Source organism: Melospiza georgiana, chromosome 13, assembly GCF_028018845.1.
Source record: "Melospiza georgiana isolate bMelGeo1 chromosome 13, bMelGeo1.pri, whole genome shotgun sequence".
NCBI classification, from domain to species: Eukaryota; Metazoa; Chordata; class Aves; order Passeriformes; family Passerellidae; genus Melospiza; species Melospiza georgiana.
Window position 1 is genome coordinate 7,131,198 of NC_080442.1, and position 224,240 is coordinate 7,355,437.

The 224,240-nt window shown below is 39.3% G+C and overlaps 2 protein-coding genes across 7 annotated transcripts; both read right to left on the minus strand.

Annotated features, from left to right (window-relative positions):
* Window positions 1-83,087: 83,087 nt before the first annotated feature.
* MYZAP (myocardial zonula adherens protein) lies at window positions 83,088-134,239 on the minus strand. 4 transcript variants are annotated; one of them, XM_058033259.1, is made up of 15 exons: window positions 133,072-133,176; window positions 127,203-127,292; window positions 118,720-118,878; window positions 116,299-116,391; window positions 113,835-113,948; window positions 112,823-112,975; window positions 109,953-110,078; window positions 108,970-109,098; window positions 107,128-107,213; window positions 104,866-104,971; window positions 94,624-94,707; window positions 94,101-94,201; window positions 85,316-85,990; window positions 84,437-84,659; window positions 83,088-83,667 (listed from the first exon to the last, which is right to left on the minus strand). In XM_058033259.1, the coding sequence occupies exons 1-15, from the start codon at window positions 133,153-133,155 to the stop codon at window positions 83,533-83,535; spliced, it is 2,358 nt and encodes a 785-aa protein (XP_057889242.1). In that variant the 5' UTR covers window positions 133,156-133,176; the 3' UTR covers window positions 83,088-83,532. The 4 variants fall into 4 exon arrangements, with proteins under 4 accessions (XP_057889242.1, XP_057889241.1, XP_057889239.1 ...); XM_058033258.1 differs by lacking the exons at window positions 83,088-83,667; window positions 84,437-84,659; window positions 85,316-85,990 and adding an exon at window positions 89,234-92,129 and having other exon boundaries at window positions 133,072-133,185; XM_058033256.1 differs by lacking the exons at window positions 83,088-83,667; window positions 84,437-84,659; window positions 85,316-85,990; window positions 133,072-133,176 and adding exons at window positions 89,235-92,129; window positions 134,163-134,239.
* Window positions 134,240-147,684: 13,445 nt separating this feature from the next.
* Window positions 147,685-202,270, minus strand: CGNL1 (cingulin like 1). Of its 3 annotated transcripts, none has more exons than XM_058033587.1 (19): window positions 202,188-202,270; window positions 186,210-187,809; window positions 185,611-185,705; window positions 184,600-184,693; window positions 183,592-183,693; window positions 183,063-183,211; window positions 182,432-182,567; window positions 180,461-180,673; window positions 165,886-166,092; window positions 165,496-165,600; window positions 162,123-162,275; window positions 161,325-161,495; window positions 160,050-160,211; window positions 159,166-159,255; window positions 153,455-153,538; window positions 152,138-152,262; window positions 151,478-151,586; window positions 150,460-150,623; window positions 147,685-149,887 (listed from the first exon to the last, which is right to left on the minus strand). In XM_058033587.1, the coding sequence occupies exons 2-19, from the start codon at window positions 187,788-187,790 to the stop codon at window positions 149,746-149,748; spliced, it is 3,882 nt and encodes a 1,293-aa protein (XP_057889570.1). In that variant the 5' UTR covers window positions 187,791-187,809; window positions 202,188-202,270; the 3' UTR covers window positions 147,685-149,745. The 3 variants fall into 3 exon arrangements, with proteins under 3 accessions (XP_057889570.1, XP_057889568.1, XP_057889569.1); XM_058033585.1 differs by having other exon boundaries at window positions 147,685-149,890; XM_058033586.1 differs by lacking the exon at window positions 202,188-202,270 and adding an exon at window positions 201,303-201,513 and having other exon boundaries at window positions 147,685-149,890.
* Between the last annotated feature and the right edge of the window lie 21,970 nt (window positions 202,271-224,240).

The window sequence follows — 224,240 nt, forward strand, 5'->3', positions numbered from 1 at the left end:
GCTTTATTCCCAATACATTCAGGTAAATAATATAGAGTTGCCATTTTTTTCAACCCTGTCACTGCAGCTCCATTTGATGTACATGGATTTGTGAAATCCTTTTTTAGATGTACCATCTGCATGGATCCAACAAAACATTTTTCCAGTCCCTGCAGCTTTTTGTTACAGTTTTTAATCATGTATATAGTTATATGTTATTAAAAAAGTAAAAGGATATTTTCTATGAAGTTTTTTCCATTAAAAAGGTTTAGAGAAAGACTTTAGACTGTGAGACTCCTTTATTGTTGACAGAGCTATAAAAATATTAAAAAATATATTTTCTTAGCAAAAGATCTGCTCTCACAGTAGCTTTAATTTGCAAAAGTGAATGAAGTAAAAGGCCAATTACATTTTCTGGAATATTATTGCAGCTGTATGAAAACACTTGTGAATTGCAGATCTAGGTCATAGTCAAAGTTCATCCTCACCCTTATGGTCATAAAGTTTAGCTATTGGGGCAGGTCTGAAGTCATCAAAACCAGTGGGGCATCCTTGCAAACTGCTGCATCCCAGCTTGATTTTTGGATAATGTTGTAAAAAATCATGATGCCTTTTCTTTCTCTAGTAGATGTTTCACAGAGATTATTAAATTATCACTCAGAGCTTTTATGGAGAGATAGTCTACTTAACTTTAATTTCAAAATGCTAAAATGGGACAAGGACGGACTGAATTCACATAGCCAGGTACTACACAGCTCTCCTTCAAGCAGTCCCTTTATTCCAGGTTACTTTCATTGCCAGGAACTGCAGTTCTTTTAGAAATGGTGCCTATTTAGGTAAAGTAACTACTCAGTTAATACTGCCAAGCTACTTCATTGTATGGCAAGCAATGGTCACACCTTGGTGTCACAGAGTAATACCATTGGTTTAATCAGCACTGGAGAGGCAATCACAATGAAGTAACTTGACTAGAATAGATGGGATAAAAGAGAATAAAACCCAATAATAGGAGGGATCACTGTTCCTGAAAGTCTGGAATATCAGGTATACATTAAGCAGAGTATCATTTCTATTTAACAAGTGGCATGGACAACTCTGTTGTGGGAGGACAATTAGCACTTTCCATACTCCCCATCTCTCTAACCCACTTGCCACCTGTCTCAGCACTCCAAGCAGTCACACAGGCACAAGCAATAGAGACCTTTTCTGAAAGCAAAACAAAGGAAGGCTGTTCTGGAACTCACTGAAAACAAGGTGTATCTTCTAGTGAAGTGAGCAAAGTTCCAGCCAATGAAAGTGAATGTATCAGTATAAGTGTACAAGCATAGTAAAGGGAGAGTTTGGAACTAATTGTGCATTTCTTCTAGAAAAGGATGTGAAGAAAGGCAAAAAGTTTCAGTTCTGTAGCCTTCAGACAAAGCAGTGGATACTGATACTACTTGGATAGCAGTCACAGATTTATTTGTGCCCTGTTACAGAGAATGCTCTTGCTCTTTCTCCCCACAGAGGCCAGGATGAAAAATCTTGCCTTGCATACGCAGTGGCACTGTGTGCCACAGCACCCTGTTATTTCTCAGTTCTGTCCTGGAAAAAAAGAACTATAATAACACTGAATCCAGGGCACCAGCTGAGCTAGGGAGGAAGTCAAGCAATGCACTGTACTTTTTACTTATGAGTCTGCATGGTTACACGTAGAGCTCTGGAGAGCTACATTTACCACCTTACATTTGCATCCATACGTCTCCATTTACTGCATGCTAAGTCCATCAACACAGGAAGTTATTTTTCTCCTAACAACTTCATACCACAATGACTGATATTCACAGTGCTATATCTATCAGGAAGCAGGAAAAGCCTTTGTGGCTTTAGATGCCATCAGCATTCCCAACCCATTCAAACAGATTTCTCTCAGCACATTAGACTACAGCTGCATAAAACCCATCTTCCTCCCTTGTCCTCATTAAACACACAGTCTATAATTCTTTCTGTATCTTCACTGTATCTTCTGTGTCCACTGACAGTGCACAGGTATCAGGGAAATCTGTGTGGCTCAGCCAGAAAGCTCAGAAACTCCTGAAGGAACCACAGGGCTTAAGCATGAAGTTGGGCCATTTATAAGGATAGGCCAGTCTAAAGTGAGAATAGTGGTATAATCTCACATGACTCAAGTGTGGCTAGAATATGCTACTACTAAGGCTCTTGAGGCTTGGGGTCCCACTTCCCTCTTCCACCCAGCACAGTGTGGAGTGCTGGGATGCTGGTTTCAATAAGCACTTCCCTAATTTTTCTCTGCGGACCGGAACTGACATGCTGGAATTCAAGGTTAACACAAGTAACAGATGATTACAGCTGGCTGCATCACAAGTTCAGGCATTTCAGTGGTGCAGAGCAGGTTAAGTTTTCTGTGTAGACACAGCTGCTGCACTGGGTAGTGCTCAGCACCAAGTGCCTGGTTATCTATGCCTTAGGCTGCACATACACACAGGACTGGGAATCTGCCCCAACACAGCGAGGGGAGGCACAAGGCTGATTTGCCTCTTGGTACAACTGGGCTAAGTCACCACAGCTGCTCCATAATGTCCCTACCTAAGTACCTCAGCTTACTGTTAGAGAGGGAGGAAAAGCACATCTGCATGCCCCTGGTTCCTAAAAATGGTTGGTTCTGATCAGTTCTGCCAGCTGAGTTTACATCCTGAACCCTCACTAAAAGCCAGCCTCATCCCACTAGCACAGGTATTCCAGAGCTCAGCTACATCACATTAAGACCACAACTATTTTTTTCAGATATCATACATTTAAATCCACTGAAGCCAGCACTGAAGAGATATCACATCTAGAATCCACTGCTTCTTTAGGTGAGCATTTGCACTTTTACTTTTCATGGGTTATTAGGATGAGTTTCATCAAATAGCAGAGGCTGGCTTGTACTGTGCATAGTACACGTATTTCTGGCTATGCCTGCAGTGCCAGGAAGCACTCCAGGGAACACTTTTTTTCACCTGATTTCATGTGAAATTTATAAACACATTATGGAGGGCCTTTGCCATCATCTGTAATACCGTGAAGTTGCCAATATCCAGGAAGGCTGGGACAATCTGCCTTAAGGATCAACAGAGTCTAGATTACTGATATGTTCCGCAATGTAACCATTCCTTGTATCATCATTTAATTCTAGTATATAACATCAAATCCTGCAATTCCAGAATATTTTCAAGGTGTTTTTAACTGCTTGGAGTCCCTTGATGAGACACACTACATAAACCTGGATTGTGCAACCACCACAGCAAGAGACTGTAAGAAAAGCTCCAGCTGCAGAGGTTGCCAAGGAGGCTGAGCACACAGCAGGCTGGAGTAACCCAAAAGGGTGCTTGTGAAATGTTTGTGCTGCTGGCAGGCAGCACATTGCCAGGACAGATCACACATCATGCATTTGCACATCAAATGAAGCTGCACTGGTCTGAGAGCATGGGAAAGGCCTGTCTTGAACGGCATGTGTCCTACTTCCTAAACATGTATATTTTACACTTTACACTTGGTTATTGGCCAGATTGAAAGTACCGCAAGTTCCCCAAAGCTTGTCGTTCTGCCTTTGAAGTAGAACTGTTTGGATAATGTTTCCTTTGGCAATTTATCTATGTAACAAAGCAGGAACTTAACTGCCTTGGCCTCTCAATGATCCACCACTAGCTTTTGTCAAAGTCTTCATCCTCTCGTGTATATGTGCTCTCACAGAATTTGATCATTTTTATGACCTTGCTTAGCCCCTTCTCCTTCTCCCTTATGGTTCCACATGGTGAGGTTGGTGCTCATATTAACTCAATTCTGGGGGTTTTCCCTGCTCTATGTATGTCTGGCAGAGTCTCATTTCCTAGAGCAGCATAATTAGCAAGATGTTTGTGTGCACCTCGCTCCTGCTACCAAACAAAAAGAATACGTGTTTCTACTGCTTGCCCTTGCAAAAGGGCTCCAGCTCATGGTCAACTGCTCTTTTCTCTCCATACTGTCATCATACCACAAGATGGGACACAAAGCAAGATCTCCTGAGAGGTTTCTGCTGTTTTCTGCTTGCTGTTTGTCCAAAACCTCTCCCACAGTCTTTGACACTTGACATCTAATCTCAAAGCACAGTCAGGCCCTGCCAAGCGAGGCCTTCTTTTAGTTTTTGATTTTGAACATCACAAACACTCAGATTTCTGGGAAGGATGCTGAATGGAAAGGCATTCTTTGCTCCCACCAAGAAACTGCAGATAAGGGATTTTGGCTAAAGCACTCCCCACTAGGGGATGCCTAGTGGCATTTGACACTACTGGGTTAGAACTCACAGCTTTTCATTCACCAGAGAATACTGTGGTTCTTGCTCAGAACTGGCTGGTGAGATGCCTATCCCAGGCTGTACAGCTATGGGGCTAAGTAGCCAGACTCTATTCAAATCAACTATTCTAAGGAGTCCAGAAAAGTCACCAAGTATTCATCATTCACCAAGTATTCATTATTCCTTCAGCATCACATGCATACATACTCTGTTTTGAAGACAAGCTGGCTGTGAAATCAAGGACAAAAATATACTGCTGCCAAAGAAATGGGCATTGACAGAGTTATAAGTCTGCCGTTCCTGAGTAGCCTGGAGCTCCCGAGCAGGACCAGGAAAGCTCCCACCCCAGGATGCTGCATTGCCCCTGGGCTGCCACATCTGGTGTGAGGGAGGAGGCTGCTGAGAGAACCACATCCCTTCTATCCTGGCATGAAACTAAACCGGAGCAAGATCCTTCCTTGAAAATCTCTCCCATGTTTCTCCACAGTGCACACTGCACACCTTAAGCCACAGGAAGCCATTGCTGCACTGCTCCTGGGAACTGCTAAATTGGCCAGGTCTCTGAACAGACCAATACACACAGAATCACCTACTCCCACAATGAGACTGCAGCAAAACCCAGAGCAATTCCTACTCTGTCTTTGCTGCAGCCCAGCCTCTCCAGCAATCTTCCCCTTGCAGCATTTGCCTCCCAAGGACAAACACATTTCTGGGGGAAAATGCCCAGGAAATACCACTGGTAAAATAGACTCTTTCAGGAGTTTCCTTAGGGAACATCTGACACTCCACAAGTGCCATTAGATTCCCTTATGTGAACCTTTCTAATGAACTATTTCAGATCACTCTAGTGGGAAAATGATAGTAGGCTCCAGCCGCCCAATGCCTTTCAAAAAGATACAGAAAGATACAATATCTCCTCTATGTGTAGTAACTTCATAGTCAAGTCTCTGAGACAAATGTTTGAAGTTAATTTCATGTTCCATTATAGAGACATAAAAACAACTAAGACAAAATCACAGGAGTAACTGTTTCTCAGTTTTCAAAATCACCTTGTAGCTGTTTCCTATGAAAATTCCAAGCCTGTTTTCTTCCCTGTGGTGGACTGCATGTGCATTATATATATGATGCAATGGTCTGCTGAAAGACAGGACTGCTGGTTACTTTCTATTGTAAAAACACATAGATATCCCCAGCTCTTTCTCAGGGGTTTGGCAAAGAGGCTCTTTTAACTGTGTTCTTAGGTAGAACAGCAACAAATGACTTGATGATTTGTTTTTGCAATGTCCTCTCTGGGAAGACTAATTACCAGCTAACCTTCTAACATGCAGTTTCAAACATGAAAAGAGTGGGGCCCCATTCCTTTTCAGGAAAAATTCATACTACAGACTGCAGAATCTCTCAGGGTGAGGGTATTTTGTTGAAAGTTTCTAAAAGCTCTAGGATTATGGGGTAGCCAAGAGATTTCATGATGCTTTTAGAATTTTACTGATAGAATGAACAATTTGAGAATGAAAAATTGAGTAGAAAAAATCCCACACTTTCCTCAGTTTTACTATTTATCTCTTTGGGGTAGTAATACAGTCACCAAACCAAAGCCACTGGAAATGCTGTTCTCAGCTGTTTTGCTGACAAAGCACAGAAGAACAAAGGTAAATTTCATGCATTAGTTGTGGAAGTTGTGTTCAGCAGCAAGAACCATGTTGCACAGAGGACTGAGTTGAGGCACCAGCAGATTCTGCCCATCAAACTGATGGGCTTCTTCCAATTTACCTTTGCTTCACACAAAGTTTCAGAACAAGCAACTTTTCTTCCTTATTAGTCTTCCTATTGGACCTCTTTCTGCCTTCGTAATTCCTCTTGGAGTAAGTGGTGCCTCTCTAAAGGTTTGGGCTGAGGCAAAGCCCTGAATGTGTATGTAGTCTCTGCTGGTGTTTTCCAGGTGTGCAGTGAAACACTGGGAAGGCCAGGCTGTATCTTCTCATTAGATTGTGTTCCTGGGTGATTCAGGCTGCAGAACCAAGGCAGCAAACATCTCTGAGTTTTCTGGCTCAGGCAGTGCAGCCACTGTTTGCTAAGTCATCAGTCACATCTGCACAAGCCCATCTTAACCATCCTCTCCATTCCAACATACCTTTTCCCCAATTATAGTTATCAAGCAAATAATTAATAATATAGTTATCAGCAAATAATTTTGCAATCTACTTTTACTGGGCAACTAAGCAGCAGCAACATAGTGTATGTTCAGAACTCATTGTTTAAACATGTTTTATAACCATTAAAATAAAAGTAAACTTGCTAGGTTTTTAAATCTTTCCCTGCTTGGAATGTTATTAGAACTCTGGAAGACATGCTTGATCACTTTATCTTGAGTTGCAAACCATTGCAACCAAAGGCATCTGAGACTGGAGGATCTGAGCAACTGTAGATGCTGCTGAGCAGAGAGAAAAATTTATAAACCAGGACAAAATTTACAGATGGGAATGGGGAGTGGGAGGCTTAAATGGGTTTTCACTTCCTCTTTTCCCCAGAATCCTTAGCACACCTTGTACAGCCTCATGCCCCACTCCCAGTCATGCACTTGATCACATCTCCTACACAGCTCCTCCTCTACAACTGTCCTTTAAGTGGTATTATTAAAGAAATTTAAATAAAAATGTAAATAAAAATTTAAATTTAGAAATTTAAATAACAAGGTTCCTCTGCATAAGACATCTAGTTACATAAACCTCATACAATATTCAGAATTTCCAGAATCCATATAAAAACCAAATCCATGCATTTACTTCAGCTGCTTCTTTATGTCAGGGATATTCAAGAAGTTCAGACCTGGAAAGAAACTTCTCCTCTCTTCATGAGACTGCAGATATCATCACTTCCTATGGAATACATTTACAACACGAATAGGCTTTGGATGATCTACAAACCAAAGTTACAAGAACTGTGGGAGTTCCAGTTACAAGGTAAGCATCCATTTTGAAACTGTTCTAATAAAATCAAGTTATTTCAGCTGCAATGGCCTGCAGGGACAACAATATTTGCTTTCTTTTGCAACATCTTTGTCAATCCTCCTTCATGGCACAAAAAAAGGAAAAGCTGTTAATTAATCACCTGACTATTTATATGCACTTGATCAAAACCACAGCCTCACTGTCCTCTACAAACATCCTAGATTTGGTATAGGTCCTGAAAGTTTTAAAAGTAAAATTAAAATCTACGAAGAACATTATTATTATTATTATTATTATTATTATTATTATTATTATTATTATTATTATTATTATTATTATTATTATTATTATTATTATTATTATTTTACAGACAAGAAGGTGATTGAGAAAAAAATGGAGTAACTCATGCCAAGATTAGAGAGGACAATCTGCTGCAAAGGCTAGGACTAGGCATGGATCTCCTGGCTCCTACAACAGTGACCTGCTTGGTGCTGGCCTGTTACTTATATCATTGCAAAGGAAAAAGGAATACATGCAAACACACACACACAGATAATGAGACTTGCAGAGGAATTCAGTTTGTCTAAAGATCTGTAAAAGTAGAATTTACACTTCTGACAAACTGAGGAAAGCCCTTGAAATTCTTTGGAACTAATGATCTTTCGAGGCTTTATGTAGTGGGGTCTGATTTTCCTTGTGACACACAGCCACACCAGCCACTCACTTCTACATATTTAGACTCAGAGAGGATCTCTCAGCTAATAAATACTACCATCAGCTTTCACCACAGTTCAGCCATAGACACATGAGCTTTTCAGCACTTGTATCAGTCTCCTGCAGTTCTGGTCTGCTGATTGCTGTTTCTCCACAGACAAGAGGCCATCTCCATCTTGGATACACCTGTGATTTATTTATTTGTTTATTTATTTTCACACACACACATTCAGGCTGCAGGTTTTTTGTTCAGATGCACACAATTCAATCCCCTGCATTCCCTTTCTCTCCCCATTCCTACAATCACTCCCCACAACAGAGGAGTTTGCAGAGGACCTAAGCACTGCTCACCCCTGATGAGTTCACTGGGAACTGACTGTGTGCAGCACCTATAAAAACCCAGGACATGCAGGTATTTGGGTATCTGTGAGGCATTAACTCAAGGAGGCAATCAGGGATTAGTCAGGGCTGGTTGTGCTTAACACCAATTAATTGCAGCCTGGCCAAAAATCTTTGAAAAGCTGAGTCTAGAGATGGAACCCTACCTGAGATTCCTACCTGAGGTCCAGCCAGCAGGGGCAGTGGCTTTCAGGGGAGAGCTCTACCCTGAGGTGACCCTGTTCACTGGATCCTTTAAGACAGCAGTGGAGATCAGACACACAGAGCAGGTGTCAGCACCTCAGCACAGACATATAAATTCACAGCAAGATTCATCTTGTCCAGGTTCCTAATTTGGGAACCTCATTTTAATCTTACCCAGATTAATTCAAATCATATTCAATGCTGTATGTTTTAAACTCCCAGCTATTGATGGCGGATGGCAAAGCCACATAACCACGTAAGCAATGTTCTGGGTCACCCTCAGGGAATCCTGATTAGAGTCTCTTATTAACTGTTATTAAATCCTGAGAACTGAAAACACCAAGGTGCCAATAAACAATTCCATTGTAATACACATACATAAATGCCTTGAGAATGTAAAATTAAAAAAAAAAATTTAAAAGTGCATGATTTTAAGTAAAAAACCCTATACTTTTAGAAAAACACATATAGAGAAAAAACACACAAACAGAAACTAGTAGAAGTTCATTCTAAGTTCTAGACAATCACCATCCTAAATGTTAATGGTTTGGTAAACTGATCAGATAATTCATGTTCATATGCTTTTTCTTAAACCCTTGCCACTTCATTATGTTGGCTCCTTATGCACCTAAGCATTTACCCAATGTTATTTATGCAGGCCTGTACACTATTTTCCTCTACTCTTTTATTATTAGCCTCTATACTCTTTTTTGCTGTCTAATACTGAACAAACAGCATATAGTCACAGTAGCTCCTTGCTCTAAGCTCCTGGTATTTTCTTTTTACAGTGCAATACCCTCCTAGAAGGTACCAAGCACTACAAACAATTCAGCTGCCTTTACAACTACAATAATATGCTCAAGCCAGTGCAAACAAGTGATGCAATGCAAGCTGTGCTCTTCCCAAGGGTGGAGAGCATTCTCCAACCAGACTCTCAACTTGTTTCTTCCCAAGAAGAGAAAAACCTGCAAGGTCACTTTTGAACCCTTACTTCCCATGGGGTGGTCACAGTCCACTCAGCAGAGCTAAGGGAAAAGAAAATTAACCTTTGAACTATCCTTGCTCATATACAGTGTACATGAACTGACAAACAGCAATACAAAACACTAATTAATTGCAGCTTCAGTTGCAAAGATTGAAAGATGCTCCAAAATAACCTGAAAGGGCCCAGGACTACTAAAAATTCCTGTGACTTTATTCAGAAGTTCAAATGAGATGGAAACATCTAACTGGGTATAAATTCCAAATGCACAAGCCTCAATCATATTCTTAATGCTTCTATAACAGTTGCTGGTATAGATTTTATACAAATCTATCATTCAGAAAATGTTTTTAACTAAAAGAAAAACAACACAATCTAAATGGACTGCATCTTCATACTGTTTGCTCTTTAGAGCACTGTGGAAATAACATGAAAATATATTATTTAGTGTAACAAAGGCATTGATGAGATTAGTACAACAGCATTTTTTTAGTTATTAATCATGCTTCTTCAATGACTATTGTTTGATCACTTAAAATCTACATTTGTTATTCTGATGAATATAAATTGCATTTTTATTACAAATTTATTCTTTAAGCAGCCAAAATATGTATCTCTGAATTGGCCCCTACTGGCATTTGGACTTCTGGCAGTTTTTCAAAGGTATAACTAGACACAAGCAGAAAAACAAATAAAAGAAGACATAAATTCAGATGCATTAAGAAATGCTTGGACTTTTGCAAAATATTGAATATCTCTGATCTCTCACCAAGGCTTAATACCCAAGTACACCTGTTGTCCTGCTGATTCCCCTGCTTTATTCCCATTCAGAATGTTTTTCATAGTTCAGTGCACCAGACAATTTTTTCTCCTCATGACAGTCTTTATTCAGCTGACTCCAGTTAGAAATCTCTTCTTGTGGCAGCTCAACCCATTCTCAACACCAAAGAATGGTGATAAGCAACCAGACTTCTTAAAGGCCAGACCAAAATTGTTTCAATCTTTTCAGACATTACTAGCCCCATAACATAGAATAGAACACTTCAGTATCAGGCCTTTGCAATTCAATCAATATTCTTAACTAATAAGCTAAAGAACCTCAAAAAACTTACCATCTTTTTGCCTTAAATATGTACACATATATCTAAGAAGTAAAAAAATCTAAACCAGAACCTATCACTCGACATGGGAATGGACATGAAAACACACACACAACAGATGCTTGTTACTCTGTACTGCCAGGAGGTTCTCAGACAGTGCATGGGGGGAACAGTCTGCAGGGACACTCTCATAGCACCTATCTAATACTGCTGCTGTGAGATTTTCTAGCTTCCTTCAAGCACATAAACAGCTTCTGGAGTCTTACAAAGGGCCATGCTTGGGCCAGTTTGGACTGGATTGAACTGAAGTTGTGCATCTACTGCACACAATAAATAAAAGTTTCCTTGCACAGGGTAGTATGACCTACTTAAAATGTAGTCCTCATGCCCATAGCATTCCATAGCATCTAAAAGAATCATGAACCAAAGGTCTGACCTTCCAGTAGGTAACATCTGTTGTCCCAGTGATGTGTTCCTCAACAAATATGTGCATAACACTAAAGATAACATGTGACATCGGTAAAGAAAAACAAAGCAAAACAAAACAAACATGGGAGGGAGAAAAGACAAGAAAAGACATCACATTTTTCTGAGCAGGGCAGAACAAATGTTTGACTGAGAAGCTTCAGGTCCGGCTGGGAGAAGGCCAAGACTAATTTAACCTTTGGTCAAATGGATGGGAGTTAGCTAGTTTCCTTTTTCCTCTTACATCACTCCCAGAGATTTCGACAAAAATAATATGGCACCGATTACATGACATTACAGGCTCTCATAATGCACTGGGGAGGATAGTGTTGAAACCCCTCAGAGACAAATTAATCCCAGCAAAGCAACAGCTGTAAGATTGCTGCAAAGGGGGAAAACAACTACAATGTTTGCATTATGTACTTACATTATTTTAATATAACTTATTTAGGGTATTAAATTATTGGACTTTTTAATAGGTCTAACAGCTTTGTATCATCATGAAAACATCAGCTGTCAGGTTGCATATAGTTGCCATTAAGGCAACTCAGTACATTCCTTTAAAAAGCTAAAGCAGACCCAGGTATAAGAAGATTTCTTGTGCTTTCAAAAATGTATGCAGTCAGAGAACACATGTTCTACTGGGTTTTTGGGACATGCTGGATCAATCACCACTGCTGTCACCGTGTGCCTCCTAGAGCCCCTGTGAGCACTCAGGTGTCAGGCACCTGCTCAGCCCGCCCACCCTGGGATGCTGCTGCAGCCATGGCACTTCCAAATCAAGAATTCCCCAGCTGAGGCAAACATGACCCTCGTGTCCTGCTCTCCAGTTACTCTATACACACCCTCCTTTTCTTGTACTCTTAAATGTGGTATCAAACACATGCTGTTCTCACCTGCTATAAAACCACTCTGGTTGTAGCCCACACACTTATTTTGGAAGAAGACAAACTGACCTAAAGGCAGATTTCAGTTTAAGCTCCCTCTCTGTAGCCAACCCACACACCCCTCCCAGGTTTTGGGGGCTGCCAGACAAATGTCAGCCACCTGCACCAGCCTGGCAGAATCTCTGTCACAGCACCATCCCCAAGGCCACATGTTCTCCGGGCCACCTAACGGGCCTGGAGAGCTGCAAAGTGGCTGTTTCAGACTGGTTGGGCCAGACTGCAAATGCTGTGCTGACCCCTCTCTATGTTCCCCAGCACTGTCAGACCTCCTGTGTGAGCCCCACGCCCCAGGGCATTCCAGGCAGGGATGCTGCTCCAGCACAGGCAGGACACAGGACAGGTTCACCTGGGCCACGTCTGGACACAGCACATGAAGAGAAGCACAGCAAAGCCAAGTTGGCTGGGAGGGTCCCCAGCCCCAACGCTGGGACCCTGCCCCTGTCCCCAGCCCTCAGGAGTATGTGGCAGGCTGGCACTGTGGGCTCAGCACTCACACCCTCACCGTCAGTCACACCTCAGCCCTTACTCATCCCTGTGCCCTCACCTGGTGTGGCAGCACAAACTCCTGGTGGAGCTCTGCCCTCCTCTCACAGCCTGCACAGCAGCTCTGCCCAAGCAGCTGAATGGTGCCCCTGTGAGAAAGACTTCAACGAAATCCATTGCTTTTTTGAGCTAAAGCAGCCAAAACTACCTCCCCCGGTTTATAGCAGCCGGTGGAAAGCTGTGCAGCAAGCGACAAGTGCAGAGACCTCTGCATGTGTTATGAGGAGAGAGGAAGATGATTTTTTTCCAAACTGAGAAAATATGCTCATATGGAACAGTATTTTTAGGTGTTTTGTGTTGCTACTTTGAGAAGAGGTTTTATCTTCCCTTACTTAGTTTGGATTGCACGTCTGCCTTCCAGTTTGGAGGAGTAAAAGAGTTGGTCATGGTAACTGTGAAATATGACACTACATGCATTTTTAAGAAGTGGTTTTATATATGGTAAGGTTAATTTCATCTGACTAAATTGTAACTGCAGTTTGTTAGTGTTTTGTTTAATAAATTGCAGCTAATAATGTCATGAGTATAACAACTAGTTCGTAATATCACAAATATTGCTGTGAAACTTAACGCATATTGCATCTTAATCTCATGAAAAGCATAAAGCAGTTTCATGAAAATTGCATCACTTTTGAGTAAACACCATTTTTTACTTAAAACTGGGGTTTTTTATCAGGTGAGACAAGATATGACTAAATATGCTGTTATGTTTACCCATATACTTCATGAAAACATGTGGATCTCATGGCAGATTTCAGGAATATACTACTGGACCTATACCTTGATGAATGCTGCTCCACTGTATTGTATGTAATCCACAGGGGTTTAAATATGTAAAAATCCACAAGGGCTTAAAAAACATACTGTCTTACAGGAATTTTAACATAATAAAATAAAATGTGGAAACTTGAGAAGTAATTAATAAAAGCAGTGAAAGCTTGCACACTGTGTTAAAAGCTCAACACTACCCCCAAACTTAAAAGCTGTGAAGGCATATGCCTCTGGTGTGCAGGCTGCACTTCAGGCTGGGGCTGGGCTGCTAAGGTGGGCCAGAGTCCAGAGTTCTCCCTGATACCTAGGGCAGGTTCCTAAACCCTACAGCTGAGAGACTGTTACTTGTTGCTGTGTAACTCCCATTCACACTGTTCACAAAGTCACAGCATGGGTCTACTGTGAAATCACAAAGATGGAGGGGGTTCCAGCCACAGACACTGCCAGGTGGGCAGTGAACATGGAGCTGCCTGCTGTGCCTTGCTGAGAACAGGGCTCCAGCAGTCAGATCTGCCCAGGGATCATTGCTGTGGCCTGGGCCTTCCTGTACTTGGTGAGGACAGGAAGGGCCTGTTGGGGTGACATGTTGTTTACAGGAGGTCTTACAGATAAGAGATTACCTGTGTTCTTGTGGAGGGCAGAGCTGACACTTCTTAGGAGATGCAAAGTATGTCTCAAAGACAAGGGTCTCCACTGCTATGCAAGGTATGCTTTGATGTTATTCCTTCAAATGATCTTTCAAGATCTACTGAATTGGAAAGGCATCTCTGCATAATGTGGAAGAAACAATTAGATCTGTTAAGATCTGGTAAGGGCAAATTAATCAACACAGTATATTTAGAGGAGCAATGAGATTAGCATTTGTGGCACTGGTATATTTCAGCCTTATTAATGATTAGAGTATGGAAAAAAAAAAATCCTTTTCCAGGACTGAGTATTCACAATGCATTGGGTGAAAGAAGAGGGAGATATCTGAGGTTGCTCTCCTGAATCTCTGTATTAAATACCTTTAAATGATCCAGCTTTTAATAATTATTATAACATGTTAAAAACAACAGGTTTAAAAACCAGTATGGAGTCTCTCTGCATATTAATGCAGACACATGCATACATGCATATTACTGAAGGATATATTTTTCTTTAACTTCTGAATATGACAGCCATGCTGGTAGGTAGACTTCTCAAATATCTTCCATTTCATGGTGCACTTTTATGGTGGGAAGTTATTGACATCAGAAAGGAAGAATAATGAAACTGAGGTCACAGAGTTATTTACACTGGCGGGTGGATCCCACAGCATTCCTGTATGATTCGATTGTTTTGATGACCCTCTTTTTGGGATTCTGTCACACATTACATCTGATATTTGGATCTTGGTAACTTGAAAGAGACACTGAGAGGTCAGTTTGGTTTCTGTTACCACTGAGTTAACACAAGGATTAAAAGTCTGTCCCTGTTCAAGCCAATGGCACAATTCCCAATGACTTCAGGAAGCTTCCAAACTCCCTGTCCCAAAGTGCTAACAAGCCAAACAGAAGGAGCCATACAGATACCAAGCTGAGCAAGGGACACCTAAAGAACATCCAGGGAACATGCAGAGAAATCTGACTAAATTATTGAGGAGGGAAAGGAGAAAAAATAGCAGTATACAAGTGCCTTTAAAAGGCAAACTTTACTTCAAATTTTGCTGTCAAAAGGGAAATGTGGGAATAATTGCCTCAAAGGCTTTTGTTTAGAGAGAATTGACAAACCACTGCTGCATAAAGCAATAAAAGAAATCGAGGACAAAAAGCCATATTTAGATCATAAGCAGAAATCTCATAAAGAGAAGAAGAAATCTCCCCAGACCTGAGATAAGCCTTCCTTTTGTTTTCAGACCATTACTGTAAAGCTGTTAACCTTCACAGATACTGTAACAGGGCCTGCTGAGCAGGAATTAAAATCCCAGACCACAGTGATTGAAAAAAACAGAGTAGTGACACATTAGCAACAAGGATGTGTACGTATGCTGTGAATAACACAGCTCTGATCCTGGTGCCGAAGCCTAGGGCTTCATTACATTTAATTACTTCCGGCTTTAAATCAAGGCCTGCTTCAAAATGAGGGTGGCTGCTATTAAACTAAATTACTTTCCCCTCAAGCTTGTATGGAAAAGTACAGTACCAAAGGAAGACATCTTCTATTAAAAGCAGTATGGTAAAGGTGCTGCTGCCAGTCTAGAGATGGTTTGTAACTGGGAGCAGCTCATAAATGAAGCTTTATATGGTACCTGTCTTCATTATTTTATGAGGGAGAACTGTTTGTATTTGGCTGAATTCCCTTCTGCCTGATTCTTTTTGCAGCTCATTGCTCTGCTCTGAACTGCTACATGACAACTATTCCTAATGCAGAAGTGACACATCAGCACACTGATCCTCCTTCCTGTGGGCTTCCCCTCTCCAGGGTGGATACTGGGAGTGCCAGTACCACATTCAGCAACACAAGCCCCCCAGGAACAGAGTGCTCTGGGATGCAGGCAGGTTTGGATGGCCGTGGGTTTGAGCGTGTATTTCAAACATAAACACATTAAGTGATAGAAGAAACCTTCTCCCACAGAGGTCACAGCACTTACATCCTGGACCTACCCAGATGACAGGCCCAATTAATACTGGTTAAAAAACCAGTACAAAGCAAAACACCAGCAATAGCCCTTGAAAATAATCTGCTGTGGATATACCAGATTCCTAGCAGACACACTGAAATTAAAATGAGGGATGGGTTGCTCAAATCAAACCAAATACAAACTTAACAAGAATTCACCCAAATCTTCTGACAAATTTTTTTAATCCCTGCTGTGTTTTGGCTCTCACTCATATTCAGCATCTGCTCTCTATCCTTGATCACTATCCGAATATTTGTTCCATGCACTTAATTTCATTCTCTTTCATTTTACAGCCTGCCTGGTTCATTTGTTCATTCTTTGATTTGCCCTCACATTTTCTCAGCTTTTCATCTCTTTCTGCTATTTTTCCTCCCTTGTCTCCTGGCTTTATTGTCTCTCTCTTTTTTTTTTTTTTTTTTTTTTTTTTTTTTTTTTTTTTTTTTTTTGCCTTAGCCTATACAGCCCTAAATTTCTCTTCCCTATTTCCCTGATGCCTTCCTGTCACCATTTGTTTTCTATCACCCTGCTTTTCTGCTGGTTGATGTTGGAAATATTTCAGGAATTTGTAATTCTCAGTGCCATGAGAACCGTTATCTTTGCATTTTCACTGGTGAAAGTGCTCTCAGCATGGTGAAGATAATGAGGATGATGACGGAGTGGGCCTGGGACAGAGAGGCTTCAGATGGACTCTTCCCTGAGCCCACTTTGCCTCCACAGTGGTATGATCCAGTGTGGAATGTGCGAGAGGAAGCTGGGTCCGTGGGGAGCACGCAGGCTGGGGGCAGGGAATGTATTGAGAAACCTCAAATTCCACACAACAGAAATGAGTACAGGAGAAACTGAAATACAAGAGAGAAGCAAGATGAGGGACCAGCTGGAGAAGGGTGGGGGGGAAGTGCAGGAAAAAAAATACACCCACCACCACCACACCCTAGCCTTCAAGTTTTTGTTTCATGCAGGTGCAGATGAGCAGCAGTACCAGCCCTTGCTAATATTCACTTGCTCTCAGTAGAAATACTCAAAAAGTCTCAGACAGCAATCTATTCATTATTTCTTTCCCTGAGCAGGGTCAGGGGTCATCTTTAAAATAACAACTGCAAACAAAAGGCAATTACATGGAATAAAAAATGACCAGTGACTGAAAAAGTTAGCCAGTGCATGGAGTGTGGTGACTTGTCACTGGAATATGACAATATGCCAACTCAAAGTCACCACAGAGAGAAAAATAAATAAACAAATAAGCAACTCTATTCTAATACCTAGAGATGCCTCCGGAAAGGAGCATCAAAGGTTAACCAACCTGCTTTGTTATTGTTTCTGCTGCGCCCGCTATTGTTATTTGTATTCTGGTATCACCAAGAGGCCTCAACCAAGATCAAGGGCGTTGAGTTAGACACAAGATAAATATGCACAGGAAGAGAAAGTTCCTGTTTTAAAAACCTAAAGCTTACTGGGTAAGATGAGCAAGTTGAGGAAAAACAGAGATAATGAGAAGTGAAATGACTCAAACTGAGTCACAGCAGGTCAGTCTGAAAGCCCTATCCTATCTTTTAGAGTTGCAAGGAGCTGAATAGGAAGAAATTGGGAATATTATGTATACTATTATGATTATTGTTTAGAAATGTAAGAACTTCACAGGCTCTTTGTCCTTAGTGATGGAAGCCTCCTCTGTATGTGGAGATAAAAGTTATTTTGTGTTTGCTGTTTGCTCAGCTGGTCCTTCACATGCCCACCATGTCTCACCATGATAAACATTCATGGTACTCACTACCATTGACAGATCGTGTGCATGGTGATGAGATGAGGATATGTTCAGCTAATATAAAGTATCTTTGTCTTGTCCAGCTCTTCCTTCTTCCCTTCAGTTTCAGTGCTGGCTTTAGTTAAGCTTTCACAGTTTCAAGAGCTGCCAGAATTGTCATACTGCTACAGAACAGGGGACCTCAATCAGCAGCAGGACTTAAGAGCTCCTTGGACTCTGTGGCCATCTCTGCTTCAAGTTCACACTCCAAATACTACTGCAAAGAGTTTGCTAAAACATTCCCCTCTGCATTTCAGCTCCAGCTGAAATCCAAATATTAAAGCTAGTAGCTGGTAAAAGGAAACCACATCTCTACAACACATTGCGACAAATAGGAGCAGCACTGCACAGTGCTCAAAACCAGGGTTTCAAAACCTTCAGAAACATTTTGCTACAACTTTACATTTGCTAATAGATGTAAGACAGCACAGAGATGTCCCTAAATGTCAATTGCAGACATACCAGAATGGGGCTCTTGAAAGATGTACTTGCCTGCCACTTACCACCATCCGTGTTTTTCAGAATTTCAGGGTTTAAAACAATGTAGAATAAACCCAGGACTAGTCCTGTAACAGCAGCTACTCCCAAGACTTCAGGATGGATGCAGAGTGGCTGCTAACGTTGCAAGACACTCAAATGACAATGAACCATAAAGTTTGTTCACACTGGGTCAACAGGACACAGTGGTACCATGTTTGAGAGATGCCTGTGCACTAAACTCACAAGTGTGGAGAACACTTTCAGCATGGGTCACTATTATCAAAGAAAAATTCTCTTCTGAGTAATGGAGAAGAGTAAGCAAGCTAATATCTGCAGGCATGCCTATCCCTACTAAAAACACTTCTTCCTCTCAAGATCAGAGAGAAGAACCCCTGAGCTGATCAGTGACCTGAGCTGGCCAGTGCCAGTCACAGCATCTTCCAAGCACCACAAGCTCCAAGCAGAAGACCCATGGCTATGGCAGAGAACACATTAGTCCTGGTCCTCATGATTTCCCCTGCAATCCTGTGAACTGGTTAGCAATGACTGGCAGTAACTGCAGCATAGATCTGACTCCTGTCTCCAAAGTGGAAACCAGAGTAGCATGTTCATCAAAAGTTGTTGAATGGTTTAAGATGGCCAATTAGAAATGAAACTATAAATTACAAAACTCTGACATGGGGAATGAGAAGAGTTTTCCAAAATCCTGAGAGAAACTAGTGAGGGGAGGTACTTCCATCAAATGTGCCTCCCTCAGAACAGCATTCTCCTGAGGATTTATTTCAAAACTGTTTGGGTCCAGTGTACAAAGATCCAAAACCAAGAATACTCAGCAGCAATCAGATAAGAAAACAATTAGGACAACACAGAGTAGATTAAACACTGTGGCCTATTTAAAGCACTTAGAGGTGGTCCTTTATTCTCAGTAGTCCTCAGGCATGTTAGCATAACATCCCTTAAAGACAATGATCAAATTGAATGTACTTAATAAGGAGATTCTGTTCCAAATACTTTAACTTCATTTGTGATCATTAAGCACTGGTGGTCTCAGGACACAAAAGATAAAGGGGGAAAGTCACAAAGGGACTCAGATATTAATCAAAATATGTCTGACCATAAAAATACTTTATCATTACTTTCTAAGCTTTTGAAAAAATGTTGAAAACATCAAACTGGAACTGCTACCTCATATGGTGTTCAAAATATGACATAGTTAAGTAAATGTGGCCACACCAGACAAGTAAAAACTTACAGAAAATTATCTACAGTTTCTTGTGCCTCATAAACTGAATAGGAGTCAGCCATGTCATGCTGTTGCAACAAAATGTAAACACAAGAGGACAGAAACAGAAGGACAAGCAGGAAGACAGAGTACAGTTGCAAGTTGAAGATGATGAAGTTAAAATAATGAGGCTGGCCAGGGATTCTGATATCATGTTTGCTCAAAGATTCAATGAGCTGGAGGTATGCAACCTCATGAAAATACTCTAGAAAGTGACAGGGGGTGCGCAGGTTTGGAACAGTAACAGCCTCTAAAAGGCTGTACAAAAAGGACTGGAAGAGTCTGACCTCCATACACTTAAACTGTGGCAGTCAAAGTCCAGGTTAAGTATTAGGGAAAGCATTTCTAATGTTAAATATTATACTGGATTAGAGCACCAGAAAAGCTGTAGTGTCTTCCTCACTAGATCCCTTTAAGAATAGCTGAGCACTTAGTTGGAACGACTGACATAGACTGCATCACTTCTTGGGGCAAGGAGAGAGACTGGATGTTTGCTCAGCATAATGGATTTTCACATTTTTATTGTAATTGGTCACCTGGAATAGAAGTCTCTTCTCTGGACAGGGAAACATCACCAGACTTCTGGTAATGTTCATATTCAAATACCCCAGTTGTCAGACATTCATGTTAGACAATGGGTTTGGCACGGCAAAAAAAAAAGGGAAGCTATCAGCATGTCTTGAATGGTAATCTGGAGTCTAAAAAATAGAAAATCAATTCAACTGTGAAGGACAGAATGCATTTGGGAGTATCCTCAAATCACTTCCCATATTGAGAAATCACAGCCGTAATTTTCTGTGCAACTGACACAGTTTTCAAATACTGAGGCCACCTTCACATTAGCACAGGTACTATCTCTTTTCATGCTATCTGATGCAAAATTATGCCTGATTTTTTTCCTCCGGAGGAGAGAGGGTAAGTGCTCTCCTTACAAGGTTTATGGGCAAAAACAAGGAAAAGAGGTTGACGTTTTAAATTAATGTTCTTGATTACCTCTTGTGTTAGGTTCAAAACATTATATTCCTCGTTCAACATATCAGTTTGTTTGACTTTTGTAACAAAAATATAGTCAGACCTGTGCATATTGTATTTCAGAAAAGTTGGGGGTTTTTTTGAAACATCTGTTTGGAAGTGTTAAGGTTCTGCTGAAAAACCTCACACAGATGTGGGCAGCATGCCATATTCTGAACAACAATAGAATCTCCAAGCATCCTCCCAGGACATGCCTAAATAAAATTCCCAAAGAAGAATGAAATAAAATTTTTTTAACCCAAAATTTCTTCTGCTAAGCTGCACATGGTGCCGTATCTGCGCACTTGCAAGGAAACCAAGTCAGCTGCCATTTTCTGGCAGTGCCATGTAGTCCCATATACATGGTCCCACAGTATGTTTTCCACAATCCCATGTCCACTTTACCCTAGCACATTAGTCAAAGGAGAAGAAAATGGGGGAGAAAGCACCACAGAACTCAGAGCAATTAAGGTTTTCTTATTTCTTCCTTTTTTGCCATTACTGTACTGTGTATGTGCTAAATATCTGCCAGGATTCTCTGCCCAAACTTCGTGTTCTCAATTCACCCATGCTTTCAACACTTCTCTTGGGATTCTCATTCCATTGTTTCTTTCAAATTTCATTTTCTTTTCTCTTTTACTCTCTTGCTGTCTTTACTTTCCCCCTCTATTTTTCACAGTCCCTCTCACCCCTGCAGGAAAGAAAGAAAAAAAAAATAGAAAGGAATGAAATGAACTGCATTTTAACAATCAGAATAACAGTGAAACAATGCTCTTGAGATCCCATCTGTTGCCAACACATCTCCCAAGACAGCAAATGATGGGCATTCCTTGCTAAATAAAGAGAATTTCCCACACCCATTAAAGATCTACACAGCAAAGACTGTTGCTTAAGTATTTACTTTTTATGGCATACAAGAAAACTACCTGGAATTGTAAATACCAATGACATATTGTTCACATCTCTACCAAGCATGTGGTCAGTGGCCATATGGATAACTTCTGGGTGTGAAATGTCCTTTCTCTTTTTACAGTGCTGCAATATCTTTGTGCCAGAAGCTGTTTTTAAAAGTTTAATTGCATAATTCTACCTCCAGTGCATGAAGTTAAATTCTATTTACAAACAAAACTCACATCCCTTCCTACCCCAAAAATCTGCTGAAGCAAGCTGACTCAGTTCAAACTTTCTCCAATTAGGATTTCACAAATCTTGATCCAACACAGAGACATTTATGCACACCATTTACATAATCCATCTAATTCACAAGGAACAGCAATTATTTAAGTATGATTGCCCTGGATTCATAAAGTGGACTTATCACAAACAACAACACTAACAAAACACTTCTCAAAGTTAGACAGTTTACTAAAGCCTTAAATGGGAACATAGTAGAGCTACAAAAGAGCATGTTTAAAGTGTCATTTCTCATTAACTTGATAATGAACTTCTTCATTTAAAAAGGAAAGTGACAGACTCTGTAAGAGATATTGTGTGAGTTCTTAAGAATTTTCTTGGGAGTTGCCTTGACATCCCTACTGTTTCAGCTTTAGGTCTGCACTCTAAAGAAATGCGATTTCCATATGGTTAAGCAAATGTTTCTCACCAGCATATCTCCAAACCCAAGTTATTTTGTATCTCCTTTTTCATTAGAGTTGTATCCCAGATGGTGCTTCACAACAATAGGTGTTACTGTAAAAATACTGAGGCTTCAGAAATGTAAAACCACTAGAGAAAGTCTGAGGCGAGGATGGGGGAAAAATGGTGCAAATAAATATCACTTTATTTGCATCAGCACTGAAAGACTTTTAAGATGGGTGGAAATCCATGATCCAGAGAACTGAAGTAAGGAAAAGGCAAATATGGAAGAGTGTAAGAGCAGGTAACGAGCCTCTATTAGTTGAAGAGATGAAAGGAGACAAAGATGAACGCAAGCAATTTTAAAATGAAGCAATGCTTTTTTTGAAGCAGCCTGTGAGTTGAGTGGGGAACCATTTGAGTTGTTTGAGGACTTGGATGGTTTGGTTATGGTCTCTTGCACATAAAAGAATGTAGACACAGCACCGCTCTGTGTAAGCTAGAACCTGGAGGGGAGAAAGCGTTGAATGCCATAAAGAAAGAAACTGCTTTAGGAAAGGTGGAGAGACAAAACCAACCACAAAGAGGATTATGGCTAAAGCAAATCCAAAGCCTGACATACATGTTTGGTGCTTTAGAGGCATGATTGATGTGGTGAGGAGGAATTATATAGTGTTCAGCAGAAGGCCAAATTTCAAGGCAGGGGAAATAATCAAAAGACCTGAGCAGAGAAGGGAGGCAGATGATATGGAGTCATGTTAAGGAAGTTGCCCTGCTTTTGCAAGATATTTAGCTGAAGAAATTAGCCAAAAGATATTTAGTGAATGTTTTGAACAGATTTACATTTGAACCAGGTAAGGATGAAAACAATGACAGTGTAGGATACAGCTCATAGGCAAGGATAGCATATTTTATTATATATAAATGATGTAGACTTTATTGACGTAATTGAAAAATAAAGTCTTTCAAATAGAGAATTTCTTCTTCTCATTCCATACAAATACAACACAAACCATGTTTTGCAATACCTAAAGTTAAGATATCTGAGAAAACAGTGGAAAAGACAGAGGCCTAGCCTATATAAAGGTACATACCTTAGCAAAAAGCATTGCCATTACATGCAGAATGGAAGGGAAGACAGCTGTCTGGATAATGTACATAAAACCTTGCAAGGAGGAAGACAGCTGAAACAGTTCAGAGGGGTGAACATATTTGAAAGCAGAATATATGCACTGCCATTATCTTCCATACAACAAAATCCTTCGTTGAAAACTATGGATGATAAAAAGATCCGTGCCAAACTATAATGTAGTTCTCCAGCTGAGTACAAACATCTCTGAAAGCTCAAGGTTTGATTTTTATATCCAGAAAATGCTATTTCAAAAAATGTTCTCTCTCTGCAGTGATACAACATCACAGACAGAATATTGCTGAATTGATCATCTGCTGTGATAAACTAGTTTGGAAATACAGTCTTTCAAGAAGTAATATAAAACCTAGCTTCTGCCTACACATAATATGCTGAGTTTAGTAATCCATTACTCAGCAAGTGCACAAACTGCTTGTGTCTCCTCTATGTGTTAAAATAACCATATCCAGAAGTAAAAAGTCTGAGTTTCCTCATACAAGGAGGAAACAGGGAAAACGTGTCAGGAGGAAATGGTCACACCTGTTTAGCAATGCCTGACTGATAAAATGGTGTGAACACATTTGTAAACGACCTAAAATGCCTCAAGGATTACACATTGTGGTTACACTTATGCTTCCTTGTCTATTCGGGCAAAGTAACAGTCTCTCACATTTCTAAAATACTGCCATAAAGATGCAGGAAGCACATGCATCAGGTACAGCTTCATATTCTTTCCCAGTTGGAATTTGTTAAATCACTTTTGCATTTTCCTTTCTCCATTCTATGTCCCCTTTCAGTTATTCATCTTGATGTCTGTTTCCTTATCTGGCCACGGCTGTGGAAGGGGTTTATACCACACTGCACATGCAAACACTCACTCTCATATTCAAACCAAGGACAGTGGCATTTTCCTACAGTTTCCTGGGTGGGAAGAGTAGGAATATATTCTATAAACAATTCTGAAGGATTATAAATAGTGTCTGCTCCTGTCTGTGTGACAGATCTCAAGTCAGCAAGAACCAGCTTTCCATCTCTTTATGTGAGATAAAGAAATCTACAACCAATTTGCTGCTTGAAAAGAGGAAAGGATGTAAGGAGCACAATTCTTTCCCAGATGATGAGGGCTGAATTCACAGCCTTTACTCTTTAGCATCATTAATACTACCTCAATTATGTTTGATGATGATGAAGATATAGTTAGTATAAAGATCCATTATGTTTTATTGATGTTAATTGTATGTTGATTATAAATGGGACAGGATGTATTTACATGGGTTTCACTATTCGAAGAAGGTTGTGAAATCAGAGTCCAATCCTGCACCAAGAATAAAACCTGCACCTTCTATAATTGTAATAGTATCCAGATGTTCTTCTTTAACATGAATGCAGGTGGTGAAAGCAGTAAACTGGTATAGAGCAGATGTGCTCTTAGCACAGGTGGGACTTGCTCCCAGTGCTACACTGAATTTTGCACTCACTGATGTAACAAAAGAAGAGTCCAGAAGATAGAAATGCAATGTAAAAAGTGAATTAAAAACGTAAAAAATATTTCCCATTTTAGTGGTGCATCTTGTTTGTTGAGATTTTAGAAAATCTCACGAGCAGAGCAAGCAGGGATTTTTTTTTTAAACAGAAACAACAAAAATCCAAAGTGGTCAGCAATGGAGCAAGTTCAGATAAAGAAACCCTGGAGGGTGTAGTACTTCACACCCTGTGGGATGTTCATAATGTGCATCAGTTGCAGAGATTGTTTCTGCCTCATACCACCACAAAAATAATCACTACTGCCATGTTTTGGCTACATATTATTCACCTGGCACTCCAGAATTCTTCTTTACTGTTCTATTGTGGTAGATATGGGAAGACTGATTCGACTTTGTCAGCAAGCTCAGCCAACCAGACTCATTCCAATTAACTTTTCAGACTGCATCTAAATAAATCTAACAAGTCTTCACTGTCATGTAGAACAGACTTTCTGAAATTTTACATAAAGGCTGAATGCTATTTGCACTTCTCTGTCATTATATAACACCTGCTCCCAAAATACATGCACCATTTAGGCCCTCTCTGTGCTAGGCGTCAAACCAATCTGTACCCATCTAAACAAGGATAATCTGTGCCCTAAAAGTCTGTACATTGAAAGACAGTCCACTGGCTGTGAAGAGACAAAATGCCCTTGGAAACTGAGAACATAATGTCACCTGGATAGGATTGCAATGGCCACATTCTCTGGAGATATATAAGCAAGGGAAGCTGCTGGAGAGGGTGTAGAAGGGATGGAATGAGACATTATTGTGGAGGCTTTGTTATGGTGTGCTTGCCAAGTGTAGAAGGCAGCACTGGAGTATATTCAACAGGTTATGCTATTATGATCTAGATACCAGAGACAGAGTCCTCTGGATACAGAAAGGCAGTGAAAATGAAATCTGAGATGGATAGGTGTCCTGAAGGACAGGAAAGAAGCAGCAGCACGGAGTGCATCTATGGATGGCAGAAACAGAGAGAAGAAACCACCACACTGTAAGTTAGGACAGTTTGCCAGTACAGTGTCCTTGGCCTGTAAAACACTCTCAATAAACTGCAACTGCTCAGTCACCAAAGCACAGATTTATGTTAGGTTAGTTTTCATTATCTCCATGTCATTATTTATGCTCCATGCTCAGGGACACCACCCAAAATAGGTGGTTTATAGACAAATAATAAAGAGCCTGGTTCCTATCCCAGGGAGTTTGCAGTCTGGACAAAACCATCTCTGCTATTCCTAATCATATCAAGCTGAATCTGGCCATTCACATTTGGAGCCCAGATGAGAATAAGATTTCTAAGGCATGCCCCATGACTACTTCCCCTCTGTGAGTTGAGTAATCAAGTTATAAACCATACCATGATGGGCTGGGCAATTAAACATTCTCTAGCTCATCTGAAGAGATTGCTATGGCAACAATTTCTATACCAGCTCTATTGTTGGTCCCATTTCTTGTACCTTCTTCTTTATTTAGTAACAGTCCTTCCTTATCTTATACAAGGTGGTTACCCTGATAGCAGCAGACATACATAGTGTAAGAATGCTGCTATATAAAGAAAATAACATGGCTGTGATATGTCTGGATCAAAGAGATAAAAATATAACATACCCAAATTGTGATAATAATTCCCTGTATGAATGAGAAGCTTTATGATGGTATGCTGAAAACAGTGAGACAGCACAATACCTCCTTAAGCAACCTCCAAACAAGTACTTTAGGGAACAACCACAGGATAGCAAGTGTCCTCCAGAATGGTCTGTAATTGTTTTGACATTGATAGGATCTAAGCTTGATGGCTGCAAGATACCTTACAGTGGCTGCAGTGCCCTGTGGCCATATCTAAGTTAGCTTTACATTAGCCAATAGGAAGAACAATCACTGGTCAAAAGTTGACTGTGTTAAGACTCCCAGACTTGGGCCATACATTAAGATTCATCCCATTCAGAGATGAATGGAACCATCTGGGGCAGAAGCACAGTTATTGTGGAACTACTGCACAGCAACACCACACAGAAGGTCTAATGATGAATATTGCATGTATTTGAAACAGTCTGTTGCACAAAATAGGCTGATTATAAACTTAAATAGAAATAACTCCCTCAGCAGGCTGGACAAAGTAATTCTGTAAAGAGGATACATCCTGACGTTACATCTTACCCAAGGGACAAGGAGAAAAAGTTGTTATATTTTGAAGTTTGAAAGACCACCCCACCATTTTTACATTTTTCACTGAACTCACCTCTACCATGAGCACAAAGCACCTTTAATGTTCTTATGTATGTCTATAATACCTCAACTTATTGAGAAGAATAAATATCATAGTCCAAAAGCATTGGTCATTAACTATTCCTCTGATTTCAACTTCTCCCTATGACCAGCAGAAGTCAGCTCACAAGAGGAAGGTCTATGCCAATGTGTAAGTTTGGAAGGGAAGTTTAAATCTCATTATGGGACAAAACTGACAGCTGTAAAGTCTTAGGTGATTTTTTATCTGTCCTACTTTCAAGTTAAGAGAAAGGTCAGATTAAAAAAGAGTTTGGAGTCTCAGAAAAGAGAGACAATCCAAGAAGGAACAAACAACCAGGAAAAGGTAAAAATTTCTCTGCTTTGAGATCGCTTTTGAGACCTGTGGGTAGAAAACTATTATGATGGAAGAGAGAAGAGGAAATTATTCTTATCTGTTCTAAACATCAAGAAATTCACCCTACCAAAAGAATCACTCCCTGAAAAAGGACACATTCTGCATGTATCTTTGTAGGTAAGTTTAGTCGATATAGTGTGGGTATGGTAAAGCCACAAAAGAAAACGGACACCCGAGATGTGACTTAGGTCTGTGTAACAGCGGCAGATTTGTGACATGACTGAACCAGCAACAGCAATGCACTGCTTTGCAAGAACATAAACACCACTGATGCATCATAAAAATCAAGGGTTGCTGAATTTCAAATGATTCTGTTAACTACAGCTGATTACAATTCTTGAAAAGTTCCTGAAATTCTGGCCCAGAAAAACAATTTCAAGTAGCACGACTACCTAGGTTCTCTCCATGTGAAAAACTGCAGCTAAAAACTCTGGTCATGCTTTGGTGTTCTCACCTACAAGGTAGCCAAAGAAGGCAGAATTATGTGAAAATCTTGGGATAGAAGTTTTTAATAGCTTAATAAAGATATAAATGGTTTCAACAGGGGCTTAGTTTGACTTAGAACAATTCTTACAATGCAAAACAAGAGACAGTTTGGTTCAAGAATGCTAGAAGTCAGACTTATTTTACATGTTATAATAATACCATACATATGAAACAGCCTTTTACTGGACTTGTGTTTCCATCATGGCTAGATGTGATCTCTGTTGCAATGCAAGCTATTTACAGCATTAATTAATTTATTACAACATTTTTCATCCTTGTTACTGCATTGACATTGCCTATCTAAAATAAGCACTAAAACCAGAACACATCCACACTGACTCTGTTCCTTTTATTCAGATAGATAAAAATTATCTAAAGGAGATGAGTCTTGCAGGAATTTTATGAGCTTGAGTATCACCCCATTTCACAATTGCATTCCAGAATTATTTTGGTTATGTTTACATTTTGCAGCCAAAGCTTCAGGTACCTCTATCGAGAATGGTGCCTTTGTGTCACTGCACCTCTTGTGAATTTGTTTCTATTTTGGGGGGAATAGGGATGGTTTTTAATGCTTAGTCAGCTTCATGCCAACAAAACAGATGAAATCTTGGGGAAATGTAGAGAAGACTCTAAGAAAAAGCCTGGTGAAACTGGAGAATACCTAAAGGGATGTTGTTTGGATGCATGTGCTTCCTCCAATTGTTCCACCTCTGTCTCTTTAGTGTTGCCACCTATCCCTCTCCTTATCATTTATATTTCACATGGGCTTTTTTCAGTTACAGCTGCTGTTCCTCCCTATAAAAGGTATATTAATAAAAGGGAAATGCCAAATCCCTGCTGTCTTCTGACTGATGTGCATTTTTCAGAATATAAACAGCTGGAGTTTTAAAACTCTGTGTTCTGCATTATATGTGGCTGGGAGATGAGGGAATGAGAGGGAAACCACATTTAATTTACTGTTAAGTTTTATACATAGAAGAACCTAGGGAAACAATTTAAATAGTCTTAACTGTGGCATGTAAAAGCTGATACCCATTGTGCCATGTGCATTTATTGCTGAGTAAAGGTCACAGTGTCAAATAGCACCACATTACCACATTGCTCAATATTCTAAGTATGGCTGACACACTAAGCAACACTTGTCAGTATATATTTAAGCAATTTATACCAGGGATATGGTATATGTTTGACCAAAAAAGAATTAGCATCAGTTCTGATGAGTCCTTATAGCAAATTTTGAAATAATAACTTTTCCTCACAAGTTATTTATATAAAATTGAAATGTAATTGAGAGTTAATTTTCTCTCAGGAGAACCCAGATACTGAAGAAGTAAAATCATTAATAATCAAATACTTTCTTTACTACAATATACATGGGGTTTCAGTTTAAGGAAATGAAGGTTTTTTATAGACTCCATTATGCTATTTGATGCTTATACCATTTGAGGCAGCTATGATTTTCATAAAAGGAAGGATCATGGTGTTAACATGAATATCAATGCTAATAACCAATGTAGAGAAATGTTAGTGGGTATGAAAAACAGAGCAGGATTTCTGTTCTGTCAGAAATGTTTGTCCCAGCCTTACTGACAGACTGAACCTTCCCTTGAGGCCTTTTCCTGGTAGTGCTCCCAAGATGCTGGCCTGCTCATCTTCCCTTCTCATGCTCTCTAGGGCATAACTTGCAGACTATCATTTTCTGCAGTCAATTGTCCTCATGTGAGCAGCACCCTATCTCACCCCAAGCCTTCAAAAAAAGAGGGAAAGAGGGATGCACAGGATGAGGAGAAGTGGGGAAAAGAGGACAGAATCTGCTTCCCTCTTCTACCCTCTCCCAACTACCAGAACATGGAGCTGTAATCTCTTGGGCAGACACGCAATGGGGCTTCACTTTGCTGAGCACCACCAGTCCAGGGCCTCACAAAACACAGCACCTGGCTGGGCACAACACAAATACTGTAGAATCAGCACCAAGTAACACTTTCCTTTGGTTCTGCTTCTATCAGGAATCACTACATTGCCCTATGGGTCAATCCCAGCCATTATTTCTGCATTAGGAGCCAAAAGACAACGTTAACAATTGGCTGCTCAGAGAAAGGATTTACAGGAAGGCAGCAGTGGCATAGAACACAAAGAAGCCAAAGTGTCAAACTGCCTCCAAGATGTGAAGCTGAAATGTTGCATTTCTAGTGTATTTACATTGCCACTGCCTGTGTTTTCAACCAGTATAATGAAGTTTCTGCTTTTTATGAGAGAGAAGAGTATGTTACAATGTCCCTCCCAAATTAATGTGTTTATTTGCTTTGACAATAAAAACATTGGTGCGCTCCATTCAATAGTTTACTTTAAAACATTTCCCATTTCATATCACAATGTTAGGGGGGAAAATGTTTATTAAAAAGTCCTGCATGGGAGAAGGGTCTTTCCCATGTTCTCCAGTTCTCAGAGCACAACACACTCTTCAACAATGCCTTCCAAGCTCTATTTCTGGATTTCAGTATTTCCTACAACATTTCCTACATAATAATCCTTCTATTATGACAGAACTGATTGTACACAACTTGATTTCTTCCTAATAAATGTCACCTTTCCTGTTATAAAGTCTTAGCTTCTAATTTCTCCCTGGTGTTTACCACATGCTCCACCAGCTACCAACTGTCCGCTGTCAAAACTGACAAGTCCTTGCTACAGGCTAGAGATCTTCCAAGGCAGTTCCTCAGAGCCAGAAATCCCCCCTTGCAAAAGAAGTTAAAGTACAACAAAATCTCGCAGAAAACACTACACAAATGATCTCCCATTCCACATACATCTTGTATTAACACAAACCCTAGCATGGTCCAACTGACTTCTGCTTCACAACCCTACTTTTGGACAGGTCTCAAATAGTCCCTTTCCCTTCCTAGCTAATAATTGTGGAAAAAAGTACTGTTTGCTTTTTTATTTTAATTAGAAGTTGCTGACTTCATCCTTTTCCTATAAACTTGATGTAAATAGAAGTGAGAGTTGGCATATCTAATTCTGCTATAATTAAAATTTTACTCCACTTACTACCCATCTGCTATCTTACAACACTAACAACTAAATGTGGTGGTAGTTTGTTTTTTCATTTCTTGCTTGTTTTGTAGCTAAACACTGATTGTTTCATCGAAACAGGCCATATACAAATCTATTTGAAAGGTAAACCCCAATTCCAGAGAGCACCTTAACCTTAAATAACACAGTTTTCATGCATGTTAACGTGCTTCCATTGAACAAGCTTCTTTCTAAAGTGAAGGCTAAAATTTTTTAGGCATAACTGAAGCTGTAATACATTTATTCAAACAACTCATTCATTACTGGTATGTACAGAAAATGTTTTAGAGTTTTAACATGAAGAATTTCAGCATGCTTAGTAGAATCAGAAACAGTGCATCCCAGAAATTTCTGTAGAGAGTATGTTTGCTGTAATACAAGTGATAAAACTACTACCAACAGCCAAGTTTCCTTCCAACTTTTCATTTCTGAGTAATTTCTGCAATGAAGACAGAAGTGTAATAGACATGAAGGAATGTGGCAATCCATTTGTTTTATTTCTATGAAATTATTGCTGATTGCAGGTTTGGAGGATGTGTGGGTGAAGTTTGCTGATTTATTTCAGTTTGGGCAGGAATGCTTTTTTAAAACACCTTTAACCTTTTTCTTCCAAACAGTTAATTTGGGTCACTACTTTTGCACTGAAGCTTTGATTGTTAGAGGAAATACTTCTGCATACTTTTGCTCTGCTGTAAGAGAGGCAATATATTTTGGGCCATATGCCAACAGATTTTAACCACAAACTTAGGGAAAGGAGACAGATTAGATTATGGTGGTCTCATAATCAGGGTTTCTCTGTACTCTTTTCTTGCTAAGAGCAAGGATTCACCAGTAAAGTGGTTCTATGTCATGCATATGGCATATCCTTAGTAATAGGGCAAACTAAACCCACTCAGCTGCATTCCTCTAGCCTCCGATAAGCATTCTATAGTAATTTTATCACAGAACTTCTTTAAAGTGTCCAGCCAAATAATATACTTTAAGATCTTCAGTGAATTCTCAACTATTTTTCAGCATGCAATAATCTTATTCAGTAAAGGAAGGTATCCAGCAAAGACCTGCTCCTGATGATAAGGAAAAGCCCAATTTCTATTCAAATATTTACAGACACTGCTCCTTTTAAAAGCTGGTGGTCAAGAAAAAAAAAAAAAAAAAAAAAAAGAGAAAGATCTATTTGGTCATGGCATCTATCAGCATGTCATTGCATGCTTGCCTCCAGTAGCAAACATTCTAATTGTTCAGGCAATCCAGACAGATCAAACAGATGCTTCATCAGCTGGCTGGGGAGACTACTCAACCATTTAATAATTCTCCCTGATACTTTCCTGATACTACTGGTTAAAGTCTTCCCCTTCTTAAAGCCTTCCTTTTCTGTGAAGTAGTCAGTGAGTGTGTGCTTTTACACTGTGTGTTCTTTTTTCCACCATTACTCCTGAGCAGCTGCTGCTGCTGGAGCGGGATCAGCTGATGTGGAGACTCTCCCAGTTAGCAGCTGGTCCAGATCTGCGAGTGTGTGAATGCCTGCTCAAGAAAATGTAGTAACATGGTGGGTGTCTCAGGGAGTTGAAAATGAAGGGTGAGCTGTGCACCCCAGAGGTGGGAACTCCCAAGATTTTAAAACATGCAGCAGGCAAACCAAATGCAGATTTTTGTGATAGAGAAGCTGGGGAGGAACATTCCTCTTCTATGCTGACACTATGATATAAACATACTGCAAACCTTGACTGCTTCATATTCCACCTTTACTTGAAACACAAACATGCAAGTGAAAACAGAGACTCCTGTCACACTGCTGCAGTCAAGTGCAAAGCAAATTATTTTTTGGGCAACGCAATAGCCTACAGATGGAACATGAACCCACAAAACCACTGATGCATCATTACATGAAGGGTATTTTGGCATCCACTGACTTCCATTTTATATCCCAATGACTGAAATTTCTAATAAGGGTTCTGCTTTTTTCAGCAAGGGTGTTTAAAAATATTTCAGGTTTAAAGAGACTTGGGTTTGTAATTTTTATTTGCTTAGAGGATCATAAAGGAATGCACAGAAGCAGCAGCAGACCAAAGGCTTTAATATTGAAATGAAACCTGGATTCATGTCCATGTTTTCCAAATCCATGGTAGTGCAATGCTGGGCCTATGCTAAAAATCTCTCAATTAAGTCTGGAATTGATTTGTAGAACAGGAACCCATGCAAAGTATTTTTTTCTCAGATCTTATAATCTCTTCAGTGCTTCTGCTGTGTGGAAGCTTTGCTATAAAAGGAACCAGTCTCACTAAGCTGTAGAAAGAGGCTCTTTCTCCTGAGGAACAATGATGAGCACCTCCATGAGACAGTAACTTCAACTTTTGTTTAACAGACCCGTAACAAATGCATGCAGGACTGACTGAGGAGGCAGCAGGGAAATGCAGAGCTAGCAAGACAAATAACTTAAATCAGCTTCCCACCTTAAAAAACCCCATCAGGTCACAATTGAAGTTTCTATGTGAAAAGCAGCCCTGTAAAGCTGCCACATGAAAAAGGATGGTTGGAGAGCTTTGTCATGCAAATTAAGTCATTTTCTACCCAATTCATAATCACAAGGGTTATCTCAGGAGCAGAAGAAAAGCAATGGCAGATTCTGGTCCCAAGTATGAAGTTCTGACAGTCACTTCACTTCTCTTTCTCTAATAAGTCCCATTCAAACATCCTCATTTGATAATAGAAATATATATAATACAGTGGGCATAGATGTAACTCAAGTATAAATAAGCAGTGTCAAACCAATGAACAAGTAGTAAATTAAGAGCACAGTCTCCTCAACAGCTACTCCCACCACTAATGCATTTAGGTTGGCTTTAAGTAAATGGAACTCAAGTGAACACACGGGATCCCACAGGAAAAGGAAACCCCAGAGACCATCTTCCAATAGCATCAGACAAATTGCTTCACATTTTAATATTTCCATTCTGCCCTTGTTTACCTGTCCTGGAAATCACCCTTGCATAGATTCTCTTCAGAAGAGGACACATGATGGAGAGACATCTCACCAAGGATTAAAGTTGTATTGTTGGTCAGCTTTAAAGAGGAAGGAGATAAATATGAACAGCTACAGATTAGGAAGCTCTTCTTTATACTAAGCAAGGGACTCTTGGCTGACATGTAAAAAGACAAAGGACCCTTTCTTTTAAAAAGGAGAAAGCAAAAAGTACATATTAAATGGTCATTTTGTACAACAAGTTGCATCAGAAGTTGGTCCCAGACAGCGGTGACTAGTAGCATTTAACCTGTTCCTAAATGATGCAGAGAAGAGAAAAAAATGTGCAGAATTCCACCTAAACAAAATGAAAAATAACTGTGAAAAACTATAAAAACTATTTGTGACATGACACTGAATAAGGAAAAAAACACAGGAGAAATTCAATGTGGCCAAGTGCAAGGCAATACAGAAAAATTAAACCCAACCCTAATTACACATGTTAATCAATAGTATCCATAATACGTTTTGCCTCTCAGTCACAGTTTTTCAAAACCTGTTCATATGAAATCAACAAGAATTAAAAGAAATGGACTGGTTATCAGGAATGAAAGTGAGAGTAAAATAAGAATCAATCATACCTCAAAACTATTACATGTGCAGCCTAAGTAGACAACTTTAAAAACTATTATTAGTCACAGAGATTAGTGTAAAAATGTGCATTAATTTTTTGTTATGAATATAACACAGTATGACAGACAAAGACATAATTGGTCTCTAATAATGGAAATTATCCATGCTGGCAAAATAGCTGGCCACTCTACCACTTTCTCCTTTTAGGCACAACACTGTAAATTGTGGCAAACACAGTCCCTGCAAAGTTCAGAGTAACACTTTTACCCCAAATAAGAGCTACTGCACAAACTTCTAAGTGCATTAAGACACTCAGAGCTAGAAGTATTATGAAAAAAAAAATACTAAAACTACTGGATTCATTCTACTGAGTTCCAAACCAGGATAATTCCTATAACCATTTCAATGCAAAAATGAAGAACAATTTCTCTAGCCATTCTTGTCTGCTTATTTTACTGAACTGTGGAAGAGATATTTGAAAGTGTCAGTGGGGATGTTCTTTTCTGCAGTCATCACTATTTTCTATCTCCTACCCCTCAAGCAAAGACATAAATATATTTTCAGTTTCTTGTTCCTTCCACAGATAATTTTTCCCTTAACAAAGCTTTGCTGTGGACAAATGGTGCCTTTCCAGACCTCCTCAGAACATCAGTCTGAGTGAGTGTATTTTGCTATCAGTGTTTAGCATATTGATTAACTTGTTTTTAGATAAAAGCTGTGAAGGAGAAGATGCTTCTTTCTTCTGTTCCTCAGCAGGGATCTCAGCAGTTTCTCATCACTTCCAGCCTACATGCTGCACAGAGGTGTGGGGCCAAGTTGTCAGCAAACAGCAACAGCTGTGTTTGGTGTAGCCAGCAAGCCAAGCACATGTCATCCCAGCACTGCCCTCCAGGTATGCTGTTTACTTGACGTGGGATAAACATCAGAAAAAAAGGAGCTTCTTGGAGAAGTTCTATACAACACAGTAGGAAATTTTTCTGTATTCCTTCACTGTTCTTCAGCTACCCTGTGAATTTGATACTAGTAATATTCCACCTAGACTATCCACCAAAAAATATACTAAACCTACAAGGAGAAATGAGGTTTGACTTGTCCTTCTTTCGTATGTGCGTAGGTTTTCAAGAGCCCTTTTTAGAGAAATGCATAAATGTTACTCCTACCCTATTCTAAAGGCTCTTCAGAAAGAAATGGGAAAATCAGGATTCAGAATTATTCCAACTATCAGTCATGAATAGCATGTTCTAGTTTCATTTCTCATTTTGGTGATAGGCACAACCCTGCTTTCCAGTCTTTACCACAGTTACAATTCTGGTAACTGTTCTTTGGCATCAAGCACTTAAAATATTTTTCAAGCATTTTTAACACAAAACCTGATAAAATTATTTTTATCTGTGGAAAGACTTTCTACCCTGTTATTCACATAAATCTTTGGAACAGTTTTGCAGAGTCACTTATTAGCTGTGTGTGAGGTCAAAGCACATGCAAGTGTTCACACAGCCCCTGCTGGACCTCAAGAACACTCGGGATTCCTCTCCATCCTGTCCCAGCCGTGCCATGCCTGCCTCACAACAGCAGTGTGGGACTTGCCAAGAGGAGCTCACATCGAACCAGTCTGGCACATCAGCAGGGAAACCATGAGAAGACAGCCAGCAGCTTGTGCTAGCTGGAGCCCAGAGCATTGCACAAGCTTTCTCAGACTGGGCTGCAATTTTCAGAGAGCTTCAGTTCATGCTATTGGCTATGGCAGATTGTATCTTCTTGGGGGAAGATTGCATTGACAGGGGAAGATATACCAAAGAATGAATTACAGAAACTGCTGCTGCTCACTGCACTGTAAAAGCTCTCCTGCTGGCACTGCAGCTACTATTGCTCTCAGCTGGGAGCAAAGTGTTTCAGAAGCCAGCTCTCCAGCCCTTCCCTGACACTCTGAGATACGGCACTGCATGTTCAAATTGCATTGTAAGTAACACAACAAAGCCAATCTTAGTTGCCTCCTCCAATTCACAATTGGTGTTCATTTCATGAACATGAACATGATGCAAAGCCACAAACACAAAGAATTCTCTTTAAAGCCATGGTGCAGCTGAACAGCACTTTTGGTGAAACTCAGGTTCTGTGGGAATGATGCTATGAAATACGGGATGCTGATCGACACAGCCTAACACTTCCATTTCTTCTCATGAAATAAGTTACTTTTAAAATGGCTTTAGAATAATGAGGAGTACTTTTAATTGCAGCGTTGACAACTTCTCTTCAGCATCATGCTGCTTTTAAGTTAACATCTTGAGAAGAAATGCTGGCATAGTCATGTCCTCGGCAGGCACATGAAAGAACAGCACCAGAGACGCAGAAGTTCACTAGTGAAACACATGGTTCAGACACCGACCATTTGCTTGCAAGCATACGTAACATTTGTTTAAATTCCCATGCTATTGAGATGATTAACAAATAGCTTATTTACCCTGGGTTTTTTCCCATGTCCTAATAGCTCAGGTAATAAATAATCCTTGAAAAATGTTTTTAAAAATCCCCCAAATGTAAAGAAATCTATTGAATCCCAGGAATCAGAGACTACTAATTTGCAAGGCATTATATCTAAACAGGACAAGTTGTATTGAGAAGTTACTTAAAGTAACAGTATACAGTTACTTAAAAGCTATAGGCCCAGGCATTTTGGGCCTACACCAATGTGAGCCCTAGCTCACATTCTTCTTCAGCTTTTTACATCAGATGTCATAACTAAATTTTTTTTAAATTCACTCCATGTTGACAGTCCTGAATGTAGTAAAGCAGCACAGGAACAAACAAGGAAAATGTCATCCAACCCAGCATTACTAAAAGTTAAAAGCACATGTACTTGGTCTTCTTCTCGTTTCCTCATATCTATTTTATCTATGTTCACCATTCAAAAATACTCAAGTACAATTTTTTCTCTTTGCCATTTCATATTCATAAGTATTTTTGCAGTATAGAAATGCAATCTACTAGAGATTCTTCCTCATATGTCCATCAAAATACTAGCTCCATGATGTAGCAGAAGAAATCTATTATCATTACAATTTTAACAAAAAAAGAAAACCATGAAAACTGCAGCTGGCATCTGCAATCCAACCTGCTACAGGCAAAACAGAAGTGTTTACCTACCCCCTATTTCAATTTTGCCTGGATACCTGCACCTGCATGAATTCTATCCATATATACTAAGTGCTTTTTATGAAATTTTTGTTTTTCTTTTGCATTCTCTGTATGATCAAATCCAGGTGATTCTGTCCCCAAAAATACCTCAATGCTATTAATGAGGCTGTATCAGAATATTTGTGCTACAAGCAGGTTTTACAGCTATCAGTACTTGTGGAAACTGTGTTGTCTTTGGATCTGACCGAGATCTGCTAAACCACAATCACCCTTAGTCAAAAGTATTACAAGAGAGAAAAGGCCTTCAAATCAAAATGTTGTTTTCCTTTGTAATTTATGTGGTTTGTAAGTGGAACGTATGGATTAACTTCAGGCATTTCCAATATACTGAGAAGGAACATCAATAAAACTCCAGTAGGTTTTTATCAAATCCTATCTTCAGGTCAAGTTTTCAACCAAAATCACAAAACCAAATCAGATTCTTAGGAAATGTGCATTATACATTTTCTAAAATGTAGGACTCTGCAAGATACTTCGAAATATTCACTCAAGATGTGAAGGACAGAAACCCATAATAATTTCTGAAAGGCTGATTGTGAATTATCCCATCTGATGTGGAATGATAGGAGAACATAAAATAACTTGACGTTCATTCTAGTCCCATGGAGCTTGAAAAGGTTTTGAAGGACATATATAAGACCAGTTAAAAATGGATTGAAAAAAACCATAAAAAGTACTTCAAATCAATTTCAAAATTTTCAAAATTATTCTGATGTCAAAGAAAAGAATTAATTTCTTTTTAACAATTAATTTAACATTTGTATTAAAAATTATTTTGATATTTGGGTTTTTTACTCCTCTTTCCTTTCTCTTCTCACTTTGGAAGAGAAAAGCAGGGAGAAGAAAATGTAGAAAATGTTTTTTCTTGCTGGTATTGTTCTAATGCAGAGGAAATATCTACATGGAATTCACTGAAAAAGAGAGCAAGAGAGGTGTATATGCACACATCTGTCCTAACAGTTCTACCTTAAATATCCAGTTATCTGATAATGGAAACTCTCTAGCCAAAACACTTGTACTTTATATTGGCTATGCAAATACCTACCCATGTGATGAATGTGCATCTGTCTGTTGACTGAATCATAACCGTGTACCTAACTAGTATAAATTGAAGTTCTGCCTGCCTTTATTTTATTTCATTAGCATGCAATTAGAGACAGGTGAAAACAAGGACTTTGTGAAAGCAACAGCTTATGCAATTCACCTCCTGAAACATGAAACTATGTGGTACCCACATGCAATCTTAATATTGCTAGAGAAATTCTTATTCCCAAAGTAACTTATACTGATATCTCACTTCCTGTTAGAATTATGAAGTAGATAAAGGCAATTGTGGCTCTGTACAACTAATGATCCTGAGCATTGCTATGTCATTGCCAAAAGAAATTGTATATTGAGTAATAATTAAACATTACAACCCCTTCATAAAAGTGCTCTTCATAACACTTCAAGCATTTGAGTTGTCCCAGCAGCACTACTTGATCTGTCATAAGGTTTTCTATCTAGGAATAACTCTGCATTACAATTTTTTATGTGCCACAAGAAAACAGCTTCCTTCAGTTTATTTTTCTCATCAGCAATTTGTCCCTTATCTTTCAAAATATTCCTCAGATATATACAAAACAGAACACTTTCTGTGCAGAGAGACACTTGTCAACAGGGAATACTTGCGAGTTAAAGACCTCAACTCTTTTATTATCACCCAACTGAACACTTGATAGCTCAAGCACCATCCGTGTTTGAAAAAAAATCTGAAGGACAAAGGCACCTCTTTCACAACACTAACAGATCCTATCATTAGACAGGTCTGGTTGTGAAGAAGAAACTGCAGAAGCCAGCTCATGCCTTGCTGTCTAAGCCATTTGTTTTGTTAACTACCTGTCAATGTTGCAAAGTGATAATCTGGCTGAGGTACATAGATTCACAGCTTTCTTGAATAAACACTGTACTTCCCCACCCCGAACTTCTAAAGACAAAGTTCAAAAGAGAAAGCCAAGTTCATTTTCATATGCTGAAACAGGCAAAACTAACAACCCTCAGTTAACAGAATGGGGCTCATTCCTTACTTGTCAATTTACTTGTCAATATATTTGAGGAACTAAGAATATGAACTGATGTGTCGGTCCATAATACTAAATCTGAAACTCCACATGAAAACAGATGTTATGACTTTAGGTGGGATGTGGCGTGAAACACATTTCCCCACCACAATTTCTATTTTCCAAAGTATTATTCGAAAAGCAAAGGTCTATCTACATACCAAAGAGCTAAGTTATTACAATGGAGAACACAACTGATAAACCCTGAGTTTTGCTGAGTCTTTCATAGATATTCTCATTTTATCTGCTACTGTAGCACATAACTAAGTCAAAGAGCAAAGACTTCCCCTCCTTACTAGCTCTTGAGAAAGCAACAGCTCTACATCCTTGCATCTCCAAACCCGAGCCCAGAGGCAATGATCATTGCATCAAACCTTCCAGCAGCCTAGCAGCAGACCCCTGGGAAAGAGGATAATTTGTAAATGCCTGCCTTTGTAAGCAGTTTCTCTGATATGTTTGTCCAAGAACTAACCCAAATTACTCCCAAAGTACTTTTCTGAGGTACTATCTGCTGGAATACTGCAGCCAGAAATATCTTACAACCCCTTCAAAGCAGATACTATTTCAAATGTTTCTGTTAAGTGTGGTGAAAAAGGCAACACTCCTGGAATGAAGTGATACCCTTTATCAGATGGAATGATACACCTGGGAAGCACAGACAAGATTTCAAGCATGAAGGTGAATCTATTGATGCAGTTATCTGACTGTCACACTGATATTTTTCCTCAGAGTGCTAGTGGAACTAAACACCCCTTTTAGCTACAGAAAAGATGGCTGAAGAAATTTTGTATTTTACAAAAAAGTAGTGTCAAAAGCAAATATTTGAAAAAAGATTAAGTTTTAACTTCTTAGTAAGGTGTGTGTCATTCAGGTTCCTTGTCTGATAGATGTGCTGCAGTTCTGGTATTTCCCCATGATTTCTATGTGATTGACCACTCTTTTCTCACTTCTCCATTCATTTTTTTTCACACATATCTTCACCAACTTGTGTGGCAACTTCTTAGCATTAATTCCTCATGTAGCCCCTTAAGGAAGCAGAACTGTAGGCAATAATATTGCTTGCTGCTCTCAGCAAGGCAAAGCAACAGTAGAAATGCAGTTTTAGGAATAAGAATGCTATTCTTTACTCAAACGGCCTTGAAAGACATTTTGTATCTGATCTCACAGACATGATGAACAGGATGAGAGTTCAAGGTTGCAAAAAGTCAACAGGAGTGCTATTACTCCAGTGCCAAGAGATACAGAAGTCAGCAGTCTTGTTCTAGCTGCAGCTGATTCAAGTGAAGAGGTTACTGGTACCAGCTGCTTCACAGCTTATCCAAGATCACCACATCACAACTTGCTTCCTCATCTAGCCCAATTAAATAACTAGGTTAGATTAAACTCTTTAACAAAATGTGCATAATTGTTTTCTCAGACAGCCTACAGAGCACACAATTATTGTGGCAGATCTCTAGAGTGGGAAAAGAAACAGAAGAGAGCCCCTGGGCAGTAACCTGCTCACCCTGCAAAGCTGCAACCCGAAGACAATGTGTGACTTTATTGTATCTTCATATTATGGCTCCCTAGACAGAACTGAGCATTGTTTCCTTTATCCATAGAAACAATGGCATGCAGAACTCCCCATGAAAAAGTTATTTGGAGAAGTTGCTTGACAGTATTGTATTTATCTGACAGAGTTGGGAGTAGCAATTAAATAGTGGAAACAGCAGAAAAGCACAATGGCTGCATGCAATGCACATAATGAAGAGAGCCAATGTGACAGACAAGGTCCAGTTGTAGTGGGCACCAAAGGGCACCAGAGGGATTGTAATGGAGACTCAGACTCTCCAGAGAGAACTGAGCTGGCATGAGTCTGGAAACAGATGGGAATTCCTTAAGAGAGGAAATGCAAGTCCACAAAGCTGGTAGGTCCCCAGGAAAGATGCACTCCTTGTAATCAGAGGGCTCACCACAATAAATATTTGGTTGATGCCACCAACATCTGATTTCTGGACTAGAGGGAACACCTTGAGAGAGAAGGAAGACTACTTGTAGATAAAACATCCTCTTGTTCAAAGAAATGTGGGAATAAAGAAACTGCAAAGCCTAAACACATAAATAAAGCTGAGGAAGAATTCAGGGAGCAGTTTTCAGTGCAACAGTTCAAGCACGGAAGATACTGTATCATTGGTACCCTACAAGTGATATCATCCACCCACATGCCAAGGGATGACAGCAGCTGGTCTAGAAAGGGGCAGTGCTGTCATTGTGCCAAAGTATGTGTTTCTGCAGTTATAACTGGGAGTTTAAAAAGACCCTGGATTAAGTTCTCCTGTATAGTCAATGCTGTGAAGTAAAACTCTAAAGCCCAAAATACTACCTGCTGGGCAGTGCAGGAGAGGTCTGCTGGAGAGGGCTCATAAGCACAAGAACCTTTATTGGATCATCCTGGCCAGCACTACCTGCAGCAGTCCAGAATAAAGGATGCTCTGGAGGAAAGCTCACTGCTCCAGTCTGCTTCCAGCTGATTAAAGAATCCATCATGACTGCTTTGAGGCCCCCCACCCTTTTTTTTTTCCTGTCCTCATTAGTTATTCCCCTTGAAAAGTAACAAATACTTTTTCCTCCCTTTTAAATTAAGAACAAAATAAAACCGCATATGCAAGTTAGAAATAAATTCTGACTTATTCTGTGACTGTAACCATACAAACTCTCTGTGGGATATTTAGTTACACAATAGCCTCAATCAACAAAAAATAACTTAGAGGCATTACATCATCTGATCAGACCCAAAGGCAACAGCATTGTTACCTAACAGCTTCAGACAGCTGATTAACCACTTTTTGTAGGGTGTCAATTACACCACACCCTGCTTGTTCAGAACTGTGCTGTTGACAGTACAACACAGAAAGAGAAAAGCAAACTGCCCCCCACATACACACCCCATGTACACACACTAATGCTACTGCCAGAATGATGTTTGTCATGCACTCAGCTACAAGTAATTAGAAACCTTCAGTAAACAAATAAAATAAACAGGCACAGCCACATAACAGCATATCTGAATAGTATAGTGAAATTTTAAATTTCTTTATGTTATGTCATGTTTTCAGGCAAAGAGACGGTTTTAGAAGGAGTAATAAGATCTATAAGTAGGCATTCACCCTTGACAATGCCAGTCTGAGATTCAAAATCCCACTGTGGAAAAGTGTCTTTTCTTGAAAAAAATAAACCCAAAACTTGTTTTATTCGATTTTCTTCACAGTCTTTCTGCTCATTTTTATGATACATTTCATCATTATGTACATTATAGGTGCTAAGGAAAATAAAGTGATCTTTTCAGTTTGACATGGATTGGATAATGCATACTTTCCTTCATAACCTCCTTTCCATGTGCCTGCTGGAAATTGTTTCTCATTGTTCGTAAACCCAAGGCGTGTTTACACTGGAATACAGGAAAAGCTAAAGCAGAATGCTGGTGTGTAAGCCACAGTGGCTTTTTTTTTTTTTGGCTTTTGCTGTGAAGTGATAAATGATTCTTGGTCCCCCATGGGTTAGAGGGCACCAAACTTCAAATAACTACAACATCCGATAACAAAGTTTTTCTCCATCATTTGCAATCAAAACACCAAGAACACAGCCCTCTGGACCTCTCATCCTTCATGTTCAATTGTAAATCCTGATTAAATAGCTTGCAGGTGTCAGGATTAGAGTATATTCATTGGGAGCCTAAACACAGCACCAGCTGGGTTCCTCATTTGCCAGTTGTAGTTGCTTCTTTGTTTTGAAACTGTTGACAGTACAACTAAAAATATTCCTTTGGGTAGAGACGGCGTTAAATAACAAGCAGGATGAGTAAGAGAACAGCTGTAGATATTTTTCTGTGTTTAACATACCTGCCTTGTTGATTTATAGTAAGCCCTCCATATAATGTACATTCTGTGTAATCCAAAACATTTAACCTTTCGAGCTGGGGCTGTGATAAAGCTATCAAACACAGGAAAGGCTCTTGACAAGTCCTGTATTACCAGCCTTTTACTCAAAGGAAAAGTGAAATATAGTTTCACCTCCCTTTTAGTATACAACAACAAACATTATTTTGCTTTATCAGTTGCTACCAACTAAACTGTATGCCAGACATCCACATAAACATCAGCGTGGAGATGAGAGAAGAAAACATGTAACTTAGGCAAGTTCTCAAAATCTTCCTCTGGTAAGGGCCCAATTGGTTTGAGCATGGCTTTCTTGAAGGGAGGTTCAGGTCTTCATTTAAAGAACCAGAGTGAGTGCTTCAAGAACAGAGAGGCCATTTTCACCATTAGTCCTTTGCACAAAAGCAAGCACCATCTGCCAGCATTCAAGACCATCAGTTCAAATAAATCCCTTTTATTATGATTTTATAGTGCACGGGTACTCCACCACCAATACTGTTGTCTTAAGATCTAACACCAGGGTTGCAGCTCATTTCTATCATTAAAGAATTTACATTGTTTTTGCTGTTTTGTCCAATGCTGTGTTCTCTTTGGAATTAAGTTCTTGCTACTTAAAAATCCCTGAAGTTTTCAAATACTTATTCACTTTGACTTCCTGTCCCAAACTCTTGAGTAAAATATTACTATGTTTTAATCACAAAGGCCACTTCTTTTCAATGGGCAGTGAACCAAGTCATATAGCATAGATGTAAAGAGAGACACATATGTGTATGAAAGACATTATTACTTTCCCTATAAAAGAACAGAGGGAAAAAACTGAAATATTTAATAGTCTTTTTATTAGATGACACTGAAGCAAAAAAAAAAGTTTGAGGGTTTCAGATAATCAGTCCAAGATAAGCTTAAACAAAATATTGACTACTTTACACATCTGCATTTATGGTGGGGGAGGATCATGAGTAGACACGGGCCAAATGGTCCCAAAGCAATTTGCACAGTAGTGAGGCACTCATCTCACTCATGACTAATTGAACTCACTTTTCCCAACATTGGGTCTCAAGAGAAATTCAAAGCACACTATAGCATTTCATACTGAGATTTTAACAAGTTAGCTTGAAATGCTGCTAGAGTTTTAAAGGCAAGTTCTTCCCAGTAAATAATATAATGAGAAAACATCAGCACTTAAGAGGATGCCACAGGGTTAATGCCAGCTTTTAAAGGACTTCAGAATGGATTTTACCCAGTTCACATGTCAGGAGGCACAGCACGGAATCAATTTACAGCAGAAGCCAAAGATCACAAATTTTAGGGGAGCCTGGGGACTGATTCCCCCAATCGGTGCTGTGGGGTGCACAGATGAAAGAGCAAACTTGTTTTTTTTCTTTAATGGTGACAGCGTATTCTGAAATTACGCACAGCAGGCAGGAGAAACCTGCATAGATTTCAAAAGATACTGCAGGTTTGTGTGCTGAAGCACACATTTAAGGTCCTAGTTAATGTGCTAGCCTTTCACCTCTGGAGGCCTGGGCTCAGATTTATCTGAGGTAAAATGAAAGAGAATTTGGGACTTCTATCCTCTTAACCCTTATTGGCCTTTCATCCACACCACACAAGTACAAACCAGTTACCAAACTTTGGATCAAACTCTACTTACTTTTATTACTCTTAAGTCAACCTCAAGCAATTTTCCTAAACACTGATAACAGCACAGTTCAGGGTTTCCACAAATTTAGACTGGAGTGAAAAGCCAAATTCTGTTCCCATTTATATCAGTGAAAATCTACACCTGTACCAGTATTCAGGGAATGCAGAGGGTTTAAGCATAAGACATGAGAGAACAAGACCCTACCAAGACTGGAAGGCAGGCTTTTTCAGCTTCAGAATATTTGCTCAGAGCTTGCTTGAAATATCTTCTGTTCTCTATATCTGGCTTTTACTAATGCTGTTCTAGATACTCTCTATTTTTAAAACCCCCTTTTTATGACATTAAAATCTTCATTTTCTCCAGATTGGCAGAAAGAGCTATGAATGATTGTTTTTTAAAAATATCAAAATACTTTTGCTTAAGCTGATTGGGGAAAAGGGAAAATCTGAATTTCATCAGTAACCATTACGTTTTAAGTCCCTCTGAAGTTTAAGCAATATTTGTAGCATTAAATCTAAAAATACCTCAACAATATTCTTTCCACCTTGGCTGTAGAAATATTTTGTAGGAAAACACGATAACCACAATTTCCGTTATGCATCAGGGATGTTCCTCTTTTCCATGAAGGATGTCAAAATAAATTCTGATGATAATGAACTTATGAGGCCCTCAGCAGGTTGAGAGAACATTGTTAGAATCCCTTTTTATAACCACCAAGCCAAAAAACTTGCTGTATATACTCACTGGATTCTCCCTTCCCCCTTCCCTGTTTCCAAGTTCATTCAGCAATCGTGGGTCTAAAGAAGCCCAGCACACACAGCTGCTCCAGCACTGCTGCCTAGCGAGGCTCACACAAACATTCACGTCTCAAGTTTGGCAGTTGTTTGCCTTGCACGTGTTGAACAATGTTTTGTCTGTACTTAGGTGCCAAACTGGTTTCTCAAACAGGTTTAACATGACAATACCAAGAGCAATGAAAAGGGCCACTTCTGTAAGGTAAATGTCATACACACATTATCAGAGCTCACAGAAAAAAAAGTTGAAACAGAATAATTAGGCAATGGAAAGGAGTCAGTTATGCCCAATCACTTGTGCTAGCAGGAAAGGTGTGATACAATTTCATACAAGGAAATGGAACTGCAAAATATGACACATTACATTCTGACACAGTAGACAGGCCTGTAATACAAAGAAATGTGTAGAAACGAATATACTAAAGGGCTGAACACAAAATGACAGATTACACCTTTCTGCCAGGAGAGGCAGTCATAAAGATTTATTTTGCTAAAATTCTCTCTCGCTCATTTTCATCATTATAGAAAAATATAGAAAAGTCTGTATTAACTTGTCCAAGATCTTTATGTTTTTTTCTAAACAGAACAGGTGAATGAAGCAGAGAAAACAGTGCAAACAACCAGAGCTACATCTTAAAAGGTGAAAACCTAAGCCACACTGAATGGCAAATGGTGGGTTCAGACCACATGGAAAACAGGTCTAGGGACATTGACCAACCAAACACCTTAAATGTGATCCCCAGTGATCACATACAATATTTGCTCATTCGCTCCCACAAAGCTCAAGTGATGTATGTGAAGGGCTACTTTGTAAGCAGAGTGAAATAATCTGAAGCTTTTGTTCTATACAGTTTCATGCATATGTATATAGAAATATATTTCCCTGAATGGCAATATCCTCGTTTTTTCTAATCCAGTAACTGAGGACAGAAATGATGTGAAAATTATGAGCAAATCCCAAAGGTGTTTTAACTTTCCTTTTTGACATAGATTAAGTGTATTACATACACTTGCCTTGAAAGACAAGTAATCTGATCAGTTCTAATTGAACTGCATGCATACTATATATATGCAAGTTATGTGTTTATATGTATAAAGAAATATAAATTCTAAAATCTTGCATGTCTTAAAAGCAGTTGATTAAACATATTATTTACTGATTAAAAGTTTAGATTTCATAATTAAAATACAGCTAATGTCATGAAAGTCATTTCAGGCAGGTTAAGTATCTTGGACAGTCTTGTGTCCAGAATTGTCTGGATTTTGCTTGTTAAGAATAACTTGGAATACATCTTGATCTATCTATAGAGATTAGAACAGTGGTGTTCCAAAATAAATTATGGAACAACCTTCAACTCAACTTATTTTAAAGGAAACTTTGTTTCTAGCAGAGATTAGCCTGAAGAATCGTCACCAAAGCAGAGCAAAAAGGCATTAACTTCAAACACTTGAATCAGGCTTTAGAGATTCCTAATCAACCTGCTGCTCCCTTCCTAGTGTTCATTTGGGAGGTACATTCATTTCTTTCAGGAATGGCATGCACAACACCTGTGTCAGTAGGTGAGCTCTGCCACATGAGGTGTTAAATCCGCATAAGGCACCGAGCAAGGTGCACCCTGCATCCCATGGCCCACACGTTGCACCTCACTTCAGTACCCAAACCCAACAGAGCTGCTTGCTGCAACTTCAGAAGTGTAGCAGGAAAGAGCATCAATTAAAAAATGCATCACAAAGTGGCCTGTGTAGATACTGCCTGTAATTGTTAGGTTATCACTGATTTCTCAAGTCAGCTAAAGCAAGGAAACTGGAAAACTGAGAGTTAGCTGTTCATGGCACCTAGTACTCAACAGAGACAAAATGACTACTCAACAGGTATCTAAAAAAAGTTACCAGAAATACAATTTATACATTTTAGAAAATATTTGGCGTGGCACAAACTGTCATACTAACAGTACCAGCACTCGGCACAAAAAGGGTAACTTTTCAGCATATATTTTCTTAGAGCACATTAATTCTATAAACTTCAACTCATTAAGTAAATAAATTTGAATTGAGGCATATAGATTGAAATTAATACAACTATCTTGGTGACATAGTTTAGGGTTTTGCCTTAAATGGGCAAATTATGCAAAACCAATTCAGGTAATTATTTTCTGAATGAGTTACTGATGTATGTTCTACAAATTCTTCTTCAGTACTTTTAAATGTTTGCTAAAAGATAGATGGACTACTGCAAAGTCATCCTAGTCAAAAAAACAACCTTTCTATACAATCTCAATTATTTAAACCAGCAAGAGCTAATTATGGAATGATGCTTCACAAAACTTTATTCCTCATCTATTATTATGTATTTTCATCAAGTATAATTGCTAATTTTACTGTAAGTAGTAAAAAAGTTCTTTCATGTAATATAATTTTAAATGACCTTATTTTTCAGCAAATGAAATGACATGTTGTCAATGAAATTTAAGCAACCTCAGGAGTACCATAGAGTTTTGACTAAATAATGATCAGATGAAAAATTAGTTGGTTAAGTCTTACAAGTATGTCCACACATTAGAGTTAAGTCTGCACTGAAATGCTACACAAACATATACTTCTTTAGGTTTTTGTTGTGTTGGTTTTCTTGGGTTGTTTTTTTTTTTCCCCCATATAGTGAGTGTTTTTCATTTAGAGATTATATCATGAACAGATGTAGGATAATGTTAATAGTCCCTTCTGGAAACATTAATCACAAGGTTTTACTTATTATTTGGTGTCAGCGTTTAAAAGTTAAAGCATTTCCAGAACTGTCACCATTGAAATATTCCTTTTGCTTAAAGCTAAATTGCAAAATAGTAATTTATTTTACAGTCCCAGCATCTTTTTAAAACATATAGAAGAGAGAAAATGGCAGGCAATGCCTTGTTCTCATGGCAACAGTGTAGACTGACAGTAGTAAGTGCATTTCGACTTTAGGAAGACGACTGAAAACTCAACTCTACCAACTTTTTAAATGTTTGAGCAACTTTCAGTCTCCACAAAAGAGATGCTGGTTGTCAGTATGACACTAACATGAAGTGAACTTTCCATTCCCAGCTCACTGAGCAAATACTAACCAGAACCAACATAAAAGCAGACTAAGGCCTTTTTACCAAAGAGATCTTAACCTCTCTTCCATATACATTCTCACACACAGAATATTATGCAGGCGAAGCAAGCTGCTACTACTTCAAAGTACTTGAAAATGTATCTGCAGAAGTGTTCCACTAACTATAACCAAAACACCTAAAGTAATCCAAACAAGCCCATGTCTTCTATATTCCCAGGAAAGGACCTTACTGGTTACTTCAATGTCCTGGAACTCAAGAACTCTGCAGCAACTTCCAGTTGAAGATTTGCTATGTGCCCACCCTGGACAGGTTCAGCAAAGAGCTTACAGGCACTTTTGCATTTGAGCTGTGGGGTGGGGGGAAAAAGTATAAATGCAAGTCTGTCCTTAAAGCATTCATGAAATTTAATCAAACACAGCAGCACAGTCTCAACATCCCCAAAATCATCCTCCATTCACATCTGATCACAGTAAAAGTTAATTGCTTCACATGAGATTTACCTGAGGTTTTAAAGTAAGCAGATAAAAGACTATTCCCTTCTTTAAGCAGTGCTATATATAACGTCCTTCATCACCTCTTCCCTTTTGGAATGGATGAACATCAAACAAATTCCTTCTGAAGATGCTCATCTCTCTCCACTAGTTCTAAAATTGAACCAGCTTCAACTAAGGACCAAGTTTTTAAAGAGTCCTAGGGATATGAAGTGAATCCTAAAGACCATTCAGGTATTCTCACATCTTTAGTTCTGAAATTTCAATTTTAATCCTCCTCTATATAAGTGCCCTAACCAGTGCATTACATCTTGTCTGGTATCCCTGGAGACCAGCAGCAAAGGGCTAAAGTAAAGATGGAAGAGCTTTGGCCTCTATGTTTACTCAAAGAGACTGCATCTTGCAGTCAGTACTGAAAAGTGGCTTAAACCTGCTCCCTGGCAGACTGATTCTCTAGTTTCCACAGTATAATTTTCAAAAATGTCCATGTGAAAATGCAAGCACGTGCACTAAGGATTATTTTGACACATGGTATCCATCACTTGGATTTACTCATTTTCCAAAATAAACTGTTTTGTCAGTTTTCCTGTGCATGTGAATTTTTGAGTACAGGCAATGTGTAATGTTACAAGACACATTTATGTGCTGACCTTTCACAAAACCAAAATTTGCAGTAAAGCTAGGGTGGTGGGAAGCACTGCATTTTCATTTTGGCCACAAGACCAACCAACACACAAAAATTTAATAAGAGAAACTGAATGGCCCTAGCTTGTGGCCTAATTCTGCTTCCTCACATGAAAAATCTCATTGGGGATGTAGCATCAACAAAAGTTACTTGTATGAAAAAATCATCATATAAGTAGATCCTTTCAGAAAATTTATCTGCATGACATGTACTGAACAGGCCTCTGCAAGTAACAGTAACAATAACTGTAACTAAATAAGTACTGGTTACTTCCAGAGGCTTTATGTTCCTTTAGCTTGTCATGTGTATTTCTGTACTGCAGTCACTGAATCAGGTTTTGTGTCCTTCTTATTCCTATAAATCACAGTTAAAGCCCTACTTTTACAAAACATCACTCATTAGTTCCCATCCTCAGAGTACTTACACATGCTCAGTTTATTAACCAGTATCTTACTTACTTGAAAAAATTTTTTTTAAAGTTTTATATTTCCAGTTAAATACTATGCTGGATTTAACTGTATTTAGAAACTAAAATTCCAACCTTTATATATAATGACCCAACATCTATGGGACTGTAAACCTGGCCAGGAAAAGACAAGTTACCAAGTCAAGTCACCTAAAGTTGCAGCTCTACTACAGAACATTGTAGAACAATTCCCCATTTCTCTTGAGTCTCCCTTTTGGAAAAGAGAGACTGCACACTTCTTCAAGTGAATTTATATGGGATCAGTTTGGAAGCATTCTGGTAGGACCAAACCATGGCTCATACTCTCACACAAAGGCTTTTCAGCACTCATGCCTGTGGTCTCATAAATTGACCTGTGCTTGAAAGAGCTCCCAAAACAGTCACAGTGAGTGAGAAGCCTTGAAATAAGAATCTCACAGTCCTTGTAGCATGGCCTGGAGCTGTACTCCTAGCTGCTCTCCTAGGAACCACTGGGGCTGCATGACCTGAGCTGTGCATGGCCAGCACTATTGGATATTTTCACTAATTCCATGCCTTCTTGCAGCTTCCAACTCCAATTATTTTGGAAGGTGTAAAGGAATATTTCTCCTCCCTGACTCAGTTCTTGCAACAGCCTTATATAAAAATCCACATATTCAAAAACCAAGACATTATAAAATAATACACTCTTCATCCCCTTGAAGCACTGCTCCTACTTTAAAGAATACCCACTAAAAGCCCTTTTTCAAGGGGGAATATCTGTTTATCTTCTGGGAGTATCTCCATAGAAAAATACTGCATCAATCCTTAAACTGTATAAGCAGCCTTTGGAGCAGAAGGAAGTTAATTCTGGAAGGGCACAGAACTTCCCAGCCACAGAGCCCCAGTGTGCCCATCAGGGACCTCTGACTTGGTGCCTATTGTGTTACACGAGCCAGGGATGGGGCTCAGTGTGTGCAGGTTCTGGCAGAGTCCCCAGAGTAATCTTCAATTAAAAGGTTAAATGCTGGTACTTGTCAAATGTGAAGACATACAGTGCTATAACAATACAAAATAGCTTCCTTACAATTAAATTAATTTCATCAGGTATTTAAATAGGGGTTGCAAATACTATGCCTTTGGGTAACTTGAAGAAATACCTAAATGAAGTGCACTCATTTTCTGTCATGACTGTGTCTCAATACAAGAATACAAGGCTGGCTTTCAAATCCTTTGAACTGAATGATTCAAATAAATGTAAGTCCAACAAACATTTGTATATTTTTTGTTTCCAATAATAAACTGTTTTTGTTAAATTAGCCACGTTTTTAAGAAAATTACATTTTTAGCTTCACTGCTAGTCTGTTATTTCCCTCTAAATATTTAAATTTGTGATAAATGAAGAAACAGTAATTCGTCCAGATAATCACCAAAAAATTAAAAAGACTGACTGAAAAGAGGCAGTACTAAATAAATTACACCCTCCTAGCTTAACCTCCCACTAATCAAACTGTTAAATAGTATAACTATTTCTCTTTTATAGGTCCATAGAAACAGAACACCTGACACAAGGAACACACAGTAAGGAACAGATGACTTCTGGGAACTGCAGGCTCACTTTTAGCCATCACAAACTCAAGACAAGACATACACAAGCTTCAAGACATATACAACTGAGGCTCTAATTCTTGTATCTAATTTGATTGAGGAGTCAGAATTATGAAAAATATGAAAGCATATTTAGCCAGAATTTCAAAGCAGTCTGGACCTCTAGTTATGGCTCTGAACTAAGAAGACTTTCCTAAATTTCCTTGGTTCTAATACTGTTGCAAGCACTTCTACATGTTTCCTCCTTCTCAGGTGTAAGAAAAACAATAATGAGGCTTACCCTAATTTGAAATGCTAGACATCTGTAGAAAACAATTCACAGCTACATTTCATTGAATTAAGTTTCAAATCTGTTAAGCAAAATAATATTTTCAAATGCTGCTCCTGATACATTAGGAGGCCAATGCAAAGATCCTGTGTCTGGATCATTGTCTGAAGTGTTGCAGGATTTTAAAAATGTATGGGATTATAGCTTTGACTCAGCAAGGTCTTATAAATAAACTCTTACAAATCTTAAAATTATGTAAATAATGGATTATCCCTGTGCTTAAAATTATGCATATACACAACTTCTATGTTTAAATGCAGAAGTTCAGCTTGGCTGCAAGAAACATGCTACACACAAAACCAATGCAAGAACAAATCTTAATTTTCCTGTGCAGATGTAGGTGACACCCCCACCCCCCAGCCTTGTAACTTGTCCTTCATTCATCAGCTGGTGTGTTTATTTTTGCTATATGTGATGTGACTAGCAGAACTTAGGCAATGAACACTTCTTAATCAAGTGAAGATCTTTTGAAGAAAAAAAAGGACCTGCTTCACTTTTCAGAATGCAAGGTCAAGAGTTATATACACATGTTTAGAGTCCAGTTTCATTTAGGTAAGTTTACAACTAAGAAAAGGAAACATTTCCTCATATAACTTGTGAGTGAGAGTTACTGATATAAATAGTGTTTTGGCAGTAACAGAAAGAGAACTAGATAAGTATATTACCATTAATAATCTATGCCCTTATGCAGATTATAGCTCTGATCAGATCACACAGCCCACATGAGTAAATCAGAGAGAACTTAATTCCAGCTGCTGCACTGCTGGAATTCCAGCACTACTCTTACCCCAGAACAAAGCACTGCAGAAATGTGTCTCTATGCACTTGCCTACAATCACAGCATCAAGGTTTTCAACCAGCAAATATATGGGCAGCCCTATATTCTGTATTTCAGTACATAGAACATGGAATCAGAAATATCAGTTGTCCCTCCAGCCTCACCCTGTAAAACAGGGGTGCAGTAAAGACTAACCATAGCTTAGAGTGAAACACATACATTGCTATGGTGTAAGAGAGGTGGAAAGGAAGAAAAAAGTGAAAAGATATTTTTTTAAGTTTTAGCTCAGTTCACCTCAATCTTATCAACTCAGTAAAGGGCATTCTCTTACATTTATTGCAGAACAAAGAGGCAAGACTACCTCTGCACAGCACTTCCCCTGGGACACAGACTTCTCAAAATCTCAGAGCTCTTTCTCTGTACTCCTGGGGAATGCCCTGGGGAACCATGGGATATATGGTCTTGACTTCAAAGTGCTATCAGCATTTATTAGTGGTGGAAATGAGAGAGGAGTTGTTCCTACATACTAAAGTATGAAAAGGAAAACATGGAAAAAGGAAAACCTACATTTTTGTACTGAATTTGTTATCAACTTCCTTATTTCACTTTAATTTTTCTCTGAAGAGGCAGAATATTATTTTTTTCCATTTTTTAGGCTTGGCTAGAGAAATATAATCAGTTTACCTGTGGCTTTGAAGACAAACAAGTCATGGGAGAAGGAAGGAATGAAGCAAATGTCAGCAGAGGAGGTGACACCTGAAACCTGAGGGAGACAGGGCAGAGAAGCTGCCCGCATAAGTCATCAGTGCAAGGCACAGCTGCAGAGCAAACACTGCTCTGTCTTTAAAATAATGAAAGGAAACAAGTCACAACTACAGGCAGCCTTTTCCATTCTGCCTCTATGCCCGAGATAACTTTTTCCTTAAGCAAAACCAAAAATCACAGCTAGGTTTGCTTCTCCCTTCCACTGGAACACTTTGCATTCCCACTACCCTCAGTGCCTCTGCTTCCTCCCAGCCTCAATCTCCCTTCCAGGATGATGTCCCTGTGTCAGCCATGGGCACAGCCCTCAGCACTTGCCCAGGGAGGGCACTGTTTACACTGCTGCAATCAGTTTGGCAGCCAGAGGTGCACTACAACATCGGTCACATGGGAAGGTACCTGCAATCCTCACAGACCCCCATGGCACCTGCAGGGACATGCACCTCTCTGTCACTCCATGGTAAGCACTTCTGCAGGGCTCCCACACACCACCAACTGCCTGACTTCAATTGGCCTTCACTTCTCCACCTGTAGCTGCACCATGAAGTTCCTCTTATGGCAGAGCCTGAGGAGTGACAAAGACAGTTAACTCAGCATACATCACAGACTCTGGGTTCCCTTTGATTTGGACCTAATTTTTCACCCAGCTGTTCTTAAGCATGAGAAGAACACCAGCAGTTGCCAAGCTGAAGAGAAATCTGTTTCCTTATATTGTTTTGTTAGACTATTCCAAAACAAGAAAGAACCACCTACGTCCAGAGAAGAGGCTAAGGAAAGAAGTACATATGAGGAATTGAGGAAAAGTGGAAAAATACAAACTGTTTAATCTCTAGACATCGGCAGTTTGGGCCAGATGAGAGAGAGAAGCTGAAACCTAGAAAAAAAAGACCAGTTTAGCAACAATATTTGACAAGACCAAAAACAAGACAGGGGAGAAAAAACCCACATCACCCCAAAAAGTAAGGACTCAGGCTGTCGTTTGAGCTTAGTCAGGTAATTCAGAATGCTACGGATCAGATTAGAGTTCTTGGATTAAAACAGTTTTATTGGAGTTAAGAGCAGAGTCAGCTTCTTAGCTCAGAAGGAAATTTTCAACCAGGAAATTTGTAATTGCAACCTTCAGTACCAGTCACGAGGAGGAGCTAGGATTGTTTTCATTTTTTTTTAATTGCACAGGAAGTCAATTAAAGGAATGGCTGACTAAAATTTCCACATGGGTGAAACCACTAGGATGCATCAGCCCTAACACAGCCATGGCCTGCTTTGTTCTAAACCACCAACACAGAAGCCACAGGTAATGATGAGGTCATGTTCAAAATTGCTACATTCTTTATCACCTTTTCATGTCATAGGATTACTGCACTAGAAAAGTCATTTTATAAACTAGGCTGTAATTGCTTTATCAAGCCATGACAAATAATCCAGTTATTTGCATGTTTCATACAGATGGCTGCAGCTTTCATTAAGATACAATCAACTGGTATTAATTTAAAAATAAGTTTTAAAGTTATAACCAGTTTTAGCAAATCCTCCATCTATCTTCACATGTATAGATTCCACTCACCTCTTTTGTCAGGTTCAGATAATTTAGTTCCATATCCACTCAAACTTGATTAGTTCTGAGAAGCCTAAGCAACTATATATTTAGCTCTGTGGTTTTATTTTGTCAGCACCTATGCTACTTACTTTTAATCCTCCTACTGCACTGTCCATTTTCCTAGAGAACTGAAATTCAGTGATTTTACCATTACCTTTAGGCACCAAAGAAATGATGCTACTAATCCCAAAAGAGGATGAAATACAGCTTTAGGGAAATCAGCAATATCAGATTTTAACTCAACATGGGAAATTATGCAGGTCTGGTCTTGGCACCTTGACAAATAAATAGCAGAAACAGAGGATGTAAAGAGAGAGCAGCTAATAGTTTGCAGCAGTTGACTTACAAGCAGAGACCAAAAAAATCTAGGATTTATCAATCTGGACAGAAGATCAAGGGGGAATACAATCAAGATTCCCAAAATTATGGAAGAACTGTGAAAAATTAATGTAGAAATTTTATTCACAAAATCCCTGCTATTTTCAGGCCATTAGGAGGCACTAAATGAACTCATAATATAAAACAGATAAAGTACTTGGTGGGCAATACAATTCCTGACCTTGCCACCTCAGGAGATGGTAAGGTCAGAGTGTAGGTTCAGAAAGGGATTATACAAATTCATGGACAACAGGTCTGTAAGTGGATAATAGCCAACAATTACTGGTAGGCTGCACACCAAATATAAGAACTGCAGGTGTGGGGGACTGCAAGGAGAACACACCACAGCAAATGTCTGGGCTCCTGTGCACTCACTTTAGGGTGTCTCCTGTGGCAAGGGCTGGAGCCACACAGCTCCTGTGAGAGCATTTCTCCTGACTTAGATGACTTTAAGAAACAGTCATTTGATGCAACTATTCCCTGAGGAAATGTTATACGACCTGTATGCCAAAAACTTCAAGACAGCTGCACAAAGGTCAGATTATTTGTGAAATGTGCAGTCAGATTAAGGTGGTGGTCAGAATGCATCAACCTGCATTACAGATACAATAGAAGCACATAAATTTAAAAAATCCCAGTGTTTATGCATTTCCTTTGGAAGATCTGATCAATGGTGTTACTCATTTATCTGGACTAGAGTGCATTGGTTCATGTGCAGAGAGTTTTTCACAATTCAAGAACTGTCCCAGCTGCAGAAGCTGTAGAAAATAAGTGCTTCATGTGGAAATGCATTACTGTGTCAAAGCAAGATGCAAAACTTTGAGATTGAGGGTTCTACGATATTTTTTTTTTCAGCCATAAACATTGAGAAAACCATCACCATCCTTCCTTCCAGTGAGTAATGAGCCTAGCAAGTTCCCTGTACAAAAGCCCTTCTTTCAAGAGAGGTTCTCCTAAAACCACAAGGAGCACAGCATCTAAAGTACTGCATCTTGAACTTTTCAGGATATATTACAAACACAGCTGCACAAATGTTAGTGCATGAAAAAGAATTTTACCCAATTAGCACACAAATAATCATTTCAAAGCCCCTTTGGTGTAACCTCTTGTTTCAGTCAGAACTTAAATTTCAGTTGCCACTACTCAGATATCTATTTTATGGCAATCCACTTTTCAAAGTTTGAATCTACTTTACTTTCATTGAAAAAGATGTTACTAAAATGAAACATCTGGCTAAAAAAGGAAAAGTTTGGGCATTCCAGGGCATTAAGAACTTTACATATACATACCTATGGTGACACACACATCAAGAGAAAAAAGAGGTAAGGAGAGAACTGTCATGGGCTTAATCCTGCCCGGGGTACAACTGCTTTTCTTCTGAAATAGAAGTATTACAGCAGCTTTTAGAAGATTTCAAAGGTACAACTTCATCAGAGAACATAAAACACTGATTGACATCTACATGAATTTCCATGCAGTGCATTTATTTTCATACACTCCTGCATTCTATTGTTGTGAATGGGAAATACTTATGAAAGATTCCTCTTTGAATACTATGTCATTCTGATTAGACCATGAATATGTTGACAAGTTTATCAAGAAGATTTTGTCTGTGAATAAGTTGAGAGTTTTTTTCATGCACAGAAAATTCTGGTTTCATGATATCTTCTGTCCTTGGGTTCTCACAGATGAAATCAGAGAAGTCTCTTTAACAGAAGTATTTTTAAGCAAGTTATAAACACAAGATGAACTGGGAATGTGAAATATTTTCTTTATTGCAAAATAAAAACCTCTGGTCCATCTAGATGCATTAAGTGGAATAATTATGTCATTTATACTATTAATTGGTGCGAAAATGAGTGCTCTAGAAAGATAAATTATGTCCATGAAATTTGAAATACATGATGGCATGTAAAGCAGCTTCTAGCTCTGCACACTGATTTGCCAATCTTTCTGCAGGATAATGACAGATGACTTTTAATGCAGATTTAATGCCTTCACTTGCAAAACTATAAGGATTGGTAAATTTTGTGGCTTTCCAGAAAGGGTAGTTTTCCCCACATGAAGATTCGACCTACTACAGTGAAAATATGTTAAGGCATCACCAATTTAATCACAATCAAAAATCAAATTTGATGAAATTTCTATACATTCCTTACAAAACTGCCATTCAAGCACTAATCAAAGAAGAACAACGTAGGATCAAGCAAAAAATTATGAGGCTTCTCCATAAGACTTTTGGGTCATGCCATTGGCTTCAGCCACAGGAGAGTGAACTACTCCTCTAATGAATGGATGTTACTCCACAGTAACACCTGACAGTTGTTATCCCATGTCACTGTTTGTTCCAGAATCTGGCTCTTCTGTTAGTTAGAAACCTAAACTGAGGCTCATATTTCCTCAAGAACAGCTCATATCAATTTGTTTGTCTTTAATTGTTGTCTTTTAAATAGCATTGCTTTTCTGATATTTTCTCCCATGGATATAAATCACAGCTCAAATTTCATTTTGCTAGGCTAAATAAACCATTGCCAATTTAGTTTCTTCTTACAGAAAAGCTTATCATTCCCATGATACCAGTAACTCTTCCGTGGACTTGTTGAATTTGATTTCCCTTCTTTTCAACAAGGAAAATTGGAGTTACACATGATTTTCAGATACAGCTTCATCACACCTTGTCAGGCAAAAATACTGATTTCAGCTGGAAGATCTGAACCTCAAATCCCATTTACCCTTTGTGCCTGGGTACAAAGGATACCCATACATATTGCTGGCTACCAGCTACCCAGTGAACCCCCAATACTTAGCTGTGTCCCTTCTTCAACTGCTTCCAAACCATGAGCTCCAGTTTATGTTAGTGTTTATCAGAGATCCCAAAGTGCATGATCTTGCACTGCATTCCATTAACTTTCAGCCTGTTCCTATTAGTCCAAACTTTGAGGTCATTCATTTCTTCCTGGAAGTAATTCCTGCCCATTCTGCATTACCAATAGGTACCAACTGGGTATCATCAATAAATTTCCTCAACATCATCTTTTTAAGCCAAAGTCACTAATAAAAGTATAAATTATACCCAGCACCTGACTGATCCTCACAGAGCTTTGTAACCTGCCTGCCCAGTAAATCCCCTCTCAAGAGCACCCACTTTCCCCTCTCAGAGGCACCTCCTACCCACAGTGTCTGTGAAAATCCCCACCTCCTGCAGCCTAACACTGGGAGTCCCCTGTTGATCCTGACCAAATGTTTTGCTGCAAAATATCTAGAACAGAAATTCTTTTTCTAGATACATTATTGTTTTAAATATCACTTTACTAGGCTGTGATCTAACTTCAGCAAGCACATCTCACATGTCACTTTTTTAAATCTCTATCTATAATTATATTTTGTCTTGAACACTTGTTCTTAAGCCTTGAAAGCACAGTATATCCAGTCACAGCTTTTCTGTCAATGGAGTGGAGCACAGTGTATCACACAGAGATTGTTTGGTACTTTCAAACTCCAGATAATTTGTTTGATTGAAATCTTTCTAGAAAGAAATGACAGATGCTGCTGAAGTGAACATGAAGTGAACATCCCACATTCCCCTTACACAGCTCAAAAAGTATTTTATCCCTTTAACTTTTCTATTATTTGAAATTGTGTGATAACAAAAACATAACTACCTAGTCATATCTTGGCAATCACAAATACAATTTGACAGGGAACACTCAAGCAAAGCACCCTGTGTTCAATACAAACTCCCCTTGACAATATACCTGTAAGATCCCCACGCTCCAGAGAGCTCAGTCTCAGCCAAAAATATGTTTCCTGCTGAAGCATAAGACAAAGTCACAGCCCTCAGAAGGAGCCTGTGGGTGGAACAGAGATGGGGGCTGAATGATTTTTCTCCCAAAATCAAGGAATTGTTTTGGCTTCTTCTCTGCTGAGGTCATTTTGTGTCTGCATAGATAATAATAAATAAATACATTGTAATCACTGCGGATTTATGAGGCAACTAAAGTTATTTGGGCTTCTGCAGAAAGCAAGGCTGGGAAAATAATCTGGCAATTTTCTGATGTGTCACATTCCCAACTAAAACAAGCTTAAATATAATTTTCCTTATTCAGCTATACTTGGGGAGGAAAAAAATCACCAACCACAGCTGGTATTTAACCCATAGTCTGTGGGTAGCTATATTATGTGCCCACTTTGCAGGCACTCACAGGCTGGTTACAACACTGGCAGAGCAAATCCTACACCCCTGGCAATCAATTCTCTTCCTGCTTACTTTTCTGTCTTAAATTAATGTTCTAAATCCTACACCACTAATGACACTGCTGATTTTGTGTCATACTTATGAACACAATACAATCATCAGAGAGTTTTTCCAGATGAGGCATCACAGAAACGAATCTCACATTTTATTTTGTTTGTTTTTTTTTCTGAAGTGAAAGGTTCTTGATGTGGCACCTTAATTTGAGTATCTATTGACTGGTGTAGCAAACTGTCCCTACATCCAAGATCACAGCTGCTTCCTCTACAGATATAAAAACTTTCTAGAGCTTCTATAGAAAAAACTAAAGTTCAAAATATTAGGAAATAATACCATTATATTTCCTTACATGGACCTTATAAGGTCAATTCACCCTGGCACAATTCCTTAACAATGCTGTGTTTTGCTGAAGTGATTTTCCAACTCTTGTTAAATTAAGTGTTGTTTTTTCCTCAGCAAGGTTTTTCCCACCACAAGAACAGATTACTGGAAGGTACTAATGCTGTGGATTTAGCCCTAAGTCCCCATTTATCTTCAGCTTTGGCTGTACAAGAACACAAGGACCTGTTTTAGGGCCCCTACCAACATGCTTTACAAGAAATACCTACATCAGGCTCAGTGCCATTTTACTGCCAGCTTTTTGTCATTTCATCTGTCCATTTACTTAGGTAGATTCCTTAAATGAAATAGATAAAGTATGTTCCTCTTCTATTTTTTAGTCTTCCAAAGGACTGTAGGTCTCATCCTTGTAGCTAAGCCTTGCAGAGATAGAGACACAAGAGAAGGAGATACAATGAGCCCCAGCATTTCAGTTATGAAAGCTTTTAAGTGGTCAATAAATTAAATTTTACCTTAAATTTTACCTTCCCCCCCCCCCCCCAAATTACCTACTGACAACAGCCAGACCTTCCATATACAGTGAAAATAAATTTTTGGCTGAGTTAGCAGGAAGAACTCAACAAATGGAGTGAACAGAATAAAAACTTTTGTAACAATATTGGCAGCCTACACAGTCAAAGCTGACAAAAAGATGTTATTAAGAGAGAAAAATGCTTGTATCTTCTGTAGAGATGATAATACACATCTAAGGATAGCCAGGAGCAGGGCCCAAAAACTAATCCTTATTTGCTTGCTGAGCACAGCATTTCCCTGATACTGATGTTACAATCAGAGATACCACTTTACTTAACAGACTTTAAATTATCTGATTAATAGAACTGAATGTCAATTATCACAACTACCCCTTGAGGCCCCCCATGGAAGTGAGGATGTGGACCTTAATGCCCAACAAGCAAACAAGACAGGAGTCCTCCCTCCATGTCCTGCCCAGGCAGCCCAGGTGACAGCACAGGCAAAGGAAGGTGACAGGGCTTACAAATAAAAAGAATGAGCAGCATAAGACCACTGCCAGCCATAGCACTTGGACATTGTATTTATTTCATTTCCATGGGTAAGGGAGCATGTCACTACCAGGAGCCCAGCCAGATTTAGTGAACATGGCTGGCCTTTAATGTCCCATGCTTGCTTAGGCAGAAGATGCAGAGCACTAAAAAATGCCTATTTGCCCAACTGTGAGATTTTGCAAGGTTTTAAGAATCAGGAACAATACATTGCACAACAAGGACTACTCTGTGAAGTTCCCTGAAGTGCACAGCAAAATTCCCATTGACTCAAGCAGAGCCAGGACTTCCTATCAATTCCCTAGAGGTCAGCTGAGTTCTCACTGGTGAGAGCTGCATTGCAGAGAGCAAGTATCACCAACCTTTCAGCTTGCACTCACTCTTCTTGTGATGGTTTTTGCATGTGGTGGTTTCAGCTTTGTATGCTTTAGAGATCGAGAAGTACCACAGCATTCTGGGTTTGTTTTATTTATTTCATGCAATAACAAAGCATGGTTATTTTCTGTTTTCCAACCAAAAGTGCTGCAGGAATGGAAATTAGAAAAACTTCCTCATTAATCTGGTTTTCTACCACCTAGCTCTTTTTAAATGCCACTTTATTGCAAATTAGTTACTAAAACTTCCCTGCTTCAAAACAGGCTTCAAACCCTGTCTCTTCAGCTTCAGTTACATGTTACCAACAGAGCTTAAACTATTCTTGCCTAATACATAGGTGGAATCTGAAGACAAACTTGGATTTGGATGAATTGTGGTCCCCTTGGGGACAGTAGCTGGCCCTGCAATTCTTTGACAGTGCTGTTCCTGACAGCTCCCACCATCACAACCTCTCCACCTTCAAAGCCTCCACAGCCACGTGACAAAGAAAAGACCAAGATAATTTTCATAAACAAAGAGAGCCTGAGCTATGGGAAATTTTGCAAGTTGGTTTGCTCAGGTTCTTGTGAATTTTTCCTGCAATTTGTCTGTATTCTATGCATTCTTTTGCAACTCCTACATTTCACTTTGAGTTTCAGGTTCAAACAAGAATGTTAAAAGCTCAAATTGAAACGCACTTGAGACCATCAGGCTTCACTTGCAAAAAAGTAAGTTTTCAAAGGTGCAAATTAAGGAATTCATGTGAAAATTGCAGCCTACACTTTTACAGCTGAATGAAAGCAGGCAAGCTTTGCATGGCTCTGCAGGAAACATTCCACATACCAGTTCTTGGGTTTTACTCTAATGGTATGTGCAGAAATGGGCCCCTTACACCATCCAGGTTGCAATATTCTTACATGCCAGATGACTTTTTCCTCGACCGCTACGCCAAATCCCTCCTCCCTACTTTTTCTGGAGCTGAACCAGCCTTGAGACCTTTGGGCAGTGAATTTTTATGCCCCAAAATCTCTTTCCCTGTTTTAGGACTAAGGGGTTCCCTGCCCATGGTTATGCACCATCTGCCATTATCTACAAGGACTAAAATGCCAAGGATGGCCTTTGGCTGTCAGCTCTGCCCCTCTGAACAGGGTGTTACAGGATGTCTCATTCAGCATTTGCAGTCACAGGAGAGGGGAGATTCTTTTATTCAGAGCAGGGAATAGCCTCCACAGCTGCAGAGCACAGGAGGCCCAGGGAACTTCCTAAGACCAGCAGCTGTGGAAGAAAATTTTGGCTGGATTGGTCCATTATTGTTGATGCACATAAGGCCAAAAAATCAGTGTCAGGAAATTGTACACATGCAGAAAGGTCTTATTTTTCATACTAGGTATGCAACTGTGTAATAGTTAAACCTTGCTTTGATGTTATGTTCAGCATTTTTAGTATTAATAAAAAGCTATGCTAGCTCTTCCAGTCAATTCACATTTAAATGAAAACTCAGCCCTGCCACCACCTCCCTTTTCATCTAAACCAGTCCATCAGTGCAGCAATCATGAAAAAGTTGTCACAAGCATGATGTTAAACTAAGTCAGCATCTCTTCTTTCATACTGCAGCATGCATGAAGTTAGGGTCATTCATTTGTACTCTGTGACTTAAACACCAATTATTTACAATCCCAAAATACCCAGCAGTATCACTGTGTGCCCAATCTTCTTGCAAAAAAATTGCAAAACTTCATTTCTTAGAAGTTTCCTAGGAGACCTACATGAAGACAACTACATGAAGACAATGAAAACTAACCCAGTGTTCAGCACTACACTTTATTTAGTACTTTTGGCTCTGTCATTATGCACAACCCTGAAGATGGGGAGATTTCCTGTCACTCTGCTGCCAAATTGCTTGAGCCTTTGTGTAAACTCTGAGCTAACTCATTATTTTTGCACCTTGATTTCAATCCCTGTAACATAGAGACACCTCTTGCCTAACTTTGCACAGGTGTGTGTTTAGCTCACAACCCTCTGATATTCTCAGATGCAAATTCACAACATAATTAACAACACAGTAACCCCAGCAAGGGCTAGGAAGACGTTTTTGCACAATCTTCACGTAAACACTAGACACAATTATTCTGTTTTCTTCCAGTTCCAGTCTGAGGTGAAATGGCAAAGACTGCCCCTCCAAATCTAATGTTCCGCAAAGCAGCAGCAGCAGATTCAGCATTCCCTACTCCATGCCCTGCAGAGCAAGCCAAAACCTAAGAAACAGACTTGCTCAACAGCTGAACAACGGAGGCAGAAACAGATCCATTCAGCAAGGAGAGCCAAAGGAGTCAGAGAGAGCCAAAGCCACCAGCTTCCTCCTGCTGGCTATGCAAGTAAGAAAGAGCCCCAGAACAATGGGGAGAGCAGAACAGCATTACACTGGGTCATTTGGTTTAGTTCCCAAACTGCTGCTAACAGATGCCTTGAGGGAAAATTTGCTGTGCATTGCTGCTGCCTCATCACCCTGGAGCCATGTACCCCATGCTCAGTTTGGCAAAGTGCTTCATCCACCCAGGCTGAGATCCAGGCATCAATGGGCCCATCTAGGGGCCCAAACTCCACTGGCTCCCCTGTGTTTTGGATCCATCCCTAGAACTAGTAATTATTCCTTTGGCACTGTTGGCCTGCCACAGAGCATCTCCCAGCCCACTCCAGTGGGGTCATGAAAAAAGTGCAGTTAAGAAAAGGTTTGATACAGAATGGATCAACTGACAGGCAGAAAATGATCTAAGTCCTCGTGATAAGGCCAGGAATAGAGGATTGTGAGGTGGGAGAGGTCACTAAAGACCCCAAAAAGAACAGATCATGGGAAAGGACAGAGAGTGGGGAACAAATAGAAAGGGAATAGTATGACAAAGTGGCCCCCAACCCACAGATTGAAGGCAACACCCAGTAAAGTTGCATGTGACACAAGAAATGAAAAGGGTCCAAAGAAGAAGGCATGGAAAAAAAATTACAATGTTGTTGTGTGATAATTGCAAGTGTTGTTGACAATGACACAGGTTGGGGAGCACAGCTCTATCTCCCCTCACTAAGTTAAAATCACCCCACCTGATTCCCCTCCAAATTTGGGGTGGGGGGTGGGCTGCAGGGGTGTGTGGAAATAAGCATGCCTGGTTAGAGAAGTTTGGCTCTGGAGCTGGCCAGTTCTAGCTGGCTACAGCATGTGTAGGCACACCCTGCAGTCAAGATAAAACAGTCCCAGCCTATTTTCCTAGAGACAAGCAAATGCCACACAAAATGTCCCCAGCACTGCTTGTGGCTGAATTGGCCTCTAATTCTTAGCGCTGCTCATTTTGGTGCTGTTGCAAATAAGATGGTGACAGACATGTGGGAAAGTGGCCAATGCTGCTTTCTGGGCTGATCCTGTCTCAGAGGATGATCTGAACTTCCAAAAGTACAACTCTGCCACACTTGACAAGTCCCCAGTATACAACAAAAAAACTTAAAGATTCCTGCTGGAGATCAGATGAAGGAAAAGACCCCCTCCTGTGAGAAACAGAATATAATGAAATTTCTTCATATCTAACCAAATAAACACTGGATTGTTTATCTTCTTGTCCCTATTTCATGTACAAGGCGATTTTGAAATATTTCTGTTTATTTTATAATATGCAGCAAAATGCATGTTCCTTACACAATGAAATAAACAACCCTTTTCTCTCCCTGCCATACACACACGAAGTTTTACACACAAAAAGCTTCCTTCCACATCCTTCCCTTGTGGTTGTGAACTCCTCTGGGGCTGACAGCTCTCAGCAGATCCAACAGAACACTTGCCATTGCTCTCAGTCACAATATGGTTGCACCCTTTTCTTATAGCAGGCAGAGAGTTAATTGAACAGAGTTGAAGATGTATTGTAGGAGACAGGAGTAAATCAAATTATATGAAAACATTCCCACGGTTTTGATTTACTTCACAGAAAGAAGCAAAATATTAGACATCTTATATTTCTTCACATTTGCCTGGAGGGCAAATGTGAGGTAAATGTTCAGAAAATTCTAAAAATGTAGCAATAAGCCCCTTCTAAGTTCTCCATGAAAAAAATGCATTACTGAGAATACAATATTATTTTAAGATGCTAACCAGAAGTCTCTAAACCCATTTCAGAGGGCAATAGTTTCCACTGGTTTAGATGGGATATTCCTTTGAATCTGAAACCGTGAACTAATAAAAATTGTAAACAGAAGGGCTCCCAAAGCGGTGAGCTGGGCAAATTTGTAGTGCTGCTGACATCTACTGAGAGAAAGCCGAATTGCACATCTCTGCAAAGGGATGAGCCTCCCTTGGCCCTTAATCGTTGTTTGCTCTTCTAGTTTTCAGATGCATTTCATTCCTTCTTGCACATTTATTAATATATTGTATCGATACTCACTTGCTTCATTTAAGATCTGTGAATCAACAGATACACTGAAGGAAATGCCAGGGAGGAAATGAAAGGGGCCTTCAGGAGAGGGCTGGATCCCAACACAAACGCTGCAGACTCGTTGTTAGAGCTGCCACTCTGAAGGCTCAGACTGACACACACATCTGGTGGATGAGGATGCACTTCCAGCTCACACTGACTGCACCTAAAGCCTTCAGACTGGAGCAGCTGAAGCCAAAATCCACATAGCACAAAACACCAGATCTAAGAAATAGTGCTCCAAAAGTAATATTGAAAATATAGTATCCTTTTTTCTATAGGAAATGAATCATTTAGCTAAACTATGGCAGGAATAAAAATACCACCAGTATGAGAACTGTACTCAAAAAACCAAGTCAGAAATACTTTCTGATGCGTGTGTCTGTTATCACAGTGACATATGGCAGTGACACTATTCAGGCAATTCAAGAAAAAAACTTTGCTGGTATCTTGTGCATTATAAAGTGTATTCTTTCTCCATGCTGAACAAAGAATTCACAGCTATCCACAGAGCCACAGAACAATAACCACTACTACAGGTCTCATGTCTAGGGATTTCCTTCTACAACAGGAAAGGTATGTCTAGCTCAGTTTGGGGGTTGTGGGGTAAGAAACCACATAAAATTCTAATAAAGTTGGAGTGAGTCAGGGTGATAATGATTGGAGGCATGTGTTTCTCCAGTTCTGGGGCAATTTTCTCATCACTGATGTTACACTGAACTTACAGGACTATAAATAAAAACTAATTTGGCAAATAAATATTTGCAACATAGGGCAACACGATAAAGCAGCATAATTAATTTTATTTCTACAAGAGAAACCTTCACAGTCAAAATTAAATATCACATTACAAGATTTGATCTAAGTTGTTATGAAATGCCCCTGTGACCTTGACAGGGCCAGGATCTCAGTGTCTGCAAGACATTTCACAGTTGTTTTCTGCAGATTCTGAAACAGATATAAACGTGCGATCTTTGGCTCATGTATCTGTTGTATAAAATATCTCCATCACTAATTTTTGGTCACTCAGGACTAAACTCCAACTTTTTTAGGTGAGTAGGTCCAATCAATAAAGCTGACACACACTCTTAGGTTGTGCTCTGAAAATCACACATAGGTTAAAAACTGCAGCACAGGGCTGGAAACCCTCTCTGATGCTCTCTCACCAAAGGATTTATGCCTCAGTTATCGCCTTGAATTTGTCTTCATACCTAAACCTTGGCTTCTACACACATTCTGACATGCCACGTGGGAGCAGCGCACAGTTCAGCACCTAGCAGCAGGATTCATGCAGTCAGCAGCAGTGTCTGATCCAGAATGCATTCCTGTTGCTCACTGGCCTCCCAGAACAAGCAGCTGCAGCCTGGTCTGCCTTCCTAGAGTTGGAAAAGGTGGCTCACACAGCTTCTCCACCAAGTAATGCTCTGAAGAGCAGCTGGAACCTGATCTTTCTATTGAACGTGTCAGGTAGGTTTGAAGCCATGTTCTCCCTCTCCCTGAGCTTTGCCAGACTGGGTAACAGCTTCCCTGAGGATGTCAGCCTGCATCAGTACAGGGCAGTTCGTGGGCCCCTGGCTAAGGAACCTTTCCAAGACATTCAACAAACAGACTTGAAGGGCACAGGCTCTGCAACAACAGGATTTAATGCCAGCTGAATTCTACAGACACCTCATCATTCGATGGTGTGATTTCAGAGAAATGACAGTCACGTACCTTCTGAAATGAAATACCCAGGAACCTTATTTCTTTTCAGATTGCTAATCCAAGAGTACCCAGAGGTACTTCCTTACTAAAATACTAAAATTTCTCCTTCTGCTTTCTGGACTTTACACAGATCTTTCAGAGGGGACTTCTCAAATATTTTAGAAGAAGCCCTGGCACTTAACACATGGCTGTGCCTTGCACTCTGTACTCAGAACTCTAAAAACTGCACAGCACAGTGCTCCACACTGTTACACCTGAGTCTCAGAAAACCCCCAATGAAATGCCATTTATACACTCACATCAATGCACTTACAATGGGCAGTTAGGAGGGTTAGGGATCTAGTGAAGCAAAATCCCACAGCCTGGTACTTGGATGGAGTTCTGACACACTGTTATGTTTAAAAATACACAGATCAGAAATAAAGATGAGGGAGCATTTGAACAACTGTTCCTGAACAGAAATAATTTCCTTATTCTATTATAAATCCATTTCTGATTACCTAAAAAGAATGTTGAAACACATGACTTTCTAGAAAAAACTTGGTTCCAAAGATCAATCTCTGAAAAGGCTCATTCTGGCTTGCACTCATCGAAAACCAAGGCACTCAATATCAACATTTTGGCAATTCTAATAACAAAGACTGCCAAAAATATGTTGTCTATCAAACATACACGGAAGAAAGATGTTAGAATATTAAGAACAGATGTCACAGATATCTTTGCAAATACTCATGCTCCCCCAAGTACTCTGCAAGGCAATATGTACAAAACCTCACTGAAAGATTAAATTAATGCATCTTGTTCAAATGCTTCCAAGTGTCATAAATGTATTTAAACTTAGTTATGTATGTAAACCTATACAATATGTACCTTTAAAGCTGTTAGAAAGGAGGATTGTGTCATAATTTGATAATGGCCTTGTATCTTAAAGCTTGAGCTTCAACAGTTCAATAATACAGTAAAGACTACTTTTTATAGGATGTTATTTAAATCATTTTGTCATGTGTGTTTGCAAGGCTTTCCAGTTATTGAATATTCACTTATTCACATTTTAATTATTATTCTACTGAGAAATACAGTTTATAAAAAGATTCCTTTTAGAAAAGCATCTAAAGAACTTAATGAAAGGAATCTTTCTATAAGAATAGCTTGTTCTTTAAAATTAAAAGGCCACTTAGAAAACCAAATTATGTTAAGAGTTCATTTGATCAGGCACAGAAAATGCTGTCTTCCTCTGTTGAATTTATTTTCAGTATTAAAATTCTAAACAGTAAAAATCCAGCAAATTTCCAAACAGAAAATCATGGGAATTGGCTGATTTATCTATCTATTTGTAAACACAGAAAGCATTGGATTCTTTATAACTGACAGAATTAAGAAAATATTTTACCTTTAGGGCTGATGTTCCAGATTTCAGGCATGGAATCTCATCTTATACAGCTGAAGCCAAGATTTTCACCTATGATTGTTTCAGGTGATAGTGTTAAAGAAAAACAAACAAACAGCCCTCAAACCCTACTGAGTATTTTGAAGTTCACAATAAAATAATGGGCAGTGACAACAATGCATTTCTAACAGGATGACATTTTCAAGTAACAGCCAAGAAACCAGAGCACAGCAGTTTGAACTAATGATTCTGATGAATTAATGATTCTGTTTTAGGTTTTCCTACTGAAATCAGAATTTCAGTAAGAAGTGGATGATGGCTCTCTAAGTTAGGCCACCAGAGATAGGCACTCAGGTGAGCATGCAGAGCCAAAACAGCCTTGTCTTTATTTTAAGTTCAAACATGTTTCCATGCTAAACTCAGCTGAAGATTTTGTGAGGTAGAAGATTTGCTATTTGATGTTAAAATGACTGTACTGAACTCAGAAACGTCACGTTGTGGATGACGTAAGAGTAAGGTAATGATGTTACAGTAAGACAATACACTCCCAAAACGTAGTAGTAGCAACAACACTGGCATTTTCTGTCCTTTAAATTTTTTTAAACGGAGCTTATTTCTTCTTACCGTGCATTGCTGACAGGATAATCGCAACACAGCGCTGACAACACAGCACGGACGCTCTGGCGGCCCAGGGCCCCCTCAGCGCGGGGCTGTGGAGCCCCAGGCGGGCCATGGCGGCCCGGCCAGCGCTGCTCCGCGGCACAGCCCAGGGAAACACGGGTCTGCCCATGGCCACCGGCATGTGTGAGGCCTTCATGGCACACGGGCACATCTAACCTTCTTTTCGAGAGCACTCATTCACAGCCTTTGCCGAACCAGGCTCTAAAACACGATTTCTTTTTTAAAATCACCCCCTTACAATTAACAGATGTGAAGGCAAACTTGGCATGTACAGATGGCTTAATTTTTTCCCCCCTTTAAATAACCTGGTTATAGCCAGTTTCCGCAGCAATTGTAAGAATGTTTACATTGCGGAGTGTTGGTTTTTTTTGTGAGGGTTTTTTTTTTTTCCATTTCCCTCTTTTAATAATAGAAAGCAGACGCGGCTGCCCGGTGCCCTCAGGAGGCCGCGCCGCGGAGGGCGCTGCCGGCTCCGCGCGGCCGCTGGGGCAGCAAGGGGCGCTGCGCGGGGTTATGGATTCTGTTCTATCTGCGCAGCCCCAGGGCCCCATTCCGCCCGCCCTGGCTGCGCTCCAGCCCAGGCTGTCAGCCAGGGAGAGCACAATACCTCCAGGCTATGGCCCATTTTAAGTTTTTCCTCAGCTCTCAGCGAGCTCCTCGCAGCCCGGGGGAGGCCACGCCGTCCCCTCCCGGCCGGAGCCGCTGTCACTGTCACTGTGCCGCCCCTCACAAACACGATCCCCGAGCCGGGCCGCTCCCCTCAGCCCAGTCCAGCTGGGGAGTGACCTGCAAAGTGTAACTCCCGCTTCGTGTGGTTCCCCTCTGCCGAAGCTCTGTAAGGAGGTCTGATATTTAATTAAATTATGAGGGAAAAACTAGATATTTATTACATGATTATATCAGCTTGGCTGAACATCATAAATCCACAGCAAATTGTGTTAGAGTTGGAGTTAAGGCGTTAGTCAGAAGCTACAAACAGACCAGCTATATTCCTCAAGCAATGGGAACAGAAATAGGATCAAGCCAAGTTGCATATACCTGTATTATCAATAAAAATATCAAAAGATATTTTCAAACCCTCTTAATATCCAAACTTTGTCATGGTTAGTCTGCTGACATGAGGTTGCTCTACCTAGCACAACACTATTCATTAGCAGGGCTTCATTAACCCAGGCAGAGCTTGGTGCTAATGAGATTCCATTGCTTCCATCGCCCTGTCAAGCTGGGCAGGGTTCTGGGGTGCTGCCTGGTGCCTCATGGCATTATCAGCAGTGCATTTATTACACAAAACACTACCTACAATTTTCAAACCCTAAAGCAAATCCCAAACAAGGCTATTTTTGTTGGGAGGAAAAAAAATTGGTTTCCCTCTACCTTAGATTTTAAAATTACTGTGGCAGCCTTGAAACATTAGCACAACAAAAGCCACTAAATGCCTTGTATGGCACAGCTCTGCAGGGGGGGAACAGGGTGATCACAGAGGGGACATCAACTCTTCAGATAGAAGCACAAATTGGAACTTTCCTGAGGGCACGGCTCACTCAGACATCAGCTGGGTTTAAGCACCTAGTCCAACCACAAAGCAGGTGAAACAAATAGCAACACTGATTCAGATTGATCACCCGAGTCTGGAACAGTTGTTCCAGCTGTTCTGAAAAACACATTTCTCCTGGCAGACTGTGTGCCAGACCCAGTATTGTCCTTACACAGCTGGCAAAGAATCATAAAGGTAGCATAGCCATCACTCTGGGACTGCTCCAGCTAAATAGAAAACAGGAGTAAGTTGTGTATCCACATAGTATCCTGGTTTAAATAGTACTGTTGGGTGATCCTGTACTATACATCTCCAGCTTTAATAACAGTAAAACAGTAAAATAGGAAAACATTTCCTGCTCTAGTGGCAGGCTGTAAGTGGGTCTCCTTGTGCTCCATGGGCTAGACACGGCCCTGTGGTCCTTGATCAAAGCCCACGTACAATGTATTTAAATGCTATTTGATCCAGGGCAGCCCTGTGACATACAGCACTCTCACAAACATGCTCTTACATTACTACCACAGATATCCATCTCACTGCACTGTCCAGGGAACAAAGTATGGATTTCATATCAAGTTCTGTGATAAAGTGTAACCTGACTCTCATGTCTCCTCTACTCCACCAGTGAAGCTATTTACTAAGACATCAATTTAGCAGGGAACCTAAGTATGGGCTAGGTTTAAGAACGAGTGTCATACTGCCCTTCCTTACACATCTGGGAAAGGTGTACTGGGTTTTCATCCTAATCTCTACATCACAGATTCTTAGAGCCTCCAAATATTTTTGAGCTATCCTTTCTTACACACAAAGCACAAAAAAGAGCACACCAAGTCCTCTGGAGGACTTCCCTCCAAAGCTGTGGCAGAGAGTTACGGACGACATACACAAGCCAGACAGATGTCACACAGGCTGCTCTCTTCAGACCTATGAAACTTTATCTCTCATCTCCCTGTTTTTAAAAGATAGGAAGAGTGCAGTTCAGGTGACTCTCCCACAGAGCCATTCCACAAGTAAAAGCAGAGTCTGATCTCTGGAGAGGAGGGGGAGCACCTACTCTAGGAAGAAGTGTGTGATACTTCATAAGACAGGCATAATGGATGAAATATGACATGGCACTTTGCCAATTACCTTTATTCTAAAAGCCAAACACAATTGATAACCATGAGAACTGCTTGCAAGATAGAGAACAGAGCTCTTCTTAACATCTGTCTAATATACCTGACCTGTAATCTTTTCTGCAGGAGGATTCTGATAACCTAATAACAATATATGCTCTTTGCTGCTTTGGTTTCGGTTGTGGGGTTTGGTTGGGGTTTTTTGTTTGTTTGTTTTAAACAAAGTGCAATTTTTAAAGAAAGTGAGAGCTTCACCATCTAATGAAGTATTTACTTAATTTTTTTCTCCATCTTGCTTTCTCTTCATTTTTCAAATTTATCTGCATATAAGTATGTGGCGCATGAGCACAAAAGTCAGTTTGTAATATATCTACTACCTAGAAGTTTGTTATCTTTGGATCTCTACAAAACTTAGTAATCATTTAGGAAATAAAAACATTGAAATAGAGAAATGAGTTAACATTTTAAATGTACATATGTTAAGTGTCTCAACAGCCATTAAGTACAAACCTATAAACTTCATTTCCTCTCTACTGTGTGGTAGTTTGAGTCAAACTAAGGGTCAAGTAAGAGCTTGAGCTCTTTTGCCTTTAGACAAAGCACAAAAAGAATGCATAAAGAGAATTTTCATCTGCTACAAATGATTTGAAACAAATTTTTACTGTTTTTTATCAGCATTTTTCCTCCTTGGGAAAAAGTTATGTTGGAATGGGCAGAGCTCATAAGCAAAGCATTTACCCATACTGCCCCATCCTTTCAGCAAGATAAGAAAACAAAACTGCAGGAGGAAATCAGAACTATCAATGTATTTCAGATTCAAGATCTGATGAGCATTAAGGTATCCAAAGCACACCCTCAGGTTTTAACCACAAATACAACTGCAACGAGTGGCTGCCCTGTAACAGGGGAATGCTGCAGTCATGGCATGGGCAGCACACACAAAACATCCCCACATCCCAATTATCCATTCACCTCTTCAATGCAGAGCTGTTCCCTGCACTCAGTGCTCTGGGAGCACCTGCAGATGAGAACTGAACACTCTCCATGGGGGATCACTCAACAGATAATTCCTCTGTTAGAGCTGCTTAACATTCACAACCTACATTTTCCCTTTAAATTTATCCATTCTGCTTTATTCTCTGTCTTTGCTCAAGTGCACCTCTCTGAGTAATAAACTTCTAAATAAATTGTCTTCCTCCTCTGTTTTCCTATAACAATGAATAAATTGCACTCTCTCAACTATAACACTACAAATTTCCGGTGCATAGTTTTAGCAATAAAGAATTAGGTATTAAAATAAATACAAGGATAAAACTAAGGAAAATTAATTACTAAGCTATAGATCAATGAGCAAGAGATGAAACCACCAAAGAGATGCTCTTATTAGATTATCAAACTCAAGGCTGATTTATAGCTTTCAGTGTGCTTCCTTATCCATCACTTTTATAGTATGCAGAATGGGTTACAAAGCACAAATTGCCTTGTTTTAATTGACATTGAAGTTTTGGATAGTATGGCTACTGATCTGATCTAGGTCTGATCAGACCCTCAGCAGACCCTGATCTGAGTCTAGGTTACTTTTTTGTTTTCAAAATATGAAAGCAGAAAACATACTTTATCAATCTGAGAGAGCTGTGACAGAACTGAATACAATACACTTGTCAGCCTACAACTTCCTGACACACTTGCCTAGGATTTGCCCAGAAATGAAAAGCTGTGCAGCAGCCCTGCTGAAAAGGCCTTGAGGGTCTCAGAAAAGAGCAAGCTGTTTGAGCCAGCAGTGTACCTGTGGAGCTTGGAGAAGGGGAGACCTCAAGGGGATTGAACAGCATCCTCCAGTACCAATGAGGACATCAGCAAAAGAGGCAGGCATAAGCTGAAACAAGAGAGGCTTTGTCCCTGCCCTCGCAGGAGGACAGCCATACTTGGGAACAGGTTATCCTGAGAGGTTGCATGGTCTCCTTCCCTGGAGGTCTCCAAGGAAGTCTGGGTTAAAGCTGTGAGCAATGTCACCTGGCCTCAGAACTGACTGCTTTGTGCAGGATCCCAGCCAGGAGCTCTCCTGAGGTCCCTTCTAACCTGAACTGCCACACGAGCCCAGCCTGATGCAGGAACAGCTGTATCAGCCAGCACAAGAGAGACTTTCTGAATTGCACTCACTGATGGCTGCCTCTCCCACCTCTGAAAGGGATGATGACCTGTAGGTCAGACTAACACAGTAGTCCCCTAAAACTTTCTTAATCCAGTGGTATGGCACAACTCAGGCAGTGCCTCAATAACGCTGGCAGCCAGCTAACACTTGTGCTCCTGCTAGTGACAGCCAGGGCAGGGAATGCAGAAACCTGCTGATGCTGACGGGCTGGGCTGTGGGGAAGCATAAATTAAACTGAAAGTGGAAAATGCAGATTACTAAATACTGAGTACATTTCAGAAGAATTCCTCATTTTGTCCAGGGCCCCAGCAACAAAGGTACATATAATCTCAAAATAATAATAATAATTATTACTATTATTTTAAAAGCATGAATAATTTTAATATAATGTGGAAATAACTTCAACCTCAGAGACATGATTCACTCCTCCTGAAATCAGTGGTTTTGCAATTAGAGCCCACAGTAGAGGCTTCTCTAAAGAATACAGAGAAAATACAAAAACTGAGCATATTTTTGCTAGCTATTGACTCCTCACAGTTGCACTACTAGGATCAGATCTGGGCTGCAACCAGTATTCCATTCAGTCTTGTAGCTTCATCACCACCTTTTTAAAATACTTTGGTAGATATAAACATCTCTTCACTGTTTGTAAGGGATACCACATTCTTAGCACTATCATGTTACCAAAAGTAAAAAAAGATCAAGAAAGTATCTTCTAAATATTGAGAATAACTTTTAAAAATTATTATTTATAATTTTCTTTTCAGCACAATTTAAGTGGTTACCATAGCTGGAATGAAGTACAGTGCACTGCCAGGAATTTCAGAAAAGTCCCTTCCACCCCAGGCAAAGTTCAGTTGCATTCTACTTTAATGGCTTCTGGCAAGCTTGCATTATTGTTTTTGTACAAACAGAAGTAAGTTTGGTACAAATAAAAAATGGAACTTTATGTGAATGAAGCAACCATCAAATTCCTTAATCTTCAAAAGAAACTGTATCCCTGAATAATTAACTATGATATATTTATAAAACTAGAGTAATTGAAAACAGAATTCTAAGTTGATTCATGTGGACTGCGCTGAAATATTTATTATTGCAAGTCCAGAAGATCTGTCTGGGTTTTGTCACTGGAAATGTCTAAACTCGGTGTCCAGATGTTTATTTAAGTTGCTCCCACATAGTTCTAATGTCAATTACCAGGGGTTATCAGAGAGCATCACTGTGTATCTTCCTTGACTAATATTCTCATTTCTTCTGCATCTTTGATGTTTTCTTTCATTAAAATTCCTGGCTTACAGCCACAAAAATCTGCCGTGCAGGCAAAAAAACTGGTCTGCAGACATGACACATGGTGATGCCCAGTGTCTGTGCACGGATAATATTTATCATCAGCTATCATTTAAGCAGTCCTATAATCAGTACAATGCCAACTTAAAGCAGTTCTGAGAAAGACACATGAAACCAAGGCTCAGGAAATTCTAATCAATATAAAATAACCTGGGTCAGTAAAGAAAATATTATTACATATAAGAAAGGCTTTATGAATCTGTGTGGCTTGGGTTTGGTTTTTTCCCCCCATAAGGAAGAAGCAGGGAAAAAGCCAATGACAAAATAATTTCACACATAATTACAAATGGAATGGATGGATCTGTAACTCTGGAAACCAGAATTACATCAAGACTTTTATAGTAACCAGGAGACAACACAGACCACTCGTAACAGTGACTTAAACAGAAAGAGCTTATCACACAGTCCCTGAAGGTTTCATGCATTCAAATACAAATAATGGCCAGAGAGCACAGCTTATGTTTTTATATGTATCTATTATCTGTTACCCAAAATCAGAGGGTTCATTTCGTTGTAGGAAAATTCTGGAAGATTCATTTTTAAAGATTTGTAAGAAAACAGAATAAAATCAATGTTAATTCAATATAAGTGGCATTAGAGCTATAAGAGGCTGAAGGAAAGAGAGCCAATGCCATTTCATGTTTTCAAGTTAGTGCCCAGGTACTAATACCAGGTTCCTCTCTTGGTGAGGAGTTTTAGTTCTCATTGATCTATAAGAGACAGGCACCTGGCTACTTCAATGGAAAACTGACTTGGGAATGCAAACCTCATTGACTGTGCAATTTACTCTCCTTACAGTGTCAGTTTGGGAAGGTGCATCCACCTACCAGGCAAAGCCCTCACAGCTGAGCATTCAGCCTTGCAGTGTCTCCCTCACCAAGATCTCCTACAGATGGTGTCACTGCACCTCCAGACTCAGATGTGATTTTGCAGGACAAGGTTTGTCACAGTATTTGGACCCAGGGCAGCACAGGTTGGGCAGGGCAGATGACAGCTTCAATTCAAAAATGGGTGCAGGAGATCTTGTGCTGTTAAGCCAGAGCTGCAGTACTTCCACCATTGTCTGACTACTCTCTGAGTAAATTTAATGTGTGTGTTACTGTCATCAAGTAACAAATGAGAAAACTTTTTTTTCAGGAAAAAAAAAAAGGAAGAAAAAATGCACAGAAATTTTACAACTGAAATTTCTATTTAAAAGTGTGTAAAGAGTATCTCCTATCAAGTACTCAGCTTCAGAGACTCGGCAAACCTTGGACTGCAACCACTTGCCACATTATATCACTGTCTTGATCTAATAAGCAAGTACATTAATACCAGCTGTGTGAAGAGAGGGAGGAAATAGGAATATGTTCATTAAGCATTATGGCTCCACTTATATCCCTCAAGATTTCAGTGGAGATCTGCCAACTCATGCATGACACAATTATAGTCTCCAATATAAACCTGAAAGAAAAGCAGTGAGGGTGTCAATACAAATTCCTACAAATTTTCCTGTCAAGAAACCATTCTTAAACTTACTGCTGCAGGACACATTCACTCATATTTAGGTGATTAGAAGTGAAATGCTTAGTTCAATGATTCTAGCAAGTTGAAAATCAATTTGCTTCCCACACACATTTCACTGGGTTCATTTGTGTCTCCTCACATCCAGTAACTGGTTCACAACTCTTATTCACAAATTGCCTTGCACACAGAGATTAAACAATACACAGAGCCAATATCCCAGTTCAACAGAGCACTTGCACATATATGTTCCTAGAGGAATCCAGCTTTGACTTCAATTCAGTATTACAGTGAAGCTTTCATGCTTCACCCAATCAAAGGACAATTCAGTGAAAGCTTAATAACCAAGTGATCAGAACAGTTGCTTTAAACAAGAGATTACTAAATGCCTCTAAAGATTTGCATACATAATAATAATAATTACAGTGTGGATTTACAAAGTAGTCAAATGCAGTTGTGCATCCATATCCCATGAAAAGTCAGTGTGATTGGAAAATGTTTGGGCTGTAGTCAGCTAACATTTGCCCACCATAGTGGTAACAATGACATAGCACTGCAGAGAATGAGAACAAAACACATTCGTTAGCTGACTGGAAAACAAACAATACCACAACAAAACAAATGTATTCACACAGCTCTCTTTTCTACTTCCCTTTCACTCCCAGAACGTGGGAGTTCACAACCTAAACCCAAACATTAGGAGACCAGGAAATCTCAATGGTGATCTCCACACATACCACCTAAAAGCAGTGAATTTGCAAAAACACCTGTAAACCACAAACTAAGGGAAACCAAGGGTCAGTTAACACATCCCTGGAATGAGACCACAACATGCAACACCTACACCCTGAAAAATTTGTCCTTACAAAATACTTTGGAGAAATTATGCTTCTTTCTTATCCTGCTCTGAAAAAGCAGCAGGGCTGGGAAAGCTGAAAAAAGCTGTCTTTTCCTACAGCAGAGTCCACAGGACAGGACACACCTTTGTTCCAACACAGTACTCTGCTTGTCCTCCTAAAGCCATTCATTTTCCTTTGTAATAAAAGGCCATTTGCAATTCCCCTGGCCCAAGTACACTCCTTGCAGGCACTACCTTGCTAAAGGCAGAGAAGGAGCCAGACACCACTCAAACTGTGCCAGAATTGGGTCCTGCTACAGATCATTTCCACTGGCAAAACCCAGCACGGCAATGACAGAGGCTGCAGGCTCCTGGATGCCGAGCTGGCGCTGCAGTGGAGCTGCAGAGGAGCAGAGCAGCAGCCACAGGCACAGCCAGGGCTGCTCAGGGAGGCTGCTGAAGGCTGCCAGCTTGTGGTGTGCCTGCAGATCCACACTGAAACCCCACACTGCTGCCCGGGGCTGCTCAGGGACCAGCTCTTGCTGGGGCTTCCCGCTCAGCTTCTGATTCATCAGTCAGTAGTGTCTGGGTAGTGTTCTGCCTGACTCCTGATACTGTGTCCCTGTGGCAGGTTCAGAAATTCCACAGTTTCCAAGTTCTCTCAATTTACCAGCCCCATTTCCTCCACACAGGAGCTCACAGCTCACTGTCACTGACTTTTTGTGATCACATGGCCCTTAGTAGTCCACTCTCAACAGAACTCTAAAAAACAGGAAAAGCAACTCTGTCTTTTCTACCCTTAGTTATTCTCAAGTCTGCCAAAAACAAAGTCCAGCAGTATTTAGACTTTTCTTCAAATGTTATTTTCTAAATAACTAGCATAAATTTTTAGGTGGCTAAATTCTCTAAATTATGTTATCACCATAGCAGGCAAACCAGACTACGTGTTCTCTCCCCCAGGAAAGGTTAAAGCTGCTGCAGCACAGAAAATCTGTTTGAAGGCTTTTCTCCTGAGCAGTTTGGGAATCAGGTGCCCCAGCAAAGCAGAAACCAAGGGCCTACAGCTGGTGCTGTGCAGATCCTGCCTCACCTGCTACAGCTCTGACCCACAGGCCACATTGAAGCTGTGTCTCTGTGCCATCTCTCAGACCTGCAAGACTGGCCAGCTTTAGGTCTCTCAGGTCTTTCCTCATCCATCTGCATCCCTAGTTTTCTTTTCCAACATAGCAATAATTTCCTAGCTCCATCTCCATGTTTTCCTTGTAAAGCACTGAAGGACAAGAGTTCCCATTCTCTTCTAAATTTTACATGGTCAAAACAAAACATTATTCACATGAACAACTTCAAAAATATATTATCCATTCTTTATTTTTACTGTGTTAACAGCCCATTCCAATATGGCAGTCCATTCTCAAAACAGAGAGCAAGCTCCTCAGCTCTCAAGATACATTTTGACATGATCTGGAACTGGGAAACAATGAAATACACAACAGCAATACCATACTCAATCAGAATTTTTTTTCTATGTGTGTGACTAAACCATTTAATGATTCATCCTTTCATTATCCAGCAAATCCTTTCATGATCCTCTTGTGCTCTCACCTTTCACAGACTTCAGGATTGGACGTCCTCAACATAGGACTCTTTAAACTTGACTTTGCTTTCTTATCATTCACAGAATCTTAATTCAAAGTGCACACCTCTGCTCAGAAGCAACAACCCCCAGGAAAGCTTCCAAGTTTTGCAAACTTTAAAATAATAAACTAAAATTCATACCTTTAGCTTGGTTTGGTATTCACAGAAGACTCTCCTCCACAAGAGCTCCCCAAAACTGCCCTGACCAGCTGCTGATTGTTAAATGAGCACTTAATGAACTTCACCTGCTACCACAGTGATTGGCACCCCACCCTACCTCCTCTTAAAGGGGAAGTTTACCCATTCAGGGATCATTTTGGCAAAAACCCAACATGTTGAATGCTATCAAAATAAAGGTCAAGAAAACTGCCTCTGATTTATAAAGCTTAGAGAGCAAAAGTATGTGTTAATAGCACACAAAAAAAAAGTTGGTTTAGTTAGCAGAAGTGTGTGCTCAGCAGAAGCCTAGGTAGAGGTAAATTTGAGTACTCCAGAAAACAAATCCCTAACTGCATAGCTCTGTGTGAATTCCTTCAGCACAGAAAAGCCAGCAGAGAGAAAACACACACACAGCATCTCACAGAGGTGTGAGAGCACAGCCAGTACCGGATAAGGGCAAGGATGCCAACCAGGGGAAGAGATGCAAACAGCATGAAGTGGTGATTTATGTTTCATGAAACAGCAGAGGGAAAGCCAATAATTCTGAGGCTGCTTGTCCCTGAGCAGTAGAGACTGCAGTAATGGGAGGGCTGATGACAAGATGCAGCTGGACAAGCAGGTGGACAGGCAGCTTGGAAAGCACTGATCTGAGAGATGAACTGCACCCACTCCTCTGGCCTGTGAGTCAGAGCCACGTGCTGAACAGAAATAGACACAACTGAGATCCACTGGGTCATCAACAGGGATGCTGAGGGATCAATGTGAATGGCTGAAAACAAGCCAAAGAATTGTGCTGACAGAGGCCAGTGATGGTGAGAAGCTGGGAGGATGAAGGAGCATAGACAAGAGAGGAGGGGAAAAAACCCCAAGCATGAAAAGAAGGTAGAAAGGTAAGAAGGCCTAGAAATGACAAACACCTGACATCAAATCAGGAAATAAGAAAAGCCTCAGGAGAGCAGTCATGACAAAACTACAAAGATATTGAGGTCTCTGTGAGGTTCTCAATGGACTGAGGCACACAGCTGGTACTTAGATGGAGTTCCAGAAAGCAAAGTAAGATAGCAGTGGCAGGAGTCATACACAGATACACACAGCAGCCTGTCATTTGGAAAGGGAATGGGTGCAGGGAGGCAGAATACTGGGTTTAGTGACAACAGGTAAGCCTAATGAGAAAAAGGGAAGAGCAGCTGATGAGAAGCCAATGAACAATGAGAACCAGAAGGCTGCAAGAGGAAAGGGTTCAAGAAAGAGCAGGAGATGATCTAGTCAAAAAACATCACAAGTAGCTTACCAGCAGTTGCACCTGTCCAACTGCAGTGCCAGGGCATGAACTGTGCCACAGGGACTGCCCAGGAGGGCTTCTGGAGCACTTGGGAGAGCTCCTGCCTGCTAGGGAAGTGCTGCCTGCACTAAGAAGTGGCTGAGACCTTCCTCTCACATGTTCATCCCATGCAGCTTTTTCAACGACTTGCAGCTGGAGCAGCCTTGGTTTCCAAAGACATCATTCCTGCAGGAACGTCCAGGGACAGCCCTGCACACACAGCTGTGGCAACATCTTGGAAAACAGGTTGCCAGGCTATACAAGGAATCTCTTGAGGTTTGCTTTAAGGAACTAAACTCAAACCAGGCTCAGAAAATCCTAGTCCACAGTGAAAATACCATTGTGAAATACTTGTCAGGTGTGTTTCTTATCTTTCAAAATTCATATTATTATTCATGGTCGTGTAAGGAAGATTGGTTTTTTGTCTTCAAATAACAGCCAAAACTTAAAAATACACACAACCCTTCCTCCAAGAAAACCAGAGGGTGGATCTCTTGATTTACAGTATTGGACTATGACAAATACTACATCCAAAGTATGAAAGCAGTGTACAAAAATACAGAAAAACATAAAAATCTTTAATAAAAATAGTAAAGTCTTCAGATGAACTTGATCTCTTGATGTGCTTTGCCATAATAACCGAAAACCAAACAGCAGAGTCCCTAAAGCCCAAACAGAATTTGAGTAACAAAATAACTTTAAATTCTTAGCTATTCACAAGGTAAGGGCAGCAAGTGTTATTTTAAGGTGCAGGCAGAAAAACAAGTTCTCATGTAGAAAGAAGTTACCTTACAGCCTAAAGATCAGGTATTTATTGTGACTCTCTAGGCAGGTATTGTCACCATACCATGAAAGGTAATATTCAATATTCAATACCATGAAAGGTAAAAGAAGTAGCTCACATTTATACAAGACAAGAGCTTTCATACTTGTGAGCAGTTCACAGGCACCTCAGCTTCCTTTATGGACATGTTTTGTGCCAAAGCACTTTGCTATCACACTTCTGCACAGAAGAAACTTTCTCTTATAGCTGACCCATCCTAGCCTGCAAAACTGTATTAGAGAGCTTACTTTGCTAAAGCTGAGAACTGTGGGGCATTCCACAAGAATTAACTGCCCCAAGGGCTCAAAAAACAGTCCCCAAAGAAGACTGATAAATAATTGTGACACGTGTATTTATGATGTCTACACTGAACTCTTCCTGGAACTGTCATGTGAAAATTTTAGAAAAAGCTGACAAGATGAAGCATTCTCAATATTCAGGTTTGGGTTTTAAGAAGTATAAGCATAAAAATCAGTTACACAGCTCATCCACAGACAGCCTTCCATGCATTCAGTCTTCTGAAAAATAATCTTCATCTCTCACTTCTCTGTACTGCATTGAGGCCTCCCCCTCTGGTTCAAACCTGAGCATTTTTATATTCAGTCTCTCTGCAAGCTTCTGTGCTGCAAGCTTGGCTTGCATTTCCTATGTCAGGAAAAAAAGGACACAGGTTAGAAAAAGTGTTCATTTGTCATTCTCATGAATAAAGTAATATACTAAAATATAAACTTGAAATAATAATAATAATAGTAATAATAATAGCAGTAATTCCAAAGTGGGCTTAATTAAAAGTTTTAGCAACTAGCAAAGAAATTTCAGGTTTCTTTTCAGACTTATACATAACTATGCTATTAACATTTGACTCTTTTTAATAAGAGTTGAAGTTCTCCACGTGGCAGCCCCCACCTGTGCTACAGTAATGTCAGTTTTAACAGAACACTTGTACAATAGTGTCTAATTTATGCATTAGCTTGACACTACCTGGAAAGTCAAAATCCATTATAACAGAATTTAGAACCTCAGAACTTGGATTCTTCAGACACAGAATAAATAAAGGCAAATGTAGATACTTGAATATTTTAAGAATAAAAAATACTGCTAGGCCTTCATTTATGCAAGGACAAAAGCTCTGTCATCACTAATAGGAAGGTGTACATTTAAATTTCTAGTCAGAGGTGAAGCGAGTGCAATAAGGTCAGCATATTAACAAACATAGATTTTGTTTCATGTAACACTTTCAGAGAGCAGTAATACATTCTTTAATTATATCATGAAAAGAATCAAATACAAGACTAAGTGCCTTTCCTCAAAGTCTTCCCATCTCAATTCACCTTTATGAAAGGATCCCTTTATCTTTTCTGTTTCGGGAGTGATCCTGGTTATATAATTTTCAGACCAGATTGTAAATTCATACCTCATAAGCTTCTTTTTGCTGTATCTGAATTGCTATGGATTCCTCTATGGATAGCAGCTTGGCAGGGGAGTGGTGCAGTGGTGGCAGTCGAGCTGCTGTGATATCATCCAAATGTTTCTTATCTCTGAGTCTCCTCTCTTCTGGAGGAACTGGAGAGCCCAAACCCCCGGGTGACCGACTGGAAGAGGAACCATGAGATGATCCACTCTGCTCTCCTGATAGTCTGGAAGACACAAAATACCTGTGTTGTGATCCAAAGTTGCATCACAAGGTTGAACAATTCCAGTTTCAAAACTTATTTTTAACACCTAAGAGTTGAAAATAAATCTGAAGTGCTATGGAAACACAGACAAATAAAAAGTAAACAGCACTCAGAGAAAACAGAAATATTTCTCCACAGAGAGACAGTATCAAAAGTTACTCCTGACAATAAACCAAACTGGTTTGCTGATTTATTAGCAAACTGAAGTAGCAATGAGTGGGAGTCACAAAGGTACAAACAGTTACTGCTACCAGAACAGACAACATAGACTGCAATTCTCCTGGAAGTGCAGAAAAAGCAAAACAATTCCAGCTATTAAAGTTCTACATGCTCCAGAACTGATCCAAAAGTTTCACCAATTGTTTAGTAGTTTTGCACCTTAAGCTATTAAATTCTCTGAAGATTCATGTCAATTGTTTCAGATGGGTGGAATGAAACAACTGCTTAGCACTGAGATTCTGTGGCATTTAAAGCTACAGAGCCAACATATGAACCTTGTGTGTCATGAGACTTTAAATCTCTTTAATCAGCACTAGAAAACAAAGCCATTATGCTTGTTCTGTACCATTTCCCATTTTATGCACATACAAAAAGTTTTTTTATGTCCCAATACTCACGCATTTGTTTTAAATTTGGGTTTTTTTATGATTGGATTCTTGGCTCTGGCCTCTAGAACTTCAATATAATGTGGTGTCTTGGGATGCTGGCTTCCAAATACATTGCCCTTGTGTTTTGCCACATCCTGCTCTTTTTCTAATACTTTTTCACTGTTTTCCCCATCTGCAATTGTAACTCTTTGAAAGGCATCAACCAAGGCTTCTTTGCTATTGTCCAAAGCAGTTGTACTTTCTGTCCCATCCTCAGTGTTGCTCTGGGACACTTGCTGATCATTGTTCAGGTGATTGCTTGTGGCTGACTTGGAGACATCTTCACAAAAACTATTCTGATCCTTTGTAACAGTCTTTGCTTTATTATTTTTCCTCTGAGTCCTTTGATTTGTGGCATCTTCTTCTGCCTTCTCCTCCCTTTCAGCAGAAGTGTCAGAAATGTCCTTAATGTTAGAGTTTTCATTAATGACTGAGGAATCTGCACTGTTCACTGTGTCCTCAGTTAGGACAACTTTTTGTTTGCTTGTATTAATCTCCTCCTGTTTTGTCTGAAACTCCAACCTGACAGCAGATAACAGCTCAGCTGTCCTGGCTACTTCTTCCTCTTGGGAAATGGCAAGCCTCAGCTTTTCAGCAAAATCAGAGATCTTCTTACCCTTATCTGGAAGTCTAGCAATGAAATTCCTAAAACAAACAAACAAACAAACAAACATTATTATGAACAATCCTATTTCAACCTGAGATACAGAAGTTTTATTAGAATAGCTAATGGAGCAGGTTTCACATTGCAACATCAGCTTATTTACATACTAAACTTCTGAAACACAGCAAGATGCAAAGCATTTGCAGCACAGCACTACCTACATGTTGTCAGTGAAACACAGGAGCCAATGAAATGTTTTGGGTGGGAAGGGACCTTAGAAATCACCTCATTCCACCCCGTGCCGCAGGCAGGGACACCTTCCCGTAGGCCAGGCTGCTCAGAGCCCCACACAACCCTGAACCCCTGCAGGGACGGGGCAGCCACAGCTTCTGTTCCAGCGCCTCCCCACCCACAGGGCATAACTTCTTCCTTCTCTATCTAATCTAAACCCACTCTCTTTCATTGGAACCCCTTCCCTCCCTCGTCCCTCACAACATACTCCCGCAAATGGTTTTGCCCCATCGTTCCTGTACACTCCTCTCAGGTTCTGCAAGGCCGCAGATTAGGTCACCCCAAAGCCTTCCCTTTTCCAGGCGGAACAATCCCAATCCTCCCAGCCTCCCCTCACAGGACAGGCGTCCATCGCTGTGCCCGCGGGCAGCAGAGCCGCACGCCATGTACAGCCTGAGCGCTGCCCGCACCCGCAGCCGCTGGAGCCCGGGGCTGCCCGCGCCCTCCCCGGCCCCGCAGGCGCCGAACGGGAGCGGGCGGTTCGTCCTCTGCCGCCTGCAAGGGGACGGGCGAAGTTGGCGGGAAGCCTGGCCCGCTCCTCGGCGCCCGCGCTGCCGCTGCCCTCACCGGTCGGCCAGCAGCCGCTCCTGCCGCCTCAGCATCTCGCGGAGCTCGGGCAGCGCCCGCCCGCGCAGCCCCGGAGCCGCCGCCATGGGCACCCGCCACAGCCCCGCGGGCCGCCATCTTGCCGGAAGTGACGGCGCAGCGGCGGGGCCCGACCTGCTCGGAAGGCGAAGGATGGCGCGGCCCCGGGACAGCGCTGAAGGAGCGCCGGGGGCTGCGGCACCGCGGCCGCTCTGCCCCGCGCCGGGGACCCGCCTTAAATCCTACGAGAATCGCATCAACCGCTGGGAAAGCTGCGGTGTGTGCCCTGCACGAGACGTGTGGAGCAGCGCTGAAAGCCTTTGGGTTTGAGTTTCAGAGCAATTTTACACCTTTTAGCAATTTTTGAGTCAGCACTGCAGCAGACATTAACTTTTCCCCCTCCACAGTCCACACCATACCACGCAATCTGGTACTCTATCGAAGTTTCTCGACATCTTTTATCTGTTACGCACTACCTGGATCATCTGTGGAAAATCCCCTGGGGGAGTTCTGCCCATGATTCAGGGAAATCTCTGAGTTTTTCTCAGCGGTCGACCCCCCCCAGTTACAGGACACAAGTTCATTGAATTGCTGCCTGTTACACAGATTTAAGTCACGCACCTCTGTCACATTTGTGCTTCCCGTAAGAAGGAACACTTGGTCCTGCGGGTAGGAGAGAGTGGGGAACACGGCACGGAAACTGCTCCCGCCAGCAGGGAAATGAGAATCTAGAAGGAATAAACTCATTAGACCACTGCTCTCACAAAATGTTCAGCTGCTTTGCGACATGTACAGAAAAGCAATGCCAGTATTTTTAACAAGTATTTATGTGCTAAACTGCATAAACACACAGAAAAGTAAAGCAAAAAATGAAGAGAATAAAGTGTTAATAACATGGCTTCTGGGAATCCTGCCTGATCATTCTGTACCTCACTTGGAATACTGTTCACTGAGTCTGTATTTGTTCAAGTTCACTGGGAAGGAATATTGTTCATATTTACAATTTGGGACTGTTAAATTTTGGAATATCATTGTCTGTTTACAGGTACCCCACAGTTCCAGAATGATGAACAAGTAGCTGAAATTTGGAAGGTGCTGGAACAAATATATTCTTGGTTGTGAACAGGTGGGCAGTATCTAGACACCTTGCTACTGAAACAGCATCAACTTCAGTACAAACTTGAAGAAGGACATATAGATTTAGTAATTTAGTATTATTATTCAACTTTATAAAATGTTCTTCTTTTCATTAGGAAAAGGAGCAAAAAAAACCTTTAGATTGTAGGGAATTTTTCTGGGCGACGGGACAGGAACTACCATTACTGTTTCTCTGCTCAGGAATTTTGAGGAGGAGAGGAAACAAGGTACACATACAATGTAAATCACCCCCAAAATAACAAGAAAAATTGTATGAGTATTTGGAATTTAACTGAATAATTTTTCTTGCATTTAGGGAAAAAATTTCTTATCAGCATGATGCACCTTTATAATAATTCAGGTTATTTTCCTTAAAAAAACAGCTCCTCCCTTAAACTTACTTCTCAAAAAAAAAAAAAAAAAAAAAAAAAAAGCCCCAAACACTTGAAAAGCACATATATATGTATTGATACCTATCAACCTTCTGGGAAGCAAGCATCAGATCACTGCATCGCCTAGATACTATATGCCTTTACAGAATATTGGAACTTCTATGTATTTTCTCTTTAAATCAACAAGTTCCTTTTTATCTGTAAAATATTCACATACCTTGAGTTGTAAATGGCTCCTGTGTCCTTCTTTTCTTGTGCTCCTTCCATGTTGTGCTTGAGGCAGAGCTGGAAGGGCCTTAACTCGGGTCTCACTGCACTTTTCTTCTTTTACACATGCCGATAGCCCCAGGGGCTGAACAAGAATGAAGTAAAATGTAAATGGAATGAAACTCTCAGCATGTCCGTCTCCATTCTGTGGAGCAGGGAGTTCCTGTGCAGAATTACAGACTTCATGCACAGAGAACTTACTTCTCATCTGTCCATATGCAGAAATGTTCAATGTCAAATATTTAAAGCTCTCTGAAAAGCATCTGTATCCAGCTCCCAGAATCCCATGCTGTAGGTTCAGCATCAAGCACTGCCCATCTCAACAAGATTTTATCAGGGCTTGTTGGCAGTATTTGAGTTAAAAACTTGACATTCTTCCTGTGAGCATTACAAACCTGTGACACTGTGATTATCGTATTTGCACAACCTCTTCTTTAGCTGACATGTAGATTGCTTTATTTTTATAGTCTTAAAAATAAATCTCTATTATCAGTAAGTGGATATAAACTGTAAATAAAGATGTGCCAGAACCATCCCAGTCTCATCCTGCTGAAGCCTGGAGAGCATCATCCCAGATGGATTCAGATGTTATCTGGATGATCTGAAGCTGTTGGGCTTTTTTCCAAGAGCTGTGCTGCCCAGTTTTTGTTTATCCTGTGCAAGTCAATAGTTTTTTATTTCATGAAAGAGTTCATCTACTTTTGTGACTTGGCTTTGGGAGTCTTTAGCCAGGGAGTGCCTTCCTGTTCTCAGGAGCCCGTGTGCCAAAGGAAACACCGACGGGAACATCGAGGCTCCGCAGGAGCCGCTCTCCAGTCCCACATGTTTGGAACAAACAAGGTTGTGAACAGCAAGAGTCTGCAACCTTTTAAGGTAGGTTTATTTCCAAAAGACTGTTGACACAACAGAACAACAAGTTTAAATACAGTGTTTATTGCAATTTATCCTTTTCATGTCCTACATACCGGATGTATTAAAAGCATACATGTAATACATTATTTGTACAGCATATATGAAAAGTGTATCCCAAAATACTTTCCAGAGTATCTGGAATAAATCACAAAAGAATACTTACCATGGTACAAATGTAGTCATACAATTGACTTACATTTAGTGTACTTTCTGGGACCTTCCTATATGGCTTTTATTGCTTTTTACAGAAATTTTACTAGTTTCTAATGTGATAGTACTAATTAACTCAGTCTCAAATTGAGAAAATTTATCCAGAAGTGTTACAGTCTTTTCAGTCAGGTTTGTTATTATCTATGCTAGCTTACATTACTGCTCATTTGACTGGAAAGCTCTACATTTTAATGTAACACAATGATATAAATACAGTTCCTCTCCTCTTCTTCAGTTACCAAATTTGCACCAGTAGTCCAATCAAGTGATAGTCATCCAGCTCACTGCATGTCAAAATGCTCTTAAAATACAGCTTTGACTTGAGTCCTTATTTGGTTTAGAAAAAATACTGTATTTCATCAAACAGTCAAGACAAAATTTACACAGAACACCTTTACAGTAAAAACTTAAGGCCTTGCTGCATTCCTCCTAAAGTGTTGAGCAGATTACCATAATGTTGCAAGTCTAAGAGTTAAAAATAGCTTGCAGCATTTTCAGGAGATTCTCAGGAGTATATTAAATGTAGAATGAACTTCCTTTGAGTCTGTGTCAAAACAGCATTTTGATACTTACCCTGCCCTCTACTACTATTCATTGAGCACCTCACAGTCATCAGGCTCTGTTTCCTGACTTCTGGCCAAAATCAGAGGGGTAAAGGATTTTCACTTTTTTAAACTTGTCAATTAATGTCTTTTCCAGCAACATGCATTTCGTTTTATCTAAAACTACCACCTTCATCCATTCATCTTAAGTTTGAAAGTAATTCTCACAAAACATGGTCCAGAATTCAAGTCCTTAATTACAGAGGGACTGTTTGGACACAGAAATGCTAAAAACATTCTGTAAAACCTAAAGTTGCATCCCTAATCGACATTAATATACCTGTTGGGATTAGTTTTTAGTGTCCTTTTCTTCAAAAACAGATACTGTGCAAATATTTGCTGTTATCAGCCACTAGATGGAGATAAGATTTCATGGGTACAAAGCTTATCCCTGAAATCAGAGTTGTTTTCATCTTCTTGTGTGTTCAACATTATTATTTAAAATACAGCTTTAGTAAGTGTACTTGATTTGAATAGACAGGACTGAATTGCATTAGGCTGGAGATAAAAGCAATCCCTTTGTGAAGCTCTGTGGCAAGGTGAGCAACTCCTGGGATTGACACTGCATGAAATATTGATCATACAGAACCTAAGTTGTTTGTTTTCTGCTGCAGGTACTGTAATTAGAAAAAAAAAAGTCCTTCATTCATGTTAACAATTTAAATAATATATTCCTACTTCATTTTAAACTCACTAAGAGTGGAAGATCAAAACAAGATGTAAATAATATCCTATATATATATTTAAATTAGTTCAGTACTAGATACAGTCACTCCCGCTGCTACTTTGAAGATAAAATTTTTAAGTGGTTTGGACAAAAAAAAAATAGTACTCAAAACTCCAAATCCTGATTCAGGACTGCTATTGCTGTTGGAATTACAAGGACTGCTGCAGGTTGCAGGAGGCAAACTTTTGTTTAATTAAAACTCCTTCCTCGAATGGAAAAGTAAATAAATAAAGTGTCAGGGATTTTCCTACACAATTGCTACTGAATGTGTCACCCATGGTCACTCTCCCATGACTGAGGAAGTGCAAACCAGTGCCTCTGTCCAGCAAAGCAAATTCCATTAAAATCTGCTCTATCCCTTACTGTTTTGAGCAGCAAACACAATATTCATCTGCCATGTGTTGAGGGAATTGTTTTAAACAGCCCAGTTCATCTCTCCCTCCCAGACAGAGTGCTGGGCACAAAAGAGCTGCTCCCAGGGGAAGAGAGCCCTCAGCTGCCCCAGGTCTCTGGGATAGGTGTGAGCCACCCTCAGTTTGGGTAGATTTGGAGCTTCCACACAAATTCCTTCTGCCAGCACAGCTTCAGGTACTGCTCCAGTAGTACTGACAACAGAATACATTAGAGCTTCATTACTCAAACAGAATTACAACACAATTAAAGAGAAAAAAACCCAACAACTGTACAGCTATACAAGTCCTTACAGGCATTTGAAATGACACATTGCACTAGACAGCTTCTAAAGAAGCAATATTACCTGACTGCTGCTTCGCTCAGCCTGCTGCTTCCCTATTCCCTCACAGTTAACACCAGTAGTAACTTCAGAGCTGCTTTCAGGATAAATTTAGCAAGACTCCATGCTGCTGCTCTCCTCTAAACTGATACAAACTTATCTAACCAAGCTGCAAGGCGCAAAGATCTGCTCATATTTGGAAAGCTGGCTGAGCTGGGCTCTCAGGATGTGCTGCTCCTCGTGCTGAATTCCAGCACTCTCTTGAATGGCGTGTACGTCCTCACCGGCCTCGGGCTTTCAGGAGCTCTGTGCTCAGAGTTTGTGCTGTTCAGGAGACAAGAGAAAGCTTACAGTGTAAAGGTCAGATATCACACAGCTGTAATGCCATGGCAGTGAACTTGTGCTCTTGTGTTGATATTGACAGGCTAAAATTAAACTTATCAGTGCATTTGGTGTGTTCCATATTTCTTTTCTATAATGCCACAAAGAGTATTTGATAAAAACCGTGGCAGATACCGACATATTTACAGGCCAGCATTTGCTGGTGCTCACAGTGGAATGCCCAGGAATAAAGTTATTAGGATTAAGAGTCCTGCAACAAAGAAAGATAGTGGTATTGCATTTAAGAACACAATTAATCATTAAGAGTAATTCCATGAAATCTAAACTGCACAGAGGTGCATTCCTTCAAAGAGATAAATCTCAAAAAGAGGAAAAATATCAGATAAGTAGGGGCTGTGCTTACATATGGAGGGGCCCGAGAGAGGGCAACAAAGATAGGTTTCTGTTGACAATCTGAGTGAAAAAACAGTGTATTCAAGGTTCCAAAACACATGCCATTAAAATATGCTCTAAGCTGAACTCCAAAATTAGTGTATTTTTAAATTATGAAGTAAATTTTAGTTTGCTTGCTTATTTAATAGGCTAATTTACATTCCTTCAAACTAAACAATTCCATTTGCAGAGCAGTTACAAACAACAAGTTTACTTTCTGGTAATAAAAGTAACGTGAAGTGGTCCTCTTTATTTTACTGGTTTGTTTCCTGTTTTGCTCTTCCCTGTGGGGCCTTGTGGGGAATACTGCAGTGCAAGTGCAGAGCCCTGCTCCCAGAGCTCAGTGCCCTGCTGCAGGCTCAGGGCAGAGAAAGCAGGCGAGAAGGGGAGGCACTTACACCCGGGCTTTCCAAAGCCAGGCTCAGAGCCCTGGCAGCACACCTGAGCTTTCCAAAGCCGGGCTCAGAGCCCTGGCAGCACACCTGGGTTTTCCAAAGCCAGGCTCAGAGCCACTGTCACCGCACCTGAGCTTCCCAAAGCCAGGCTCAGAGCCCTGGCAGCACACCTGGGTTTTCAAAAGCCAGGCTCAGAGCCCTGGCAGCACACCTGGGTTTTCCAAAGCCGGGCTCAGAGCCCTGGCAGCACACCTGAGCTTTCCAAAGCCAGGCTCAGAGCCCTGGCAGCACACCTGAGCTTCCCAAAGCCAGGCTCAGAGCCCTGGCAGCACACCTGAGCTTTCCAAAGCCGGGCTCAGAGACCTGGCAGCACACCTGGGTTTTCCAAAGCCAGGCTCAGAGACCTGGCAGCACACCTGAGCTTTCCAAAGCCGGGCTCAGAGCCCTGGCAGCACACCTGGGTTTTCCAAAGCCAGGCTCAGAGCCCTGGCAGCACACCTGAGCTTCCCAAAGCCGGGCTCAGAGCCCTGGCAGCACACCTGAGCTTCCCAAAGCCGGGCTCAGAGCCCTGGCAGCACACCTGGGTTTTCCAAAGCCGGGCTCAGAGCCCTGGCAGCACGGAGCAGCCGCAGCGTTCCGGCGCAGCCGGGGCCATGTCACGGCGCTGTTTACCCTGCAATCCTCCGCCCCGGGCCAGGAATCTCCAGAATGCCGCAGCCCCCCCGTGGGTGTTCCCTGCTCTCCAGTGCTCCCGGTCACACCTCGGGCACAGAGTGAGGTGTGCCCCAAGCCAGGGCTGGGCAGCCTTGGGCAGAGCTGTCCCGTGCCTCCAGCGCTGCCAGCGGCCACTGCACCAGAGCCAGTCACACCTCACTGTCCCCTCTCGGACTTGACTGAAATTGCATTACTGGCAGTAACTGCTCCCCACGAGTTTGCAGTATGTTTGCATCTTTAAGAAAAAAATAAATCCTGAACCATAAATCACTTATGTAAACTGCACCTAGGAGTGAAGTGCTCTTTTAAACTCCACATGCAAACAGTTCATTAGCAAAATGATTCACTAATACAACACTGATAAGGGACATTATGAGGAATTTTCCTACAAACAAGCAGAAAAAGTAAATACCTGTATGGAAGATCACATTCTACACCAGTATCTCTGGTCTCTATATTGGTCTTTTGTTGGTTTTCCATTAGGTAGTCCAGTTTATCTTGCAATTCTTTATTCTGGGAAACAGTAATTTTCATCACAAGTTCATTTTATTTATGGTAATTAAACAAGGAAATAAAATTGCACATTGCCCTTTCCCTAAAAGAAACGGTGTAAAAGTATGTACTGATAAAATAAAGGAATCCTTAATTCTGGAAAGAATATAAATTAAACCAACAGTTTTATTCAGAAGCTTCTGGTCTAAGTCATTATAAAACCATTAGAAAATTGTAAGTTAAGAAACTTAGAGTGAATATTGAGACTTTATTGCACACAATCCTGACTGTATGACTGGTGTCATATGTTTAATTTCCATTTGAAGAACAGCAAATACATACAGTGATTGTACATTCACATAGCACTGGATGACACTGGTTCAAATTAAATTTGGTTTCATAAAATAATCACAATAATGTAAACTTAAAATGTAATGCCTTACCTCACATTCTAAGAAAGAGATTTTGTCTAAAAGCTGTATTATAAATAATTCCTTTTCTTTTACTTTCTTCCTTAGCATTTCAATCTATGAAGAAAAACAAAGACATTTAGTCTGATGGGGATGGGAAAAGGAAGAAAAGGATCTTGGTATCACAGGAAGAAAACATATTTAATATTATTTTTCAGAAACAACTCAATACCTGTAAGTACTCACAAACTGCTTTAATCCCTGGATTAGCTACCAGATGTAATGGACTTTTACTAAAGTGAATTCATTTTGCAGAACAGCTAAAGGGAAATCAAGGAACACTCAGAACACATTCATTTTTTTCTGGCAGTCATTGCAAGAATGACCATTTCTGAATGCTTTGATCAGATTTTCCATGCATTCTTACCAGTCACTTTTTAACTCTGTATATTAAAATCAAAACTGTGAACAAACAGTAACATCCTCTTCACCAGTGTAAAATTTTTCAGCATATCTGGAAATCAATGATTAATATAAATATTCCCATCCTGCTAAAGGAGAAGGATAAAATACTCAAGGCACAATAATGAAAACAATACTCTCCCAAAAAGTTACTGCTAGAAATTATAAAATATTTAAACAAAAACATACAGAACTATGAAAAAAAAAGCAAAACAAATGCACACATTGAACTGAAAAATGAAAAGCTGTAACACCAAGTGAACTTTAATTTAGTCTCCATGACTTTCAAGGTATCACATGTCCCTGACACAATGATCAGTTGTTACTTGGAAAAGCTAAAACATCAACACCATACAGTGTTTTCAGCTGAACAGTTACAGAATACAGGAGTATTATCCTGTCATTATCCATCTTTCTCAAAATCAGGTCTTTCCTTTTTTTCCTCTTTTAAAGTCCATAGAAAAACTACCTATGTCACCCTGTCGCATTTTCAGAAAATCTTAGAACATACCTTGATCTTCATATTTAATCACAACTTTGTTTAATAGTATGACTGAATTAAGTCAGATATGCCTTCCCTGGTTCAGTCGCTTCAGTCCTGCCAATAAACTCCACTTTAGAAAAGATAAACTGTTCTCTTAGGACTTTCAAGTGGTTCTTCTCTATTAATATTCTCCTGCTATGCATATAAGGAAATATTACTAACACCAATAATCAGTGCCACACAAAGAAGCCCAAAGCCAAGCACAGCTGTGTGATCACACTGGCACACAGCCATTCTTGCTTGTTATTGAAAATAATCAACTGCATCAGCTGCCTAGGATGGTTTTTACATCAAACACAAAATATTCCTGTTTCCAAATAAGTGATCAAACTATCTGTCATCCAAAAGCAAGACAACTCTTGTGTTTCACATACATTTACCTTAACTTATATTCATTCTATGATAGGAAGATCCTAAGATGTGAAATAAACTGACAGTAACCATTATGTTCACCAGTATCATGTACAAATAGATTTTGTGCAAGTTAAAATTAAAGTTCTGCTTTTTTTTCACATTGGCCACAGAAAGACAGCTCCCTATGGATGTTTTTGAGTTATTTCAATTTGAATAATCTGAAGGCAAAGATGAGCATGGACACCTTAAATCTAACACAGAATACAAAAAGGAAGACTTTGACAAACAGCTTCCTCCCCTTCCCAAACACAGAACTGAACTCCAAAGAGACATTTTGCATTTTGGTGAGGATGCTCTAGGGAGCAGCAGACTGAAGCATACACAACAGCATCTCCAGGCTCTCTGTAACATGTTTACATAGTACCAGTCAGAACCCATTAAAACCATGCCCTTGCCCCAGAATTACACCAAATTTTTTAAATCTGCTTCTTTTATTTTTTTTCTGCAGAGAATATAGTACAATATCATCACAAGCTCTGTGTCTCAGTCTAGCAGCCAGACAGAATGGTGTGGTTAGACCATGCAGGTTACAGAATGATCAGGCTGTGAATTGTGTCACCTATATAAAACCTTTGGGTGGATCTTAAACATTAGGAACTCAGACACAGCCACATATCCCAAATACATTTCAGGAGAAATAAATGCAGCAGTGAGGCTGCATTTGAGGTGCTAAAATGAGAGGCTGTTTCAGCACCAGGAAAAATGTTCTGCAGTCCTGCTCCCTGGACACAGCAGAGCCCCTGTGAGGCCACTGCAGAAGGAAAGCAGGAATTCTGCACCCCCAGACACATGGCCAAACAGCTGCCTCAGCAGCTATTGCAGGCCAAGGGCTGAAACAAATGTCCTGACACAGATGACACATCCCAGCACAGTAATTTACTATAAAAATAAGTTTATTTACTGAACAAGGACTTGGGTACACATCATCTTATGCCATTAACACCAGCAACGAAAAAGCTGATTTGATTAATCCTTGACAAGGGTATGTCACAGGGAACCAGGAAAAACAGGAATAACTCTAAGAGATTATATTAATATATTATTATATTAAATTTTAAAAATCCACATCTTGAAAATTTCTTTGTTTCTAGCAGCTGCATAAAGCAAGAGAACATCTAGCAGGCATCAGAGCAATAGATTGTGACTGGGTTGAATACAAGATAAGGAGGAGAAGAGAAGAAGCAAGATGGGTCAAACACAACACAACTCCAGGCCTGAGTGGTGGCCAGAACAGTCTGCTCAGAATGGTCAGAAACAAATCAGTGCAAGCCAAAGACTCTCAAATTCCATGGACTGACTCTTGTATCCAAGTAATTTCTGGACTGACTTCAGGATATTATCATGCAGATGTTCCTACTTTTTCTTTGGTCAATACTCACGGATTAGTCTATAATCCACCTCATCCTTGCTGTGTCTGCAGACCTCAGAGTTTCTGCTCACTGAACTCAGCAACTTGCTCCCATCCTGGCTTTTGCACAACTACCCTCTCAGATTTCTTCATCATTTTCTACAAGCACTGTTCAGGTACATCCTTCAGGCTCTCTTTGCCAACCTTCTCCAGAAATGACCAGACAGACTTTCCCCAGCCCTTAATTCTTGACCTGATGTTGTTAGGGCTCCACATTTCTATCTGTACTTCTATAACCTTCCTGTCTACATAAAGCACTCAAACAAAACTGGCAACCTACTCAGAAATATCAGTTACATTAATGAACTGCTCATTCCTTTCAAAACAGTTCTGCCAACAGTACTAATGTGACTTTAGCAACTCTGGACCACACAGTCACCCTTCTTCCTACCACTGCATTCTCTCTTACCTCCCCCAACCCACTGTATCCATTGCTTCTCCTTCCCTTCTCCAGCTGGGAGACACCTGACTATTCCAAAGCTGGGAAGAGTAAAGCTACAAGGCCCAAGCTCCAGTTTCTAATTTCTCTGGTGTGCCAGCAACTGAGGGGCATGACATGCTCTCAGCCCTGCAGCCACCCCTGGCACCTCCCTGCTGGGCAGAGAAGGGGCACCAAATCTCTCCCCATCCTGGCAATCCATGAAGTTCCTGCCAGTGGTGCTGGGTGTGCAGCTTGCATTTCACATAACCACTTCAATTTCCAGTGAACTGAATCAGCTTGCAAGATCCAACATGGAATGTGAATCATCCTGAATTTATCCACTGACTCAGGATTAATATGGTCACTGACTTCTTTTTTAGATCTCTCATCCTTGTTTCTGCCCTACTGCTGTCACTACCTCTATGCTTTTGTCTCCTTCAGGAAACTTGAAGTCATTTCTCAAACTGCCTCAATCTTCAGATTGTCACTTTTTCTTGCTGCATCTCCCAGAAAATTCAATTCTTCTTGTCCATCCCATTGATGAAGATCTCCTTATTTCTCATTTCTGCTCCTTATAGATTCTCCAAATACCAAACAATTGTCAAGGTATTTGAATAGCCTGTGTAAATACTAAACTTTGCTTCCCTAAGATGGAAAGTGAGATGAAAGAGTCAACAGCATTAAACTGATCTCATGGACAGAACACCTAAGAAGAACAGTAAAGACAAGAGTTGGAGAACTGCAAGACCTAAAAGGAAGAGTCTGTAAAGAAATGCTGGATATGTGACTAATGGTATTAGGATGAAAAGTCAACAGAGTTACAAAGCTATTAATGCAGAAGGAGGAAGCATCTTAAGAGAAAACTAAAGTTGTAATTAAATGTAGAGCCTTTATAAAGAAGGTCTGAAATAGGAAACTATTTTATTCTATGTAACTCAGATACAGATTTGGAGACATTAAACTATACAGTGATCTGCATTGGAACAGATCCAGCTATTAGGTAAACTCAGTCACTATTTACCACTTAACAGTATTATCCATTAGTTTAAAATATTTACCAGCATATAGTTTTAATATATATAACTATCATATTATTCAAGTACGCCTTTATTTTCCTTATTCATCCACTATTAATGTACTGGGCATCAGTAACACCAACACAGAGACATGAACAAATTAGTCAGAACTATGACTGCACAGGACAAACAGATGCTACACAGCATGCACAAAACAAGACAGACAAGACATTGCAACATACATCAGCCTGAGCTCGCAGAGGTAACTGCTGTACAAGGAGAACAGGATTTTCCTCAGTCCTGTATTTTACTAGACCTTAACTGGTATTTATGAGAGGCTAGACAAGAGTTGAAACTTTTTCAGGGAGCATAATGCAGGGAGCACCTTTGCCTTTTAATCCTCCTTAAATCACGTGAACAACTTCACCTCTTAAACTTACACTTTTGTATTTTAAACGTCATATTGCATTTACAGAAGAAGTAACTGACTGATTTAGGTTAATGCACCAATGTAGAGACCTTCCTAAATGAATGAGCTCCATGAACACATTATCCAGTGGTTGATGTCCACATACTGCTGAAGCAGGGGCTGACATGTCCTAATGAGTTACAGACCTTGGTTCATTGTCTGCACATCAACCCACCTCGTTAAGCATTGCCTTAGTAATGGGCAAGTTTCTAATTGATGACTTTGCCTGGCAATTCCCAGCTGAAAGTGCTGATGTTGTGCATATATAAACCCTCTCACCAAACACCAGCAGTGATTCTACTTCTGCCAACAGATAAGCATTGTACTGCTTGCTCAAGTCCACTGAGGAATGCCAAACACTTGTACTGGGGAGGGGGGAGGAGGGTGTGGGAAGTTATTCATGTTCTGTCCTTTATCTTCTTCCTCCAAGGTCCCAAGGTGTGTTTCTCTTTCTACATTTCTTGTTCTGCATTTTTGTTGTTTTTCATTTTTATGGCAGGTACTATGGAATGCAGGTCTTGGTTAATAAAAGTTTGGCATCTGTTGTCGGTAGTTCCATCTTCTCCTCCTTCTCTGTGGCTTCTCTTACATGACCTTGAAACTGTTCTTCCATATTAAAAGGGGGAAATTTCACTATATATCTGAAGTTGGAGTGTCTTGATACAGATATTTTCAGATGTTTAAGTCTTTTTTGGAAAAATTTCTTCTTTTTATACCCCATTTGTGCAATACAAAGTCTCTTCTGTATTTGGGATATCATTTGTTCATTAGCACTTTGTCCTTTCATGCAAGTATCCTCCCCAACAGACAGGAGACAGCTTCTGCCTGGTGTCTGGTCACCATTTATTATCCAAGGAATCTGAGACTAAAGCTGGAGAACAGCTCATGGGCCATGACCTAGAGACAGTTCAATTCAGTCGTTAGGGGAATTTCATGTGAAATCTAAGTTCTGCAGATAATTTCTTGGCATGAGATCAAATATCCTTCGTTCTTCAGATCCCTTCAGAACAGCTTCCTATATCTGCATCAACCCTCTTGCCTTGCTTATAAAATGTAAATGCTAATTTCCTTCCCTCCTCTGCTTCTCAACAATGAAACAATGTTACATATAAAATAAGCTTACTGTGCAATGAAATTGCAATCCATTTCAAAGTGAATTGCATAATTCTCAAAACTAAACCTCTCTTAAATCTCTCCAGGTTTGAAATTGAGATCAAGCCACAAAATAATTATATTGCTAATTTAAAATCTATGCTTTGTATTTCATTTATCTTACATGAAAGTCTCATTTCCTACAGTGGCACAGACAGACAGTTGACCCATCAGATAGATAGTAAGAAGAGAAGCTTTTACCCCTCTCACAGAACAAGAGCAATTGCAGCCCTGAAGGGAACAGTGTGCTAGCAGCTTCCCATGCCCTCCTGTGGTGCCTCTGTGCCTGCATCTGCCTGCCCAGTGCCATCTCTGCAGGGAAACTCCTCAGTGGAAGGGCCTGAAGTTTGTGTGCCTCTGCCTTTCACCTGTGAGTCTCCCTGCAAATTCTCCCTCTCATCAAACTGTCTTTTACCTGGATTGCCTTTGCTCTACCCAGCCATACTTTAGGACAGCTACAAAGGCAAGGGCTAAAATATCTGAGCCTTGGGTGACCCACTCTGGCCATGTGTCTCTCCTCACTTGTTTTTTGAAAGCCTGTGATGTAAAAATAGTATGAGAAGAGGGCTGGGTTTCTAAATACCTGCAAAATGCAAGTCCTGCACTTTTAACTGCCAGCACGGCATTTAAATCACACTACACTAAGCTGTGAACAAATAGATTTGTTTAACAAACAAGTTCAACACAGGGATAAATCTGTCAGCCATAAATCATCTGCAATCTCTCTCTAATGAGAACATGAGGCTTTAAGACTATGCAGGATAACTTTCTGCTCAGCTGGTGCACTAATGAGCAGCAATTTTTGCTCTCACAGAAAAGAATCCCTATGAGGATGAAAAATGTGTGTGCATGAGAGCTAACACACAGAGGTGTTGAAGGTCACCATCTCCAGAAAATTTCCATTTTATTTCTCCCATTTATTTTTCTCCTGAAAGTTATTTTCTAGGCTTCTATTTAATATATGACTGGTTTGACTAGATCAAGCTGAAAAAGGTTCTATAAATGCCTGAGATGGAAGGATTTGTTTTCAAAGGAAAAATAATAGAAGCAATTTTTTTTTTTTTTTGCTAAGGAGTACAAGCACACTGAATTGTGAGTGTCCTCCTCTGCCTGAGCTCAATTCCCTAGATCACATAACCATTGCATTCAGTACCAACATGATGAGATCTATGAAGAGGAAGGTGTTAATACTCTGCCTCCATGGCCTCCTACATCTGATGCTTCTCTGCACATCCCCTTTCATGCCTAAATTAGGACTGACCACCAGCTCCTAACATATTTTTAAATGCCATCAAAATAGCACCAGGGGTGTTAAGAGTTGCCTGCTGCATCACAAAATTCCATTCTAAAGCTTCTCTTTCACTTCCTCTTGGCTGCTTGCTGTTCTTTTACAGAATGCCCTGCATCTGTGATTTGCAAAGGATCCATCATCTTTCCCAGAAATGGCTTAAAGAGCAATCTACTCCATGATTTTTTCCAGCCAGGAGATTCATCTCAGTACTTGTCCAATTTTGACAGCTCTCCACATGGGTTTGAAGCAGTATATCTTGTTTGTTCAGCATCCCTCTGAAGTGATGTTCATTTCTCCAATTTCTCTGAATTGGAGATGGTAACAGCACAAACTGTTGTGATTTACACTGGAAGAGCGAAGCCCTTATTTATACTTCAAACCTGTGTCCAATATATGAAGATGAATTGTAAACAAAGCTCATCCTGTAGTAAAGCAAGTTTAGGCCTTCTCACCTAGCAGCTCAAACAGTAGCCCTGTTTCAGTTTCAATTTCTGCTGATAGTTTTAACTACTTCCTTTCCTTCCACTTCTCTCCTGAGTTTCCCAGGTTAGCCTGTTCTCACTCTGTTGACTGCCACAGAGAAGCTAAGTGTTTCAGAAAGCAAGATTTCCAGCTTTTGAATGATTTGGTTAATCTTTCTCAATTATTTAAATGCAAGTTATCAATATCATCATAAAACCCAAGATGGCATGTTACTTTACAGATACCAGCCATGAAAATATTGCAATGAGTAACAGGGCAGGTTTTCATTACACTTTCCTTGATATTCCTTGCCGTTACATTCTGCAATCAGTTAAATTTAGTGTAGGGAGGATGTGTGTTTAAATATACCCTGATGAACATGGCTTCCGGGACTTAAATAGTAGTGCAATCTTCCCTATTTGCTCTAGCAGATATTTTTAGTGCTGCTGCTCACTAGTTTTCAACCTAACTTCAGAACAGACTCTTGAGATAGCATTCATTTTCAATATTTTTGTTGCCAACTTTTCAGCTTCTATGGCATAGTTAGCAAGTGTTTGCTTTAAATGAGCCAAAAACTACTTATCTAATATTATGAAAAGCACAAAATCATAAAAAGCACCACATGCTTGGATAGTTGAGGACATACTATCTGCAATGTTTTTTCTCTTGCTCCATGGTGAACAGCTACTGTTCTCCATATTATTAAAACTGCTATTTTTAGGCCTTTAATTAAGAGTCTAGTTTAAAACAGGGCATGCCAACTATATTATAGGTATTTTCTCTAACACAGTACAAACACAAGCAACAAATAGCACAAAATTAAGAAAGCAAGCCCCAAACATTAAATGTCTGATGTATTTGGTACCACCTGACCTGATCAAAGCTCTGGTACAGGAGTCTTTAGCTAGCTCCCTAGTGAAAATATAGATGTAGCTACGCAGGTGTTCATGCAGAAGGAAGCTGAATTAAAATAAAAATTAAAACACACAGGGACTAAAGGAAAGAGCAAAAATATCTCCCCTATGGCTAGGTGGCAGTCAAGAGTGATAGAGGTTTAGCTGAATCTGAAAAGCAGGCAGTCAGACAGCAGTTAGAAGCAGACATGTTTGACAATTAGTAGTGACTTGGTCACCTAACACTCATTAAATAGGACAACCAGATGGTCTAGAAGGGCTTTCTGTGTATATCAAGGCACCAGCAGAGATACCTTACAAGTAATTAGCTAGCTAAACTTACCCATTAAATCTAATATTAATGAAATTATAATCATTGGCTCAAGCTTTATATGTGGTTTTATTCCAAAACAAAAGATAGAGCTGAAAGGACTTGTTATACCAATGCAGCCCACTAGAGGTCAAGTTACAACCAGAAGTTTAAAATATATTTAGTAATAAAGGGCAAAATTTAGGCCACCATCCTCATGTATTACTAGATTCATTCATGGTGCCACATATATCACAAATCCTTCAGGAAAAACTCTGTACAGAGATACAAAGCAGATTAAATAATTGTTCCCATAATCAATTATCTAATTGTTCCCATGATCCATTAATTAGATGGACTGGATTATTGCACTGGAGAAACTTTCTTTATTAAAATACCATGGTTTGAAGACTGTAAATTCTGTTTTAGTCCAGCTAGGATGCTTAAAAACAGTGATAATGGTGAACTAAATTAAAACCAAAACCTCCAGACTTGATATGTCTGATACAACAGAAGAACTTTAATCTCTCTGTGTAAAAGACACTAGCATCACTCATCTGATCATATGGAAGGGCTGCATCAGAATCTTATAAAACAAAGCATATGTAAATACATATAAATACAAATGCAGAAAGAATGCCTTAGATTTGAGTGGTTTCTAAACATTTGACATCTTGAGTGTATGATGTCAGATACAAATCAAAGGTATCTCATGAAGACCCATTGTGCAGTAGGAGGCTCATCTAATAGAGCTGTCAGCTTTGTAAAGCTCCAATTTAAACTTATCTATTTTCCATGTCATTCTTTCCACTTGGACAAACAGAAATGTTTGCAATTACAGCCTTCTGACCACAGAACAGTTTCCTGACACACAGGTAGCCTGTAACCTAAAGCATTTATCCAGCAAAATTCCACTTAAAATTTTACAGGAAATGGCAGCAGCTAAGACAATGTCCCCAGACCAGGGAAAGAAGAGACAAGCAGTGACAATCTGTGCTTGCTCACCTATTTCTGTGAGGAATCATATTAAACAAACAAAAAAATGACCTAAGCAAAATCTCCCAAAACCAGAAGAACAAAGCACTAAAGGTCAGCTTTTGCCTTCCACTTCTGTACAGGAAGGAGACCATTAATGACTAGAGTGCATCATATCAGAGGTACCCTCCGAGCTGGAAGTTGTGTTGCATTTCCTGAACACCCATGGAGAGGTACAGGGCTAGTGTCAGCCTAAAGATCACAGTATATAACCCAGAGCCACTGCATTAAACTGCTTTCATCTACTCTTTCTGCTTCACTGGCTCCAGATGCTTAACTCAACTTCCACTGTAACAAAGGTGGCAGAAGGCAACTACACAAAGAACAGTTCTCTTTGGATTATGTACTAAAAGAATTAGTGCTCCCCAAAGACTCTGAGTTGTTTTACTACATCTCACCTCCTCAACCATATGCTTGACTTTCTTCTGCTGGCAGTGGACCATGTCATCCAGATGCTTGATCCTCTCTCTCAGGCTGGCTGCTTCCTCCTCCAAATGCTGTGACCTGGCAAAACACGCAAGGATCAAGCCTGTAAGTGGGGAGCTCTGCAGTATAAGCAGAACAAGAACAACCCCCACAGTCCACCATAAATCAGGACAGGCAAGTCAAATTGCACTGACAGATGTCAAATTGTCCAAAGTACATTTTAATGTGATCATAGTCCAAGTGGCTGTCTCCACCCAAGTTATCTCACCTTTGTCTTGCATACTGACATGATTACTCAGAGCCTGAAGTGCTGACAATTAAACAATGAGACAAAACTCATCTCAAGGTGTGTTTCCCTTTAGTGAAAGGCTTTGACACAACTACATCTTTAGCTTCAGAGAGACACATTTAGGCTGACTTACTACTACCTGCAAATATTTTGGAAATGTATGCTAAACAAAAGCCAGGACTCAGGTCTGCTTTCAAAGCTGTCTTACTGCAGGGGAGCCTGGAGTCAAGAATTTGTCAGAGCTGCCAACAGCAGCAGAATGCTACCTGGAATAGTATTAACTCCTCAGCAGTCAGCAGGAATGCTATGAATGGTTTAAATTTGTCCATACAACTCTTCAGATAGTTTCTGCATTTCTTCAAATCTGTTTAATACAGCAAGTGAACTCCCACAGAACTCCTGCCACAAGCTGGTTTGGCAGCTTGTCAGAAAAGCAGCTGTAGAATATGCAAGGAAACCGGAGTGAAGCTTTTCCATAAATTTTTGTCTCTTTGGTCATGGGAGTCTCCATTTTTATCTGAATGTCCAATTCTTAAAATTTGTCAAAGAAAGCAATTTCTTGCTTACAAAATAAACTGCTGTACTCCTAGGTTCAGGACTGGACAGAATTTGAGAATGGGAGGAGGGGAATAAAAAACAAAAAGGCTTTTTTCATCTTGGTCTGTGCACAGCAGAAAAAAAACTGTTAAAGCTGCAAATAGAAAAACCATTCTAAGACAAAGCAGCAGATGGCAAACTGTAAGACGTGATTCCAGTGAATGACTGAATTGTATCCTGTTTCCCCCAAAAGAGTCTCTATTAACACTGAAGTACTCTGCAGAAATGTAACTGCAGCACTTTGACAAGGACTCAAAAAATTCAAAGCACTGCTGCAGGTTTTTCAGTTGTGTGTATTAACATCTCATAAAACTTTAATTTATATTTTAATTGCAATTGTAGCACATATTTTGTATCTCATTTTTTAATTCATTGGAAGACTCAGGATCTTAAGCACTGATAGCAATGGAGAAATGGAACAGACATGCTTCCTAAGGTGGAGCTTGAGTGTCTGATAAGGTACAGGCAGGTAAAGACAACTTAAGAATAAATCAGCATCATCTGAACACAGAGTCATTGCTTGCATGGCATAGATTGCAACTGTGAGCTTGCTTGCCTTGCACAAATTCCTGCCTGAACATTGCCTGTACCCTTTTACTGCAGCATAACTTTACACTGAAAAGGATTCACTGAAGCAAGAAGTGTCTGTGTTATTCAGAGGTAAAGGAAAACACCAATTATCTTTCATCTCCATATTCTATGTTGTATGTGAGCAACATCTGTTCACTTGAAATTATTATTTTAACAGACTGCTGTGAAAAGCCATTCTTACTCTGAAACCAGAGAAGCTGGTCACAGATCAATACAAGGCACTGAGAAGCTCTCAGCAGGGACCTTCTTTCATGTTTGTGCTTCCCAAAGGACAGCAGGAAGCCCAAAACCTTAAAACTTAATTTCTGGGTGCCACAGAACCATAAGTAGTAATCAAGTACTGTTATTCAGTCTCTGATTGTAATTCATCTTTACCCACTGAAGCAGTGTCATATAAACCTCTGAGTTTAGATACTGAAAGTATTCATAGTCAGGATCATACACTTCTGAATTTGGGAATGCATATCTGAGAAAAATGCAAGCTACAGATATGTCAGAGCTTATTCCACCTACAATGGACTCCACACATTTGCAAACAACTTTTCAGAAAAGATGCATGAAGGTGGTCATTCCTGCAAAAAATAATTGTCTTGACATTTTACATGTCAGTAAACCTACATTCAGATGAACAATCCCTACCCCCTACCACACTGCAGTTTTAAAGTTAGAAAAGGCAAAATTCAGATGTCTACAAAAACAAAAAAACCCACATGTTTCCTAGCAATAGTAGAAGTTCCACAGGCAAGTTATATCTCACCTTTCACTGTCAGAGTTGTTTTCAGATTTTGCTCCTGATATTTGTAGTTCATTTAATTCAAGTTGTTTTTTCAGCTGGTGACGTTCCTAAACAAGAAAAGTTATCATTCAGTTCTCCATGTATCGAAATGTAAAGGCTTCACAAAGCATATTTCATTGCAATTCAAAACATCATTTGTGAAATTAAAATAGAAACTGATTAAACAAAATTCATGCATTTCCTATAGCCAAGGAGGACAGAATACATAATAATAAAATCAGTTTCCCAGCTATGCATGGAAACAAGATTAATTTTCAATTTCCTATATGAAGATGTATGGCTGTACTTGAAACTGATTTTTTTCGTTAAAAAGATGAGTCATCAAAATCTTTAACTACATAAAGTCACATTGTCCACATTATCACTCCAAAAAGATCTCCCAATCCAAGGCTGAGCTAAAAGGTACTGCTGCATTTTCTTCCCCCAGAGTATTCCTGTTTAAGTGCCCACAATCACAGTGCTTATGAAGATCTGTGAGGACTTAGGGTCTGAGTCAAACAAGTTAACAGAGAAATGTAAGTGTTTTATCCATCTTGAGGGCAATTTAAGAGGCATTCAGTCTCATTGGATGAGTATGAGCCAGGTAAGAAGAGATTAAAGAACTAAAGTGAAGGAACTCCTGGGTACTTGTGAACTGTATGCAATCCTACATTCACTGCATAACACTTAAAAGCTGTAGGCTGAAGCCCAGATGAAGTTAATGGAGCCACTAGAGGGGCTATTATTAGGCTGAGGAATTTCTCAGTGTAATCATTAATTCTACTAATGGATTTGCAAGCATTAGACAAAAGGGACTCAATGCACATTAGACTAACAACTCAAGCCAAAAAGACTGGCTTATAAAAATCTACTTCTCAGTAGATACTGATATTAAATATGTACTGCAATAAAGTGAAATTAGTGAAAGAAAACCACTTAATTGTGAAGAGCAGAAGATTTTACTCCCTCCTCTGACTAAAACACTCTCCGCTCCTGTATTAGAGATAGTGAGGCACGAATCTTTAAAGATGTCTGCTATTGAATGAAATGAGAAATGCCAAAGTACATCCAAGACCATTTCATAGTCACTGCAGCCAAGGAAGCCCTTGAGCTTCACATTCCCCAGCAGCTGCTCCTTGTTGGTGAGAACAAGGTCCAGAAAAGCACCTCTCCTCACTGGCTCCTCTATCAGCTGGAGAAGGAAATTATCATTAACACATTCCAGGAACCTGGATTGCTTATGCTCTGCTGTGTTGTCCCTCCAAATGATGTCGGGGTGGTTGAAAATCCCCATGAGGACCAGGGCTTATGAACACAAGAGGCTGCTCCCATTGTCTGTAAAGGGCCTCATCCTTTCAGTCTTCCTGACTGGGTAGCCCCCCACTCTGATGTCACCTGTCCCTGCCCTCCCTTTAATCCTAACCCTGCAGGTTCTTCATCGACTTCTTACCCATCCCCAGACAGAGCTCTGTGCACTCTATGGACCCACCACAGCAACATTTCTAAGAGACTCTGGGTCATTTATGATTATTACTTGATTAGGCCTAAGACACCTTGCACACTGAATGGTTTTTAAATTCTCTCTTTAAAATAATGGTTCATTTCCTAAATAAATGCTGCCCTGTAAGGACCACCTGGAAGAGAGAACCACCTCCTCATCACAGGGTCTCTATGGCAGTCCAGGTCCATTTACTGATATAAATACTAAGATGCAAACAGCTCAGTATGTCACTGAGCAGGGAGCTGAGCAGCATAACAATAACATCTGGAATTTCCTCCATGCTCTTGGTGCATTTCCTGTCATGCAGCAGTCAGCTGTCCTACCTCTTCCATGCGTTCAATCAGCCGGTCCAGCTCACCAATTCTCTGGTCTTTCTCCTGTATGCTTGTTTCTGTAATCTGCATCTTCTTGTTTGCCTCTTCAATAGCCTTCAGAAGTCGATTTGTTTCCTCCTAAAACAAGAACATTTACAGTCATGTTAGCATCTAACATATTAATGAGGAGTATTTCTTCTTCTTTTTGGATCTAGGGCCAGGCTAACATCTCTTAAAGAGCTCAAAGCTTTTCACTACACCTGCTCAGAAATCTGGAAGAGTTATGACCCTGAGAGAGAATTTTATACAGCAAAAGATTGGGGGTACTTTGAAATACACAGGAATTAGTAAAGCATCATTATGACAATCCAAGAGAAACTTTTACCCATTTCTTAGATAGCTGATTTCCCTTCCCTTGGGAATGGGAGGATGCTGTTAAATAGCACCATGAGAAAAATATGCTGCTGCAAAAGACAGCAGCTGGCCATGTTCAGCTTTGTACTTTCCTTACATGTAGAGCAATATGATTAAAAAGGAGCATCTATCTTCAATCTCTATCATTATCTGACTCAAGAATTTTAAAAAATGCAACAACTGACTGCTCATAGAAAGGTTTAACTTGAGGTGGAGGGAAATTGGGGTACAGGAGAGTTCTTGCTCCAGTAGCATCCAGTGAAGTTGTTCCCTTTCTCCTTCTTAAACTGTCACTTGTTCAAATTGGACATTATGTCTTCCTTTTTTAGAGAATCAAAAGTTTAAAAAGCCTACTTACCCCATTTCAGATTTTGAAATCTAGATTATCATTGATATTACTATGTTTGAATACATATTTTTCTTAGTCCTACAACCCCAAATGTTTGGAAAACTTAGTAACTATAGCACGGCTAATCACAGAGACAGGAGTGGAGGAATTTATATCAACTCTGGAGTATGAAGCAATTGAGAAATTACATCCAAGCTAAGCACTGCTCTTACAGACTGGCTCTACATACCAGGAGCATTTCTTTCTCAGCCTTGTGTTTCTGTTCCTCTTCTCGCATTTTTTCCTCATACTGACTATACAGCTTTCTGGTCATCTCTCTCATGACTTCAGCATTGGCTTCCTGTGATGATTCCACCTATGAGAGAGGAAGGTTGCCCCATCAGTAAGTACAGTATTGCTGGCAGCAGGAGAAAGAGAGTTCACATGATGAGAAAATAAGAGTTTGAAGTTAAGCTCACCCTTGTTATAAATCTGGCATTGCAAAAGTAGGCTTCCATTTGCATCAAGACCATTTACAGCCTTGTGCCAGAATTCACATAATTTGAATCTGTAGAAGTTACTGTTCCATGAAGTTCCATGTTGTCTGAAATTAGCTCATTTAGTCATTGCTGATCCAAGATCAGGCCATGCCTCTCTGCTGAACCATTCCATAACAGCCTCCAAGTCATTTGGTTTGTTTCCCCTTTGAAATGATATTGTCTCCCCCTGCTCTATTGAAGCACAGACTAGACTCAACTCCTCTTTCTAAATGACCATGAACACTCAAAGCAATACTTTATTGCAGTACCTTCCCTGCAATCAAACTGAAAATTAAAATTCTCAGGTGTGTGGAAGGGTTAATTTTTAACAACAGAACCAGAAACTTTACTAGAGCTATGGGGAAGAGGGCAGAATGGTCATTCAGAGACAGGATTTCCTGTGTTGGCTGAAAACACTGACTTAACCACACCCTCAGTAATTAAACACCAGATAGGATCTTCACAGCTCAGGTACATCTACTGTGTAAACCACAATAAAAGTGAAGTAAAACAGCTAGTACAGGACTTAGCTCTCCTCCTAGAGATGCTGTGAATCAGCCATGTGAAATGCTGTGGGTGCTACAAAAGTGACAGGAAGAGGAGGAATGAAGTGCTCCCTGCTGATCACCACACTAAACACAGCTACAAAATAGAGCTCTGATGATTAAGGTTTTGGGTTGGATTTTTTTTCTAATTCAAGGACCAAAAGGTTTAGTAAACCCCTGGGTTCATCTTGCATGGCAGAAACAAGCTTGTTTAGTACCCTGTAGAAAAACAGCAGTGTGTTTCATTCTTTGAAAAGGGATGAGCCCTGAAGGACTCCACTTGTACTGCAATTGTCCCCTCTGTCATCTCACCTAGGCCAACCCTGGGGCACTGGTAGTGACCTGCACTTCATGAAAGGGTGTGGAGTTAAATGAACCTTCCACATTTCAGGAAGCCTGAGAGAATTGTATCATTTAGAGAAAGCCAATCATCAAACCCCAGATTCCTTAAGATACACTGAACTAGAACAGGATCTCTGGCCCTTTATCGCCATCATTCCCTCCCCTACACCTTGAGCAATGAGGAGAGTAAAAACAAGCATTAAAAAGTGACTGTATCAGGGCGTCTGTTATAATACACTTAAGCAACATCTCCACTCTAAGTTATTACAGATTTATTAATAAACCAAACCTCTTTAATAAGACCCACAGGTGTGTTCTCCAGCCAGACTGTAATCATGGTACACAGTAGTTACTGCTTTTCAACACTAACCTCCCAGATGCCACACCATCCCCTTACATTCACTCCTGGAATGAATTCCCAGAACTCATAGCACCTTTTGAGACACAATTTTATATTTAACTGTCAAAGACAGTAATGAGGTATATTTTTCACTAACTTAGTACTAAACCTGAAAGTGTGAGGGCAAAATTTACGCTTTTGCTTTGTAAATGCAGGGCATGTATTCTGCAGAGCTTGACATGCTTGAAGATAAACAAATCCTTATGCATTCAGTTGAACTGAGACCTGAGCTGCAGTTCCTTGCCCTTAGAAGCAGACATACCTTTCCCTGACTTGCTGGAGCATGTCCTTAATATTATAGTGAAGCCCAAATTTCTGTTTTAAAATCTTAATAGCATCATCTTTGCATCTGTTACTTGGTTTTTCCCTCTTTTTATTTTCTGCTGACAACAGCAGGTGCGAAATACAGCTACTTCTACAGCCTGTAGAGCTTCACTGTGAGAGGAAAGCAGAACATGAAATGCACTTATGTTTTCTTGTTTAACCATTCATTATTAAGCATGAGTGCTAGTCACTAGCAAAACAGCCAGAAAGAAATACCTTCTCTCACAAGATCAAACATGAATGCAGCTACAGTCACCTTAATTTCAGAAACTTTTATCAAAAATGGAAAGAAATTTTTCAAAATTTGACAAATTCTGATGTATTATATCCCAATTGGTCTACTTTGAGCAATTTTAAGAGAGACAAAGGTTTCCGGCAGGGAGAGGGTATTGTTTGGTTTTTTTTGGGTTTTTGTGGGCTTGGTTTTTTTGAGATTAAAGGAATACATTTGGCTGTGACGGGAGAACATGGTCAAGCTTTCTGTCATATCAAACCTTGCACTTTGTGTTTTATTTGCTTGCATTTCTCTGAAAGAAATAGCTTAATTCTCTTTTGAAGATGCTTGCTGTTACCTGCTGACCACATGCTCATAAGACTTAACAGACTACCTATTAAAAATGGTGCAATACTAAAGAAACTCAACACCAAGAAATTCAGGTAGCAATGTGCAGAGTTGTAATATTCTTTCACTTAATAATTATGGACACTAATAACCATTTAATGGTTTGAATTTTCACCTGCCAACATCTCTGTCTCTTATGTTACCTCCCAAGTTATGGGAAGACTGCCTGTCGCCAGCTGAAATTCTTTGTTATTAAGCCAGTATTGATTCACAGGAACAAGGGAGCTCGAGGGCATGACAAGGGCATGAAGGATGAAGAACCCTTTACAAATAAGGCCAAGGAATTTATTTTAAATCCACCTAGTGCCCTTACTGTGCAGTATTTTTAGGGGAGTTTATATACCTCACCTTTAACTTCAGTAACTGATTTTCAATTTGTGCCGTTTCCAGTTGCTTTTGCTTCTCTCTCAGCTTTTCCATAGATTGCTCATGTGTATGTTTTAAATTCCTTATTTGTTCCCTTATGTCTGTGTTCTCCAATGTAACATCCACTAGAGTTTTCTAGAAGACAGAGGCAAAGCGCATATTAAAAATCAGAAACAATTTGATGAATTAATATAGGCAAGATATTGTGAAACAGCACATTTAAAGAGCTTTCTGACATATTAATGCAGTGTGAACAGTTTTGCAAGTTTTAACATTTAAAATTATGGCTTTTGTTTTTGCTAGAAGGTGTTTCTGTGAGGAGCATACTCAGTGAAATCGAGTCCTGGAACACAATTAAAAAACAAAAAAAAGGAACATGGATACATTTCAGCATGAATAATCTTCCCTTCTCTCTGAGGGCCATGCCATACATACAAAATGCAGTAGACTGAAAACATGAAAGTAATGTACAAGAACATAATATTCTTGTTGTATACAAGAAAGCAGGGACTTCACGTTGTTCAGCTCAGATACATGGGAATTTGGAAGTCTTTAAAAATTAAAATTCATTCCCACCTCATCCCCCCCTGCATTTCACAGGTATGTAAAATCTCACAAGTATCTGGCACCCAAACATGCCACTTCATTTCTGTTACCAACTGAAGGCAGAACTAAGCCAGGAGATGCACCATTTTGCATTATACAGACCAAATCACATTTTCACCTTAGATCCTTCATAGAGACACGACTTGTGCTATTAGTCTGCTGCATATCAGTATCTCATTATTGCACATTATTTTTAATTTTTTTAAACACAAGAACTTCTGGAACGTTTTTCTTTGGTTCCTAAATTAAGTGCTTTAGATATCCAAGACAGTACTTTATGGTGTTGCTTAGTGTCAGAATCTGCATCTGTCATCCATGTTTTCTGTATGCTTTGAAATCCATGTTAGCAAAGGCAGCTGTGAGCTGGGAAGCAGCTGTGAAGATGTACCTGCAAGTCTATTGATGCTGATGTCAAGGAGCTGTTCATTTCGCTAAAGCTATCTAAGGCTGCAGCCTGCACTCGCACATGATTCTCTAAGGACTCCTGATGAGCATTTGTCACCTGAGCAGGGAAAAAAAGAAAAAGTTTTATATAGTTTATGATCAAGTTTACCTATTCTTCCCAAGAGAGCTACAGAAGAAAAAGACACCAAGGTCGTTTTCACAGTACTAGGATGCTTAAAATATTTAGGCCTCAAAGTATATTCTTACAAACAAAGAAACAAAACTTAAAATCCAAATAATCTAACAGAAATAAGGCATGAGTATCTAAGTTTATTGTTAGTCTGCAATCACTGTAGAAGCTGTTCTTTTTGAAAGGACAAGAGGACAACAGGCAGCTGTCTATTCCGACAGATTACATACACAGAGTGGGCAGATTGTAAAAATTCAGAGTGAAAAGCAGAAGAATGCAAGAAATAAGGAAATCTAAAACTGTGAATTGTAGAAGAGCCTTAATTAAGAAGGAACTGACTAATCAGGTACATAGAGAAGCAACATCAAGAAGACATAAGGATGAAACAGTACAAAGCAGGAAGGGGAAGCCAGAGGGCTTTGTTGTGTGAAAATTAGACATTTTTGATAGGTGCTCACACACATGCTTAAAAACTGAGAGGGGGGAGGGGAAAGACACAAAATTACATAATTCAAGAAGAGACTAAAACTCAAACAGTGTAAATAATTGTGAATGATCCAATAATAAAGAGGAAAAGTGTTACCAATGAAAGCCAGCCAGCTCACATTCTTAGATGGACCAGATTTGCTTCTTGATAAAAAGAGAAGAACACCAGGGACTGATACAGGGGGCAAGTGTGCAGTAACCAAGCCATACACAGATTAGGTCAGCACAGGGAGTAGAGGACAAGTAGTCACTGTTAACCTTCCATAAAGGTGTGTGTAAAACAAATGAAAGCAGAAATGCTTTGGATGGATTAAGAAAGTTACAAGGGAAGAACTTGTGAGAAGAAGCCCAGGACAGGATACTGGAAGAGCAAATTTCAAACAAACTTTATGAACAAAAAGTTGTCCAGGAAATTGGAAAGGTAAAAGCACAGTGATTGAAAGCTGAAGCAAAGAGTATAGAAAGGATTTTAAACAGGATTCGGAAATAGCACAAAAGACGACAGTCACGTAAAACCAAAATCAGCTCCCAAATATAACCAACCAAACTAAAAGCTCACATTAATAGGAGGAACAACACTTGTGCTTCCTTTCAGCCAGTCTAGAGTACTAAAAAAAGGGAAGGATGTCTCCTAATGTGCCATTTATATCAGAAGGAAGCTTCATGAACTGCTAATTTGCTGGAGAACTAGATATTCTGTCAGAGCTGGTCAGAAACCCTTAATTAAAGAAGAATTTCTGACTCATGCAGGATTTCTACTGGTCTGACAGAAGTTCTGGAAGTGCAGGATATCATCACTGCTATTCAGTAAAGATCAGCAGCAAAGACAACAAAGCTGCACCTGAATCAGCAATACCACGTGCATGCTGGGGGGAGAGTGAGTCTTGTTGGCAGCATTATGACTATTTACCACACTTTGCAGAAATTGAGGTTTTTTCTCTCTTCCTCTCAAGTCTGGGTGATTTTTTTTTCTATTTTTTGAGTCCAGTTGCATAGAATGAAAGTACCAGTTTACAGCAAGTTCTGATTTTTGTACTTAATACAGCATGGAGGGAACTGACAGCCTCCAAATGAGGATGGCAGAAGGGCACAAGTCAAGGTCCCAGTCCCTTGAAGTTAGAATACTTTTAATTGCCAAAGCTTCCTCTGAACCAGGGCTGTGAAAATCAATGCTGAACATACATTCAAAGCAAGTTTTCAGGGGGATTTTTTGGATCAAACAACTCAGCAGTTTAATATGAAGGCTATTTACAGAGTGCAACAGCTTTTATTGCTAAAGCAGCATATCAGAAAAAAGACAGGTCATTGAATGACCATTGAAATGTTCCATTAAAAACCAAAAGGTAAGTCACTTTTAGCACTTTAATACCAACGAATATTGCTACTTCTTTTACTTAATGTTTAAACAACAGAGTCAGTAAAACAGAGCAAAGTGTTGAAATAATTCCAAGTTATCAGTTTCTCCTAATTATCAATTTTATTTGATTCACTGCAAGCTGTTACATCCATCTCCATTAACTACCAATGCACACTGGCAATGGTATCAAAATCATTCTTTTATTTCCAAGAATTTCCAGCTAGTTAGTAATTTCATATGAAAAAGCATCCCTGTCCTGCTTTCCCTTCCTGGATGGAAAAATAAATAACAAAGAAAATTACAGATATCACATAAACCAGTGAATTGGAGTGGTTTGGGAGATTAGTTCTGTTCTGCTAAAGCAAAAGAAAAGTTTCTAGATACACTGGGACAGTTTTTCCCATATGCTTTCCCTGCAAATGAATGGGTACTTACTTTCAGTTCATTTGTAAGCTGCTGTATTTTTCGTTTCATTTCATCATATTCACCATACATTTTCTTTCTTACTTTTTCCAGAGTTGCTCTCACCTGGTGTCAGAAAAATCAAATGCCTTTATCAAAATTTTGGATTATACTGTTCATATAGTAGGACATGATTTTTTTCTCTCTGTTCTTCATTGTTACTTTCCATAATTTCCATTGTTAATCTACCACTGCATAACAGCAATTTATTCTCCAGAAAAAGACAAAAACTTAAGTCTCAAGACTTGTCTACATAGGGATGATGCAAATAACTGTCATAATGAGAAATTCCAAACCTCTCTGTACATGCTTAAACACTTGTAAATTAATAATTTAGATAAATTCATTTCAATTAAATACCCCTAAGTCATTCTAACCTGATTACTAAATGAATTAAAAATAATTTTAATTTGATCATATATTGCTTTATTTCTGAAAAAAAAGGCATGGACTTAGTGTACCTCCATACTTTTAAAAGTAGTTGGTTTCCCCTGGGTATCCTTTGCAGATAAATACTTTCAATTTCAGTCTTTTAGAATTGTATCTAGCTAAACAACAAACTAGCTTACATTTACCAATGCAATTTCAAATCTGAAGAATGGAGAACTCAATTTGATTTCAAGAACTATAGATGCAAATTATTCTTTGCCTTTCTAGGGAAAAAAAAACTCTCAAAAACCCCCCAAGTTGGCTTCCAGCTTAGGTTTACACACCACTGCAGTCATGTTTGCCTACAGCTTACATAATTCAACCTCTTTTTTTCCCTTCCTCACCTCTACCAAGCACAGGCTGATTGCAGATCATGTAGGTCAGTGAGTTTACTGTGTCTGCACAGCAGGGTGAGGACAGACCTTCAGCAGGAGATGTTTTTAGCAGCTCTGCACAGAATCCCCCCCTGCCTTCCACAAAGAGGGGCACTGGCCACCAGAGCTATGCAGGGAGTGCTCCCTACCCACGGGATCCCTTTGGGATGGGGAAGAGGGGAGGGAGCTGCCTCCTGCCGGCACCTCAGGAAAGCACCGCTCACCCTGTGCCTCCCCACGCACAAGCACAGGCACACACCCTCCTGCAAGATTTGACTCAGGCAGAGGAAGCTGTCAGCAGCTCTGACATGGCCCATCATTTTTGGTCTGAGTCAGCAAATACATGGCACAAGCTGAGGACTCTTGTTTAAGGCTCTGCTTTTAAAGACAACACTACTCTAGCAGACCAGAGATCACAAAGTAGCAGAGCTGAACACCAGAAGACAGAAGAGCAAAAGCCAGCATGTCTCCTCCCCTGTCTTTCCCATTTTTCCTGAAACCATCAGTACCCTGAATGCACAAGCAAGACATGCAGTTCACCTGGTGTGATGTGTCCCTCCACAAAGGACAGACAAGGGCAGGGAGATGGTCCCAGCCCAAGCAATCCCCAGGTACCACAGACAGTGCAGTTTGGGGAGCTGGCCCTGCTGTGTGCCAATTCACCTGTCCCTTGACACCACCCCAGCAGGGCACAGAAAATACCTAGGCAGGAAAGCAGCAGCCAAGGCAGCTGTGTGCCTCAGCAGCACCACAGCACTGACAGACCCTGCTGGTCCCTAACCTCAGCTTGAGAGTGGTGAACACCAGAGCCAGCAAACTGGGTGTACCCAGGGAGAGAAGCAAGTGCTGATAGGCACAGAGCAGGCAGGCAAGGAGCACACATGATACAGTGCTTTGCACTGCTCCCTTGACTCAGGGCTCCTCCCTTCTCTATCAACTCAGTTTGCACTTGAATGTGTGTAACACAACAAGCTCTGACCAACAGCCTCCTGGGCGGTGAAGGTGGATGGAAAGAGGTCAGATGATTTGCCCTGAGGTAATTAGGGTGTTACTGCCACAGCCTGAGAGCCAAAGACTGATGGGCAAAGAGATGCTGAGTTTCAAGAAGGGAAAAATTTCAAGCAGGATCAGAAATGCATTTTTTGTTTTTCAGGCGATCTTCTGCCAACTGTGATAAATGAGCAGGCACAGAGAAAGTAGCACAAAGATCCTTATTAGGCTGACTATTTTGAGGCTGCCCCAAAATGTACCCAAGTGACATTACTATGTCACCTAATTTAGAAGCCTTTTCCAAGCTGGGGATTTTGGGGTTGGGGGAAGCAGAGGAAGAGAGAGACTTTATCCTTTCAGGTGTCTCCTTACATAGCTTCTTCCACAGCAAGCACAGTTCCCAGGTATAGAGCATGCTTTTTTCCCCAACTCAAATACTACCAAGGCCAGCCTCTAGTTTCAGAGTAGGTTCTCAGTTCAAACTGAGATGTTGGGCTAGATATCAGTCATCCCATTATATTCTCACAGCTCTATGTATATGGAAATATATGGATATATGGAAAGGGTATTTAACAAATTTTTAGGTCAAAATGTAACTCACTTCTTTAATGTAATTCATCTCCTCTTTCAGCTGATCAGCTGACCAGCCATAAACCACCATTTCTCTCTTATGGTTGTTGTCAGTTCGGTGCACAACACCATACACCATCCCATGAGAGAGCTTCCCTGGAGACATCCCATTTGGAACATGGTAGAGCTCCTAAAAATTAAAAACAAAAAAAAAATCAGTACTAAAATTGAAAAAAAAAATAAAAAATAAAACCACAGTAACATATAACTCCCGACACTAACTCCCAAACATTTTGGAGTCAGCCTTCATGTTTTAGGAAAGAGCAATGACCAACTTAGAATTGATAAAGAATACAGAGATGTCTAATTACCACTGCCTTCAATAGAAGTCATGTAGGCACAGCTAGAGACAACAGGCTGACTTGTACAAGGAGAGGTAAAGGCATGTAAGAAAAGGTTAAACTGGCTTATTTTCATTCACCACCAGATGCTACATTTCTGCATTCTTGCAGAACACTGTCAGGTCGCTAGTTCCCTCTAAACTCTTGCAACCAAAGAAGTATCCCTCATTTCCCAAACTCCCTGCTGCAGGAAACAAAAATTCACAAGTTTACTAAAAAAACATAGAAAGTTCTAAGAAACTGAAATTAAAACATTTAGGCAGTGCTCTTTAAAAGAGAAAATATCTGTTTCTCTTGAAGATAAAGCAGAATTTGGAAACACAGCTGTTACTGATAAGCTTTGCACATTGTGTTTGAAAGGTTAGTTCTAGAGAAAAATCAGGCATAGATTGTTTTACTGAACTTACTTCTTAAGCTGGATATACCAGATAAAGGTCCACTTGAGGACATTTATTACATTGACTTTAGAATATGGTTTGGTTTGGTTTTTTTATTCTAAGCATTGTCTAAATACCCTCTTTGACACCAAACAGAAGCTTAAAGAGACAAAGCTCAGCATCTTATATCCATCTGCAGCTGCCTCCTAGAGACCTGAAGTCCTTACCATGACAGTGAAGAGAGGACACCATCTGCAGCCTAAAGCAGCAGCACTCTCAGTTTTTAGGAGCAAAACCAACACAACTATGCTGGCAATATAAGAATAAATACTTCTTTAGGTAGGGGGGAAATTAACAGAAAAACTTACTTGTATTAAAAAATTGACAGACATTTGTTTTCTATTGTGTCCTTCCCACATGGCACTGACTGATTTTCCTCAACACTGTAAATCCTACATACTCTTCTTTACCACATCATTAATAGTTTAAGCATGTTGCTGAAGCTCTGGGTGTGTGTGTGCAGGGCTGGGAGGGGAACAATCACAGAGCAGACACCCAATAAAGAACATTTCAGGCATAAACCAACAAAGCTGTAAGCCTTCATTTGAAAAGAAAGCTTTAAAACCACTTAATGAAGAAAACATTGGGCAACTAGCCCTACCTATACATGATGTAATTTTGCACTTTGAAAACATTATATGAAAAGCTTCATATCCTCAAAATGAGATGTTTCATAATTATGTATTATTGGGGGTTTTGTTTTGCTGTTTGGATGTGCACAAACAAAAGTTCTACACCTCATACTTAGAAATAGAGAAATACAGAAACCAGATGGGGACGTGACTCAAAATTATTTTGTGTTTGTTTGCTTCCAGGGTTGTACAGTTTCTTTCATAGTTCATTGCAGCTCCTCCCCTGCATACGGAAAAAGGGATTACACACAAGTTTCCATCTTCCTGATAACAGAATGAATAATCACTTTGATTGTTTAGAGGTTACCAAGGCACCAGACGCAGAATTCATAAATCCATACCCTTTGCCCATGATCACCCATTTTTAATGAGGTGAACAGCTGAATGCCAGCATTACCAAGGTTCTTTGTGCCTCTGAAACATTAGCAGAATTGTCTAAAGTGCTGTTTGCAGAGCTCTGGCATAAAAATTCTGACCAAGTTCCTTATTTTTAGATTATGAACACATTCCTAAGGAATGCTTTGAAGGATGCCCCCACTCCCAGCCTCCCCACTCCCCAGGAAAGACCTACAAATTCACACCAATGGGTTTGCAGCTGGAGAATCACCCATGGCACTTACATATGTATTTCAGAGATGAACAGACACTTAAATTTCCATTATAATGGACAGTACATGCAGGATTAGGTACACACAAAGGCAGACTGGTTACATGTCTCTTGCAACAATGCTAAACTTGCCTGTTATCTCTATGTGGACAAGCCTCCTAACATGCCTTTGTTACTTCTCTTTCAGAAGATTAAAGGACTCTCCATCATCTGTTGACTGTTCCAGTTCTATGAGCTACTTAAAATACAGGATATTGTTTTTACCCTCTCCTTATTCTTCCTTTGTATCACAATCCCCAGACAAGTGCCTGTTAAAATTTCAGCTCTTGCTTGTTTTAAAGATGTGTGAGCCAACAGCTACACAAGTAACCGGTCTCATGTTTCCTTAACCTTTTTCATTGCTGTTCTATTCTAGCCATGCTTATCTTCTACTCACCCTTTTCTGTTTAGTAACTCTGAATTTCTTCTCAGTGACCACTAGTTTCAGGGTTCAGTATAAATAACCCAAAAAAGGGCTCACCTGATGCAGTCTCCTCTTAGGAGAAAGGTTACAATCAGAAAACTCCTCTGAATGCAGGGCTGAGATGGTTGCTTTGTTTATTGACTACTTTTTCAACACAGCTTTGCCTCTAAAGGAGGCCTTGCTGAGTAGCTCAGTTCTCAAATATCTCCACAGAGCTGCAGCAGTAAGCATGCACTGGGTATACTTCTGCCAGTCTGCCTCCTCTAATTTATCCGCCTTTGTCTGTTATTCTCCCTTCACTGTTTTTCCATTTTTGCCTTGTTCTCTTTTCTTTCTCTGATACATCCTCTCTGCCATGCTTCCTCTTTCTCAAATCCTGGATTTTCCACATGCTCAAGAACTATGTAACAGTATTAAAGTCAAATACTTCCCATTATTTTCCTCTGTGTCCCATACATACCCACTCCCAGAACTCAGATATTTTTCCAAGGAAGTCCTCAATGGTCTCCACTCTTATCTGCAGTGAGGCATCTCAGTGAAGATAACAGTGTAATCAAATACATGCAAGAATTTAGGAGCAAGTAAATACTGTAAAGCTAACCAGAATAGTGCTTTAAGATGGAAGGATTCATTAGATTAATCAACCATTGCTGTTTAAGGTCAAAATATCAGCCAAATCCCTTCTAATGTGAGCTAATGATCTGAAAAGGCAGAGTTAGCTTAACCAGTTTGTGAATATTTCTTTGCACCTACAGTCAGTTCTACGAGAGCCCAAGGTGACAGCAAGGACACGTGCTGAGGATGATCATCCTGCAGGAACGTGTCCTGTCTGTGACAGCTGCACTTGGTGTGCTCACACAGAATGCACCAAAGAAACACAGATTGTCTGCACCTAACTAATAAATATTTAAAACAGAAGCCTACACGCCAAGGTTGCAAAAGTCTTGATAATTACCATGCATCCTGTTTATGTCTCTTCCAAGGAGGCAGCACAAGTAGCATGAAAGAGACGAAGACATTACAAACCTAAACCCTGAATTTAAGTTTTTAGCTGTTTTTTCAATGGCCCATGGTTTAATTTGCATTACATAAATAACACTGAGGGATGGACTGCTTCCTAATCTACCAGTTTTATAAATGAAAGTCAGATAGGCTTATATATTGTACTCCCTGGCCCAAAATTGAAAGCAAAAGCACAGAAGACACATCTTTTTTGAGAAAAAAGGACATCTAATGTATTGCTTAACTCAAGTCTGTGTTAAGTATCCCTGTGGCCTTAAAATTTTCCTGACTCATGATCTTCTGTTTACCTACACCATCAAAAAACTGTAAACAAGAATTATATCAGTCAAGCAAGGCTTTATCTTTCCCTTAATAGCCACATTCCAGGCATTTCTAAAACATCCAGTTATCTTTTACCTGTTCACTAGTTACACAAGGAACAAGAATATTCATGTTGTTACTGAGGTTACATATTTTCTATTCAGTAAAATGACACATTTATAACATTGAGCTCACCAGGAAAAGTTACTGTGCTCTGACAAAAGGTAGCTCTGTTTTTATGTCCTTTCATATTCCTCTACAGCCCATAAAATCATGTTACACTTAGGAATGTTTTACATTAAAGTGGTATCACAATAGGGAAAACATGCCATAACAGACATGAGTGTTCTTAAATTCATGAAGAATGCAAGAAGCATCACTGAACACTTTCCAACTTTGAAGCTCCTTGGGTGCTGAATTTAGGTGTCCATCTCAAAAGAGAAGTGCCAGACATTATACAAAGTGATATCTAACCCCTGAAATCTGTACACAGAATGCCAGTGTCTACACATTAGGAAGCTAAGATACAACAAATACAGTAGTAAACTCAGAAGTCAGCAGAATTCTTTCTGTATTTTTAATGTAGTGCTCTTTTTAACAAAGGTGTTGCTTAATTAGTCTGAGTCAAAAATCAAGGGACCAGTGCTGGAGAGGCTGAGAAACAGTAACATCACCTGTAGCAGATGAACCACATTTTTTCAGGTACAAGTTCTGCTCTGCTGACAGGAGTGGGCTGGCAGCAGCAGAGAAAATAGCTGTCCTAGATTCCATGTGCACCACAGCCCCACTCCCTGAACTCATATTCTTGAACCAAGCCTGACAAAAGTTTCTATTTGATTCTCACCATTATGTACAGGAGCAAATTCCCCTTCTGCTTCTTTACAGCCTACTTTTTTTTTTGCTGGGAAAAAGAAAATTTGCCATGCTTCTGTATTCTTGTTTAGGAAGTAAAAAGAATTCCAGTTCTTAGTTGTGATGTTTAAAAAACCAAGAAAATTAAAGTGTTTGAGGATATATGCAGCCAAAGTACCAACCTGAGTTTAAGACTAAACACTGCTCAAACTTGGCTGAAAGCCACAGATAGTAAAGTGACACAAATTTCCAGAGTGTTATCTCATTTTCATTCTCTTGTCCATGTATCCAAATGAAAAAGAAATGTCTGTCTATACATATCTTCACATTCTGCCCTCAAAAGCTTAGCTGCAGCTTCCAATGACATTTCCAAATTTAACCATGGCAGTGAAGAAAGAGACTGATGGATAAAACAAGCCCAATCCCAAAGAGGGACAATACAATTGTCTGGTAGCCCTTTATTATGCAAGACAAGAGAGGCTTCAGGATATGCAGATTTTGCATACAATCTGCCAAGCACAACATTCCTTTGTACTTCATGGTGAAGTAAACAGCCTCACACTGCTGTCACCCATTGTCTGTCATGGACAGGAATAAAGGAACAGAATCAGAATAGTTTGTGATTCTCTCTACCTAAAGTACTAAAAATTCAAACAACCTAACCAACAGCCTCTACCTGTGGGTTAAGTTCTCATATGCTTCTTTCAGGGTCTCATATCCTAAATATGAGTATAAAAAATTCAACCTGACACAAACTCACTCCCCCTTCAGTTTCTGAGATCAGTTTCTAGCTCTGTACCATCTGCCAGCCTGTCACAAAAGGCAGGGAGAGGCCACCCTAGTACAGCATTGCCTGCAGCAATTTTCTTGCAACAAAACCACCCAGATCCATAATTTCATTTTTAATCTCTTACACGTTCATTTTTATTCAATGGATGCATAGCAGTAAAAAAGTTAATCTAGAAACTTACTGTACTGATACAGATTGAATGAAATACAGCATAAATTTCCTACCAAGTTTGGACTCCAATGAAAAAGGTTAAGGCAAGAGCTACCAACAGAATTGATAAAGAATTCCTTCTGGTCTGACATTAAGCAGCAAAACAAGTTATTGGGAGGATCAGCACTAGCAAGGGCTGCTGTGTAGTTCCTGATTCTGAACTGAAACACCTCTTAATAGTACTGAGCCTGAGAGATGCAGAGAAGTGACAAACACAGTGAGCCAGCACCATGTCACATTAGGGCAGCTCAAAATCACCTCCTTCTAATGAAAGATTTCAAAGAGGAGATTACAACCAAATGTCACGCCATGGTGTATTTATAGTTTTCTGGCATTCCCTCCGACACTGCAAGGTCTTTTCTCTCCTCCCTCAGCAGCAGAGGCAGAGACTTGTCCTGCCCAAAGAGGAGAGCACCTGCAGCCAGGCTCTGACCGCCTGACTTGGCTGAGAACTCCAGCAAAAACTGTGCAATCCCACAGATTACCCCTGCAGTTCATTTCTGTAAGTCACATTAATGTATTGTAAATACCAAAAGCATTTTTCATGTTCCCGTTTTCTTAGGAGTCAGCAGTTAAAGTCAGCACAGAACACTAGATTCCAGCAAGGGATCTGATATTAAATTTGATTCTTGCTGAAGCTGGATTTTTTGACCTTAAATTGTAAAGTGCAAGGTAGAAAACAGAGCAGTTCCCTAATTACTATTATCCCGATTTCCAAAAAGGGGCACAGTTCTCACAGGACTGTGTAAGGATTATCTAATATTTGTAAAATTTGTTCTCAAAGTACTTTAAGCTATTTTATTAACATAAAGTCAGCTGAAAACAAGTGATCAGCAGATACATTATTACTGTTTTTAGAAGGTTTTTTTTTTTTTAATTAAACTGTGCAGTAAAAGCATCACAACATGACTAATCATGAGGCATTTGTGCACTGTAAGCTACTGTATAACTAATTCAAATACACAAAGCAATTGATTACACAGACAATAAAAATCTACAGGTAATACAGTGCTGTCTGACTTTAGAGACATGAGGAAAAAACAGTTCATGAGCAGTAATTTTTTTTCTAGCTGCTTCCATACACCATGGCTATTTTTCTTTATCACACAGAAATTATAAAACACAAGTAGTTGGCACAATTCCTCTGTGTTTTTTAATTGCTATGAAATTGGCTGAGTAGATCCCACCTAGCTCTGAAGCCTGACTTTTAAGTCTTTCAATTGTCTCAAAGTACTAAACTTTAGAAACTACTCAGAACATACAATACTTACAATTGCATATGGTTTTTTCTGGTCTCAGCTTTAAGAACCCATCACTTAAACATCACTGTTTTGCACATAGAATCAAATAATGTATTTTTTATCTTCATATCCTCTCCTTAACATTCTCTGATATAAAACCCACTTGCCTTTACTTGTATTTTGGGGAAAAGAGCAGCTCATTAAATACATGGTACCACAGAGAAAAACATTGGTTACATAAGAAAGTCACTACAAATTGTCCAGCCCTAACCCTTAACAATTCTTTCTCATTATCACATTACTCAGAACCATAAAGTGAGTAAGGCATGAGTAAATACCTATCCTCCTCAAAAGCAAACTCAGATTCCTCTTAGGGCAATGGGCCCATAAACTTAGGCCAGTCTGAGGGTTGCTGCAATCTCATAAAAGCTGACAAGAGACTGACAGAGAAGTTACTCTAAGTGCTACACCTAAACACCTCTGTACAAAATTAATTATTACTATTTAATGGTAGCCCAAATATAGTTTGCATTAAGGTCTATTTAAACTATTCTGTAAGTAACATTTCTAGATACTGAAGAACCAATTACTCTGCTAGACCAGTGTATGAAAACCTGAGTGTGCAAAAGATTCCAGGACAAAAAACAACTGATAAGCTATCCTTATCTTGAGAATTTTACTTTGCAATTATTTTTATTGCTTAGAATGCCTTTCACAGTAATTTTTGCCTTTAATTATCTCGTAAGAAATTATTTCTACTAAACCCCATTATTGTCTTTCTGTTGTCATACTTCCTATTGTCAGACATTGAGTCTACCAAACTTCATCAACTTGTTTAATTTTGGTTTATCAGAGTATAAATGTGATGAAGTTGTGGAGCCCTCCAGCTTCCCTTTTTAGTCTTCATCCTTAAGACTAATTAAACATCATCTCTTGCAGTTATAGAACAAGTTCTGCACCAAAGGAGATGGTAAATTTTTTTTTCTGTGTGCACTTCTGCAAAACAAATGGCCTTCTGAACTCTTTTAAGCACATGACCTTCAAAATCGCTTTCCTTCAGAACAATCCTGATTTCTTTAATTTCTTATTTGTACATCACCCTTTACTGAAATTAGCTGGCACACACAAACATCAACCGTCCCCAGCACACCAACTACATTAATGCTGAAATTGTGCACATGAAATATAAAGTGCTTTTTCAGGATCAAGAGTATCCTGATCAAGATCCTGTTTAATACAGGACCATGTTCCTAGTAGCAGTTTCCTGCTCTTTGATACATAAATATGAAATAATCAAGTTTTAAAGGTATCTCAGTCACAAATCATCTACAATCTCTGTTGTTCCTCTACCATTGTTCTATTTTGCATGCAGTTTTGCCATCCCTAATTCCACAGTTTAGACTCAAAGCTCACACCCAACTTGATGGCTTTCCACATGTTCTTTAATCTTCTAAGATGACCGGGCTTTGGGCTGCTAAAACAACAAATATCAACATCTATGGAGGGCAATGTTTACTTCTTATTTATAGAGAATTTAACTGTGATTTTTAAAACTTACACTTTTCTTTCTCTCAGTTTCCTTTGGTCCCTGTTCAGGCTGTGGCACTTCATCAGGTGGCACTGTTAAACGTAGCCTACACACATTCATCTGAAAGAAGAACAAGATTTAGGTGTTACAAAAATGATTTTAACAATTTGCTTTACAGAACAAATGGTACTGAGATTCAGCTTTGAACTTTCTATTTTCTGTTTTCTACCATACAGCTTATTATTATTATCATTATTATTATTATTAAACATTAAAGGGGTTTTTAGCTGGCAAAAAATAATTCAAGGGCATTCCCATAATTACATAACTGAAATAGCAAAAATCCATTTCAATCAACAAATTGTTCTTAGGTACTCATAAATTACACTGAGAGCTGAGATAACAGAACAACGAACATAATTTTCTGCTTTCTGAATTTTGCTTGCTGATTTGGCATACTTTTATTCTTCAAAAGGGATTATTTAGAAACACAAAGTGTATTTTACAGTAAATGCTTCTTTTCTGCTCAGCATATAGCCATGTATTTAATTCAAGGATACCTCACTACTGCAACTGCACTAAATAGGAGCATTCTTGAAATCTGGTACATACAAATTGTTTGTAAAGCTTCAAAACACTTGAGAAAAAAAGTTAAGAGGTGTTGTTTCCCATCTGATTTTAGAACAGCCATTCTCTTGCCAGCAGGCATGGTACTGTTCTGTACCCAGCGGCAGTTTGCCTTGCTTTGGGCCGAGACATCTTTGCTTTAATGGTGTTTTCCAAGTAATACATTTCATACAAAAAACTTGGTTAAAACTTACAGTCTTAGTCCTATTCATGAGACATTTTTGTGGAAAAAGCTCTAAGTCCTAAGCAGAGCATAGCAAATGATGAAATGAGAAATTTGGCTGTCCAAATTCAAAGCCGTACATACTTTCCTGTAAAATCCCAGCTGTCTGCTGGCAACAAAGAGAGCTCTTAAAGCTCTTCCTCTAAACCTCTTAAGTATCTCTTTCATGATTACTGTGGGCCAACATCACTGTTCTACAGCCCAGCATCTCACTGTTCTGGATCTCTCCAGTTTCTCCTGAAGTCATGCTGAATGTGTCTCTCTTTCACACCCACCTTCCCACTGCACTTGTCCCAGCTAACAGCTCACATCTTGGTCATTACAGCACCTCCTTTTGCCTTGAAAATGAAAATTCTGCTCACTGCATTCAGAGCACTGCAGCAAAGCCCTTCCCATGCACCCCAAATGTTACCATTTCACAATTCATTGCTTCCAACTACCTTTCAAAACATTTAAGCTGCCTTGACTGCATTTTCAAACCTCTTTACAATACAACTTCCTCAGAGAGCACTATTCAGCATCACAACATCACATTCCTATTTTCCATTGCCAGACAAAAGACCTTTTTCAACTTTTCAAACAGGCTTTAATTTTTTCTTCTTCCCAAGCAAAAACAATTGGAAGAACTATCTGCAGCTTCACTATTTTTTTCTGGCATTCCTTTGAATCTGTTGAGAGGACAAATCAATAGCATTTAGACTACTGTATGTTCTCAACTGTATTTTAGAAATATTCAGTACTGCCTTCCATCTTCCTCTCAGTTTGGTCTTTCAGGTCTGCAAGGGCAGTAAGAAACAGTGTCCTAAGATAGATAAAGTTCTTACAAAATATGTGAGATGTGTCTGTATTATAAAGAATAAAAAGGGGGGAAAGTCTATAAGAAGATTAAGGTGAGATATAACCTTTTCTGTAGACATATCTGTAAAATCAATATTTTGTGCAGTGGCCTCCTCCCTGTTAATTTATCGTTTATCTATATGCTAGAAAATCTAGGACAAGAAGCCACAAAGTGACATAAAGCCCCCAAAACCTAAAAGCAGTTTATGCTTTCATATTTGCTAAAGAAGGCTGAAACAATGAAATGCATTCTAAAATTATGAAACTTGGTACATTGGCTTTTGATACTGATTGGCTGCTAGGTTTGTTCTAAGAACACCAGACTGTCTCCATATACTACAGAAGCTGGTGGTACTTCCTACTTACAGATTAGTTATCCAGATAATAATAATAATAAATTCCTCATCTTTAGAACTCATTGATTCATAAGGTAATTAACTTCACCTTTCCACATCTATTTCCTCATGCCCTTTCCTCTTATTAGCTTATTAAGGCTCTTTCCTCTTAAAGCATTCCTGTTTACAACAAGAAGGGAAACACAGACTGGCATTCCTCCATGTAGGCAAACAAAGTCCAGAGCCATAAATAGGAAATAGAAGTGAATTTGTGCTGTGCAGGAGGTGATAGATGAGGCCACCTTTTTCTTACAGTGATTTTGAACAAAGGAAAACTGGACAAAATGGAATTAACATATTGCTAGGATGAAACATTAAAAATGCCTGAAATAACTAGAAGTAGATAATGACTGGCAACTCAAAGTTAGGAGAATGAGGCTGTGTATGAATCTCTGAAGCAAATAACTTGCCTATTAATCAGTATGAGGCTAATTATAGCTAACAGAGATGCACACTGCAGTGATTGTAAATAAGTAATTATCTCTGTACCTGTACACCAGTGAGTGAATACGACTGCCCTTCACATCACAGGTGTCACAGGACTGCTGTGAAGGAAATCACAGAAGTCCAATACAGACAGTAGTCATGTCATGACTACACAACTACACTGGAAATATAAATTAACAACAGTCATTTGTTGAGACTAAAACCACTGTACAACACAAGGTTGTCATCATTTAAGCTGTTTTTTCTTGCCCTTTTCACCTTGCCTTATCTATTACCCCCAAATGACTTACCCCACCCCACCCCAACTGGCAATCATAAGGATTCCAGCCTTGAAGTTGTGCCCAGCAAGGCCTGTGGCACAGAACCACCCAGTTCCTTGCTAGAACAAACTTACACTGGCTGTACTCTGCCATTGCTTACAACAATGGGACTTGCTCAGCATCCCTGGGGAAACAGCACAAATGTATAAAGTAGCCATGCAGTCCTACTCCTCTAGGCATCAGATGATGCATTCTACCTAAGGACAGGACTACAGATCCATCTGCTAAAATTCAGAAACACTACAGAGAGTGGAAAGGAAACCCAACAGGCACTGCTTTTTCCTCCAGCCCCCAGAAGCAGTTCTGAACACTGTACATGCACTGTTCTTGTTCTGCAGGGCTTCCTGAAGGAACAACACACTGTGCCATTTGTCGGTGAGTTTCCTTACCAAATCAATGAGCAGGCTCACAGGGAAATCACAGCAAGCCCTCCTCCCACAGCAAACACTGCTGGAGTGATGCCTTAAAATGGAAATGAAATCCTAACAGGAAGAGCCTCGACTCAGTGCCAAACAGTGGCAGGATAACGTGCAACCGAGGATGAAAAAGTAATTTCCAGAAACAAACTGGGCAATGCAGAAAGAAAATGGGGAGGAGAACGAGAACTACTCCAACAGGGACAGAGCTGCAATTCAATTTCCTTCATCTGCTTACTGACAGTAAGAGCAAGTGAGAGAAAACAGGGACAGACATGACTTCCACCTTACCTTAATGTCATTAACACTGTAACTTTGTGAGCATAAATTTTACAAAGAAATACTGGGGAGAAGAAGAACAAGGTATCTTTTTAACAATCCTACAAGACTGTCTGACTTTTGTTAAATTTGCAGCACCTGCAGCTTTGGCAAATCAATTAAGATTGATTATTAATAATCTTAATTGTGCCGACATTTTATGCTTCCTCCTGGCTTTTTGACACCAACAACCCATGAGTGGCATTTCCAAAGCTCATCTGACATCATTTGTGAAACAAAGACACAGACAGGAAAGCAAGGACTGGAGAGGTTCATCCCAACACACCAGACCACAGAAGCTTCCTGACTGCAATGAAAAGTGATAGGTGAAAACATGTTTTTTACCAAATTTCTAAGAGGCTGGTGGGACAGCACAGAGGAGAGCTACTGCAATATGGCAGTTAATAAAAAAACCCAATCTAATTTAGTTTAAAATGTTGAGAATCCATGGCCCAGATCCACAATCCACATATATGTTTACCATCCTACTCAAATCACTAGGGTGCAACTTAAAACAAATACAGATGACAGATTCGGTTTAAGTAATGTTCTTCAGCCTCTTCTTCCCCCTTTCCAAAAAACAAAGCATCCAGAAAGGCATTAATCAGAATTAACTATAGGCTGAAATAATTACAGATTTTTTCATTAAAATTAATTGTTAAATTAACGAGCAATGCTGTTATAGAATAACAAAAGTTACTAGTACAGCAACAGAAAAAAACAGGCTATTCTACTAGCAACCAGTCTCTAAGCATTTTACAGGACCCCCACAGATAAAAAAGATGTGGTTCAATATTGAGCAAGCTTCAAACCAGCCCTGGAGTTCTATATCACCAGAATTTAATACTGTTGATAGTGACAAAAGAAATGGGGATAACATGTTTGTAGAATAACTACCTACTACCTTATCAGCTCAATGGCTAAAAATCTTTCCCTTTGACTAAGTGTTGGTTTTAGACCTTTGAAGGTGAAAGCAGACAAACAGTGCTTGTTTAATTTCAGTTCTAAAAAGCAAAGAAGAAAGTACTTTCTTTGGTCATTTATCTGTTGATTACCCTGCTCCATTTATGAAATCTCTACCATGAGATTCCACACACAATTAAAGGGCACTTTCCTCTGACCACAGGCACACAGGGATGTGACACACATCTTCCTTTTATTCAGCAGTTATTCTAATTGTCTCTCTCCCCTCTTCTGACAACTCATGATAAGGGAGCCACACTTCACTAAAAAAAGCAGCTTCCCAGTGGGTTGTAGTCACAAATTAAATTCTTACCAGTTTTCTTAAAAGAATGTATCAAATGCAGTTCATCATTCCCAAGAAATCTATCAAGGGGATTAAAATAAGAAGCTTATCACCTGAACAGAAGTTCCCTTACTGTAAATTCTTTAAGAAATACTAGAACAGGGAAACTCAATTGGAACATATAGGGAACATACCTATGATTTTCAAGTCACTGTAATTTTTCTTCTGTATGAGTAATTTCATTTTCTATGAAGACCAGGGATCTTTTTGTCAGGAAGACCACTCTGACTTTCTTGCTATCATGTAAAACAATTCTTCATTTTTTAGATTATGAACTCATATTTTTGAAGCATCAAAACAATAACTGCATAATTCAAGAAACATCATGGTCACATAGATGTATTTTTTGTGACGATAAGATAATCACTTTTTTTGATTTCTTTCTTCTCATTCACAATGATAGCAGTGTAGTTACAGAAGCAAGAACAGGGCTATTTAAAGCTGAGTGGCTGTAGAGACATTCCTATCATATCTGCCTTAGTTTTAACAACTTTTTAGAAGCCCAACAGATTAAGAGATGAGTGTTATTTAGTGCATTTATGAAAATTTTTTTTAAATCAGCAAATTACATATCTGCATTTGAGGAATTGATTAAACAGTTAAATTACTATTGCCATCTAAATCATTGCAGTGAGCTTTCTCAGGATAGGATAGGCGAGTTCGCATTGTAAATATCCAGGCACATTGCTATGATGCGGGGAAAGTCTTCAACACAAGTACACCTTCCTCGCAGATTTACAGAAAAGGCCAGGATCTAGAACTACAAAAGCCTTGCAGGACTCCCCAAAAACTCTTCCTTTCCCACACCTAAAACAACGCACAAAAAGATGCTCTCGCACACCCCAAGCTTCACCCGAAAGTACTGAAAATAAGGAAATGGGGGGTGGGGGTGTTAAAAAGAGAAAGGCGCTCCGCAGGTAACTCCACGAGGGGGGATGTCGAACCTCCGCTTCTCCCCGCGACCCCGCCCGCGGGACCTCCCCGCCGCCCCCCCGCGCTGCCCCGCGCACCTTCCGCCGGGAGCGGCCGCCGTCGCCGGGCGGCCTCCGGGGGGTGGTGGCGGTCACCGTGAGTCCCGAGCTGTAGCGCAGCATCCCCGCGGGCCGCCGGGCCAGCGCTCTCTGCGGCTCCTCGGGCCGGCGCCGCCGCTCCGCCCCCGCGCACTTGGCCGCGGGCGGCCGCAGGGGCCGGGCGGGGGCGGGCCGGGGCTGCGCGGGCTCCGCTTCCCCCTCCGCCCCGCGGAACGCGCGGCCCCGCGCCGGCTCTCGGGCCGCCCGAGTGCCCGATTTCCTCCCGTGCCGTGACACTGGGCAAAATCGCTGTGGGACGCTGAGGTGCCAGGGCAGGGTGGCGTTCCCTGTGCTCACGGGAATATTGGGTGTCGGGGTGCAACCTGGGGAGAGGAGCTTCGAGGGCAGACCCAGAAAGTCCATCTGTCACACGGCCACCCCTGGCACCGCAAAACAGGGGTTAGGGCTCGCAGGAGTCATTGGCGGCCACTCAGTCCCGATCTCCGGCACCCACCTCTGAGCACTGTAAGAGTGTTATGTGAAAGCTGAACACTGTCCTCCTCTTCTTGCCACGGCAATTCGTGAACCACCCAGGCTGTCAGTTGTTGTCCGTGCTCCCGGAATGGGTACCAGGCTCATCAGAAAGCACGCAGATCCCAGCCAGCCTCGGGGTTGACAGGCACCAAACCGGGGCAGCTCAGTGCGTGGATGGCAGCATCCGCCTCAGTGCCAAAGGTCCAACGAGGTGAGCGTGGTCTGCCCGAGCCGGCTGGCCCCGAGCCAGAGTGCAGGTGTGGACTTCAGCATTTCAGATGCTCAGTTCTTCCGCATCTGGGCTGAGGGAAGGCCATAACCTATACCGCCCTACACGGCCTAGGCACACAGTCTTCATCAGCAGCCCTGGGGCATCTGTCAGGAGCACTACATTCCTCAGTAATCAAGGGAGTTATAAGCAAAGAAGATGCTTTTGTTTGAAAGAAATGACAGAACAAATAACTTAAACAACATTTTAAAAATAATTTATCTCCTGTCTTCATGTAATTAAATTAAGACCACCTGAAAACAGAGTTATGGCTACGCAATGTCCTTACCTGTTAAGATGGTAATGACCAGAGAGCTGAAGAGAGGAAATCTGCATTGGAAAAATAGAAACTGCACTGAACTATGGGTGCCTCACCCTCTCTGTGTACAATGCCTCTGCTCTCTTCCTCTTCTCAGCTCTCTGTCCCCAGGGCAGGATATTGAGCTATCAACATGACAAGGATCTGAGCAAGAGAGGAAGAAATCATTGCCCAGCACAGAGGAATGAACGAAGGGCCTGCATTTAGTACTCAGCATCTTTTTTGCTGTTTTCCCAATTACTATTCTCTTCTCCTCCTGGGGAAGGTAATATAGCCCAAGGAGATGAATTAGAACATCCACTTGTATTTGGATTTCTCTCAAGGCAAGATTGAGTGTTACACATTTCTTTTTGTGGCAAAGTGTCTTGTTCCTACAAACAATTGCATTTCCCTATGAATCAACCCCTGTCTTAAGTCCTGATTGTAATGCTGCTTTTGTGGGTTTGCAGGTGGATAATAGGTGTGTCATCATCAACAGGAACATGTTCCTTCACAAGTATGTTGTCTACCCGTGGGGTTATCCCTTAGCAGTGTTCCTGGTCATTCTGGTGAGTCTATTTAAATTCTGGTATGCAGACACCTGGTGATCTCTGTGGTTGCAGCTGAGAAGGATTTCACAGACCTGTGAGATTGCTCTGGTTAGTTACAAGTTGTATCTTCTGGACTGTATTTCCCTCTGGAACAAGGAGTGTATGTGGGGCTGCCCAGTCGCTGCAAGGCACAAACACAACTGCTTTTCTAAGAACAGTCTGAGACTAAACTTGCAGTACACGAGGGAAAAGGACCTCCCTTCCTATATGATAAAAGTATGGCACAATAATCACTGACATAAGAGAGTAAGGCACAATAATCAGATCTCTGGGAAAATTTTCAAGGTCTGCATCAACTTTGAGAACATTGATAATTTTGATGGAAATCTTATAAGTGCAGATGAGGAAAAGACTTGTCCATGAATAATAGACAGACAATAAAAATATTATTTTCTCAGTTGCATCTATTTTAGTTCAGCTCTCTCCATTTCTTGGAAAATAGCAGAAATGCATGTTTATTTGATTTGCCAATATTAGTTTGAAAAGGAGCATCTTCATTTTAATCCTCAAATTAGTATCCTCCAAGAATAAATAACCTACATGCATGGTGAGTAGTCTCCCTATTTTGGACACTCTCAGAAACACCTTCCCTTCCCCTGCCAACAAGATGCACAAGTGTAGTAATGAGAGTAATTTGTTTGCTGCCTTGCTACTTCACCATGCAACCATTTGCAGCCTTGTGTAGCCTGTGTGACCCTTCTGCATGAAAGCAACATTTGGAACAACTTCATCCCCAAAGCTCTGCCTGCACTAAAGGAATTGTGTAGCCAACCACTGGTATGGAGTGAACATCTAGGACTCCCCAGGTGGCAAAAAGAAAGTTTAAGAGAAGCTGTTGAAGCAATATGTGACATACACAGCAGAGCTGAAAAAAAGAACTCCAGAATTATTTTTGGATTAAGAAAGGAGAAGCGAATTTGTGATCTTTGGCTTGGACAAAAGACAGTGGCAGGGAATGGGTGACAGAGGCATAGGAGATCATGACTGGTAGGCAGAAGTTAACAGGGGATAGCTATTCATTATTTCCTACCTTTGAGAACAGTGGATTTGAAGAAAACAGGGCACCACATTTCTGTGTGAAAATTATGTCAGAAGAATCACTGATCATGAAGAGTTTAAATACTCCCAAAAAGTAGCTGGGTAAGCTCATGGAAAACAAGCTATTAGGGCTATGAAACATGAAGACAGGCTTACAACTCAGAAGGTCCCCAGAATGTGGGTTTGCATTGTTGATAGCTCCCCAGTCAAAGGACCTCTGACACTCCCTTGTCCTCCTGGGCAGGATTGACTCCCCACCAACAGTACTAGAGGTGACAGCTTCTAGCAAGCAACAGGTCTCCTCTGCTCTGCAAAGGTGCTCCCATGCCCAGCTTTTCTTGCCTTGGGCACACTCTGCACATATTCATGGCTGCAGCTCATTACTCCATGTTTTCCAGTCTCTCTCACCCCCTTTGGAAGTTTAACACAGTCACTCCCTCTTTCTCCACAGTCTCCCTCTTTCGCTCCCTGACACCTCAGGGAGAAGTCTCTGCTTGGTTTCAGCTTGTCCCATGACCTTACCTCCTTGGTTCTGATAATCTGAAGTAGATTTGCCACAGTTTACAGCTCTTTTTTCCTGCAAGAGTCATTGTACACTGCTGGGAGCCCTTCATACTCTGCTTGGGAGATGGCAGTAGTTTACAGAAACAAGATGGAGGAATAAAAAGTAAATCACTCCTTGGGAATTAGTTTCACTGAAATAATTCCATTCTGCTGATTTTTACAGCTGGACAGACTGCCCAAAACATATACATTATCATCCAGACTGCTCATAGACAATATACAATATGGTGGCAGAACATAATCCAACCAGGATGCTGAGCTTTCAGTTCGAAACCTGCTGGTGCTTTCTGACTACAATGGTCCAAAGGCACAGTAGGTTAATTACACAATTACACTGCAGTATGAATATCTGAAGCAATAGTTATTGTGAAAAAGCTAATATGATTACATGGAAACAGCAAGAAATTTAAAGTGTAGACACCTTTGGTTTTTTGTAACTACCCTGTTACCTATCACCAGCATTACTGAAATATTTTTTTCCCAGGAGGCCCAAAGACCATTATGCTGTAGGAAAAATGAAGTGGGATGGCACAGGATCAACAGGCTTTTCTATGCAAAGCCCTTGATCACAAGATGGACGTAGAGCATGCAGTTCATGGAGGAGAAGGTCTGCCCTCCTAGAACAGCAGGAGTGGGTAACCTGGTCTTACCAAAACAAATTGCCTAAATGTAGACATGCTAAAAGGCTGATTTTTTTTTAAATCAAAATCTCCTGTCCATCTTCAGGCTAACTGCTGACATAGTCCAGAGGAAAAAGAAAAGTTCCTGTAACACATTATCAAGTGGAATATTAATCCTATGAGATTTGGGAATAATTGCAGTCACAAATTGTACAAGAACTCACACCTGTGGTCATTAAGGTTATAAAGTCCCGTTGGCATTGCTACAAAAATGAGGTTATAATTAACTTCTAATAGCCTTCACTTTCCAGGGGGATTAAGATCTATTCTGCCTTCATCATCCCTAAGGCATGAAACCCGTTATAGCAGAGATTATCAAATGGACAGATGCATGTAAAACTATTCAGAACCAGAATTAGTAAGAACTGGAGGCTTGATCAATGATGTTTCCTGAAAGTGATTTCTTTTTTTCTGCCAGCTCTCACTACTGTATTCTCAAACACATATTTAGCTCAGCCCCATGGATTTATCAGGCTCTCTTTTTTGGATATTACAGTTCATGTGAAAATTTTAGCCTGCTAAAACAGCCTGACACATATCACAAACTGAGCCCCCAAAGTCAGTTGCCATAGGTGTTCTTATATGCAATATACAAACCAATATATAATACTGTGCAGTTTTTCTCTTGAGTAGTATTTTGTCTTTCACTGGCAAATACATCTTTGCTGCATTTGCAGCTACTGTTACCCTTTTGATTTGATGTAACACATACAGCTACCTAAATGTTCAGCTTGGTTTAGCTACAAGCATCAAATCATTTCTCAGACCTATTGATATAAGTGTTTGCTCTCATGCTTGGTACATGGCTAATATAAGATTAGCCATGTAAGATTATAATATAAAAACTCAGAGAGTTCCTGCTGATCTCACACACATAAATCTATAATTAGGAATTCCCTCATAAGGAGTTTCAAATGCAGAATACATATTTTATTTGTGCAAAGCCCTCAGTATGTATTTTATGTAATAATTTCAGTTGTGGTTGAATTGAGTAAAAATTAAATTCCTGGACTTACCTGCAATAATACCTTGCTTCCATCTTTACTGATAATGTAGAGTAACAGACTGCAATTGTAGAAAATGTTTCTTTTAATGTCTTCTACTTTTAATTGTCTTTTAATTTCTACTCAAAGTCCATCTTCCTGTTGAGTTCTTAAAATACTTTTTAACTGTGTACCAACAAAGCAAAAAAATGCTAGATAGGTCAATAAGTAATACAGTGCCATATGGACAGTAATTTCTGCTGGAACAGACAGAAGGGACAAAAGGGAATGGGTTAATCAGAAAAGCTGTGTCTGGGCATGACCACAGAGCAAGTCCACTGAAGCCAGTCAGGTAATGACAACAGGACCAGGATTCTGCTGTGTACCTTTATGCATCCATGTCAGTGCATTTCACACAGTTTGTACCCTGAGCAGTGGGAAAAATGAAAATTACACCTGGTTGATGTGATTTGTAGAGCCAGACTGTTAAAAGCAGGTTTTTATAGAGAAACAAAAAATACCACTACTAAGGTTTTAAAGAAGGCTGGAAAGCCCTAGAAGGGCAGGTTTTTCAATAAAAAGGTATTTTTTACCTTTATTTGGGAGGGCTTTTCATTAAGCATGTGTATAAATCATAGTTGCATAATTGTACACTTCCATAGTCATGACTTTTGATTTATTAAATTTTAAAAAGACTGGAATTTAAAATCAACTTAGAAATATGAAATGGATTGAGAAAAATATAGGACAGTTTAATTTATCATGTGTGTCAGTATCTGAATGAAAAGATAGCACTCTAATTTTTCAGTCACAAATTCTAAGGGATCTAGATAGCATCACTTCAGATGTTGCTGAAGTGTGTAGGGCATCAATGCAGTTCTGATTCAGCAGAAAAAGTACCACCCCCTGATTCATCTTCACCATTTCCATGTAGGTCTCCCATTCAGTTCACAAGTGGGTCACAACCCACGGCAATGTGGCTCGAGATGCACATGAAATGCTGGAAGCCTGTCACTCATTCTCCAGCAGCAGGTTTGGTTTAGTCAGTCATGCAAGCAGGACAGTTCAGCAGAGATGTCATATAAAAATAATGCAGCACAGGAGCAGCAGCATTGTTCACACAGGGGTGTGGCTTGGCCAGGTCATGCAATGGAACCTGTCAAGGTAGGTAGGAGAGTAGAAAACAGGCACACCCACTGTTAAATTGCCAGGCAGCTGCATTTAAAATCATGTTCCACTCCCTAGAGATAATAGCAAATGATAGATCTCTTCTGATTCCAGCATTGTCATTGTGGCAGGAAATAAGGAAATTTTAGAGGCAGAAATAAATTGTGGAGTGCAAGTTCTTCCACAGGTGTGAGGATGGACATATTTCAGGGAGTGGGAGCATTAAGATAGGAAATCACTATATGCGTAAAAGAAGTCACAACTGACTTCTTTTAGTTTAAAAGGGGAAGATGAAATATTTCATTTTGTTTCTCCACAGGAAAGGAAACACAGAAGAGGGCAAAACATATATTCTGCTTCAGTTTTATCTTATGATACAAGACCAGAATAGCAAGTGGTTGACTGCAGCCCTGCTTCAGGGCAGAGGATGATGGAAACCAGGCATTTGTCTAGAACATCTGTACAGATGCTACAGAAGTTCTCAGCTGTTTGGCTTCTCCCTCGTTTCAGATCTGGTTTAAGACCTCCATGTTCTCTCACATCAGAATGATGTACATGGGAATTTAGCAGTCCTTAATGGACTCTCACAGCCCATTGCCTGTTCACACACACAGCTGGGACAGGAAGCTGTCCATAAAAGTTGTTTAGTGTAAGTGAAAGATCTTCTGTTTGCTCTATTATTTATTTCCTTTCTACATACTAAAAATAAGTTTATTAGAAGTCATATAAAAAGAGGAGGAAGGGGAGGTATTAAACCATAAAATAGCAGGTCATGTGACTCGTGAAATCAGGGGACCTTCAAGAAGAAACTTGGGTCCCTCCAGCTCTAAAAGTATTCTAGCAGACATCTCTGTATCTACAGTATGATGAAATTTTCTAATCCTCTCACCAAGAACTGTCTCATTTCCTCTGTGCATAAGTCATAATAATAGAAAAAAGTAAAGTCATAATCAATACAGAAGATAATGTTGGGTCTAACTGGACTAAAGTTATTAGGAGGGAATGTAGGAAGGACTAAATAGTTAAGGTACTTAATAATAGCTGAGCCAGCATGACTAAATATTACCTAGGGGACTTCCCTCTAAATTGGTCCTAGAAAGGAAATGGATTTACACACCTCACCACTTATATATTTGGTCACACACTGTATCTGTGAATCTGGATGGCCACTCCCCAGATTTCCAATGTGTCATCCTTCAGGATGCTGCAGCCCAGAAAGAGATAAAAATGCTAAATGTCATTAGCATTAACTTGAAATTTGCATTTCACTGAACAATCAGCTGCTGTTCTTTTTCTCATAACCTCCCTTTGCTTAGGCATTTTGCTGCAGTTCTGGCCTAACCAGGTTACTTCTTTGAGGAGTTTATTACAGGATAAAGAGCACCATTCCCACCTCAGGAAATCTTTGAGAGGAGTTACTAAAAGACTAAAAATCTGCCTGAGTGGCTGGACTGACTAACTAATGGAATTCTATTAAGCCTCCTTGAGTTGGCCTAATAGGGCACATTTTCCTATATTTCTTGCTGGGGCAGAATTGTATCACCTTGCAAGAGTAAACAGAAATGGCATATCAAGAGGTGTGCTTAAATTCTCTGTTGCAGCTTTGCATGGAAAGCAAATATCATAGGGCTGCTGTATTTATTTCAAAATGCAGCTTCTGCAAGGGGTATTCTTTCCCATTAGCTTTCTCTAAGAACTCACAAAGCTTTTTAAAATTCACACATACACAGTCACAAGCATGACAGTTTGGATGTAAGCAGAGAAAACAGATACAAGAGGGGTATGGAGAGCAATGAGTGTTTAGAACAGACCTGTCTGAAACACCAATTCTCCCTGGTACTGAACAAGAACAGAAAGACACCAAAAATCATGACAAGAAAATTGCCCTACTTGTGCTCTCATTTTTTACTAGCATCTACCTGATAATAACTGAAAAGTAAACGGAGATGCTCTGGATATTAATGTGGGTTAATAGAATTAAAGTAGTACAAAGGAAATATCTTATTGCCTGTTATAATTAACCTGGAGATCCAATGCTGCCACAGGTCACAGAGTAAAGAGGCCCTGAAGGAAGAGGTTGAAACACACATGGTTGTGGGTGGGTTTACAGGCTCAGCTTTAGGTCAGGCAGAATGGTGAGCTGGTTGCCATGAAATCAGCCCGAGTTATCAGCCAGATTTACCTGAGAGAGACTGACAGCAGTCTCTGACACAGCTGACATGGGGGGAAGGAAAGGAGGGGATCTGCCTTCCTATGGGGCCCTGGGAATTAGAGCTGTTGAAAACAGGATGTTAGACCATCAGTCTGCCTCTGGAAATTTCTATAATCCTACCTTTTAGAGAAACATTTACCCAATGATTAATATAGTAACACAAGATCCAATCCTCCTCCCTGTATAGTCCATAGCCAAATTCCCAGCAATTTCTACTTCTGTAGAACAGAGGTTATAATATATTAATAGCATGCACTGGGTACATTGAAAACACCTGATGATTGTTCATTTTCTAGCTTGTTTTTAGTAACCCATATGGAGGAGAAACAAACACTTTCAAAACCTTAATCCACTGTCCTATGACAGTGTATTTTGCTAAAGGATTGGAATGAAAAGTACACCAAAATATTCTGACAGCAGACAGGTTAGCAAGGTCTTATTAAGACATTTTGGTACACTTCCCACTTCTCATATAACTGGAGTTACAGAATCTCTATGAATTTTGGGGTTTTCCTTTGTTAAAACACACATTTAGTATTTTGATGGAGTAACAAGAGAAGAGAGCACAGACAAAAAGATCCTATAGAATTTGACATTGGAATACATAATTGTATTCCTGCTGAACATTTCTGTAGATTTCTCAATAGATTATTGTTTTCCTCTCCTTGGGTTATGCAAAGACAGTGCCCAATGTGGGCGTAAATTGCAAAGGAAGATGAGTATGACTAGAACACTTTATGCATCCTACCCATACAAACAAATCTTCCTGTTTAATAGGATGCCTTTTCTGCATAAATATGCTGTAACCATAAGCAGGATTTCATCATCATTTGGAATAATTTCAGTTTAAAGGTGATTTTCTGACAACAAAGGAAGTATCTAGAAAAACATATTTGGCTGAAGTTTTGACCCTGATGGGAACGTGACATAAACTTCCTCATCTCTAGGCTAGATGTCTGCAGTGCAGGAAAGGCACACAAGCACATGTACAGATGGTATGGTTAGATTGATCTTTGTCTGGCATAACTCCAGCCATCACATTTTCATGAATAATGGGTGTTCTTACCAGCTGTGAACTTCTGTGTTTTGATAAGTTATCACCATCAAGACCGGTGTGTCTAATCATGCTGTATATTTTTTTTTTTAAAGTACCAATTTTTGTTATCCTTGCTCTATTCTGGAGGTTGTCACCTTGTTACAGTGTCACTGAACAGTCAAGATGAGATACTCTGAGCTTTTTCTGTGCTTCATAAATTAATGGTAAATTTCTTCATACTCAGAACCATTCAATTTTCTGTCTTCTTACAGAGTTATGCAATAGTATCTGAGTACTTACAGCACCAACATGTTTATAGGAAAGCACCATCCTCCTTCTCACATCAGTCACTTCATTTACCTTAACACCTCGAATGCTACTTTGACTATGTTCTACACTGAAAAGGATTTTTGTGGAGCAGCGTGTCACTTTCTGAACAGACTACTTCCCGAAGGGAAACCTGGCAGTTCTGTCTCGGATTTCAGTAGAGAATTGATTTCCGCGGAGGAGGCACCGAAGACGCTCGGGCCGAGGGGCCGCAGCCGCCCCGCTCTGCTGCCCCCTGCGGGCCGCGCTCCCCGCGCCTTCCCCCGCCCTGCGGGACTTCAGCCCAGACTCCACTGCAGTTCCCAGTTTAACATTTCCAAACGTCTTACGTCGAAAAACAGTATTTTTTTTTTCTCAAGAGCCAAAAATTCCAAGCTCTGCTAAACACAGAGTAGTTTCAGAGGAGCAGCAAAGTTAATTGGGTGTTAATATTCCATTTTCCCTCTACATTACTTCTAATTCGTAAAAATGGCAAAGGTGGTAAGAAAAATTGCACTGACAAGATAAAGTGCCAGCCGAAGTTAAAATGTGTTTCTTGTATCTGGCTCTATCTCCACTTAGCTCATCCTCAGAGCATCCTCCCAGGGCTCACAGCTGGCAGCTGGGCACACTCACAACTGTGGTAAGAGGCACAGTTCCTCTGTGCCTGGTTGGTATTTTTATATACTTGAAAAGAAAAGCTAAAATGATTAGACTTTACAAAAGTTTGTGGAATAAAAGCTCAATTACATGATATCTAGTGCTCCAGACTCTGCAGGCATAGGAAGTGCAGGACTATTTAATCACTCAGAGTGGAGACCTATTCAATGCAGGAATTACCCTGTGCACTGGTGCTGACACGCCACAGAACAGAGCTGAGCTGACTGCAGAACCAACTGAGCTTCCTGGTATCCAGTTTCCTCCCTCCACCTGCACTGGCCTTCAGCTGCAGCTGCTAATGTCACTGAATGGCACATTAACATGGATGGGTGCTGCAGTTTAGTCACAGCCTCCTGAAGCTTGGGTAATCCAGCTTTGAGCCATAAGCACCTGCATTCCCTGGAAAAGCATTGTGAGGCTTTACAGTAAGAGCCACTAGGTAAATACAAACACTCACCAAGAGGCAAGGTAAGCAGCTACTGCACAAGTAAAGAAAGCTCCTTATTTTGCTCAAATAAAGCTGAAGGACAGGTGTTTAATGTCATGGCCACAGTGCATCCTGACATTTCCTGTGCTACCACCCTGGCAAATGTCACCACAGCAGACTACAGATACTGCCTGCTCTCACTGTGCTTGTGGACATGCTCAGCAAAGAGTGAAGTCAAATAAAATCCCACAAGGAGAGAAGAACCAGCAGGCACCTGGAGAGTACATCCAGGACAGGGGTGTTTTTTGAGTTGTTTTTCCTTTTCTATCCTCTGACCAAAATATCCCAAAACTCTAAACTTGCCAAAAAACGCAGAATGTCTCAACAGCCACACCTTTCTGTCAGTACCTGGAACCCTGTCACTGCTGTGAGTAAGGTAAGGTTAACTCAGTTTCCCTGACACCTGGTGGTCAGGTCTCTTCACATCCTCTCTGGCCTGATGCATCTAAGCCACACATTGGGTCTTCCAGCAGAGGCTGCACTTGGCACTGATGGAGAACCACAACTGGGAAGGGTAAGAGAGACCATCAGCCAGGCATTGTGTTAGAAAGCATAGCAGCACAGCCTGGCAGTCCTGACACACTTACCTGCACCTTTATGGGGCTGCTGTGTTGTGGGCAGCTGGCCCAGGAGGATCTCCAAACAGAACCTCTTTCATTTAGAAAACTGAATTTCCACATTTGAGAGCATTTTGAGCTGGTTTGTTATATCCTCACAGACCACAGTTTTCCACTGTGACTCAGTAATGCTTAACAAGTTCACATTTGGGAGGGACATTCTGATCTAAATTACAAATTTGATCTTATCTCTAAAATAGCTGGATACCATACACAATATGTCCTGAAATAGCAAGGCACAGTGGGCTGTGTTTAAAGTACACATAGCCTAATTCAGGAAGTTTCCTTTCTTTAGTTGGCTGAATTTACTGCTTTTACATAGTTTTATTGGACTCACTTTATTATTTCTTCCTTTCCACTTTTCATAGCCATTCTACCTGTTTCACAATAAACCATTTTCTTGTTTGAAGAAAACCAGATTTGAAACTGCCCATAAAGCAAGGAAATCTATACCTAAGGCTGTTGTTCTGCAAAAAAGATACTCCACAGAGCCTGCTGGTTACTGCAGAGCCAGACATTCAATCTCAGATGTGTGCCAGGATCCTTAAGAGTGAAGGGAAGGTCAAAATCAAATTAATCAGAACTGGATCCTGAGTTGAATCTTTCCTCCTGTGTTTTTTTTCTTACTTCCCATTATGCCTTTTGGTAGGGTCCATCCTAGCCAGCCTGCATACAACCAAGATGAAAGGAGTACTTGAAACTAGTGAAAATAGCTTTGTAACCTAACACATGAAGCACTGTTCAGAAAGCCCATTCTGCTGAAAAACAGAAGTACACAGAAGGCAAAGCAAAACTCAGGTTACCTGTAATGGAGTTACCTGTAGTGAGTTCTTCCTCTGCACTCACACAGAAGTGTTCCTACAGCTTTCCTACTGACAACTTGGAGAGCTTAAACTCTCATCCTCCACCTGTGCTCTGAACTTAAATATTTTTTTTTTATTGCCTGTTCTTCTGCTAATGGCATGAAGCTTCAGGATCTAAATAAAGCAGTAAATTGTTATTAGAAATGGAAAAAAGATCAAATGTTCCAGCTTACATAAAACAGTCCCTACTGAACTCACTGGTACCAACCATTAAAGGGTTGTCATGCTGCTACTGAGGTAGGTGAGGCAAACTGACTGCAGCACTTGGCCTTGTCTGCTGAACTTCACTCCCCTTCTTCTTAGGCCTTTCCTTTCTTACATATTAAAAGAAAAACCTGTAATACAAAAATATCTATTAATTCTATACCTTTTTCTCAATGGCCCAGTGCTCCTGAGTAAATTTTGAGATGCCAATGAAATTTCCCTCAGTATAACACAGTAGGGTCAGGGGGTTAAACATGTGACCTAGTCAGAACCTTATGCAAAAAAAGAAATTAAATGTGTAACAAACCCTGGCAATTTCTAAAGAATGTTGCTCTTTCAGCAAAGTCTTTGAACATTTTGCAATGTTACTTGAGAAGTACAGTTGGTAGAAATTAGGCAGCTGAAATGTGTTGCTCTACTCACAGGATAGGAAGCTCCAGTAAGCGAAAAGAATCAACATTTAATTACTAAAATATGCTGTGTGATCCAGAAAAGGCTTAAAAGCTGAAGCTATTGCACTATGTAGCTCACTCAGCAAAGCACACAGCTGGTCTGTAAAAAATTAGGAAAACACATGGCTTCTGAAACAGTTTAGAAAATAATTTATAAATCAGAACAGATTATTTAATCAGGAAAAGGGAAGAATTAAGTTCAGAAGAAAGAGGATAAATCAGAGAAATACACAGATTAATCAACAAGTTACAGTCTCATCACCCAGAATTGTGAGGGGAAACATGTCTGGTGATTGAACAGTAAAAAGCACAGTGATGAACTAAAGTATTTGCATAGTACAGGAGTTTCCTTAAATAAAATGCAGTGAAGGGAAACAGGTACAGGGGACAGCAAGATGGCAACTTCTTCTTTTTACTTCTTCAGGCACTAACAAAAGATATGATGTCTGAAAGATCTTAATGCTTTTATGAAAAGGGATGCCTTCCAAACTCAAGGGCATTAAAATGCATTATTGTGATGAGTATCTTTAATTTCATTACTTAGTAAATTAGGAGTCTATGGAAGACAGGAGGATTTTCTTCACTTGCTTAACATTTACATATTTTGCACTGTATAGCAGCTGCCATGTAAAGACTTCGGAGCACTTGCCAAATGCTGCTGATTTAAAACAGAAAAAAACCTCTCGTAGAAGTAATTTGTCTTCTCCTATCTACCATAACAGACTCAGAAAACCAAGGCCATTAATCCCAGAAAGGACCAAAAGTTCACTGTTCACTGTAGATTACTTACACTGAGAGACAAGCATCCACTATAAAAGTCATCAGTTTAGGCTTATAGAAAACATCTTTAGCTCAGGTCTGTTTGTTTAAGAGATACTGAAGTACTGTGGAAGAAAACTGAAGGTCTGTACAGCTCAGAATGCAAGCCATGTCTCTGTAACACACTACAACTCTGATGTTTATACAAACTTCTAGGCACTTTTAACCATATTTCTTTACATATACCCCCCTCTTGCTTCCTTTTATGGGTAAAGAGCTTCTGCTGAAATTAATTTTAAAATAGATTTCATGAAAAAAAAAAACAGGAAAATTTTTCTAAAATAAACTTTGAACATGGGCTTTGATGAGAGCAAACAGGAGGTGGAATGAACAAATAAGATGACTGTAAGCTACTATAAATTTTGTTTGTGGCAATGATTTTACCATCACCATAGTTAACAAGGATCAAGAAACAGAGCTATCAACTGCTTGGTGAATGAATTGAAATATCCTTTTCAGTGTCTTAAGACTTTTAGTCATATTATTTGAGACCTCTAAAGAGGAAAAGCCACTGGCAAGTCCAAGTCAAGAAACTAAAGACCAGTTCTTTTTCTGAAAAAGAAGAGTTTTACTAAGAAGAATTGCTGCAACAATATTGTCTTCCTCATTCTAAGATCACATGAGGAGTCTTCTAGATGCTACACCTGCCACCTGCTTTACAAGTTACAAAGAATGTAGCTATCCAAAGAGAAAAAATGCAGAAATTTGTTTACAGCATCAATATTTCCCAGATAATTATTTTCTTGTTATGTTTCAAACATGTCTTCTATTTGAAATTCAATTATCATACCAAGGTAAATGCACAAAGTAGAACTGAGAGCACTGTTTATTTTAAGTGAATTTTTCTTTTACAGTTTAGTGTAACTGGAGGTAGATGCAATCTTAAGTGATTTTTTTCCAGTGGTTTGAAGTAAGTCATCTATGAAAATTATAGGATAGAGTACTGGGGATTGGAATCAGTTGCTTGAAGTTAAGTCTACATAACCATGCAAATGAAACAACAAATAAATAACAGCAGTTTCTATGATGATTGTCAGTACAGTGTAGCACAGGTCTTCTTGGATGAAAGGCTGTTCCTGTGACGTCAAAACAGTAATGCCAATACTGCAAAATATTCCATGTGCATGCTACTGGAAAAGATACAAGATTCAGAGACAACTTTGCCATTCCAATTATTTCCTGTACAACTCAAATGATCAGAAGCAAGTTGAAGGGAATTACATGGCAAAGACTGTGCGATCTGTTAAGCAGGGATATATTTCTGACCTCGCAGGCAGGAGTTTCATTTCATGTAACTGTATGAAAATGGACACTGCCATTGTCAGGACTTCTGCCTTAACCACATCTGCCAGCCTCACTGGCAGAGCTGTTCAATTTGTTCTCTGCAGCAGATTCCTTTGTGGGAATAATGGAAGCTCCCAGCAACTTCAGTTCAAAGTATTTTTTACAATTCCATGATTACTTGATCAAATCAATGAACAAGTGCTCACTAACCTGTAACTGCAGACAAATACTGATAAATAGAGAGGACCGAACTATGGTTTATTAACAAAATTTTGTAGTAATGCCCTTTCCTTAGAAGTCTAGATTTGCAAAGGAGCAAAACCAGTCTGGTGTAATACAAATGGCAAAAAATATTTTTAGCAATAAAATAGAAAATGTTTTTAAAATAAAATCTTCAATGCTCTTTCTTTTAAATTTCCCATGAAGTTTGTTGAATAGATGGATAACCCAAAATACAGATACTTCTGTAAAATGAAATACCAATATTTCTGCAGATATGACCATGCACTGCAATATATCACTAGTAGATGGTCAAGAACTTAGAAAGAAAAATCAGATTACATGCTTTCTGTTTTCTTGGTGCAATTTCTTGCCAGCAGCATAAAATTTTCATATCAATTAACAGATTTAAGCATGTACTTAAGTCAAAGACCACAAGTAATTTTACTAGAACAAGTGTGACTCTTTAGAAACTTGCAAGATAAGACTGTTCCAATGTCTTCAAATCAGCAGGCCTATAACATTCTGCCCCTGGCAGAACTGAATTTCTTTCAGGAAATGAAAGATACCAAGTAATGAGTGACATCATTCTCACCCTTCCCTACTGAGAACAGAAAGCTTCCCAAATGAAGTTGACACAGAAGTCGAAGCCAAGCCTCTCTCATCATGCAGATGTGATGGTCCTTTTAAAATCAGCAGGCAGGATTAACATCTGACCTCTAATATACAGAACACATACAATAAAACTTACACTGGTATTTAAAGGTACTTCCTGGCCCAGGAACTATGAATCTGCTCTGTAATGCATGAAATGTATTAATTTTCATTTGTTTTCCTCTTAGTGAAAACCCAAACATAGCATTCAATATAAACTTAAAGATTTTACATATCAAACGGATTTATATAATATTTGAAACTTTACAAAATAGTACTAAAGTAGTCAATAAAAAGATTAAATTTAAAATATTTACATTTTATACATAATTTCTCCTTACTTACAATTATTAAATAATCTTCCATAGTTTCCTTAATTTTAGGGAAAATCTTTTAATAACTAAAAACTAATTTTGAATTAATATCAGATGGCTTTTTACTTGAACAGAATTTTAGCAAAATCCCATTTCCAATGTGAAATATTATTCCCACATTTTCAGTAGCAGTTTATAGATATATATAGTTTTATAGGTGTTTTATAATGCAATCCTGTTTTCTATAATAAACAGTGGAGATCTAAATAAGAAAATGGCACAATATGGATGGAAACATTATATTCCCAACTCTTAAATCCCTTTATGTCATTTGGCTTCTAGAATATCCAGTTTCTTGATAATTTTTTCTTCCAGTACTTTCAATGAATTGAATCCATACTTATTTAGATTTTTGTGTCATCATCTTTTGAGAAATTATTTCCTGAAGGTACTTCACAGAGACTATCACCATCCGTGCTGAAATCATCATCATCGTCGTCATCATCATCAGAATCAGCCAACACTTTGCTTGGTGACTTCTTCAGTCTACTAAAACAAAAATACACATATTTGCTATTAAAACACCACATCTACACACAGAACACTTAAGAGAAAGCTTTCAACATTGACAGGCAGGATTTACGTTTTTGAAGGATGTCAAAGTGCTGCAGCAGGGGTTATCATAGACCACATCTTACATGAAGGAAACATGCACAAGATCAAGCAGTCACATTTTCAAGCACCTCTAAGTAAAGTAGCAGAGAGAGGAAACTGTAAACTTTGCACACTGGGATGTTCACAGATGGCCAAGGAAAACTCACACAGGATGACTGTACCTCTCAGCCATTAGGGAAATTTTTACTGCTACAAATAGTAAGAGTGTCAAGTCCCACCACTTTTTTCCATTTTATATTTGCTGCCTCAATGACTTTATTCAGTAGGGAGATCTTGGAAAGAAGGCTGGGACACCTGGAGAGTTTCACAGGTCTGTGTCAAACTGTGTGTGCTGATGACAAACTTGTAGAGGAAGCCCTCAGTTTATGGACTACAGGAGCAAGTGGTCAAATGTGTGAGAAGTGGTGTGATACAGAACTGGAAGGTCTAACAACTCATCCTACCTTAATTCTTTTTTTGCAGTGTTAAGCTGTCCTTGCAATTGTTCATTTATGTCTAGTTGCTCTTCAAGTTCTCTCTGAAGTTTCTTTTTAGCATTTTCCAGTCTGTCTATTTCTTCTTCAGCTTCTTCAACTTGACGTTTCATTGCTTTCAAACGCAAGCTCAGCTGCAATATTTACATGTCATCTGATTAGAGGACTATTTTAACAAAGGAATTTTATTCTTCCAGCATCTATGAGAGGGAGAATAAAGACAAAACTTTGCCAGTGTAGTGACACTGTAATCCTCTGCTTCAGAAATATTTGAAAGTCAGCATTAGACTTTAGAAAAATATTGTGATACTTTTTTTTTTACAGAGAAAAACCAGCAGCAAGCAAAAAGAGCTTTGGTAGAGTGAGACAGTATTATGTGATAGCAAGAGCTAGTTATCAATTACAACAGAGTAGAGTTATAAGTGTGTCTAAGTTAAGCAACTTTAACAGACAGAATACATTCCAAAAACCCAGAGGATTTATAAGATCATTTCTGTAATGGATGTCTGCAATTTGAAAGACACTGTTCATTCTTGAGGCAGAATATGAACTGTTGGCTCAGGTGCAGAAACAAACCATGTTTGAATCCACAAACACCACAGTAATGGTAGAGCCCATTGCTGTTGGAACATCAGTGTGTGCTTAGACTTACAGCCTATATTTAACAGTAAACAGTTTTTTTCTTTAAACAAAATTTTATGGTGGCAAAACAGATTACTTGTTTATAGGATCAATAACTGCCTGTTATTTGCTTTATTTCTTAAATTAGCATTGCTTCTGTAACTTTCTTTTAATAATTTTTAAAATTAGTAACAATTTAATACTAGACAAAAGCACATGATGCAATGGCAGCTGCAAATATCACTAAATGGGAGTTCATATACAGAGTAATCAGAATCTACCCCTATTTGTCTTGTATCTTTTATACATGATGGTTTAGGATAGTAGGATTGATATCAGATATTTGCATACTAGTCTTTCCTCCTACCTGGTCCTTCTGATCAGTCAATGACAGATGTTCATCATCTACTTGCAACATTAACTCCTTCACTTTTCTCTCAAGTCTGCGGTTACTTAGCTGGAAATTGACTCTATCCCTAGTAAAAAACCAAAACCAAGAAAAGACAGGTTTGTAATAAAGGAACTGAAATGCTCCCAATCCTGATAATTTAATTCTTCAACAATCTTATAAGAATTAAATAAATACTTAGGCTCCCTGCTTGGATTTACTGATTTCATGCAACATATTGGGAAATTTGTTCATAAGCAGAAATGACTAAGGAGAATTTCTTCTGACATCATAGCAACATTTAGCAACAAAAGTATACTCCTCCAAGATTAAACATAGTGAACATGAAAATGGATGTTACAGTACAGTTAATATTCCTAAACCTGTTCCTGATATTAGACTTTTATAAAATAAGGAGCTATGGAACCATGTTAGCACTGTGCCCAGTTTTAAATTTTAAGACAAACTTCTACTGTGCTTGCAGTAAAAAAGAAAATTTGCAATACTTTTATGAAATAGTAACCATTTTAATTTGATGAAAAAAAACCAGGTTAATTGTAAGAGAGATTTAATATTAGCAAGAGGCCATAATAACAAGCATAAATGTGCATGTTTTGATCTCAACATTACTGGTTTTACCTCTCTTCATTTGCCAGTCGTTCTTCCAGCTCTGTGATCCTTGCCTCCATCTGAGCCACGAGTCCCTCCTTGCTGGATCGGTAAGAGCCCTCCAGGTGAAGGATTCGGCTCTTCAGGTCCTTGTTCTGGGGTTGGAACACACTTGGTTAATACACTCTTACTGAGACTGACAAATATCACCTTAACACCAAAGTCATGTCTCCAGGAAAACATGTATCAGTATGAACAGTGAGCAGTATGGTATTCAGTGATCATGGAAAGTTATTGAGATTTTACAGTTTACTACAAACAAATTTTCTACTACTTTGGCTTATTGAAAAGAATTTACTGTTCAGCTTCAGTTCAAGTTTTAGGATTAAATGGACACTTAAACCTCAGGTAGTTGCAAGCCCCTTCCAGCAGTAGTTTTTAATGTGCCAATGTTTTTTTCAAATATTCTGTCTGATTTGTCTTATGCTACACCCAATTCTTCTGTAAAATTCTGTGTTCTTGCCCTGTAAATCATGGTGTATGGCTAGAACAAGCAGACAAGGAAATTATTTACATCCAATACCACTTTACTTTATCAAAGGTATTACTGGGGTGTCCCCCTACTTCCTGTGGTAATCCAGGGCACCTGGAGTATTTCTCTTCCCCTTCCTTTCTTAACTCTCCAATGGTATTCCTACTACAAAACAGCTGAAAAAAGATTTGTAAAAGGAGACTTTTTGCTAAGATTTACACTTATATTTTTCTGAAGCTAGGTAATGTAGGTTTTCAATGAGGACCTAGTCAAAGAATTGACAGAAAAAAATACCCCAACAAATAGAGTTACATGATGAACAGAAAAATAAAGCTCTTTGTTACAAAAATTCAAGGCATGATCTCAGGTCTCAAACACAGAAAAAAGGACTATGACAGGAAGATCAGAACTAAGGTATAAGAATGTACATAGTATATACCAGTAGGTGGCAATCTTTTTTCTCAAACAATTAAGATGAGATCAGTGTCACATAATGGAAGGCACCTAATTAGGTGTGTTGTACTAGCATGTTCTCTAAATTCCCATTACAATCTGTTTTATGTCCTTGAGTTTTTAAATAATACTATGGCTTGTTGAGATATCTTTCCTCTGGATCTCACCTAAGGGCTATGATAAGTAACCTTGCTTTCAAAGACCACTGAGCTGCAGAAGAATTGTTTACTACTACAGAAGAAAACACTCAACTAAAATCCCAATTACTTTAAATGATATCTTCAGCAGTGTTCCTGAAGGGCTGTTCAGCCTTGGCAGAACAGCTCCTCTGAAAGTGGTTCTTTACAACCAGACATAATTACCTGTCTTTCCAATGAAATTTTGTCACACTCCAAGTCTTGCTTTATAGCTCTCTCCTGAAGCAGCTCTGTCCTCATTTGTTCAATCTATTAGAGAAAGACGACAGAAATTTTAATAAGAGACTTAAATTATATTGATCTATATTATACTGTATGTGTATATATAAACTACATATACCCATGCAATAAGCAATGTGTTCTTTCTCATAACTCAAGACATATACATGGCTTCAGATGAGCTTTACAGCTACAATCTTGGACAAAACTTGCTGCTTCAAGAAGTCCATGTTATTTCCAGTACTCATTCTAGGCATTTCACACCCACATTGGATATTGTTGATGTTTACCATATATCTTCTCTAGCAAGGAACTCAACTCTAAGCTATTCTATAAAAGACACATCACTTGGCAGGACACTGAGGTCTGGAACATCACATCCCTCTTCAAACATCGTTTCAGTTGTTTTCTTCATAGCTAAGTCTGAACCTCTGAAATGGTACCTTACTTTTAAGCTGCTGACTTGTCTAAGTGAAGTTTCACTTTATTAAACACAACCTGGTACCTGCACACAAGTGCCCAGAACTCAGTGAAACACTCCACAGAGAATTGCAGTTTTCTGTACATATGGGAGTAGTAAAATCTCTTCTTCAACACTCTGCTGGATGATGGATACAAACATTGCTCCCCTCCTTCACTCAATTTCATGTCTGTTGTACTGGAGGGGCACCAACTTCTAGATTTGGAGAGGGGTTGGGTTTTGCTTGTTTTGTTGAAAGACAACTTTTTCTACACTTTCTGTTAGTACTTCTGCTCCATATTCAACAACCACAAGGAAGATATATTCTCCATGTGTAAAGATGTTAAAAAGCTACCTAATCAATACAGACTCAAGATAAGAATGCAAAATTAGTTTGTTTTACCTCACTATTGGATTTGACTGGAAAAAAAATTGAGCTCAGAGAAAAACTCCAAGCTACCTAAGAGCTGCTACTGAAACTTTGGTGCTGAAGAACAAAGTTTTTATGGCTTTGGAAATACTTATCTTGCTTCCAATCTTTCTGAGACTCCCTGCAAATCTCTAAAGATACTTTTACAGGCACAGCAAATGCTACCACAGCATTTGTGGTTTACACTGTACAGGGCATTTTATGATAGATATCATCTGGGGAACACAGTGAATATCTGTATCAGTTACTGGCCCTGCAAAAAACCAGACTGATAAAGATTTCAGTGGCCACAGCACTCTCCCCTGCTTTGCATCAGTTACACATGAACTTGCATGAACACACCATCCCAGTTAAGCAACTCTCAGTTACAGATTTCTCTCAGTAAAGGACTTTCAAATGTCATTGGGAATTCTTGCATAAAGCAATCCAAAAGCAATGTTAAGAATGTGAAGGTTAAACAAGTACAGCAGATGAAAACTTGCCCTAGGCCTTATTTTTTTAACCATAACATAATATTAAAAGATACATTTTTAGTTAATTATGGTTAAAGGAAGTAATTTGCACCTTTTCTGGAGCTTGTAAATTGATATATGAATACAAATAAGGGCATCAGCACATGCAATTGCATATGTTATGTCACAGGATGGGGACAGAGTAGTAGAAGGCATTCCTGAAAACTGAGGTCATAACAGCTCCTGGAATACCAATGGCAGCACGTGGCTGTGTTCTCAACAGCTGGGTGATTTCTTAAAAGCTCTCATTGTCACATGGAAGCCTAATAATAACAATGTTTTATATGTTATATAGTAAAATATTATCTAGTAAAGTATTACTTTATAGACACAAATTAGAATCACATGTGTATAATAGCTGTATTTATTAATGAAATATATGAAAAAAGTTATAATGTGAGGGATTACATAGAATTTATTCTGCTGTAATTGCTTTAGCAAGACAGACACAGGGAAAAATACAGCTAAATTTGTGGTAAAATGAAGGACTAATTAAAAATGTAGCTGTTAACTGAAGAAAGGGGTTTTGTTTTATGTAGGAACTTGCTTAATGGACCACTCTGCGGTTCCACTGTGCTCTTACTGTGCTCAGAGGCTGTAACAAATTTGTGCAGCCTTCCCAAGATTCAAACTAAGGAATTATTTAGAGGACAATTATTATATTTCCAAGATGACTTCTACAGTTGTTGGACAACTCTTGCAACCTCACAGAAAGGTAGTGGGGGAGAGAAAAAGATCTAGGTCTGATTAGGATCAGTAAGTTACATACAAATATCTACAAGAGCTTGTTAAAAGAGCAGCAGATAGAATTTTTGCTGGAGGAAATATAAACTGTTTTATCTTCTTCTGTTTTTCAACAGTTAAACAGTTTTAAAACACATAATTAACATGCACAAAGGAGAAAAAGAATTGTGTGACAAAATGTGCTTGAAGTTCCACTTATTTCACAGCAGTGAGATGTACCAGTTTCATGGCCATACTCTGTGTATGTACCATGTGGGACTTCATGTTCCATGTTCTACCCTTCCTATGGCTAATATCTCATAACTGTGTTAAAAGAATAAACTCTTTCTGCAGCTTAAGGCAACACTTATCACAGCTGGATTTGAAGAATGCTAACAAGAGAAAAGCAACTGTATCAGATTTTACAGAGCTTTATCATTTTGTGCCATCTTTAGGATTAAAAGCAGCTGTTGAATTCACAACAGTGAAAGCAATTTGATTCCTAATAATAATGCAGATGCCATCAGTATTGTTTACCATCTCACAGGTTTACAGCCAATGTTTCCTGTTAATTCCCAAGTAGTGTGTGTAATACATATATATATGTATATAATAGATATCTTAAACAATTTCCAAGTATGTGACCAAAAACCCCAATGATTAATCAAGAAGAGAGTTAAAGCTAAAAAAAAATCCCTTTGATGCTTCAAAATTGAAAAACAACCTTCATATGCAGATTTTCATTTCTTTGCTACCCACAGCCAGTGCCAACTAAAGAACAGCTCTCCACATGGAACACTTTACCAAAAGGAAGTAGATTATACGGGTCAGTGTAATTTTATCCCTATCTATTTATTCTAAAATTGTCATGAAAACTAATAAGTCCATTTTGCACACTTACTGGAAACAACTCTAAGGCCAATAGACTCTTGCTTGCACTGTCACAGAACACAAGAATTATTGAGGGTATCATGATGATTTTTCAATTATGTTTGGAAAGTCAATATGGCAAGAGATACTTCATTTCACTTGTTCATAGAAAAAAATCACTTATTAAAATATAATTTTGGTTGCCCCTGTTCCCCATGCTTGTCCCTGCCCAAGGGCCTCTTTAGACTCAAAGAGCAGCTGAGTGCTCTAGCTTTCTATTTGTGTCTGTGTTAGTGTGATTTGAGCATTTTGGTCTGTCTAGATTTACTAATACATTAGCATTCAAAAACTAATAGGATTTGACCCACTTTTCCCAAACATTTTTTTCTGTTTCCACTCTGCTGTGGTACTTCTTAGAACAAGGCAAAAGGAGATGAGAACAGTGTGTCATGCAGCCATTCAGATTCAAAAGGGTGTTTAAATTAAGAAAGAATAACATTTCATGGCAAGTGAAATGTGAACTATTATTCTTGCCAATGCTTATTCAAACATTCAGCTTTATGTAAAATAGAACCAGTTGTTTAAATTTGTTTTTACTGGAAATTTCAGTATTATAGTTCATTATCAGTATGTTAAAATAATATATTTATAATAATAGTTTTTAAAATATAGAGGAATACAGATATTACCAAAATAAATCCATTATAATTTCTCATGTCATTATGAATGCTTAGCAGACCCTGAAATACTCTTTAGTAATTTGACTACTTAGTCATTCTGGCATAAAATCAAAACAAAGCAACCTTTATAACTCATGTGTGAAATGAGAAATTCCAGACCTCAAAATAAACATGTCTTTTACCCATTATGTAACATTTTAGTCACCAAACTGTATTTTAGGTTTCCATTCAGTTAGCAAATTAACTTCCATGGCAGCTATCACTAAAGTACTTTTATCCCAGGTTTACAACACAGGCACAGACTGTAGTATTAAAGGCTTCCTGATTTCACAATAGCATGACTCCACATTATTACAGGTCCTTTATATTCTATTTCACCCACTGACTCTGAGTCTGAACAATATCAACAGAACAATAGCAGAAAGTTTTTATTACAATCAAATAGAGTCTCAGTAGCCCGAGTTCAAACAAAGAAGTAATGGTGCCTTGGTGCTTCAAGGATGTGTGAGAGAAAGCTGAGCTCCACCTCACTTTAAACTCTCCACCTGTCTCAGTGGAACACACAATTTCATTGAAAAGACACAGAAACTAAGATTTTACTTTCTCTTCTCCCTCTGAATCTACAGCTATTCAAAAGAATGTCAGTAGTTGTTGGTTTTTTTTTCTGGAGAAAGAGAAATGAGAACAGAACAGATTATTGTGGGTGCCTCAATGCTAATTGTCCCCTGAGCTTCTAGGAATTACTGTGAGCTGTAGTACTTCATGTAGAGTTACAGCAGCAGATATGCTGTAAGGTGTTATGCATCAGTTTCACATCTTTCAGAAAGCAAAAATAAGGCAAAGAACATTATCTGGACCATGATATTCCAAGACAGCCACATCATTGTATTTTTTTCCATGAACTATTACAACATTTGCATGATCCTGACTACTCAGCCATGCATGTCTGGCTACTTTTGCAGTAATTAGGCCCTATATTCTACTTTACTTGTTTATTATAAATCTTTGTTATAGGACCTACAATTTCTTATTTCAGTTTTTTCAGAAATCTTGAATAACATTATTAAGGCCTCTGTCTTCAAACCAATGAACTCCTAATTCTCCTAAGACTTGGTAATTTGCAACTCAATGGTCTCATATCCAATGAACTCACACCAATTACCCCCACCTGCACTTTCATGGGCTTTACTGAAGACAGAGGTAAAATGTTCCTTTATTTGACAGGGCATACCTGGATTACTTTTTTATCTTCACTGAGGCCTCATCATACAGTCTCCACAACTTCTTATAGAGGCAAAAACCTTTTTGTTACTTGTTTGAGTTGCTATGATAGTTCTGACTTAGCTTGGAAAGTATTACTTTAAATTTTCTGCCCCATGAGAAACAACCTCATTAATAAATCCTTCTTCTCCTCTTTCTGGGCTATCAACTTATATTACATTTCTGGAACAAAAGACTGATGCTTTTATGTGGAAAATATTTTCCAGTTGTTATATGTTATATGTTCTTATATGTTAATCAGTTTTTACACTTGTAATGAAAATAAAATTTCCTCTGTGTTGAAACTGGCTAGCGTTCTTAGTTCAGCTGATTTTAAATAATTCCACAATTTCCTGAAGCTCCTCCTCTTCCTTCTTTGAAATTAAGAGTCTATTATGCTGAATTACTTTTCAGCATGATTGAAATAGTGATCTTTCAATATAAGAGACTCCACAACAGCCTTACTAGTCTTCAGTCTTTATATATAATCCTGTGTCCATTTTCCAGTTAGAATAACAGGAAAAAATGGTTTGTGATGATGTGGAGGGAGCATATTTCAGCATTTTGGTGAACCTTGGGTTTTTTGGATTTACATACTCTGCTCAAGTATAGCATATAAATCATATTGCTAATAATTATTTAGTTGACCAATATTGATTGTGATCCTAACAACACTTTTTCATAGAATCATTAAGCAAAAGCTGCAAAACTTGTTCAAGTACCTGTTCTCTGCACCTGCTGATTCTCTCAGACAACAAATCCGAATTATTCTTTTCTTCATCAAGCTCAAGTTCCAGGTGAGACAACTTGTCCTGAGTGGAACAAAGAAAAGCAACCTCAGCACACTATTTCCATCCTCTTCAGATTGCTATCAGGGCATTCTTCTTTAAACTGCAAGGACCCAAAGTGTCTGAAAGACTAAGCTTGAAAACTAAAATGTGTCTTAAAACACACAGCAAAAGGTAGATAAGGCTTTAGAGTGAATTTGTTTGACAGAAGTAAAATAAGTGTTTTGTTTCCTTTTTTTAAATCACTCTCAACAATTTCAAGAATATAAGACAAATTCTGTAATATTTCTAGAGTTTTTTTAAGTGTCTGCATTACATTATACATTTGGAAGACAAATTTCTTTTTATCTGAGTACAATGACATAGAGATGTTTGTTTATGAAAGTCAAATGACAGCCTAGTTGAACTGAACAGTTATGAACAAGTAAAAAGTCAGAGGCACAATGTTATTCAGACTCCTGAAATGAACTGATATCAAAGGCTAAACAAAACTTACACCTTTAAATACTTTTGAAGTTCTGAATGATGGGCCTAGAAATGAAAATCATGCAAATCTGTATGATAAGCACTAGATAAAATTAATTAAAAATAAGTTAATTAAAAGTATGAGAGAAAATTTTAATTTAGAACATATCATGTTACAGTAGATATGCTAACAAATTACCTTTACACAAATTACACCACATTCATTCCTCAGTCATACTACAAGGATTTTCAAAAACACGAAGCTATGTAGATTCCTTCCAAGCAAAATTAATGTGAAACAAAATTATTTTTATCTCTTTAAAAAAGAAACAAACCCTTAAGAAATGTCTTACCTCCATTAGTTTGATTTGTCTTGCCCGATCATCTTTTAAGTGGTTTTTGGCTTCCAGTTCATACTCCAAGCTCTTCACAGTCTGTTCCAGTAGCTGAGTTTTTGTTATTGCCTCGTCCTGGGCTCTCTGGTGGTCCCTCAGGTTCTCTTCCATCAGACGCAGCTGAAGCAATAAGATCAGGGGAATTCACTAAGACTGTGCTTGCTCTAAACAAGGGATGGAGGCAAAGGGGACTCACTGCAAACACACAGCTGGAAGCATGACAGGAATTCCATTGAGTTACTGGCTTTTCACAGTAGTTTTTGTTTTATCCACCAGATGGCGCCAAGAAAATAAACTTGGATTATGACCTATACTGACATAACTGCAAACAGTGTGCTTACACTGTGTAAACATACATTTACATATTTTATTTATGCATTAGTGTAGATATCTACATACAACTTCATTCAGCTCAAGAGCTATGTTCTCAAAATCACTGTTTTAACTTTCATTTTTCATCATGAGTCTTCATCCCTTTACAAAGGCTCTCCATCCCTGAATGGAATAAATATAAAAGGAAGACACAACAATATACAGGAACTACTCTTTCCTCTATTGTTGTTGTTTTAAATTTAATTTAAAACAAAGGCAAAATAAGAGTTCTAAACTGGAAAAATCCTACTACAAAAATATTCCATACAGAGAAAACACCTGTGACGAATGCATTCTCATAATTTTTCCAACTGGAGAGAAGGTATATGCAGATTTTTAAAAGACTGGATTGTCTTTATGACAAAATTTACATACTATGAGGAAGACACTCAAGACTGGTTAATTGTTGGTTGCACAGAAACCTTTGTGATTTAAAGCTCCACCTTGGCTCATATGAAAGAAGAGGAGAATGTATGTTTGTATGGGTGTTCGTTTTTCCTAAATAACTGGTGGGGTTTTTTCCCCTAACAAAAAATATTTGTAAATTCTCAATGCCTTCAGAAGTGGGCATTAAAGAGCAGCAGATCATCAACAGAATCCTTGTCATTTCACTTAAGGTGCATTCATTTGACAAACACTGCATTTTTGTGTCCCAAACAGGAACCCCCATTACCCCAGCAGAAATAACAGGCTGATCACCACCATGGAAACTCAAACCCAAAAGCATGCTGAGATCAGCCTCCTATGATGTACATGAGAGTACACAAAAGCATGACAGCAAACATTCATTATTGTGAAAACTATCTGGACTGAATTCTAGGTCAAAGCTGAGAATTTCTCCCTGAATTTATGAGTCATTACCTCATCTTGCATTCTTATGTTCATCAGGCGTGATTTTTCTACCTCAATGTTTTTCTCCTTTAATTGCCTCTGCAGATCTACAAATTCCCTGCGATTTTTCTCCTTGTATTCATCAAGCTGGCTCTGAAGCTCCAGAGTTGATGTTTTTGAGATCTCCACCATTTCAGACATCTGGGCAAAAAGTACATATACAAAAGGTTCTGTTATGCTTAATAAAACAAATGGGTTTTTTTTCTCCAGCTTCAGTATTCAGCTCAGTATTTTCACACAGAAAATTTATCAAACTTTCCCAAATAAATTAATTTCTATGTAGAAGTGGGAAAACACAAAACAGTAAAGTTAATTTCTAATAGCATGTGTGGCAAGACTATTCTCTGTCTGTCAGCAGTTCTTCCAGCTGAGTGACACAATGAACTGCAGTCACACTTCAGTATGTCAGTATGAGCTGCACAGTTTACATACAGATAGTACAATCAAACTGATGCAGAAATTTTGAGAATCAGCTGTAAAAGTCTGAAATATCACTGTACTTGTACATGAGAACTGAACTCAGGTCTGGGATCTAGTTTGTACAGAACTGGTTTACAATGCCATTTTGTAATAGTGGTGTTCCAATCATTGTTCCAGCCCTGAAAGTTTTTAGTAAGAGCCTCTAGGTTAAAGAAGCTAAAACTAAACTTTTCATTTTACTTTCTTTTACACATTTAAAAATACATAATTCTTTGTAATTTGTCAGTTCATTTAGTTCTATCTGTTAAATACTCAGATCCCTGCAGCCTCTTGGGCACGAACTCATACCTCCTCCTGTAACTTCTCAACAGTCTCATTCAGTTGCAATCTTTCATTCTCCATTTCATTCTTTATTTGCTTTAACTGCTCCTTCTGCTGAGTTTCATCTTTTAATTGCTGACTTAACTGCTGTCGTTCCTGTGAAATGCAACGGATGTTCTCCTGCAGTAGATTAAAAAATACATGTAATGAAATGTAGACCATCTTTTCTAATGCCTTAAAGGTATGTTACTCATCACAGTAACACCAGCAGCTGCTGTAAAATTAAGACAATTTTCAGGTTTTACACTTTGCTAGCTAGTGCAGGACAAACACTGATATGCATGCTAGAAACAACTGAATGCCCATTTATACCTCTTTTCTTAACCATCATGCCATGGGAATGTTGCTATCAACAATTCAAATGCTGCAGTTTCCTCAGTGTCTGCCTGTTCAGTATACTAAACTGAATTTCAGTATTTGAAATCTGGATGCCCTATAGGACAATTCAATGGTCAATTTAAGTAAAATCTCTAATTTCAGTGTCCTTCATGTACAAAAATCCTGGAGCAATTTTCAGTGGAATTGGCAGGCCTGTCACAGTGTCACTGCAAGTCAGACAAACAGCCTGTCAGTTGCCAATTTAAAGCCAATCTTTAGTTGCAATTAATTACTTTGTGAAGAAGCTAAAGTGTTATTATACGAAAAGAGAACAAAAGGGGGAAATGAAAAGGAGTAATTTGTTTTCACACTAACCTAAAAGATTATTCTGATATTTCTCTATTTTTTCCAAACAATACTAGTTGAATGTTCTCTTTACAAAATCAGTAATTCATCTCAGCTGAAAACTGAAAATTAAGACTGTATTTCAACTTACAATGCTCTGCAATGTTAATTCTAGATGCCTACCATTATCTACACAATGAAAAGATAAACTTCCTGTTTTTCCACCCATTGAAAGGATCCTATGTTCTGTTGTTTCATTTAAAAAGCACAGATTACTTCATGCTGCCATCCAAAATGTTGGTATAATTATTAGTTTTTAACATATCACAGTACCATATATGCTATGGTTATAGGGCATAATAATTAGGTCATTTCCCTTCTCAGTGGTACAAAAATGTTGAGATGTATTTCATTTCCTGAAACACTGCCCCACACAGCGGTGGCTGCCCTAAAGCAGAGGTTAGAACACAACACAAAATGCTACAGAAATATTCCTCACTTCTGCATCCATAAACAAAATTTCAATATAGAGGGTGATTTTAGATGAAAGCAGTAATGCAAACTGTCTGTTACAATTAAGTGCATACCAGCTTTAACTTTCCTGACTAGAAATCCAGAATAGAGGAGGAATAGACTTGGCTGTTTCCAGTAACTGTTACAGTTCTATTGGTATTGTCGTTGTCTTTCTTATACTAGACCACCATTACAAGTAATTTGTGTTATGTAAAAAAGCAAGATGGGCCAGTCAGGAATTACATTTCCACTGGGATACACATTATTACAGTGCCAGTTTGTCGTCTCAATTGTCAATGGCAACACAGGGCCAAATCAACCTACTGCACAACATTATTCATTAGAACAACTCTAAAGACAGAAAGGCTGAATTGTTCTAAACAAAAGGCCCACTGATTACATCCTGAAGTCTGTTAGTGCTCATATCCGGTGGACAAGAGTGCAGAACCAGAAAAAGGATTAAATTTAGGGTGCCAGAATTTAGACATAAGTTGTGAATAAAACGTCAGGACAGACTCTCCTGTCACCTTCCCTAGAATTCTTTCATTTGGAGACCCTGCTTGGAGGCAGCTGATTTGGCACAATGCCCTGAAGGATGCATAAACAGAAAGAAAATCCACACTTTTCAAGCATCTTGCCCCAAAGCTAATCAAGATGCAGGAGGTGTGTATGGTGCATTGATCCATGTTACACAGCAAGGTCAAGTCAGACTGTGACAGAAGGGAGTTCTTAGGGGAGTGTGCTAAATGCAAGCCAGTGATAAGCAATGCACCCTACAGTGATTGTGCAGATTATCAGTGATACAGACAAGCAAATGAGGAGAAACAGTGAGGGAGAGCAGGTACACAAATTTAAAATGAAAAAAGTATAAACATTAAGACAACCAAACACCAAGCCTGACCAAAAGCTTCAGAGGAAACACTTATTCATGAAGTTACAACAGCTTCAAAGCATCATTTTGTGAAAACAAAACTCACCCATATTGTTCAAACCTTATATTCTTGAAGCACATTAAATTTTAAAGACATAGAAGTATTTTCTTTCTGTCGTTATTTTTATTTTTTACCATAATTAACTGAACCATGAGAACATGCTAGTTAACACAGTCTTTCCTGGGCTTTTAATCCACTTAGAGACAAGTTTCATTTTTAGATTTTCAAAATAGAAATGTAAAATGTACATTGAAGACAACTGGGGAAAACATCCATTCAATATTAAACAGTGGCTCTAGCAATTTACATGTACCTCACTTTTGAGTTTGACTTCTTTGATAGAATCCCTTGAAACTTTAGCTTCTAGAAGCAAAACTAAGAGAATTTAAACTGATGCTGTTGAAATCAATTATTTGGTTTATGTAAAACGTGAATCACAGAGAAGAAAAATTAGGTTTGTAGCTTTTGCAGACACCAAATATGAGGTAAATAAGAACAGCTTCAAGATTTATACACATTCCTCTCATTAATAAATAGATCTGAATTTTCTTGTGACCTGAATCACCCAGTCTTGACTCATACACAACACTGCCAACATCTCTCTCCAATGCATCTTTGAAGCAGATGCATTCCTCACGTTTAATTTCTGGGCTAATCTGAGGGAAAGCATAACCTTTCCTGGACACTGGGTGGACTAAGGAGCAAGGTGGAAAGAGGATTTCATTCAGATTTTAAGAGGCTGCAAATCCAACTGATACATGTAAAATATCTCTGGTTTTGTGATTAAATATTCCAGTTCCATACAACATTTGCAAATAAGACAGGCTCCTAAAAATAGAGAAGCAAACGTCCTGATATGTGCCCATTAACAATATTTTTGTTTATATTCAAGTACAGCTTTTTATTCTTTTACATGTAAATACCTTCATAAGTTGCATGATCATTGAAAATAATAGATTTGTGAAACCTGAGGCAGTTTATTTATTTGGCAATTCATTTCCCCTAAATTTTGCTAGATCCATGGAAATAGAAAAAAAAAGCTTCATCAAGGAAACCATTTTAATTTGATGAATGCTATGGTTTCATTCCATATTTGAACACTGAAGTGAGGCCTAAACTTTACAAAAAAGTCTACTTCAAAAAGAATGAGACATAACTCTACAGAAAGGAATAGTGACTCAGGTAAACAGAAAATTTAAAATTTAAATTACCCAAATTCTTCTTGTTCTTACCTGCATATCTTCAAGCTGGCTTTCCAAAGCTGCTTTTAACACCAACAATTCTTTTCCCTCCTTTTCAGCATGTTTCAAAGCTTCTTCTAATTGTTGCTTCTCTTCCTGCAATGATGCAATTTGATACAATTAGAAACAGTGGCCAGGACGTTAATCTGAGAAGTAAAAGCTGTAAAGTCCTTTCACTCTGGCCTGTTACTGATTTCCCCAGTCCCAAGGTGTGACTTGGTTTTACTCTGGTTTTTGATGGGAAAATTTTTCCTACCTAAGTCAGGGTTTTCCTTACCCTTTCCTATGGCATTGTCCATCCTCCCCTTGGTCAGTTTTTATTCTACAATGAACACATTGCAAACAGGAAGACTACTTAAGGGGCTTGTTTGCTTAACTTACCTCATATGTCTTTAATTTTTCCTTCACTGAATTTTCTTCTCCTTTCATATTATCAATTTGTTTGTGCAGCTCCTCAATTTTCCTCTCTAGCTCAGTAAGTGTTCTCTTCAATTGTTTATTTTCCTCAATCAGCTCTTTGACTTGATTTTCTACACTATTTCGCTCCTCTTGTGCAGCATTTTTTTCACTTGCAAGGACAGCAGCACTCTAGTGAAAACAAATTATGTCATGTTTAGGAAAAAAAAAAAAAGAATTGATGCTGTTTTCCAACAGGAGTTCCATAAGGCATCACAGCAAATGCAGCTAGGATACAACATTAAAATATCAACAGAGACTTTAATATTTAGCATTTTTTCTCCTTGGGCATATGAACAGATAAAGTAACATATGACACCTTAACAGTCTCATGCTTGTCATCTCATATTGTCACCTCAACATCTTCCTCTTTATTGCACTAAAATATTTCATTACCAATTCCCATTTAGGTGATTGCAAGTAAACTAAAACATTTAACAGATAGAAAAAGCCATATGGATCTTTAAGGAAGAACATATTTATGAAGAGTGTCTTCCACAACAACAAAAAATTTAGGTAGCATCACCCCACTGATGATTCCAAGCATTAACATGCAACACACTAGATCCATGCAGCTACTGGTGGGGCTGCAGAGTAAATGACAGATAATATACAGAGATCTTTACACTAAATAAACAGTGGTGGTTCCACTTGCATTGAATACCAAGTTCAACTTGTATTCAAAAATATACACTTTTTTCAGAAACTCAAATCAATACATAGCACAAACACAATTTATAATAATGAACAATACATCACAACTTGAGGCACTGGATTTTAGACCTTTTTTGCAGGACAGCTGGCTGCAGCATGTTACTTTTCAGAGCTAATCATCACCTTACCACTTACCCTCTAAAACACCCTACCATTTACTGTGGAAGCCATGAGTGGAAGTTATCTGTCTATATTGTTATACTACCTATACTCTTGTAACACAGACCAAGTAGGTAGTCAAACATTTAATTCTGTAAAGAGCGGGAAGGATTTCACCCTTTCTCTTCACTGACTTTTCATTCAGAATCCCCTCCAAAGTACATAAAAGAACCCAGGATATAATGGGTGGTTCTTGTTTCTGGGCATTCAGGAGCTGGTACAAAACAATACTCTGTACAAAGATCTGGTTTCCAAGTGCAGCCCCACTGTCCTCTACACCAAGACCACAAACAACAGCAAGAACATCAGAACAAACACAGGAATCAATCTAGACCAGGATTCTCTCTCATGGCCATGGCTGATGCTTGCAGGCAACAATAGGAAGAACAACTATGAGGCAAGCCATTCATCATTATACACTCCCAGCTCTCACTGGTTTTCTTCCATGAATGTATCATCCATTAATTTCTCTAATCCTTCTCAAATCCTTTTACACCATTGGCCTCTACATTATCTGGTAACAATAAGTAATTATACATTCATTACTGAAGCACAACATTTTTTTTTTGCACGTGAAATTGTATTTATCTGGGTAAGAACAAAAGAAATCCTATCAAACTAGTCAGAAACTATTTTGTGAAATATTTTATGAAAGCACGAAAATCCCTTTTCATTGACACTATTTTTGATTGTCGCTCCTGATCTTCCCCTCTCCTTACCCAAAAGGAATAAGTAAAGTTATATAAAAGGGTGTTTACAAAGAATGCCCTCACTAGACTGTTTTCTAGCAAGCAGCAGCTTTAAAATCATGCAAATTAGATAAAGCAGTAACTCAGAAAACACTCAGACTGTCTACAGGGTCAATGAACTTATTATACAAAAACTGGCAGCATAAGCAGGCTGACAAGTTCTGGTCTTTTGAAAATCCTGAAAAAACTTGTTCTTCTAAATACATGACTGGTTAAAAGCTCTGAAATAAATCTCTGTTGATGCTTTTTCACGTACTGGAATTTCAATAGCATTTATATATTCCTTTAATTTTTGCTTTCTGCAAGCAGCAAAGTTTTACTAATTAGCAAGCACTCCACCAGTGGCTCCTTTTAGTCTCATTTCTCCTTTCTGGAGCTGAGTGAAAGCAGCTGAGGCACGCTGGGGAGTTCAGGGAAAGGAATGTTGATTTGTCTGTTCTTTTTCATCCAACTGCCTACACGGGGCTGCACAGTAAGAGAGGACTGCAGTAGACCCACATCAGACCTGGAGATTCCACTACATCAACCATGGTTTGCTCTACTTTCCCAACACAGGAAGCAGTATTTACCTAAATGTGGATGCACACATGCACAAAAGCAAACAACACAACAACCCACTCCAGAGATCCATACACATATATAAACACAGAAGTAACATCTCTCTATATATATTATTTAACCTAAGAAGTTCAAAATTAAGTTCGGATTACACTGATGCCATCATATCCAGAGATGTGCTCCAGCCTGCTTTTTGTAGTATGTATCTTAGGATACAGACACTTAACATTAAACTTATCTATTATTTGCTCTCCTTTTCACTATATATTTCAGAATGTTAGCAGGAAGTTAGGTGAATACATGAAAAATGTAGAGAAGCGTAAGGAGCAAGTTGCAAGTATTGTCTTTATTAACCTAATTTAAAATCCTGGAAATAAATTGGATATATAAATAAAACCTTGCTAAAGTCCCAGCTGATTGAGTGACCAGCACTTGGCCAGCAGATCTTCACAGGTCTCTAAAGACCTTGGCATCATTACAAAGGTTACACCTGCCAAAGCAAATTCTCTAACAAGTTAAGGACAAAATTCCTTTCTTTCACACACACATACTTTTACAAGATGGTAGAACACTCTCTTGGTATATATGGAGAGCTGCACTGTATTGGAGTTGGACAGTGAACACTTTTGTTACTTATAATCTGGGGAGAGTCCAAGGAATTTTCTTCACAAAGTGGTTTCACTGTACACATTGTTTCAACATCTTTTCAAGTTGTTTCAGGAAAGACTGAAAAGAAACACAGGAGTATCTATCTTATCAGTTTACCCTACACAGCTGTACTACACACATAAGGCATGGAGGATCACCCTGAGGATACTAGACAAAACAATCCAAAAGTATCTTCAATTTGATAATGAAGTTTAAACAAAGTCAAGCCATACACATACAGTTTAGATGTATCTTGTATAAGAAAAAGCACACATAGTATCATTTCTCCAAGAGTCAAATTACACAGCTGGGTTTAGACAGTAAAAAGCTTATATTCATTTTTCCCTAGAGCACTGAGAATTTCATGCAGAGCTTCTTCACTGGCACAAATGAAGTTTCTGGATTATAAGAGCTTTTGGCAACGTATGCCATGTCCTATAGCATATTACCACAGAAAGTTGAAGTATCAAGTCTCCACAGCTCTTGCCTTGTATTCTCCATTGTCAGTCCTCTCTAGCACCCCACATTACCTTCTACCTCCCCTCCAGGCCTGCTCTTGGGAAAACACATGAACATGACAGCAAAAAGCCTGGGGATCACTGGAGAGCATACAAAGAGCATACAAGCACTGAAATGCAGCTCTGACAGACCTTGTAGCAACACCATTAGGGAGAACCTGGTGGAGAGAGATCCCTGTCCATATATTGAACACTTACATAAGGCTCAGCTATCAGGCCATACAGGGCACTGGTGACACACAGAGGGATTGCTGTGTCCTTTGCCATGGAACCCCTGCACACAGGCAGGGTGCTCCTGCAGTCCCACCCAGCTGGCAGGCAGGGTACCATGTACAGACCACAGGTACAATTCTACATTGTCATGAGGGATGGCTCACTATACTCTGCAAAACATTTCCCTACCAAAACATGGAAGTAAAAGATATGAAAACCACTGCATTGAAATGACAGTGAAATTACTATGTATGTTGATAAAGTCTGAATGGTAACTGCTGTGCTTCACAGGTTAAAACTGAAAGTGGCAACAACAAGGACACTTCAAACTGTCCTACAGTGTTTGCCAGCAGCCAGGGGTAATCTCTGGGGTGCTGCCTACATGAGCAGGGATGCATATTTTCACTGAAAATTCAGGGACTGGCTCCCACACTCAAAACAAGGAATTGACAGCTGTTTGCAAACACATTCAATTAATGGGTTAGAGTGATGAGGATGAAAGAAGAAAAACTGGACACTGAAGGAGTAGTAAGTACAAGTGAGGAAAAAGCCAGTCAGGGAGAGGTTGTGCTGTGGATCCATTCCCTCAGTCCACATGTGACTTGTTTGTAATGGTGCTGCACTTAAACACTTGAGTTAACTCATGATCCTCAAGGCTTTATGACATAACATCAGTTAATAACTCCTGTTGGTGCCCACTCATAAATCCTTTACATTTATTTATTTGGGGATGTTGGAAAAGTTTTGGCAATTATTTTAACTAAGTTTATATAATTTAACCCATGGTAACAGAACTAGGTGAAGGTCACAAAGTAATGATTTAAGTTGAATATAAAACATTAACAGACATTGTTAATATAAGAACTATAGTTCAAAGAATTGTGGATGAGTCTCTTCAGAAAGTTTAAAGGAGATTATGCACATAAACATACAGAGCACAAAACAGACAAAACTGGTTAAACAAGATTCTTGTCAACAAAACCTGGAATGAAATACTCTATATTCAGACATATTTGCCATACAAAGGAAAAAAAAAACTAAAACCAAAACACCTCTGCCAAACCTCTAGCCCCTCAAAAACCAGGAGGAGAGGGGAGCAATTTCATCAGAAATTGAAGTGGGCTCTTTTGGATCTTAAAATTAACATATGTGAATTGAAATTTTGCAGTTTCTTCCCTATGATATAGAAAATGTTTATTTCTTTTTAGTCCCACTTACTAATTGTGGCAGCATATTTTAGTAAACCAACTTCTTACTGTTACTATTTAAAGCATTGTATTACAGAATTATATTTATACAAGTAAATACCCTATAGTATTTTGCTTATTATGCTTATTTACTTGCATTTGTTTTGTCTTTCCTTTCAATCTGCCTGTCATTGCTCTGTCTTCCAGGGCATTCAGTGCCTTCTAGTGCCTACATTTGTAGTGTTTTACGTTCAGATATTCATCTCCTCAATCTCTGAAGGAACAACACCTTTCTCTTAATAACCACAACATTCCAAGACTTCTTAACCACACTCATATCACCTTCTTATTCATTACTTTTGAATCCACTGAATATTTTATTATACTTTCTCAAATTTCATAATGTTTAAACTCCTGATTAAGAATATCTAAACCTTATCAGCAACATTAAGCTACAGAGATTAGGGAAAAGGAGATGGAAATGGGTTGTGAATTTCTGGAAAAAACTAAGAATAAAGAAGCTCATCTAGAAGAATGAAAACACAGTTGTACAGAAGTTCCCACAATACAAAGTCCTCTGTGACTGACTGAAGATAAGCTTCTGCATTCTGATGTTGTCATTGTGACACAGTACACATGCAGTAACTTTACTTATTAGTCCAGCAGTGGACACAAACCAAATAAAACAAGTTATCAAATCCTAAAAGAAAGATTCACTGAAAAAAATATGTTTCTGACCACAAAAATAGATCATACATTGCAGAATATAATCCATAGTGTTCAATACTAGTGACTTTTTAATAGTTCTCAGACATTTTAATACTGAAGCTTAAAGGATTAGTCAATTAGCTTAAGAAGTTCAGAGTTTAGAGCAGAAATGAGTGAAGCAATAAAAAGACAGGACAGTTTCACAGCTAAGGTACCCAAAACCAACCCTAGAGAATCTGGAGTCTGTTGTTGTCTCTGCCAAAGACCTCCTGAGCCAAATTTTTCCAGAGCATCAATAACCACATGCTCCTTAACTTCCCTGGTGTTTGAGACACTGGGGTTTGGTCTCCACTGATTTGAGTGCACAGTTGCAACTAAAGTGAGCAACAATTGTACCCTGAATATATGAGGGAATTTATGATGATGAACAATGTTACCCTAGGTAACTATAGTTTGGACGTGCACAATTAAAGGATCCTCTCAACACCAATCTCTCTATCTCTCATGTTCCTGTATTTAATACAGAGAATAACATTCCTTAGAAGATGGCAGGAAAAGGAATGTTGAAAAAGGAATTAAAAAAATCTGTGAAAAAAATGTATATAATTCTTTCTCCAGAAGATGTTTTTCATAGCATGTACAAGCTCCATTTACTTCCCAGCAGATGAGAAGAAAGTGAGGACACATATATTTACATACATATGTATATACATATATTTACATACATATATATGTGTGTGTGTTGTTTCATTTGGCATGTACACCTGATCTATAAAGTTTTACCCAGAACAGATCTGCTTATCTGAGCCACAGAGTCACATCTGCTGGAGTTTATATGCATGTAGCATTTGGTTTTCAGCTCTAGGCCTATGGAACATTAGGGAACATCAGCAGTAAAATACATTTCCCTCACCTTTCATCCTGCTCCTTTCAGGCACTTTGCCCAACAAGAAATTAATCTAATAAAGCTTGGGTTTGTGTCCTTGTATGTAGTTATATATATGTGTCCAGAAGTATTTTTAAACATATTAAATTTAGTAATTTTAACTTACAAGTTAAAATAAAACAATATTGTTCCAACTCCTTTGTTGCAGAAACCTCAGTAAAGCAAACATATTTATACAGTATTCTACTCAACTTTCTTGCAAGCAGTGAACAGATAGTATAAAAGGCATCAAAATCTTTCCCACCACTCATTACTGTGTAAACCCAAACAAACTGGACAAAACACCCATCAAGGTCCTTGAGAGGCAAATGAAATGTTCAGTTTTAACCTGAATACAGAAAAATACTTTTGAATAGGAATGCAGAAAATATTCTGCGGCTCCACACCTTTTTTTTTTACCACACCCTCAACATTGGCAAAGACATGAGAGAGGTTGTGTAACTGATCATTAAAAAATAGTTTTGGCTGACTTCAATGTTTTAGCTGGTGAAACTCCCCTTTGGCAGTGACTACACACTATGGGATCCTTAGAGTCCTTTTACAAAATAAAGGAAGACTTAAAGTGTGTGGTTTTTAAGTATCTCATTTGCCATGTATTAGAATCATTACATTTTGGCTACATCCAATGTTGATCAGGCAAAAGTCAGCAGATTCTTCTAAAAACCTTTATATTTCTCTTCAGAATCCAGTTCAACTGAATATCAGGTATTGCATGTCCAGTTCTGGGCTGCCCAATCCAGGAAAGGCATTGAGGGGCTGGAGCAGGTTTAGGCTTGACTTCAGGAAGAATTTCTTCTCAGCCCCCGTGATTAGACACTGGAACAGGCTGCCCAAGGGGAGGAGTCACTGTCCCTGAAGGTGTTTAAGGAGAGACTGGATGTGGCACTTGGTGCCATGGTCCAGCTGACATTGTGGTGTTCAGCCATAGGGTGGATTCAATCTCAGAGGCCTTTTCCAACCTAATTGATTCTGTTATTCTGTGGAAATTGTTTCAAACAATTACCTGTTTGTTCTTTAACAGCCATACTTGAAGAATAAATCTCCATTCAAAATGAGCTGGGGCACAAACTGGAGCTTTTCAATGGACATAACAGATTTTCAAATATTTTTTTTCATATTCATAATTGTGCAATCTAAGTAAATGACAGGATAATCTTGCAAAACCTTCTGAAAAAGGGAAATGGTGTTGCTGCTCCCTTCATTCTATTCCTGGTGTAGAACACTTCAGGTACCGAGATACTGGCTGGTGAAATCAGCTCAGAAGACTCATGGGCCACCTTTTTAGGCTGATGCTGGACTAGTTTAACTTCTTGAACTACAAGTAAGAAGTTTTATGTGGCTTCAGTGATTCATATCTACCCAGCTCCCTCAGATGATCCAGTGGGGGTAGCAGTGATGGAGATATCAAATATCTATTGTCTTTTCCTCTTCTTTTTTTACAAATCAAAATAGTTTAAATAAAACTAGACACTGATTTCCTTAGGTAACATGCAGGAGATTTCCAAAGAAAGAAAAAAACCCCAAACCATTCTGCACCCAAAGACTGACACAAAGGGACAAAATACAAACACAGTGAGTGTCCACATAGGAACAACTCTTCACCTGTAATCATTATTAGCTCTTCTGTAAAGGGGGCTTCTGAAATCAGTACTATGCAGCTACAGTCACCTAGTTTTCAAAGTTCATGAATGCAAATAACAGGTCTTTATTTCTGCTTGTACCTCTGCTTGTAGTTCTGGCATTTTTACCCACTGTTTACCTTTAGGCAATTCTTCTAACCCTAGACACTATTTCTTAAAGCAGGGACTAGAAGCCTTAGGATGAATAACAGAGTAACCACAGGATAGCATGAACAATTAAATCTCGTATCTCTACAAAAGGAGTAACAAAATTCCTTACAAATGGAGTGTTAGGCTACTAACCCACCCAAGCCATCCTACCTACTCCCCAAAAAAAGGTAACAACAAAACTTCTGAAAAGAAGTCTCAATGGCTGCACTTACTCTTTTTCTACCTGACATGGATTATAATAATTCTTCCCATAATCTCAAACTGAGGCCTAGCCAACTTTAACACATGGCTATGCCTTTGGAAGTTAACTATTACCTATGAAAAGGGTCAGTGACTTTTTCCCCTCTCTTCACAAGGTACACAGCAAGCAGCTTAAATTCTCTGCTGTACTTCAAGAGATTATTCAGTAAGCAAGTGCACAAATTAACAAGCAAGTCAGACTGGTCTCTCATTTCATTTCAGCTAGAGCCACTCTATAACTTCTTAAATTCACTGGTGACAGCTTAGAGAAAAGGTTTGTTTTCTTAAAAGGTCATTTTCACTGCTTGAAATGGTACCATGTCTTAAATATTACTTCCAAAACTATTTAGGTTTTCATTTATGAGATATAATGAAAGATTTAAATACCTACATTTGAAGGCTGAGAATGTAGCCCTCTTTTACACAGAGCATATGAAACAAAATTTTCCAACTTAGGCATGACCTAACGTTTATAAAAGTTATAAAACCCAGGGCCAGGAAAGTATTAACCTCTTAACCAGTACCTGCATCAATGTCATGTTATCCCCCTGGCTATGTATCATGACATACTCAGACTGGCTTATACTAACAGTCTTTTGAAGGTCAGAAGTTGTTGGATTGACTGGAGTCAAATATTAACTAACTCTGTGCTCACGGTGTTCCCTCTGTTTGACAGAGTCAAATACTTCCCATACATACACACACAAACTTACACTGTCACGAGAGAAGTCACCTGAACACATAAACTGCCTTCTGCTAACACAGATTAGAGATTCTCCTGATGGCATTAAAGAAGTAACTGGCTGTACAAGCTCTTGCAAAGGCTCAGAAACAAAGAAAATGGAAAATCACACAAACAACCCCCCTTCCCAACCAGACTTACTGAAGTAGTCCTAGCAGACGAAGGGCCACAATAGTTAAGTGACTATTTCAGATACACAGGATTCTTTTTTTATTATCCTATAATGTGGTCCAATCCAACTCAAACAGAACTCTGCAGGACAATTTTGCTGAGAGGCTTTCTTGACTCTACATGCAGTATAAAACCCACTAGCTGTAGTTTCAGGGTACTGCCTGCACCCAAACCCACACAGGGATCCACCAAATAAATGGAGGAGTAAACTGCAAGGAAATGAAGGACTGGAGGAGGTGGAACTTAAATACACAGTCACCAACTTAGGTATTCAGAGTGCTTTAGAGGCACATTTTATATTATTGTTGACAACACTAGTATTCCATAATTTGTTTGGTACTTCATTAAATGGGTCCTGAAAACATGCATGATGCTATTACCAACTTCCTTTCCACACACAGAACAGACACATTGGGGGAAACAAATCAAATCTGTCTTCCAAACTTTTCCTATACAGTTCTAAAATAGGCATTTCCAATAACAATACCTGTTCAAGAAGTGTCTGCAGCTTTCCTTCCACCATCACACATCTGTGTACCCTCCCTCTCTTTCCCCCACCCGATCTGTGTTTGTAGCACACTGAAAATCAACCAGAATCTTACCAGGCTTTTAGAGGGCTGGTAAAAGAGGGCAGAAAATGAAAGAGGGAGAGAAGTTAGGTCATGAAAGATGAAACATTGACTTGGGTCACTCATTGCACCATTTGACTCTGTACACAGTTTAGACCTGTTACCAACCAGCTTCTAGAACTGAAACAAAAAAGTGTTATTTCAACATGAAAAAAGCTGCCTCAGGCAGGCAGAGGAAATAAAATAACCACCAGTGGCATTTCAAATCCTAGATTACATTCTCTAAATCTTTTTCAATTGTTGTGTATCTTGCTTGAGGTGAACATACCAGCCTCAGACACAGCACTCAGGATGCAGATTCAGATGAGTTATGGATGTATGGATAAGAGCACATAATGATGTTTCCATGCCCAAGTCATTCTTATTATATCATTTGTTTCTTGCACTGCTATCAAGACCATGGGCTTTTAGCATGATTCAATATAGCCCCAAGATTTCACCTCAGCTTGAAACAAGGCATTGGGTTTTTTTCAGACATTATATATAATATTACAGTTACATACATTAAATCACTTAAAGCACCAAAGTGGTTTTGCAATGCTCCACATTTACACCTTCATTTTTCCTTGAGTAACTCAGCTAACCACTGTTCACTGTACAGTATTAGTCCAAAACAGGTTCTCAGAATATACTAATTTAGTTATGTTTCATTTTACATTTCAACTAATTCCAAACCATTTCTATAAAAAAAGGCATACAGAGTATATCTCATTTGGAATACTTAAGCCAGTTTTTAAGTTTCTGCTCTACATGGGAGATTTTTATTAGTTTTGAGGAAGACACATCATATTATCAGGTTAAATAGAAAAAGATTCAATAGTTACTTTTCATTTCAAAGTTCTTTACAGTTTGTGCTAGATTCAGCTAAATTAACAAGATGAAAAAAACCTAAAACTAAAGCTTTTTCTCATGTATAATACCAGAGATTTATATTTTTTTCTTATCTTAAAGGAGGACCATTTTAGTTCATAACATGTGCAGAAGGCAACCACTGTCTTTTGCTGTTCCTACATTTGCTCTGGTAAAATTCCTTCTTCTCTTTAATTATAACATAATCATATGTAACACACACATGTGTTAATGGTAACGTGATCACCAGCTTCACTGCATTCTTAAATACCTTGATAAATCCTCAGCTCTGAACTCTGAGTGTCTGTATTATCACTCTGAGAACAAGGTCAGAGACATGACATGCCAAATAAATCAGTCAAGGTCAAGTTTAGATAAGCCTCTTCCTAACGTGATGATTACAGCTTTTTCTGAACAACATCATTTGTTCAGCTAGCTTCTCTAAATACAGATGCAAATTTGAAGTGCTGTGCAGTTTGCAACTGCCCTCCTGAGCTGATACAATTTCAGTGGAATTAGAACAGCATTAGCTGCAATGTGCTAGAACCTTTTACTTGCAGCATTACATTCCAAAAGTTATTTCCTAATTTTACTGAAACAGTGGCACTTCATCTACAGTAACAGAGCACTCATGGTTAAAATAGCACAATCCTGGCCTGTTGTGTTGTAGAGTCATAAAATAACAGAAATTTTTCTATGACATTAAAACTGGAGTAGAATTCATATTAATCTCTGTTCTAGCTCTTGCAGTTATGGAGACATCTATTCTTAATCAGAAAGACATTAATTTTTCAATTTATTATTAAATTAAAGGTAATTATTATCCCACAGAGGTATGTCATGGAAGAACAAAACTTTTCCTGTTGTTAAATGGAAATAGTCTGGTCTGTCTCAACAAACAAGCAATGAAGTCAAGAATAGTGACAGTCATTTCAAGACCACCACAAGCAGAAGACATAACACAAAAATAAGTTTAAAAAGGTAAACTGTAGCAAAGAAAAATAATATCTTAAATATTTGTGACTTTATTTCAAATTCTCTATTAAAAAAAAAGAAACCAGAAAACGACAACAATAAAAACCCAACAAAAAAACCCAAACTAGCACCATGTGAGTGAGCATGAGAACAGAATCATGATGACAAAAACTCTGCTCTGTTTTTCTATCAGATAACCTCGACTATGTCCCTAACATTATTTGCAAACAGATCTATGTGGCATTCACACAGACTAAATGCACTGCACATTACTTGCCAACCTATCTGACACCTCCAGCAGGTGAAAATTAGGTTGATTTAACACTGGCATAAAAACTTCTTCCTTTCCCCATGCTGAAACTTCCTTAACAGCCTACACATCACAGAACACCTTTATTCATTGCACCAATCTGGATGATTTAGAAGCAACATAAGCACAAACACTCTTGTACACAGAAGTCCTGATCCAACCTGATCTATCAAACATCCATATCCACATTTTTGGTATGATAAACCACTATTACAGCATTTACACTCCTGTTTTGCTGATAAAATACAACAGAATGGCTCTTCCCACTAATCTTTGATGTAGGTTTCTTGTGTTCTGCCATCAGGGAAGAATTTTTCCAGCTTGCAGTAATCTATTAAAACAAAAATTAACAGGCCAAGTAGCTTCAATTGTTTATGTCTCCTGGATATTTCAGATTAATTAGTGACCAAATAATGAACAATATATATAAGATCACAGCAGATCAGTCAGGAAACTTCCTGCAGAGAATGGTTATACTCTCCTGATAATTGATACATCAAACTCGACAACAAATCTCAGCCAGCAGGCATAAAGATAAATATACAGATAATGCTGTGCTTCAAGAAATCATTGAGTACAAACACCAGCAAAATTGAAAAAAAACCCTCAAAAATGAAAGAAAACACCTCCTTCCAATTAAACATGTTAAAATTTTTACTTCAAATAAAAGCAAAACATTCAACTCAAATGGGAAGAGAACTGGTACTTAGACCAACATTATACAAGTAAATTTCACTTTTGTACATCTTATTAAATTTACCATTAGATAGACTATGTCATGCAAGTAAATAAATGCTATTTATAAATATCTCTAAGCCACAGCAACCCAGTCATAGAGCCATTTCCCAGACTGTGTTATTGTTATGCCAAACAGACTCCTCTTTCATTTCTTGTCAGTCGTAATTACAGCTCCATAATTGAAATACAGTAAATTACCATGCACTAACTTTGAAAAGATGGTTCATTGAGGTTGAGCTGTCACTACGATTACTGTCTAATAAAAAATGATAATTTAAATGTTCTACTTTTCTCTCAAGGAAAAAAATTAATTCAGTTCATGCAGCTCAGACAAGTCAAATATCTTCATGATGATGTAAAACAAAGAGAAATAACACATTTAAGCAAAGCTGAACAACCTCAAATACAAGTCCTAGGCTGCATAAACAAACTAGCATTTATAAAATTTTCTAACCTCTGAAGAAGATTGCACATTTAAAACAAACCTTTAAGAGGATAAAATCTTCTGTCAGAATTCAATCATACAATACCTATCCAGCATCTTCCACAGGAGCTACTTTGCTCATAGAGCATATAAAGCTTAGAAACTTCTTTCCAGCTTCAAGCTTAATTTTCCCTCAGCTCTGTGTTACAACCAGCAGGATAACTGCAACCCACCTAAGACCAGTGTAGGTAACAGACATAAATTAGCATGGCTATCTCGAGGCATAAAACTGGGCCTACAATTCTGACATATTGGTGAAGCCCGGTTCACCTGCAGAAATATTCTCAAACATTTGAGAAATAAAATGAGGGAATACAGAAAAGACACAAAAAGCTGTCACTGTAAAAAGAATGCTCAAAACTTTAAGAGAATTGTCCTCATACCAAAAAAATCTTTCAATATGTTCCTACCTGCTGTCTCTAAAAAGAAAATTTCACAAAGGCCATCTTTTGGAAAACAATAATAAATATGCACATCTGAAACTGTTGCTATTCTCCGTGTCACAAAGACTTCCTGCAGATGCTGGAAGAGGCAATTCCTTCAGTTCTGCTTTCTTCCTGTCTCATTTGAAACACCCAAATCCCTGCTGTTTTCTTGTGCTCACATTCCTTTGACTATTCAGTAAACAAGCATAAGTTCAATAAATGAAAAGGACACAAAACAAAACACAAAACCCTGTACTGATAATTGAGAATTTGAATGGGCAAGGTGGAACAATGCAGCCAGGGAACAGGATATGACACAAGAAGCTGAATGTAGGAACAGTGGGCTGCAAAGAGCTGCAGAGAACTGCTAGAAATTCTCTCAACAGTATGACTGGTAAAGCACACTGGAGCTCTTCAAGGGCACCCTCAAGGTTTTGGTGACTCTCTTTAACCCAAGCAAATGGTTCTCTGCACTATACTCCCATCTATTCTCCCTCAAAGTCTGCAATTAAACAAATTCAGTAAATAAGTGCTTGAAGAAAGGACCACAACTTCAGCTGGGACAAACAATCAAAACATGAGATGTGTATGAAATAAAACTTAGTATCAGCAGCCAAGAACTTCCTGGCCTAAATAAATCTTTGCCTACTTTGCTAAGAAAAGAAAAGTATCTGAAAGCATCTGGTTTACAGCATGTGAGAGAGGTAGAACCTTCCCCTGTAGAGGTAATTGTTAGCACTCACGTACCTCTGTCGCTTTCTCCAGGCTCTGCCGTAGATCCAGCAATTCTTTATCGTGTTGCTCTTTGAGTTTGTCCATCTCTGTGTCATGGCTGGATACCTCTTCTTTAAGTGCTCCCTTCAAGGCTGTGAGCTCCCTCTCTCTCTTTCTCAAAATCTCTTCTTGTTGATCTTTTGCTATCAATACTTCTTGCAGATCCTGCTTCATTTGCATCAGCTCCTGAAGCCCAAAATTAAACACAGCTGTGTGTCAAATAGCCCCTGAGGATGTTCTGTTTAGGTCTCACAGAAAGCACTTCAGCTCCCCAAGGAAAACTTTGTTCCATACGACTAACATATTTCTTACAGCTTTCATAGTAAGCTAAAAATTTGCTCAACTCTAATATTATTAGAAGTATAACACATAGCTGATATTTTATATAATAGGTCAACATATTTGATGCTACAAAACTATCAAAATATTTTAATGGTGTATGTTATGCCATCTGCAAATAATGCAGGAGTCACACCTACGTTGTGCTTTCACTAGCAATGAGACAGATAAGACGAAAGATAAAGCATTTTCCCCCAGCTGCGAGAGAAACAAACTCAGTGATAATTCTTTGCTTTCTTTTCTGCTGGAAAGAATAAATAAAGTTGCTTCTTCAAGTGCTGAAGACAAAACAAGTGCTTCCCAATCAAGCCCATGTCTTCACACCCTTCCTCCTCCCACCAGGGCAACCCTGGAAGTCATTTCCCCACTTCAAATCTCTGGGAAGGAACAGGAGAGTCAGTGAATCTGAAGACTAAAGATGCATACAAAAACACAGAATAACAGAAACAATCAGAAAGGTAGCACTTCAAGAATTCTCTGATTTGGTATTTCTCCAGCTGTGAATAATTGTACTTTCAAAGAGAATGCAGGCTTCCCCTGCACTGAAGGAGGTTCAGGACATCTAAACCACTCCTGACACACATCACCCACTCTGCCATTAAAAGCCTACAATGGAAGGGATCCTACCATCATCCCAGGCAGCATCTTCCTCTGTTTAATTATCAGTATTAACTAAAACTTTTTAACATTTTCTTTAAATCTCTGGAGCTTAGTTTCTAATTTCTTACTCCACCTCCACACAACATAGAAAAATTGATTACTATCACCTTTACAGCAACATTCTGTAAGATGTTTTTGACTCTTCCCTCCATTCAGACTGAAGTCCTTCTTCAAAGGTAATGTTTTTTAATGTTTTTTCAGTACTATCATCATTATTTGTGATATTCCCCTACTTGTGTTCAACTTTCAATTACAGTGCCTGAGATTTATGACACTCATTTAAGAGTAATCAAATCTCACCCATACAAAACAAGGTAGTTATTCTACTCAGCAGATCTTGCCTGCAAACATCTTTAATATTTCTGCACTGATACTCTTACACATCCTTATCAACAAATTTAATAAGCTGTGTTCTCTATTTCATCATCAGTATATTAGTATAACCAGGGCTACAGCCAATTCCTCTTTCATCCCAAGGTGAGAGAAACTCTGTAACTCTTCTGCTCCTCTCCAGGCTCATCCCTTCTCCTCCTGGTCCCAGCAATAGCAAGGAAATAATTTAGAGACTGCTTTGTTGAGTTATTTAATTTTTTTTAGCTGAATCTCATCTTGCTTTGATAACATATAGATCTTTTTTAAACTGATCTTCCCTGCTCTTACCCCAGCTCCTAATTGCTAAAACTGAGATTATTATCTGGTAATAGTGGATAACTCACCAGTCAACCATTAAGACATCTGATCTCCTGCTCCATAAAACAATGTTATTTACACTCTGTATTCCTTTTAGGGTTAATGTTGCTATCCTAACATGCTTTCTTACAGCCCCTAATAAAGCTACATTGTTTTGGATTAATAGCAGAGGAAAAGCAAAGGCATGTATTTCAGAATCTTAAGTCTCTTTTCATGCAATTTTTCTGATCCCCCTTCTGATAGTTCCTAACTTACCTCAATCAGAATCTCTTTCTCCCCTTCATCAGTGTGTTTGGCACTATCCAGTTCATCATGCATCTCAGAGAGCTGGTCTTGAAGATCTCTGATCTCAGTCTGGTGTTTTTCCTGCTCCATCTTCACTTGAAAAAGCCTCACCAGTAAAAATCAGACAGGAGTTTTTTAATTTGTAGAAGTACTAGTTTGTTCATTCAAGTATTAAAAAAACACACATTCCCATCTTACCCAGAAGAGAATGGGATAAAATGAGGGAGAAAAAATAAATGTCAGAGGGGTAAAAATGAGAAATCTTCTAACTAGGTATTTAAGTGGGGAGTTGTATTTTATTTCAGACCTGGTACTCTAGTCATTGAACTGTTTCCACACTTCAAAGACTTCAACTATATATTTTGACCACGAAATACTAAAAGCAACTTGCACTGAGAGGAAGATTGCTGAATTTATAATCTTTCTCTTCCTTCCAGATATTCTAAAGACACTACTATTTTAAATGGCATAAACATTTCCTACAGGAACAAATGTCACTTGTCTGGTTCCATTAACATATTCTAGAGACACAGGTCCTTTTAATCTGAAAGGTTTATGAAAAGGTAAAATTTCAATGATAACTTTGCTAGAATTAACTCACTCTTCCAGGTTTTGCCTGAGTTCCTTCTCATTTTCTTCCAGCTGCTTTTTTAAGGCTTCCTTTTCACATAGACTTTGATCAAGCTGCAACTGAAGATCTTTCAGACTTGCTCGCGTAGCATCTCTCTCTTCTCTGGAATTTTGCTGATTCTGAATTTTGTACACCAAAAGTTAGGCAAAATAATAGACAGCAGCTACATGATTAATACAGTTTGTCTCTCAGTCTGTGTCTGTCTCACTGCAATCAACAGATTAACATTTATCTCAGCAGATACCTAAGAAGTGCATTGTGCATGTGCTTAACACTTTTATTCTCTGCTCCAAACTCCTTCTCAAATACTAAGAACAGATTTGTTACAAAGGGTAACAATGCTATGACCAATCACCCCTTAAATAAAGTCTTCTGAAAAAGCACTGGTATATCTGGATTAAGAAGAATATGAAGCAAAAGGGAATCAGCTGGAGGATCAGTTGTCACTTATTTTAAAAAGTATATTTAAAATATTCAGAAGCTTTATAAAGTGCTGTACCCTAATTTCCAGTTCCAGTTTTTTCTCCAACTCTTCCACTTTCCTTTCAAGTTCTGCTTTTTGTTCCACCAATACTTTTACTTCAGCTGAAGAATCCGAAACCTACAATTAAATAGAGACATTAATTCCCACAAAGCCAAAATGTTCTTTGGGAACAGTTTCTTTTTTGTAATCTAAAGCAAAGCTACAAGCAAGACTAACAAAGCGTGGCATCAACTGCCTGAGCTCACCAGGGATTTTTCACATGGGTCAGGCCAAGCTAAGATTTTCAAAGGAACCATGATTTGGTTTTCATAAAACTTCTTGGAAATTGCTCAAGGCATGTTGACAACAAAACAGAAAATATACAAACGTAAAGAAAAATTCAAATTAGGCAACATATGACTCAAATAATGTGTACTTTGGGCCAATTTTACTGAGATATCACTAATTACGAAAAATGGACATCAAAGGAAAGCATGCTTATATGTTAAGACAGGTTTTCAAATACATTTTTAGGTAATTTTCTAGGATGTATTTTGCAAATAAATAATGCTGTCATTAATAACAAAAGCTACACGAGTCTCTCATGCTATGTCAGTCTCACTGCAATCAAAAGATTAACATTCATCTCTGCAAATAAAGTTTATCTTTACCCAAGAAATTTTATGTGAGTGTGCCTAACATTTTTCTTCATTGCTCCAAACTCCTTCTCAAATACTAAGAGATTTCTTCAAAAGGTTAACTGTGCTGTGAGCACTACACTTAAAATCTTCTGAAAAAGCACATGTATATCTAGATTACCAAGAATATGAAGAAAAAAATGTTATTTTTTTACTAATTATACCCCAGGATAAAATGACAGACAATAAGCATTTAATCCTTCTCATCCCATCAAAATTAAGCTCTGTTTCTGAGGGACCACATGACCAGCCTAGTAAAAGTCACTAAGGGGATTCAGATTCTTAAGGCCCTGTCTGAATATTGCACCACTTTGAAACAGGCCAAAGCAAATTAAAAATTCTTTACCTGTGTCTTTCCAGCAGCTCTTGACTTTAAAGTCTGAATTTTCTCAAAAACCAAGTTCACTTTCCTCTTTGTTGCATCGTCATTATCAGGACTTCTAAAACAGACAGTACAAATAAGCAATGATATGATCAAAGTTACCACGTTGTTAACATCAAACCAAATTCAGACTGTCCAATCTAATAAAAATCTCCACAAAAACCCCAAAATACTACAAACAAATTAGAAATTATCTTAACTATGATTTGCTAAATCTTCAAAGAGAGGAGTTAAAAATTTGTATTCCAAATATTTTCTAAAAAGCCAACCAAACAAAAAAAGAGTGCCGAACTCTTGAAGTGCAAATCTCTTGTGTAGGATTGTGACTGTGGAAAGACAGATATTCAGCATGTCTATTACTCAGACATATTGAAATAAGAAGTAGTTCTAGGTTTTAGAAGGCCTGACTACTGCAACATAAAATAACACTTGAATAGGTCCCAGAACCTGCTATATCAGGAATTAGAAGAAATTTAAATGCATTGTGTATTTTGAATTAATTTAACCTTCCTTTACATTTCAATAAGTTATCAGTAGAAAATACCAAGATTTACAGGTGTACAAAGTATTAAAAGCACAGAGGGTTTCTGCCAAACCTTAGGAAATAACACTTCATTGTTGTTGTTTAAAAACCCAAAGGTTTAAAGTTCCATGAGGCCTTATTTGAATTCTCTAACAACCTCTACATTATTCAAAGTTTAATTCCAGATGTATTTAAAATACAAACCATATTCTGATTCACAAGTTTCAAGTGCATTTAATCATATCCTGTACAACACCTTATGTAAGTCCTGATAGCCTGGGTATTTTGAGATCAGATAATGCCTTAGAGGACACAGCTGAGATACATAATTGTGAAAGAGAAGTTTCATTTAATTATAGCTTTCACTTTACTGTTTCACATTTCAAATGTAATAGAAGACAAATATTGAGAAAATGCAGTTTCTTATCCAAAAGTTACATATGTATACTGACCCTTCCTTAAGGTAATTGTAAAGAATCTGCTTAGCAGTCTCTTCATTTGTCTGCTGTGCAATATCTTGCTGGCCCTTTAGGAGATCAGGAGTTGCCTAAAAGATAAAGATAAAATGTCAAAAGATAAATATCCTGTGAGAGTTGTAAATACAAACAGTATAATTGGAATTCCCTATTTTATCCTATTAATGAAAACTTTTATGTGCTATGGACCTGAAGTTCTGAAAGATCCACTGGAGTTTTGCCTTACTGCAACAAGAAACCATACTCCACACCAAAAGAAAAAAAAAACAAACTTGATTTTGTATACATCTTTTCACATTCTACTTTTGTGCATGTATGCTTAAGCATCTTGATATCTGTTTGGCCTCACCATGTTCCTTTACTCATACAAAAATCAGTTGTTTTACAAATCAGGTTTTCTATATTTACAACAACAACAAAAAATTATATTTACATTTCTCCAGAACAATCCCATTTGGAAGTATTGTATGATGGGAGTTTTTTCTAATGAAGACCAGAAAAATACACAATTAACAACAGGGCAGCTTTCATGTGCAAAGTGCAAAGGATGGCTTAAAGAATGAACTCAAAATTACCTGTATATTAGGGACGGATGAACATGTTTTTACAGAAATCTTCTTGGCTCCTGATTCAGGTGTAATTCCAACTCGGTTTGGCAACAACAAAGTAGAAGTTACTGTTTTAACTTCCTCCCTCTTACTCTGTCCTGGGAGTGTAGCTGATCTACCCATCAAGCTCTCTGTATCTGTTCCATTCTGTTTATGGTGTTGCAAAGAGCTGAAACTGCTGCTCTGGGTGTCTTTATTGGGCATTTGCAGTTTTCCAACACTTTGAGCAGAAATCTTTGTCTCTTTGGAAGGTGACTTTTGATCTCTGGATAACTGCTTGTGAAGGCAAACTTTAGACGGTCTCAGCAAGTGCTCAGTTGACTTACCCAAGCTCTTACTGAATTCACCTAAATAAGCTGAATTTACATCAGCTCCTAATGACAAGGCACTATCAACGCTTCTTGATCTTTTACGGTCATCTGGATGAATTCTGTTCCTTTTTCCTGATCTGCCTCTTCTGTGAGCATCAACTTTCTTATCAAACTTTTCAATTAGCTGATCTACTCCTGGAAGTGAACCAGTGTCAATATCACGACCAGTTCCCGGCAAGAATGGGATGTATCTCCTGTTTTCGTGGCGGTTAACGTTGTCCGCGTAGATGGCGTACTCTTGGTCATCCAGCAAAAATCTGTACAGGGAGTTGGCAGAGGTGGGAGTGGCTGATGAGGACGAGGACCTTCGGGAGTCGTTCAGTAGCGGCCCAGAGGAATCCTGCCTGCGGAAGGGAAGAACATCTGGTCTGGGCTTCTTTGTCTCCGGATGAGCAGTGGGACTAACACAGGGGGACCCTCCTGCAGGTGAAAATGTCTCTGTAACACACACCTCACTGGAGCTGATTGTGCTGCTGGGACAATCCTGCAGCTGCTTGTTTGGATCTTCTACTGACCTGTTCAGATGTATTTTTTTTGAGTTTGCTTTGGTTGACTCAGCAAGGTACGTATTTGTTTTCTGTAGGGACACTACTTTAGATGAGGAAATCCAAGGCTTTGCTTCAGTTTTTTCATCTGCAAAAGACTTAGATTTACTGCATAGAGAAGACTGGTAATTATCCATGTTCAAGTTATTTTTTTCAGGATCATACGGCTGCAAAAGTTCAGGATGTCTTTGAAAATTCAACAAATTTGAGGATTTTATAGTTTCATCTTTAAAATCTGGCATTCCACTATCCTTTTCATGGACATTGGTTATCTGCAGTTTTTTAGGCATAGAGGGTTGCATGTGCTGTGTTCCAGCAAACTTTGTATGTTCACTGGTTTTGTCGTCCAACTTAAAAGCAGTATTGGAGTCCACAGCTGGCTTGTGTACAGTCTGAGGAATGACCTGCTGTTCTTTTCCAGGAGGAGGAGGATTTTCTGGCAAACATCCTTCTGTATTGTTCAGTACTATGTAAGGATGTCCATCGATTCCTTGGACTCTAATGCTGACACCATAAGATCCTGTCCTAGAATTTAGTGCATTTTTAGTTTTCTGAGTCTCTTCACTTGCAAGTTCAAGAGTGACTTCATAATCCTGCTGCATGTGCTTAAAACCAGCAAAATATGGCTCCATGTCTATCAGAGGAGTATATCTGAACAGGAGAAAAATTACAAAATTCTCATTGTTTTAAGCAAGCTAGATTATTTCATTAACTACTTTATTTTACCATTCAATGTGACGATGAAGACTAATGGCAATAATGCAGGGAAATCAATATCCAAGCTCTGTCAAGCCCAAAGTGAATACACTGTGGTACAAAGACAAATGTCAGACTGACACATTCTGATCAATGGCATGTCATTTTACGAATGTTACCATCACAGAGCTTGTGCTCATTGCTTTGGAATCAAATTACTTTAAATATAAACAACTCCAGTACAATTTTCTAAGTCAAAGCATGACTTCTGGGTATTTCCACTACCCAGAAGTGGAAATTATTTGCCATCTCAGAGTTTTAAAATACAATTTTCAGAAAACAGAAGCAATGACTTTGGTAAAGTTTAAATAGGTGAATGACTGTCATTCGATTATGAAACCAGTTCCTATCTCCTATCTTGAAGTCTTTACAACATCACATACAAATTAATCAGGATGTAAGAAGACTGTACCTTTCACATACCAGTGATCATTTTAAAGCCAGCATTTAGTACCAGCCGTATTAACATTTAAACATAAGCCCAGGAGAGCAAAACACAACCAGGCAGTTTAAGGTTTTATGAGTTTCAGGTAACTAAAGCACTGCAAGGAAGGTCAACATCCTCATTCCTTTGAGTTGTGGTTTTTACATTCTTGGGTTTCAACATTTGTTTCTAATGACATCTTAAAAGAAACTTTTTCATTTATTATTTCATTGTCATCCCTAAGAATAACCTTTCCTACAATCTCCCAAATGCAAGCTTGTTCAAAAAAAACTCCAGTTGCTATTTTAAAACAAGATACTTGCTGAGCAACAAAAATGGAAAAACACTGCTCGTATTTCCAAGGCTGACAGTGCCTTTTTCAGATCCAACAGGAATGCTAACTCCAGCCTATATGTGCCAAAATTGTTACAATCTAGAAAACAATAAATTCGATCCTACCTGTGTTTTTAATGTTAAATGCCATTCTTTCCTTCTCTAACAGCTGGGTTTGCAGGCAGAGTTACTCTAGTCTGTTGCAGATTATGTGCCAACTGTCTAAAGGCAGAGGCAGTGCAGTGACAGTACAAGTGTCTATAGAAGAATGAAACACAGGACTGTGAGTCTGACACAAAACCTGGAGGGAATAAACTTTTGAACTGAGCTGGGGAGTTGAGTCATCACTGCGGCCTGACAAAGCCAAAATCACTGAGCGATGGTATCAGCAAGAGGAAACCAAAACAACAGGATGTCTCATGGAAAAACAACCCTCTGCAGCCAGTTTCACTCTCCTGTCTATCTCAGCATGAAGCACCTCCCACAGATACTCTAGTCAACAGTAGAGCTCTCATTTTTTCCTGACAGCAAATGAAAAAGTTTGGTTCAATGTTCACAGTACATTAATTTCTACCCAATTCATCCTCCTAGCAGGAAAGCTCCCCTCAAAAACCTCTTCCTCTCTAAAAACCAACTCCAGCTCCTCCTCAGCAGCAGGCTTATAAATTGAAGTCCCATATGGCACATTCACATGTGAGCCTTTGAGAGAAACCCCTGATTTACACACAGTTGGTAGCACTCATCTGTAGTGGAGGAGTGTGTGAACATCTTTACAAAAACTCCCCGCTCAACAATCCAGCCAGATTAGAAATGCCACCAATACAAACCAAAGAGTGAATGGAACTGCACACTACACCTTCAAGCTGTGTTAGCAGATCTACAACAAGAGTAAAGTTTATCTGAATTTTTCAACAATGGCAACAACTAAAAAAATATAAAAAGGAGTCAATAAAAATAAACCTAAAAGACAAAAAATAAAAAGGATTTATATCAATCAGCACAAGGAACAAATAAGCAATACATTGCAATACAATTACAATATGTCTGTTTGGGGGTGACTGCAAAAGCAGTGCTTTCAAACTTGTTGGAAAGTTGCTAAAAATATTAAATAACCAGAAAAAACCCCCAAACAACCCCCATCTCCTCAAAAATAACCACAGAACACCAACTCCTCTACTATATAGGGGAATCAATATTTAGGTTAATAATCTACCTTAAATTAATGTGTTTCATTTGTCTTTAAAACCATAAAGAAATATGTGGATTTGTCTTGTTCACGTGTATTGTACTAACAAAACTCTCAATTTTACTGTACAAAAGGATAAAACATTTAGAAATAAAAGAGCTAAACAAACAATTTTTTAAATAACACATTTTATCTTTCTGGAACTGCAAAAAATGATTACATTTATAAATTCCCATGACACCAACAAGAAAAGACAGATGACCTTACTATTCAGATATTTGAAGGTTTTACATAGAATTTCTATTTTATATGATGTCAAGCTGCATTGTGTAAAACTCACATGAACTACATAATACCAAATAGTTGTTTTACAATACACAAAGTGGTTTTGTGATTTTGTAAGCATTTTTAAATTAAAGAAAAAGCACTACTGGCTTTCATCACACACAGCCTTTCTGAGGAAATCCTGAAACTATGTTAATTGATTAATTACAGTTACAGTCACTCTCCTGCACACACATTGCACAGTCACATCTCAGGCTCTGGCAGGGTTACAGCAACAGGGGAGGATGAGAGGGCTGAAGCTGCTCCTCTCCCATCTGTCTGCCCCACTCCTCTGACAGATGTCACCATGCCACAAATGAGAACATCTGAAACCTCTGCTGGCTCAGTGCACACCTCAGCCCTGGAAAACCTCAGATTGGCAGTGGGGTAAATGAAATCAGCCTGTGCTCCTGCTGCGACCGACTGAGACCCTGACATCTGATCCAGGGCAGGGCTGACAGCTGGGGGCCCTGACAGCTACAACTGCCCGCTTTTAATCTCCTCTGAGGCTGCTGAAGCCTCAAATGTTATGACAAAACAGTCTGTTTACTCTTCAGCTTATGAAAAGAGGTTAGATAGCTCAATGGCAGCTGGGAAGGCAATTTCCCTGTTTGTGTGGCTCTTTGTTACGTACTTGTAGTCACTTAAAAAAATAAAGAAGCTTTTTTTTGAAATAGAGAGTGATGTAAGTCCTAATTTCAGGTTTTCTACCAAAGTAATTCTTTAAATTGCAAACAATACTGCCTTGCTAGTAATTTTATTTGCTATCTCAGAGTTTAAAAACACAATTTTCAGAAGACAGAAGCAATGACTCTATTAATAGGTGAACGACTGCCATTCTATTATGAAACCAGTTCCTATCTCCTATACAACATCACATACAAATTAATTGGGATGTAAGAAAAGACTAGTTCAATTAATTATTTTCTTTTGAAAATATTCTACTTGCTAAAACAGATAATATGGTCAAGGACATAGAATCATCAGCATCTTGCTGTCAGGTCAGCAAGTAAGGTACCACAGAATGAGGGGGTCACCTATTTTGTCAGCAGCATGGCCTTGGACTGCTTGCAGAAAATTTCAAACTGAATTTGTGTTTTAACTTCATTATCAGGGATAGCAACCTTTAAAAACTTTTGTGAACAAATAAACAAAACTGGCACTCAAAGCTCCTCAAGCCTTTCAGTTTTGATATTGCTTCCTAAAGTAAGACTTCATAAAGGTGCTTGAACACTCATTTTAAAAACTGACTTCAGTGGCTATGGAAGTCTCACATTTTATCATTCCTCAGAAATGGTTCAATTTTTCTGAACAACTTCTTTTTGCCAAAAACAGAAACTATGACATTTTTTGTTTATAAAGAGAACTTGTCAGCAGAGGTTTTCATACCTGAAAATCCAATACTCTGCATGTTCTTCTGTAGCACTTTGTTGTACAGTGGTGATATGATACTCTACAAAGAGCCACAGGAGATGAACACTGAAGGTTTAACAGGTCAAAAACTTTTTTTAAATTCCTTAAAAATGTTTCCTTTCACAGCTACTTTATAGCTAGCTAACAGGGGCTATGTGAGACCTGCTCACAATAAAGGAAACCTCTGTCATGTGGAACCCTGGCTGCTCTCCCTGCAAACAGAAAGGAGTTCCTTTGAGAAACATCCTCCTGTGCCAGACATGTCTCTCCCCTTCTTAACATTACAGCATCACAAAGGCACGGAATTGTCTCCACCACCCATTGCAGTTCTTGAGCCAAATCTACAAGGCAGATTTATTCAGAAAAATTGCTCTGCATGGGAAGCTTGCTCTCCTGTATCCTGCCCACACACCCTCACCACAAAGCACATCCCACCCTGAGCTCCAGCCTGTGAGCCAAGCACGTGCTCGGGACAGACAGACAGACAGACAGACAGTCCAGGCAGAGATGGTGACCAGCATGGGGGGACACACTGTCCCACCAATGGATATGTCCCCTGGCCTCCTGAAGGAGTCACACACCCTTCAGAGGCATTGCCTCCCATTACACATCTGCTCCTTTTGCACACATCTAGGGAGGGATATGGAGAATAAAAGGGACCTGACTTTTTTATGGCACTAGGACTCCTCCCTGGCTCCCTTAATGTCAGAAAACCAGGAACTCCCCCACATCCAATATCACAATCCTGAGTCTCCTAAGACTGCATTACCTGAAGATTTTTCATTAAAAGAAGATGTGGACATATCCTATTATCTCCTCTTTGGAGGAGAGAACTTTGAGAATTCTGAAAATTTTAAACTATTTCAGGCTAAATTACAAATGATATTTGGTTCTATGCAAATTATTTCCAAATTTTTATTACCATAAGAAAAAAAATCCTCATGGCCCACATTATTTAATCAGTTGTCTCTTTTGAAAAAGCAGGATGTAACAATTTATGAACGTTAACTTCAGATATTTCACATGCACAGCAAAATGTCAGGAAGGAACTATAAAATTTGTTCTCCAGCCTTACATAACACTGAGCTTGCTCTCCAAGCTAAATAATGGATTCTCTGTGCAACTGACTATTCAGAAAGTATCAGCAGCATCACACAAAGTGGGTGTTAGGTCAATAATAAATGACAGTGTTATGGGAAAAGGACAGGAAACAACTTTACGAGAGAAGAGGAAGGAAAACTTACACACTGTGAGAGTAAAGAAAAGGAAACAGACAGGATAATTCATGGAAAGGCCAAAACTGTAATGTTTTCACACTTAATGGAAAACATTCTCACAAACACGCCTTGCAAGTATGAGGGGAAACTTCATCACTGTCAATCCTGCCTACAATTTGCTTCTGCCAAGGAAGAGTGGGCCTGGGCTGCTGTCCCTTTTGGTCCGTGTGGGAGACAGCTCTGGAGGAGGACACATTTATCTGATCTACTGCTTACAGAGAGCACAAGGGAGGAAAGTGCAATTTTCAAATTCTAGACATGGGGCTGTAAAAAAAGACAGTAAAACTGATTTAACAGCAAACTGACAATATCCAACAATAGAAAGGCACCTGAAAACAGTCTGCCATTTTTCCAACAGATTCCTTATTCCCATTTAAGATTTTTTCATACTAGAGGTTTTTTAATCTATATAAAATTATTTTTTCTATATAGAACTAACATACATTTATAATTTAATTATAAATTAAATTAAATTATAAATTTATATTAATTTTCTATTAAATTATAAAATTATATTTATAGCAAATGTGGCAGTTACTCCTCCCAGTTATTAGAAAGAAAATTGTGATAGTTACAGTATACAATGAAAATGTCACCTCTTGTTTTTCCCCAGCACTGTCTGTAAACTGCCACTCCCTAGTGAGTGGTCAAAATTCAAAACTTTCAAAAGGCTTATAAGAATGGATCTTCTACATATGGTATCATTCTATATCTGCTGGTATCAGTGAGGAAAATAAACTACTCAGATTTCTTTTATTATTGCTGTTGGTGTTTCTGATGTCAGCATCAAAGACCTACCTAAAATTTCTATAAATTCAATAAGAAACAAACCACTGAGTTTTCCAATATTCATTCCCTTTTAAACCAACCCAAAAGCTTCATGTCTCATCTCTTCTTCCTACTTGTTGGAAGGAAAGATACAGTGACAAATTCTATACTTGAAATCAATCAGGAGTTCCTGTGAACCTAAGCCCACAGAATGTGTTTTTCAAAGCTCCATATACCAGTGTCAGACTGCAAGGATTGCACTTGGTATCACACAGACACAAGACCAAATCAAGGCATCTCTTCAGCATCCAAAACAGGGCTGACCTATCACTGTAGGCAGAATTAGCCTTACATATATCATGAAAAGCTATCAAATGACATTCTTCCAAAAGCACTCCATCTAATGCACTGGGCATTCATGCCCTGCACCCCCTCAGCTGCAGCCCCCCATGCAGGTGCATTAGTGACTGGTGCAGGGCAAAGGGACAGGAGCAGCTTGGAGCTGCTGCATCCCAGTGTGGCTGCAGGGCTGTGTACCCAACCCTGCACGGCTCTGCAGGGACATTCACAGCACTGCCAGTCCCAGCTGCCACCCTGCCATGGGGAAAAGCAACTGGAGGAGCACCCAGCCAGCCTTGCACACTGCCAGGGGCCAGGCAGGCCTCCCTGGGAGAGCAGGAATTGCAGCCCCCACACCAGAAGCCCTGTAGCTCTGTGCCTTCCATGACCATGACAGGAGTTGGTTCTTTCTCCTTTGACCAAGCTGTGATTAACTATGGGAGTCATATAGCTTTGGGTGTATAATGAAGCATGAAGTCCAGCCAGGAACACTGACTCAGAGAAATACCTTTTTATAGGAAGGATTTCAACAGTTCTCAATTAATTGCTTTCATTTTTATTGCGTGAAAAAAATCTCTCTCTCTTCTGATTTCAGATGGCAGTCTATAGATGACAAGTCAGAACTTCCTGCAGGATGAAAATCCCAAATAATACTTTTCTTCCATACTGTTAGTGAAAGCCAACAGCCATGCTTCAGTTACTATGCATTACAGATATTATTTTATTAATTTCTCCCAAAATGCAGTACAGCAAAGTGGATGACCTTTGGGCTTGCTGCCTTAGAAAGGAGAATTTCAGTTTCAGTTCACCTTATTCAGAGAGCCAACAAAACAAAACATTAGCAGTCACCTTTCCAAGGAGAGGAAGAGGCTGTATTTAATAAGGACTGTCAGCAGAAGGAACAATTAGAAGCAGTTAGAGCAAAAGATACTGTTCACTTCCTTACAGCTGGGTTCATACTCCCTCTGGCTGAAAAATGTTGTGTGTGAGGAAGTCTCAGTGTTTGAAATGTAAAACATCTTGTTAGTCCTATGAAAGTATGTGACAGATCAGCCAAATGCTTGAGCTGTGTGACAACTAGCAGGTTTTGTTGGCTTATTTGTTGGTTGGTTGGGGGTTTTTTTTCCAATTGAAAATCTGCTTCAATGGCTGTAAGTCAACAACAACACATTTTGGCAGATACTCAGGTCTCAAAAATTTTCAGAGTTTTATTGAAAACAAGGACATAATACATATATCCAATTTTCTTTATCTGCTACGTATGAATTCATGTAGTCATAATTTTACAGGATTTATCCCTAGAGGAAACAACACATGACCTGCTAACTTCACTTACTGAGTGCAAAGTAAAGACTTAATTTTGTTTATGATGAAATTGCTAAGAAACCTCCAAATTTCTCATGTAATATTCTAAGCTATTACCACTGCATTATATACTTTGTATCAGTATTTAAGAGCTCTCTTTTTCTTTACTGAAGTAATGTTTCCAGATTTTCCCAAATCATAAGCAAAAGGGGATCAGAAACAAAATCAAACACATTCCAAGTATACCAAACCAGAAGTGAGCCTGTAGATGAAATACAGTTCCAAGCAAGGGATCCATGTGATGGGCAGGGAGCAGTCCCAGCCCTGCAGACTGTGACAGGGTTAAGGCCCTGGAGGGAGTTGGGGACCTGCACTTGTTTGTTCATGGCTCCTGTGTACAAACACCTGCCTGAGTGCATTTGTGCCATGCTACTCCTTCAGCTCCCACACAGGCTCAGATAAAGCTCCTGAACAGGTTGGGTTTTGCCACTAACAGGATCCAGTTACTGGCATTATCTTGTGAGTATCTGACAGTGCTGCACTACAATTAATATTTGCAAACTTCAAATACAAAAAGCAAGTAACAACAAAATCTTATGCTTATTTCAGAGTTGACTATATACACACAATACTCAATTTCCCCTCTTTTTTTCTTAAAAACTTGCAAAAACGGTTAAAAACAAGAAAAAAAGTAATAAAGTCACTAAGAGGAAATCTTATTATATATACTCTTCTACTTTATCAAATTCTTGATGTTTGTATCTATGTATTGACAGAAAAGGTTGCTGAGAGACACAAGGATACTCACAGATTCTAAAAGTGGTTTGTGATTTCAAATACAATAGCTGGTTTGCATCCAAACATCTGACATGAATACACTCACTCCACAAGAGATTCTGTGTTGTTACATTACATTTTCCTCCAACTGTCAGTGTTAGAAACTGTATTTTGTTCCAAAGGAAATTATCTTAGTACATCCCAATGACATCATTGTTGCTTAAATATAAGAGAGTATCCTTTTAGAGGCTTGAGCAAAAAATCTCAGGTTTGTTAAGAGTCTCTTAGAAAGCCATTCTCAAAGGAATGGGCACAGCTAGGGCAACCTTTGCTAAGAAGTTTTACAAGTGCTTCAGAAACACGTTTATGTATAAAATCATCTTACATAATTAAATAATAAAAGGTTCCTATACTCCACACATTTTTTCCTTCACTTTAAATGTGACATTTCATGGACGGTCTTCTCATTTTTCCCATGAAAACTATAATCTTGTCTACAGGAACTACTTTTACAGCAACCCAACAGATGCAACTTGCATAACCTTGATTATTAAGCCTGTGTAACTTATTCCTGACCAAAATTAATAATGAACTATGAGTACAGCTGCTTGCAAAGACCAAGGGCTCACCAATATAAAGACACACAGGGCAGGGTTAATCTCTATGGAGATGCAAGTATTTAAGTACAGAATCTACATGTAAAATAGGCTGTAGGAGTCATATTTACACAGCCAACATAAGGCCACAGCTTCATGTGTATTCAAGCCAGTTATGCCTTCCATTTTTCTACTGTTAAACTTTGTCTTAATTACATTGTATTCCTTAAACACTTGGCTTCACACCCATCTAGTTTCTTTCAACTAACTCAGCCATGCGTTTTCAAATTTAAATATGCAGCCAGAACTGCAGGCCCTGAGCCCAGGCCCCACCAGAAAAGATGATTTCATCACACTGTCTGAGAGACATGAGCTGAGTATAGAAGAGAGAGGTTCAAAAACTCCACAGAGGAAAGGAGATCATGGTGAGCTGCACTGAATCACTCAGAAGGGCTCACAAAGCCTGTGCAGCCAAAGTGACCTGCTGTGGGCCCTGCAAGCACAGGTTTAACCAGCCACCCTGAGCTGCCACACTCCTCACCTTCACACTGGAATAGCATAATTACCAGGGAAATTAGAGAGGCAGGGCTGCTTCTTTATGAAGCTTGAAGTGTTTGTGGAATTCTAATGCAACACTACATGCCAATTGTTCTTGTAAATAAAGGCTGCTACTGCTGAACATTTGCTCCCTGCATACAACAACTAATGGCGTTCAAATAAACGTATGAAGGCATAACCCAGCCATTTTCAGCCAGGCCAACAAAATATACTGAGCTTGACTTACTCACTGAAAACACTCCCACATATCTATATAAAAGCTTACATTTCACCCTACTTCTGTATTATGCTTATGTTGAAGCAGAATGCAAATAACTACCCCCTGTTGCACATCTTTATGTACATTAAATACACCTCCAACAGTTCTTAGAGGTATCTTCCAACAGAATTCACAATAGGGTTAAAACATTCCTAAAGGCTGGTAATTACTTACCAGGCTTCTGCAAGTGTGTATGAGGGTTTATATATACACTCACAGAAACACAAACACATGTGGGTATGATGACTGTGCAAGCATGGGCAGCCTAGACAATACATCTCCTTTTCACACTGTATTTAGCTTTCATGTCCACATTTTAGCTACTTTTAAATGGTGCATGCAATGCACATGCAACTAAAGTATCATGAACTGCTGCAAATGCCTGGAGTCCAAACATGGTCATGCTCAGACTGCTGAGAGTCACATCTGAGTGGTCCTGACTCCTTGCAATGCCTGGGGACCCTCACAGAAAGGGGCCACCATGGTAATCACTGCAGCATCTTCCAGTCTTACCAAGCTCCTTGGTGGCTTTTTGCAGTCTAAATGCTTTCTGAGACATTTCTCCAGTCACATTTATTCCTCATTGCTCTCTTTTTTTTAGCAAAATCAAGAAGAATGTGAAAAGTTATTACAGAATATTAACTTTACATCTCATACTGTCAGCCTGATTAATGAAACTCTTAAATACAAAAGATGGACTAATAGAAATTAAAATATTTCATTTGGCTAAAAATTAAGAGAGCATTCTTTGAAAAATGAAACTATATACCTAAAATGTCTGGCTATGAATCTTGCTATCCACTTCACTTCACCTAAAATGAAAGGTTACAAGCCTACATTTGGATAAACTCCTCCATGGAGACTGCCAGCTGTGTTGGCAGAGATGGTAAAGATCAGAAAAATACAGTGAGCTCTAATCTCAAACAGTGGCAACTCCATGACTACCACTCCACTAAACCTTTAGCACATGCATTCTTAACATGTCCATTTTTTGGGGTTTAAGATTAAATTTTCATACTTGGCTACACTGAAAAGTATTACCATTTTGATTTAACACCATTCAAAGTCAAGGTCAAAGCAGCTTCTGAAATGTGTCCATATTTCCAGATAAACATGCCTGGAACAAACACCCCGTGGACACATGGAACACCTTCCCTCATACATTAACCTGCTGAGTGAGGGAGTGGATTCTCCACTCTTCTGCCAATTTAGAAGAGAAATAGCAAAACTCAACCTATTTTTTGTATTTTTGCACATCCTTCCAACACCTCATTCAAGATGCATTAAAAACAGAATTACCAAACCTAAGTTCAGGATGTGTCAAGTCTGTACCATCATCCTCTGTGCAGTTTGTTGAGACCTAGCAACAAAATCAGAGAAATTCCAACACCTTCATCTCATCCTGGCCATTCAAACCATTTGTTAATCTCAATACTGTAAGGATGTAATTCCTTACAAAGCCTGCCTCTGAATGGTATCACTGAACTGATCAGGTAGAAGATAACCTCCTCCTACCTCTAAAAAAAAATAAGTGGGACAGATAGAAGAAACACAAATTTCTTAAGCCTGCTTTATCTGAACACGTGGGCAACAAGTTGCTGCAACATTTCTGATGCCATTCAGAGTTGCAGAGAGGGTGCAGAAGTAAAAAAAAAAATGCCCCATTATTTCAGTGTTCATTGCTATTTCTCAGAAATCTGTTAGTACCAGTGATCTTGTACTAATCAGCAGATTCTTTGCAGTTCCTTTCTATCAACTTAGGTAGATGCTGCTACAGGCTGAATGTTGTTTTGCAAAATCAGGTTTGTGTGCTTGGTATTAATATACAGATTTCAGGTTACCTTCACAGGTAAAAAGGTTCTAAAAATAATGACACCATCATCAGTATGACTTCAAAAGCAGAAATGGTAAAAGAGCAGACTGTAGCATGGAACTGTGATGATCTACTTTTGTTTACATTTTTGCATCTGCAGAATTATTTGGTGTCAAAATACTTCAGTAGCTATTTTTAAATAAAAACCTGCCCACTATGATCCAGGCTGAATAAACTCATAGCACATGTGTTCTTCTATTACTCCATGACAAAAGATTTAAAAATTCCCATTTGAGGTCATGTCATTCCACCTGCACATTTCAGATGACACTGCAGAACCCAGACAAACCAGTTTCACCAATACTCCCAGAATAATCAACTTCCTATTACACAATGCACACCAGAAGAAGGAACTGTCACTAATTCTTTTCTGCAACTTTGTCACCCTCTTTTTGAGGTAAAATTCCTTATACAGGACATCCTGTAGACTATTTCTGCAGAAAATTAAATTTCACATCTCCCATAAAAACCCTGCCAGGGAAACCTAAGTGCATTCTCAGACATTTTAGTAACGACAGTGAGATCTAATAATGCAATTAAAAGAAATTAAAATAAGCTGGAGGCAATTCAGGCAGCCTAAGCAGTCTAGATTAATTAGATTTAAAAGCAAAATGTAACTAAGTCAGATAATGAGAATAAAATTAAAAAACCCAAACAGTTGTGTGGTACATTCATGGAGTAGACAGGCTCTTGGAAATATCAACACAAATTCAGTAATCAGGGGGGTCAGCAATACAAGGCCTTTTAGGCCTGTCACAACATTAGTTACCTCTGTGGTGTGTATTTGCATTTAGGTGGCATTTAGAAACAGTTAATGTCAGTTGCAACTCAAGGTGTAAGCAAACCAAGTAGGAATACTGTTCCTATGATTAACATATTTCAGAAACACCTCTAAGTTGTCAGCACACAGGTAAAAATATTAGTCATTTTATAGATGCTTCATTTGAAGCACTGTATTTTTATTTATCTTAGATTATTTAAAAAAACTCCATTAATATTAAACAACCAACTGTCTGCTTAAAACAACCATCTTCTCTTATGTGAATGATTATCTGAATATCCTAAGAGAATTCTAACAAAAGCTAGAAGCATTGCTGTCCTATTTTATAGAGCCTTCTGTTTTAGAAATGTAGCTGTGTCTCAAAATGAATAACATAAAATAAAAAGCAGCTTAATTGCCTTCCATAACATGACAAACTTCTAAAACATAATGTTTACTACATGTTAATCACAGGCTTCAATACTGTATGAAAGTTTTCATTTCCATTTATAATTCCAAAATTGAGTCTTGCAAAAGAAAAGACTCAAGTTCAAACTAATCATAAAAAAAAACCAACAAAACAAACAAAAACTTATAGCAACTTGTTACACTTTTACATTAATCATCAGTAACCACATCTGGCTTAGAACACAGTGTGAGCATAAGCAGATTTCTCCTGGGTCTAACATGAGAAAAAAACCCAAGACAATCCAATGACTATGACATTTCTAGAAAATACAATTGCTAGTCAAACAAGTTCTTACAAAGCACCTTTAAAAAGTAAACAGCAGCTTGGTTTTGCCATTTAAATTATATTTTTATATAAGTTTTCAAGGTCTGTTAAAACAAGCTCTATAAAGAGATTTATAACTACAACACATCTGACAGTTGTCAGCACAGGCGTCAGACACTGAATCTATCAAGTTCCCACGGGAGTAGCAGAAGTCAGGATACACTTAGGGGATTTCTGATTCACCTACAGGATTGACTTCTAGGAGTCTGCACAAGGTAAACACAGTGTAGATGCTCAGAAAAACTGAACAAATTTCAACAAGAGGTTTCCACTATTTCTATTCTGATAATCATTCAACTTGCATTGCAAAAGTTTTTTTTTTAAATATCTGCATGCTAAAAAAAGGGGAAAGATAAAATTCCCAGCAATCGTTCTGTCAACTGCTAATCTAATGCAAACTCACCGCAGAAGTTTTATCGCAGCACTGATCTCCCCATAAAGTTGTCATCGAATTGGAAGGATATAAATTACATCAGATGCAAAGTTAATTGGAAGAAGAACAAATGGCAGAACTGCCATTCTAAACTTTTCCCATGAAAAAGAACACACGCAACGCGGACACACCCTTTCGCAAAAAATACGCTAATTCGCGGAATAAAAGGGAGATAAAGAAGTCAAGAGTGCCCTCTGCCCAGGAATGCCAGGAATCCCCGGAGGAATGCGTGCGAGCAGGCGGTCTGGGCGCCCCGCGGGGGCTCCGGGCCCCGCCCGCCCACCTGGAAGCCAAGGCCGGCAGCGGCACCTCCAGCCGCGGCACCGCAGCCCGGGCCAGCCGCGGCTCGGAGGGAAGACCCTCGCTCGTGACCGCCGCAGAGCAAACGCAGAAGGGCTCCGGGAGTCTGTTCCCCCGGCAGCTCCCTCTCCGCTCAACCGCTGAGCTCGCCCGCCCCGGGGCGGCCCCGCTCCGCTCGCCAGCGCAGCCCCGAGGAGCGCCCGGGGGAAGCGCTGCCCCGGCACGGCCGGCGCTCCGCCAGCTCCCCGCGCGTCACCCGCCGGCGGTGCGGGGAGCGCCGCCGAGTTCTCGCCTCACGCCCGGGCGGGCCCGACGCCCTCGGCCTTTGGAAAGGCGCGCGTTTAACGGAGCTGAGGGCGCCTCGGCGCCGGGAGCCACTGCCGCAGCCGTGGGCAGCAGCGCCTGCGGCACCGCAGGGCGACGGCTCCCGTGCCCGCCACGTTCCGGTGCCACAGTCCTGTGCCCACCCTGCCCCGGCCATCGCGGCAGGGAAAAGCGGGCGACGCGGTGCCCCCCTCAGCTCCCCGACCGCCCGCCCGCTGCCGTTCTCCTCACCCGTCCCGAGCCGCCTCTGTCCCACAGGGGAATCCCCGTCAACTCCGCGCCGCTCTCTCCGCCGCCCCGCCAGCCGCGCTCGCCGCCGGAGATCAGCGCGCACTGCCCGCCCCCTCCAGCGGGGGAGGGGGCGCCGCGGCCGGGCCGGGCCGGGGAGGAGCCAGGCGGGGGCGTCCCGCAGGTGAGCCCGGGGCTTCCCGCCGCTTTCCCGCCCGCCCGCGGCCTTTGCTCTCCCTGAGGGAGCGCGCGGCGCCCACGGGGCCCCCGACGGACACCTACAGCGGTGAGCTGAGGGGAGGCCGCCCTGCTCCTCCTCAGCCTGGGCCGCGGCGAACCGCGCCGGGACGGACCGGGTTGGCCACAACAGGCCTCTGAAGAGGAAACCCAGCCCCGGGCCCGGGTACTGTCGGCTGGAGGCCGCCTGACAGTCGGGTTTGTTTTCCCGGGCCGTGTGGAGGCGGCTGGCGAGCCGCCCGCCCAGCGGGAAGGGCTGAGGCAGGGCAGGGACCGGGCAGGGCGGGCGCGCCTCGCCGTGAGGAGGAGGTGAGGGAAGCGCAGAGCGGGGCTCCAGCGGGGCTGCGTGCCCGTGCTGCTCCCAGAGCGGCGTCACAGCACCCCGGGCACACCTTGGTGCCTCGGGCACTTTGGGTCATTTCCACACTGACTTCAGCTAGACTGGAAATACCGCAAGGTGATTCCAGAATATTCCACACATAGAGTGCGAACTGAAGTGCTGCCGTACTGCAGTATGTCTCTTACCCTCATCCATCAGTGAAGGAAGGGTAGGTGAGGGTTCACAAGTGTCATCCAAAAAATCCCCAAAAAACAGTGTCTGCAACCATGTCACGAGAAATGGGCCTCAGACAGTTCCTTTCCATGATTATAAAGTTGTTCTGAAGGTTTGAACAATATTAACCAAGGAGCATAGTCAGAAGGAAGGTTCTACTGAATCTACAGGGAGAGAAAAACCTCAACAAGATGTGATATATCCTTGCCTACAACAGAAAAATGCTGGGCAGTGAACATGAGAAGGAAAAATGTAGTATATGAGTCATAGAAGGCATGTCAAAGTTGTTCAACAGGAGGAGCATGGATAGGAGCACATCCTCTCCTCAAATCCAACAGTGCTGGAGGTCACTGCTCAAATTTCTGTCAGAGCTGCTCTGATACCTGTCTGCTCTTTCATGTCTGTGATAACAAGCCCAATTAGCAAAGACCACTGGGTATATAGATGCATATTTTTATATAATTGTATGGCTTTTCTGTAGAGAATGGCCTGGTTTTAATTAGAATGCATAAACAGAAGAGGTTCAACTGGAAAAGGCAGTGTTTCAAATATAACATCACTATTAACACTGCTAGGACACTGTATGCTGCTTTGGGTTCTCTGTTGGAAAAAAAAAAAGGTAAAGTTCTCACAAATCTACCCCAGAAAATTAAATGCCTTTTAAGAATTTTTAAAAATATGTATTTTGGTAGTATTACAAGTCAGTATTCCAGAAGGGTCCTGGAAGGGTCCTGGAAGAAACAGTCAAAAGCAAAACAATGAGACAGTAGTGTCTGGCAGCAACTGCTTGTGATAAAGTACTCTATTGATAGTTAATCAGTAGAAAGAGCTGTGAACTGTAGGAACTGCACAAATTATAAACAGCTCTAAGGAGGCAGCTAGTGAGGTGTTTGCAGACTACTGACAGTGTTTGCTGAGAGGATGGAAGTATTCAGTGGGACAGGGTCTGTAAAGAATTCTGTTGCATGTCTACATAAAGCACTAAGTGATTCTCCCTCAAAATGGTTCTTGAGAAGAAAGTCATAGATGTATGGAGTTTTCTGCCCTTAGTATTAACAAAAATATGTTCATGAGACAGAACAGCCCAAACTTGCGCTGCCATCTGATCTTTTACATGCTTTGCCATTTAACATTTGCTTTTCATATGCATTTTTTTCCACATAACCCCATAATCTTGGAACTGTGTAAGTAAAAGATGCATAGAATTTGCTTAGCTCTTTTACCTGTAGTTTTTGGGAAAGCACACAAAGCTTATACCCTCACCCCACCTGAAAAACTGGGACACAATGAACAGAAAAGAAAGCAATTAAACTTTTTTTTCCTCAGTTACATGAGTTGTGTGGCAGCATTTCAGTTGAACTCACAGATATTTTACAGACATTTACAATGGCTGCATTTTATTACAATTAGAGTGTTAAGAAACATACTGACAGTTTGTTCAGCCTCATACTGTCATTTGGTAAGATGTGAAGGAATTGCACTTAATAGAAAACAAAATGCTTAATTAAAGAGGTGTATACACCTGTAATTTTCACATTGTTGTTAAAGGTTAATGAAGACTGTTAATCAATGATGTTGTACAATAATACATTTCCATTGAATTTAGATGCACCAAAAAACCCTAATCATTTCTTTTAAAAAAAAAAGCAGTCTATGATGGCTACTAGTCATTACTATGTAGTCTATAATTAATTTTTTCATTATATACCTCTCAGGTAACAGCTTAGGAGACAATTCAGTTGCTATCTGTCATGCTCAGCATTCAACTGCTCGGAAAACCTTTCTATCATTCTGTACTGAGTTTCAGAAAAATATGCTAAGGCATTTTTCTTTATTTCTTTCTTTCATTTAACTTTATTTTTCTGTATCAAAGATGAGGGGATAAAAAAAAAAAAAAAAGAAAAAGGTGGGACAAGCACAATTGCTAAATTACTTGTATTGCCTGTGAGTATCCCAAACCGAAGTTTTGACTGGATTTTCACAAGCTCTATCCTACACTTCCTCAAAGCTCTATCCTACACTTCTTCAGCCTTTGAGAGAAGTTTATTTTGAGCCTTTGAGCCTTTAAACTTTGAGCCTTTAAACTACAGTTTTAATGAAATATTAAGTCAAACATTTTGTCAGTTTCTTGCAGATCTTTGGCATACTCTGAACATGAGTTTTACAAGTACTTGGTTATAGTAATGCTGCAAGCATGAACTGTTCAGTAAGAGCCATAGTCCAGCTGTAATACTGCAAAATACAAGGTTATCCAGTGAGGTAAGAATTTTTTGAAGGAATGTATACAAACCCAGCAAAAAGCTAAAATTGCACTGAGGACAGACTTAGGTCACATACAGAATATCATTCCTTTCCCACCCCTCAGCCAGTTATTTTTCTTTTCCTTGCCTTTAAGTAAAGGTTTTGGTCCTTGTTTACAAAACTGGTTGGACACTGTGATTGATGTCTCTCTGTTCAGGCAGTGTATTATCAGGCACTTGTGAAACACAATACAGAATGGAGTTTGCAGCTCAAGCACAAACAAACAGGAATGGCCCAGCAGCCTGTGCTGTAGATGAATTCCAGCTGCTGGCTGCTCCAGCACACCTCAGGAGCTGAGCAGCTCTCCTGCATTTGTGCAGTGAGTATCTGTGCTGAAAGCCTGCTGTGTCAGTGCTGTGCTTGGCTCCCAGCAAGATGTACCTCTGTCTCTGCTGTGCCACTGCACACTTCACTGAGTGCTGGCACTTCATTATAGTCCCCCATTGCCTTTCAGGAAAGAATCTAATCCAATAATCTCAGTAGAAAGTAGGGGGGAAAAAGTTTGGTGTATAATTCCATTGAAGCATTGCTTCTGACCTATCTTTACAATATATGTTGGAAATTTTCTTTATTATCAAAGATTAGATGTCTGTTGCTTAAGAAACAGCAGTTATCCTTCTTACTACTATAGTCAGTGAGCTACTAAATAGATATTTTTATCCATTTCTTATTTCAAGAAACACAATTTTAAAAATTCAGGTCATTACTTTCAGAGAAGGAGATGAGGCATTTGAAGAAATGTAATGATACACTCTTATCAGATGCTTTTTAATGTGCGATCTCTGATTTCTCCTCAAATACAACGAACCAAAAAAGGAGGCCTTTCATTTTTTACCTTTCTTATATTCCCCACACCTCCCCCTTTTCATAGGGGACCTTCTCTCTCTTCTCATCCTCACCTCTGTCTCTTCCTCCCTTCTTCCCCTCCTCTCCCCCTTTCCTGTTTGGGATAGCCCATCTTTTACATTTCTCCCATTTCTCTCTTCTCCCACATGCAGCTGTCAAACACAGGGTCCTGCTGACAGAACCCAGAGCACAGGGATTCTCTCTGTCTCTAACCCTAGCATTCCATGGGCTCTAAAACAGCCTGAATAATCCTGGCCATATATTCAAGAACATATTTACATTGCAGGATAATAAGACTAATTTAATAAAATGTAGAAAAAGACAGATTAAATTGTAAAACGAGAGATTCATATTTTCAGATCACTTAAACACTGGAAAATACTTTATCTTAGCTAATGCATGGGATGGAAAAACTTAGGAGGTGAAGATTTAAATTGTAACTTGTCTTCTGTAGAATTTAATTTCATCTTAGCTCAAGTTTACAAGTACTCTTCATGTTGAATAAAAGACTGTACCATTATTAACCTTACTTATGTACATAGAAATCAAGAGTGAGGTGAAGAGAAGCTACCATTGACTTTAAAAGCTGTTGAGGGAAAAATGCACACAACAGAAAGTTTGATCATAAGTAATATGATAGTTTCAATATTCATTTAAGACAAAATATGTAGTCAAGTCATTTGGTAAATAATGAATACTGATATGAATTTAAGTTGAAGATTTTGGACACTGTTCAGCATCTAGCCACAATGAGGGTTTCTGATCTCCTGTTCTTCTCCTTGAACAACTTTGGCTAAATCCAAAATCTGTGTTTTTTCCTTCACTATAATGACACAGTCTTGCTCCCACGAGACTTATTTCAGTAATCCTAGCAATGAAAAAAGTTTTTTTCCAGAAGGAACCTGCAAAAAGCCTAAGTACTACCAAATGCATTAAACTTCCAGAAACCATTGTAGTCATTACCTGCTTGGCGTGTGCAGCCCTCCTGCAGGAACAAACTAATTTTTTAAGAGTAGCATAGTCTGAGCTTCTATTTCCAGAAATACAGAGTGATTTGTTGGCATTGTCAGTGTATTTATTTGAAGAAAGCCTAAAGGTGTATTGTTTCAGTCATTGCAGATATAAGCATTGGTTCATTTATCACAGAAATAGTAATGTAGTAAATGAAATGGCTTCTATGCTCTTTATGCCTGTAGCTCTCATTTATTTCAATAGAGAAGTGAAATGTTTAATTACCTGGGTCTAAATCTAAGCATCCCTATCCCAAGTAAAAATTAACTTTTTTTTCTTATAGGCATGCATGGATGTCTTAGCAATTACGGTTTGGGGTGGGTTTTTTCCTGCTTTTGGACGAAGATAAGGAAATGTTTGTGGGAGCCTAAAGCAGTTCCTGATGCAGGCCCTTTTCCCGGCTGGGTTTTGAGGGGAGCGGCCGCGGGCCCTTGTGCTGCGGGGCAATGGCACCACCTGGTGGCCTCGGTAATCGTAACAGCTCCCTCCTTCGACACGTTCCCGAGCAGCTGGAAAATAAAAACCAGGAAAAAAAGTATTATCTTTCAAATTTTTACGTTTGTTTTTATTTCCAGCTACTTTTCTTAATTGGGTGAGATAGCACCATTTAAACAGTTTCGTGAAGCAATATTTTCCAAGAGATGTAAACATTTTAGTGATGTCCAATTGTTTTAAGAATCAGCTAAGAGATACTACCTACACCTTCTCCTTGAAAGAAAAACATCACTCCTGATTCAGCTGCAGTAATTTAGCTACTGAAGCACTGAAGACTTAAGAAAATAACTGTATGTTTGCAAATCTAGGAAAAACACAGAAAGACAATTTAAAGGCATGTTTCAGAGGATTGGAGTTTTCAAAGCTAGAATGTACATGTGTATAATAAGCATTTCATGAAAATAAAATTGATGAAATTTCATCAATTTCAATGATTCAATTTTTGAAATGTTCAATTTCAATTTTTTGAAATTTTCAAGTTCCACTTATGAACTAAGTACTCAATTTTCACAACTCTTATTAAAGAGTTGAACAAACAAACTAAATGAACTCAGGAGAACTAGTTCATCCTGACCTTTACCATGGTTTGTTCCTCATTCTCTTTTGAAAATAACAGTGTATTTTATGTGTTTCCATTCCAGATCCCACAGCCATCCATTGCTTTAAGAGAGGAAGCTTACAGCCTAATTATGAGTCAGCACAGAATATATAAGGTATTTTAAATTCTCAAAGATGAAGACTTTGGTGATGCAATGGATTCTATCTTTGGCATTTGTGCAAAGTCTGCTCCTTTTTACCAGGAGAGATATGTTTATATAGATCTGGCACTGTGCTAGTGAACTAAACTGCTACTCCAGTTTTCAGTTCATACTATTTTCTTTAGGAAGAATTCTTCCTGGTTAGTGTTTGTGACTGTAGAGGGTGCTCTTAAAATACTGGAGATGGTAATAATATATGGCAATCAGTTTCTTTTTCTGTAAAGCTTATCAATGTTAGGATGTTTATATTTAGCAAAGGACATTGTAGAGCTAGTGTGTTTTATTTTTGATGTGGGCACAGTCACTATCCACATTTGCATCCAAAAACATCCCTGGAAACTTTTTCTGGATTTAGTTTATTTTTGCAAGTATATTTCTACCAAACAGTGATAGTATCTTCTGAGAAAACTATTGATGTGCTCTAAAACAAGTTGAAAGAAATACTAAATAGAGTTTATTTTTAGTTTCAAGGCCATTGAGAGTTGAATAAGAACTTATTGTTCCAAACAAGCCATTTAAATATTTTTTAAAATCCTTAGTTACATGAAGAAGATGCTTCTACATTGTGCTATCTGGTATTTTGTTGGGAAAGATTTAACTTTATTTTACTTTCATTTGTCTGTAGTTCTATTGATTGCCTCACCATACTCCCAAGCTGTTTTCTTATACTTTTGTAATTAAATTAGCAAGTGAAAAAAATCCTAGGTGCAGTTGATGAAATCAAAATGCATCCTGCTATACTTTTCCCTCAGCAATACAATATTTTTTTTAAATACAAAATTTTATATTCCCCTCAGTACAGCCAAGAAACAATTGAGTTAATTCTGTGTGCTTAAGAAATGTTGCTTCTTTCAAGTGAGAGTGGAGTCTATAAACCTCAAAAATATAAGAATTTTGTTTTTTGAAGGAATGTATACAAACCCAGCAATAAGCCAAAATTGCACTGAGGACAGACTTAAGTCACATGCAGAATATCATCTCTGTTACTGCCCATTTTAAATTAGTGTAAGGAGGACTAATATTCCCTAGGTGAGACCACCTTTAGTGAGACCAAGATGAAGCTCCAGGCCTGTGGCAGCCCTGCTCTGAGTCAGGGATATGGGAGGTGATCCCTGACTGACTGGGCTGTCCAAACCCCTCTGCTGGAGCAGCCCTGCAGCACCAGAACTGCCCTTTGCCCTCAGAGGTCACCAGCCTGGCAGGACATGAAACAGGTACTACAGAAGCAGAGTTTTCCCTATTCAAACTTTTCCTAGCAACAGCTACTCTGCTTCTTACACTGGATTTATATCCTTCCCATGAGATGGTACTGTTAGATGTGAACTCAGTCTGTTTTCTAGGACTTCACCAGTGATCACTCATTGGATTCAGTGTCACCAAGACTGTGACTCTTTGCTCTTACAGCAGCTCTACTGTAGGCCCAGTTTAGAGCACAGAAGTCAGTGCATCTTGTTTTGCCTGGAGAAGCCCTCTGAGCATTTTTTGGCTAAATTCAGCAGTACCTATTCTAGGGAGACTTTGCCAAGACCACTACATCAGGAAACCTTGTCAGCATGGAGCAAGCTTAATAGCTGTTTGCTGGCTTCCAATGAGATGAACTTGTCCTGTTCCAGTCTCCAGCTTCCACATCAAATTCCTCACTAGCAGCTTGCAGGTTAGAGCATGTCCCTGGATCATACAAAGGGAACCTGATGTTACCTAGCACAGTGACTGCAGGCTTGCCATAGTCAAATGAAATTCTTTGCGAGAGCTGGCAAAAATTAACTATTGCACTCATCAGGCAAGTCTCTTCTGCAGAAGAAATGTTGCTGCTTGAGGTCTGATTGAGGAAAATATTTCTGTTCCAAGTCATGAGCACAATGATTGGCCAGAGACAAGGATTTTGTTTCATAGAGCTTTCCTCCTCGGGATTAAGTAGAGATTTGGCCAAACAAAACCTAGGCCTCATCCAATCTTAAGCACACAAACTATTAAGACAAATGGTCATACTGAGTTCTCTTTCCATTCATGATATTTCTGGTGGGCAGTGTTCTCACTTCCCTAGGAGAAATTACAAGTGTTTCCCCTAAACATCCCTTGTACTGAGGCTCTTAAAATGGAAAGTTAGAAATGCAAATCTTATACCCTCAGAGTCAAGACCTGAACACAGACTTCCTCTGGTAATTAATCTTTTCCTGACTGAGCTATTAGATAAAACAGATTATACTTTTCCTCCCATTTTGTAAGAACAGGTTGACTTAAATTTCTAACTAGGAGAGGGTTCAAGAATGTATTTTGTAGATTTTCACACCTCTGCAGCTCACATTAAAGGACCAGAATATCAGAAACAGATGGAACTCCATACCCATCATCTTTTTTTATAATGGCCAGTCAAGATGTAACTTATCAACTTTAGTCATTCCTGTAGTGGATTCTCTTTTCCTGAAGTGTGAAAAGACCAATGCACTTCATTTGGGGATGGAGACTTCACAGCAAACATCACAGTACCTCTAAGCTGCAGCCACTTACAAAAATTACCCAACACGTTCTACATTGAGTCTTCCTTTACTGGTTCACTTCCTACAGCACATTCTACAGTTCTAGAAAATCTTAAAAGCTCAGGGAAAAAAAATCTTGCAATGTACAGTACTTGGATGTTTCAAGCAGTGAAAGCTGTAAATGATGCACATGCTGGAGCGACAATAAGACAAATGGAAGTTTTCACTGGGAAAATACAAACCAGAAGACAGATAGTTTGTTTTGCTTTAGGCAAAGCATGAATGCAAACATTTAAACTGGAGAAACTCCTCTTTCCTTCTGTGGCCCCTCTGAGTCATTACATTAATTACTTGGAACTATTTACCTACTTCCCTTCATTTAGGCCCCAGGTGCAGAAACTGGGTACAGAAAATTATTTTCATTCTTTTTTCTGGAATGAAAAAACAATATATGGAAACACTCATCATTTCCTCTCTGAAATCCATGAAGGTAAGAAGGGGTGGGATGCTAATACATACATTGTGTTTTCCTGTTTTTAATACTCTATAGCAAACCACAAGAGTGGTAGGGGGTGTCAGTGATGTTTCGCTTCTGAGGTGCAGTGAAAATATTTGTTTCATTTTGTTGCATTAGCAGGGGCAGCTGGCAGTGTTTGCACTTATGCATCTTCTAGTACTTCACTGAAGGGATACCCCTCATTCTTTAAGAAAGATAAATATCTTATTTTTACAAATGTGCTGGCCTGTGCTGATGCAGTGGCTTTGACAGCCTCTTTCTGTGATCATTGTTACACTGTCTTTGAAATGTGTCCTTGCCCTGCCACATCCAGGCATACACTTTTCCATATGTGAAACTAGGGAATTAACAGAGGCATTGAATGTTTAGAAAATAAGCAATGAATCACATTAGAAATTTTTTTTTAAATCATAGAAGAGGCTCAAAACCTAAATTTCTAAATTGGTAGCAAAGAGGTTCAGTTTCAATATCTACAGCTCTTTTTGGCAAGATAGCCATGTCTCAATGCTCTTGCTTAGAGTTTAATTTCTGACTCCCCTCTGGGGAAAAAATTAATTTAACCTTTTCTTGTACTCTTACTGATATATTCTTCTGCTCTTCATTATTTTGAAATGCAAACAGCAGACTGTAGGACATGGGCTGTATAGATATCTTTAAATAATAACTAACAAAATCTATGGCTATTTTCACAAAGTGTAGTCAACTTCCCCCTTCCTAATGAAGAGTATCAGTCAGTCCCAGGGTAGCCCAGGTCATCAGGGGGTGGCTACTGAGTCTGGCTCCCCCTGTCGCAGCTGCCTGGCAGTGGGCCTGCCCTCGGGAACAGCCAGCTGGCTCTGCTGCACTTCAGCTTCCTGCAAGTCTGCATGTGGACCTGGGAAGCAGCTGAGTGTATTTTGCCTGATCGGCTTATTTGTTGTCAATCCAGAGAGTTTTCCCATTGCCATGAGTGCTGATGATGCAGTCAGTTTTCAGCATGGCCCCTCTGCTCTGTCATTTCTGCTGCTCTGCACTGGCTCTTCAAAAGATCAGATCTGTTTCACAGATTTCGCTTGTTTTCAAGACAGTTCAGCCTTCTCTCTTCTGATATGGCTTGTCCAGATGCACAAGTCTCTTTTTGCAATCTGCCAGGTTTTGGCCCTGAGCAGACTCAGACTATGAGAAAGACAAGTCCTTCCTCTACTTTCTCTTCTATTCCAGCTGCATACCTGTGAAACTGTACAAGCTGTAGGGTGACCCTTAATTTAGAATATCTCCTTACAGCATGGATGTGTGTTCATCATTAATGACACATCTCAGACTTTACTCAGAAGTATAACTCCCTCATGGAGCTGTAAGCAGTAACAATGCAAACAAAAGCAACCTCTCCATGTTCATCCTCTGAGATGTCAAAAGAACTTAAATAGCATCTGCCATAGAAACAGAATTTTAAATTCTGGCTGCAAATCCATGTGTTCAAGGATTTTCAGAGGCAATATTAGGATTAATTAAGGAGACTACCTTCATAAAAATAATTTTTTAAAAGGAACATTTTTTTAAATTAAAAAGATTATGTATAGCCAAAGCATGCAGCATTTTGTCACCGCACATGCCACAGTCGAGGTGGCCATGATACACAGAGTATCCCCGTGCAATTTCAGCAGGAGCAGGCTTGAAGCATTGGCCCCTACAGAGTAACATCATGTCACATCAGACATGAGGTGCATTGCAATCCATGCATTGCACCTGTGTGCCCTCTGTTCCCTCTGGTGTTGGTCAGTGCCCCTGGGCACTCCCTGGCCCATTGCTGTCAGTGCTGTTCACCTGACCCACACAGCTGTACCCATTGGGGATGAGCTGCAGCCCCACTCCCAATCACCACAAACTGTGCACCTACAGCACTTTCAACCCCCAATTAATGAAGTCTTTCTCTGAAAAATAAAGTTACTTGACCTAGTGAACATAAGATGATATTGTAATTCATTAGATTATTTAGTAATATTTTAATCCCATCAGATTAATATCCTCTTCCATTTAGCTACCTAGATGAGGGAAAGCAATATTTATAAAACCATATTTTAATATCTGATCTTTTTTATTGTATGTTGTCTTCTTATTCAGTAGGACAGCAATGGAAACATTGGTACTGATACTCATTGCTTTACATAACCTCATTGTCTTCGTTACTTTTTGTCTCAGCTCAGTAGCACAAGTTTTCACAAATCTGGCACTACAAAAGTCTCTTCAGACTGTTTTTAATCATTCTCAATGTCTGGACTTTTTCTGTGACTGCAATATCCTTACTGAGATGTGAATTCAAATGAGGAAAAGCAGTCCTTTCCCAGATTTCAATATCCAATGCAGATGAATTTGAGACCTTGCCATGAATCAGTAGTGGCCTTTGTAAGCTGGGTTCCTGCTAAGTGCAAGATAGACCATTACTCCAGCTTCAACATTCCTCTCACATTTAAACAGAGATATTCACAGGCATAGAAAGAGAGAATCACTTGTTAGAGCAGCTTCTTCCATTCACTTCTGACGAAAGAATATCAGATCAGGGGCAGCCATGCCTACTGGATAGGTGCTTAAGCAACCACTGAGAGGCAGGAGCCATGGCCATCATCACATCTTCACACTGAGTACTTCCAACAGGCACCAACAAATTCCATTCAGTGCTCTTCCAAACCACACTACTTGGAGTCATCTCATTTAGTATTAATTATTTGCCTTATTTTTATTATTATACAGCTGTACTCAAATTCATCTGCTTTTTAATTGATTGTTCATGACCTTCCAAATCTTGTTGCAGCTTGTCAAGAACTTCCAGGGGCAGAGTCCATGTTAGCAGTTAGCACATTCAAATTTGCTGGCAGGTAAATTTATTACAACAAACCTAGTCAGGATGACATCTGAGTGTGTGTCCAACCTGGGTGGACAGAATTCCTCAGATGCTTGAAACTGCTGATACTATTCCTGCAGAAGTACCTTCTTGAAATGGGGCCTTTATGTCTGTAAGGATGGGTAGCTGCTGACTGGAAAAAAAACAAACCCCAAACCCTCTGGTATGGAAATCTATTTTACATTCCTTTCAAAATTTTCAATACTTAACTAATACTACCTATACTGCATTCACACATTCTGATTCAAATTCTTGTTTAGTATGATGTGTAAAAACTCAGGGCTAACATGGAAGTGTAAAAAGTAAATATATCTGGGAAAGAAAATTTATTTTAAATTGTAAAGTTGTGCTTGAAAGTTAGTGTTTACACTCTGCATGAAGTCTGTGATTCATGACTATTTCTGATTTTTTGCTTCAGATGAAATTGGGTAGATTATGAAGAATGTTACTGAATTCTTCTGCTTATTTATAAAAGAAGTTGGAATTTTTGGAGGACACAGAGTGCAATCACTATCACAGTATTTGAGGGCAGGGAAGTAAAGAGTCTGAGAGATCTTTTCCATAAATACAGTGTTCTTCAGGCACAAAGACTTGGGAAGGAAACAATTCCTTCTAATTAGGAAAGTAATTTTAAGCAGAAAAAAAGATGTAAAAGCTTAGGGACTGTTCTTGTCAGAGAGAGATGTTTCCGAGAAGAATTAGGGCAATAGAGGATTATTGTTTTGTTAAGCCTTTGATTGAGATCTCAGACTTTCATCAGTTTTGTGGCAATGCAAGCAGAGATCTAAGGCTCAAATGCATCTCAGAAAAGAGGTCTCGGAGAAAGAAATTAAAATAAAATAATTTTTCTTTTAAAAACAACCCAGACTAGGATTTATCTTTTGGGTATTTTTAACACCCAGTTTATAGCCGAAGGGAAGTTTTCCTGTCATCACCCTGTTACTTTTAGAAACAAAGGGGGAAAAGTGTTGCTTTTGATTTCTAAAAACATTGTGTTAGTTACTTAAAATATTCCAGGCTAGAGCATGAAAGATCTTTTGGAGGAAAACTCCAAAGCTGTTGTTTGGAAGTTGCCCTGTGTATAGTCAAGATTAAAGCCCTTAATGAAGGCAAAGCTTACTTATCTGATCAGATTTTAGCATAATGGTCTAGCATGTGATATTATTTTGTAAAAGTTACATAACTTTTTGTTTAATAGCATACTTTACTTTCAAGCAGCACAAACAACATTTTTAACCTGTTCAGATCTTTGAGAAATGCAAGCAGATTTGAAGAAAAAAATTGAATATTTGTTAACAAAAGAAAATCATTCCTTTCTGTGGCTTGGTTAAGATGAAAACAAGACAGGAAACTAATAAAAAGGATCAGAGAACCTGGAAATAAATGTTGACAGGCTTGTGCACTGGCAGTTTAAAATCACATATTATTAAGCATTAGCTTTCTGCTTAAGTGTTTGCCCACAAGATTGCCTTTCCTTAGGAAAATCTAGAGATTACCAACAACTCATTTGTGTTTGCAGGTTTTCTGTGAGTATGTGTGGGTACATCCTACCATTTATCAGCCACAATGCACTGAGGTCACAAGTCCCCTGCCTCATTAAAAGACAGTGAGCCAATTGAAAAACAACTCTGCTCTCCCGAGGAGCATCTGGACATCTGGTGCAGGAGTAGTCTGCTTAATTTTGAAACAGACTAATCTGGGAAGAAACTAGGCAGTTAGACAAAAAATGGGTAATAAAACCTTGGATATACAGGGTTTTCCTGTTTTGACAATAGAATTTGTGGATTACAGCTTAAAGCTTTTTAGGGTTTCTCACACACTGAGAAACAGAGTTTAAAACTTAGAATATTAAATAGTGGGACAAGAAAAACAAAAGCATGACCCTACACCTCTGTGGAAATATCTCAGGGCTTCATGAAATCATCAACTGAATATTGAGTGCTGATAGACCCAGCACACCATGGTGTAGGAGCATTTATCATCAGGGTGTTTGGTACTGCCAGAAAACAAAGAGAAGGAGAGAAGGTGGTGGCTTGGCTCCTTATGTGGCCAATACAGTGCAGCCTGTCACATTACAGGGTGTTCACAAGCCACAATGCAGGATTGTAACACCTGCCAGGGCACTGCTACAGGCAGAGAGTGACTGCTGCTGGCTGCTGTCATGCCATCCATCCCACCTTTTGCACTGCCATGAAAATACAGTGCTAATTCCTGCACTTCACACTGCTTTTGGCTAAAAATATTTACTTCATTAAGCTTTTCACTAATCTGTTCTTCCAAAGTGCTCTTGTACTTGAGAAAAATTATGTACAGTCTTTTCCACGCCAAGGAAGTGCTTGCTATATTTTCACTCATCTTTAAAAGGGAAATAGTCACAAAAAATTTATATTTGAATGCAAACTTCAAGAGTTTTGTTCCAAATGGTCCTCCAAAGAGCACAGTGAAAACACTATCTCTTGGGGAAGCAATGGAGAAGCTTTCACCAGAAATGAGAATGCAAACATTCATTGCTTCTACAGCCAAGTAAATTATCACTATTTTGTGACACAATATACTCAATCAAAATAAAATTACTGTTCGTTTTCTTTATTATTCCTTTTTCCTCCTCAAGATGTCACTTTCCCTGTTGAATATTAAATTTATTCTGGTTAACCAGAAAACAGCAGAGTTACCCAGCTGGGAAAAACACTGCATTGCCAAATAAAAGGACACTGCTCTGCTCACCATGATCTCCTACTGATGTAAATAATAGAGTAAAATGGATAGCAGCACTCTTTTGTCAGCTTAATGCTACAACTTCAAACTTCTGTGTGAGAAAAGGGCCAAAAGAATGTTAAACAGTACTCCTTAAAAACTAGCTTTCCTTTCTGTTAGATATAAGCTAATTATTTTTCTGTTATATTCTAAACTAACAAGTGGAATGAGGCTTTGTAAAGCTCCTCCTATCACATTTGTACAATGAAAGAATAATACCAACAAAGAAGTGTTTCTGCTGTTGAAAGAAGGGAGGGAAAAAAACTGAAACCAACACGGAGGTAAAAGAAATTAAATATATCTTTTCCTCCCTCTTTGCCAGCTGTAGAGAGCTCAGTGATGGAAAGAGAGTGCCACATTCAGTTACTTCCTCCCACAACACAGCAAGCAGCAGGGTAACTGATTTTGTTGTCCAGTTCCAGGAACAGATGTGGTTTGAATTTCTGCACACATGGGCCTGAGTGCCTACGCAGACTGAGGGATACGTACCCTGCTTATTTCCACATGCTCACACTCGATTGAGAAGGACTACCTGTAACTTTTTCAATCACCCACAGCCTGTAAGCTGTTCAAGCATAGCTCCAGAGCCAGGCTTATGCTGTGTCACCAGCAGAAGGGCTGTGATAATGCATGATTAGTCCAAATCCCTGAGAAGAAGCAAGACAGCTGGGACTACTAAACCTGGCACCGCTGGTTTGTAGTGATCAAGTTGTGCACTGGAGTAGGGAGACACCTGGAAGCCATTTCCTGCTTGTGAACTGTTCTCCCTCCCCCTTCCTCCCAAAGATAAGTGCATGCCATGTGGCTTTTGGCCACAATGAGTTTTTTTTGAATTTGTAACATCAGGAAGGTTTGCTTTAAAGGCACAAATCCAGATCTTGCCTTGCATACAAAACTTCAAAAGACTGTTTTTTCCCCATCTAATGCTCCCCCTCCTCTCCCCCCCCAGTCTCTTGTGACTTCAAATTTCTCCAACTCTGAAAAAGTCCTTGCAATTTCATCTTTAAACTGGCAAATGAACTTTAACAGACTAGAGACTGCTTAGGTACTGGCCTTAGTTTTCCCAGTTCCAAAGCCACTGATTGTTGTTTTCTCACAATACTTTGCTAACGTGCAACAGGTTAAGATCTCCACACATGCACACACCCCCACCCTTAAGTACTTGAAGTTTCCTTGGCTTTGAAAAGTAAGCACATATTTTGTCCATGAGAATGCCTTTGAGCAGTATCTCTTTTGTCAGTTAGCTTTCTCTTGTGCATTGTAAATCTTTCCAAGAGCCATCTCCTTACTTTTTTCCTTCTTATTATTTATTTTATTTTGTCTCTGGAAATGTTTCATTCAACAGAAGCGTCTCACTGTTTTAGCCATTGGGCAAGATGATGTTTCCCCCGATATCAACAGGAGCCACCAAATTCTAAGATGCCAGAAGTTTTCACCTCTTCTCTTTAAAACCACTGAAGTCCAGAAACATGCAACACTTCAGCAGTTTGAGGTGGCTTCAGCCTTCTCTCAATATTTTCTGTGGAACTGTTGGTCTTACAAAACCTAACAGCAGAGGTGGAACACCCCTGTATTTTTGACACAACTTTGCAAACAACCTCCACTTTTTTTTTTTTTTTTTTTGGTTAAAGGAAATTCTAGTTTTCATAACTGAAATCTAGAAGTTTTTGAAAACAAACTTAAAAAGAGAGACAAATTTTAGTAGGCCAAAAAAAAGGTTTTGTGAAATCTCTTACAAAATGTCACTCAAGTAGTCTTCAAGGTTTTGAGAAAATTACACCTAAATTTCAATATACAATTCATTAGTATTATGTAAGCATACTGTTGCAGTAGTTGTAAGATTTTATTAACTGAATTTCATCTTTTAACCAATAGTCTGTAGCTGCTAAATCTGAATGCAGTCTTAGCCTTCAAGTCTTACTGGAGAAGTAGGACTTTATAGGAAAGTCACACTCTCCCTCTTAAGAAATAGAAATGGTAAGAGAGTGATCAGATCACAGCAGGGGCTGGCTCCCACCAAAGAAGCCAAACATGATATTACAGCCAGCATGGTAGAGGCCTTAACAACCAGAGCTCCATCCCACAGCAGCACAGCAAGAGAAGGGGAGACAGCAGGGGTTAAGCACAGTCCAAAAACCAGGGAGTTTGCCCTGGCAAAGCAGGTGCAGCATCAAGGCAGGCAGCCCACAGGGAGGGTCAGCCCAGGAATCAACAGGCAGGACTGTACACGTGAAAGGCAGCTGGGAAATCAGCTCAGCTCATGATCTGATCAGCAGGGTCCATGGCCAAACACAGCCTCACCTAAGATGTAGCTCAGGCAGAGGCTAAACATCCATGGGCAGGACTGTGGGTAGAGGTCCCAGGTGAGGCTGGTCAGGGCTGTTAAACCCTATTGGTTCACTCAGGCCTCCTGATAGAAGTCAGTGGAACATCCAGACTCATATTTTCATGCATAAGCAAGAGAAGAATTATGATTGTGGTTTGACCTGTGCTGCGTTTTCTGACCCCTGAGTGCCTGATTGCTCAACCATGGTATTACAGTAATGCTGTGTCTACTCATAGTTTATATAAACACAGAATATGTTAAACAACTGACTTATGATGTGATACTTTTGTTTCCACTGAATTCTAGGCCATCTGTGTACTAAAAAAATCTCTTGACTTAGAAAGAAGATCTGATCTATTCCGTTTTTTCACTAAGTAGTTACAGATACTACCAGAGTATTCTGTATGTATACTTTGACATTTATATTTTATTCCTTTTCTCATTGCAATTAAGCCTCTCTTGGATCTCCAGGCTTGGTTGATACTTCTGTACTTTCTAAATATCTTCTTTACTCATCTTAAGTCTTTAAGGTTCTTTATTCACGTGCTGTTCAAATTATGAAAATTAATGCAGTCTTGAAGACTTAGAGTTGCTGTAGCAGAGTTTCAGGTCACCTGATTTCTGAGAAACAGTTTCATCCATGTCTATTGACAAGCAAGGTTTTCTTTTTCATCTTTTCTAGCTGAGGTAATACATAGTCTTATCTCATATTCTAGGACACAAAGCAGGATGTCAGCAGCATTGCAAGATACAATTCCAACAGGCAGTCTGTACTTCTTGGAATAACTCCTGATCAGTATTTTAAGTGTCCAGTTGGCAAACTGTGTACCCCACTCTATAATTAAAAAATGTATGATTCTCCTGTTGGCAGAGAGATCCAAAGCATACCAAGGTCTACCAGCTTCTCACTTGGTAGTGACAAATCTGGCAGGCAGGATCCATTTCAGTGCCTCACACAAAGGGTTTGAGCCCAGCAGACTGTTCAGCAGTTACTGCAGTGCTGTCATTGGCTTCCCTGGTGCTGTCTGACCAGGACTAGAAGCAAATGAGTAACACCAGGCTTTGTTCCAGGTGACAGGAGGGAATTGGAAGTCAAGGGCTGGGTCAGCCCAAAAGCCCACCCAGCTCAGTACCCTGTTGTGAAGAGTGCTTCAAGGTGGGTGCCTTGCAAGAGTGAAACACTTTTCAGCTTTTCCTTACAAATACTATTTCCTTCACACCTCTTCTTTAGAGAGGCACAGTGGGCAAGACAACTGCATAAAAGCTAGTAATTAATGTTTTATGCAAGATAAAAGGGATCCAGATCTTGCTGATAAAAACAGTGTGGCTTCAGTGCCAGTTATCTCTGCTGAGGATATTACCTAAAAATTTTACACAGTCTAAATGAAGACATTACTCAGTAGCCATATCAGACTTCATAATCTGTCTATATTTTATGTCTTCTAGCAGATCATAGCACTGCTCTGTTTCTAGTCTGACACTTTGTTTTGATTTTAATAAACCTAATGCGAATTAAAATAGCAGGTGCATAGCAACACCTCTTTAGGATTAATGTTTGATGCTAATAACTGTGTTAAGCAAGACTTTGCTGAGCCATAGCTTTCATCTCAGTCTGTACAATATATATGATGAAAAACCACTTAACCCCTTAGCTTCTGGCTCAAGGATTTTGAAAACCACATACCAAAGCAATAGACAAATTCTAAATCCAGGAAGTTATGGGAGATCATTCAGAAAATAAGAATGATTCAATATGATCAGTTGACTAATGTCACTGTACTCTGTATTTTTGGTACAATGCTGCCCACACTGGAAGAGCTGGAGGTGGTCTGAGAAAAGACTAATGCATGTAAAAGGAACCAAATACTACAGAGAAGGACTCTTGCCCAGTGTAATAATAAAACAAGAATCTGGGCATAGATAGAAGCAAACTGTAGTTGCATCTAAGGGAAAATTGAGGGCTCACTAAGTGAAAGGGTTAAGGGAGGGATTATAATAATGAACTCCAGGCAGCCAGTGGATTCAATTCCTGGAGATCGTTGGGAGAAGGAAAAAGCTACATATCTTTGTCTCTTGTAATTGCTTTGTTCATTACCCTCCTAAATCCCCAAAACAAACAACAAACAATCCAAGCCTTCCCTTCACACAGATACAGATATTACAAAGGTTCCACTTGTATAAACCACTCTTGTCTATTTCTGTGCTTTTTAAACATTTTATCCTCTTACCAGGTTGAAGGTCAACAGAACTCACAAAGAAAATAATGTAATTTGTTTTGCTAGCAAACTAGTACTTTACTAGAGAGACATGCTGTATCAGAGTGTTAGTGCAGACTTCATATTTAACCTGAGTCCAGTTTAGAATTCTGAAAAGACAGCTTGGTTGGACCCAATGATCTCAAAGGCCTTTTCTAAGTAAATGATTCTATATTCTGTGTTTCTACTACAACAGCCTCAGTGTATCATTTAATTTCTCTTTCAGTTTCTGGGGCAAACCCTATGCACTCCATTATCTTAAACAACACATAATATGAATTCCCTGCATTACTGAAGTTCCCAATTTCTCCATGACTTTAGTATATTTAATGTCTCTTGTCACAGCACATGCCACGGTTGAGATGGCCACGATACACAGAGCATCACCATGCAATTTCAGCAGGCTTTAAGCACTCACCCATACACAGTAACACCTCACCTCATCAGAAGGCTTCAGGCCTCTGCCCATACACAGGAACATCACTGCAGAAGGCTGCAGATACCTGCTCTTTCTTGTTCTTCAGCCCAGCCTTTTATCCCCTCACGCTGATGCACTGCACCTGTGTGCCCTCTGTTCCCTTGGTCGGTGCCCCTGGGCACTCCCTGGCTCATTGCTGTCAGTGCTGCTCCCCTGCTGCTCACAGCTGTGCCCACTGGGGATGAGCTGCAGCCCCACTCCCAATGACCACAGACTGTGCACCTGCAGTCTCACTGAATTATCAGATCTGCACCTTCTGATAGGAAACACCAGCAAAATGGCAGATATTAAGGAGAAATCCAACACACATGGCAGAATAAGAAGGATTTCTAAAAGCTGCTTATTAAGTTCTGGGGTTCTTTGAAAGATTGTTGGGTCTTGGTTATGACTTTGTGTTAGAGGCATAATTGCATTAACTCTCAACAAGGAAACAGAATTTCCTTTTTCTTGATTTAGTCTCAGTTTGGATGAAACTGTTAGCAGGCTGAGTTCTGCAGAAGCATCTGTGATTCCAGTGAATCCAGACACAATGACTGCATATTTTACATAAGTAAACCTGACTGTTTGAAGTCAGTGAGCCTAAACTGTGTGGCATAATTAGAGGAATGAGCCTCAGGTTGCTTTGTCAAAACATTCTTTAATTGCTGGATTTTAGGATTATTGGATTAGAAGATTAGATGGAATGCCTGGAAATCTTAAATTGGAGCATCCACTAAAGACTTCTCATGAAGCTGAGTTATAATGTATCTATAAACCTCACAGTTTGTATAGGTTCTTTTAACAATTGTTCAAAATACTTTCATGGTAGGACAATATGGACATATTAATTGTGTTTTCTCTGACCCTTCTTTTTAAACACACTTTTAATATTAAGGAACTTTTCTTCATGACAATCAGCTGCCAGCTTCCATGTAGCCAGGGTGCTAGAGCTGCTCTGAGCTCAGTCTGTGAATCATGCCCTTCCTTGTCCATAGGATCTAAAGCAATCCTGTTACCAACCAGACACTGCATGGCATCCACCTTGCAGTGTGTGCATATTATTTAATTACATCATGATCACTAAGCACAGCTATGTATTTTTATGGCATTCTTACAGGACTTACTCTGCTGTCACTCAATCTGTGTTGTACAAACAAGAGTCACAACATGGTGCACTACAGGTGCTCTTCTTCTCAGAGCAATAGCAAGTGTGGAGTCTTCAAACATGGCACACAGAAAGTTATTCCATTCCAGCTTATCTCATTTCCAGGGAACACTTTGTACTTCACTCCTTCAAGTTTCTGTCATCAAGATTTCTCCAACTGCTGGTGCTCCCCCTGCTTGGTTCCACATGTCACATACCAGCTATGAAAACCACAAGTGTATGTGTGTACAAGTAGAAAAATAGTGGCTCAGGGAGAAATAGATGACCAGAGAGAAAGGGAAACTTCAGACCAAGGTTCAAATCCCCCTTAAGGAAAATGCTATGAAATTGGTCATGTCAGTATTGAACAGAACTGTCTGGTAAATTCTGCTGGAGGTTTTGAATCCATAGGTTTAGAGTGGATGTTTCAAATGGGACAATTAATGTAACAGTACTATGTCCCTCTTTTCTGAGATGGTTTTGTAAGTAAGTGTTAGGAAGCTTTCAATTAGGATATTAAAGAATTTTGAAATGAAGCAAACAGAAGAGGACTTCTGTTCACAAGCAATATGGAGACAGCTGTGTTAGCTGTATTCTCAAGCCATTAGACAGAATAGTCATCAGCACTTCAAAGTACCATACACCCATATCCCCATATCACCTCATATTTACACTGCTAGAATCACAGCAGCCAAAGCACTGAAGTGTCCCAGTATGATGGAGATCAAGACTGTCTGAACAGAAGGATCAAGGTGTAAATCTTATTCATATTTTCTGGGGTCAAACCCCAAAACACTTTGGCACAATTTTGACATCTTTTATAATCAGTTGTAATTTTTGTCACTGATTTCCACCGAGCCCCATCTGTGCTTTTTGAGTCTGATAGTCTTGTCAGGATTTAACATACCTGAATAAGCAGAATTATATGTAGTCATGGCTTTTATATTTTCAAATTGAAACTGTAGGAATAAAAATGATAATAGTTTGTCACTTCCTTCTTGCTTCTTTTCTTTCTCGTATAGAGCTGTAATAGAGCTCTAAGAAAGA

What these genes read in the sequence shown, in the direction of transcription:
- MYZAP (XM_058033259.1), bottom strand. Translation starts at nt 133,155, where the DNA reads ATGCTGCGCTACAGCTCGGGACTCACGGTGACCGCCACCACCCCCCGG. An exon ending in GCGGCCGCTCCCGGCGGAAG is followed by an intron (nt 127,293 to 133,071) that starts GTGCGCGGGGCA and finishes TTCTTCTTTCAG; the next exon opens with ATGAATGTGTGTAGGCTACG. An exon ending in CCCAAATTTAAAACAAATGC is followed by an intron (nt 84,660 to 85,315) that starts GTGAGTATTGGG and finishes TGTGTCTTCCAG; the next exon opens with ACTATCAGGAGAGCAGAGTG.
- CGNL1 (XM_058033585.1), bottom strand. Translation starts at nt 187,790, where the DNA reads ATGGAGCCATATTTTGCTGGTTTTAAGCACATGCAGCAGGATTATGAA. An exon ending in GACAAATCAAACTAATGGAG is followed by an intron (nt 159,256 to 160,049) that starts GTAAGACATTTC and finishes TGTTCCACTCAG; the next exon opens with GACAAGTTGTCTCACCTGGA. An exon ending in TGACTGATCAGAAGGACCAG is followed by an intron (nt 150,624 to 151,477) that starts GTAGGAGGAAAG and finishes TAAATATTGCAG; the next exon opens with CTGAGCTTGCGTTTGAAAGC.